This window comes from Heteronotia binoei, chromosome 15, assembly GCF_032191835.1.
Source record: "Heteronotia binoei isolate CCM8104 ecotype False Entrance Well chromosome 15, APGP_CSIRO_Hbin_v1, whole genome shotgun sequence".
Taxonomy (NCBI): Eukaryota; Metazoa; Chordata; class Lepidosauria; order Squamata; family Gekkonidae; genus Heteronotia; species Heteronotia binoei.
In genome coordinates this window covers 60737820-61026177 of record NC_083237.1, presented here as the reverse complement: position 1 = coordinate 61026177, position 288358 = coordinate 60737820, and the positions used below count along the sequence as shown (strand labels likewise).

General features: G+C 45.3%; 2 protein-coding genes and 2 non-coding genes across 12 annotated transcripts in view; 3 read left to right on the top strand and 1 right to left on the bottom strand.

Moving 5' to 3' along the window:
• Window positions 1-63962, top strand: part of MAPT (microtubule associated protein tau) — a 138452-nt gene extending 74490 nt beyond the window's left edge. For 4 of the 7 annotated variants that reach the window (XM_060256158.1, XM_060256162.1, XM_060256160.1 and 1 more), the window contains 8 exons: window positions 17520-17575; window positions 25282-25414; window positions 28014-28067; window positions 40244-40509; window positions 47514-47606; window positions 52250-52331; window positions 58588-58700; window positions 63705-63962. In XM_060256158.1, the coding sequence (XP_060112141.1) occupies window positions 17520-17575; window positions 25282-25414; window positions 28014-28067; window positions 40244-40509; window positions 47514-47606; window positions 52250-52331; window positions 58588-58700; window positions 63705-63920 (1013 nt within the window). In that variant the 3' untranslated portion in view covers window positions 63921-63962. Of the gene's footprint in view, window positions 1-17519; window positions 17576-25281; window positions 25415-28013; window positions 28068-40243; window positions 40510-47513; window positions 47607-52249; window positions 52332-58587; window positions 58701-62256; window positions 62387-63704 lie in introns of all 7 variants that reach the window. The other 3 variants (XM_060256161.1, XM_060256165.1, XM_060256164.1) reach the window with 3 other exon arrangements.
• On the top strand, window positions 52496-52562 carry TRNAL-AAG (transfer RNA leucine (anticodon AAG)). Its single transcript has one exon. It is a non-coding gene; the product is annotated as a tRNA-Leu (tRNA).
• On the top strand, window positions 52642-52708 carry TRNAP-AGG (transfer RNA proline (anticodon AGG)). Its single transcript has one exon. It is a non-coding gene; the product is annotated as a tRNA-Pro (tRNA).
• Window positions 63963-71411: 7449 nt separating the features above from the next.
• On the bottom strand, window positions 71412-273707 carry KANSL1 (KAT8 regulatory NSL complex subunit 1). 3 transcript variants are annotated; one of them, XM_060254604.1, is made up of 15 exons: window positions 273552-273707; window positions 227300-228680; window positions 136973-137114; window positions 122175-122279; window positions 115016-115131; window positions 113131-113326; window positions 109752-109917; window positions 103568-103753; window positions 101744-101908; window positions 101255-101412; window positions 88457-88578; window positions 85173-85230; window positions 78873-78985; window positions 75139-75385; window positions 71412-73552 (listed from the first exon to the last, which is right to left on the bottom strand). In XM_060254604.1, the coding sequence occupies exons 2-15, from the start codon at window positions 228595-228597 to the stop codon at window positions 73325-73327; spliced, it is 3300 nt and encodes a 1099-aa protein (XP_060110587.1). In that variant the 5' UTR covers window positions 228598-228680; window positions 273552-273707; the 3' UTR covers window positions 71412-73324. The 3 variants fall into 3 exon arrangements, with proteins under 3 accessions (XP_060110587.1, XP_060110586.1, XP_060110589.1); XM_060254603.1 differs by lacking the exon at window positions 273552-273707 and adding an exon at window positions 250087-250854; XM_060254606.1 differs by lacking the exons at window positions 101744-101908; window positions 273552-273707 and adding an exon at window positions 250087-250854.
• Window positions 273708-288358: the final 14651 nt, after the last annotated feature.

The following is a 288358-nucleotide window of genomic DNA, read 5'->3' as shown; positions in this document are numbered from 1 at the left end:
GATTTCACACTATCTGCTCCGGGGCTGCAACCACCTTTTTCGTGGTTTAAACAATTTATTGGTAGCATATGGTTACAAAACTTAACTATTTCTTAATTTTTTTTCCCCATTAACCCATATGACATTTCCATCCCCCCTCCCTCCAATGTTGACTTCCCCGAGGTTATAAGTTCAAACCAATACTAAAGGCACTTCTAACTGCTCAAAGTTCAATATATATATTCTTACAACTAAAAAATTGTCCAATGTTTCTTTACTTTCCAGGTTTTCTCCATATATCCTTTAAATTTTCTCCACTCCCTTTTGAATATCTCTAAGTCATAGTCTCTTAGTGTTCTGGTTAATTTGTCCATTTCACACCACGATAAAACTTTCATGGTCCATTCCCATTTCTCTGGTATTTTTTCTTGCTTCCAAAGCTGCGCGTATAAAGTCCTAGCAGCTGATAACAGGTACCAAATTAAAGTCCTATCTTCTTTTGGAAATTCTTCTAATTGTAATCCAAGTAAAAACGTCTCTGCAATTTTCTTAAAATCATAGCCCAAAATTTTGGAGATTTCTTGTTGTATCATCTTCCAGAATTCTTTCGCTTTTTCACATGTCCACCACATATGGAAGAAAGAACCTTCATGTTTTTTACATTTCCAACATCTATCCGACATTTTCTTACTTATCTTAGCCAATTTTTTCGGAGTCATATACCACCTATACATCATCTTAAAACAGTTCTCTTTGATACTTTGACAAGTTGATATCTTCATTGAGTTCTTCCAAAGGTGCTCCCATGCTTCCATTTGTATTTCTCTGTTCACATTGATTGCCCATTTGACCATTTGAGACTTTACTACTTCTTCTTCTGTAGACCATTTCAATAATAACTTATATACTTTTGATATCAATTTTTCATTGTCACCTAGCAAGACCCTTTCCAGTTCTGTTTGTTCTCGTCTAATTCCCTCTGATTTTATGTCAACCACCTTTTTCATGCAGCAAACAGAAACTGGTTTTTAGAGGCTCTTATTTGCTGCGTGAAAGAGGCGGAGTGAGTTGCAGCCTCAGGGCAGCTTGTGTGAAATCCGACGGAAGCCCCACTGAGAAGAGGAGCGTGAGAGCAGCATAAGGCCGAGTGGGAAGTTGGTCATAGTCTCTTTGAGTGTCAGTGGTTTATTGAGGAAAGGAAACATCATAGGAACCAAGGCTTTTTTGGTAGCAGGAACTCCTTTGCATATTAGGCCACACACCCCAATGTAGCCAATCCTTCAAGAGCTTACAGGGCTCTTCATTCAGGGCCTACTGTAAGGTCTTGGAGGACTGGCTACATCAGGGGTGTGTGGCCTAATATGCAAAGGTGTTCCTGCTAAAAAACCCCCGGTAGGAACAGTAGTCTAATGTAGGGGCACCCAGGCCTTGTTGAGCCTGGGGGCACCTTTGGAATTCTGACCCAGGGTGGTGGGTGTAGCCACAAAATGACTGCCACAAAATGGCTGCTGTGGGAGGTATGCCAACCATAAAAGTCTGCTATAGGTTGCCTTCAATCACATGGTGAATATTCTTGTGCTGTTGTGTCAGCTGCAGCCAGAGCAACTTTTTTTAAAAAAAAAAAATTCTGTTCTGCCAATCAAATCTCCAGTGGCCAGTCAGTTGCCCCGCTGGGGAAAAGCCCCACTTGACCCTGCCCACCTTCTTGGCAGGTGACATGGTGCCTGCAGGTATCTCATTGGGAACCTCTGGTTTAATGACCCTTAACGCCCGCAATCTGTGGGTTGCATCCTCAACTTCACTTTTGTGGTGGTGTTCTGATACCTTTCTCAAAAAGGAAATAGGGGAGCCAGCTGAAAGATGCAAGAAAAGGAGGATTGACGTGATCGGTGAATGGGCTGAGGCTCTGGCAGCCTGAGCCTGGAAACTGGGAAGCTTTTGAAGGAAGCCTGCCATTCATAGATCAAATCAGATCTTGTAAAGACAGAAAAAAACATGTTATCATTATTTATTAGATTTATAAATTGCCTTATCCCAGCCCATGCCAGGCTCTAGGCGATGTACATCAACATAAAATGCATATAAAATCAGTAAATCCATTTACTTAAAAACAGTTTAAAACCTGCTAACATCCTTTGCAGTGTGCAACAATTCAGCTTTCAAGGCATCGGGAGCATAGAATTCCCCTTCGGGGGGGGGAGGGGGGTGCCAACCCAACAGCCGTTGCTGCCCTCAAGCAAAACCCTGGTGGAACATCTCTGCTTTGCAGCCCTGCGGAATTGTAAAAGGTCCTGCCAGGCTCTGGTGTTTTCCGGCAGAGTGTTCCACCAGGTTGGGGCCTGGCCCTCGTTGAGGACAGCCAAACCTCTTTGTGGCCGGGGATCACCAGTACAGCGTAATGCTCTTCCAGGGACATAGCATAACAGAAATACAAATCAGATGCAAATCAAGTGCAAATACAAATCGGAATCAAATAAGGAGGAAGAGAAGATGCAGCTACTATCGCTGTCTTTTCTTTATTCAACGAAGTCTACGCGACATGTAGGCTTTTAGACACAATAATATAAACTATGGTTGGTGTACTTGGGAAAGTAGGTCATGCAACGCTTTAGGAAGAGGTAAATATTAAACACATAATTTAAAATAAATGGGTTAAAATTAACTGCATATTTAACTAAGCACGGAATTAATAGCAATAGCTTGAATTTTTAGTGCAGCTAAGATATATTTGGCAACTGCCAGAGAGATGTGATTTTCGTTTCCGTACAGAAGAATAAGGGAATTATCCGAGAAGCTCTTTAATTGCCATAGAATTTGCATGGAAAAAAAAATGTGTGTTGGGGTTTCAGGCACCTCAAAACTGCATGAACAAATCCTTTGACCGTGTGTTTTGTTTAGACAATCAGGGAGATACTATGAAAATAAAAGTTTGCAGATCTTTAACCCATGGATCTAACCCATAGTCTTAACTCTTTAAAGTGAGCAACACTATCTGATAGGATTATTGCAACTGTAGTCTTGGTCTCCATGTGATTATGACATATGAAGGATCATCTGGTGGTGATGATAGAAAGTGTTGTCAAGTTGCACCCAACTTAGGACAACCCCGTAAAGTTTTCAAGGCAAGACACATTCACAAGTGGTTTGTCGTGGACCTTCTAGCAAGGTTAATTGTTGAAGACTGTATTTCAATATGTCATTTTCCTTATGAGAATGGGAACAGGTCAGTCCCTGTAGAGATCCTCAACATGCAGTTCTTTCTGACGTTCAATAAAGGTTCATTTTATTGATAGACATTTACAGTAGTATGACTCTCTGTGTCAGATCTGGCTCTCCTCAGCTATGGCCAGATCTTTATAACCCCCTTTATAACCCCCTTTGGCTGCTAAATGCCTGCCAAACCTACAGCCCAAAAAGCCCACATAAAGCAAGTGAAAGTGTACTTCACCTAATCCCCGTTCATGCATAGCAAACATTGAGACAGTCTCTGAAGGAGAGTTATCATGTCCTTGAAGCTCAGGCACAGACATCTCCTATGGGGCGGAGTGATTACGTGGTCAGGTATAACAGATGCAGAGCAAGCAAGCAGAGCACCAACTCCCCCCCCCAAACGTTCCCACGGCAGTTACAGAAGACAAGGAAATACAGAAACAGTAACATAAATGGCAAGGTAGTTACCTTTCAAATGGAATAGATTAGGTAGGATTGAGTGTCAAGCATCGGTATTTCGAATAATCAAGCTATTGTTTAAATCAAAGACTTGCTTTATTGATAATCCAATACTTGCCCAAGGTATGATACCTTGGAAGTGATACAGTAAGTTACATAGCATGGGATCTTAAAGGCTACTTCAAAGACAAAGTTCAGATAGCTTCAAGACATAACATACAGACGTGAATTGCATAGAAAGTTCAAAGCGTACTATCAACTAGCCATTTGGATACTACCACACCCTCCGGTTCCCACACATTCCTGGCTTGCTGATATGCATGGGGACTCGGGGGAAGTACTTCTACTTTACATTATGGAGATACTTGCATATCCTGCATCCTTGAGAGGCCACAGGTGGGGAAAGCTTTGAAGAGAAATCTTTATTTAGGAAAGGGAATAGTGAAGAGAGAGAAGGGGGCGGGGAAGTATGGACACCAAATGCATACTCAATCAGTACCAGAAATATCATGCTTGACATACTGCCCTCCCCGAGATCTTGCTCGGGGCTTTGAGGGGTGCAACTTATAAAACTTCTTTATTAATTCTTTGGCTTGCACATTTGAGCTCTCTACCCATTCGTCTTGGCTCAGTGGGAAGCTGGGCGCGTGGGATGAAGTGCGCCTGTTTCGAGAATGTGTCCACCACCACCAAAATGACTGTTTTCCCTTAAGAGGGCGGGAGCTCTACTATAAAGTCCATCGACTTTAAAAGGTCAGTTAGGGTAACATCGTTTGCGCAAACCCTTGTATGAAATTACAGTAAAAATTTGTGAAACCGAGGAAAGTTTGGAGCTGTCTACGTGTCCTCGGGGGTTCCTAATCCAACACTGCTTGGATTTCGGCAGGATCCATGGCTAGCTTCTGTTTTTGTACCCGGTAACCTAAATAGTCAAGCTCTGTTTTGTGGAATTCATACTTTGACAGTTTAGCATACAGTTAGTTCACGTATAGGGTGCTTAGTACTTCCCGTACTAACTTCACATGTGATTGCAAGTCCTTAGAATAAATAATTATATCATCCAGGTAAACCACGACCCCTTTGTACAAGTGTTTCCGTAGAACTTCGTTTATAAAGTTCATAAATACTCCAGGTGTCCCTTGTAATCCAAAGGGCATGACCAAGTATTCAAATTGGCCGATGGGGGTATTGAATGCAGTTTTCCATTAATCTCCCTCTTTTATGTGCACCCGAAAGTATGCGTCTCATAAGTCTAGCTTGGTGAAAATTCTCCCCTCAGATATGGTGCTCAGTAGATCTTTGATTAGGGGTATGGGGTAAGCGTTAGAGGTGGAAATCCCATTAATCCCTTGAAAATCTGTGCAAAGCCTAAGCCCGCCATCCTTCTTTTTCCTGAAAAGCACCGGAGTGGCGTGCGGGGCAGTGACTGGCTGAATAAAACCTCTTTTTAAATTTTTGTCCAAAAACTTCCTTAATTCGGCTTTCTCTGCCCACCCCATCAAGTAGAGTTTAGATTTGGGGAGCTCTTGCTCGGGAATGAGTTCTGTAGCGCGATCAGTTCATTTGCCTCCTCCTTGCTAAATACTCTTTTTTAGGTCTCTGTATTCCTTAGGGATCGACCGCACCTCTTCTATTGTCAAACACAGTTTCTCATTTCTAGGAGGGGGCTCGGCTCCCCAGCCTTTGTCCCAATGATGCTGCTCGCACTTGTTATCAGTAAAGTCTATGGTTTGTTCCCCCCAATTAATATCCGGTTCGTGCTTCGCCAACCACCCTACCCCTAGCACATCTTCAAGGGTTACTGTGTTGGGCACAAATAGCCTTTTACAGCAAGGAAGGTTTGGTTCTGGCAAGTGATTCTAGGGCACTCAATTTCGCATCCTTCTCAGATGGTTACAATAACTCATTTGTAAGTGATCCAGAAAATAGGGTTGTGTTAAATGTGTTAAAGAGCCCTGTGGCGCAGAGTGGTAAAGCTACAGTACTGCAGTCTTAAGCTCTGCTCACAACCTGAGTTCAATCCCCACGGAAGCTGGGTTCAGGTAGCCGGCTTGAGGTTGACGCAGCCTTCCATCCTTCCGAGGTCGGTCAAATGAGGACCCAGCTTGCTGGGGGGGGGAAAGTGGAGACGACTGGGGAAGGCAATGGCAAACCACCCCGTCAAAAAGTCTGCTGTAAAAACGTTGCGAAAGCAATGTCACCCCAGAGTCGGAAACGACTGGTGCTTGCACAGGGAACTACTTTTACCTTTTTAAAATATGTTAATTTTTCACCATGCTTGTGTCTTTCTCATATAAATCAGTAGAACTGAATTCCCGGGGCTGTCAGGGATAGACTCAGGATTCATGATCATGTTGCTAAATTGGATAAATATACTGGTAATCAGACGTGAATCCAAATTAGCCAGGTTACATGAGAGCCCATAACATTGCCTTCTCTAAGGTAGTTTGCAGCTGCCTTTTTTCTTGTCCTGGGGCTCATCCTCTTTTGTGCTAGATCATTCACGGGTTGGAGACTCTGAAAAAAAATCTCTGCATTACTAGGTGGTGGAAGAGAATCTGTAGGGCTGTCTTCTGTAGCCCCAGGACCTCTGATCCCAGATTGGAGCATGGAATTCTGCTCAGCCGAGGAAGGCCCAGAAAAGTCTGTCTTCAGCATTTGTAATGACCTCGGTGAGCAAGCTGCATCAACCTTTCAAACAGCGGATGCAAGATCTGGGCCAATTCCTGCCGAAGTATCCAAAAGAGCAGGGCAGGACTTCCAAAAGAAACTTCCTGCTGGTTTGGTTGAGCAGCCTGTAGGAGTTGCTTGTGAGGAATCTGTTTCAACAGCAGAAGGTTCCTTCTCCTCAAGAGATCCATTGAAAGATGAGGTGGTTGGGCAGGGAGACGTTGAAGACGAGGGTGCCGAGGAAGTGTTTCAGGAGGACGAAGCGGATGACAGTGGACGTTGTAAAGACGAACGCTGCGGTGCTGCATTCGTGGAGCTGGACCCCTCTGAGTATTTTTACCAAGCTGAACCCGATGTCCTTAAAAAGAGCAAAACAGGATCTGTGCTGGAACCAGGAGGACTTTCGGAAGAGAAAGTTCCCTTTCAGAGGGAGGCAGCGGAAACTGTGCCGCTCTCAGAACTGCAGAAGACTCCTGGCGGCTGTGCGTCTGAGAAGCAGAGCAGCCGACTTCCACGTCTAAAAGGTGCGTCTGTGTGCTGGAGGCTCAGTTGCCCTGCTTAAGGAAGGCAAAGTCTGCTAAAACGACTGGTGACCTTTTGCGGCTCTCCCTGAATCTTGCTGCTTTGGTGCTCACCTGAGGAACCGACAGGCTTGTATGCCCTTGCTAGTATAACGTTTGTTGCCTTTCTCGTTTCGACGAGTGAAATCGATTTGCATATAACAGCTGCATGAATCTTGCATGGATGCTTCCGTCCCCTTTCTGCCAGTCCCTGCTGTAAGTTATGTTTTCATTTTGCTTTATCCTAATGGTCGCTGCGGGCAGTGGAATAGATTTTATTGTCAGCTGGTTGCATTCACTCCGAGAGAGGAAGGAACTAATTGATTTTGTCCCTAACGGAAGCATAATGAGCTGTTTCCTTTTATCCTTAGAAGTCTCTGGGCATTCCTAGTATTATGAGTACCTGATGGGTGTCAGAGATCATTGTGGAGTGAGTCAAATTAAGAGGGCTTTGGCTTAAGTCGGTTTGGGCTTAAATGTGTATGCAAACATAAAATGTACATTAGCCATCATATACGCTGTGTTTCTTGGCCACATTCTCTCCGTCACTAACAGCAGGCCTTGAATTCAGCAGGAGCTTACAGGAGCACAGCTCCTGAACCTTTCTGAGGATTCCCCCTCTTCTTCCCCACCTACCTACCTTGTCTGTTGAATAGTAGGTGCAGCATAACAATCTCTGGATTAGGAGAGCAGGCAGGCAGCCAGCTACCTGGGGCTTTGACACAAGAAGCCAACGCCACCCTTTCTCCACTTCTTATGTGATTTTGGGCGGCAGGTGGCTGGATCTCTAGCCAGCCCAAGCAGGCCTCTCTTCCCCCGCGCTCTCCTTTCTTGCGTCCAGTTGCTTTTGGCTGGTAGGGGGGGCAGCATATGCTAATGAGTTATGCTAATGAGCTCCACCACCTATTTTTCTACAAAATAACCCCTGACTAACAGCATTTATATTGGGCCAAAAAAGTGTACACGGGTTCAGCATCTGTTTAATCCTCTTGGGTGAAAACTCCAGAAAGTTGAAGAGAGTATTGCTTGGACACTTTCTTACCTGACTTTTAAAACCAGAAGTATTGCAGGAAGCAGCAAAGGATAGCTACTGTTGTCTCTTGCGGACAGTGGGTTGGATCCAACCCATTTTTCTGGTAGTAGAAAAGGAAGCGGGGGGGATCCCCTTTGACTACCTGGAAAGACTATGCCGAGGATCATGGGACTGGCATAGACAATATGCATATGGGATGGAGGTTGTAATAAGGGAAGGAATTGGGTGAGATAAAATGAAAAAGCTGGCTGGCTCTTACCCAGTAGAAGACTTGTAGCAATGCGACTTCCTATAAAGAGTAGTAGTAGTACTTTATTCACGGTCATCCGACCAGCTTAATACAAACAGAAACAAAATCATAAAAACAAACCCATCACCTCTTACACAAAGTTCCTTACGCCAACTATTACACATATTGTTAAAAATCATAGCCAAGATTTACATTCTCAATTTCCCTCCTTTCCAACTGAGCAACATAACAGAAACGGGCAATCTTAGTTGAAACATCAGAGTGAGTGTCAGACAGGAGGAAGGCAATCTGCTCATCCTCCGGCCTGCCCGCCAAGGACCCGAGAATTGGAGAGATTAATCTTGCCCTCAAGTCATTGTAATTTGGACACCGCAAAACGATGTGGAGAGTTGTTTCGACCTCATTGCAATTACAGGGGCACAATCTTTCCAGATATGGGGACCCAGCGTAACGTCCCAAAAGCACCGAAGAGAAAAGTGCGTTGAGTCGTGCTTTTGAGAAAGCTATCCGATATTTTGGGATAGTGATGTTGAAAAGATACCTGGCTGGGGACAGTACTTCAGCTTGCTTCCCTAAGAAAATGTGCGCAGAAAGACTAGCTCTAGCAGATCTCAGTTCCAGCTCAACCAACCTCAGGCGCAAAAGTTCTTTCGCATCCCTCAGTTCCATCATTGCTAGGGACTCAGGGGAGAGATCACAGAGTCTAAAATAATCTAGACACCTTTACACCCAAGTTCCCACAAAAGAGTCGAAGAAAATCAGATGGGGAAGGCCACCTGGCTTTGAGAGAACCCTCAAAAAGTAACAAAGGGTGTTTAACCACATAGACGTCTCGATGCTTGGGACGCCAGATTCCAACCTGATGGCAGTGTTTGGCACACAACTGGGAACGGACAGAAGCTTGCGCAAGAGTTTGGTTTGTACTATCTCCAACAGCTTGGTGGTTGAATAAGGGCCAATTTCAGCACCATAGAGCAACTGGACCCTGGTCTTTGCAGTATGCAGCCTTAGCCTATAAAGAGATCCATCACCTCTTTTCACAAACCCAGAAGAAGATAAGAAGATAAGAAGAAGATAAGAAGATATTGGATTTATATCCTGCCCTCCACTCAGAATCTCAGAGCGGCTCACAATCTCCTTTACCCCCCCCCCCACACAACAGACACTCTGTGAGGTGGGTGGAGCTGAGAGGGCTCTCACAGCAGCTGCCCTTTCAAGGACAACTCCTACGGAGCTATGGCTGATCCAAGGCCATTCCAGCAGGTGCAAGTGGAGGAGAGCATTCACTTATAAAGGATCTTCACTCCCTTTTTATGAAACTCCACAGTCATTTTATAGAGGGGTTGCATGGTGAGAGAATTATGTACCTTTTTTAGAACGTCCCTGATGTTCTTCATGGTATCTCTGTGTTTGGGGGATTTTAAGAAGCGGGGGGGGGGGGAGCTTTATAATTAACGAAGAGGATATCGCAGTTTCACACTTGTTCCTCTTTTCCCTGTCCAAAAAGAACGGAGGATTTTTTTGGCAATTTGCATGTGAGGTGAGCAGATGGAGCAATTAATCCTGGCTTTTGTTTTCATTTTCTCTTTTTCTTCGAGACTTGTAGTAGGGTAGTTCAGAGTAAAGTAATCCTTTCATAAAGCTTTCCTTAATCTTCAGGAGCGCTGCCAGTAAAATCTGCTCACCCTGGATTGCTCACAGAAGCCAGTCTAGAAAGTACAGTCTCTTTGAGGGAAGGATCCAGCAAGCATGACTTTTGTCTAGTGTGCCTGAGAGAACGGATTGCTATTGGATCCTGTCAGAAGTGGCAAAATTTCTCTTGTGGACTAAAAGAGGCTTGTAGAGACATTGTAAATCACCTCGAAGCGCTTTTATGCAGGAGAAGACATTAGTCATGCCCATGGGTGGAATTCTAGGTTTTAGGGCTAGTAACTCCAGAGATTAGGGCTAGTAACTCCAGAGATCTCATGTTATCAGAGGGATCAGAGGAAATAGGTCTACTGTCAGCATTATGGAGAACCGGACCTAAAAGTGTGAAAAAAGAAGCCATAAGAAGAGGAGATACACACACCCCCAGTTTTGCCAGTCAAGACATGCTTCAGTAGTAGCCCTAGTTCAGGGGTGGCCCAACTGTGGTGCAGGAGCCTTATGTGGCTCTTCCACACATATTGTGTGGATCTCAAAGCCCCCACCACCCCATTGGCTGGCTTGGAGAAGGCATTTGTCTCTTTAAATCATTTCTCCAAGTCAAGCCAGCAGGTGGCAGTTTGGAGAATGCATTTAAAGTAAAGTTGCTTTCTTTCCACCTTTGCCTCCCCCTCCCCAATCTATTTTCCTTCCTTCCTTCCTTCCTTCCTTCCTTCCTTCCTTCCTTCCTTCCTTCCTTCCTTCCTTCCTTCCTTCCTTCCTTCCTTCCTTCCTTCCTTCCTTCCTTCCTTCCTTCCTTCCTTCCTTCCTCCCTCCCTCCCTCCCTCCCTCCCTCCCTCCCTTGCCTCCCTCCCTCCCATTAGGTAAGTTTGGCCACTCCTGCTCTACTTAATGCTGTGTAATTGAAATATTTTTACCCCCTGCTCCAACTAGGCCAGTGTGTGTCTCCTTTATGTGGGACTGCACAGGGACCACAAAGAAGAAAACAGAGTTCAGGCAGTTGTAACCATTCTTTAAGTAGGTTTCTGTGCAGTTCCACAGCCCACCCTCTTTCACTTTCTGCTCGTTACCTTTCTGTGGTGTCCATCGGCTGGGAAAAGAGCCTCTCTAAGGAGAAAACTTTAAAAGTGCTATTATTGAGACTGAACTATGTGAGAAATTGTTGCAGGAAATTTGTGTGTGATGTATGAGAAGCCTCATACATATGAGGGAAGAAATAGTTTCTCAACCTCCAGTGCTTCCAGAGAATTATAGATTGTGATCTATGTGAGCATAATCCCAAATGTGTAACCACACAGAGTACCAGTGAACGGCCACAAGTAAGAAGCTGTTTTTTCACTGAAACAGGCCTCAGTGCATCATCTTCTTCCAAAAGACCCATCTGCACCAAGCTTTGAATCTCTTTATATAGCACTGCTTCATTCGTTTGTGAAAAGCTTTTGTATCCTTTATCGTGGCTTTCATTTGCAGGTGTATCTGGTGCCTGTTTTTAGGAAAGTTTATCAACCTAAACTTTTCTGTCAAAGTTCTCAAAGAGAAATAGAGCTGGGTGTTACCTTACTCTCCCCACCTTACACGGTCTCCCCCAGAGGTTTCACATGAATGCTAAACAGTGTGATCATTCTCTCTCCTCTCTTACTTGGTCAGAGTTGCTTTACGTTACGTTACGTTACGTTACGTTTCTTTCCACTTGCAATCTTAATCATCCGCCCAGTCATTTTATCACTTTGTTCTCTGTAAATCAAGGAACTTCTCAGGCTCTGCAAGAGGAGAGAGGAGAGATTGTGTCAGCTGCTTAGTCAGCTCCTCATTTGACCAGTCAACCAGGACTTTGTTGACATCACCAACCTTGCTTACCAGAAATTCCCAAGAATCATTGGGAAATCATTTGGATCAATTAGACTCTTTGAGCCAACCATCTTCACTGGTCTTTCACCCTTGTGGAGGTTCTGAATGTCTTTCAATCCATGACCAGGAAGAATGGAAACCTCCCTCATTCTCAAACTGAGTATTTGACTCCAGAATGAACCAAACAGAACGTATGTCCCACTGCATGTGAAAAAGGGGTCAAAATGTTCAAGGACTGTCCATGGTTGTCCTGGCATGATATCCTGAACTGCTCTTGCTAAGGATTTTTTTATGTGTGCGTGTGTGTGTGTATGGGTGTGCACCTGGAAGTCATGGCAACCTCTGGTTACTGACCCCTACTGGGGGCACGGAGGATATTCATAGAGGTGACTGAATAATAATAATAATAAGATTGTAGTAGCAACCTTAGCTGCTGGTGGTCAGGCAGAAACAAGGCCACAGGTGAAATCAGGAAGAAACAGCGGTTTATTTAACGTGTACACGGACCCCACCCTACACTCCAAATCTCAGAGTCTCAGAGCAGCCCACAATCTCCTTTATCTTCCTTCCCTACAATAGACACCCTGTGAGGTTGGTGGGGGCTGAGAGGGCTCTCGCAGCAGCTGCCCTTTCAAGGACAACCTCTGCCAGAGCTACGGCTGACCCAAGGCCATTCCAGCAGATGCAAGTGGAGGAGTGGGGAATCAAACCCGGTTCTCCCAGCTAAGAGTCCGCGCACTTAACCGCTACACCAGACTGGCTCTCCTAAAGCCTACCTCTGCTCTCTCGACTGCTGGTATTCCAAGGAGGCTTCCCATCCAAGTACTTGCCAGAGTCAACCATGCTTAGCTTCCAAGTTCTGCCAAAATTAGGCTTGCCTGGGCTGTCCAGGTCAGGGTTGAACGCTGAAGTTGTTGAACATAAGAGAAGCCATGTTGGATCAGTCCAATGACCCATCCACTCCAACACTCTGTGTCACATAAGAACATAAGAGGAGCCATGTTGGATCAGTCCAATGACCCATCCACTCCAACACTCTGTGTCACATAAGAACGTAAGAGAAGCCATGTTGGATCAGGCCAATGGCCCATCCAGTCCAACACTCTGTGTCACATAAGAACATAAGAGAAGCCATGTTGGATCAGGCTAGTGGCCCATCCAGTCCAACACTCTGTGTCACAGAAGAACATAAGAGAAGCCCTGTTGGATCAGGCCAATGGCCCATCCAGTCCAACACTCTGTGTCACATAGTGGCAAAAAACAACAACAACAAGTGCCATCAGGAGATCCACCAGTGGGGCTAGAAGCCCTCCCACCATGCCCCACCCAAGCACCAAGAATACAGAGCATCACTTGCCCCAGACAGAGAGTTCCAACAATACACTGTGGCTAGTAGCCACTGATGGACCCCTGCTCCATATTCTTATCCAATCCCCTCTTGAAAGGTCCACAAACCTGAGGGTCATCAACAGCAGGTATGAAACCATCTTCGCCAGTTTGGTAAGGAGACCACCATCGGGAAGAGAGATTATAATTAATTAGAATGAGAGCTAATGAATATCTGAGTTACCGGAACAGTAGTGAAGATGTGATAATGAACGTGATGATAATCACATCTCCGTTTCTCAGTAATGTCTGAGCCCTTGAAGAAGCTGACTTGTTAGGAGAAGATTGCTGGTTGTTGTGATGCTTTTTTGTGTGTTGACCTCTAACTGATCAAATATCGCTTTTCCTGTCAGCTCCTTCTGGAAGCTTATGTTGTTCATGGCGCGGCAGAACGGGCCTGCTCTGGCCTGCAGATCCTATTGCACTGTGCCATCCTAGGTGTTTCTCCATACCTGGAGGGGCTTTTCTTACACTCTCAGGTAGTTCACCATTACCACCTGATGTACAGAATTGCCCACTGGGAGAGACAAGAGTCCCACCTTCCCTTCCAAGTTCTATGTCTCCCGCTGCCCAGCGCTGGGTCACCACGGGGACAGTTTACGGCTTTGCATGCCTGTGAAGGAATGGCCGCTTGACAACTGCCTGCCTTCCCCCCCCCCCCACCCTGGTACGCCTTTTAAAGTAGTGTGTCTGAGATGATGGAGGCCTGTGTGGTACAGAGAACCACAGCCAGCACCAAAAGTTATAAAGTATTTATTGAAAAGAAAATGTCTTCAAGCATACTTTCAGCGGTGCATCAATTGTGCAAGGGATACAAAAGAAATAGGTAAAACACAAATCCTCTGTCCTTTTCTCTATATATCCCCCGATATTAAAGGCCCTTTAGCTCAGGTAGTTTACAGACTTTCCAGTACTCTGAAGCTCCCTCCAGCCTTTAAGATCAGCACACGATAAAGAAATGGCTGCCTTCCCAGAGGAGGGGTCTGCATCCTCTCATGGACTCAGCATCCCAGGGAAAGAGACCTCCTCCCTGTTGCAAGGAGGTATTATCACATCTGTTTCTTCTCCCACTGATCTGGCTAGGTCAGGTCAAGGAAGCATTTCTTGGAGATTTCCAGGAATCTCCTTCCTTCTGACTGTCTAGCACAGGGGTGGCCAAACTGTGGCTCTCGAAGCCCCCACTGCCCCGTCAGCCAACTTGGAGGATGCATTTCTGTCTTTAAATCACTTCTCCTTGCCGCCATCTGGCTTGGAGAATGCATTTACAGTTGCTTGCTTTCCACCTCCCTCCCCATTTTCCTTCCTTCCTTCCTTCCTTCCTTCCTTCCTTCCTTCCTTCCTTCCTTCCTTCCTTCCTTCCTTCCTTCCTTCCTTCCTTCCTTCCTTCCTTCCTTCCTTCCTTCCTTCCTTCCTTCCTTCCTTCCTTCCTTCCTTCCTTCCTTCCTTCCTTCCTTCCTTCCTTCCTTCCTTCCTCCCTCCCTCCCTCCCTCCCTCCCTCCCTCCCTCCCTCCCGACGTTAATGTGGCTCTTTGCAGGTTTGGCCACCCTGATACAGCATTTAATGCCTCCAAGCCTCTGTTTCCTACTAGCAGAAGGGGGGAGAAGGGGGAAGCTTGGACATCCCATTGTCTCTAGCTAAACTTATTAGCATTTCTTAAGATGTAGCTGAGGTGAGCCTACAAAGCCATTGATGGATGTCCTCCTTCCCAGTCTCTTCGCAGGGGAGGGGAGGGGGGGGGGACCTGTTAAAACGCAAAGTGCTCATTTCAAGCCTCCCAAGACAAAAACTGCATTTCTTCACGCATGGACTTGAACCTGTGAATTGATGGGAAGCTGATGGTGAATCTTGGATTCCTTTGATAACTAACAATCTGATCGAGACAGGCTTGCTCTGAATTACTCATACATTCATAACGTCTTGAGGTTTGGGGTACTGGGACAGAAATCACTGCGCACTTTTGTTTGTGTGTGTGTGCTGAAAATGTTTCCTGTGCTGGGGATGGGGGTAACTAACAGAGATAATCACAGCAGGATTTTCCTTTCTGGTGGGAAGACTTCACCGTTCCCTAGAGGAACACACTGACCTGTGAATGATCTAGAAATATTACTGTCACTGGTTTGCATTCTCCCGAAATTGTCTTATCTCTCAATCTTACTTCATGGACAGTGACTCGTGGAAGCAAGCCTTCTGGGGCCAGTGTGCCAAATGATGCTAGTCAGTCGCAGAACGAGAGAGGCGTGAGGCAGCCAGAGTGACATCAGCATTCTATATTTTGCAACGGCATCATTCTTTTCCCACAATTCCACTTTCTTACCCTGAAGACATACTTTAGGGCAGGGGTGTCAAACTCATTTGTTATAAGGGCCAGATCTGACATAAATGAGACCTTGCTGGGCCAGCCCATGCCATGTGTTTACCTATTTAATATTAGATAGCAGAGATATAAACTTTATAAAGGACCCAGATAAACACAATTAAATATATATTTTTTAAAAATTAAAACATGCTTAAAACATTAGCACGCGTTGGTCTTAAAGGTGCTCTCTATGTATTTCTCCCATGGGAGCCAGGGAAGTGAGCAAAGGTAGCTGTGCCTCTTTCCTTCCTTCCCTAGAGGACCTGGTGGGGGGGGGGGTAGAAGCCTCAGCCAATAGAAGGAAGAGAGTCTTGGCCCAGTAGCTCTGCTGTGCAATTGAGAAAGCCTGACAAAGCAAGCTCTGCCTTCCCCCTTTCCTCTCCAAGGAAGGAACCTCAGACAATGGAGAAAACAGAGGTTTTGCTCTGTAGCTCCTGTGCCATTGAAGAAGAAGAAGATATTGGATTTATATCCCGCCCTCCACTCCGAAGAGTCTCAGAGCGGCTCACAATCTCCTTTCCCTTCCTCCCCCACAACAGACACCCTGTGAGGTAGATGAAGATATTGGATTTATATCCCACACTCCACTCAGAAGAGTCTCAGAGCGGCTCACAATCTCCTTTACCTTCCTCCCCCACAACAGACACCCTGTGAGGTAGATGAAGATATTGGATTTATATCCCACCCTCCACTCAGAAGAGTCCCAGAGCGGCTCACAATCTCCTTTACCTTCCTCCCCCACAACAGACACCCTGTGAGGTAGAAGAAGATATTGGATTTATATCCCGCCCTCCACTCCGAAGAGTCTCAGAGCGGCTCACAATCTCCTTTCCCTTCCTCCTCCACAACAGACACCCTGTGAGGTAGAAGAAGATATTGGATTTATATCCCGCCCTCCACTCCGAAGAGTCTCAGAGCGGCTCACAATCTCCTTTCCCTTCCTCCTCCACAACAGACACCCTGTGAGGTAGAAGAAGATATTGGATTTATATCCCGCCCTCCACTCCGAAGAGTCTCAGAGCGGCTCACAATCTCCTTTCCCTTCCTCCCCCACAACAGACACCCTGTGAGGTAGATGAAGATATTGGATTTATATCCCGCCCTCCACTCCAAAGAGCGCCTCACAATCTCCTTTCCCTTCCTCCCCCACAACAGACACCCTGTGAGGTGGGTGGGGCTGGAGAGGGCTCTCACAGCAGCTGCCCTTTCAAGGACAACCTCTGCCAGAGCTATGGCTGACCCAAGGCCATGCTAGCAGGTGCAAGTGGAGGAGTGGGGAATCAAACCCGGTTCTCCCAGAGAAGAGTCTGCATACTTAACCACTACACCAAACTGGCTCTTGAACAAGCCTTGCAAAGCAAGCTGTGATGCAGAAGGAAGCAAGAGAGAGGGAGAAGGAAGCAGACAACAGCCGGTCGCTCGGGGGCCTGATAGGAGCCCTCTGAGGGCCTGATTAGGCCCCTGGGCCGCATGTTTGCCATCCCTGCTTTAGGATACCTAGAAAGTTTAACTCTGATATTAACTCTAATAAAAGCTAGCTGGCCCATATGGAAATGGCTCACCCTTTTAAACTGATGTGCTACTTGTTAGGGAATTAAACGCAGGCCATCAGGGCGTGGAGAATCTAGGATTTGTAGGGGGTGGCTAATGTTGTTGTTTTGGGAGTTAAAACAACCCCAGTGGTCTTGCCAGTTCCTGACATCACACTGCAGACAGAGCTTCATACACAACACTTGTGAGGGGGCTGCCAGCAGTGGTACCAATCTAGTAGGAACACATAGTATTTTGTTCCTTATTGCACAGCTGGCTAGATGCTTCTTCTTGCCTTTTTTTGTATGCGGTTTTTGTTTCGAGATGGTTTGGGAGACGAATACGACGGCAGGGCTGTTCTTTGCATTAGCGCTGAGCATGGAATGGATCGAGAGCAGCCGGGAAGCCTGAAAACCAGGAAGCGTAGGTTTTCTGTTTACTCTTTGCAAGAGAGCAGATGAGGGCTGCACGCCACAACTGAAATCCAAGCGGCCTGCCCTCGTGGGAATTTTAACTTAGAATCTTCCCCGTCTCACCCACCCTCACTCTTTAGCAAACGTTAACTGTAATTTTCTTTTCTTCCCCATCAGCTCGTATCGACAACAAAGATAAAAACGGGACTGGGATTGAAGAAGCAAAGCCAAAGGTAAGTTGACGGGTGTAAACTGCGGTTGAATACATTTCCTTCATCCCCCTGTAATTCTTCACTTTGTCTTGGAACATTTCTGATTTTATTTTATATATTTTATTCCGCTTATTCCCTGCTCTTCCCGCAAGGCAGGCTCAGGGTGGGTTACATCAGAAAATTAAAGCGCATTCCCCAGTCTTCATTTATCTTATCTTACTAAAAATGCACTAAATATCTTCTTATATACTTTTTAAAGAAATAATCTTAAACCATGATATGTTCGGCACAGTCTGCTAATTCTTTTCTGCCACTATGGTCATTTACGCCACACTCCAGAATTTCCAAGTATCTGTGTAGTGTTCTCAGCTGTTGATCTGCCAATTTCAGCGCGGAATTTTTTTTTTTCTGAGGCTCATGTGATTTCATTTGAGCCAGAATCCCCTGAAACGGATACTTCTGCCTTATATTCCCAGAAGCCCACTTTCTTCATGTCTAGGGTTGCCAGCTCTGGGTTGGGAAATCCCTGGAGATTTTGGAGATAGAGCCTGGGGGGAGGGGTTTGGGGAGGGGAGGGACCTAAACACGGTACAGTGCTGTTAGAATCCACCCTCCAAAGCAGTCATTTTCTCCAGGGGAACTGATCTGAAAAGATTGGAGATCAATTGTAATAGCAGGAGATCTCCAGGTGCCACCTGGAGATTAGCAACCGTATTCATGTCCCAGTCCTGTTTCATAGATCTTGCCTGGATATCTGCTCGTTGCTGTGGAACTAGGAAATCCTGTTTGCCCAAAACTTCTTCCAATACTGAACCATTTCTTTTTGGACTGAGTTGTGGGCAAAGAGATCCAAGTGGGCGGCCGTGTTGGTCTGAAGCAGCAGAACAAAGCAAGAGCCTAGGAACATCTTTAAGACCAACAAACTTTTATTCAGAATGTCAGCTTTCATGACTGCTTCAGATGAGGAACGACGAGCTATATGTAGCTCTGCTTACTGTGCCTCGTTCCTCGTCTGAAGCCGTGCGCGTGCACATGAAAGCTTACATTCTGAATAAAAGTTTGTTGGTCTAAAAGGTGATACTTGACTCTTGCTTTGTTCTGTGGGCAGAGAAAGAATTCTTAGAAGTGTGAGGTTTCCATGTGTGTTCAGCTTAACTTTATCACAAGAGAGCCAGTTTGGTGTAGTGGTTAAGTGTGCGGACTCTTATCTGGGAGAACCGGGTTTGATTCCCCACTCCTCCACTTGCACCTGCTAGCATGGCCGTGGGTCAGCCATAGCTCTGGCAGAGGTTGTCCTTGAAAGGGCAGCTGCTGTGAGAGCCCTCTCAGCCCCACCCACCTCACAGGGTGTCTGTTGGGGGGGGGAGGAAGGGAAAGGAGATTGTGAGCCGCTCTGAGACTCTTCGGAGTGGAGGGCAGGATATAAATCCAATATCTTCTTCTTCTTCTATTAGACACACACTTTTTAAAAAGCTTACCTGTCCAGAACAGAGTGCAAAGAAAGCTGCACAGAATTTATAATTTGCGTACTAACACTGAAAGAACCATATGGAATTTAGAATCAAGTGGGTTTCTGTGCTGGTGTGAAGCAGAAGAACAAAATTTGAGCCCAAGGGCACCTTGAAGACCAGCAAAGGTTTTTTTTGTTTTATCTTAAAGATGCCATTGAACTCAAACTTTGTTTTCAGAGCGAATTAATGCATGGAATATGTTTTCCTGAGTGTATGTTGCAAGGTAAAGGAGATAACGGACCTATCATAATGATGAAGCTGTTATAATGTTTCCCGAGCTTCTACTTTATGCTGACCTTTCTGTGGTGGTCAATATGATGTGTTACTTTACCACTGTACTCTGTAGCAGTGGTGGTCTCCGTTTAGCAGAATAGACTTCACAGTTAGTGTAGCAGAATGATAGGACATAACCCCCGTACAGGTAAACGCGATGTTAGAAAGCATCTATACTTTAACATGCTCATTTGATGGAGTATTCTTTCAAGGTCAATGCCTTTGTCAGAGAGCCAGTTTGGTGTAGTAGTTAAGTGTGTGGACTCTTATCTGGGAGAACCGGGTTTGAATCACAGAGTTGAAAGGGACCTCCAGGGTTCATCTAGTCCAACGCTCTGCACAATGCAGGAAACCCACAAATACCTACCCCAAATTCACGGGATCTTCATCACTGTCAGATGGCCATCTAGCCTCTGTTGAAAAACCTCCAAGGAAGGAGAGCCCACCACCTCCCAAGGAAGCTTGTTTCACTGAGGAATCGCTCTAACGGTCAGGAAGTTCTTCCTAATGTTGAGCCAGAAACTCTTTTGATTTAATTTCAACCCATTAGTTCTGGTCCTACCTTCTGGGGCCACAGAAAACAATTCCACACCATCCTCTATATGACAGCCCTTCAAGTACTTGAAGATGGTGATCAGATCACCTCTCAGCTGCCTCCTCTCCAGGCTAAACATCTCCAACTCCTTCAACCTTTCCTTGATTCCCCACTCCTCTGCTTGCAGCTGCTGGAATGGTCTTGGGTCAGCCATAACTCTTGTAGGAGTTGTCCTTGAAAGGGTGCTGCTGTAAGAGCTCTCTCAGCCCCACTCACCTCACAGGGTGTCTGTTGTGGGGCAGGGGAGGTAAAGGAGATTGTGACCGCTCTGAGATTCAGAGTATAGGGCGGGATATAAATCCACCACCACCACCATCATCATCATCTTCTTCCCTTCTAAGTTCAGGTGTGAGTGAGTCATGATGATGATGATGATGATGATATTGGATTTATATCCCACCCTCCACTGCAAATCTCAGCGTTTCAGAGTGGCTCACAATCTCCTTTACCTTTCCCCCCCCACAACAGACACCCTGTGAGGTGGGTGGGGCTGAGAGAGCTCTCCCAGAGGCTGCCCTTTCAAGCACAACTCCTATAAGAGCTATGGCTAACCCAAGGCCATTCCAGCAGCTGCAAGTGGAGGAGTGGGAATCAAACCCAGTGCTCCCAGATAAGAGTCCGCACACTTAAGAAGAAGAAGAAGAAATTGGATTTATATCCCGCCCTCCACTCCGAAGAGTCTCAGAGCGGCTCACAATCTCCTTTACCTTCCTCCCCCACAACTGACACCCTGTGAGGTGGGTGGGGCTGAGAGGGCTCTCACAGCAGTTGCCCTTTCAAGGACAACCTCTGCCAGAGCTCTGGCTGACCCAAGGCCATGCTAGCAGGTGCAAGTGGAGAAGTGGGGAATCAAACCCGGTTCTCCCAGATAAGAGTCCGCACACTTAACCACTACACCAAACTGGCTCTGTAAATGCAGTGAAGGTGTATGGGTGGGTGGGAGGGAACCAATTCCTGTCAGCTTCTGATTTTCGTTTATCATCCTCACTGTACTTGAACCATCATCCTCTTCTAGTTTATTTGTGTTATTTTCACTCCCCCCCCACACCTTTCACTGATCTTTGGTTTAATTTTGTTTACATGTTTAAGACATCTGTGCCTTCCTCTGTCAAAACCCTGAAAAGTAGATCCTCTGTTATCCCCAAACGAACCTCTTCCATTAGTTCTATCCCTTTGAAAAAAACCTCTGGCCTTCCTGAGTCCTCAGTAGCTGCTGCTTGTACCCCTAAACGCATCTCTTCTGTCACATCCCGACTCACCAGTAAAGGAACGAAAGGGGGGGAAATCAAGGTAAGGGCATGATTTCTAAAAAGCAGTTGGCTGGGAAAAGGAGGGGCTCACCTGTTGCTGTCTTAGTTGATTCATGTTGGTTTAAGCTAGTTTGGTCTGTGTATTTGCCCTGGTATTTGCAGTGGGGATATCTATGTGTGTACACTGGCTTATTGAGAACTTACGGACGCTGCCTTTCTGCTAAACATCGTGTGATTCTTGGTCCTAAGGACACCCGGTTGGCCGCAGCGAGGACCGAGGCCTTTTCAATCCGGGCCCCTACCTGGTGGAATGAGCTCCCGTTGGAGATCCGGGCCCTGCAGGATTTACCTAAGTTTCGCAGAGCCTGTAAAACGAAGCTCTTCCGCCAGGCTTTTAATTTACCGGGCGTCCTCTGAAACCGTCCCCCAGCACTTTGGCACTTTACTATCCTTGTGCTTGAGTTGGTCAAGGGTCTGAGTGGTGTCAATGACCCGAAGCTGTGCTAAGTGGTGTTAACCAGCTGAAGTCGTACCAACTGCTGAACGGTGGCTTCTGGCTGTATGATTGTTGGAGTTACAGCCCTCTATTTTATGTATTATGTTTATGAGATATTTTAAATGTGTTTTATTTATTGTTCCTGCAGTGTTTTTAATGCTGTAAGCCGCCCTGAGCCTGCCTAGTGGGATAGAGCGGGGTATAAATTGCAAATTAAATTAAATTTAAAAATTAAATCAAATACATAGTGCCTGAAGTAGTTTACAAAGAAGAAAAGAATCAACATAATAAAAACTACACCGCAGCATCCAATGTTAATAACAGCCACGAAGCATGAAACTGATTGGCTAGCCACATCAGATCCCAGTTTCACAAAACTGTCCGCCGAGTACTTTTTGAAATAGAAATGTCTCCAGCTGATGTTTGCAGGGAAGAAGAAGATGATGATATTGGATTTATATCCCGCCCTCCACTCCGAAGAGTCTCAGAGCGGCTCACAATCTCCTTTACCTTCCTCCCCCACAACAGACACCCTGTGAGGTAGATGAAGATATTGGATTTATATCCCGCCCTCCACTCTGAAGAGTCTCAGAGTGGCTCACAATCTCCTTTCCCTTCCTCCCCCACAACAGACACCCTGTGAGGTAGATGAAGATATTGGATTTATATCCTGCCCTCCACTCCGAAGAGTCTCAGAGCGGCTCACAATCTCCTTTCCCTTCCTCCCCCACAACAGACACCATGTGAGGTAGTTGAAGATATTGGATTTATATCCCGCCCTCCACTCCAAAGAGTCTCAGAGCAGCTCACAATCTCCTTTCCCTTCCTCCCCCACAAGACACCCTGTGAGGTAGATGAAGATATTGGATTTATATCCCGCCCTCCACTCCGAAGAGTCTCAGAGCGGCTCACAATCTCCTTTACCTTCCTCCCCCACAACAGACACCCTGTGAGGTAGATGAAGATATTGGATTTATATCCCGCCCTCCACTCCGAAGAGTCTCAGAGCGGCTCACAATCTCCTTTACCTTCCTCCCCCACAACACACACCCTGTGAGGTGGGTGGGGCTGGAGAGGGCTCTCACAGCAGCTGCCCTTTCAAGGACAACCTCTGCCAGAGCTATGGCTGACCCAAGGCCATGCTAGCAGGTGCAAGTGGAGGAGTGGGGGAATCAAACCCGGTTCTCCCAGATAAGAGTCCGCACACTTAACCACTACACCAAACTTGCTCTCCATGAAATGCAATGCAGGGAAGAAATGCAATGAAATACTTTGAGCAAAGGGGTCTGGCAATTATCTTCTCTTTGTACCCATTCTCCTTGTTTCCTGAGAATTACCAACCCACTACCGACCACTTTCTCTATTCCTCATCTAAGTTTGGCCAATGGCCTTTGTAGCCAAGCCAAGGAACAGTCCCAGCTCACAACTAAACAAACAGCTGTGTAATGCACTACAGGGCTGCTCAGTCATGTCCAGCTCCCTTTGAATGAAGCCCTGGCAACTGTCACATGATACCGTCATCTCCTTTGGGGTACACTCAGATATATTTAAAAGAGGACTTGTCTGGCTTTTATGGAACGTCGTAATGTGGAGAGTCAGTGAAAGGAGTCAGTGTGAGTCTCCTCTAATCCGTTATGTCTGCTGGGCTAAGCAGATAATCAGGAAAATTAGAATGAAGGAAGATTTGAATGGTGTCTGCATCTTTTTGATGCTGCAAAGGCTGAATTATTTGGGTTTCCAGAGAACAGAGACACTGCCATGTTGTCCCCATTCTGCAATCTTCTGTGACGGTCCATCTTGACATGAAGTGAAAGATGGTAGTTAATAGTCACATGCCTTTTGTAACTTAGCTTTCTACCTCACAGCACATGCCTCCCACCCTCTGTAACCTCTCTGTCTCAGGTTCATGGTTACAACTAGGTCACTACCCTTCTTGGGTAATATGTAGAGCTGGGGTGTCAAACTCATTTGTTATGAGGGCCAGATCTGACATAAATGATCGGGCCGGGCCATGTGTGTATCTATTTAAGATTAGGTAGCAGAGATATAAACTTTATAAAGGACAGACAAACTCAAAGATTTAAAAAAAAAAACACCTTAAAATAAAACATGCTTAAAGCATTAGCACTCATTGGTCTTAAAGGTGCTTTCTTTGTATTTCTCCCATGGGATCCAGGGAACTGGCCAAAGGAAGCTCTGGCTCTTTCCTTACTTCCCTGGAGGAGCCTCTGCCAATAGAAGGAAGAGAGGCTTGGCTCAGTAGCTCTGCTGTACGATTGAGAGACCCTGACAAAGCATGCTTCCTCCCCAAAGAAGGAGCCTCAGCCAATGGAGAAATTAGAGGATTTGCTCTGTAGAGCCTGTGCAGTTGAGCAAGCTTTGCAAAGCAAGCAGTTATGCAGAAGGAAGCAAGAGAGAGGGAGAAGGAAGCAGACAACAGCCAGTTGCTCGGGGGCCTGATAGGAGCCTTCTGGGGGCCTGATTTGGCCCCTTGGCTGCATGTTTGACACCCCTGAGTCAGGATCATTTCCCCTCTCCATTCCTCTCTCTTTTTTTCCAGAGATATCAGCAGATAGGGTAGCCCAGCCCGCTTCAATAATTTGTATTCAATTGGTTGGGGCTAAATTAATAAAGGATCTCAAACACTGCACATAATTACTGGAGTTGGGGACTCAAGCACTGTTCTGTTTGCACTATGCTGCCATTTATTCATACCCCCAAATTTATATAGACTGAGATCTTAGCTTGTCTTGTGTGTGTGTGTGTGTGTGTGTGTGGGTTCTGAGACAACTTGCTCACATGGTTCAACCAATGAGAAATTAACTTTTATGTTTGGTTCAAATATAAAACTGAAGAAAGTAAGGTAAATGCTACAACATTTATTTCCCGTTGAAACTTTTCATGATTCCAGCATTTGGGATCTTCTGTTACAAATTCTTTCCAGTTAGCTTTAAGCTGATCTTTACCACAGCTTCCCTCAGCCAGACACACTCTCAACTCCCCAACCGCTTTCACCCACTCTCTTATTCCCATAACTGCCGTTTTCCGCTATCTTTCTCACTAACATTTCTTCAGCTCCCATTGGCTGCTCCGAGGGAGAGGTGGAATCTAATTCGTCAATCAGAGCTTTATAGCTGGATATCAGATTTTCCATGCAGTTAAAAAAAGGAGGCATGAAAATGCATGGTAGTATTGGCATGGGTGCAGGCATAACTCATAACGCTGATTATATAACAAGTGATAAATCTTCTAAAAACTGTGTGTTTAGGAGCTTTGCTGCAGAGTAACATGAACGGCACCCTTCCTGAATACTTGTAAATTCATCCATTGAAATAATGAATACACTCAGGTCTAATGGGACAGTTCAGATGCTCCTGAAGCCATACTCACCAGCTTGCTAGTTTTACTTCGCTGTTGTGCAGAAGAATGATTAATAGCGACTTATTGTATGAGAGAAGTATGTGAACAGTGAATCTGTTTTGGGTGGCATTGGTTGGGGCTAAATTAATAAAGGAAGCCCCCCCCCCCACACACACAATCAATTAGTTTTCCTTTTGGAGTTTTTGTGCAGTGCAGTAAACACTACCCTTTTCCAAAACCAGGGCCCGGATATGAAAAGTGTAACGAAGATAGTCACTCCACGTCCTGCTGGAGCACAAAATCAAAAGAACCCAGGCAACGCTTCACGGATCCCATCCAAAACTCCTACCGTCCCCAAGACACCGCCCAGTCTCGGTAAGTCAAGAGGTTCACTGGGGTTGCAGAAAGCATTGCATGTGGGTTTTCAGTTGTTTGAAGAAGGCAAGGATCTGCTGTATTAGACTTGGGACCTCTCTTACAGACATACGTGTGATATCTTTTATCTACAATATCGTGAAAGAACGGATGCTTTCACACATATTCAGCAACCGTTTGCACAGTAAAATCCAGTTGCAAAGTGAATCAAAAGTGCATTGTTTAGTGGGTGCAAAAACGCCAAGTGTGTCAGAAATCTTTCCTACAGGGTGCGTGTTTCTTTTGATGAATAACTGTGACTTTTAGGGACACTTTCTCGAAAAAGCAGGGGCGTTTTCCGGAACGAGTGACATGAAATTGATTTGATTTCATCTTCTCAAATGAAACTGATGTGGGTATCAGGGCAGAGATCTTAAGTAAAATCAGAGGGGTTTTTTTTGAGCCAGAGCGCACCGGAGCACTGATGCGGCAGGCTTGGCCAGAGCCCCAGCTAAAAAAAAAAGGTCTCCAGCAGCCGCGTGCTCCCAAGCCAGCAAAGCTCACTGGCAGGGTCATGCTGCAGCATGGTTTCCTGGGGCCCAGCTCAATGGCCGGGCTTGTGGGGCCAGGCTGCACTGTGGTGCAGCTTCTTGGGTCTTGTGGGGCTGTGCTGTGCTGCAGTTTTCTGGCACTTCTGCTAGGCTTTTTCTAGGAAAAAAGCTCCGAGTAAAGGCAACGTGAGAAACATCTCTCCATCCCTTGGCAAGACCTTGGTGACTCGACTTTCCTACCAAATGGAGAAGACCGTTATGTGGTATTTATCCTATTGTTCCATGGTTGCTTCTGTTTGAGGTAACCATTTAAAATGCATAATCAAGATGGGTAGCCATGTTAGTCTGTCTGTAGCAGCAGAAAAGAGCAACAAACTAGTAATAAAGACTAACAAAGTTTGTGGCAGGGTATGAGCGTTCATGAGTCACTGCTCACTTCTTCGGATGCAGCTAGAATGAGGGTCCATCTGCCCTTATATTTTGGAGAGTGGAATGATTTCAGATGTGGAATGACAACTACAGGTGGGATTGGATTAGGCGTGGTATGCAGAGGGGTACTAGACATGGTGAAATCAGCATTGGCTAATGAAACAGGAATCCTCAGTTCAGTCCAGGAGAAGACATTGTCTTGAGTTTCAGTATCAGTTGCAATTCAGCAGTCTCGCTTTCTAATCTCCCTTTGAAATTCCTCCAGGGCTTTTTTTGAGCAGGAACACACAGGAACGCAGTTCCAGCTGGCTTCTTGTCAGGGGTGTGTGGCCTAATATGCAAATAAGTTCCTGATGGGCTTTTGCTACAAAAAAAGCCCTGAATTCCTCTGTAAGAGAACTGCTACTCTTAGGTCAGCAACGGAATGTCCTGGAGGGCTGAAATGTTTCCCCACTGGTTTTTTGATGTTGTGGTTTCTAATGTCAAAAGAGCCCTGTGGCACAGTATTAAAGCTGCAGTACTGCAGCCCTAAGCTCTGCTCACGACCTGAGTTCGATCCTTGGCGGAAGCTGGGTTTTCAGGTAGCCGGCTCGAGGTTCACTCAGCCTTCCATCCTTCCGACGTCGGTAAAGTGAGTACCCAGCTTGCTGGGGGGAAGGTGTAGACGACTGGGGAAGGCAATGGCAAACCACCCTGTAAAAAGTCTGCCGTGAAAACGTTTTGAAAGCAATGTCACCTGAGAGTCGGAAACGACTGGTGCTTGCAAAGGGGACCTTCCCTTTCCTTCTAATGTCAGACTTATGCCCACTTATTCTATGTCATAGCGACTGGCCTGTTTCTCCAATGTAGAGGGTGGAAGGGCATTGCTGATGTGTGGTGGCATAAATCACAGAATGAGAGTAGAGTGAACCTGAGATGATCTGGCTGGTTGTTGCTGGGATCTAGATGAGAGCAAAGTGGGCATTTGGTTTGTTGCAATCCTTGGCACCCAAGTCCATGTTACTGTTAAGTAGTTTATCATTGTAGGTGAGAAGTTGTTCTAGGTTAGCAGGCAGTCTGTAATCAAAAAACCGATCCCCCAGTGCCTGTGCGAGGGTAGTGTCATTATCCAGCTTGAGTCATAGGTCATTAATACGTAATACATTGAACTGGCTTGAGTAGGTCATTAATAATGTGTTACTCTGGTGTTTGGGGGGCTACAATGGGAGGGCTTTTGGAATTTTGGCCCCACTGGTGGACCAGAATTTTGACTACTCTGCGATGGACTGGATGGGCCATTGACCTGATCCAACATGGCTTCCCTTATGTTCTTATGTGACACAGAGTGTTGGACTGGATGGGCCATTGGCCTGATCCAACATGGCTTCCCTTATGTTCTTCTGTGACACAGAGTGTTGGACTGGATGGGCCATTGGCCTGATCCAACATGGCTTTCCTTATATTTTTATGAGTCGTGAGCTGTTTGCGATCACAGTTGGTGTTCCGTTGTCACTTTCTGTGGGCTTGTCTTGTAGCCAGCTGTCCCTGTGTATCGTTCTGGCCTTTCCAATAATCTTTCTCACCATATCAGGAGGATACTGCAGTAGCGAAATGTATATAATGTCACCGATTTTAATGAAAGGTTATTTTTGTTCTTTCAGCTGCCAAGAAGGAGCAGAGGAGGCCCCCAAACACGGCTGCAAAATCGGAGAGAGGTGAAATAAAAGTAGTCTGTTTGCTGTTGGTTCCTAAAAAAAAAAAAATCATCAAAATCAAAGTCAGTGTTCTGGTGTTGACCTAAAAATTTGTCAGCGCAAGGTGCTTGCTTTAGTACTTTTCATTGGAGGCTACAAATAGATTTCCTCCCCTTGCAAGGTTGCTTCTATGAAAAGTTCTAGTTTGTGGTATGAGTGGCTCCATGATAGAGCACCTGCTTTGCATTCAGCCAGCCCCAGTTCCAGTCCTTGAAAAGGATACTGTAGTAGGTGATGTAGTAGGATCTCCACCTGAGATCCTGTAGAGCAGAGGTCCCCAACCACCAGACCAGGGACCGGTACTGGTCCATGGCCTGATAGTAACCGGGCCGCAATGTTCCTTTCGCCTGTCCGGGACCTTGGCAGACTAAAGAGGCAACACCGCCTCCCTTCAAGGCTGCCTCTCCTTGCAGGGGAGCCAGCCTCAGAGCGAGGCCACACTGCCTCTTTCATCCACCCAGTCCAGGGCTGGCGGAAGGGACAGCATGGCAACGACCTTCCCCTACCCCTCATTTAAAGACCCCTGCCTGTTCTACAGGTGTCTTTAAATGGGAGGGGGAGGCAGATCGGGTGCTTCTGCTCCTCAACACCTAGCGGGAAGGCAGCAGAAGCAGCCCCTGCCCCCTCCCCATTTACAGATCCTCAAGGGGGCAGGGACAGAGGCATATGTGGGGGGGGGTGGCCTGGTGTGGCAAAACTCCAGCACTCCCCCTGGTCCCAAAAAGGTTGGGAACCACTGTTGTAGAGCTACTACCAGTCTGAGGAGACAAGACAGGCCGTGATAGACCCAATAGTCTGATAAGGTAGCTGCTTATGATCTTGAAAGAGTGGAGGAAGATTATTAAGTGGGTTAATTGGCTGTCAGAAAGGAAAAGAGCTTCATATTGCTGTATTTTTTGCACCATAAGACTCACTTTTGCCCCCCCCCAAAAAAGTGGAGGGAAAAGTGTGTGCTTCTTAAGGAGCGAATACTGCAAAAAATTCACACAAATGCCTCTAAATTCACACAAACGGCTATAAAAACTAGGTGCGTCTTATGCTCACGTACGTCTTATGGAGCGAAAAATACGGTAATTAAGATGTCCCTATATCATTTTTTTCCCAAATAAAAGATTCCACTTGAAGCAATTTAAAGTAATCAAAGGGAACAAAAAAATTCCATGAAAAAGAAGTAAAAATTCAAAACGGGTGATAATAAAATCAGACATCGCTCAGGGCCTGTAAATAAAAGTATAAAGAAACAATAAAAGCCATTAAAACCCATCCAACAATAGATCAATGTATCAAACACAAAATCCATCAAGAATAAGATGAAAACGACCCCCAGATGCTGGAATGAAGAAAAAAGCTTTGGCCTGGTACTAAAAGACTTAACAGGCTAGGTGCCAAATGAATCGTTGGAAAATGGGTTTCATAAATTGGGTGCCACCACAAGTAAGGCCCAATTGTTTATTGTTACTTATGCCTGAAGGATTAGATTAGTGAAACTTGCTGTGTGTTTGCCTGCCCTTGAGACTGACCTGGAATTTTCAACTGGTCCAGAATGTGGTGGTACGAGTCCTGGAGGGAAGATCAAGAATGGCACATATATATCCTGTGCTGTGCCACCTGCATTGGCTCCCACTGGAATACAGAGTCAAGTTTAAGGTTTGGGTATTGACCTATAAGGCCCTGAGCAGTCAGGGACCAACATACTTACAGGCAGGGGTGGAATTCTAGCAGAAACTCCTTTGCATATTAGGCCACACACCCCTGATGTAGCGAATCCTCCAAGAGCTTACAAAAAAGAGCCATGTAAGCTCATGGAGGATTGGCTACATCAGGGGTGTTTGGCCTAATATGCAAAGGAGCTCCTGCTAGAATTCCACCCCTGCTTATGGGACCGTCTCCTCTGTTATGTCCCTGGGAGAATGTAACCCTCCTTAGAAAACAACTCGCTGGTGGTCCCTTGACCTAAAGACATCCAGCTGTTCTTGACCAGAGCTCGGACCTTTTTGGCCCTGGCCCCAACCTGGTGGAACTCTGCCAGATACCATCTGGACGCTGCAGGATCTGATGCAATTCCACAGGGCCTGCATGGCAGAGATAGGTTGAGGACAGACGGTTTCCATCTGGTGGGTACCCTCCTCTCCTACTTTGCCCTCTTCCCTCCTGCCAATGAATGTAGCTTGGCAGTTAGGACTATTTATTGCCATCAGATTGTTAAAATGTTCTGTAAATTCATTTTAATGGGTAGTATTCTGTTGTGGTTTTATATATGTTGTACATCACTCAGAGCTCTGCAGTAGCAGGGATTGGGCGATTTATAAATACAATAAATAATAAAATTGCTAGCGGGGAAGGAAGTCGAAGGAGGAAGTCCACCACCATTCCCGTTTCTCTTCTCAGCAAACCAGCATCAAGTACACCATAAACTGATGCAGCTGAGTTGGCTGTTTGCAAAGTAGCAGTTCAGATGCTATTGCATTTAACCATGTGAATGCTGATGGTGAGAGCCGATACGATATAGTGGATAGAATGCCAGATGGAAGACCTGGAAGTGGAAGACCTGGGCTCGAATCTGTACTCAGTCGTGATATTTTTCGAGTAACCTTGTAGCAGTTACTCTTTCTTTCAGCCTCACCTATTTTATAGCGAAGTTAGAATGGAGGAGGGGTTTAGCACGACCCTTGCTCTGAGATCCTACTGATTCCATTGTAATTTTGAGCTGTGTCTTATATATTTGTGAGATCAGGTTCCATTAAACAGGCATTACTGAAGAAGAAATGTTTTGAAATGCCAAAAAAGATACTTGGGAAGGGTTCTTTCGGATGCTGTTATCTTGGGAACGTCCTCAGATAGACACTACAAACTGTTGAGGTCTTTTGGACACTGGCAATTGTAGGAGGAATTCCCCACTTATCATCTTGTATTTTTGTTTATAATTGTGGACTTTATCATTTATTGCATTGATGGAGACTTTATTATGACAACATTAGTGTCTGGTATTGTGACCACCAATCCAGTTATTGTGTTGTATATCTGCATTTATGCAATAATTAATTGCTTATAGATAGCAGAAAGAGCATTCACATTGACGACGGTCTACCCGTGGGTTTTTTTGCTTTAGTTTTGACTGAAGTACTTCAAAGGCAAGGTGAGATAAATGAGCAACAGGCAGAGAAAAGTTATGAATCTAGACCTGCCACATTGGTGACATCTGACCCAAAAATTAGACACACAGTATAAGGCACCCAACAAAAACTGTGTACACTGAGGATGCACAATTTGAGGGGAGAGTACATTAATGATTCCCCTAAGAATCCTGGCAAAATTACAGCTACATTCTGTAGACTGAAGCCTGGTGGCTCTATATAGAAGAATTTTCTCTTGTGTGTTCAAGGGCTTTGTATAGGATTTTTGTATGAGATTTTGTATATGGTTGTATAAGAATTTGTATGCATACAGAACAGGACTTATCACAAAACTACACTTTATAGTTTTTGAAATAATATATTGAGTATTTTTGGTGTACATTGGTGACATCAACAGCAAAGCAGCAGAGTTCTGACGCTTGGGCTTCATAAACTGCGGGAGTTGAAAAATACAACGAACCTTTAGAACAGGGGTGTTGAACTCATTTGTTACGAGGGCCGAATTTGACATAAATGAGACCTTGTCAGGCCGAGCCATGTGTATCATAAAATGTAATGCCAGGTAGCGGACATATAAACTTTATAAAGGGCACAGACACAATTAGAAAAAAAATTTTTTTGCTTAAAATAAAACATAAAATATTAGCCTGCTTGCAATATATTGTTTTACAGCCTCTGATAAATATCACCTCTCACTATGAATTATTGCATCAAAAACTGCAGACCATGTCTGTGCTGTACCAGTCTTGAATATGTGCTGTTCAGGTGTGCACATCTGTAAGTTGCAAACCTACTTTTGATTCATCGGCATTCATTACAGACATCTCATGGTCAATGCTTTGAGCCTAAGACCCAGAGGAACATGAAGCAGCTGGGCATTGTAAGCTTTTGTACAAAAGTTGCTTCAAGTACTAGTCAAGAACATGTGACAGCACGATGGCACAGACTGAGGGCTATGTGTTGGTCTACAAAACAATAATTTTTCCCCAGAAAAATGACTACAACTCAAAAAAAAAAAAAACTCCCCCCCCCAAAAAAAAACAACTACAAGAATAGAGAGAGAGCCATGTGCAGTGGTCAGTGTCAGCCTACTATCAGGGAAGTCTAAATTCAAGACCCCCAATCAAAGGAAAATGTAAAAGAAAAAAATAAGGAAAATTTGCTGAGTAAACCTGGGGTGGAACACACTCTCAGCCTAATGCTGATGTTTCTCTTCTAAATAGTTCACATGCTTTCCTATTGAGAAAGACTGGAGGGCATGAGTACAGTGAAAAAGAGGAGGGGAACCCAGTTACACCCATAACAAGCCCTAAAAAACTCTCTCTCTCTCTGTGTAGCAAGGCAAAAAGCTCATACCTTCACTAAAACGTTGCTAGTCTTAAAAACTCTCCTTTGTAGCTCTCCTGATGGTGGGGACTGGGCAAAGGAAGTTCTGGTTCCTTTCCTTCCCCAGGGCAGGAGGAGGGGGAGGAGCCTCAGCCATTCATTAGAAGGAAGAGAGGCTTGTCTCAGTAGCTCTGCAGAGTGATTAATTGAACCTGGCAAACTTAATCACCCAGAAGAGCTATAGAGCCAAGCTCCCTCATTGGCTGAGGCTGTTCCTCCCTCTTCCTCTCTTTGGGAAAAGGGAGGGGGAAATGGAAAGGCTGCTTTGCTGCTCTGGCCTGTCGGGAGAAACACAAAATGGCAACCAAAAAAATTAGGCAAGGGAAAATGAAGAAGATGACTGCCAGTTGCTGGAGGGCCTAATTGAAGCCCTCTGCGGGCCTGATGTGGCCCGCGGGCCGCATGTTTCATACCCCTGCATTAGAATATGGGTGGCCAAACTGTGGCTCAGGAACCACATGTGGCTCTTTCACACATATTGTGTGGCTCTTGAAGCCCCCACCACCCTGTCAGCCAGCTTGGAGAAGACATTTGTCTTTCAAAATAACTTCTCCAAGCCAGTCAGTGGCTGGAGAATGCATTTAAAGTTAAAGTTGCTTTCTTTCCACCTCTCTCTCCCCTCATGTGTTTGCCTGCCTGCCTACCTTCCATCATCCTTCCTTGTGGCTCTCAAACAGCTAACATTCATGTCTTGCGGCTCTCAAACATCTGATGTTTATTCTATGTGGCTCTTATGTTAAGCAAGTTTGGCCACCCCTGCTTTACAAGATGTCTTATATCTTCACCAATTTCATAGTTAAAATACTGTAAGATAAGTGCTACTCGTCTGCCAGCTGTAGATTGAGAGCTCTGCAGAAATAGAAGTGAATTCTCCTTGGTTAAAACAATTTTTATTTAGTAAGATATGGTAACAATATCTTATTCCTGCATCATTAATAACTTCTTTTTATCTATCCCATATATTACTTTCTAACCACCCCTCCCCCCTTAACTTGACCCACGCCGGTGTTATTTACTTATACTACTAATATTAAAAAGTACCCTTAACTAATAAAAACAAAAAATTACATTCTTCTTCCTTCTAAGACTTAATCATTATCAAAAATTGTCCAATGTCCTTTTATTTTCCACTCTTTCTACATATCTTCTGAACTTTTTCCACTCCATCTTAAAAACTTCTAAGTCATAGTCTCTTAAAATTCTTGTTAATTTGTCCATTTCACTCCATGTCATAACTTTTACAATCCAATCCCATTTCTCTGGTATTTTTTCTTGCTTCCACAACTGCGCATATAATGTCCTAGCAGCTGAAAGCAAATACCAAATTATAGTTCTATCTTCTTTTGGAAATTTTTCTATTTGTAATCCCAACAGAAAAGTCTCTGCAATTTTCTTAAATTCATATCCCAAGATCCTAGAAATTTCTTGTTGAGTCATCTGCCAATACTTTTTTGCTCTTTCACAAGTCCACCACATATGGTAGAAAGAACCTTCATGTTTTTTACATTTCCAACATATGTCTGTCATCTTATTGTTCATCTTTGCCAACTTTTTAGGAGTCATATACCATCTATACATCATTTTAGAACAGTTCTCTTAAATACTATGACACGTCGAAAGCTTCATAGAGTTCTTCCACAAATATTCCCAAATTTCCATCTGTATTTCTTTACTTATAAATCTCCACAGCGCCGCTAATAAAACTTGTTCTCCCGTGAGTCTAAGGTTTTCGTTTGATATTGGCCATATGGCTTCCTATCTCTATTCTTTGCAAAGTCCTCAACAGCGTAGGGCCTTTTCATTGGCAAAATTTGATGTTATGCCATCAGCAGTTCTATATGGTAGATATGTTACTCCTGACATAACTGTAACTGCCTTATTTCTGTACTGGGCCAAAAAGATTCGTCAAGACAAGGAACAGTCTTGTTGTCCCATTTAACTGTGATCTTATGTAAACGTACTCTAATCCTGATGTCCAGTATTTTAACCTATTTTCTGTTTTTCAACCATTGTTCTTTTAACCTGTTTTTACATGCCATTAAAGGTTGATTGATTGATTGATTTTTGATACTTATATTAATTGCCACTTAATCATTTGAGATTTCACTACTTCATCTTCCGTAGACCATTTTCTTATTCCTTCCGTTTTAATATCATTATCCACCAAGCTCTTTATTTGTTGCATTTGGAACCAATCATATTTATTATTCAGCTCTTCAGCAGTTTTCAATTCTGTTTTGCCACTTTGTATTTTTAATAGTTGATTATATGACAACCACTTTTCTTCACCCGTCTCAGCTGTTATTTTTATTACTTCTGCTGGCACTATGCGTAACAGTTTTCTCTCATCTCCATATTTCTTATATTTCATCCATGTATTTAGCAAATTATTTCTTATATAATGGTGAGAGAAAAAAACATCTTTTTTTCCCATAATACATATAAGCGTGCCAGCCAAATTTATTTCCATGACCTTCAAACGCTAAGAGTTTTTTGTTTAACAGCATCATCCATTCTTTTATCCACACTAAACAAACTGCTTCGTGATATAATTTTAAATCTGGTAATTGGAATCCGCCTCTCTCTTTTGCATCTGTTAAAATTTTCATTTTAATCCTTTGTTTCTTCCCAACCCACACAAACGCTGAAATTTTTCTTTGCCATCTATTAAATTGTTTACTGTCTTTCACAATCGGGATAGTTTGAAACAAATACATTATTCTTGGTAGAACATTCATTTTAATTGCAGCTATTCTGCCAAGCAATGACAAATTAAATTTATTCCATTTTAACATATCTTCATCCATTAGCTTCTCATAATTATTTTTGAACAAATCAATATTCTTCATTGTTATCTCCACAACCAAATATTTTACCTTAGAGGTAACTTCACAACCCGTTAGCCTCTGCAATTGCTTTTGTTTATTTACTTGCATATTTTTACATAGAAGTTTTGATTTTTCTTTATTAATACAAAGTCCTGCCGGTTCCCCATATTCTTGTATTTTAGCTAACAACAAAGGTGTGACTTGTATGGGATTTTCATTTATAAATATTATATCATCTGCAAATGCTCTATATTTGTAAGTAAATCCTTTTACTTTTAATCCTTCTATTTCTTTATCTTCTTGGATTTGCATCAGTAAGATTTCAAGAGTCATTATAAACAACAGTGGGGAAAGCGGACAGCCTTGTCTTGTACCTTTGCTAATTATCATCTGTAAGATCTGCATTTATACATAGCCTTGCACGTTGTTCAGTATATATTGCCTTTATCATCCTTATAAAGTTTTCCCCCAACTCCATTTTCTCCATTACTGCAAACATAAAGTCCCAATTTAAATTATCAATTGCTTTCTCTGCATCCGCAAAGAATAATGCTACTTCCTTTGTTACTACTTTGTTTGATGTGCTACTTTGCTACTTTGTTTGATATGTACTTCTTGTAAACAAACTATATTACAATTTTGCTTTTTAATCCAATGAAACGTTGCCTTTCTTTTTTGTGGTGAATTTAGTCCATTTACATTCCAAGATAATAATTTGTAATCCATCATGGTGCAAATTCTTTATGTTCTTCATAAAATCCACGCAGTTCCTGTGTGCTTGTAATTGTAATCCTTTTTCCTTGTAGCTCGAAGCTCAAACCTTCAGGTATTATCCATCTATACCTCATTTAATTGTTCCGTAATTTTTCTGTCAATTTGTTATATGCTCTTCTGTTATTTATCACTTGTCTTGGCAACTCCTTCATAATTCTTACTCTGCTGCCTCCCACTATCAGTGTCTTTTCAAAGTTTTTATTCATGATTTTCCCCACCATTTCTTTTGTCATATATCTTATAACCACATCTCTTGGTAGATTTTTTTTTTTTTCACTCTATACATACAGTCATACATGTTTCTAGTCCCTTCAGGATATTCCTCCAAAAATTCTGCAATTATTTTTATTATATATTCTTTCAAATCAGTTTCTTCATCCTCAGGTACTCCTCTCAGACGTATCTGGGTCTCCATCAATTTGCAGTCACGAATTGCCACTTTTTCTTGTATTTTTAACAAGGTGGAATCATGTACTTTCACTCTCCCTTCCCCCTCTTGCACTTTTTTTGATGTCACCACAGTCTAATTTCTGAGATCCTCTATATCTTTTTTTAGCTCTTCAATATCTTTTCTAATTTCTTTTTTGGAAGCAGTTATTATCTCCTTCATCCCTTTCATTATCCTGGCTTCCATTGCATCTAATTGGTCCTGCTTTTTCTCCAGTGAAGCAGTCCTTGCATGGGTTTGCTTGTGGTCTGACATGTAAAAACACCGAAAATTTTGACTTCACCAAATTAAATTTCAACTATCAAATTTAAAAGAGTGAGGCTTGCTCTTTTCAATAAGCCTCATTTCGCTGTCCTCATAGCCTCCTGGGCTCAGATATTAATTTTAAAAGTTTTTATTTTTTCCATATGGCAGTCGCGACTTTCTGCCTCACTTTAATTTTTTTTCCTTTTTCCTCTAGAGGCTTCTAAAATGGTTATTAACAGTAATGTTCAATAGTATTTACCTTATAATCGTCACCTCTGTCGGCTCCACCAATTTTTAATGTCCCGAACACTTTAAAAATTTTATTTAAATTTTAACCTCTTAGCAATGGCCGACGATGTTTTTCTATGATATTATAGTAGGCTGGCTGCTTCAATGATTTCCCTTTTCCATCCGATACTTCCTGCTTTGCTTGCCACCAAATCCCATTTTCACTGGTAGAGAGATCTCACGATACTTGATGTATTTCCTGTGTTGGCTGTGGGAGCTGCAAATCCATGACAATGGGGCTTTTTTTCCAAAACCGCAAGTAGACAAAACAATAAATTCCTTTCCACTTTTTAGCACTGTCCTTTAAATTTACAAAGTCCAAATTCTGCCCCTTCTCCCCTTCTTCCAAGCTTTCTAGATTTCAATTTCCCACCTTCTGATTTTATTTTGTTTAACTTTAATTAGTCCCGGAATGAAAGATAGCAATCTGTACCTTTTCTGTAGTTATCCAGATCAACACCGGTCTTGTATAGCTTTAGATGTTTAGCAGTATCAAAGAAGATTAGGATCCTGTCGAGCTTATGTCAAATAAATGACTCTGGAAACTTCTGCAGATGATGAAAATGCAACTCATCTCCAGAGACCCCTCAAAGGAGCCCCCCCGGGACTCCCTTTTAGCCAAAGTAAATCTCCTCAGTTTCCTGTGCATATCTTTGACTGATCTCTGACTGAGAAAAGTAGGCAGTAGGCATTAGGTTGCCTTCCACTACTCCGAACAGAAGTTCCAGCCTGCTCCTCTTCTGAGAAGCAGTTCAGCTTGGCATTTTCCAACCCCGAAAGTCCTCTAGAAGTGAATTCTCTTGACTGCATTACAGCAAAAATATGCAAGTTGGCTGTAGTTTAGCGTTTGGCTGTTGAATCTGACAACAGCTGCGTTTTTGTGGGCAATGTGGCATGCTAGAACCTCATTATTCTGAAGGCAGTGGAGGTATGGATTCCTTCATGCCTACTGAACAGAAGGAAATTTGGTTTCGAGCCAGTAAAGAATACAGTTCATTTAAATGAGGGTCCCTAGCTTTTTTGAGCCCGCAAGCACCTTTGGAATTCTAACACTGCTCAGTGGGCACAGCCACAAAATGGCCGCCACATAATGACTCCTGCAGGCAGTGGAGACAGTTACAAAATGGCTGCTGCCGCTTACTTTCAGTCACACAGTGAAGATCCATGAGCTGTTGGTGGCAACTGCTGCCCAAAAGCAACGTTTTTTTAAAAAAAAACCCTGCAAACTTCCAGTGTCCAATTAGAAGCCTTGCTGGGCACCTGACCCTGCCCACTTCCTAAAAACATTTGGTTGGGGCCAGAAAAGGCATGGTGAGTGCCACCATGCTCAAGAGCACCATGTTGGAGAGCCTTGATTTAAATACACTTACTTTCAGTATATTTCAGAGCCAGTGTGGTGTAGTGGTTAAGTGTGTGGACTCTTATCTGGCAGAACTGGGTTTGATTCCCCACTCCTCCACTTGGAGCTGCTGGAATGGCCTTGGGTTAGCTATAGCTCTGGCAGGAGTTGTCCTTGAAAGGGCAGCTGCTTTCTTTCCACCTCTCTCAGCCCCACCCAACTCACAGGGTGTCTGTTGTGAGGGAGGAAGGTAAAGAAGATTGTGAGCCGCTCTGAGACTCTTCGGAGTGGAGGGCGGGATATAAATCCAGTATCTTCATCTACCTCACAGGGTGTCAGTTGTGGGGGAGGAAGGGAAAGGAGCTTGTGAGCCGCTCTGAGACTCTTCGGAGTGGAGGGCGGGATATAAATCCAGTATCTTCATCTACCTCACAGGGTGTCTGTTGTGGGGTAGGAAGGGAAAGGAGATTGTGAGCTGCTCTGAGACTCTTCGGAGTGGAGGGTGGGATATAAATCCAATATCTTCATCTACCTCACAGGGTGTCTGTTGTGGGGGGGGGAGGTAAAGGAGATTGTGAGCCGCTCTGAGACTCTTCGGAGTGGAGGGCGGGATATAAATCCAATCTCTTCATCTACCTCACAGGGTGTCTGTTGTGGGGGAGGAAGGGAAAGGAGATTGTGAGCTGCTCTGAGACTCTTCGGAGTGGAGGGTGGGATATAAATCCAATATCTTCATCTACCTCACAGGGTGTCTGTTGTTGGGGGGGGGGAGGTAAAGGAGATTGTGAGCCGCTCTGAGACTCTTCGGAGTGGAGGGCGGGATATAAATCCAATATCTTCATCTACCTCACAGGGTGTCTGTTGTGGGGGAGGAAGGGAAAGGAGATTGTGAGCCGCTCTGAGACTCTTTGGAATGGAGGGCGGGATATAAATCCAATATCTTCATCTACCTCACAGGGTGTCTGTTGCGGGGGAGGAAGGGAAAGGAGATTGTGAGCCGCTCTGAGACTCTTTGGAGTGGAGGGCGGGATATAAATCCAATCTCTTCATCTACCTCACAGGGTGTCTGTTGTGGGGGAGGAAGGGAAAGGAGATTGTGAGCCGCTCTGAGACTCTTCGGAGTGGAGGGCGGGATATAAATCCAATCTCTTCATCTACCTCACAGGGTGTCTGTTGTGGGGGAGGAAGGGAAAGGAGATTGTGAGCCGCTCTGAGACTCTTTGGAGTGGAGGGCGGGATATAAATCCAATCTCTTCATCTACCTCACAGGGTGTCTGTTGTGGGGGAGGAAGGGAAAGGAGATTGTGAGCCGCTCTGAGACTCTTCGGAGTGAAGGGCGGGATATAAATCCAATATCTTCATCTACCTCACAGAGTGTCTGTTGTGGGGGAGGAAGGGAAAGGAGATTGTGAGCCGCTCTGAGACTCTTCGGAGTGAAGGGAGGGATATAAATCCAATATCTTCATCTACCTCACAGGGTGTCTGTTGTGGGGGAGGAAGGGAAAGGAGATTGTGAGCTGCTCTGAGACTCTTCGGAGTGGAGGGCGGGATATAAATCCAATCTCTTCATCTACCTCACAGGGTGTCTGTTGTGGGGGAGGAAGGTAAAGAAGATTGTGAGCCGCTCTGAGACTCCGAGATTCAGAGTGGAGGGCAGGGTATAAATCCAGTGTCATCTTCATCTCAAATTACAGGTGAACCGGTAAAGTCTGGCGATAGAAGTGGCTACAGCAGCCCTGGTTCTCCGGGGACCCCCGGCAGCCGCTCCCGCACACCCTCCTTGCCAACACCTCCCAACAGGGAGCCCAAGAAGGTGGCTGTGGTCCGCACCCCACCCAAATCCCCTTCTTCTGCCAAGAACCGCCTGCAGACGGCTCCCGTGCCCATGCCGGACCTAAAGAACATCAAGTCCAAGATCGGCTCCACCGAAAACTTGAAGCATCAGCCAGGAGGTGGAAAGGTAAATCCTTGCAGTTCTTTGCACGGCCGCGTGAACGCCTCTCAAAGACAAATCTGAACTTGTCGCAAGTTGACCTATTTGGTTCGGTACCTCAGGGGCCTTTCGCCAGCATTTATTTTCCCATTCAGGCAGGGCTGGATTAAAAACTGGACCACGTAGGTACTGGCCTATGGGCCCCCACCTCTTAGGGGCCCCAGCTGGCTCCCCCCCCCCACAGGTTTTCCACTTGCTTGCAGCCTGTATACACAGCCAGCAACTGAGTTTGCCTTTTCCCTGCAGTTTTGTCAAAGAGGTTTTTATGAAGGTGCCCTGCACGCTGCAGCAGGGGCTGTGGGTGGCGGGATAGGTGCTTCGAATCTGACATCATTTGCAAGGGGGGCCCTGAGATTTTACCTGCCTAGGGACCTCCACAGGGTTTGATCTGGCACTGCTTCCAGGTTCTACCACCTGTGGGAAGATGCATCTTAAGAGATGCACACTGAAGATTTTTGCACACACCTGCGTCTCTGGAGATCACTAATTCGTACATGAGGATTTGCAGAGTGTGCCGGGGTGGGGGGCGGGATACTGTTCTAAGAGCGATTTTGAAGAGCACCCGAATAAGGCAAATTAAATTCTCCCACTCCCAGCCAACCGAGGAAGCGGCCAGTCAAGGTAGGGCTGTTGTGGCCTGACAAATTCTTCTCTTTCCTCTGAAGCTTTCATGGGTAGAATAACAGTTGCGGTGATTGTAATTCTAAGCTTCACCTCTTGGGGAAGAAATAACCTTTGGCTCTGTCCGCTGCTCCCTGTGTGAAGCTCCCTCCGTGGGCACCAGCATCTTGCCCGCTCCCAACCTTTTTGGCATCAGGGACCGGTTTTGTGGAAGACAACTTTTCCACGGACCGGTGGGGGCGGGAATGCTGAGTTTTTTGCTGTTCCAGGGTGCCCCCCGCCCCCCATCTCTGCCCCCCCCATGGGGGTCTTTAAATGAGGGATTGACGAAGGACCCGCCCGGGACCCAGGGGAATGAAAATGATAGTGCTTCAGAATGAGGCTGAGAGGAAAACTGCAGAAACGCCAGTGGATCGTCTTTGATGGAGATGGTGATCTTGAATGGGTTGAGAACTTGAACTCCGTTTTGAATGACAACAAGTACAATTTCATCCGCCCTACAGGTGTAGGGTCCACCCCACAGCTGGAGACCCCCAGCACTACTGGAAACAAAAGGGTTTGTCGTCTTTCCAATGCCATGCTAATTGCAGCACTTTCGTTTCTGGGTTTGAGCTCCACTCATTTGAGAAGAATAAATAGCAACATTTTTTCAACGTAATGCTCAGTGCGTTGGCTTGTCGGAACAAAGGGAGTGCTTAGTTTTTCCAGTGGGATGCTGGGGGGTGACATCTCTTTGACAAGCATGTCATGGGAAAGCCTGGCACGCAGGGGTGTTGTGGACTGCAGAAAGAATGTTCTGTGCGTGGACAGAGGTATGCTCTAGTCTCTAACCGATGTTGACGTGAAGACAGAATCGGATGTGACATCCCTGCAGGTTGTTCCCCCATGTGCAAAAATGACACATCCTCTATCTAGGCTTATGCATGCCAGTCATTCTCACTGCTGAAACACCTGGAGTATCTGCTTGAATTCTTGATCTCATCCTGGATGTGTTAAGCTTATCCCGCATCTGTTTCAGAGCCAGCAATGGGGTAGTGGGGTTAAGAGCAGTTAATCTGGATAGGAGCCCCGTGGCGCAGAGTGGTAAAGCTGCAGTACTGCAGTCCAAGATCTCTGCTCACGACCTGAGTTCGATCCCGGCGGAAGCGGAGTTCAGGTAGCCAGCTCCAGGTTGACTCAGCCTTCTATCCTTTCGAGGTAGGTCAAATGAGTCCCAAGCTTGCTGTGGGGAAAGTGTAGACGACTGGGGGAGGCAATGGTAAACCACCCTGTAAAAAAAGTCTGCCGTGAAAGCATTATGATGCGACGTCACCCCAGAGTCGGAAATGACTGGTGCTTGCACAGGGGACTACCTTGACCTTTTTACTCTAACCCGGAGAACCGGGTTTGCTTCCTCGCTCCTTCTACTTTATAAGCTATTGGCATTAAATTTGTGAGCTACTGATATTAAATTTGTGAGCTGTTGCATAAATTAGTTTGCTCTGGAGCCACTTGCCATGAGCTAAGACAAAAATGTATGAGCCAGAGGCTAACAAACTCTGAGCTTGCTCGCACTAACTCAGCTTAGAGGGAACACTGGTTAGGGAATTATTTTTTGGCACCAGTGGGAGACAGAAACACACACGCACCATATAAATCACTGACCACTGTTTTTATCATGTATCTATCTTTGCTTGACACCAAGATTAGTAAATGCAGCTCCTACGAGAGCTATGAAACTATGGAGCCTGTATAGCCCTCTTAAATGCCCTCCTTCCGGTGGCTCCCTCGGTTCTTCCACTCTCTTTCCCCACTCTAGGTCTCTGGGTGACTTCTGGGGTGGAGAAGAGCTTGCAAGCCTGCCTGTTTCCCCCTCCTTCCCCTCTTCACACGCAGTGTAAATAGTCACCTACTTATGGGTCAGCACTCAGAGGCTGACTGAGGTCCTGATGCTAAGCACGCTTACTTGAGAGTAAGCCTGCATTAAGTTCCTCCCCGACCTTCAGGAGCCACACAATATGTGTGAAAAAGCCGCATGTGGCTCCAAAACTTCCATTTGACCACCCCTGATCTAAGGTATGGATCACTATGGCTAGATCTGACGGAACGAGGAAGCAATACAGTTGACTGCCAGACAAAGCTGGACAAAAACACTCCAAGCCACTGGGTTGGAGTGTGTCAAGTAGCACTCCCAAGCTGTAAATTTGGCTTTTCAGTGGGACTATAACCCAATCCAAGACAGGAGAGAGCTCAGGTCCCAGGACTGCCTTTCTACTCTCTTGTCTTGTCAGGATTAAGTTTCAGTTTGTTCCCCCTCATCATCCCACTACTGACTCCAAACACCAGTTCAGAACTTCAATAACATCCTCAGAATTAGGGGGGGAAAGGATAGGTAGAGCTGGGTACTATCCACATCCCGTTGACACCACAGCTCAAACCTCTGGACGACCTCTCTCAGTGGCTTCACATAAATATCAAACAGCATGGATGATAAGATCAGACCCTCCAGAGCCCCACAGGTCAATGGCCATGGGACAGAGCAGGAATGCCCCAGCACCACCTTCTGAGATGGACTCAACAGCTAGGACTTGAACCACCATAACATGCTGCCCCCAGTCCCAGTGGCAAGAGATGGCTCAGTAGAGTGCTGTGGCAGATAGAATTGGAAGGGACCTCCAGGGTCATCTAGTCCAACCCCCTGCACAATGCAGGAAACACACAAACACCTCCCCCTAGATTCACAGGATCCTCATTGCTGTCAGAGGGCCATCTAGCCTCCGTTGAAAAACCTCCAAGGAAGGAGAGCCCACCACCTCCTGAGGAAGCCTGTTCCACTGAGGAACTGCTCTGTCAGGAAGTTCTTCCTAATGTTGAGCCAGAAACTCTTCTGATGTAATTTCAACCCATTGGTTCTGGTCCTACTTTCTGGGGCCACAGAAAACAATTCCATCCCATCCTCTAGATGACAGTCCTTCAAGTACTTGAAGATGGTGATCCTATCACCTCTCAGTTGCCTCCTCCCCAGGCTAAACATCCCCAGCTCCTTTAACCTTTCCTCATAGGACTTGGTCTCCAGACCCCTCACCATCTTCGTTGCCCTCCTCTGGACCCGTTCCAGCTTGTCTATATCCTCCTTAAAATGTGGTGCCCAAAACTGAACACAGTACTCCAGGTGAGGTCTTACTAGAGCAGAGTTAAGCGATGCCATCACATCACGTGATCTGCACACTATACTTCTGTTGATACAGCCCAAGATTGCATTTGCCTTTTTAGCCGCCGCATCACACTGTTGATTCATGTTCAGCATATGATCCACTTGAACCACCATAACATGCTGCCCCCAGTCCCAGTGGCAAGAGATGGCTCGGTAGAGTGCTGTGGCAGATAGAATCAAAGGCTGCTGCAAGATCCAGCAGAAGTAGCAGGATCACATTCTCCCTGCTATCATCAACCAAAGCAGTCTCTTCCAAATTGTGGCCTGAAGTCAGATTGAAATGGGTCCAGAAAGTCAGCCTTTTCCAAGAGCTCCTGGAGCTGAGAAGCAACCATCTGCTTTAGCACTTCGCCCAAGAATGAAAAACTGCAGACTGACCAGAAGTTCAACATAATAGGGCTCTGGGGAATGGGGGGTGGGAACTGACTGGTGACATGGCTGGCAGCAAAAGCCACCAGTGAAATGGCCCGCAGCCATTTAAAACTAACAGGTCAGCCACAGACTTGTGCTGCTCAGCTGTTCAGTTCAATGGCCTGAAAAGCTGAACCAAACCGGACAGAAATCCGGTAAATGCTTGGGAAAGGCATTTTCCCTGAATGTTGGTCTGGGGTCCCTGAACCATGCCAAGTTCATGTCAGATTTTGGCTTGTGAACCAATTTGCGCCCATCCCTACTTTTCTCCTTTGTTTCCACATGTGAGCTTTGGATTAGTAAAGTAACTGAAAAGCCAGTTTGGTGCAGTGGTGAAGTGCGCTGACTCTTATCTGGGAGAACCAGGTTTGATTCTCCACTTCTCCCCTTGCAGCTGCTGGAATGGCCTCAGGTCAGCCATAGCTATCGCAGGAGTTGTCCTTGAAAGGGCAGCTGCTGTGAGAGCCCTCTCAGCCTCACTCACCTCACAGGGTGTCTGTTGTGGGGGAAGAAGATAAAGGAGCTTGTGAGCCACTCTGAGTCTCTGGTTCAGTGAGAAGGGAGGGGTATAAATCTGCAGTCTTCTATTCTACACTGTGGCAGTTAACAGGGCAGATGCTTTCAGTGGCTCATCTTGCGGTTATATTCATTGAAGAAACCTGAAACTGGAAAACAAGCTGCATAAGACGTTGCAGAGTTGCTTGCTATAAAGAATGCACGCGCACACAGAGAGCTGAAATTTTAAAAGAATATTGCTGCGTATCTAGGATGTTGGCTACTTCATAGTGTCCGTTGCTTTTAGGAACACAACTATCTTTTTCAGTTACATTCCATACGCTTGTCCTGAGGTTTCACGCGCACCAAGGATGAAATTGCACATCCCCTTTTAGCTTGGTGAACTGCGAGGCTGGTGAAGTCTGCGTTTCAGTCTCAGGATTGTTTTTCTCTTGCTGCTGGGTCCCGTTTGTCTGGCGGAAAGTTTCCAGAAATGGGTAGTGGCGTGCTATAAACATTTGTCGACTGGTGAGAATGAGGATAACTTCCTTAATCATAAGAGTTCTTCTGTTCCAATTAGCTCACAGTTCACCAACCTGAAAGCGAAGGCTTGAACTAGAATGCTTAGGCTGGACACGAATGCCACAGAATGCAGATGTTTTTTCTTCATCTCTGTTCCCCAACTCCATGACGATTCAGCGGTCTTGTTTTGCACGTACATAAACGTATGGAGATCAAAATGCAGGGAAAGACGACTTTCGTTGCAGATTATTGGTGACTGCCCGTTCTAGAATGAAACGTGAAGAACTTCCTTCCCCTTCTCTTTTCATTTCCTTAATCTTTCTTCCCTGAAGGATTGTGGGATAGGGGGCGGGTGGAGAAGGTGCTGCTCTGTGCTTGTCTAGCTGATGCTCCTCATCATTCGTTTTAGCTGCCTCTGCGAGAACACTCCATGTTGCTTCAGTGCATCAGCGTCTCATTTTGGAAGGAGTAAGATAGGCACAAGTGCCTTCCATCTGCCTTGTAGTTCTATGGGGAGGTCCTGCTGAGGTTTCTGACCCCACTGAAGATAGTTTCAGAAGGTAGCCATGTTGGCCCACTGTAAACCGATTTGAGTCCAGAAGTACCTTAGCGGCCAATAAGATGTTTGGAGTGTCAGCTTTCAAGAGTCAAGGTTCCCTTCTTCAGATAGTAGAAATGGAAATCTTGTAATCAGCTTGAGCCACTTTGGTGTAGTGGTTAAGTGTGAGGACTCTTATCTGGGGCAACCGGGTTTGATTCCCCACTCCTCCACTTTCAGCTGCTGGAATGGCCTTGGGTTAGCCAGAGCTCTCTTATCTGGGAGAACTGGGTTTGATTCCCCACTCCCTCACTTGCAGCTGCTGGAATGGCCTTGGGTCAGCCACAGCTCTGGCAGGAGTTGTCCTTGAAAGGGCAGCTTCTGGGAGAGCTCTCTCACCCCCACCCACCTCACAGGGTGTCTGTTGTGGGGAGAGGGGAAGGTAAAGGAGATTGTGACCGCTCTGAAATTCAGAGTATAGGATGGGATATAAATCCAATATCGTCTTCTTTCTTCTTCTTCTTCTTTCTCCTCCCCCTCCTCCTTCTCCTCCTTCTTCTCTTGTTGCTAACTAAAGAGCTGTTGGGCTTGAATCTCACTCTCTTGAAACCTTCAAAGGGATTGTACTATTATGATTTATTTCAGAAGGGTTGATAAAAGGACTGCTTATAACTGAAAAGCAGAGTAAAGGTACAGTCGACCCTCTGCCCCCTTTTAAAAGCTGATGCAAATGAGGAATGAACTCTGGCGTCCCCAGTGGTTTCTTTGCGGTAGCAATTTACCTTACCTTGCTTTCAGAAGTTCCACTGTTTGGTACAACGTAAGATGCAATAACCTGAACATATTTTTAAGCGGTTCAGGTCTCGGCATAAATACGGTATTCAGATTTGCCATATAGAAGTGGGGCAGCCTCTACTGTGGAGTGTATGCATACTTCTCTCCCCCCCGCCCCTCCCCAGGCCACGCATTCATTTTAGCTCTGGCTGCAAGGAGTTCAGCTCTTCAGAGTTCCAATTTGAAGCGGATTTGTCTTCGGTACATGAAACCGGCATTCTTGCAAAGGTGGGCAGGGGGCGGGAAGGGAATTCCTTTGCTGCTTTCTTTCCCTCAGACGGTGTCAAATGGAGAATCCTTCTGCATTTGTTTCTGTGGATGGGAGTGGTTGTCACTCATGTTCTTTTCTGGCTAAAGGTGCAGATTGTTAATAAGAAGCTGGACTTTAGCCACGTCCATTCCAGGTGTGGATCAAAGGATAATATGAAACACAACCCGGGCGGAGGCAGTGTGAGTACCTTCACACCATTCAGTGCACTGTAATAATATAACTTTACCAGCGGCATGACGTGCATTAACCCCCCCTGAAGCGCCAATGCGATCTGCACAGTCAGATGGCCATTGGTGGTGATGTGACGTGAATTAATCCGTTTCCAGTGAAGGTGTGGCTATACTAAACCTCCAGCGTGGTTCTCTGTGTGTGTGTTGGGGGGTGGGGTGTGCATGGGCAGAGCTTATTCCATATCCATTTGGAAGCCAAGGTTCCCTTAAGTTTGCTGTTGTCTTAATCCAGGGTCCTTGGAAAAGTACATAGATGTCCTGACCTAAATAACTGATGGAAAAGACCAGATGCTATATAAGGCCTGTGGAAAGATGAATACTCCTCTGTTGTCTTGAAGCCCATGCAGTGGTTTAGAAGTGGATAGGCACATAGCTGAGCATGTCAGTCTGTCTGTCTCTGCCTCTCTCTCTCTCAAAAAAAGGCAGTCGAAATTCTTCATCAAGGAAAGATAGATTCTGTGTTACAAATTATGTCAATCAATCAATATTTATTTCAGTCAAAGACCAGAACAGCAATAAGGGAAGACAACTCATAAGAGTACAGTCGATGAAATCAAGGCTCTTCCAAATATTTCCTCTTACCAATTACAGTGTAACAAAATTTTGCTACTGCTGGAGTTATTGGGCTCTGTATAGCTTCCAAATTTATGTGAATTAGGGTGGGGTTTTATTTTTTTTTTAATTTAATTTTAAATTTATTTTATTTTATTTTTATTTTTTTCTGGGTTTTTCAGAAATTTACATGAATTTCAGCATGTGCTGTGGAAGAGGAGGGGGCCGTAAAGAAGGAAAGAGCATGGAATTTATTTGATGTTTACTGGGGGGCCAGGAGCTATGAGAGGAGAAGAAGAGGCAGACATATGACACGCAAGCCTTTTTTGCTGTTGAATGGCAGGGGTGGAATTCTAGCAGGAGCTCCTTTGCATATTAGGCCACACCCTCTGATGTAGCCAGTCCTCCAAGACCTTACAAAAAAGAGCCTTGTCAGCTCTTGGAGGATTGGCTACATCAGGGGGTGTGGCCTTATAGGCAAAGGAGCTCCTGCTAGAATTCCACCCCTGATAAATGTGGCCAAAGTCCAGCTTAGAAGCTTTCAACAGATACGCTCATCGTGTTTCCGTACTTCTTCAGCATTCAAGAAGGCTCGAAGTTTGCTTTTTAAAACTGGGAGAGGACCAAAGTTTGCAGATTTATGCAGGGACATGTGATACATACATCCCTATGTATGATACAGCACAAGCCTCTCAAAGCACATGTTCCATGGTGCTCTTTGCAAAGCCGTAAAGAGCGTGTAGAGAAGACACAGATCCTATGGTCAGAATAAATTCAACGTTTCCATAAAATTCCTTAGTGTGAATAATTTATTCTGTTCACTATGGACAGTTTGTTTTGTTTCTTTTCAAATCCTTTTTTGTCTTAAATGTCGACATGACCGTCCCCCAGAATGTCTCATATGTTGCTGTTTCTGTGTGGTGTTACGTTAATTGTGAGAAATGAAATACCTCTTCACCCAAAGAGTAATTCACATGTGGAATTCACTGATGCAGGAAGTGGCGGTGGCTACAAGTATTGACAGCTTCAAGAGGGGATTGGATAAACATCTGAAGCCAGAGGTCCATCAGTGGCTATTAGCCACAAGGTATAGAGAGAACACTATGTCTGGGGCAGTGATGCTCTGTATTCTTGGAGCTTGGGGGGGCAACAGTGGGAGGGCTTATGAAGTTCTGGTGCCACTAGTGGACCTCCTGATGGCACCTGGTTTTTGGCCACTGTGTGATACAGAGTGTTGAACTGGATGGGCCATTGGCCTGATTCAACATGGCTTCTCTTGTGTTCTTATAATGGCGGGACATTCTTGGCTGTTTCTAATAGATTCTGGGGGATGGGGAGCAATAGTCCTTTAGAGGCAAAGAAAAGGCAAGCAAAAGACAAGCAAGTGAAATACGAGTCCTGGAAGACTTGTCTAGCCAAAGCAGTTTCTGCGCTTCCTGCACTATAGCTAAAGCAAGTTTCATGAACAGGCTTTTAGAATCTGATCTCTGTTTGAAACAAAAGCCTGAACATTTTTAGGACTGATGTTTTAGATAGAAGATAAAAAAAGGAATACGTTATGTCAGAGATCCCCAACAGGCATATCAGAACAAAAGCGTTTCATTTCTCCCTACTATAAACTCATGCCCTATCTAGGTGGTAAGCAAAAAGAAATACTGCTACAGACAGTACCACTGAAAAACAACGCAAACGCTTCGATCCCAATATAATTTTAAACCAGTGTATACAATGTCTTCATACGTTCCCTCCCAATTTTTTTTTTTACAATTTCAGTTCATTACAAAACATTCCAAATCAATTTCTTCCACAGTTTCCAGCAGAGGGATTAGAAGTCTTTAACTCCTTCAGTAAATAAAGTTCATCATACAGTCCGTGAAAAGTTCTGAAATCCTTTCCAGTAGGCAGGACCAGGAGATCCTTACAGCCTTCATAAGACGTCCCCTCTAGATTTCAAGACGTTTCAGTACTGGTCTTCTTCAGTTATCAGGCTGTCCAATTGGAACCCGATTCCAATGGTTTCTAATGAAGACTCAAGGTTCATAGCTTACAGCAGAATTCTCATAACTGATGTTGCTCAGCCTATATTAAAGTGGCAGTCCTCTCCCATTTAGATATTGTAGGCCAGTCAGAATAGGTCTGTTTTGCAGGCCCCGCAGAATTGGGAAACATCCTGCAGGGTCCTCATGGCCTCTGGGACGACGTTCCACATTATTGGCACTGCCACGGAGAAGGCCCTGGTCCTTGTAGAGCTCAGTCTGGCCTCCCTTGGTCCGGGGATAGAGAACAGATTTTGTGCTCCCAAATGCAGTGCTCTCTGGGGGAACATATGGGGAAAGGTGGTCCCATAGTTAGACAGGCCCTCAACCATGTAGGGCTTTAAAGGTCAGCGGTAAGTCCAGAGATTTTTGAAGATCTGGGAGAGATATTAGGCCGGTTTCCAATAAAGCAGCAATAAAGAAAGGGGTAGGAAAAGAAACATGCAAGTTGCCCAGGTCAAAATGTCCAGTTCGGCCTCTCTCCGGGTTGATGGCTAAGAAAGCTATAGGTGCCCTTGACAGTGGTTTATCCTTTGGGCAGGTTACTCAGAACAGATGGTTAGGGTGTGTCCCTGTCCCCCAAGCCATTTGTCTCTGCTTTAATTGTTTTCCCTTTTACAATGCTGCTCATGATTCTTGTAAACCAGTAACAACTAATCCAGGCATTTTGTGTGCATCTTAATGTTTTGTTGCCTTAAGAACCCTGGCACTTGTTGTCCCCTGCGTGCCTCTAATTAAGTGGCATGGATTGTTCCGTGTGATGGTAATTATTTCTAAATGGCTCATTCACGGCATCCATTGTATGTGGCGTTCAGCATCTCTTATTCCAATACCTGACTTTTCTAATCTCTAAAACGTACCTCTGTAGCGGGGTTATTTTACCAGGGGGTGACAGGCGGGGAAATAATTGATTCATCAGAATTTGCACTGTCATTAGCCTTGCATGCATCGAGACTGGCTCTTCCTTTTGAGGGGAACGAATTCTTGCCACAGTACAGTTATGATCCCCGCATTGTTCCAGATAACCTTCTTTTTGCTACGACTTTTTAAAAAATATATATATTTAAAAAGCAACCCCTTTTCAATGCACATTGACTATTTCTGTTCTTTCAGTTTTTGTGGACATAAGCCTTAAGTTTTACATCAGAAAAGGTATTTAATTTTGTTTGTTTTTTACATTTTATCCCTCTGTAGCCTCTTTGATTTGATTACACACTTTTCTCCCTTTCCCCACTGTCACCTAAGAAGCTTTCAATCACGGTTGCTTTTCCACTTCTGTCCTCTGGAGATGTGATAAAGGAATTTGTGCATGCTGTGGAAATGCAATGAAGACCATGTGAATTACAGCCACATATTGGGGTTCTGCAAGGGAAATTTTAAATTCTTACCAAATAAAAGTGATTACAGCAATAAAACAGATCACGGCTTCCTTCTTACCTTTTGAAATATTCCTCTTATCCCAAGGAGCTAACCAGTGGAAACATTTTCTTGTTAATAACTGCAGTTGAAACTGCCTTCCACTGAAAAACAGGAAGCAATCCCTGAAGCTGATAAATAGTCCGCAAAAATCTGGAATAATGTGATCAAACGTATATTAGAACTGAGGAAAGACTGAAATCTATTTCCCCCACTTAAGAGGATCATATGTAATTAACTTTTGGGATAGGAGACAATGCTGATTCGGAAGCTCTGCTTGATACGTTATAAAGAGGTGTCCACTTTTATATGATGGTCCTTGTTACTTCATGCTTGCAAAAAAAATTTCCTTACAAATCAGAGTCTGTGCATGCTGGCTTTCAGGGGAGAATTTACTTCAACAGTTCAGAGTTTCTGGTGAAAACCTTTGCTTTTGCTTGTGCTCGGTTGATTAACCTTGCAGAGGGCGTTTCAAACTCCGGTGTGGTTTCTGGTCTCACTTTCTGCGCATCTTGGTGGGCGCTTTGGAAAAATTGGAAATCCCAACCCCAAAGAAACGGCGTATCCTTCTTCTCTTTGCCCCCGCAGGTACAAATCGTTTACAAGCCGGTGGACCTCAGCCACGTGACATCTAAATGTGGATCCTTGGACAATATTCATCATAAACCAGGTGCTGTTACTGGCCATCTCTTTCTCTTTTAAAAGCATTTGGTTACTCCAAGCCAAATTATTTGGGGGGAGGGGTCAGAAGCATTGTATGGGTGTGTGTATTTGCAAATCCTGGGACAGCAAAGGGGAGATGAGAGAAGGAGAAGATGAGAGAAGGGGAGGGACGGTGGCTCAGTGGTAGAGCATCTGCTTAAGAAGCAGAAGGTCCCAGGTTCAATCCCTGGCATCTCCAACTAAAAAGGGTCCAGGCAAATAGGTGTGAAAAACCTCAGTTTGAACCCTGGAGAGCCACTGCCAGTCAGGGAAGGGACGGTGGCTCAGTGGTAGAGCATCTGCTTAGGAAGCAGAAGGTCCCAGGTTCAATCCCTGGCATCTCCAACTAAAAAAGGGTCCAGGAAAATAGGTGTGAAAAACCTCAGCTTGAGACCCTGGAGAGCCGCTCCCAGTCTGAGTAGACAAGACTGACTTGGATGGACCCAGGGTCTGATTCAGTAGAAGGCAGCTTCGTATGTTCATATGTAAGAAGAAAATGACTGTAGATTTATACCCGGCCCTTCTCTCTGAGTCTCTGATTACAATTTCCTTTACCTCCCCCCACCCCGCCCCATAACAGACACCCTGTGAGGTGGGTGAGGATGAGAAAGCTCTCACAGAAGCTGCCCTTTCAAGGATAACTCTGAAAGAGCTATGGCTGACCCAAGGCCATTCCAGCAGTTGCAAGTAGAGGAGTGGGGAATCAAACCCGGTTCTCCCGGATAAGAGTCCAAACAGTTAACCACTACACCAAACTGGCTCCTCAAGCAAGGGATGTTCCAATTAGTGAAGAATAATTCATCCAAAATTGTCTTTAAGTCTCCAAACTGTTCTTCAAGGAATATAATATTTCGATTGCCATAAGCTGTTTCAAAAAAGTCTTAATGTGTTTCAAAAGGGCACTGGGTCTCTGCCACAAACTCTAAACCCACTCAGAACGGCTTGAGCCATTTTTTGAAATGCATTAAGACTTTTTTGAATGGTCGTTACACACACGGCCCTTTCCATTAGTGTATCCATTTTATGAAGAGGTGGGACAGTGGCTTGGGCTTTAGCCTGGCAAGGTAGTACCAACCCGTGTTCCCTCTAAGCTGAGTTAGCGTGAGCTAGCTCACAGATTTTTAGCCTCCAGCTCACACATTTTTTGTCTTAGCTCAGGAAAAATGGCCCCAGAGCACAATAATTTATTCAGTAGCTCACAAAGTAGAATTTTTGCTCACAAGACTCTGCAGCTTAGAGGGAACATTGGTACCAACTAAACGATTTTGCCTCAGCTGTGGCTCCTTCAGACAGAAATCTTCTCAAAATGCCGTCCCTTAATTACTCTCTTTCCTACCTGAGATAATAGAACTTTTCAGCATCCCCGTAAGGATATCTTCCTCCACTCAACGGGGAATGAAACATCGGACTTACCGTCAAGGTTTCTTCTTGCCAGTGAATTGGAAGGTATCCTTCCCCATGCTATCTGGCGGAGGAGGAATTGGAAAGGAGCCCCCTGAGTGAAAGGGAACGCTGTCAGGGTTTTCCCCACCGATTTTCCAGCCTTCCTTACTTCAGGGAGAATTCACTGCTATGTGATTGTGGATCTGCCTCTACTAGAAGCTTAATTACAAGCCAGGAAAACAGCATTCTGAGGTATTACGAGGAAGTCTACTGCGTGTATACAATTTTTGAAATGATTTAAAGCTGGGGTGTAATACTTTGTATTACTCCTGTGGGATCCAGGGAACTGGGCAAAGGAAGCTCTGGCTCTTTCCCTCCCTCCCCAGGGGACCAGGAGGGAGATGAGCTCAACTGATGGAGGAAAATCATGATTTTGCTCTGTGGCTCCTGTGCGATTGAGCAAGCCTGGCAAAGCAAGTTGAGATGCAGAAGGAAGCAAGAGAGAGGGAGAAGGAAGCAGATAAGAGCCAGTTGCTCAGGGGCCTGATAGGACTCCTCTGGGGGCCTGATTTGGCCCCCGGGCTGCATGTTTGACACCCCTGATTTAAAGTCTTATAATAATAAAAAGTTGGTGTGAATACCTAGAGACTCATGTGTAATTTATTAAACAAGTAGATTATATTACTGAATATTACCAACACCCACTAAGAAAACAACCTCATACACTATGTTCAAACCTACAACAATCGTAATCATTTCTTAAAGCGTCCACATTCCAAATCACATATTTGTGTGAAAGCTGGCAACTATGTCCACCGCTAAAATCCCAGTGTTAACAGTCCATGTTCTTAATCTTGTAAGAGAAATGTAAGGCTTGCAGTTCATCAGTATTCTTCAGCGAGAAGCAAAATATCCACAAAGGGGATTTCAGTATTTCACAGTCCGTGTTTATATTCTTTTAAGAAATCACATCCGCGGGGAAACCTGTAAATCATGAAAATCTTCTGACAAAAATCCCAGGTAATTCTTCATTTCGTTCCTTCATCAGAGAACACTCTATGCGAGCGTCTTCTTCATGGAGCCCACAAAACTTGTAACAATGGCATAATCTCACCAGTGAGAGAAAAGCCTTCTGAATCTCACAGGGGATAAGTCAAGACTCTCTCGATAGAGAAGGTAGTGGGTATTAGTAATATTTAAGAATATAATCTACTTGTTGAATAAACCACACACGTGTCTTTAGGTATCCACGCCAACGTTATTTATGATTGAAAGACTTTAAATCCTTTTAAAAATTCTCTACCAGAAGCCTGGCAAGACATGAATCGGGGAGGTGCAGGTCTTCCCCTGGAGTATAGAAGCCTTTGCAAGGAAGCGATAGGTGCCCTGCCTGTAGAACAGGGAGGAAGAAGACTGCAGATTTATACCTCACCCTTCTCTCTGAATCAGAGTCTCGGAGCGGCTTCCGATCTCCTTTATCTCCTCCCCCCACAAGAGACACCCTGTGAGGTGGGTGGGGCTGAGAGAGCTCAGACAGAAGCTGCCCTTTCAAGGACAACTCCTGCGAGAGCTATAGCTAACCCAAGGCCGTTCCAGCAGCTGCAAGTGGAGGAGTGGGGAATCAAACCCGGTTCTCCCAGAAAAGAGTCCGCTCACTTACCCACAACACCAAACTGGCTCTCTGGGAGGCACAGCCTGTACAAGGATACCTTCAGATCTGCTGACGAGGAGAAACCTTCATGGTTATTTTATTTTTATGTTATTTGCAAATTTATAATCCCCTTTTTCTCCAGATGGGCTCAGGGCGGATTACGACAGAGCAAACAGTTGAAATCACACACAGTAAAACAGTTAAAAATTAACAGGTTAAAACCATTAAATAAAAATGAAACAAGGCGGCGTCAGGGGTCATTCACCGCTTGAGACACGGGATGCCGTTCAGTGCAGGGAGTCCGATTAGATAGTGCGAGGAGCCCGCCTGCCTCAGCTAGAAGCCTGGCGGAACAGCTCTGTGTTGCAGACCCTCCGGAATGGGAGTAGATCTGGTAGGGCCTGAATCCCCTCGGGCAGCTGATTCCACCAGGTTGGGGCCAGGGCCAAAAAGGTTAGTCCAGTGTTTCATTTTATGGGGATGGACTTCATCCAGAAGCCCTTCATGACACGCCGAAGCCCGTTTGCCTGCTCGGTACGGAGAGCTTTGGGTACTTGACGGCTCACCTGGAGTGGTGGTCAGTGCTTCCCGTTGTTCCTAGAGGTCTTCAGATTGGGAGGCCATGGCCCCCCCCAACTTTGGAGGGGGGGTCAGGGGAGAATTTGGTCAATGTAGACTTGGTATTTGTGACCTTGACAGAGAGCGTTGTCCGCAGGTTCCCTGTCACTTAAATTGCAGCATGTTCAGCTGTCAGAATTAATTCTAAATGCAAATCAAGTACTGATGGGAGAACCAGTTTGGTGTAGTGGTTAAGTGCCCGGACTCTTCTCTGGGAGAACCAGGTTTGGTTCTCCACTTCTCCACATGCGGCTGCTGGAATGGCCTCGGGTCAGCCATAGCTCTCGTAGGAGTTGTCCTTGAAAGGGCAGCTGCTGTGAGAGCCCTCTCCAGCCCCACCCACCTCACAGGGTGTCTGTTGTTGGGGAAGAAGATACAGGAGATTGGGAGCTGCTCTGAGATTCGGAATGGAAGGGGATATAAATCAATATCTTCATCATCACCATCTCCTTTTTTTTTCTTTTTCTTCTTCATCAAGGTCAGTAATGGTCCATCAAGGTCAATAATGGCAGCGGCTCTCCAGGGTCCTAGGCAGAGTTCTTTGACATCCCCTGCAGCAGATGCTTCCACCTGAAGATGCTGGGGATTGAGCTTCGGGCCACCTGCATCATAGCTCTTGCAGAGTTGTCCTTGAAAGCGCATCTTCTGTGAGAGCTCTCTCAGCCCCACCCACTTCACAGGGTGTCTGTTGTTAGGAAGGAAGGTAAAGCCGATTGTAAGCCGCTCTGAGACATTGAAATACAGAGTGAAGGGCAGAGTATAAATCCAGCATCTTTTTCTTCAAATGGAACAGTCATGATAGATCCAGGTGGGTAGCCGTGTTGATCAAGGGTTGGATCAGGCCGAGTAATAGAACAAAGTTAGAGTCCAGTGATATCTTTAAGACAACGAAGCTTAATTTTGGGTACGAGCTTTAGTGTGCATGCACGCTTCTTCAGATGTAAAACGAAAGACAACCATTCGGCCTTCTTCAAATGGTTTTCTTCCGTTTTATTATATCTGAAGAAGCGTGTATGCACGCTAAATCTCATACCTCGAATAAAACTTCGTTGGTCTTAAAGGTGCCATTGGACGCTAACTTTGTTCTACGCACAGTCAAGTGAGCCAAAGTAAATGTTAGGGGGCAGCGAAAAAGAAAGTCAAAATTCCTTCCCTGTTAACAGCTCTGTCCAACCGGAATGTTTCCAGTACCAATTTCGTCCAGCGTGTTTCTCCACTCCGCAGTTGTCTGCTACTATCCAACTGTGACTTTATTATTTCAGAACTGGTGTCGACGTCCCCCGTTTCAGACAGTTGCTACTACTTTTGCTCTGTTGATGCTGAATGAAATATGGGTTTTTGGGGGTTGAAATTCTAGCAGGAGCTCCTTTGCATATTAAGCTACACACCCCCTGATGTAGCCAATCCTCCAAGAGCTTACAGAAAACAGCCTTGTAAGCTCTTGGAGGATTGGCTACATCGGGAGGGGTGTGTGGCCTAATATGCAAAGCAGCTCCTGCTAGAGTTCCACCCCTGTGGGTGTACAGTTCAATCTGATCAGTCTACGACAGCATCCTCAGCATGGTACCCATGGTCATCGGGAAGCCTGCCAACACGTTTCCTAGTTCCTGCCGAGTGTTCGAAAGGGGATGGGACTGGGGGAGAGACTCCTCTCCAGAGGGGTTTGATTGGAGATCTGATGGGCTGTGCAGATTAAAATGACATGGTTTCAGAGGCAGTCAGGGCTTTCTTGTTGTTGCAGGAACTCCTTTGCATATTAGGTCACACCAGGCCTCGGATTCAGTGGGAGCTCACAGGAGCACAGCTCCTGAAACTTTCGGAGAGTTCCACCTCTACCTGAGAGTTCCACCTCTACCTGAGAGTTCCACCTCCTTGTTCATTGAATAGTAGGTGCAGCTGCATAACAATCCCTGGATGAGCGCCACCACCTATTTTTCTACAAAACGACCCCTGGGTCACACTCCTTATGTAGCATAAGAACATAAGAGAAGCCATGTTGGATCCGGCCAATGCCCCATCCAATCCAACACCCTGTGTCGCACAGTGGCCAAAAAACCCAGGTGCCGTCCTCCAAGAGTTTTCAGGGCTCTTCTTACAGGGCCTACTGGAAGCTCCAGGAGGATTGGCTACATCAGGGATGTGTGACCTAATATGCAAAGGAGTTCCTGCTACAAAAAACACCCTGCTGGTTTTATTCTCTCTCGCACGCTCCTTTTTCCCCAGCATATTTTTAAAAAATTTCTCCCCTTGTCCCTTGCGCTTGGACTTCCTCTGTGTGCTGCTCCAACTTCTGCAATGTCCATTTGGTGGCTGCACCCACCACAGTGTGCCAGGATCGCAAAGGTGCCCACAAGCTCAAAAAGATTGGGAACCCCTGGCCTATGAGATACCAAGTTGGGTGAGAGATTTTGTTCTGCTCAGTGAATCTGCAGAATGTTTTGTCTTCTGGTGCGGACTCTGAGGTTTCAGCCCACGGGGGTGAATCTGTTAGCTGCTGCAAGAACAAGAGATGCCTTCAAAGGAGTTGTAGCAGTGCTGAAGTCTCTTAATGCTCTCCTGATTTCTGCTCTAGGTGGTGGGCTGGTGGAGGTGAAATCAGAGAAACTGGACTTCAAAGAGAAGGTGCAATCGAAAATTGGATCATTAGATAACATCACTCATGTTCCTGGAGGAGGAAATAAAAAGGTAAAAGTTAATCCCTTCTGGTTCTCTGTGACGGAGGGGACTTCACTATCTACCTTTCTCTTTTGAGCAGTTTTGCAACTCCCAGGGGTTGGAGTGGGAAGGAACCATATGGATTTTTGACGGCTTAAATATACAGGCGGCACACGGACATTTTTAAAAAGGCAGCCGGACTGAAGCATCGTGAGTAGGAATTAGGAAGATCCAGCAATTTAATCCAGAGAGCCAGTTTGGTGTAGTGGTTAAGTGCACGGACTCTTATCTGGGAGAACCGGGTTTGAGTCCCCACTCCTCCACTTGCACCTGCTGGAATGGCCTCGGGTCACCCATAGCTCTGGCAAAGGTTGTCCTTGAAAGGGCAGCTGCTGTGAGAGCCCTCTCCAGCCCCACCCGCCTCACAGGGTGTCTGTTGTGGGGGAGGAAGGGAAAGGAGATTGTGAGCCGCTCTGAGACTCTTCGGAGTGGAGGGCGGGATATAAATCCAATATCATCATCATCAGTAATCAGTCTTTTAAGGGGAAACAAGTACAGTTGATTTGCTCCATTAAGGGTGAGGGAGAAGTGGGCTCTCCCAGCTCGATCAGACCCCTCCTGAGACGACGCCTGCTTTTTGGTGTCCTCGTCTGCACCCGGAAAAAGAGGCGAGGGCTCGGATACATGAAACGTGTGCCAGGCGGTAATTTCTCTGCTCCTTTGTGGGGTGAGATTCCAAAGCCAAGTCACATGCTTGACCCTCCCGGCTATGTTTGGGAGCCCTGCCTTGCTCTCTGGCTGGGGGAGAGGCAGAACCAGAGCATTGGACTCAGAAGCTGGCAGCTCCCCCCACCCCAACCCTGCTTGCAAATGAGCCAGGAGGCTGGACTGGTCAGACTGCTCCATTCGCTCACTTCGGGGCAACCAATAGAGCCAGTTTGGTGTAGTGGTGAAGTGCACGGACTCTTATCTGGGAGAACCGGGTTTGATTCCCCACTCCTCCACTTGCAGCTGCTGGAATGGCCTTGGGTCAGCCATAGCTCTAATAGAGAGCCAGTTTGGTGTAGTGGTTAAGTGCACGGACTCTTATCTGGGAGAACCGGGTTTGATTCCCCACTCCTCCACTTGCAGCTGCTGGGATGGCCTTGGGTCAGCCATAGCTCTAATAGAGAGCCACTTTGGTGTAGTGGTTAAGTGTGCGGACTCTTATCTGGGAGAACCGGGTTTGATTCCCCACTCCTCCACTTGCAGCTGCTGCAATGGCCTTGGGTCAGCCAGAGCTCTAATAGAGAGCCAGTTGGGTGTAGTGGTTGAGTGTGCGGACTCTTATCTGGGAGGACCGGGTTTGATTCCCCACTCCTCCGCTTGCAGCTGCTGGAATGGCCTTGGGTCAGCCATAGCTCTGGCAGAGGTTGTCCTTGAAAGGGCAGCTGCTGTGAGAGCCCTCTCCAGCCCCACCCACCTCACAGGGTGTCTGTTGTGGGGGAGGAAGGGAAAGGAGATTGTGAGCCGCTCTGAGACTCTTCGGAGTGGAGGGCGGGATAGAAATCCAATATCTTCTTCCAAAAAAATGAGTGCTGAACTGGCACAGGCATTCCGCCCTGCCCCGGCCCCACCTTGGGCAGCTGTGCTGAAAAATAAGTGGTGTACATAAGTTTGGTCTTTGGATCAGGCTCCCAAACCATCTCTCATCATATTGTCATTGCCAGAGTTTTTTTTTTGTAGCAGGAACTCCTTTGCATATTAGGCCCCACACCCCTGATGTAGCCAGTCCTCCTGGAGCTTACAGTAGGCCCTGTACGAAAAGCCCTGAAAGCTCTTGGAGGATTGGCTGCAGCAGGGGGCGTGGCCTAATATGCAAAGGAGCTCCTGCTACAAATAAGGCCCTGGGCCACACACCCCTGATGTAGCCAATCCTCCAAGAGCTTCCAGGGCTCTTAGTCCAGGGCCTACTATAAGCTCCTGGAGGACTGGCTACATCAGGGTGTGTGTGGCCTAATAGGCAAAGGAGTTCCTGCTACAGATAAGGCCCTGGGTATTACCAGCTTTCCACCTGGGTGCTGGACCTCTGCCTTGACCTGCAGCTTGATGTGGAAGATGCCAGAGAGGTGTGTTTCTTTCCCTGACACCAAAAGCTTCAGCCGCTGCCGACGGCGCAAGAAAGGTCCTGGCTGTTTCCGAGTCCCGCACTTTGGCCCAACAGTTTTGAAAAGCCTGTCTGTTTTGAACCAGGGGAGTGATCCGGGGTTGCCGGCAGTTTCTTTTTTTTTTTCCTCTGTCTGTATTTGCCTCATCTGTTGTGCCTGCCTCGGGGAGGGAGGCTCTGCTCACGCGCATTTCAGCCCTTTCCTTTCAGACGCATCTCATTGTAATAACCTTGGAAAACTTTCTAGCTCTCATTGGCTCTTTCCAGTAAGTGCACTGGCTTCTGATGGGAGAACTTCTCTGCTTCCTTATCCTTCTCTCACTGCCATCCACACCTCTTCTGGACCTCCTGAGCATCCTTCGTTCTGAGCATCTCCCACCTCTCTTCACTTCCTCCTTTTTCCATTTCCCTAACTAAAGTTGGACAATCTTGGGTCTCTGAGGAAGAAAGGTGTTTCCAGGGCCGATGAGCAGGAGTGGACGTAAACATATGAACATATGAAGCTGCCTTATACGGAATCAGACCCTCAGTCCATCAAAGTCAGTATTGTCTACTCAGACTGGCAGCGGCTCTCCAGGGTCTCAAGCTGAGGTTTTTCACACCTTTTTGCCTGGACCCTTTTTTGGAGATGCCGGGGATTGAACTTGGGACCTTCTGCTTCCCAAGCAGCTGCTCTACCACTGAGCCACCGTCCCTCCCCTAATGGCTTTGGACTCCCATGAGTGATCATAGGTTATAGGACAGAGGTGGCCAGACTTGCTTAATGTAAGAGCCACATCGAATAAACGTGAGATGTTTGAGAGCTGGAAGGAAGGAAGCAGGGAAGGAAGCAAGGAAGGAAAATGGATGGGTCTTCTTCTCTCCAACTCAACTGAGTTAAGCCTTATGCCATCCAAATTAGTGTGGAAGTGGAAAAGCTGCAGCTGGCCCATAAAGGATGGGGACCTGATAGACATCTGCCTCCCCCCCCCCCCAAAAAAAAACCTGTTTCTGGGAGAAACTGCTCCCATGTTTTCAAAGACTGGAATATAGATCCTCAGAATATATACAGATTCATCGGACCGTTCGCTTACAGTGACTTGTAAATGCTGTTGGCATTCTGTCCCCTCTAGCTTAGTTATAGCGGCAGGCTATTGACCCCCAGGCAGACCAGCAATGGCAGGATTGGTCGGCCTCAACAGCCATTCTGTAAGCGGAAAGTGGGCTTTGTAAAGTTCCAGATCTCTCCTTTGGATTGCTCCAAATACATACCAGTGCTCTTTCGGTCCCCAGTTCTTCCCTCTCTCCATCTCCTAGTTTCTGTGGCCTCTCCCACCCACTGTTTCCATCGTGTGCCTGATCCTCTCCCTCCCTCCCTCCCCATTGAAGAGATTTGATTTCCTGTCATCTTATTTGACGATGCTGTTTTGCATTCCGCTGACCCTCTCCACCCACATGCAGAGAGAGAAGGGCAAGGAAGACAAGAATGGTGCACAAAACTGCCCCACTAAGGCTGGGCTTCCTTCCCCCATCACGGAGCCCCCCCTGCCCGAGGAGAGCCCACTCCCCGACTTGCACCCATGTGATGCCAGTAAGTAGCTAACCTGTCGTCATGAGCTTTGCGAGAGAGAGCAGGAGGGGAGACGGATAGACCCTGAACACTGAGGGTGCGGGGGAGGGGGAAGGCACGGTAACAGGCCTTTGCGTGGGCAAGAAGCTGCAGCTTCGTCCTGATTATGGGGGGAAGGCGGTCCTCAGCTTCTGTGAGAGGTCACCTTTCCCCCCACTGGCACTCTAACCAATTGCTGGCTGCTGAGGATTCTTTTACAAGGCGTAGGCGTTCCTCGAAGTAGGACTTCCCAAATGAAGAAGTTATGTAGAATTTGAACAAATTCTGTTCATCCTGCAGTGGGCGGGGCGGGGGGGTGGAGTCTGTTTCCATCTTCCTTTTGTAAGCCAAGGTCCGTGTTTATGCACAGTCTGTGGCAGTTGAACACAGCTTGGAGTCCCACCTCAGGGAATAATGTCTTGTCTTACAGTGACAGGAGTATAAGAGAAGCCATGTTGGATCAGGCCAATGGCCCATCCAGTCCAACACTCTGTGTCACACAGTGGCCACAAAACCCAGGTGCCATCAGGAGGTCCATCAGTGAGGCCAGGACACTAGAAGCCCTCCCACTGTGCCCCCCCCAAGCACCAAGAATATAGATCATCACTTGCCCCAGACAGAGAGCTCCAACAATACACTGTGGCGAATAGCCACTGATGGACTTTTGCTCCAGATGTTGATCCAATCCCCTCTTGAAGCTGTCTATGCTTAGAAAAGCAAGGTCTTTTTCAGCTCTGGGTGGGGAGTCACACATGGATATTTGGGTGCCTGGATCTTCATTCCAGCACAGTGGAACTAATAAAAGGAAGTACTTCTTCACCCAAAGGGTGATTAACACGTGGAATTCACTGCCACAGGAGGTGGTGGCGGCTACAAGCATAGACAGCTTCAGGAGGAGGTTGGATAAGCATATGGAGCAGAGGTCCATCAGTGGCTATTAGCCACAGCTTATCGTTGGAACTCTCTGTCTGGGGCAGCGATGCTCTGTATTCTTGGTGCTGGGGGGGCACAGTGGGAGGGCTTCTAGCCCCACTAGTGGACCTGCTGATGGCACTTGGGTTTTTATGGCCACTGTGTGACACAGTGTTGGACTGGATGGGCCACTGGCCTGATCCAACATGGCTTCTCTTACATTCTTATGTCACAGCGGCCCAACGAAGAGGAGCTGCAGCTGACCACTTTGCCTATGCTGTGGCTGCGTTAGGGCTTGGGGATAGGTGGAGAGCAAAACAAGCGCTGAGTCCCTCTGCTTGCCCACCATCTTCCTTGGGCTCACCCATACCCTCCGGTCTCATTCCAGATTGAATCCCACAAGCTGACCTTCCGTGAGAATGCCAAAGCCAAGACCGACCACGGAGCTGAAATTGTCTACAAGTCACCCACCATTTCTGGAGATGCTTCCCCACGTCGCCTTAGCAACGTCTCCTCCACTGGAAGCATCAACATGGTGGACTCCCCGCAGCTGGCCACGTTGGCCGACGAAGTGTCCGCTTCTCTGGCCAAGCAGGGCTTGTGATTGCGTTAAATGGGTGGAGAGAATAAGAAGAGAAGAATCCAATCTGGCCTTTCTTCCTCTGTTCTTTTTATATCTGCATCTCCCGCCTCCCCAGTCGTTCCTTGTTTTTCCCATTGACAGGCTGTTTTAACGTGCTCTCTTCTCTCCCCCAGCCCCTTTCTCCATCCGCTCATCTCTAGCCCAAGGACTTCAAGAGTAGCAGTTGGCTTGGAAACTACGATCCACACTCAGTCCCCTTCGTCTAGACCAGAGTTCTCCGCCAAGCTCATCAGAAAGTGGGCAGGGCCATTGTAAGGGAGTGTCTGTTATTGGCTGCTCTCTTTTCCAATGCTAGTGGATGAGGAGGGCTGGGCCAGCACTCAGCCTTCTGGTTCTGTTCCCTCTTCAGGCCTTCCTTCTTTTGACCCCTGCCCCTCCTCTAACCTCGGGCTTGCCTTTGTTTCTTTTTATTCCCCCTTCGGTGGTTCTTTTGTAAAGTGAGGAGGGGGAATGGATTGTTTGGCTGTATCTCCTGAACCAGACATTTTCGGTTGATGCTCACCACCTCCTCCACTCATTCCAAAGGTGCCCAGAGGCTCAAAAAGGCCAGGGACCCCCGGTCTAGACAAACCTCCTTTCCCCACTTGCCCCTAACAAAAGGAAGGTTCCAAGGTAAACTTTTGCTGCTTGAAATGCGGATCTTGGATAAGAGGGCTAGATGTGCAGAGCCAATGCGCCTCCATGAAGACAGAAAAGAGCCCCCTGGCTTTCCCCGTTGGTGTAGGGGGAACAAATAGCTTTCGACCTTACGCACCATTTGTGTGTGTGTGCAAGTGTCACCTCCTGCTGGAAGACATGATAAGTTCCCTCCGCCAAGGAGACTTCGCACGCAGCGGGAAGGGGGCAGGGTTTCCATGGAGCTGCATAATTTAGTTCCCTTTCTTACTTTGTACCTTGGGGAGTTTCCCTAATGTGATTTGACTGCATGTGCATTATTCTGGGTTAAGGCAATACTGTATTGTTTAAGTAAAAGGCGCCTGCCTGCTGCCGTCCCCACAAACTCAAGCTGAATTTTAAAGTCCTGGAAGCTGCCGGGCCTCTTAAAACGACATCGTTCGCATGAGGAGGCGGGATGAAAACTTAGCCTGTTCCCCTCCCCCCTTAAAATTAATACTGTGAATATAGGGATGTTTGTCTTTAATTCTTGACCCAGGACAGCTGCTGCTGCATTTGGCTCTCTCGTCTTCATTCCCTTGCTCTCTTGCTTGTAGAGCGCAGGCTTGAGCTGTTCTCTCCCCCTCCCCTCAAAATTCTTCCTACCAGCCCAAATCAGCTGTATGCCATTCATTCTCTTTGTTCCTGGTGCAGTCTGGGACACTGGGTTGCTGCTCCTCGAGAGAGGTGGTGGTCAGAGGTTGCGCCACTCTCCTGTGTTTCTCTGAGAAATGCTGGAGCTTTTTTTAAAAAAAAAAAAAACCCAAAATGGGATGCATGTGCTTCAGATGCAAGGAATGGTAGCGCCATTCTTGCAGGAATGGTAGCCCCCAAGTATGCATAGGATCGGGTATGTGTGTCCGGTTGAGAAACAGATCTATTCCCCTTCTTGCATAAGTATTTGTGCATAACCAAGTCCTTGGTCATGAATGCACGTTTGTCCTTGACAGGGGTAGAACTAGCAGGAGCTCCTTTGCCTATTAGGCCACACACCCCTGATGTAGCCAATCACCTAAGAGCTTACAAAAAGAGCCCTGGAAGCTCTTGGGAGGATTGGCTACAGCAGGGGTGTGTGACCTAACAGGCAAAGGAGCCCCTGCTAGAATTCTAACCCTGCCCCTTAACTAATTGCATCTCTGAAGGAAGTACGGTGAATGTAGTTCTCACGTTCCAACCGCAAGTCATCCAAGTATCATTCCTTTGTTGAATTGCACGCACGTCTTAAAGGAAGCCTGCAGGCAGCAAGCGCTTGGTCAAAAACTGAGGACCGTAAGGGTGCCTTCTAACGATGGAGGTCTTGCGTCATTAAGGGAAAGATCGCCTCTGGGAAGAAGGCAGCACAATAGGATGGTAGTACCTTACTAAGCCTACTCCCAACAGGTTGACAGGAAGCTCTCCTAGGATAGGAGACACTTTAAAAAATAAAGCCGCTCTAACCTTCATTACCTGCATCAATAACGCTGAATCAACATTTCCTTCTTCCGTGTATTGCTTCTGTAGCCTGGCCGTTGATAGGAAGTGCTGCTCAGCACAGCAGGTTCTCCGTTTCACAGGGGATGCCCAAGCAGGACATGACCTCAAAGTACACCGTTTGTTGTGGTGTCAGCTGCCGTGCCTGAACAGAGCGCTCGCTGCTGACCCCTGGCGCTTCAGGTTGTTCCAGCTGTTTTGTGTGTAGCCAGGTGTCTTGGTCATATTAGGCTAAATACCCAGCGGGGAGGGGGATCTGGAGGGAAAGGTTGAGTAATAGAAGTACTTCCTTCACTCCCTTGTTGCCCATTGAGGATGGCCACAAACCGAACAACGAATCACGATTCATGCTAAAAATGGCCAATTTGCGGTTCGTTCTGAACTGGCTCATCTGTTCCTGCTGCACCCAAACACAAATTGGCCTTTTTCCTTGGCATGTTGTTTGGTTTGTGTTTACTTGGTTTTTCCAGACAGCCTGGTGCTGGCTTGATTCCCCAAGCCCCTGTGCTTCTGATCAGTTTCCAGGGAAGCAGACTGGAAGCCACAGCTCTGCTCTCTCACTGGCTAGACACCTCAGCTCTTCCCAGCCTCCTAAGGCTTCTATTCAGTTTCACTGGAAACTGAACAGAAGCACAGGGGAGGGGGAGAGCGGAGCTGCTTCTTCTAGTAGTTTCCAAACTTCCGGGTGAAATAGACCGGAAGCTGTAGAATGATTTCTCTTTTCCCAATTTGATATACTCCTAGGAGAGTTTACTCGGGGCACCTGCTTTGGGGGGTGGGTGGGTGGGCTGTAGCTTGGCCCTGGGAAATCCAGTTTGCCCCAAACTTGGGGAGAGTGTGCTGCAAAGTTTGTCACAAGTTTGGTGTCTCTAGCCCATTCTGGGGCCATTCTACATCTTTCCTGAACTAAATGAACCAACAAACCACAAATTGTTTGGGAAATTTAAAAAATTGAAATAAACCTCTGATTCGGCAACCTAACAGTGAACTGAACCAAATTTTTTGCGTTCTGTGCCCAACCCTAGTGCCCAATTGGACATATGGGGAATACATTTGGGAATTGCCTGGTGAAAGAGCAAGACGACTGTTGGAAACTTTAGAAATGCAGGGGGTATTTTTTTCCCCTTCCATTGATGCTCGAGGTACACAGTTGTTGCTTAAAGAGCATTTGTTAGCACGGAGAAGGGAGCTTAAAGAAAGTAAAACAAACTCTTATGAAGTAGAGTAACCTATTACTGTTTGGGAAGGAGTTGGTTTAAAAACCTTGGCAAGGCATGCAAGTTCTGGATTTGTTATAACCAATTCTTCCCAGCTGTTCTGGCACCTCCCTTCAGAGTTCTCTTGTGCCCTCGTGTGTGGGTCACGGCACTTATTTCTTAGAGGCCATTAGCCATCCTCTACCTCTCCCCATCCATTTAAGCTTCCTTTCTGGCAGCTGCTTTTAAAAGAGATCCGTGTTTAAACAGCCTTTCCTAGTCGTAGCTGTGCAAATTGTTGACCTGATTTGTGTGCTCTTCCGTGATGCACTTAGAACTTTTCCCCACTCAGTTTGGTGGCACCACAATACCGATAAGGCATCTTGGCATATTTTAGGCTCTGGCAGTTAATACAGCAGTAAAATCTTTCTCAAGAATTTTGGTGTTTGCTGGCCAACGAAGTTGAGTACCACGCAGCTCGCGCTGGTCTGTCGACGCTGTACTGCTTTCCAGCTCTGTACAAAGTCCGTTTTGTCCCATTAACATTACCCTAAGGAATTAGGCGCATCAATAGCATTGTCTCAATAAAAAATAGTCCTCCTTCATTTCCCATAAAGAGACTCTACAGCCTTGAAGCCTGTAGCATCTAGCTTGAGAGAAAAGATCTTGCACATCATCTCTCATCGGATGAAAAACCCAAGGTCAGATTTCCCCTTTGGGCATACTAGCCCGGAAAAATGTCCATTGCTGATTGGCTAAAATGATGGATAAAACACATGCATCAATTGCCCAAGGAGTATCAAGCCTCCTTGACACGAGGAACATAAAAGAGGAATGGAAGAGAATCAGAGCAGACCGTCTCCAAGATGGTTGTTTGGCTGCTTACTTCATTGTGACGTCTATCGGGGTAATAAGTTTCTTTAGACATCCCTGCTGCCTTCAGTTCTCTCTCACGATTGAAGGATATTGTATTTAAAGTCTGTGGCTTTCTCTAGATTTGCCTGGGAGTGCTAGGGAAACGTGCAGGTTTTTCTGAGCGACGAATGCAGCATCCAAGGCTACACCAAGATACAGCCTGGGCTGGAAAAAACCCCCCCATTATCCTTGCCACTGTCTTATCTTGGCTTAATATGTAAATTGAAAAAAGACAACCCCTTCTCTTGAGCATGAAGTAGCCCAATGACTTTTACAGGATTCTCTCTCCCCCACCCTTTCTTTCTGGAAGCATACGCCATTGTTTTTGCACCCCCGTACCATGAGGCACATTCTGATTTCCCTCTCCCCCACCCCAAAACATCTCTTTAAATGGTAGGTACCGTTTCCCCAGCTTTGAGTCGGATGGTCTTTATGGCTTATTTTAGGATAAATACGCAGGTATTGCTTTTTCGGATGGTTAAAACGCTTGAGGGTTCCCAGTCTAGGGCTGTGTCAAACTGACTGGCTGGTTTCTTGTCTTGGTATTTAAACATACATATCTAGGGGTTTGAAGGGAAAAAAAAAAGTGTTAACTTGACAGATGAAAAAAAAATCATGATATTGGAAGTTAAGAAAAACGGGCTTCGTTACTGGAAGTTGGAAGTATCAAAAGGGGCAATGATGGAGTTTGGAAGACCCCACAGTCCCCTTTAAAAGTTTTTCAAGGGGTGGGAAAACGGGGAGGGGTGGGTGGGAAGGGAATACGATCTCCGTATGATCATCGTAGCTTAGCTACCTGTCTGTGACTGTCCATATTGTACTTGTGCGTTTTAACAACCGGTTTACACTGACTGTTGCTGTAAAAGTGAATTTGGAAATAAAGAGTCATTACTATAATATGAAACGAATTCTTTGTTTCTGCCTGGCACGATGGTGAGGGGGTCGCCCGTTATCTTCCCGTAGCGGGTTTTCAGAGGCTAATGAAGTCTCACGGTTCCTCTCACACGCCTAGCCAGTTAGCAGTTTGGAGGCCTAGCATTAACTTGTGAAGATTTTAAAAAATTCAGATTCCTGAGCGTTCCATTCCTACCCTCTTAGAGAAGGCGGACAAAAAAATATGTATCATCAATACATCTAATTCTCAAGGTGACCCCCCCATCTGTGGATTTTTAAATTTGGAACTCAGGGCCACGGATAGACTAAACCAGGGGTCAGACACATTTGTTATGAGGGCCGGATCTGACATAAATGAGACCTTGTCAGGCCAGGCCATGTATCTATTTAAGATCAGATAGTGGAGATAGAAACTTTATAAAGGACGCAGACAAACTCAAAAGATTTTTTTTTTAAAAAAAACCACCTTAAAATAAAACATGCTTAAAACATTAGCACTTTGTTGGTCTTAAAGGTGCTCTCTTTGTATTTCTTCCATGGGATCCAGGGAACTGGGCAAAGGAAGCTCTGGCTCTTTCCTTACTTCCCTGGAGGAGCCTCAGCTAATAAAAGAGGGGCTTGGCTCAGTAGCTCTTCTGTGTGATTGAGAGAGCCTGGCAAAGTAAGCTTACTTTGCCAGGCTCTCTCAATCACACACCCCTTCTTCCCCAAGGGAGGAGCTTCAGCCAATGGAGAAAATAGAGGTTTTGCTCTATAGAGCCTGTGCAGTTGAGCAAGCTTTGCAAAGCAAGCTGTTACGCAGAAGGAAACAAGAGAAAAGGAGAAGGAAGCAGACACCAGCCAGTTGTTCGGGGGCCTGAGAGGAGCCCTCTGGACTAAACATCTTTCTATAAACTTGGGGAACGCCCCAGGTATGCAAAAAAATCTTAAAAAAATACACTGAAGGGATTTCAACCCTCCAAATGATGTAGGTTTAAGAAACAGATGTCCCCTGGGTATATTGCTAAGCAACCGCAACAGTATTTTCAGCATTCAGGCCATGATTTGCGAGTAAAGGGAAGATGCCCTTTCTGGGAGTGTTTTGGCTTTTGGCCTGGCAGCAACCAGGGGGCAACTTGATAGCTCCTGACCTGGGTGACTCGTCCAGGACTGGCTGCTCCTTCATGAAACCAACGCTGTGTAGTGGTTTCAGACTATGAACTGTAGAGACCCAGTCCTGAGCCTCCAAGTCGCCTTGGGCCTCTCGCGTACAACCTACACCTCCACAAGGTTGAAGAGAAAAACGATGTAAGCAGCATTGGAGCCCTACGGCGAAGAAAGCGAGATATAAATTAAATAATATAAATGAAAATGGAGGAGACAGATAAAAAGGTAGGCTGGTTGGTGAGCTGGAAGGGGAGAAAGGTGAATTACGAGGCTGCTGGGCGGAGGAAACTGGTCCCAGCGTTCATATTAAAAACTGCACAACAGGGACATGTATAGACAAGGAGTATTCCCCACCCCCCCTACAAATTTTAAAAAGCAAAGGAATTTTTTCAAATGACCCATAACAAGAAGCCCCATTGGGTGGCGGCACAAGCAGGGGGGAAGGAAGGGGGAGAAAAGCTGCTGGAGGAAGCAACGGTGAGTGGGTGGATTTCCTCTGTCACGGTCTGATCCGCAGGCAGCTGCTGAACTTGCTGGATGATCCATATCTGAATAAAAGGGTATCACCTTGGAACTGAAAGCCGCTGCTAGCCTTTTTCCAAGGCAAAGGGTTTATGGCCACCCAAGGCCAGAAGTTGTTTGCTCTCCTTCCCATCAACCATTCCTAGCTATCTTGTCCCCCTTGAGACATTAGCATTACTAGACAGGAAGCTGAGGTACCTCATACACTGCCAGGGCCAGCGCTAGCGGTTCTGCCGCTAGAGGCAGCCCCCTGGCCGTTCCCCGCCCCCCAAAAAGCTCCCTCTATGGAGCTGATACCAAAAGTGACATTGTGCAGCAAGGAGAGAGCGACAGCTGGTGCACAACAGTGCTGCCGAACCGCCGCTTTCCCCGTTTTTAGCAGCGCCGGTCACTTTGGGGTTGAAAGTGGCTGAGTGGCGCCTTTGGAAGACACCGCTCAGTTGGTTTCAACCCAAAAGTGTCCGGCGCCACAAAAATAGCTCGCTGAAGCTTACTGCAGGGGGGAAAGTGCTCCTCTGATCCTGCCTTGAAGGCAGGGCTGGAGATGCGCTCTGTGTGGGTACCCCTAGGTGGGGTACCCCGCCTACTCCCACGCGCTGTCCCTGTACACCACACCCTTCCCCCCATTTACCCAAGAAAACATTTGGCGTACAGCTTTCTTAACTTTTTAATTTTTTTTAATCCTTTTTTTTCCCTTTTTTTTTTATAAGCACACATCTGTGCTTTGGCCAACAGAATCAAGACATTAAACAAAGATCAGCTTCTCTGAAGAAAAGCATTTCTATATAACAAGGACATTACACAGCTTGAAGCAGGAAAAGAAATATTTACAAAATACAAGTTTTTTTGTGGGTTTTTTTTTCCTTTATAACGCTAAGAGGGTTATTCAGAATTTTCAACTTTATAAATAGAAAAAGCACTTAATGCAGAGGGATATGGTAGCATTGGGTGTGTTTTTTTTCCTCTTTTTAAAAGAAATTAAAACTAGAACAGAACCAAAAAAAAAAAAAATTAGGTCATGTTGAAAATTGTGAAAAAACCCCAACCATTAAGCAGTTTAGCTACTATTCATTACGATTACAAAATGGGGGAAAAATGTCTTTCCCCCCCCTTTTTTTTGGTGATGTGATTAATACAGAAGACAGGCGCAATGCTAACGACAGGACAGGGCCTAGTAGCCACACCACCAGGGTCAGGAACACACGTTGCAGCTTGGCCGGTGTGCAGAAGGTGGGAGTCGCGGGGGGGGGGGGGGTGGGGTGGCAGTGGCCTCTTTAAATAATAATAATAATTAAAAGGAGGAGGAAGAGCCTGTTGAACTTGGTGACAAAGTCAGCCCGAAAAAACGCTCAGAAAAGGAGGGAAAGAACCTGACAAGCAGCTTTGCATTCAAACAGGTGTGTGTGTAGAGGTGGAGTCAAGCAATAGTGGTGAAAAACAAAGTCCTTGTCTTGCTCTGCCCAAAACCCAAACGTTTTAGGTACTCCGGGGATGGATGGATCGTCAAACTGAGGGCGCCATTGTGAAGCAACAGACTACTTGAGCAGGGCGGTAGGGGTGGAGAACACAGTGAGATTAGACCACTCTTAACTAAAATATGGCTTATGGGTCTAGGGTGGCAAGTGGTTGAACCTGTGACATTCCTCCCACTATTTAAGGCTTAACACTACTGTATGGCAATTCAGTAGCAGCAGACCTATAACCAACTCCAACTTTTAAAACTAACAGCAGAGGGCAAAATTGAAAGGTTAATCGTTAACAGCACAATGAAAGGAAGGTGGGGGGGATTACAAGTCACATCTGACAAAAGAAATTGCTCCTTTTGAAATGTTGGACCCCGTTTTCAATGTTATGACGTTACCCCTCTTCCCAAAAAACCACAAAAGGATCTGAAGAAAACTGATGCCTGAAATTGTAACTTGGGGAAGGGGGGGGGGGGCTGAAGGGAAATTTACCTTTTCCTCTTGAAGATGGACAAATGGTATCAAAAGCAGCGGAGAGGATTAAAGCCGGTAAGTGGAGAGAAAGGGCCTCAAGAGTGGGAAGAAGCCGTCCCTTTTGAATATAGCTTTGGGAACCAAACAACTAGAGAATTTGCACTGCGGGTGCTTTCTGGTGCTAGTGGAACATTTTGTGAGGAAGGTGGAATTCAGACATCACTTTTCACCACTAATTTCACTCCACTAAAATCTTAAGGGAGAGGAAAGGACAGTGGTGGGTGGCAAGTAAGGAGAACAGACGCTGAATGACCCCCCCACCAAAAGGGGGAAGGGAATAGCTTCACCCTTGGCTCTAGGACACACCTAAGCGAGGGGGGGGGGTGGAACACGTTTGCTCTCCTCACTAGACCATAGAGAACTGGAGAAGGCGTCTGTGACAAGGAAACACTGAAAGAGAAAGAAAGGGGGGGGGAGAGAGAAAAAAAAAAGTTTCTAAACTCCTTAAATTCACTAAAAACTGTGAAAATTCGCAGCAGGATGTTTGAATATCAAACGCAGATTTCGGAAGCTTTAATGCCAAGAGTTAGTTTGGTGGATTGCTTTTTGCTTTCATCTTCCCGTCCGTCTCTTATCTGTGGGCCGGCCGCTGGATTGTGGTCACTGGCCCCGGGTTCCGGCTCTTCAAGCTAGCGAGGGTGGGTGAGGTGGGTGCTCCGTCTGTCTCTCGGGGGGGCTTGCTGCCCGATGTGCGCCGTGTGCTGCGTGAGGACCGGTCCGGTGGGTCTGGCGGGTCCTCGCACTCTGTCTTGGGGTTGTAGGACAGGGGGAAGCTGCGCCGCTCCCAGGGTTGTACAGTCTGAAAGGAAGAGGCAAGTACGTTAGTGGGGGGGGGGGAGGGTTTAAGGACACAGACGCTCTGCATCTCCCAAGAGAGATGTAAAATTTCCGGAATTTTTTCCCCCCCTTTTTTTCCCCGGGGAAAAACGGAAATTTTCAGAAAAATTGAAAGGAAAAAAAAAAAGCTACATTAGCATTTCTTTTTCTTTTCCAGATTGAAAGTCATTCTATTACTTTAGGAACATAAAATATGACTATGGGCAATTTTACTTGGCATGAAATTATCACAACTAGCATATTAAAAATATAGTGTATCCAAACGATTATTACAAACGGAATTTGCTTTTAAAATATTTATTTGTCGTCGTAACAAATGGAGCAACAATCTCCTGAACTGTTTACTAGTTTATGTGGAACAGGAGAAAAAAGCCCAACCGTGGTGGCAGTTCTGAGGATTTTCATTCGTTAGATGTGGCTTGCACAGGATTGGCTCATGCTGTCTCTGCTGCGCCATTGGCTGATTCTGATTCCCCATCAGGCGAGAACCCCAGCAGAACCACTGACCTTTGAGGGAGACAGTTCTCTGCTGACAGGGAGCTCACTGATTTGTGTAACTGATTGTAATATATAATGAAATACAGCTCACGGCCTGGTTGCTAACAGGCCACGGATTGGGACCGGGTCCACAGACTGGGGGCTGCAGACCCCTGCTTTATCTTACTGTTAACGGTAGAGAAAGGTCTGCCTGAGGTTTAACTCGCTTCTACGTATCCGCCTATTCATACCTCTGTGCTGTCATATTTTTCACATCTGCATCGGACGCATCTCTAAAGGATCTGAAAGCAGCAGCTTAACTCTAAGAACGTCACCTGAGCGACGGCCGCCAAGCAAGCCTCATGGCTGAGCAGGGACTGGAAATCCCCACATCGACACACCGGCTGTTCATTCGCAGAACAGAGTGAGCAGCCAAAGAGATTCGTTTTCATAGCTGCTACTTCACTTGCACAGTCATTAAGAGAAACAATTCCCAGAACTTTGCTGAGGACGCCCACTGCCTACCAACTAGACCGGCTGCTGACCCAAGGATTCCTCTCTGGGTCAGTTTATCTCTGGAAGTCCCCATCCCAACTGCAGGCATCCTGGAAAACTTTAAGAGTCAGACTTTTTTCCGACTTCTGTTCACTCCCCTAAAGAGCTTACTGGGCTGCAAGAGGAAAACCACTTTCACCAAAATAAATGACATAGTAGAAGAATTGCAGATTTATACCCCGCCCTTCTCTCTGAATCAGAGACTGAAGAGTGGCTTACAATCTCCTGTATCTTCTGCCCTCACAACAGACACCCTGTGAGGTGGATGAGGCCGAGAGGGCTCTCACAGCAACTGCCCTTTCAAGGACAACCTCTGCCAGAGCGATGGCTGACCCAAGGCCATTCCAGAAGTGCAAGTGGAGGATCAAACCCAGTTCTCCCAGGTAAGAGTCCATGCACTTAACCACTGCACCAAACTGGTTCTCTAGTACACTAACACTATAGTACACTAACAGTTAACACCTGCAATGCCAAGAATACTCATGGGCCCTTCCTCAGGAGCCAGGAAGGACTCACCTGTTCATCAAGGCCAGATTCCGGGGTGGAACAGCGCGTGTCCTCTGAAGATAGGTGCCGCATGGAGTCCCGGGACAGAGGGGTGTGGGGGCCAGAGAACAGGTCAGGGCTGATGGGACTACGTGGAGAATGGGTGTGGGAGAAGTCAGAGTGGGCGTGGCCGTTGCCAACTTCAGGGGAGGCTGGCTGCGGGGTAGAGGGGTTCCCCATCTGTGGGGTTGTCCGTCCATCTGCTGATCTGTAGGACCTGGAATTAAGATGTGTCTCTGTTATATACAACTACATATATAGAAAACAAAGTTGTTCAAAACAGAAGTCGGCTCATTTTTCGTCGATGTTCTTCAAATGGCAATCCGTGCAGTCCCGTTACTGTGTGGAGCAAAATTTGGAATCTTTTAAAGCTACACTAAAAACTGTGGAGACAGGTGCTGCCCAGATCAAGGGAAGAAATGTGACCGGTGTGCCTTGAGGGGTGGGGCTTGCCCAACGGAATAAAAAACTGCTCCTACAAACGTATGAAGCAGGCACGGTAAATTCCACCCCAGTGCTCCCTAAAATCGCTTGTTTTTTTCATTGGGAAAATGGAGAAAGTCCTTGAATTGACTGTTTCCCCAAGCCTGCAGGTCTTTACAAGCAAGCAAAGCAAGGTTAATGTTTGCTGAAGTCTATCAGGAGTTTTCTATAGCAAGCCAATCATGTGAGATGCTTAAGACAAGAAGATGTTGGAGGCACACAGCTCCCTGCTGATGGGCATTTCCTAGAAATCTTGGGTAGCTTTGGAAGCCCAAAAGACTCTGCATAAAATTCCATCCAATCTTATGTTGACAGTTTTGATGACCTGTTTTCAAAGCTAGGATGGGGCAGACAGTCTCTCTTTAGAATTGTGAAATAACGGCCACCCAAGTGTTGGAATCTCTAACACAGAATCATGGAGTTGGAAGGGGCCATATAGACCATTTAGTCCAACCCCCCTGCTCCATGCAGGATCAGCCTAAAGCATCTCCAACAAATAATCATCCAGCCACGTTTTGAAGACTGCCAATGAAGGGGAGCTCACCATCTTCCTAGGCAGCTGGTTCCACCTCTGAACTACTCTGACTGTAAAAAAAAAATTTCCCTAATATCCAGCTGGTACCCTTTCTGCTTGGAATTTGAGCTCATTGCTTCGAGTCCTATCCTCAGCTGCCAAGTGGAACGGCTCCTTGCCCTCCTCTAAATGACAACCTTTCAACTATTTAAAGAGAGCAATCGTGTCCCCCCTCGATCTCCTCTTCTCCAGACTGAACATTCCCAAGGCCCTTCCATAAGGAGGTCTCATGTCCTTGGGGAAGCAGTGCCAGGGCCAATGATCAGTGGAGGAAGGGGGTGTATGCAGGATGCCTACAATTTAAGGTCCAAGGAAACTGGCCCAGTATCACCTGTTTAGGAACCCAAATCACAGAGTTAAGGGCCTGGGTACAAACATCAGTACTATCAGGACACAGACTAAACAGACTGGTCTAGCTGGTACCAAAGCTCTCAGTACCGGAGCCATCAAATCCAATGCAGAAGGAGCGCAGTCCAACACAGCGCTCTGAGACACATGGAGCAATTCCAGCAAGCCAGCTTAGCAAAATCACTAGCGATATGAGCTGGACTCCATTTGCTGTACTTTGTCAACGATGGTGCCCATCAGTGGCGGGCAATTCGCCACCATCCTGGAGGCACTTCTGAAAACTGGATCACTGTGCCATAGAGGCACAGTCTCTCTTGTGGACAAAAGGGAGTCTCAGGAGGCAAGAGAAAAGCCCAGATCAGTTCCAGCAGTAAAAAGAAAGATGCTCTCTATGTGGTGGTCAAAGAAGAACTGAATGGGAAAGCATGCATGCTGACGCACCTTCTCTTAGGCTGGGCAGGGCTGGTTGCCAAATTTCTACGTTCAAACAATAATAAAACAGAACGCAGAAGAAAATTCAAACGAAAAAAACAAAGCAATTGTGTGGCCAAACAAGTCACTTAATATCTTGAACCAATTTACTTCAATAACTTTCTATACAAAAGTATCTTATGCATTACAAAGTGCCACAAGGCAATACATAAATAATCTCAAAGTCCAAAGAGTCTTGTAAAAAACCACTAAAGCGTGGTCAAACCAAGATAGTTCCAAACATGAACGGAGCGGTGAAAATATGTTCAGAGGATGAATGTAGCACAGTCCTCTCTCCACCTTCCGAGCACAACGACGAATATAGAAGCTCTCAACGCGTTCGTCGACTTGGCTTGCTGCGCGTTTCGAACAAGCGCCCGAGGACAGTTCCAACTTTTTCAAGAGCAAATCAATGAAAACATCCTCCTTTGTACTGCAATTAGGAAAACATTTCTACAATGGCTCATGCGTTCACCTTGAGCGTGAGCCACTGTAGAAATGTTTTCCTAATTGCAGTACAAAAGAGGATGTTTTCATTGATTTGAAAAAGTTGGAATTGTCCTCGGGCGCTTGTTCGAAACGCGCAGCAAGCCAAGTCGACGAACGCGTTGAGAGCGTCTATATTCATCGTCGTTGAGAGCGTCTATATTCATCGTCGTGCTCGGAAGGTGGAGAGGAGAGAGAAGGACTGTGCTACAGTCATCCTCTGAACATATTTTCACCGCTCCGTTCATGTTTGGAACTATCTTGGTTTGACCACATCTTAGCGGTTTTTTACAAGACTCTTTGGACTTTGAGATTATTTATGTGTTGCCTTGTGGCACTTTGTATTGCATAAGATACTTTTGTATGGAAAGTTATTGAAGTAAATTTGTTCAAGATATTAAGTGACTTGTTTGGCCACACAGTTGCTTTGTTGTTTGGTTTGAAATTTTCAAGTTCAACTCTGGAAGGTCCCAAACTTTGCTTTGCAACATGCACAGAGGCCCAAGAGTGTACCTGCAGACACCACAACCTGCTTAAGGTATTCTCAAAACTTCTGTTCACAGAATGAAAAGCTGCCAGAGGCGATTACATCCTACAGGGCCAGACCATTCACCCGCCCAACAGAACAGCCTCCCGTTTCGAGTCACACAATCCAAACTGATCTTTGCCACAAGCAAAGCGCAAGTAAACAGGTGAAATGTTCCAAGAAGGCAGAGATCTTTAGGCAACAACTTGCTCAGATGGCAAACCACAACGCCTGCACATTCACTGGGATGACTCTGGGATTTATTACAAACTTTGCCACCGGAATACAACTTGAAAACCAGGGCAGGAAGACCGTGGTGGAGAGGTCAGCAGTGACCAAAGAGGCGAGGTTACCCTGAGGATCTCAACAAAAGCCTTGGCCAAACTTAACAAGGTCAACAGAGGCACTTCAAATTACACCCAGCAAACACTTGGGAGCCAGCGTACCTCTCTGAACAGGTGCAATATATTTATCTATATATCTCTAAATCAGATTCGTGAATCACCCAATCCCTGAGAACTCAGGGCTCTGAGCAAGGTACAACAAACAACGACAGCAACTATGTGTTTGTGTGTGTGTGCCAATAAAACAGCTTTCCGCAATTTAAAATTAATTAGATTTAATTAAATTAACATCCTCTGCAGCCAGAAGTCAGTTACAACAGCCTGGCAGCCACTCAGTCATCCCCAAAGGCAGCCCCCCCTCTCTGGCCAGGCCAACATTCGTCAGTGCCCTGACCTTCTCCCTCAGACTGAGCAGCCCCCAGGACCTGGGACCTCGAGCGTGCTGTGGCGCTGAAAGAGCTGCCAGTCTTACCTGCTGCCCCGCCGCTGAGGTGGCATACTTGTGCTCCACAGCCACCTGGCCCGCTCCATCTCCTCACACTTGGCGTGGAGAGTGGCAAAGGCGGCATCCGACAGGTCCTCTATCTGAAAGAGCAACGGCATGAAGGTTAACCCTGGAGGGCTCTGCTGTTTCAGTGACTTGCAGGGGGCCAACAAACACATTGCAAGACGCCTCACGACGATGTTTTAGCATCAAGGGCAGCAGTCACCGTGGCTGCGTGCTTAGAGTGAGTATGGATTACGGCTGAATCACTGAATACAAAATCTATACCACAACTTCAAAAAACGTGGAACAGCTTGACTATGAAGCAATCGTGCAGCAGGGTCGATTTTTATGGGTGTGAGCCGTGCAGTTAAACTTGGTTTGGCCAATCCAAAGACAACGCTTGAAATTCCTTCCCCTTTGCCAGCCAAGAGCTGTTGAAAGTAACCAGCAATTCAAAGCACACAGGTACTGACTGTGTTAGTGACTGCTCTTACGGAAGCCAGGGGAAGTAATTTCAATATTGATTAATCTGGAATAAAAGGCCTTGTTTTATTTATTTATTTATTTATTTATTTATTTATTTATTTATATTTCGACATATCCCGCCCTTCCCACCGAAGTGGCTCAGGGCGGCTCACAACATGTAAACTTACATAAGTTTAGCTTAAAAACAATTTCATAGTAACAGTTAAAACAGTAAATTAATAAAACATAGAACATAAAAAACAGCGGTCTGTCAAATGCATTCTAGCTCCATCCAGAAATTCTCAGTGTCAGTTAGTTGTTGTAGGCCAGCCGGAAGAGGACTGTCTTACAGGCCCTGCGGAACTGCCCTAGGTCCTGCCCTTGTTCTTGTACGCCCATTCCTTCTACAACTCATACGGCAGATACAGCTGCTGTTCATTCATCAGGCTATACTCCCAACTTTGTGGAAATCAAATTCTGCATTGCACACACGCAATATGTTTACACAAACGGGAGCATTTTTAACACCTTTGCTTATATTGCATGCTAATTCTTTTGCCTGCTTCTTTCTACACATATTTTCATGCACAGAGAACATGGGGTGTGGGGAAATAGCTCAGAGCTGGCTGGCAGAAGATGGCACATGAACGAGGAGCACAAGAAGAAAGCGCATAGCTCTGGTAAACAGCGGTGGCTCTGTTCTCTCCACGAGTGCCTGCAGATTTTCAAAAGTCACTCCCGCAGGGTTTAGGAACCGGAAGAAACTAATTGGAATTTTAAAAAAGGGATTCCCTCCGCTGTTTCCATACTTGCCAAGAGAGAGGCCCTTCCTCCAAGAGCGACACCCACCCCCACTCCTGTGCTCCTTCCCCCCTTCTGGGGTGTGCAGGACAGCCACCCAAACTCATCCCTGCATCTCTGGGACAAGCAAATGCACTACAGCAGGGGACCCCAAACCCTGGGCAATGGACCGGTACTGGTCCATGGCCTTTTAGCAACCGGGTCGTGAGTTGTATAATTGTTTCATTATATATTACAATTAGGGTTGCCAATCCCCAGGTGGGAGCAGGGGATCCCCCGGTGTGGAGAGCCTCCCCCCGCTTTGGGGTCATCAGAAAGCGGGGGGGGGGGGGGGAGGGAAATGTCTGCTGGGAACTCTATTATTCCCTATGGAGATTTATTCCCATAGAAAATCATGGAGAATTGATCTGCGGGTATCTGGGGCTCGGGGGGGAGGCACCAAATTTTCAGTGCAGCATCTAGTGCCTCTCCCCAAAATATCCCCCAAGTTTCAAAAAGATTGGACCAGGAGGTCCAATTCTATGAGCCCCAAAAGAAGGTGCCCCTATCTTTCATTATTTCCTATGGAAGGAAGGAATTGAAAAGGTGTGCTGTCCCTTTAAATGTGATGGCCAGAACTCCCTTTGGAGTTCAATGATGCTTGTCACAGCCTTGATCTTGGCTCCGCCCCAATGTCTCCTGGCTCCACCCTCAAAGTCTCCTGGCTCCACCCCCAAAGTCCCCAGATATTTCTTAAATTGGACTTGGCAATCCTAATTACAATGTGACAGAAATAAAGCGCACAACTGCATCATCCTGAAACCATCACCTCCCCCACCCAGACCGGGAAAAACTGTTTTCCACTAAACCTGGTCCCTGTTGCCAAAAAGGTTGGGGACCACTGCACTAGAGTGCAGAGCGGGAGGCTCTCCGGCACAACGAGACAGAAATTTATATGCCTGGTGTTTTTTTCGCCCCCCCCCCCCCCCGCAACTGTCAAGTGAAAACACTGGACTGTCCAGGACAAAACTGGACATCTGGCAACCCTCACTGTTCCAGAAATCATCTCCCCACACAAAAGCTTGCACAATCATGGGTGACGGGAAAAGGCACTACATTCTCTTTTAGAAACAGTCACACTGCATTGTCCTGATGAAAATTTATGTAGAAGAAGATGAAGAAGAAGATATTGGATTTATATCCCGCCCTCCACTCCAAAGAGTCTCAGAGCGGCTCACAATCTCCTTTCTCTTCCTCCCCCACAACAGACACCCTGTGAGGTAGATGAAGATATTGGATTTATATCCCGCCCTCCACTCCGAAGAGTCTCAGAGCGGCTCACAATCTCCTTTCTCTTCCTCCCCCACAACAGACACCCTGTGAGGTAGATGAAGATATTGGATTTATATCCCGCCCTCCACTCCGAAGAGTCTCAGAGCGGCTCACAATCTCCTTTATCTTCTCCCCCACAACAGACACCCTGTGAGGTAGATGAAGAGATTGGGTTTATATACCACCCTCCACTCCAAAGAGTCTCAGAGCGGCTCACAATCTCCTTTCCCTTCCTCCCCACAACAGACACCCTGTGAGGTAGATGAAGATATTGGATTTATATCCCGCCCTCCACTCCGAAGAGTCTCAGAGCGGCTCACAATCTCCTTTCCTTTCCTCCCCCACAACAGACACCCTGTGAGGTGGGTGGGGCTGGAGAGGGCTCTCACAGCAGCTGCCCTTTCAAGGACAACCTGTGCAAGAGCTCTGGCTGACGCAAGGCCATTCCAGCAGGTGCAAGTGGAGGAGTGGGGAATCAAACCCGGTTCTCCCAGATAAGAGTCCGCACACTCAACCACTACACCAAACTGGCTCTCCTACAATACATCTGTAATACATCTTTCATATGATCATTCTCCAAACTGCAGCTCAGGAGCCACATGTGGCTCTTTCACACACACTGTGCGGCTCTCGAAGCTCCCACCATCCTCTTGGCTGGCTTGGAGAAGGCATGGAAAGTTAAACTTGCTTTCTTTCCGCCTGTCCCTCCCCCCCCCCCCATTTGCCTCCCTCTCTCTCTTCCCTTCTGGCTCTCAAACATCTGATGTTCACTCTATGTGGCTCTTACGTTAAGCAAATTTGGCTGCCCCTGACTTAAATCTAGAGCAGAGGTGTCAAACATTCGGCCCACGGGGTGGAAGCAGCCCACCGAGGGCTCCTATTTGGCCCGCAAGCACTGGCTCTCTCCTGCTTCCTTGCTTTTGCTGCATTGGAAGCTTTCACCCGTCTCCCCCAATTGCCAGGGAGAGATACTAAGCCCAGCCTCCTTCCCTACTTCATTGGCTGAGGTCTCTTCTCCCACGCCCCCCTTCCCCGTTCCTTTGTTCTTTGATACAACTGACTGAGAGGGGAAAGAAGCAAGCAGGAGGAAGGGAGGGGGAGGGAAAGAGCCAGCCAGAGAGAGCAAGAGAGAACGGAAGTTCAAGTCCAGTGTCACCTTTAAGAGCAGCGGAGTTTTATTCGAGATGTGAGCTTCCATGTGCATGCATGCTTGCTCCACCCTCCGAGCAGGGGAATTCTTCTGACAAGCACAATTTACACTGTGATTGCCCTGCTCTGCTGTTTACTTTTGAGACGCCACCCCCCACCCCCTCTCTCACAGCCATACAAACACAGACAAAAGCAGGCATCTTAAAAGAAAGGGAGGGGGCAGGGGAGAGAGTGGAGTTGGGGAAAGGGGAATTAAAAGGAAATTATTTTGGCTTAGCATTTATAAAAAGGTAAAGGTGCAAGCACCAGTCGTTTCCGACTCTGGGGTGACGTTGCTTTCACAACATTTCCACAGCAGACTTTTTACGGGGTGGTTTGCCATCGCCTTCCCCAGTCATCTACACTTTCCTCCCAGCAAGCTGGGCACTCATTTGACCGACCTCAGAAGGATAGAAGGCTGAGTCAACCTTGAGCCGGCTACCCGAACTCAGCTTCCGCCGGGATCGAACTCAGGTTTGAACTGCAGTACTGCAGCTTACCACTCAGCACCAGGGGGCTCTTATTTAAAAAAATGCATTTATGTATTTTTATGTTCAGCACATCTCCCTCTCTCCCCTCCTGCCTTGCTGGCTGCCTTTCATCGCATTAATACCCCCCCTCTTTTGCTCTTTTAACTGTTTCATTACCACCACAAGCACTGAGTGGATTTTACCCAGTATGAAATCAACACATTATTTCACTTGGAGAGAGCCCCCTCTCTAGATCTAACAAATGGGGGGGGGGGAGGAAGAAACCTAACAGCACAGATTGTAATCTTTACTTGTGGAAAGGAGCAAGAGCCCAATAACACTTTAATGACTAACGAATTTGTGGCAGGGTATGACCTTTTGTGAGTCACTGCTCACTTCTTCAGATATAGCAGCGGTACATCCTGGGAGATTAAAATGTCGCCCCCACAGGTTTTTGAATGCTGTGGTTTTTAAAGTCGGACTTGCGTCCGCTTATTCTTTGCATCCTCCTGGGCTGAATTGAGACCTAGATTTCCTGTCTCATTACCAGTGCTGATATCTCCAGGCCTATTATCGCTCCGCGTATCACACTAATCCAACCAAGCCGGCTATTGTCATTCACCTGCTATTGCCGTTTAGCATCTGAAATCACCTTTATAAAGTTTCTATCTCTGGTACCCGGCATTACACTTTATGGAACACATGGCCTGGCCTGACCAAGTGCCGTTTATGTCAGATCCAGCCCTGATAAGAAATTAGATTGACTTCTCTGATTTAGAGCTTTAAATTACAGATTTTTTTTTTAATTAAGCTTTTTATAATTTAAATATTAACCAACACACATTCAATATTTTACATCCCTGCATCTTTTTGTGTCTAATTGTGTCTCAGGATCAGATTAAATCCAATCACCTGGGAGGTGCATTCACGTGAAAAACACAATGCAGGCTCCGGAATTTTGTGCTCTCCCCCCCTTGTAATAAAGACTATGAGCAATACAGAGTAGGGGTACATGCTTGGTTTATATCAAGACAAATAAATACCTGGGAACCATCTTATTAGTACTTTATACCTTTTATTCCACTACTGAAATAGCCACGCCTGAATATAAAAGCTGGTATTATTCAGCTTTTATTCGGCACGGCTCAATGCCTTAAGTGCTGCAGACACGATTTGGCGAGTGAAATTCTCCATTATACCTTATGGGGATGGTCCCCAAAAGGAATAATGGAGCCAAATGAATTTGGGTTTCCTGATATTTACATGAATACCGATACAATACTAATACTGGTATTCGGGAATATCAAATCAGCAAAAAACTCCAGGTGTTTTTGTTTGTTTGTTTGTTTCGCACACCCCTAATGCAGAGTACCTCCTCCTTCTGAGGAAGAGCTCTCACTCTCAGTGTGAGTGTAAATCTAGCTGTAAGAAGGAACTCCTATTCTCCCAAGTACCCTTACCCGTTGAACAAGGTCATGCATCCCGGTTTTCACAAAGCTGGTGGCTGCGAGTCTAGCCAAATCTGTCCCAACTATTGGAATGTGTTTTTCAAAAGGCAGTAAGTCTACAGCTCTGTTAACAGAAGTCTGCTTTAGCCTGCAACTGAACCCGTCTTCCAGTAGCCATTGGGCATTAAGTTGCCCAAGAAAGACTTCCCCCCCACTGAAGGCTGGAGAAGTTTGTGTGATCATTTTAGGATGTCATTCTTCCATGATGAAGCTTTCCGAAACTGAGCGGAGAGGAAAAGAACGTACGTTGAGATATTTTCTCTTTTAGGTTTCCATCATCAGGAATACACAGAGGCTATCAAGAACCTGGATTGCCCCAAGCCAGCCTGATCTCATCTTGGAAGCTAAACAGAGTCACTCCTCCTGATTAGTACTGAGATGACAAGACCGTCAAAAGACAGAAAGGGATGCTATGCAAGGGCAGCCAATGGCAAACCTGTTCATCCCTTGCCTTGTAAACTCTACAGGGCTGCAGTAAGTTGGCTGTGAGCTGGGCACTTCCCAACGCCGCCCCCCCAAAGGAAAATGGTTACCATAGCTACCTCTTCATTATCTTCATCTGGGTTCACCTTCACAGCACCGATATCCACAACACGCCAGCTGCAAAACAGACCAGCAAAGAAAAAAAGTGAGAGGCAGTGTCTTAGCAAGAACGACCAAGAAAGAAACATGTTGCCTGTAGGAAAGCCCAAACAAAACATTTTCCTGGTTCAGAGGTGGAAACTAGTCAAAGGATCGACATTTTTGATTTTACTGACCACAATTTTTTTCTTAAAAAAACTGGCCAAATACTGACAACAAATTACAATTTAATTTCAACCTATTGATAAATCAGTGTTTTAAAAGTAAAACTGGGACTTCATTAAAAAATTACTTATCACCTGGCCTCCACCATCCCCATAGCCAGCCATCAAACGCCTTTTGATTGATTTTTTTAAATGAAGATAGGATAATGTTTTCATTGTTGCACAAAACTTAAGGCAAAAAAAAAAAATTCCCTTTAAAAATAATCACATACTGGATATAATAATACTCCTTTTTTCCCCCCAAAGTATACAGTATAAAAATGCAGTAACAAAACAAAAAAACCCCACAAATTGCATTCACAAAAACAAAGAAATACTGACTTTACTGACCATTTTTTTTTAATGACAAATTAATGACCAAGCCGGAAAAACTGACTTTTATTGATTTCACTGACCACTTTCCAACCCCTGCTTGTTAGAGGGAAAAATATTTTTCACCCATTTATTGTGCCCCTCACACTTCACGCTACCCTCCCGCCCCCTCACAATAATCCTATGAGGTTGGTTAGGTCGGCAGCTAAGAAAATATGGGCTAAAGCCGTCTTTGAAGGGTGAAATGATTTAATGAGTATTTTTAGATTCAGTAATTTTTGAATCATTACTTGTGACTAAGGTTTTATGCTCTCTGTGTTTGCTTGTAATGGCCTCTGGCTGTACATAATAAATTTTGTTGTACCTTGAGGTTAGTTAGATTTAGACTGTGATTTGTTTAATGCCATCCAGTGGCCAAGGAGAATGGACTTGACCCCACATCTTTTCAGTCCTTTACTATGTCATACTGACTTTTCACTTGTCCTACAGAGTCAACTCTGGTTTCCAATCACATTTTCCCCACCCTGCCTGCACAAGCTCATCTGATTTGCTAGTACCTTCTACTACTGAGTAAAACATAACAGAGCCCTTCTCCAAATACCCATCAAATGAGGCAAGGCTAATGGTGAGTAGGAGCAGGGCCTTTTCAGTGATGGCCCACATCTCTGGAACATTCTTCTCTGAGTTTCACTACAGGTGCCAGATGGAAACTTTACTATTTCATTCTGCTTTTGGCTATGATTCTTCTGGCTTTAGTAGTTTAATTCCCTGAGGAGGTTATATCCGACATGCTGTAATTTAGTGACCAGGCTTTATTTTAGTATTTTTACAAAATTCTCTTGCAAGCCACTTTGAACAAAAAGGAACTTAAACCCTTTAATAAATACATGCTCAAATTGAAAGCAATTTTACTGGGGCACCCAGACAAAGCAAAAGCATTTCATTTGGCCCACCTTAAATCTGTCTGCTCCAAGACCAACACATCATTCTGCAGCCTGATCTCAGCCTCTCATGTCATCCCACAACATCATTCCCACAATAGCACAGGAAGCTGCCTTAAGCAGAGTCAAATGACTGGCCTGCTAAGGCTGCAGCAGGCACAGATGCTCTTCCCCAACTCCTGCTACTTCAGATCCTTTGTAAAATGTCAAGGAAATACCAGGAGATCCTTTCAGCTGGAGAGACTGGACAGGTGTGAGCATCCTCCTCTTTTAAGGAGCTTCAAAGGGCACAGCCCCTACCCTCAGCTCATGCCTGCGGGGCACCCCGAAGGTACTCCCAAGGCTTCATCACTGGCATCTTGACCAATCTCTCACAAGTGGCAAGGGGCTGTAGAGACTCCCAGTGAGGGGCTCCTAGGTTCTCCAAGTGTTTGCCCACATAGAGACCCACAGAGTTTGCCCACTCAGAAAGCTGCGCATTTCCAAAAATAGGCTCATGTAAAATGTAGGCTCTATTAACACCATGGAGACAGCAGCTTATGCAGACTCCACTGTCCTAGGCTGCCTATACAGTTTTCAGTTGCCATAGCATTTCTTCCAGTTCCATCAGCCAGCCATATCATTCCCTGTTCGCTGAAGATGGGTGACTTGGGCTCAGTACACTGGGCAGCTGCCACATGTCCAGCTTCACGTGTTCTAGCTCTCTCCCCGCCCCCAAGGTATGCAGACTCTCATCTGGGAGAACCGGGTTTGATTCCCCATTCCTCCATATGCACTTGCTGACTGACTCCCAGTTCTCTCACAGCTGTTCTCTCAAGAGCAGTTCTCTCAGAGCTCTCTCAGCCCCAGCTACCTCACAGGGTGTCTGTTGTGGGGAGGGGAAGGGAAAGGAGATTGTGAGCCGCTCTGAGACTCTGAGTGAAGGGCGGGGTATAAATCCAATCTCCTCTTATTCTACAACCCCTAAACTTCCTCACGGAAGACAGAAAGAACCAGGGGTGGAATTCTAGCAGGAGGTCCTTTGCATATTAGGCCACACCCCCTGATGTAGCCAATCCTCCGAGAGCTTACAAGGCTCTTTTTTGTAAGCTCTTGGAGGATTGGCTACATCAGGGGTGTGTGGCCTAATATGCAAAGGAGCCCCTGCTAGAATTCCAAGCTCTGGGAGGATTGGCTACATCAGGGGTGTGTGGCCTAATATGCAAAGGAGCTCCTGCTAGAATTCCACCCCTGGCTAGAACTATCAACTTTCTAACCTCAGCAGCACCTTGGAACTAGGAACCAGCCTGCTTGCGCACCTTTCCCCCAAGGCGTACATGGTTCTCCCTCTTCCGCCCTTATTTTACAACCCTGTTAGGTAGACTTAGTTTCTGAGAGAGAGCAACTCTGACCTACAGCCGCCCAACAAGCCATGGGGCCGAGTAGAGACTAAGGGATCCCAAGTCTTCGTTTGACACCCTGATCGCCTCTCAACCTGACAAACTACCATGCTAAAATTCCTCATCAACGGGGAATGTGGCTACGCCAGTTCTTATTTAGACAGAAAAAAGTCACTCTGAATGTTTTAAGATATACTGTAACAAAGCCAGTGTAAGGAACTAGACATAGATATTTTTGGCAATCAGGAAGCCACATCTTCTGTACCCTTCCTCATGGCTGGTGCTCTATCCTGTGCTTTAAATTTAACGACTAACCTGGCCCTAAGTGACTGACTGGAAAGCTACCAGGATTTGAAACAAGTACACCAAACTGTTTGGTGCTGCGTACCTTGGCGTAAGGATTTCCTTGTACTGCAGCTTTTCTACACGCGTGGTTGCAGCGACAGACATAGGGATGACAATGTTATTAATGTCGAAAGAGCTTTCCCCTCTCCTCCTCCGTGGCTGCTGCTGCAAATAAGAACAGAACAAAAGGTAAGGAGAAATGGTAAGATGGAAGCAACTCCCAAGATCACCATACAGCGGCACAAGGCGGGGAGGTAACTTCCTCCTCTGCCTTGGGACTGGATGGGGTCCAGTGTGCCCCCCCCTCCCCAAAGTTTGCATGGTGACTCTCCTGGTGCATATTTGGTGACCAAGTCTCTGAAGCCATTTTCTTCAATCCCTTCTATTACAAATCCTAAGGAAGTTGCTAAGCAGTCCTGTACTATGATGGCAGTTTATTAGCCACCATATACATCCCAAGCTTTCTGCAGGGAACTCAGGGCCTTTAGGACAGTGGTGTCAAACATGCGACCCGGGGGCTGAATCAGGCCCTCGTAGGGCTCCTATCAGGCCTCCGAGCTGTCATTTGCTTCCTTCTTCCCCTCTCTTGCTTCCTTCTGCGAAACATCTTTCTTTGCAAGGCTTGCTCAATAGCACAGGAGCTACAGAGCGAAGTCTCTATTTTTTCCATTGGCTAAGGCTCCTCCCTTGGGGGGAAGAGGGGAGGGAGAGCTTGCTTTGCCAGGCTCTCTCAATCGCACAGCAGAGCTACTGAGCCAAACCTCTCTTCCTTCTATTGGCTGAGGCTCCTCCCCCTCCTGGTCCCCTGGAAAAGGAAGGAAAGAGCCAGAACTTCCTTTGTCCAGGAAGTTTGTTGTCTAAGACCAACAAATGCTAATGTCTTAAGCAGGTTTAATTTTACCTTTTTAAAAAAAAAAAAAATCAATTGTGTTTGTCTGTGTCTTTTATAGAGTTTATATCTCTGCTACCTAATCTTAAAATAGGTACACACACAGCCCAGCCCAACAAGGCTCAGCCCAACAAGGCCTGATTTATGCCAGATCTGGCTCTCATAACAAATAAGTTTGACACCCCAGCTTTAAGATATTCCAACAAGTGGCCACTCCATAATGAGAACTTTGTCCAGGTACATCCTAGAGGATCCTGATTATACAACCCGCTGCACTGGAACAGCAGTTCCCTAATTTCACCACACTGCTGAGTATTTTTAAAAGTTCAAGAGATGAATGGAAGTTTTCAGGGACCTGTTAAGTTGTCTGGAGAAAGTTATCTTGGAGAAACGTCGACTGCGGGGTGACATGATAGAGGTTTACAAGATTATGCATGGGATGGAGAGGGCAGAGAGAGAAGTACTTTTCTCCCTTTCTCACAATACAAGAACTCGTGGGCATTCAATGAAATTGCTGAGCAGTCAGGTTAAAACGGATAAAAGGAAGTCCTTCTTCATCCAAAGGGTGATTAACATGTGGAATTCAAGAGGGGGTTGGAGAAGAATATGGAGCAGAGGTCCATCAGTGGCTATTAGCCACAGCTTATCGTTGGAGCTCTCTGTCTGCGGCAGTGATGCTCTGTATTCTTGGTGCTTGGGGGGTACAATGGGAGCCACAGTGTGTGTGTGTGTGTGTGTGTGTGTGTGTGTGTGTGTGTATATATATATATATATATATATATATATATATATATATATATATATATATATATATATATATATATATATTGACACAGAGTGTTGGACTGGATGGGCACTGGCCTGACCCAACAGGGCTTCTCTTATGTGACACAGAGTGTTGGACTGGATGGGCCATTGGCCTGATCCAACATGGCTTCTCTTATGTTCTTATGTGAAACAGAGTGTTGGACTGGATGGGCCACTGGCCTGATCCAACAGGGCTTCTCTTATGTTCTTCTGTGACACAGAGTGTTGGACTGGATGGGCCATTGGCCTGATCCAACATGGCTTCTCTTATGTTCTTATGTGACACAGAGTGTTGGACTGGATGGGCCACTGGCCTGATCCAACATGGCTTCTCTTATGTTCTTATGTGACACAGAGTGTTGGACTGGATGGGCCATTGGCCTGATCCAACATGGCTTCTCTTATGTGACACAGAGTGTTGGACTGGATGGGCCACTGGCCTGATCCAACATGGCTTCTCTTATGTGACACAGAGTGTTGGACTGGATGGGCCATTGGCCTGATCCAACATGGCTTCTCTTATGTTCTTAAAGGTTGGGTTCTCCTGCCTTCTGTCCTCTGCAATCCCAGAATAAGTGATCATGTAAATTGTAACAAGGGTGATCGCTAATCAGCAGAATGCACAGCTCTGTGAAATAAACCAAATTAGCTAGTCCAGCACTCCAGAATTCTTGTGTAGACCGAATTTGTCAGTTTGTTGCAGAGAGGAAATTACCACATTTGAAAAATAAAAGCAAAGAAAGGCATAAATCAGGGGTGTCAAACTCACTGGGGAGGGACGGTGGGTCAGTGGTAGAGCATCTGCTTGGGAAACAGAAGGTCCCAGGTTCAACCCCCGGCATCTCCAAAAAAGGGTCCAGGCAAGTAGGCGTGGAAAACCTCAGCTTGAGACCCTGGAGAGCCGCTGCCAGTCTGAGAAGACAATACTGACTTTGATGGACCACAGGTCCGATTCAGTATAAGGCAGCTTCATATGTTACAAAACCCGGATCTGACATAAATGTGACTTTGTGTGGCTGGGCTACACGGGTCATAAAACGTAATGCCTGGTAGTGGAGATATAATATTATATAATATATATAAACTTAAAATATAAATATACTTAAAATTCTTGTGATAATTTGTTTAAAATGGAAAGGTTAGGGAATAGTGGGAATTGGCAATGCAATCTTAAAAATAAAACCTCAAGAAAAAACACAAGGATCATAGCAGAAACCAAAAATATAAAATGCTCTGAGAGCCTAGAAAAAACATGAAATGGCCAGGCATTGCAAGCCTCTTTCCCCCACCCCCACCAGATTGGCAATGGCTCTCCAGTGTAATATCCACCCCTCTGGCTGTGGATTCCCAGGTTAGAGCACTCATGAGGCACCAGTTCCCAGGTCAGTTCAGCAGAGACAAGCTGGCTCAAAGCATCAATCCTTTATTTGCAAGGAGACCACTCCAGGAAGCAACAGCTTCAACTGGCCATTCAAACACCGGAAAGTGAAACTATTTGAGCTCCACTCCATTGAAATACAGTGCAGCACAAAGTTGCAAGAAAAACATGGAATGGATTTTCCATTAAGGTCTCAGGACCCACTAATCCGGAGTGGCCAAACTCACTTAACATAAGAGCCACATAGAATAAACATGAGATGTTTGAGAACCGCAAAAAAAGGAAGGGAAGGAGGGAGAAGTAGAAAGAAAGCAGTTTTAACTTTAAAATCATTCTCCAAGCCACCAGCATGGCTTGGTTTGGAGAAGGGATTTAAAGAGAGAATTAACTGCCTTCTCCAAGCCAGCTGACGGGGCAGTGGGGGCTTCAAGAGTCACACAATATGTGTGAAAGAGCTTGGCCGCCCCTGCACTAGTCTATCTGGGTCCAGAGATCTTTATGGAAAATCCATTCTGCATCTTCTTTGCAGCTTTGCAAGCCCAGAAGAGCTTCTGAGAGCTTCAAAGGATGAGGGGAGGGGGAGGATGGGGGAGAAAAGAGCCATGGGCCTCATTAAAGCCCTGAGAGAGCTGGTTGTAGCCTGTGTAAATGCTCCTCATCTTCTCTGTAGTCAAGATAACTCCAGATGGAAGCAAATTCAGCACCAATATCAAGATTTAACTAGAGGGTGAAAAACACCAATTCTCCCAGTCTGGAAGCTCTCTTTCCACAATATCTACAGTGTGAACTTCAAGACAGTACTTGTATATTTGGGGAAAAAAATCCTAGATGGCCAAAGAACTACTGGAAAAAATTCTAGGCCTTCCTTCTAGTTTTCAGACTGGGTTCTTGCTAGTCCTGCAAAAAAAACGTACCTTTTGGATTATTTGTCCCAAAGCAATCAGGCCTATGAAATTTTCAGACAAAATATCCTGCCTCCCCCCAATCGACCTATCCTTCCAAATCTCTGCTTTTGTGACTGTTTCCCTACTCTTCCATATATCCATAGCAACTAAGCATTTTTAAATATCCAATACTTCATGTGACCTCACACATTACATGAGCAGAAGCAGCTCTGCACACTAAGGACGCCGCCTTCTCTTCAATCAGCCAATGAGATCTTCCAAAGCTCCTCAGTGGCTACTTATCCACGTATCAAAAATGCATGCCATCTTTTTCTTTAATGGCAGGGAAATGGCTTCCTCAGTTATAGCCTTCTTGGCCTCAGCAGTTTCTTAAAGCAGAGCAAGACCCTTCCGCTTGCCCTCCTGTTTCAGTGGGCATCCGGCAACGAGGGCGGAAGTATACACATCCGTCTTTATTTTCCCCATCTTCTCTAAGAGCTTTGCAGCTCACCTCCCCCCCCCCCCTCTCTTATTTTATGTCTGGCAAATAATCCTAGAAGTTAGGCTGAATCTACAACTTATTTGTATTTTAAATGTTTCCATGCCACATTTGCGTCAGCGTCCACAAGATGGTGAGCACAAAAGCGTTAAAACATTTACACAATTAAAATACAGTCAGGATATGAATTCAATTAAAACATGTAAACTAAGAACACTAGAAGGAGAGCCCAAAATGTTACCGGGGGTATTGCCAGACCAAAAAAAATATCTTCACCTGCTGGTGAAAGAAAGCAACACAGGGAGACAGATGAATCCTCTTCTAAAGCGAAGGCCTCTTCCCAGATCACTTCCTGTCTAACCTCAGATGGCAGGGTCAATCCATGCAGGGCCTTCAAGGATGCCCAGGTAAGCATATGGCAGAAGGCGGTCCTTAATGTATGTTCATCCCACACTGAACAGGGCTTTAAAGATCAATACCAGCACCCAGGGCCTTTTTTTTATAGCAGGAACGCACAGGAACAGTTCCAGCTAACTTGGTGTCAGAGCGTAAATATGCAAATGAATTAACGCTGGGCTTTTTCTACAAAAAAAGCCCTGCGCAAAACAATGGCGATGGGGGTGTGGCATAATACGCAAATGGGTTCCTGATGGGCTTTTTTTTACAAAAGAAGCCCTGCCACCAAGATAGGAGCAATATGGTTCCTATGTCCGACTCCAGTCAACACTCTGGCTGCAACATTCTGTACCAGCTGTGGCTTCCGGACAGTCTTCAAGGGCTGCCCCATCTAAAGTGCATTTCAGTAATCTTATCTAGACGTTACCAGAGTATGCACTGCAGTAGCAAGATCTTTTTGGTACAGGAAGGACCACGGTCAGCTCACCAACAAAAGCTGCAAAAAGGCGCCCTGATCGCTGCAGCCACCTATTCACCCAACAGGAGGCCTGGGCCCACAAGCAACCTCAAGCTACAAACCTGCTCCTTTAAAAGGAGCGCAACCCCATCCAGAACAGGGGATAACCCACTTCCTGGGTCAGACCCTCTCCCACCAGTATCACTTCTGTTTTTTCAGCACTAAGTTTCAGCTTGTTAGTCCTCATCCATTCCCAACTGCCTCCAGGCACCTGTTTAGTTTCCACAACCTCCCTAAACACAGATTTACAGAGATGCTGAAAAAGCATGGGGGACTAGAAGGAACCTTGGGGAGGATAAGAACATAAGAGAAGCCATGTTGGATCAGGCCAATGGCCCATCCAGTCCAACACTCTGTGTCACAGAAGAACATAAGAGAAGCCCTGTTGGATCAGGCCAATGGCCCATCCAGTCCAACACTCTGTGTCACAGAAGAACATAAGAGAAGCCATGTTGGATCAGGCCAATGGCCCATCCAGTCCAACACTCTGTGTCACAGAAGAACATAAGAGAAGCCCTGTTGGATCAGGCCAATGGCCCATACAGTCCAACACTCTGTGTCACAGAAGAACATAAGACAAGCCATGTTGGATCAGACCAATGGCCTATCCAGTCCAACACGCTGTGTCACACAATGGCCAAAAAAAACAAGTGCCATCAGGACGTCCACCAGTGGGGCCAGGACACTAGAAGCCCTCCCACTGTACCCCCCCAAGCACCAAGAATACAGAGCATCACTGCCGCAGACAGAGAGCTCCAACGATAAGCTGTGGCTAATAGCCACTGATGGACCTCTGCTCCATATGTTTATCCAATCCCCTCTTGAAGCGGTCTATGCTTGTAGCTGCTACCACCTCCTGTGGCAGTGAATTCCATGTGTTAATCACCCTTTGCATGAAGAAGTACTTCCTTTTATCAGTTCTAACCCAACTGCTCCGCAATTTCATGGAATGTCCATGAGTTCTTATATTGTGAGAAAGGGAGAAAAGGACTTCTGTACCCTTTTCTATCCCATGCATAATCTTGTAAACCTCTATCATGTCAACCCGCAGTCGATGTTTCTCCAAGCTAAAGAGCCCCAAGCGTTTTAACCTTTCTTCATAGGGAAAGTGTCCCAAACCCTTTAATCATTCTAGTTGCCCTTTTCTGCACTTTTCCCAATGCTATAATATCCTTTTTGAGGTGCGGTGACCAGAATTGTACACAGTACTCCAAATGACGCCACACCGTCGATTTATACAGGGGCATTATAATACTGGCTGATTTGTTTTCAATTCCCTTCCTAATATTTCCCAGCATGGCCCACTGTCATGCATACATAAGCTCTGTGGCTGCCTGGGAAAACTGACACCAATGTCTTTTTTAGAAATGTAAATCAAGGCAAATATCTGTTCACACAAAACAAAATCTTCCAAGGAAGGTACTCATGATTTACCATAGCATTGGTGTCCTCCTTGCGCCCCATACTCTGCATAAAGTGGACAGAAATGGGTAAAAGCTGAAAACAGGCATCAGCTGCTGTTACAACTTATCTTTAATCACAAAGCAGCAGACACAAGAGATTGGCTGGGGGAGGTGCTGTGCAGGCAGTAAGGGACTTCATGGGCCCCATTACAGTTCAGTAATGCAGGACAGTAGGATTGTTACACACACACAAGTCCTGCCACTGATTGGCTGAACAGAAATCATCTGACATAACTGTGGTCCTCATTATTTAGGCATCTGAGGAGGCGCACACAACTAAACCCTACCACAGGAATCACAAACACTTGTTCATGGAGGTAAGGAGGCACACTGCGGTTACGAAAGGCGAGGGCAAGCAATCCGGAAGACAACCAACAAAGGCAGCTCTTCCCCTTGGCATGCAGCTGTTTTTGGGCACAAGAACTGGCTTCATGACGAAAGGTAGCCACCATTCTTAGAGCAGCCTGAAATTGACAGTCTTTCAGTGACATTTTGTGCGATCCATTAACAGGCCTCAAAAGCCTGCACCAATTATCATTCAGAACCTTCCAGAGCTAAGTTAGGAAGTTTTTATGCTCTGTTTCCCCACCACCACCACCACCCACACATACATTTGGGAGGCCAGGAAATCCAATGTAATTGGATCTATGGGCAGAACAGGGGTGGCCAAACTGTGGCTCGGGAGCCACATGTGGCTCTTTCACACATATTGTGTGGCTCTCGAAGCCGCCACCACCCCCTCGGCTGGCTTGGAGAAGGCATTTAAAGTTGCTCTGTTTCCATCTCTATCTCCCCCCATCTATTTGTTTTCTTTCCTTCCTTGCGGCTCTCAAACACCTGACGTTCGTGTCTTGCAACTCTCAAACATCTAATGTTTATTCTATGTGGCTCTTTATATTAAGCAACTTTGGCCACCCCTGCCCTATAAGATGCAGCAGGAAAAAAACTCTCCTGTTGCGTGAAAGAAGGGAGGGGCACATGACCTCTTGGAGAGCAGAAGTTCCAGGTCAGACCCCTGTTCTTCTTTGTGGTCTGTGTGCATCACCCATTGAGGTGTTAAGATGAACAAGCTGACCCATCTGAAGATGGGAGTAGGCACACAGAATACTGAAATTGCTTTCCTTTTCTTCCTTCCTTGCCACAGGAGGTGGTGGCGGCCACAAGCATAGCCACCTTCAAGAGGGGTTTAGATAAAAATATGGAGCAGAGGTCCATCAGTGGCTATTAGCCACAGTGTGTGTGTATATATAATTTTTTTTGCCACTGTGTGACACAGAGTGTTGGACTGGAGGGGCCATTGGCCTGATCTAACATGGCTTCTCTTATGTTCTTATGTTCTTATGCTCTGCAGAAAATTGCATTCTTCATTTGCCCATCTTACAGAATTTATGGTTGTTGAGATAATAACCTTGAAAAGAGAAAAGCCTTAGCATGCTGCTAGAGATTTCAATGAAGGCTTCATCAACTGAGACAGAACCCACTGTAGATTCCATAAAGGGGTTGGTTAAGAAACTGGAGAGTAAATCCTGACCGTTCCCATCAAGAAATGTTTCATTAGGCGAACTCCAAACTGAGGAGGCTGAAACTGGCAGCAACACAGGCCACGTTTGGAGCCAGGGGGAAAGTTTGGTAGGCCCCTTACTGACAACAACTCTCAATTAGGGTTGTTTATTTGAAAATAAATTACGTAAAAACTCGTCTCTCTGATTACTTTTTAAAGTCTGGTGAGCATCTTGAAACTTACTGGCTGTACAGCCAGGGACTGTGTCATCGCTGCTGTGTGACCCCGGGGGCGAGGGGGGGGGGGAGAAGCACCTCTTGGCATAATTCCATACAGGAAATAAATAAGGTGACTAATTTTTTTTTTTTTAAAAAACGCTTACTCTGAAAAAAGAAAAATAATATCAGCTTCCACCTTACACAACTTTTCTGGGCACAAGAGTGGGTATCAATAATTCGATCTTCATCTATTTCTGCCTTCATTTTTTGCTTTCTTCGTATTCCTTCTTTCCTTTCTTCATGCTTTTCATTTAATTCACAATTAACTTGAGGATCTATTAAATTGCTTTCCTTGAGTATTAAAAGCAAAGAGATCTTCCAACTTTTAGTCTTTGTTATTTAGCTTGGCTTAACAATTTTACTATTGTATTTAGGTTCCACTTATATTTCTGTATAATTCTCTCATGGTTTTTTTTTTGTTCTGGAGTTACTTTAAACATTCTAATTTATGTTCTGTGTAATTTTTTTCCCCCTTTAAATAAACTTTTAAACCCCACCCCGGAAAAGAGAGCAATAAAAGAGAAAGAGTTGCCTGAACTATACTTGGCTTACGAGCATGTCAGTGAATCCTTTGCTTATAGCGACCTCTCAAGTGATTTGTCATAGTTACAAAAAAGAAGAGAGGAAAAAAACGACCATCCCAATAACAGAGGCTGTTGAACAGAAATAGAAGGTGTTATGTTTAAGGAGCAAACAGCTAATCTTCGAGAATGCAAGATGGAACTGGCATCCTGAAACAAAAGGATACAGAGCACTGCCCAAGGTCTGCATCAATTATTTGGAGCCGAATCTTCCCGGCGATGAGATTCGATCTATTTTTGAATAGACTTTCCTTTTGTGAGGTGAGAGTCTGCTGTTTAAGACTATTGCTGGGAAAACAGTAAATCAAGAAAGAAACTATTTCTGGATGGAAAACCTTGCCCTGATTCTAGGACAACAGGACCCAAGTTTGAGGCGATGGATAAAGGCCTTCTGGCCAAGGACGGCAAATTTGCAAGCCATAGCTGTCATGGTCAGAAAGGAATCATGCACTGTCTCTGAATTTTGTGGCGTACTTGTGGGCCAGTTTGATGTAGTGGTTAAGTGTGTGGACTCTTATCTGGGAGAACCAGGTTTGATTCCCCACTCCTCCACTTGCACCTGCTAGCACGGCCTTGGGTCAGCCATAGCTCTGGCAGAGGTTGTTCTTGAAAGGGCAGCTGCTGTGAGAGCCCTCTCCAGCCCCACCCACCTCACAGGGTGTCTGTTGTGGGGGAGGAAGATAAAGGAGATTGTGAGCCGCTCTGAGACTCTTGAGTGGAGAGTGGACTATAAATCCAATGCTGTCGTTGTGGACTCAAAGGCATCGGAGAGAACAGGGAAATGAGGGGACCGGTCCAACTGGCTGGTGGTGGCTGCAATGGCCTTGGTGGAGTTTGGGGCCAAACAGGAAGTTGACACTAGGGCTAAAAGGGGGTGGTGGTGAATGTAAGCCAAATGTAGGTGTGACAGAGGAAGTTAATGGCAACCCCGTGACCACGTTCTCAGCTGATCCCTGCTCTCTCTGTAACAATCTCATAGAGAAGTTATCTCGAGACAACTCAATTCAGACAGTCCTGAGTTCTGCAGGGAGAAGATCCTGACGGTCAGGGCTGAGTTCAATGGTGCCCAAGAACGTTATGCCCTCTGCCACATCCTCAGTTAACTTTCAAGTATGGAGCTAATCTACTACACGAACAGAGACTTGAGAAGGACGGGAATTACAAAAAGCTGCCTTGCAGCTTGCCAGGGATCAATACTGTAACCTCTCATTACCATATGAGCTGAGAAAGCTGTGGTAGTAGCCTGCAGAAAGTGAATAATCTGCAGGCTGCACAAAAGCTACCGTCGGCAACTCCTGCCATCTATCTTTATTTTCCCTCCTCTTCTGGTTCTGAACATGCACAGTGCATTTGCCAGGTCTTAATTTTCTGGACTGAATTCACCTTGAGTGAGAGGGCACCATGAGCTCAATCGATCTCAGCTGGTTTGAACCACAGGTTCAGGTTAAGGGTGTCAAAGATCAAGAAATAGCAGGATGTTTTCTTATGCTCTTTTTCTATCATTGCTGAAAATTTTAAAAAATAAAGAAAAGACGTAGCAGCAGGAGGCTCTGACATGGATAACCCAAGTAAAGCCCCATCTCGTCAGCCCTCAGAAGCTAAATAGGCAACTACTTAGCAACTATTTGGCTGGAAGACCTCCAAGGAGTACCAGGGATGGGACACAGAGGCAGTCAAGCAAGCCACCTCTCTCAAATGTCCAGGCTCCAGTAGGTGTTGCCAGAAGTTAACCACGACTTCCAGGCATGTGTGCGTGCACACACACAAATACAAAAAAAGAAACAGCAGCAAGAACAGATAATGACACAGTTCTCAGAGCTGCCTTCAAACAAGGGGAGTAATTTCAACAGGCTGGCTTTATAAATTTGAAAAGATATGTGCGAGATTCCACCTTATGCTCCAACTTAAGGCAGACAGGGCAGTAATCACGACTGTTGGTGGCTCAACAGTTTTCTCGGGCTCCTTTGAAACAACTGCCCGCAACACCACAGATGTGTAAAAAAACTGAAAAGCCCACTGGAGAAAAGGAGGGGTAAGAGGTGAGATGGCCCAAGAAAGAAGGGCCTGGCTCACAGAAAACACCTCACCAGAGAAAATTCTTCATAACGTTTCCACTACAGTGGCTGAAGAAATACTGAGCAGGAAGGCACAGCTGTACCCACTCAGGCATGCACATAGGTGGTCCAACCCCTCAGGGGTGGGCAAAGCCAGTGCCACAACTTCCCCCCCACACACACCCTCTGGAATATTCTGAATACTCTGCTCAGGTTCAAGCCCAAGAAGCTTCATGCACAGAGACTATGAAGATTTTTTTTAAATCCTAAAAACAAGCAGGTAAATGAAACACCAAGCAAAACACAGCTCTATGAAATCATAATACCCAAAAGATCTTTCCAGCTTTCCCTAAAAATTCTGTGTAACTTGAAGAGCGGCCAAGGAGGAATGCGACTCCTCATGCCTTTGTTTCATGGATGCTACCATAAAGGAGGGCTTGGAAACGCGGCAGAGACGGCAAGCAATCTTGGAAGGAATGCAGGCCGCACTGGACAATTCCAGAAAACCAACAGCCACCCGAGTCCCTGAGTGTTCCAGAGTCAAAAGGCAAGCAAAGCCAAAATACAAGTCCCAGGACTTCTTGTAATAATGAACATGTGATGTGGCACCAATCAGAGCACATGCCAACATGACAAGCTAACACAGAACACGGATGGCGGGGTGGAGCTTTTTCCAAATCCTTGATGGATGAATGCAGACTAGATTCAAAATCTAGCCAAGGAGAGGTCTCTCATCACCAGATGCACTTGGCAACCTCTTCAGTATTGGCTGGCTCCCAACCTCAGCTGTCCTATTGGCTGAAATTCATATATTATCCATTGGACCAGCCCCAATCATAAGATATTTTGTAAGGAACTAGTGAGGACCCCTTCAGCGCAAGTCTGTTAAAACTAAGGAAGCAGAGTTCTGACTCCCATCTCCTTCTGCCAGACTTCCTTTCACCCTCTGTTAAGAGACTGCTAACCCCTCCTTAAAGCTACTTTGTCACAGGAACTTACACCAACCAACCTGCCTCAGCAGCTAGCCCCAGACCGGCAACTTAGATGAGACGCTAACCCTCTCAGCCACTCTCTTGACAAGAATTCACAGAATCAGAGAGTTGTAAGGGGCCATGCAGGCCATCTAGTCCAACCCCCTGCTCAGTGCAGAATCAGCCTAGAGCATCCCCGACAAGCGTTTGTCCAACTGCTGCTTAAAGACTGCCACCAGCGAGGGGGAGCTCACCATCTCTCCAGGTAGCCGATTTCACTGCCAAACCACTCTTACAGTAGAAAAGTTGTTCCTAATATCCAGCCGGTACCTTCCCACCCATGATTTAAGCCCATGGTTGAGAGCCCTCTCCTCTGCCGCCAACAGAAACAGCTCCCTTCCCTCCTCTAAGTGACAGCCCTTCAACTACTTAAAGATAGCAATCATGTCTCTCCCCCCCCTCAACCTCCTCTTCTCCAGACTGAACGTTCAGCAGGTAATTGATTGGCAATGCAGAAGAAACCTGACGGTAACTGATTGGCAACGCAGAAGAAACCCAGGTCACTTCATACCCCATGAAGGGCAACCATTCTTGGCATGAGCAATCCGTCACCCGGTACTTACAGATGCACTGGAGGCACCCAGGGAGCTCGCGCTGGCAGGAGGCGGCAGGAGGTTTTCCGAGGCGGTGGACAGCTGCCGCATAATGGGACTGTGAGCCGATGAGGCCATAGTGCCTGACAGGTAGCTTGGGCCTCCGATATCCGCATGGTGCTTCAACACTGCACGAGAAGGGGACAAAAGAGAAGGTGAACTGAAGAGGCGTTTTCCTCTCACCCCGATGCACCGAGCCAACCTGCGATCCAGTGACCTACGCAAAAAGGAACCACAGACAGCAAAAAAGAGAGGAACCTCCTTGGGCGGGACCTCCTTCCCTGGAGGAAGAAGCAGTTGAAGCACACAGGAAGAGAGGCGGCGGCAGCACCTGACACCATGCCCCTTCTAACTCCCCAGCAGCAGCAGCAGCAAGCACCCTTCTCCAAAAGCCAGAGGGGGGCAGCAGTGTGAAACCCAAGCTCTCCCCAAACAGACCGGGGCTGTGGACCAGCCTACCTTCGCTTCTCTCGGAGGAGCTGTCCCGTAATCTCTTTCTCTCATGAACTGAAGTCAGGATAAGCGAGCGCTCTGGCGCTCTCTCGGCCTTGTTGGGAGTGGCCCTTAGATCGTCTAAGGACTGCCTGTGTGCCTTGTCTGGCTCGGTTTTGTGATGGGAGCAAGCTGAGGAGTGGAACAGAAAGAGAGCCATGAAAACACCCTGCTTTCACCTCTCTTTCCTGGCCTGTGAAGGGCACGCAGGGGGCAGCGCTCCAGACATCAAGGCAGACACACCCACCCACCCACCTCAAGGCTCATGCGAGGGCACTGTGACGTTACCTCCATGACCAAAGCAGAGGTGTCAATAGCAGCAACTGCCCCCAAGTGACAACCTGCAATGAGCTTGTTCTTCCCCCCTGCCACTGCCTACCTGCTATTACTCCACAAAGCAGCTGCACCATTCAAAACTGCCTGTTTCACCCCTTAAAAGCTGTGGCCGTGGTGGAACAGGGGGAAAGGAAACGAGGCAGGACTATCTCTGCTATCGTGGAGAAGAAGCAGGAGGTAAGGAAAGGCAGTGGGTAGAAGGAAGGTGAGCAGCTGTTGCCTTCCTTCCCGAACAAAAACAAAACACAGCGGTAAGGCCAGCAACAGCGCAGAGCTCTATGGCTGCACCCCACCTTACAGCGGATCTTAAGGCCTACTTTTCGATTTTCCACAGCTCGCTTCTGTATAATACATTGTTGTGGCAGAGCCTATTTTCAGTGCCAGCATCTTAAAAAGGTAAAGCACCAGTTGTTTCTGACTCTGGGGCGATGCCGCATCATGACGTTTTCATGGCATTTTTTATGGGGTGGTTTGCCATTCTCTTCCCCACACTAAAGGGTGTCTGCGCCTCTAAAGTTTTGCCGAGTGTCTTTTTTCACATCAACCCGCTATAACCAGCCCATATATACCTGGCTTGGAGATAATCCAGGTGAGACAACCAAGCCTCCTTACCTCTCCAAACACCTGATTTGCCCTAATCTTCTAAGGAGAGGAAATAAGAGGGACTATAACTGGAGGGCAAGGTACACACCCACTTTAAACTAAAGGGACAGGTGAAATCCTGTGTTATCTCCAGTAAAAGGGACCCCGAGTAGCCAAGTTAAGACAGAACTCTGTACAAGAGCTGATGAAAGTTACAAGCTGAGCAGCATCCCAAGCGATCTCGGTGATGTAACTCATTTTCTCTCCTTTCATCATGCAATTTCTTCAAAAATGGTTGCACACTACAATCTTTATTGTTTGCCTTTCCAGTGCCCCTGTTAAGCCAGGGATTGAGAAACCCAGGGCGCCAAAACCCAAAACTCATGGAGTCACCATGGCATCAAAACCTCTGGAGTGCTGAGGCCAATAAAGGGCATTGTAAACACATAAGGATCCTACTGGTGAGACAAAATCCAGTGGCCAAGTTCTGAGCTTCTTTTCGAGGTAACACTACACAGCTGCTCTCTGGAACAGCTTACACAGGCTAGGTTACATTACTAGTGTTTTATTTCCAAGAAGAGATGGGGAGGCTGCTGAGGAGTTATCTTCTCTGACCTGGAAGCCCTGCTCCACATTTAAAGATCTAGAATTACTAGGTCAAGGGAAAGGCTCTTGGCACATGCTCAGAGGCGCTCCCTTGATGACTTTTTCACAGATTCCGTGAATGAGTTCCGGCATTAATACAAGTCCAAGCATGCCCCTGCTCATACCAACAATGCACAAAGCCTACTCTGCTCTGGACACCTCCAGGAATGGTGCAGCGCCTTCCTGCCAAAGAAAGACCAAAAAATATTAAGTTACAAGGACACTTACTGGCTGCGGCTAAGAAAGTATTCACTAGCTTGTGGCGGTCCTTGCGCACTGGGTCAGACAGACTGCTAGAAGGCATGGTGGGTCGGTGCTTCAGGGTGAGCTTTTTGGGAGGTTTGATTTTCTCACAAGGCTTGTTCTGCAGCTGGGATTTCAGCATGCTCTGGAAATGCAAACTCATCGGTACATCTGGAGGAGAATATGCACACAAAAGGCTGGAATTATTGCATGCTCACTTGTATTCATTCTAAATGCAGTGCAGCAAGAGCATCCTCCCCGAAGGCGGCTGCCACCACATGGGTCTGGCCCGTAGATCCGGAGACCACCAAGGTGACTAGTACTGCATGGCTTCCAGCCACTGAAGAAACGATCGAGTGACTTTGTGCTACTTTAAATCCCAATTCATAACCATCCTAACTGCCTGCCCTCTCCGACTCGTTCCCACCGTACACCACGGACAGTTTGAAAAGCTTAACAAGCAGAGAGCTCCACATGACTCAGACGAAACAGCATGATGTAAGAAAATGCCAAGGTCACACAGGTGAAGCACAGTAAATGACTCATTGGCCATGACAGTAAAGTACTGAAGGTTGTGCCCGCTTGATGCAAAACAAGCCAGGCCACACCTAAGTTCTCCACTAACCAAGAACACGTTGCAACCAGAACGAAGGAAATGAAGTACACTTGTGCATTTATACTCTGCAAAACTTACTTCTGCTTCCAGCATGCAAACAGCTCAGAGGGTGAGACGCAGGACAGAAAGAGGGGAAGGAGAGCCCTGTCTCCACATATGAAACACAACAGCTAACACAAAGCCGGCTTGAATGTAATTTTTTATACGGATCTTCAGACCACTGGTGCTGCCGCTCCCCGTCTCATCTTATGTGAAAAGGTGGCTCTGAGAGACACCAGGTGAGTGAGAAGAGCAGGGGTCTGAGCTTGGTGCTCACTGAGCTAGCAGTCTGCTCAGCTTAGCAGCTCTCCGCAAGGGCTGGTCCGTATAAGACACACCAGTGATCGTCTTCTCCTCGCAATCTCTCCTCAGAAGCTAACAGCTCCAGGATGGGATCCGGCCAGGTTTTTTACTCCATCTTGGCCTATTCCCCTCATTATTATAGCTCCTGTCCCAAATGGATTTTGTCCACACAGCCCCCTCAATCCTCAACACAGTCTAGGTCAGGGGTGGCCCAACTGCGGTTCGGGAGCCACATGTGGCTCTTTCGCACATACTGCGTGGCTCTTGATGCCCCCAGTGCCCTGTTGGCCAGCTTGGAGAATGCATTTGAAGTTAAAGTTGCTTTCTTTCCACCTCTCCTTCCCCATCTATTTGCCTTCCTTCATTCCTTGCAGCTCTCAAAACATCTGACGTTTATTCTGTGTGGCTCTTATGTTAAGCAAGTCTGGTCTAGGTTTATCTAAGGCCTGGCCACACAGGTGCTTGGAGAATGAGAAAAAGCTTTTTGTGGTGCAGAACACAGTACTCAGGCAGACACCCCTCGAGTGCAAATCTCAGACTGCCTACAGCTTTAGGAAGCCACCTTTCCCCTTTGCAATTGTTTATGTCTTAACATTTTAGCATTCTCATACATGTCCACTCCCTTTTAACATCAGAGGAGCCCTGCAGGATCAGACCAGCTTCCTGTCTCACACAGGGGCCAACCAGTTCCTCTGGGGGGCCAACAACAGGGCAGAGAGGCTGAGGCCTTCATAAGAACATAAGAAGAGCCCTGCTGGATCAGAGAGGCCAAGGCCTTCATAAGAACATAAGAAGAGCCCTGCTGGATCAGTCCAGCATTCTGTCTCACACAGGGGCCAACCAGTTCCTCTGGAGGGCCAACAACAGGGCAGAGAGGCCAAGGCCTTCATAAGAACATAAGAAGAGCCCTGCTGGACCAGAGAGGCCAAGGCCTTCATAAGAACATAAGAAGAGCCCTGCTGGATCAGTCCAGCATTCTGTCTCACACAGGGCCCAACCAGTTCCTCTGGAGGGCCAACAACAGGGCAGAGAGGCCAAGGCCTTCATAAGAACATAAGAAGAGCCCTGCTGGATCAGACCAGTGGTCCATCTAGTCCAGCATTCTGTCTCACACAGGGGCCAACCAGATCCTCTGGAGAGTCAACAACAGGGCACAGAGGCCAAGGCCTTCTGCTGACGTTGGCTCCTGGCTCTGGAATTCAGACGATCAGTTTGCCTCTGAATGCAGAGGTTCCAGTAAGTCACCATGGCTAGCAGCCACTGATAAACTTATCCTCCATGAATCTCTCTCATCCCCTTTTAAAGCTGTTTATTCCTGCAGCCAACACTGCATCCTCCGGCAGCAAATTCCACATCTGAATCACTCTTTGTGTGAAGCTGTGTTTCCTTTCGTGTGACCTGAACCTACTTGCCCCATCAGTTTCATCGGATGCCCTTGAGTTCTAGTATTTTGGGAGAGGAAGAAAAAGTTCTTTGCTAACTCTCTCCACCTCATGCATGATTTTATAAACCTCTATCGTGTTCCTCTCTCAACATTCTCTTCTCTAAACTGAAAAGTCCCAGACTCTTCAGCCTTTCTGGGTAGGGAAGGTGCTCCAAAACCCCCTCATCATCTCAGCTGCCCTCCCCAGTACTTTTTCCCAACTCTGCAGTGTCCTTTTTGAGATGTGGTGACCAGAACTGTACACAGTATTCCAAATGAGAATGCACCAGAGATCTGTATAGGGGGATTATAACATCAGCCATTTTATTTTCAATCTCTTTCTTAATAATTCCTAACATAGTTTGCTTCATAATAACAACAATGTAGAGTTCCCCTGACTGTATGTATATGTAATCATTCCTTGGGACAGACTTCTCCCCAAACAGGAGTCTCCCTGGCACCTGTCAGCTTTCCCCCTGGGATTAGTTTAAAAGAGGGGTGTCAAACATGCGGCCCGAGGTCCTGAATTAGGCCCTTGCGAGGGCTCCTATCAGGCCCCCGAGCAACTGGCTGTCATCCGCTTCTTTCTCCCTCTCTCTTGCTTCCTTCTGCATAACAGTTTGCTTTGCAAGGCTTGCTCAATTGCACAGGAGCTACAGAGCAAAAACTCTATTTTCTCCATCAGCTGAGGCTCCTCCCTTGGGGAGGAAGGGGGGAATGCAAGGCTTGTTTTTCCAGTCTCTCTCAATCACACAGCAGGGCTACTGAACCAAGCCTCTCTTCCTTCTATTGGCTGAGGCTCCCTCGCTCCTGGTCCCCTGGGGAAGGAAGGAAAGAGCCAGACCTTCCTTTGCCCAGTTCCCTGGATTCCATGGAAGAGATAAAAAAAAACAACACCTTTAAGACCAGGAGTGCTAATGTTTTAAGCATGTTTTACATTTAAAAAAAAAACTTAATTGTGTTTGTCTGTATCCTTTATAAAGTTAATATCTCTGCTACCTAACCTTAAATAGGTATCTACATGGCCTGGCACAACCTGCCGTGGCCTGGCACAACGTCTCATTTATGTCAGATCCGGCCCTTGTAACAAACGAGTTTGACACCCCTGGTTTAAAAGCTGCTCTACCACCTTTTTGATATTAATTGCCAGCAGCCGGGGTCCCTTTCATTTTAAGTGAAGCCTGTCTCTTTTGTACAGGTTCGGCTTGCCCCAGAAAGTTTGTTCTCTGCCTCACAGATCAAAACCCTTCCTCTCGACATAGAAACATATATAAAAACACATGCAGCTTCCTTCTACTGAATCAGACCCTGGGTCCATCAAAGTCAGTCTTATCTACTCAGGCTGGCAGCGACTCTCCAGGGTGTCAAGCTGAAGTTTTTCACACCTATTTGCCTGGACCCTTTTGAGTTGGAGATGCCGGGGATTGAACCTGGGACCTTCTGCTTACCAAGCAGATGCTCCACCACTGAGCCACCATCCCTCCCCTCCTCTCAGCACAACTTTCTCATCCAAGCAAACCCTGGATCTGTGCCTGTTTAGCTGGCCCTGCGCGTGGGACTGGCAGCACTTCTGAGAATGCCACCTGTGAGGCTCTGGCCTTTAACTTTCTGCCTAGTGCCTTAATTTTAGCTCCAGGACCACACAACTACACTGCCCGTTGCCACTGGTGCCAACGTGCACCGTGACTGCTGACTCCTTCCCAGCGCTATCAACCTATTTCTTTCCATCTGCTTTTCCATAAGCTGGTAATGAGTGGTAGCTGCTAGCTGACGACTGTGCCTATCGCGTCAACTATAGATGGGCGACTTGGAAGACAACTTCTTCTGAGGGAGCTCCGGTGTGACAGAAGCCTGAGGGGCCCTGGCCTCAAGAGCTTGGAGAAAAGAAGCTAATTAGCAGGGCACTGAACATACTGTCTCTTTCTCTCCAACTAGGTGAAGGTGACTGAGGTATGCCGGTCTGACCTAGAGGACAAGAGCAAAGACTTAGGGCATGGGTGTCAAACATGAGGCCCGGGGGCCAAATCAGGCTCCCAGAGGGCCCTACCGGAACCTTGAGCAACTGGCTGTCATCTTCTGCTTCTCCCTCTCTCTTGCTTCCTTCTGCATAAGAGCTTGCTTTGCAAGCCTTGCTCAATCACACAGGAGCTACAGTCCAAACCTCTAATTTCTCAGCTGGCTGAGGCACCTCCCTTGGGGAGGAAGGGGGAAAGGCAGAACTTGTTTTTCCAGGCTCGCTCAATCACACAGCAAAGCTACTGAGCCAAGTCTCTCTTCCTTCTATTGGCTGAGGCGCCTCCCGCCACCCACCCCCCGCCTCCTGGGGAAGGAAGGAAAGAACCACAGCATCCCTTGCCCCGTTCCCTGAATCCCATGAGAGAAATACAAAGAAAGCACCTTTAAAGGCAAAGAGTGCTAATATTTTAAGCATGATTTAAGTTTGTTTTTTAAAAAATATTTAATTGCATTTGTCTGTGTCCTTTATAAAGTTTATATCTCTGCTACCTAATCTTAAATAGGTATACACATGGCCCAATGTGACATAGCCTGGCCCAACAAGGTCTCATTTATGTCAGATCCAGCCCTCATGAGTTTGACACCCCTGACTTAGGGTAAAGAGGCCATTTGAGCAACAGGACAGCAGCTGATGAGAGGGGGTGTGGCCTGCAGATATTAATAGAGGAAAAAGTTGAGTGCCTGTCTTTGGGGGGGAAGGTGAGAGGAGAGAGACAAGAAACTCTGTGAGTGTATTCAAAGCAATCTTAGCCACAGCTATGTACTGAAGAAGGGAAGCCAAAGTCTAACAGTTGGCTGTACAGGTATCACAGATGGCTAAACTGTGGGTGTGAAAGACTGAGAATGCACTGTTGATTAAGACGAGCAATTCTCTCTGATCTGCCAGGCCAGCTGAAGACGCATCCGTCTAATTTACTGCTCCTCCAAGCGTCCTGCTGCACTGTAAGCCAGTGTCTGATTGCGCCAAAACGGCATCATGACTGTGGGGTGGGGGGGAATTTCTCTCTCCAGCTGAAAGCAGGTCTCTTGAGGACCCCCAGATGGCGCTCTCTTAGCAGTTTTCAAACCCCAATTAACATCTTTTCCAGGAAGGTTGTTATGATGTTATTACGTCATCTGGAAATTTCCAGCCAGAAACCAATTTGTCCAGAGGAGGGCAGAACGCCTTATAAACCAACTCTTGTAGTGGAGTGAGGAGAACCCAGCAGAGAGCGAAAGAGACAGACATATAGGAGAGAGAGAGAGACAGGGGGAGGGAGGGAGAAACAGAGAGAGAGAGACAGAGAAACACACACACACACACACAGAGCAGACACAGAAAGACAGACACAGAGAAAGAGGGGAGATAGAGACAGACAGACAGAGACAGAGAGAGGGGGGTGCCTGCCTGGTTAACCAGTCTCCAGCAGGACACGCCATGAAGTGCAGCCACTAGCAAACTAGATCAGGAATGCCTGGTGAGTGGCTGGTGACAAGGCGCTTCAGAACCCCAGGACAGCAAAAAACAAACTCCTTTTCAGGCCACTCTGGTCTAGCCATGACCTCGCCTCTGTGGCTCAAGTGGCTTTCTGACCACTTCCATGACCAGAGAACCAGACAAATGGGATCCCCGACCCCCCCAGTGTCCACTTCCAAGGGCACAGGAAGCAACCTACTGCCACGTGTGGACAGGACAGCCGCACTGCCCTGGATTCTCCTCCCCAAACTGGACTCTCTGCGTTCAGCTCTCCCCACGTTTAACACAAAGTCTTTCAATCGAGCATCTGTCTTACCATCTGGGAATGAGAGAACCGGGTGGATGCAGGAATCCAACTGTGAAAGACGTTCCATCAAAGGGGCTTCGTACTGGATTTCTGGAGGCGCCGAGCTGCGAGTGCCACAGAGAGCACATAAGGGGTTCACGTCACAGCTGCACCGCCCCATGCTATTGCGATGAACCTGCACACAAGAAGGGGTGAGGAAATGGTTCAAATAACATCAGAACCGGAGGACTAGCCAGTCTCTTTGCGTCCCTTAATTCTGAATACAGCTACTGAAAGCGCTTTGGATGGTGCCTCAGGAGAAATAGGCAATCCGTGACGGCAAGCCGAACAGCGACACACCAGCCCAGTCCTTGATCTCCACCCAGGGCACTGAGGCAAGTTTGGAAGTGTTGTAAGAGCCATTAGGGGCTATTCTTATCTTATCCCCACCCCGCCACCCCACAAACTTTGTTTGCTGTCATCTTCACATATAGACATTGCGGGAGTCTTGGCACTCAGGCCAAAGAACTTGCCAACCTTTGGCCTAGCTCAGCAGTTTTATCACTATGGGTGAACTGAGAAGGGCTGGAACAGGGGAGCCACATGCGGCACTTTCACACACATTGTGTGGCTCACTAAGCCCCCACTGCCCTGTTGAATAGCTTAGAGAAGGCATTTCTCTCTTGAAATCATTTCGCCAAGCCAGCCAGTGGATTGGTGGATACATTTAAAGTTGCTTTCTTTCCACCTCTCCCTCCTCTATTTTCCTTCCTTCCTTCCTTCCTTCCTTGTGGCTTTCAAACATCTGACATTTAATTTACGTGGCTCTTACATTAAGCAAGTTTGGCCACCCATGGCCTGGAAGAACACTGCCCTGTTGAATAGCTTAGAGAAGGCATTTCTCTCTTGAAATCATTTCTCCAAGCCAAGCCAGCCAGTGGATTATTGGTGGATACATTTAAAGTTGCTTTCTTTCCACCTCTCCCTCTATTTTCCTTCCTTGTGGCTTTCAAACATCTGACATTTAATTTATGTGGCTCTTACATTAAGCAAGTTTGGCCACCCATGGGCTGGAAGAACACAGTTTGTGTTCAGCAACCCTACAGACCTTAAGGCACATCCCAGATGACGCCAATAATGCTGGTTTGTCCTATTTAAGTGTTAACTGTAGAACATCTCACAGGAACTCTGGCAGAAACAAGCCAGCACTCAGATCACTGAGGGGGTCAAGGGGTGAGGGGATTCACAAGTATGCATAAAGGATATTCTTGTTCTACATCATAATGTTCTAATCTGTGGAAGCACCAACTTCGCCCCTTCCTAATATCAGAATGTGACCATGATTCTGTCCCCCACAGGAGAAATCCACATTTTGTTATCCTACATTGCTAAACAGTTATGTAAGCAACTAGGAACTGCTTTTAATTTGCACTTGATTACAAAAATAGAACAACATGCCGTCAGATAGATTTCTAGAGTTCATCGTTCTAACGGAAAATACCTATTTCCAGTATTGACACACCACATTAGCCACATTTGCAACTAAAACATAAACCAGTGGTAAACACACAAAAGGATCAATTTGGATTAATTGTGAAAAGCTTTCTGAGAGCAAAAACTGTATCGCACAACTCTGTGCAAACACAGAAAGACCACATCCAGTAGCAGGCTACGGTTCGGTATTTTGAGAATATCAATCCTTTTGTTTGAAGCACAAAAACCGACACCATGGGATCAGAGTTCATATTTAGGCAATACAAAAAACCAACACTGTGAGATACAGGCTAACAGTGTTTAGTGAAACTTTTAAAGAGTCATGTAAATCTTATTTGTATACATTAAAAAGAAGGGCAACTTTACGTTACAAGATGGGCCTTTCTTGTAATCTTTCAAATGTATACAAATAGATTTACATGACTCTTTAAAAGTTTTACAGCGGCCCCGTAGTGCAGAGTGGTAAAGCAGCAGTACTGTGATCTGAACTCTCTGCTCATGACCTGAGTTCGATTCCAGCGGGAGCTGGATTCAGGTAGCCGGCCCAAGGTTGACTCAGCCTTCCAAGGTCGGTAAAACGAGTCCCCAGCTTGCTGGGGGGAAAGCGTAAAAGACTGGGGAAAGCAATGGCAAACCACCCCGTAAAAAAGTCTGCCGTGAAAACGTTATGAAAGCAACGTCACCCCAGAGTGGGAAACGACTGGTGCTTGCACAGGGAACCTTTCCTTAAAAGTTTTACTAAACCTTGTCAGTCTGTATATCACAGTGTTTGTTTTTTGGATTGCCTTTTGTTTAAAGCAGCAAGTTTCCAGACCTCATGACTGCAAGGGAGGCAGAGCGCCATATGGATCACCTTGATGCGGCAGTGCTGTTTTCAATGCCTACACATGTCCCATTAATTCTGCCTGAACAAAACACTTCTGAGCTCTCTCTTTCACTTATCCTAATATATCGTTCCCACAGTACAAATGCAAGCCAAGCCCTGAAGTCTCCTGGGAAAGGAAAGCATCCCGTTATTGTTTGCACCAGGAGTATCAAACATAAGGCCGGGGGGGGGGGGGGGGGCTCTTACCCAGCCCACAAGCAACTGGCGCAAGGGATGGAACAGGAGGATTCTGGGGAGATGCAAGTGGACGGGGCCACTCTGATTGTGGCTTCAGCCTGGCAGAACCACCTTGTCTGCAGCAGTCAAGCAAAACACCTTCACTTCAGTGGCAGTCTCACTCAGGTCTGTAGCTAACCAGGGGCCCATGGGCCTTGGCCCCCCTGCCAGTTTTTTGTTTGGGGGGGGGAGCTTGCCCCTTTTTTTGTTCCATGATTTAAATCAGGGGTCTCCAACCCCCAGGCCATGGACCGATACCAGACCATGGCCTGTTAGCAACTGGGCCATGAGTTGTATGATTATTTCATTAATTATGCCATTAAAGGTTTGGTATGGTATGATTATTTCATTATGTATTAGTGTAGTAATAAGATGACGACATTGGATTTATATCCTGCCCTCCACTCCAAATCTTGGGAGTCTCAGAGGGGCTCACAATCTCCTTTACCTTCTTCCCCCACATCAAACACCCTGTGAGTGAAGTGGGTGGGGCTGAGAGAGCTCTCCCCAGAAGCTGCCTTTTCAAGGATAGCTCTGTGAGAGCTATTGCTGACCCAAGGCCATTCCAGCAGCTGCAAGTGGAGGAGTGGGGTTAGGGTTAGGGGAATCAAACCCCGTTCTCCCAGATAAGAGTCGGAATCCAGTCCACTTTCGTTTTGCTTTTATTTATTGATGCCCCTTCTTTATTTCTTGATTTTATTTATTTGATTTGATTTATATCCCGCCCTACCCCACCGAAGCGGGCTTTCTTCTGGTCTTTATTACCAATAATAATTCCTATTATTCAACATAATACAGAAATTATCAACTGACCTTTTTGGAGAGCGGTACCAGGGTGCTGGGCCGAACCAGCCGCCGTTTCTTGCAGCTGAGGACAGGGCGGGTGCGGGCTGCTACACAGGTTCCATCCGGAGGCAAAGAGACTAGGTTTAGCCTCTGTTTTTTACGCAGCAACTCCTCCGCATCTGAGCCATCTCCCTGAGTATGCTCTGTCAAGCTGGGCTGCAGACTGCCCAAAGAACGGAAACTTTATGAGCCATTTTTGCCTTGCCCTCTTATCACAAACACCTGGTGAGAGCTAAATTTACCAAAATACCCACCGTTTTGCCCAAGGCAACCCAACAGATTCATGAATGCAATGATGCTTAAAACCAGGTCTGATACCACCCAGAACAGACAGGCTTTCTACTCACTAGTTACAGCTCTTCAGCTCTTTTTTACCCCTCGTTCTCTAGCTTACTCTTCCCTGCCTTCAGCTTCTTGCTGGAAGAAGTTCACTGTATCACATTTCCTACCCATCGGATTCCTTTTTGTTTTCTTTCCTTGCTTTTGTTTTACGGTGGCCATTTTCAAACTGGCTTTGCATTCTGTTATAGTGACTGGTTGCTAATGGATTTTTTTCCCCGTCATTTCACACAGATTCATTTCAGTAACAAGCTGTTAAAGGAATTTATTTACCTGTTTATACAAACTTGCTTGCATTGGGTTAGCAAAGCGTGGGCGAGCTGCTTTGGAAGGAGATGGCTTCCTTCTGTTTTCCACCCCTTCGCTGTGCTCCTGGATTGCTGTGCTGTTTAAAATGTTCCTAAGAGTAAATGGAGTCGAGGCGCCCCAATGGTGCTGCTATAGCATGGAAGTGCTATGTTGGTTTAGAGCTATAGCTCTCAACTTAGAGAATGTTTTTTTAAAAAAACCAAGTCTGAGAAAGGTTGCGTGGCAAAAAGGGACAGGGGAAAAGCAGCACTGTTTGAAATGACCATAACACTTCAGAGATGGCTCATTAACAAAAGGAAATTCACTGTATGAAACCCCATCCCTTTTATCACTTTATTCAAAATCGGGCCAACAACAAACAACACCCTGTTTAGAAAGGCAATGTGAAAAGGGCCACTTTCTGCCATGTTCTATCTGGAATACTCTTCCACTAAGTTGGTTTATGACATCATTCGAGTCCACTTTTAAGACCAACAAAGTATAAGCTCTTGTGTACAACTTCCAGTTTCCAGCTTGAGCTGGGCAGCGGTGTTGCTGTTTGCTACATGAAGAATTCCAAGAATTCCCTCTTTTATTTTTATTTTTGTGTACGTGCGCACTTCTTCACGAAAGCTTCTACCTCGAATAAAACTTTGCTGGTCTTGAAGGTGCCCCTGGACTCACACTTTGTTCTACTTCAGACTAGCACAGCTGCCTACTTGAACATAAAATCCTTGTTTGGATTATCACTACCTCATCTTTTTCCACCAAACCCATTTCTACCTAATTTTTTTTTCATTAGCCCCCCTCTACCTCATCTTTAAGTTCTACACTCCTTTCCTATGGACCATTTAAGACTTTTTGTAAAGGAAGAAGCTTATGCGTAACAATCCAACAAGCACTCAACAGCACAATTTGCACAGAGGTACAAGTCACAGTGTATTAAAAGATCCTGTTGAAAGAACACTTTCAGAAAAGCCATTCCACAACCCATGTTCCCTCTAAGCTGCAGAGTCTTGAGAGCAAACATTCTACTTTGTGAGCTACTGGCATTAAAGTTGTGAGCGACTGCATCAATTATTATGCTCTGGGGTCCTCCTTCCTGAGCTAAGACAAAAATCTGTGAGCTGGAGGCTACAAATCTGTGAGCTAGCTCACGCTAACTCAGCTTAGAGGGAACACTGCCCACAACATGTATTTTGTCCCAAAGGGGGGCAATCCTTACGTGTTTATGACGCCGTTGACTGGCCTCGGCACTCCGCAGGTTTTGGCAGGTAGGGACTCTTGGGTATTGCCAACAGACGTACAGAAGTTCTCAGGTGGCTGAGAGACTGAAGTGCCCTGCAGTAACAAGGGGAAAAAATGTGTTAAGTGTTACAGAACTCCTATATGGCAAAAAACTACTCTGTTGGTATACCATCGCTCTGGAGTTATGTGGAACTGGGAGACCAAGCATTTAAATGTGTGTGTGTGTGTTTATCAGGCTGAAACATGGTCTGCTGACTTCAAAGCCCCAAGAGCAATTCCCTTCACCTTCAGAGAAGCATCACAAGAACTCTTCAAGAGAGCAGTGCTTAAGCAGCTGGGCAGGTTTGTCTTTTTAATGATTAGTTCTTCACACCTCATATTCTATTGCTTGCTTATGAGAGTTCGCATGGAATTAATTTTAAAAGGTCGCTGCTCGGGTAACTTAACAAGGCAAACACACCTTGTGAGTTCCCAGACAAAACACAGACCAGGAAACAAGTCAGAAAGTTGTACACCTCTTCTTGGGGGAGGGGGACACATTACTTTTCCATGTAAGTTATTTTCTTGTATCTTCAAACTCTGCGTATGTAAATGAGTGCACTGTCTTGGATTGTTTTCATCTCCACTAAACATTTCAGTTCTATTAAAAAGACGCTACGCTGGTTTAAAAATCAACTTGACTGCAATGCACGTGTTAAATTCTATACTGTCGTCTTAAGTCCAATATATGACCCTCTATCAAACACAATGAACTTTTAATGTAAAAGAAAGAAAAAATGTGGAAAATAAGTATCTTCAAGGCCAACTTTATAAATAGGGTGCATATTAATCTGTTAGGGGGATTATGAGTATCTGTCATTCAAACAACCTCTACTTTCCATCTAATACTTTCCATCTAATTCAGAAACAGTGAGCAATATTCCATCATTCACATACATAAGAAGAAGAAGATATTGGATTTATACCCCGCCCTCCACTCCGAAGAGTCTCAGAGCGGCTCACAATCTCCTTTACCTTCCTCCCCCACAACAGACACCCTGTGAGGTAGATGAAGATATTGGATTTATATCCCGCCCTCCACTCCAAAGAGTCTCAGAGCGGCTCACAATCTCCTTTCCCTTCCTCCCCCACAACAGACAGCCTGTGAGGTAGATGAAGATATTGGATTTATATCCCGCCCTCCACTCCAAAGAGTCTCAGAGCGGCTCACAATCTCCTTTACCTTCCTCCCCCACAACAGACACCCTGTGAGGTAGATGAAGATATTGGATTTATATCCCACCCTCCACTCCGAAGAGTCTCAGAACAGCTCACAATCTCCTTTCCCTTCCTCCCCCACAACAGACACCCTGTGAGGTGGGTGGGGCTGGAGAGGGCTCTCCCAGCAGCTGCCCTTTCAAGGACAACCTCTGCCAGAGCTATGGCTGACCCAAGGCCATTCCAGCAGGTGCAAGTGGAGGAGTGGGGAATCAAACCCGGTTCTCCCAGATAAGAGTCCACACACTTAACCACTACACCAAACTGGCACACAGAGCTCTCCCAAATTCAAAAGGATGAAACTGCTTCCTTCTAATCAGGTGTAAGTTGCATATGTGGAAAAAGGAGCAATTTCAACTCTTCACTCTCTCCCCTCCTCAATATCTCAATCTGTTCAGATCTTCCACACTATGGATCTTACAGCCTTAGAAATGTTCATTCCAGGGGTCAGAAAGAGCTGCGGCAATGGAGAAAACATGGACGTGGACACCTTCCACACAGAGAATGGTAGGATACTGCCCAGTAATTAGCATCTCCCTTGCTTTTGGGAAGTTCTGGGCACTTGGCTCACAATCCAAAGCACCTAGCTCTGTACTGTGCCTTTGGCCCTTGTGTTCAAGGAGCCATGTTTAGTGTCCTTCCATGTGAAAACAGAGAAAAACAGAAATAGCCATTAATTTCAGCATCCCTTGTTTCCAAGCAGATCCAATTATATAGTGAAAGTGGCATGTTAGCTGCAAGACCAGAGGTTGTGGCTTATGTCCCCGACGGGTAGGCCAAGTACTTGACTACCCACAAACCAAACTGTTTTCATTGTGGCATCAACAAGTAATATGCATTCTGATGCAGATAGTGCATGAATTGCGAAACAGGAAGCTTAATTTAACTGAATGATTTCATACCTCCTAAACGTTCCAATTCAACCAGGAAAGGACAATTTTACAGCCTTCTCCCACAGATAAACCCACATGCTAATGTCCCAGTTCTGAAGCAGTTGCTCCGCTACTTTTTTGAAGCCACTGTACTATATATCTATGGCAGTGCTCAAGGCTAGAATAAGCATCACACATCCTGCCTACCAAAGATGTGTTGTTTTCTATCCATTAATAACAATGGTGATGCCAGAATCTTTCACCAGCAAAAAAAAAAAAATGCTAGTTTTTTTTAAAAAGAGGCAACTGCTGGTGTTTCTTCCTCCTGACTCTTTCTCCCAAAATTCCTTCATGCAAATCAATTGCTTTTTTATTACTATTTAGTTCCACCTTTCTGCCAAAATTTCTACATGAAAATCAATTGTTTTTATTACTATTTAGTTCCACCTTTCTTAATCCACTGATATTGAGAAAAGCCACTGGTGCTGAATCACACATTTACAATGGTGTGTGTGTGTGTGGGGGGGGGAGATTGGGCAGGCAAGCAAGCGAAGTGCTTGCTTCAGCTTTCCACCCACTTCCTTAATTTAAACTGCATTTGAATGAACATTTAAAATGAAATGGCTCACTGTAATAAGATATTTGTTTAATTTAAAAAAGCTAAGTCATCTTTATTTTGTGGACCGAGTGGCTAAAACAAGGAAAAGTGGAAGGTGGCAGAGAACAGAAATAAGGAAGAGACTTTAAGGCAGAGGGAAAGGACTGTAGGTTCTGCTCTTATACTGAACATTCTACTTAAGTACGGTCAGAGAATCAACTGCTCCCAAATTCTTGTAACACGGGGAGGAAGCACACTGCAGTCGTCCAATGAAGAGGAAGAGGTACTCTGTATATGTCATAGGAAATTTTCTTTTAAGTTTCAGGATTTGGCCCTGGCACAGAAAGATGACTGAGGGCCAAGGATCTGCTAAGACATTGGCACAAGGTAGGTGGGTGGGCAGCAGTTTTTTTTGGGGGGGGGGTTTAACATCCTTACCTAGCGCAAAAGAAGAGGGGGGAGAACTAAAAGGGAAAGTAAACAGTTTTATGAAAAGCTGCTGGACAGAAAGTGAGGGGGGGGGGAAGAAATAGGATATAGATAAGCTGGAATGTGTCCAGCACCGGCGCTAGGGGTTCTCCACTCCAGGCAGCCCCTTGCGCTGCCCCCCTCAAGCTCAATGATTGTGCATGCAATGTGATGATGTCACTAAAAGTGATGTCATCACACAGGGCAGGTGGGGGAGTGGCGGGCGGCACACAAGAGTGCTGCTGCGCCACTGCTTTCCCCCTACAGACAGTGCGTGGCTCTTCGGAGGCTTTCAAGGAAGCCTCTGAAGAGTATACTGCTCTGTGTAGTGCTCCTCTGATCCTGCCTTCAAGGCAGGCTTGGAGGAGTGCTCTGCAGGGGCAAGGGGGAGCCTGGCGTTACCCACAAGACAGGGTGGCGCTCTAGGCGGTCGCCTACCCTGCTTACTCCCACACGCCGGCCCTTAATGTGTCTAGAGGAAGACAATGAAGATGGTGAGGGGTCTGGAGACCGAGTCCTAGGAGGAAAGGCTGAAGGAGCCACAGCTGGCCCTGTTGCTGGGCAAATTAGACGTTTTCCTAGGGTGCTGGGCTCGGGGGCCCAAACTGGGCGCTCCCCCACCCGGTGCTCTAGGCAAATGCCCTGGTTGCACAGTGGCTGGTAACTTCACTTCACCTGACTGATCTTCGGCTAGCTACTTACTAGTTACTTACAGCTGACCCTGAAGGTGTCTCAGTTGTAAAGAGGGGTAATTCCTTCTACATGGTAAACTGGAAAGCGTTTATGTATTTATGTATTTGACTGCCAGTAGCGTGTGGCTTATAACACTGCTTTTGTCATCTGAAGCTATGCGCTTTCACTTCCCACTTTCTACTCATGACACATCAGAGTCTAGATTATGTTTCCTCCACCTACCGGGCTGTGCCAATAGGCTGCCGGACTCCACCCCAGCCTCAATCACTCATCCCCCCAAGTGTACCTATTTTTATCCGTGGGATACGGTTTTCTCTTTTATCTCAAGAGAATTAAATAACGTCTTACACTATTCGCCTTCATTCGTGGTGTCTCCAGTCAAAGGAGCCCAGGTAGCACGACCTCAGAGACTCCAGAGAGTCTGTGATAATTAGAGTAGGCAGAACTGGGTTAGATGGGCCAATAATCCAAACTGAGCAGCACCTTGTATTTCTATGCAGTAGTGTGTTTTGCTAGGCCATGAGGTTCTTGCTTTGTTTCTCTTTAGTGTTTTGGGATACTGAAGTCCACACCTCAAAACATTTCAAGGATTCATGCTTGTCAAAGCCGAAGGTGACGATTTTATAGATTAAGAATACAGTGGATTACATCCAGCACCAACTAATGTAGTTTTGCCGCCTACCCTGTATATATTTTTAGCATTTGCAGCAGTGCTCTAGCAATCAACGTTGACCTATAAGTCACTTGCCTCGATCTAAAGACAGAGCTGTACTGAAAACTGGGCGCTGGGGCAAATAGCCAACTGGCAAGCTACAGGGGGGTTGTGTGGATGCGTGTACAATGGTTAGAGTCTTGGATGAGAATTTCAGAGACCTGGGTTTAAATCTACACTCTGCTGTGAAGCTCATTGTGTGGACTTTGGGCCAGTCAGACTCAAACTAACCTACCTTGCAGGGTTGTTGTAGTGATAAAATAGGGATTTAAGAACCAATGTTTCCTCTTGTTTTTCCCCCTGAGTGGAGCAGTTCACATCCAGAGCAGAATCGAACTGCTGTAATCTCAAAATGGGCAATGGGCAGTGGCAAGACCCTGCATATTAGGTAGTCTTTCAGATTATTTAATTATGTCTCTTATGTTCTTATATTGCTGAGCAGACAGGTTAAAACGGATAAAAGGAAGTACTTCTTCACCCAAAGGGTGATTAACATGTGGAATTCACTGCCACAAAAGGTGGTGGCGGCCACAAGTATAGCCACCTTCAAGAGGGGTTTAGATAAAAATATGGAACACAGGTCCATCAGTGGCTATTAGCCACAGTGTGTGTGTATATATAAAAATTTTTGCCACCGTGTGACACAGAGTGTTGGACTGGATGGGCCATTGGCCTGATCCAACATGGCTTCTCTTAGGTTCTTCTGTGACACAGAGTGTTGGACTGGATGGGCCGTTGGCCTGATCCAACAGGGCTTCTCTTATGTTCTTCTGTGACACAGAGTGTTGGACTGGATGGGCCGTTGGCCTGATCCAACATGGCTTCTCTTATGTTCTTCTGTGACACAGAGTGTTGGACTGGAGGGGCCGTTGGCCTGATCCAACATGGCTTCTCTTATGTTCTTCTGTGACACAGAGTGTTGGACTGGAGGGGCCGTTGGCCTGATCCAACATGGCTTCTCTTATGTTCTTATGTGACACAGAGTGTTGGACTGGAGGGGCCGTTGGCCTGATCCAACATGGCTTCTCTTATGTTCTTATGTCTTGTGATTATGATTATTGGTTTTCCTCCCTGCTGTTAATCTATTTTGGCTCTAAATTATTTGTAATTTGTTTTGTATTTACTGTCTTGTTTTATTTTGAGTTTAAGACCACTGGTCAAAGAAGCTAACAAAGACAGGAAACCGTGTGTGGCTCCAAACTGCTGCTGAGTGGGGCTTCCTGTTAATGAGGGGCTGTTCACGGGCACAGCTTAGTGGGAATACCGAAAGAACTATATGTGTTGCCTAGAGCAAGGATAAGATAAACAATGTGCTAGATAGATGATGGAGAAGAAGATACTGGATTTACATCCTGCCCTCCACTCCGAATCCCAGAGTGGCTCACAATCTCCTTTGCCTTCCTCCCCACCCACAACAGACACCCTATGAGGTGGGTGGGGCTGAGAAGACTCTCACAGCAGCTGCCCTTTCAAGGACAACCTCTGCCAGAGCTCTGGCTGACTCAAGGCCATTCCAGCAGCTGCAAGTGGAGGAGGGAGGAATCAAACCCGGCTCTCCCAGATAAGAGTCCGCTCACTTCACCACTATGGCTGACCCAAGGCCATTCCAGCAGCTGCAAGTGGAGGAGTGGGGAATCAAACCTGGTTCTCCCAGATAAGAGTCTGCACACTTAACCACTACACCAAACTGTACATTCTGGTATCATCAACGGGGTATGTGGCATTTTCCCTGGGTCAGGAAGCAGGTAAAACTTCCTTAAAACAGAGTTAGACTTTTGAGTCAAGAAGTCCAGTGTCATCTACTCTGAATGACAGCATTTGATCAGACACGAGTCTAATCAAATGTTGTTTGATCCCACATGCTTTCAGGCGGGAGCCTGTGTATTGAGAGCCAGTTTGGTGTAGTGGTTAAGTGTGCGGACTCTTATCTGGGAGAACCAGGTTTGATTCCCCACTCCTCCACTTGCACCTGCTGGAATGGCCTTGGGTCAGCCATAGCTCTGGCAGAGGTTGTCTTTGAAAGGGCAGCTGCTGTGAGAGCCCTCTCCAGCCCCACCCACCTCACAGGGTGTCTGTTGTGGGGGAGGAAGGTAAAGGAGATTGTGAGCCGCTCTGAGACTCTTCGGAGTGGAGGGCGGGATATAAATCCAATATCTTCTTCTTCTTCTTCTTCTTATTGTTTCACAAGGGGTTCAGCCATTTGCACCCTTTATTTTGGGTGTTCCTGAAGTTCTTTATTATTGAGAATCAAGAGAACACAAACTTGGGACTCTCTGAGTACTGGGGCTAATGGGGGGGGGGGATGCACAGCATGCAGAGAGTAAACAGAAATTGTACTCCTTATTTTGAAATACCAAAATGAGTCTTGTTTTTCTTGCAGGATGGTTTTGATCTGCATTACTGTATTTACTATACATAGAAGGATCTCCTAAAGCTAAAGAAATAGACTGAAGACAGCACAGTAGAATACAATGTCAGCAGAAAGGGGGAGAAATGGGAGGAATAATAAACAAGCTGCTCCACCCTCAGAGCTTACCAGTCTCTCAATCCCAGGCTCCAGCTTGACATCAGCACTGAGGGGGTGGGATGAGTCACCTAAGGTGGGTTCAGAGGGAGGAGTCTCGCCCAGGAGTATCAGGCCCTGAAAGGCACAGGGAAGGGGAAGTTAGCAGCACTTTACATGACAGGCCTGCAGATGATAAGACTTGTGAGAACTAAACCTTCTGCATGCCCCTCTGCCCTGCATCTGTGAAGCCCCCAGACCTCACTGATTCTCCACTTCCTTCTAGTGATTAAGTCTTCCTTTATTCACTGTACTCTGATCTCTCTCTCTCTCTCTCTCTCTCTCTCTCAACAAAATATGGGAACTCGCAAAGACAACCCTTGCAGCACAACTCAGAAAACTTATGGTGGAACAATGAAGGTCTAGAAACTGGGGAGAGGAAAGGACAAGAAGCTCTTCTACAGATCAGGGTGATAGTGTCGTAGAAAAAGTTCCTTTTACTTCTTCTAAAACAGGCAACATTTGCTCAATTGTTCAGTGCATCCGATAATATATTGTTTGTGATCCATGACGTTAACAAAAATGAAACCTAATGCAGTGTTAGTTGTATTTTAAGAGGCAATCGTTTTCTTGAGGCAAAGGGGAAGGGAGAAATGTGGTTTCATTGTATTTTGTGTTTTTGGATCCTGCATTTGTACGATGTGCTGAGCTACAAAGAAAAGGCGGGGAATATGTAAAAATAAATATTTATCTTTTGCATTAAAACCACCACAGGGTTCTTTCTAGCAATAAGGATTACAAACACCTGAAACAGATTGTGCTGAGCTGAAATCAATGACAAAACATCTTTTAACACTGGATCATCTGCAACACTTGTGCCATTTGAACTTGTACATTCTGATGACATTTCTGCTCTAATTACTTATGGTAATAGGAGTATTCTCACACACAAGTTTTCAATCCCTAGGAACTGTATCTTTTAAAAAAAGATTAACCAGCTTTAAAAAAAAACCTTCTGTTCGTATTACTTGTTTTCTGAAGCATTTTCCAGGGCAATCTTACCACAGTTTTACTCAGAATAGAGTCTATTCAGTGGATTTTATTCCAAAGAAAGATTTTAGGACAGCACTGTCCCTCTCTCTTTTAGACTGGAGGAGAGAGAGAAATCCTCCTTGATAAATTATACTGTGATATGGTTACGGCTTTGGTGCATATGTAAACCAATGCACCCCAGTGAGTGAGTGAGTGAGTGAGTGAGTGAGTGAGTGAGTGAGTGTGTGTGTGTGTATAGTTTATTCACAGCCTAAGCCAGCATTTAAAACAGTAAAATACAAAATTAAAACTGAATGACCATAAAATTGTGCATAAAATACTGTTGTAAAACTACAAATATAACAGAACATCACAATTACAGCAAACAGATTGGCAAAGGTGTTTAGCCATTTCCTGACTGAATTATTAGAGTTTTTCTTATTCTTGTGGCAAGCCAGTCAAATTTTGCTAATTTGTATGTAACCTCAGAGTTCTTATCAAGAAGATTCTTAAGGAGTTGCAATTTTTGACTACTGGTAAAAGGTACGGCCGTGGAAAATGGAAGTACCTCGCGATGATCATTATGAGCCTCACAGTCAAATATAATATGGACTAAGGATCTGATACCATCACTGCAGCAGGGACATCATCGTTTTTGGAATGGCACTTTTTTGTAACTCTCTTCTCCCACTGAGCATAAAAATGAAAATTTTGTGTGCGGGGGGCGGGGGGAGGAGAGCATTTTTACACCTCCTGCAAAATCCTCAGAAGTTTACCAACTAGTGACCAACATTCAAGCCAGGCAGCAACACAAACCATATGTGCGATTGTGTGAGAGTTTCTACAGCACCGTATATGTTCAAAAATTCCGTTCATTCTACAGCCCTACAAGACAGACTCACCAATATCTCCCTTTGTATACATAGCAGAGTCGAGACTGATCCTTGCCGCTGAGGATAAACTATGCAAGAGCTTATCCTCATGTTTCACAGGCGTGGTTAAAATCTGCCCGATAAAAGAGCAACCATACTGAGAGGTGGGGGGAGGGGCCACAGAACACAGCTAGCGGATCTGCTCTTCTCATTTTAAAGCAGAAGAATATGTAATGCCCAAGTTCTCTAATCTAATGTTTAGACTGTAGAAAGTGCAGGACAGGAAAGAAAAAAAACTACAACAGCAGGTTCTTTTTCTAGCAAAATCACAGCCAGGAGCCACAAAAGATAATGAGTTCCGCACAACAGCTAGTCCTTTATCATCCATCATCCCTCCCCGCCGCCCCCAATTCAGCAGTTATACTCCAGAAAAAGATAAAAGTATAACAAATTAAAACTGGTGATCTTTCAGTATATATTGCAGTAGAATATCTGGGGATATATTTTCAAACGCAGGAGAAATCTTAGTAGTCCGAAATCCTCTTCGGCAGAGGATGTTTCCATCTCCTCTCTTCCTGTTCTGGGCTCAGTTCACAACTGATTTGCAACCAGTCATGCTAGATGAACACACACATGCGCGCGCACATACCAAACATTTCACCAAAGCAACACTTCCTGCTTTTGTTCCCAGCTTGGTTCCAGTTCTTCTTCCGGTAAGATAAAAGCCATGAAAATTGCTACCAGTCGCAATCTATCAAGACCAATGTTCCCTCGAAGCTGCAGAATCCCGTTAGCAAAAATTCTACTTTGTGAACTACTGGCATTAAAGTTGTGAGCTACTGCATAAATTAGTGAGCTCTGGGGTCATCTTTCCTGAGCTAAGACAAAAATGTGTGAGCTGGAGGCTAAAAATCTGTGAGCTAGGCTCACTCTAACACAGCTGTTCAAGACTTTTCTATTTCCTACCATACCACATACTCATCTAGTTGTGCAAAACGGACCGTTGGTACTTACCGTGAGGGGTCCTTCTCCTCAGAGAAAAGGGACATGGCTTTATGGGTTATTCCAATGCTCCTCTAGGGAGGCAGGAAACACTTTTTTCTCCTTCCTCTTGGCGCCTTGGACAACTCTCTTCTTTCAGTTTCGGTAGAATTCTAACTCAGCTCTAACTAGAAAAAACAGAACTTGATATACAAGAACATGAACATAATTGTTAAATATCAACTAGGCGAGGTAGGCCAACACAGAGAAGAAACCAAGGATATAGGAAGAAAGAATAGCTAACGAAAGAAATGAAGACGATGATGGGAGAGGCGATATGTCCTCCTTTCCTCTGAGGAGAAGGACCCCTCATGGTAAGTACCAACGGTCCGTTCTCCCTCAGAGGCGGAAGACATGCTTTATGGGACCTTCCAGAGCTGTGTCCCGAGACGGGTGGGTTATCATCGTCTTCTGCTATCGTCACAATGTGCTGTAACACCTTTCTTCCGAAGACAGCATCTGCCAATGCCATCGTGTGGATCTTGTAGTGTCTAATAAATGTTGAGATCGAAGACCAGGTAGCTGCTCTGCAGACTTCCTCTACTGAGGCATGATTGAAAAACGTCGCATTGGTGGAAGTGCTCCTCAGGGAGTGAGCTGTGATACCCTTAGGGGTCGGGAGACCCGAAACCTTATAAGCTTCTGCAATACAGGCCTTCAGGGTCACACTGATTGCCGATCGTGACATTCTGTCTCCTGTACGAGGAGGAGAGATGTTAATAAACATACAGTCCGTCTTTCGAATATCCTGGGTTCTGACTATGAGCACGTCTTACATCCAGGGTGTGCCAACTAAATTCCCTTGGGTGTTTAAGGTTGTGGGCAAAAAGAAGGTAGATAGATTTCCTGAGATCGGTGGAATCTGGATGCGGCCTTGGGTAGAAAGGTAGGGTCCGTTCTAAGCACAACCTTATCCTTGTGAAACACACACAGAGAGGCCTTGATGGATAAGGCACAAAATTATGATACCCTCTGAGCCAACGTGATGGCTATGAGGAAGAGGATCTTCATGTGCAGCCACTTCAATCCCACCTCTCACAGGGGCTCGAACGGAGGTTTGGTGAGAGCCGACAACACGGAGTTAAGTCTCCAAGTTGGAAATCGGTGTACCTGGGGCGGTGCCTTCGTTGAAGCTCCCTGTAGAAAGAGCTGTATATGGGGATGTCTGGATAGTTTATATCCGCCAAACCTAGGAAGCACCGTTGCTAAGGCTGCTACCTGCCGTCTTAAAGTAGCTGCTTTCAGGCCCGACTGAAGACCATCTTGGAGAAAAGCGAGGATTGACGCCACGGAAGAGGGCTAGGGCTCCATCTTCTTCCTCCTGCACCACCGGACGAAGGCCTTCCACGTGGCATTATAAATCCTAATAGTAGACTGATGCCTGGCTGCTAGAATGGTGTCCGCCACCCCCAGAGAATACCCTAGTTGTTGGAGGATGTTCCGCTCAATCTCCAGGCGGTCAAGCATAGCCACTCTGGATTGGGGTGCCACACTGGACCCTGGACCAACATATTCGGAGACACTGTGAACCGAAAGAGCCTCTAAATTGAGAGATCCTGTAGCATTGAGAACCATGGACGTTGAGGCCAGGAGGGAGAAATTAAAAATGACTTCCGCTTGAAGTTCCCTCACCCGCCGAATGGTCTTGGGTAGGAGAGGTAGGGGTGGGAATGCATATAGCAGTCCCCGAGGCCACGGAGACGTCAGTGCATCCACTTGTTCTGCCGTCTGATGATGGTATCTGAAAAAGAAGCGAGGGAGCTGATGATTGGTTGGAGATGCAAAGAGGTCCACGAGGGGACGACCCATTTGCTTGCGGATCATTTGAAATAGTATTGGATGTAGGGACCATTCGCCGTCGCATATGGTCTGTCTGCTTAGCCAATCAGCTTGAACGTTGTCCTGTCCCTTGATGTGCTCTGCCCGCATGGACAGAAGGTTGACCTCTACCCACTGCAGAATCATCCTTGCTTCCCTGAATAGCTGAGAGGACCTGGACCCCCCATTTGTTCAGGTAAGCTTTGGCCGAGATGTTGTCAGTTCAAACGAGAACATGCTGTTTGAGGATGGTCTGTTTGAAGTGTCTGAGGGCCAGACGAATTGCCCTGAGCTCTAGGAGTTGATTAGTAATTTCCTGGTTGATGGGGACCAAAGGCCCTGGGCTGGGGCCCCTTAAAGAACTGCACCCCAACCCTGGAGACTCGCATCTGTGAAAATCTCCACGTAGCTGGGAATGTGGAACACCTTCCCCTGCTGTAAACTGCCCATTTGAGTCCACCATAGGAGGCTGTTCTTGACTCCCAATGGAACCTGCAGAGACATCTCCCATCATTCCATGATCGCTAGCTGATAAGGTTGCAGGAGGCCCTGCAGGTCCCTGGAATGGAAGCATGCCCATTGCATCATGTCTATACAAGATATCAATAGTCCCATGAGTTTGGCTAGTAAGGACAACATAGTGGAGGTGTTCTGAATCACAGTAGTGGACATCTCCTTGATTTTTCTTGCTTTGTCCCTTGGTAGAAATAAACTGTTGCTGGTTGAACCTATCACAGCCCCCAAATGCTCGATATGTTGTGAGGGTTGAAGTGCACTTTTGTTGAAATTCACCAGGAATCCATGCTCCTGTAGACTTTTGGCTCTGCTGGCTGAGCGGACCAAGAGGTCATCCAAATAAGGATGGACATGGATCCCTTGTCGTCTTGAGTGCACAACAGGGTTGATCAGTAGCTTTGAGAACACCCTGGGGTGGTGGAAAGACCGAAAGGCATTGCTCTGTACTGGAAATGTTTCTCTCCTATTGCGAACCGGAGAAAACGTCGGTGTGCCAGGTGTATCGGGACGTTGAGATATGCCTCTGTCAAATCGATGGACGTGAGGAAATCCCCCGGTTGCAGGGAGTCCATAATGAACCTCAGCGTCTCCATCCGGGAACGACGCAGTTTGACAAACTTGTTCAAGTACTTGAGGTCCAGAATGGCTCTCCAGTCCCAATTCTTTTTGGGTACTGTGAAGAGTATGGAGTACACACCCTGACCCCGCTGATGGGGAGGAACTGGTTTGATTGCTTGGATGTCCAACAAGTGTTGGAGTGCCTTGGAAGTAATTAACTGTTGAGAATATTGGCCCTAGGAGTTCTGATGAATCGGTTGGGGGGCATGGACTTGGAGTACCCTTGAGTCACCACCTCCAATGCCCAGGCATCCGCCTGTGAATCTTGCCATGCTAAAAGAAAATGTAGCAGTCGTGCCCCCACTGGAAATGACTGGCAGTCATGCCTGCTTGGGCTTGTCACGGTCAGATCTGTCCGTCTTGTTAAAATGTGATTTGCCAAATTTGGATCCCAAGGAGCCCCTTTTGAAGGTTGGTTTGGAAGCTTCCCAGGAGGATTTCCTGTTGCCTGAATGAAATCTAGGTAAGGTATGTTGGGAACGAAAATTATGCGATCCCCATCTCTCCAGGTGATGAACTGATCTGGGCATGGCCGCCTTCTTTTCTTTGGTTTCCATGAGGATATTCTCTAAGGCCTCCCCGAAGAGCTTCTCCCTGTAGAAAGGATAGGCTGACACGAGGGTCTTGGATAGAAAGTCTGCTTGCCATGCACGCAGCCACAGAAGACTCCTGGTGACTGCAGTAGCTGCTACAGCCTTTGAGGCAAAGGATATAACGTCTAGAGTAGCATCGGCTGAGAAAGAGGTTGCTTTCAGAATATGAGTAGCGCCCTCAAGCTGCTTGAGTGCTGCCTCTGCTTTTTTGTCTAAAGCATCTTTGATGTTGCCGTGTCCATCTTCCGCTAGGAGTCCAGATGTCTGTAGGGCGGCCACAGGACCATCTACCGCTGGAACCTGTAATAACTCAGACGTATAACTAGGTAATGCATATAACTTTTTCACCATATGGGGAAAACTGTTAGCTGCGGGTTTTCCCATTCTGCTCTGAGATGCTTCTCAAAGTATTGAGGAAAGGGAAAGACCTTCTCTGAATTCTCATTGATAGGGAGAAACTCTGAGTTGCCCCCTGCCCAAGACTTGACAGTAGATGGTTTGGGATCTTCCTCAGTCGGAGGGTCGCAAATTTCTAGAGCAGAAAGGGTTTTTGCCAATAAGTACTGATAATCTTCAGACTTGAAAAACCGGCTAGGTTGCTCAGGCACTTTAACCTTGTCGCCCTTGTCCTCAGACAGGAACTCTCCCTCTTCCCTGTCCTCTACTTCAGACTCGGAATCAGCTCGACTCCTGATGTGCGCTATGCCAGGGAGCCATCTTGCGGGCAGCCTTGGTGGGCCAGGAGAAATGGGAGGGGGAACCCATGGCGTTCAGGCCCATTCTGGAGTAAAACCTAGCCATTTCCTTTTCCTTAATAAGCTCCGCCATAGATTCAGGGCTAATTGTACCAATAAGTGCAGGTACGTTACCCATTCCCTGTGAAGGAGTCATCATGGCGCCTCCCGAGACGTGTTCGGGGTTTCCGCAAACTGGACAGCTTGCTCAGAGCCGCTGTTGCGGACCGCCGTGAATCTGGCACCAATGTTGTTAACTGGCCACCGCCACTTGCCACCCAGATCGCACCGCACGCTCCTGCAGCCAATGCTGCTTTGCTTCCCACGCTTCTGTGTCTTCGGCAGCTCCGCTATGGACAGCACGATCATGCCGCGAAGGCTTGTCGGCCCCACAGAAGGCTTGCTCAGACGCAGCAGCCCCGGTGTCTTCCTCCGAGAGGAAGCCGTTGGAGTGCTCTTTAGACGCCATTACGGCCCTTGCATTCGGCACAGTCGTCTCCCGCCAATTCCTCTCAAGAAAGGGGGAGAGATGGAGGAGGAAAAACGGGGATAGGCTAAGTAAAGAGAAGAAACTAGGTAAGAAAAAGAAATTGAGGAAGGAAAACCAGGAAAATTTGAACAGATTTAGTCAGAAGAGGCTAAGCCTAGTCTGTTGCTGCTACTCCCTACAGAGGCAGGAACGAAACTGAAAGAGGACGGTTATCCAGTGCGCCAAGAGGAAGGAGAAAAAAAGTGTTTCCTGCCTCCCTAGAGGAACATTGGAATAACCCATGAAGCATGTCCTCCACCTCTGAGGGAGAACGTATACTTTCTATATGGAGAGCCAGTTTGGTGTAGTGGTTAAGTATGCAGACTCTTATCTGGGAGAACCAGGTTTGATTCCCCACTCCTCCACTTGCACTTGCTAGCACGGCCTTGGGTCAGCCATAGCTCTGGCAGAGGTTGTCCTTGAAAGGGCAGCTGCTGTGGGAGCCCTCTCCAGCCCCACCCACCTCACAGGGTGTCTGTTGTGGGGGAGGAAGGTAAAGGAGATTGTGAGCCGCTCTGAGACTCTTCGGAGTGGAGGGCGGGATATAAATCCAGTATCTTCATCTACCTCACAGGGTGTCTGTTGTGGGGGAGGAAGGGAAAGGAGCTCGTGAGCCGCTCTGAGACTCTTCGGAGTGGAGGGCGGGATATAAATCCAATATCATCTTCTTCTATCACAAGAACAGTCACAGATGAAATTTCAAGCCTCCAATGAACAAGACTCGAGTGGATTTTTCAAAGCAATGCTTCTGTGATAAGGAGACAACAGGAGGTCTCTACAGCCCATCTTCCCTGATTATGGAGTTTTATGGGCTGAGTTTTGTTTTGTTTTTGTATTCCACAGAAACCAAGAAGAATCAGGACACTTCTCTTCTGAGTAGCTTAAGTCATATGCTGCACAGGCAGTTGCTTTGGTAGACTTAAAATACAGAACATACAAGCATTCTCTTTTAGCCAATATAAGGCTGGATAAAAATGAAGCAGACGGCATCCGACCAGATTTCAACAAGTGCAAGAGGCTGTTCCTGATGTGAAGGATACAGCTACATTTGCACTGGAGCCGCAACATGCAGTAGAATTTGGTCAAAGTAAAAAAAAACATTCAAGGAAAAGAAGGTAACCTATTCTTGTTCAAATCTCCCGCCCCCCGCCTCTGTAACTGTGCAAAAGAAGGCAGGGTGGATGACCTCAGAACGCCCAAGGACAAGTTTCACTTCCAATCTGCAATTTAAACTCTCAAAGACACAGGACACCTTTCCTTTTCAAGCACTTGCTTTCCTCCAAGCTGGAAAAAAGATAAATTATTCCCCTTCTTTTCAGATGGCATTGTTTGCTTGGGTCACAAGCGTTTATGGTAGCCTACTTCTTATTCTTCCAGCTCTGACATGAAATCAATAGCAGCATGGGAGAAAATTGTTCTGGTTTTTTGGGTGTGGAAGGTTTATATATGCTATAAAACTGTTCTTCGTGTTTAACCAACCGTCTCACTATGTCAACATTGGTCCCTTCTGTTATTCTTACCCCTCCGTATTCTGCATTTTAGCAAGAAACCAGTGACAATGCATCTAATACATGCTAGGTTCAATATCTGCTTATTTTATTTGCATTTAAAGCATTACAAAATTTCACCCACTCATTTTGCTCCCCTACCCTTCCAAAGAATCCACCGTTCAAAGGTGAAGGGGGGGGGAGAGCAACAAGCCCTTGGGATGGCCACAGGAAGGCCCCGTCAGTTCCTTTTAATAGCTCACAATACTAACTGCAAAACATTCCAGCTTGTTCTCTCAAACCATCTTCTCAAACACAGAACCTTTTATACTGTGTGATGATGAGCCTTCAAGAAGCACGTTCTGCTTTCAGAGATTTGGAGAGGGTGGCATCTCCTTCCAATATTGCTCCTTAGAGTCAAACAAACGCAGCTAAACCAGTTTACTTACTCCAGCCAAATTCTGCCCGCTGTTTCTCCATTCAGCTTCCAACATGCTGATTTTCACGGCTGCAGACAGATACCTTTGCCGCTCCCGATTATTAAGGGAAGAGTCAAAGCTTATTTATTTATTTATTTATTTATTTGGGATTTATATCCCGCCCTTCCCACAACTGGCTCAGGGCGGCTTCCAGTGATAGATCCAACAAAATTACAGTATTTAAACATATAAAGGGGTCAGCATTTAAAACAGATAAAAACAGATAAAACCATGGTTATCAATAAATATTAATAAATATTAATAAATATTTCAACTGTATATAAAAGAAAGAAATCCGGCAAGTTACATTAAAATTCTCAAGCTAGGTATAGGCTAGCCGGAAGAGGGTCGTCTTACAGGCCCTGCGGAACTGTACAAGGTCCCGCAGGGCCCTCACCTCTTCCGGCAGCTGATTCCACCATGTAGGGGCCATAACAGAGAAAGCCCTTTCTCTGGTGGATTTCAAACGGGCTTCCTTCGGCCCAGGGATAGTAAGGAGATTTTGTGTTCCCGACCTCAGTACTCTCTGGGGAACGTGCGGGGAAAGACGGTCCTTCAGGTAGACAGGTCCCAAGCCATATAGGGCTTTAAAGGTGATAACCAGCACCTTGTACCGGACTCGGTATATTACTGGAAGCCAGTGCAGGGTCCGAAGACCCGGCTGAATGTGCTTAGCGCTCACACTCTGCATGAGGGTTTCAAGATCGGTCCACGATATCTCTCGTTAAAGGATCTCAATAAGGTTGAGGGAGTGGGGGGGGGGGGAATGCTGCACAAGACCTTGCGGGCTGGACCAGTGTTCCCTCTAAGCTGAGTTAGTGCGAGCTAGTTCACAGATTTTTAGCTTCCAGCTCACACATTTTTGTCTTAGCTGAGGAAAGATGGTTCCAAAGCACACTAATTAATGTAGTATCTCACAACTTTAATGCCCGTAGCTCACAACTTTAATGCCAGGAGCTGACAAAGTAGAATTTTTGCTCACAAGACTCTGCAGCTTAGAGGGAACATTGGGCTAGACGAATCGATGGGGCCTGAGCCAACCATCTTTTCTGACAGTGAAAAGGGGAGCATCCTCTCTGGCCACTTCAAAATATTATGCTGAGGATCATGGTACATTCTTGGGGGAGGAGCCATAAGAAGCAGAGGAATTGAATGAGATCTAGCAAATAGGTTGCTTGGATCCAACTGAATAAGGCAACTTGAGGTGTGCATATACCATACCAGCATCTGCTCTCAGAAACAGGATCCAACACCGCCGGACTCCTCTGGACAAAGTGAGATGCACCAGAACAAAAAACCATTGGGTATACTGTAAATATCCCAACTGATCCTCGTCTATGATCCAAGTTTTGTCACCATTCTTAGCTCATATATCCTCACAACAATCCTTGTGAGATAGATTATGCCCACAACTGATCATTGTCTTAGGGGCAAACAGAGACGGGGACAAAGTTTTCTGATGCTATCTTTTTTCCATTGAAAAGTTTCCACCCCCGTTTGTGTAAGTACGGTTTGTCATCTATAGTCAAGAGTGCTGTGCTGTAAGTCCATCATGTTATTATATGGGCTAAATGTGAGATACAAAGTGTGGACAAGCTCCAGTGCCTGTATAGCATCCAGAAGCTTGTATATGATATACTTGAGTTCTTTTTGCTGATGTTGTTTAAATAGTACCAGGAGATTTTCCAATTCGAATTTCCCATCAAAACCCCCATCACTGGGGCGGGTGGCGAAAATTTTGGTCCTGGATCAGATTTAAGCAGAAACAATGCTGCAAATTCTTTCCCCAACCCATCCAAATATATCGGTTTAGTCTGAGGCTGGAGAAATATTACCTTAACTTTTAAGAAGACTGGTAACTGTCTCACACTTGCCATAACCACACACCTCTACAGGGTCTACAAGCTTTTTATCAAGTACTGCCAATATGCAGAACTGGAAAGGCACCTCAAATAGTCTGTATAAAATAACTACCAGTTGTTTAGAATTCAGTGGTTCCCAATCTTTTTGGTACCAGGGACTGGTTTTGTGGAAGACTTTTTTTCCACGAACCAGTGGGGTGGTGCTGACATTTTTGCCACCCCAGGTTGACCCCCTCACGCCCCATCCCTGCCCCCCATGGGGATCTTTAAATGAGGGGTAGGCGAAGGTCACTGCCGCGCTGCCCCTACTGTCTGCCCAGGACCTGGGCAGATGAAAGTGATGGTGTTTTGGAGCGAGGCTGCACTGCCTCTTCTGTCTGCCTTGCTCCATGGCCCAGTTGCTAACAGGCCACAGATCGGTCCCGGTCCATGGCCCAGGGGTTGGGGAACCCTGGTTTAGATCTATACACAATTCTCTTGTGAGTCTGCTTAAGAAGACCATCATGTCTCCATTTTTCACATTTTCCAGTTCTGAGCTTTCATCCACACAAATCTGTCTCTCTGTAACACCCCCTATCCAGCAATTGAAAACAATTCTCAAGCCTTTGTGGTTATTTTAAAATTTCCCAATTCAGCATTAATACCAAGTAAGCCACCTCTCTTCTGTCTTTCATATACCTGCTCTTCTCCTTTCACTGTGGCTTTGTTCATTATTTAACTAGTGGCCAAAGATGGTGTCTTTCTCATCATGGATTCCTATTCTCTTGAATTATTGCCTGCTTCTGTTGATGGATGGTAGTATGAAGTGCCTACTAGAACTAGCATACAAAATGAGTCTTGCCCAATCTATTTCCCTACACATATTCAACAAGAAGGGGAAAGGGGGAAGGCAGGAAGCAGTGAGGGCAGGAGTAAACTCTAGGGAAAACAGTGAGTAAAAAAAGAGAGAAGGCTTTACTCTGCATCTTAATTTCTCAGTGGTTGGAAACAAGCAAGTCCTCTTTCCGACTTATAAACTTCTCCACTGCAAGTCTTAACGTTCCTTCCAGCTCTTGCAGTCCAACTCATGCATGTTTATGTTTATAAGAAACCAAGTCTTGCTGAACTCAACAGGACCGTCTCAAAGCAAGTCTCCAGATGTACTGACCATGTAGAGGTAATCTGAATAGGACAATGTTACTAGCATGCAAGAAGGAATATGTGAAACAGAAGCTCAGCCTATATGAAATTACAGAAACCAAAGGCTGAGTGGTTTAAAGGACAGAAAGTACCCCGTATGGGAAGCAACAGTGCAACTTGCAAGCAGGTCTATGTACATTAAAGGTTAAAGAAAATTACTGTATCCTTAAGGCTCAAAAGAATCAAAATCAAAACTGCATTCAAAACACAATGCTCTCTACCCAAGCTCTGATAGATGCCAATCAACTGACTGCTACTTTACTATGGCCAAATATTCATCTTTAATCCCCCACATTTCCAAATGTTATGTGGTTCACACTCCTCATTTTTATCCTCACAACAACTGTACAAGATAGATTATCAGCCAGTAAGCTTAGTAATGGTAGAGAAGCACAGCAAAATTTCAACTGGCCATCTGCTACTGCTGCATGCATCTCCAAGTCTTTTGTTGAACAGTTTTCCGTTACAGTGATTTCGTTATGTACTGCTTTTGTTAACTGTACTCTGACCTTGGTGTGCTACATCAAAAACCAAAAAGATGAACCATTCAGAGAACTGCTTACGTTTTGCAGGAACATTGAGAGAACTGCTCACAGTTTACAGGAACCTTATCTAACTGCATTACAACATGTAGTTCAGTTTCTCGAGTTCAACATGTAGTTCAATTTCTCAAGAAACTTGACCAATATTTGAATATTCAACTGACTAAATGTCTTTTCGATCGGCTGATGTCCAGCCCTAACCAGCTCCTCTATACGTAATAAGACATAAATCTTCAGGAATGCACACAACACGTTTAGTGAGAAATCGGGTAGACATCTGTAGGCCCTACTCTCCTGATCTGACCTCTACCAAAAATGGTTAAGATCTACTCATCTACCTGTACACAGCTATGCATCTGCAGCCCTTAAGAGGTTATGCTAACTATTCCACAAGTGGAAGGAGGTAACAAGGCTCACTTGTCGCACAAAGAGTATACACAGTCAGGCAAATGTCCTGAATCAACCTTCAAAATAATGCATTATCTATTTCCACTTTCCTAGCTTCAGTAGTCAAACTAGGGAAACAGCTAAGGGCAATAAAGAGACAGAGTAAAGAACAAGGAGATTTTCTCGCACTTCCCCCCCTCCAAAAACTCAAACAGAACTATGCTTTTGATGCAACTGTGAATTTTTTTTCCACGCCGCCTCCTCTGGTGATCCCCATTTGGAAATTGAAGTTGCATCTGGGATAAAATGTCTGATTGCACACAATTTTCTCGATGCAATGTCCCAGCTCATGTATTTTTTATTTAGTATTTTTTTTATATTGCCTTTTTGTGGAACCTGTTCAAGACAGGTTACTAAACAGAATATAATAAAACCCCAGTCGGAGCATAAAAACATAAATCACCGAGCCACTTAAAATGAGTTTTCTAGCTACAAGCACACTATAAAAATTGGTGTCAAAAGGTCAACCCTTCTTATTAAAAGGAAATATTGTGGTCTGGCACCTAAAAGAGAGTTGTGCAGGCACCTGGAGAGCCTCAAGGAGAAAGGCATTATTACATAAGCAAGGTGCCATCACCGAACAAGCCCTGGGTGTCTGGGCTGCATCACCTCTGTCAGTAGGTGTGTGAGAGAAAGATCTTAGCAGGTGGGGCAGACTGTATGGGATGAGACAGTCCTTCAAGTACCTAACCCTCAAGTTATTTAGGCTTGGGCTATACTGCATACGGATCCTCTGCGTGGTTCAAGTTGGTCTACTGTTTCTCAGTGAATGCTATCTTGCCTATTATGTACTTTATAAGACAAAAGGTAAATATTTACTAGTCGGAAAGCAATGACTACTTAGGGGAGAAAATTTGGTCTCAAGCTATGGAATTGCCTCTAATGCTGCCAACTTGTAAAGCCTCTTAACAATATATGTCCGTATTCCTGGTGACCAGTCACCATCAAGTTTTTAAAATCCTGGTCCAAGCATGCACCAACCACACCTACACCTCTGCCTGTTCCTTATGATACAGAACATATTTTGGGAAGGCATCTGGAGCAGCATTTGCTGGAAGACTGTCAGCTCTCTACTTCCTTACCTTGTTCGCTCGAATCTGCTTGTAAATATCTGTTTGCTGCCGGATTCGGTATTCCAGATCCGAGACGTGCGCCTGAAGCCAGTTCCAGCGACTCACAATGGCTGCTCTGTCTGCTGCCCATCGCCATTCTGACCGCCGCCTCCTGGAAAGCGAGAAAGGATTCTGTAAAAATGACAGGAACACGCAGCTCCAATCTGAGAGCCACTCATATTTCCACACAGGCTTTTTGTTTCTCGGCTGAAAGAGAAATATTCCCTCTATCTATATAACTTTGTTATTACGGCCAACCCACAACAGAATGTATGATAATTATTCCTTTTTAGACTTCTACAAAATAATTTGCCTTCTAGATTCTTCAACATCCATGAAACCGTTCCTCAAATGGCAATAACCCCCTTGAACTGCGAAACACCCAAACAGAAATGCAGATATATCCTAAGGCATAGGTGTCAAACATGAGATCTGGGGGCCAAATCAAAACCCAAAGCTTCCTTCTCCCTCTTGCTTCCTTTTGCATCACAGCTTGCTTTGCCAAGCTTGCCCAACTGCACAAGAGCTACAGAGCAAAGCCTCTGTTTTCTCCACTGGCTGAGGCTCCTATCTTGGGGAGGAAGTGGGGAGGAATAGCTTGCTTCGCCAGGCTTTCTCAATCACACAGCAGAGCTACTGAGCCGAGTCTCTCTTCCTTCTACTGGCTAAGGCTTCTCCCCCTCCTGTTCCACTGGCTAAGGAAGGAAAGAGCCATAACTTCCTTTGCCCAGTTCCCTGGATCCCATGGGAAAGATACAAAGAAAGCACCTTTAAGACTAATGAGTGCTAATGTTTTAAACATGTTTATCTTAAGCTTAATTTTGTGTGTGTCCTTTATGAATATATCTCTGCTACTTGGCATTACGTTTTATGACACCACGACCCAGCCCGACAAGGTCTCAATTTATGTCAGATCCATCCCTCATAACAAATGAGTTTGACATCACTGCCCTAAGAGGTGCAATGCTTTCATTCTTTACCCTGATAAGATCATGTAGCCAAGTCTGATTGGCTGCATACTATTATGACACTGGTTATGTGATCCCCAATTGGTTGGGATCACAGCCAGCAAGAGATGCTCTTTGGAAAAACAAACAAGAGATGGCACCAAAAGGAAATGCTGAGAAGGGCAGCGAATAGGTTCCAAAAAGCATTTAGGGAGTCTTCAGAGAAGAGACTGAGAAGGCCTTGAAACACCTCCTCAGTATGCCAAAACATTTGATTAAAGAACATTTAAGTAGAACACTAATTAATGAGCTCATGTTTAATTGTCTGCCACAGTCCCTAAATCACTGTCCTAGGACTACCCACTGTATTACACAAAATACAGAAGACCAGCCTTTAAACTGCAAACCGGGGTGGGGGGGTGGGGAGAGAGACTGGCTCAAAAGCAAGGTGGCGGCACATTAAGCCTGGCTGGGCACAGTTTAAGCTGGAACATCCACAGAATTAGTTTGCCTCCAGCCAAAACAGCCCTTTTGTTTTGTAGAAGAAAGTCATGCATACTTCAACCTGTGTTGCAATCAAGATGCCCTTTTCTCCAATGACTCAGCAAGGTGCACTGTCAGGCCTATCAGAACTATACCAGTTTGTTCCCTGTCCAGTCAAATAAATCAAAGCTGGTGGAAGACTGCCTATCAAAAGTCTTTCCATATGAGGAAACATCCCACCTCAAGATTTACACTAGAAAAATAAGTCAAGTCTGCTAAGGAAAAGAAGAAACACAACACTGTATTTTTGAAAACAAAAACTAATACACAAAAGTTTTGGGAGCTGTATATCTTAACAGTTTATTTGTGTCACACCAAGTATATCCAGTATGTTATGAAAAGCTCAAGAAAATGAAAAGGAGGGGAGCAAAAGGAAATAAGGAACAATAGCATACCTCATGCACACTGACACTGTACACTAGAGACTTCCCTCTCCACCCCCCGTTGCCAGGTTCCAAACATTATGGTTACCCATCAGGGGAAAAAAATTAAACATTTTTGAGAGTTAGGGTTTGTAGAATCTTTCGGGATCAAGTGCTGTGTTCTACTGGAGAAAGTTTTCCTTCCAGACGTTTCATTCTCAGCTACGGAGAACATCCTCAGTGGCATTGCAGCCAAAGCAGGCGCTCAGACCTTCTTGGCTGCTGTGCATTGAGTGAGGCCAGGGCTGCTGGAGAGCTGCTATTTCTAGGCTGGAGGGGGTGTGCAGCAGCCCTGGCCTCACTCAATGCACAGCAGCCAAGAAGGTCTGAGCGCCTGCTCCGGCTGCAATGCCACTGAGGATGTTCTCCACAGCTGAGAACGAAACGTCTGGAAGGAAAACTTTCTCCAGTAGAACACGGCACTTGATCCCGAAAGATTCTACAAACCCTAATGATGTTACCAGCCGTGAAAACCTGAAATCTTTGATTTTTGAGAGTTGTTGAAGATCCCCTTGACAGATCAAAATTTAAAGTCCTGTTGCCCAAGGCAGCACCCACACACAGCCATACTTCCATGCGTGCTTCCCCACCCCACTAAGATCTTCTGAAACTGGTATTATGATCATTGGGTTTGAGTCGACTATATACCGAAGTAAAGCCTTCTTGGTATTGCTGCCATCATTATGAAATTCTGAATACAAGGCCTGCCTAGATGAGTCACCTGGAAGCTTCCAGAGAATGGTACAAACATCTTTTATGCCAAAAAAAAACCCCTTAAAGGCGCAACATGAAACACGGTTTTATTGTGCTGATCTTATGCTGCTTTTATGATTGTGGTGATTTCATTTGGGGGTGGGATGCCACCTCATGTTTGCCTTTGCTTGGAAAAGAAAGACAAAAGTCGAAAAAAGGACAGCCAAGCAAATGCCCACTTTGTCCAGCAGATCCTAATAAACAAGAAGCAGGATCAAAACAAAAAGACAGAAGCTTTTATGACCCTAATTTAAGTCTGACATATATTTATGACTCACAAAAACAAAGCAGCAACAGCATTTGGCAGTTTCTACTAAATCAATTTACTTGATTTAGTAGAAATCTACTACTACTTCTATTTAGTAGAAATCTACTTCTACTTCCAATCAATTTACTTTTTTCCCCCCAAACCACTACTAATGTCCTGAAATTACAAAAAAATAAATTTATCTTCAATTTTTCCTACCACATCCCTTTGCTCTTTATAAGAATACCGGATTGCCTTGTAGCCAGCCAGTTATATAGCTTGTCTCAACCATTACCATCAAATAATTTTATCACATATTAGTATTTGTAATTAATTAGGTTTACTATGGTTAAACCTAATGGTAATTGCATTTCTGTAACTCAATGTTACTTGTTTCTATATCTTATCTTGTAACCGATTTCTTTTCATGATGCTTTTATAGTCTTTCTTTTTTAATCATTACGTTCTTAATTTTCTATTGTGATGGTCTTTGGCTATAAACAATAAAATATTTATGCTCCGGCAATAAATGGCTCTTGAACTTGTTTCTCTGGGATTCCCTGGGTCACAGACGCTGGCCAAACAGTACCCTCAGTTCCCCATTAGAGATACCAGGGATTAAAACCAAGCTGCTGCTTATGTAGAACAGGGGTCCCCAACCCCCGGTCCGCAGACCGGTCCCAGACCACGGCCAGTTAGCGACCGGGTCCCACAGCGGAAGGGAGAGCAGCAGCAGCAAGTCACGTGATGCATACCGTATCTGGATTTTTTTCCCTCCTTCAGACAGTTGCCTTTGCTCCAAGCTCACCTCCCGCCTTCTCTGAGGCAGAAACAGTGAGAGAAAAGGAGGGGCAGGGCCAGGCTGGCTGGGCTCTGCCCCCTTTCGACTACTCTCCCTCGCTCGCTTACCCAATGCGCCAACCAGGTGCTGAAATTGGAGGCAGTGAGCAAAACAAATTCTGACCTGGAGATCTGGTCCGGCACAGTGGGGAGGGAGGGGGGGGGGAGGAGAAGGAAAGGGATGGGAGAGTGGTGGCAAGGCAGCTCCAGCAGAGGAAAAGTCCCACAAGCAGGCAGAAACTGTGGATCTGTTCAGCCCACTGGCCGGGGCCCCAACACTGAGTGAGCTGCAGCAAAGGAGCAGTGGGAAAATGGTGAGTTGTTGGCTGGGCGGGCCTAGATTGTGCGACAGAAGGGGCTCTTCTTAGAGGTGTGATTTCATTCCACACAGGGAGGGAGGTTCAGCAGGGGCAAACTCGGCTGGGAGAGAGAGAAAGGTCTGGTAAGCCCAAGGCGGAGCTTTGCCCAATGCAGTTGTGAAATCTTGCAGACTCCTTGCAGCCGATTGAGGAGGTGCTGCCTGCCAGCCTATTCCCTCTTTCTCAGGATTTCCTTTGGGTGAAATCCAACATAGCTTGGAGGAACGTCGACTGCGGGGTGACATGATAGAGGTTTACAAGATAATGCATGGGATGGAGAAAGTAGAGAAAGAAGTGCTTTTCTCCCTTTCTCACAATACAAGAACTCGTGGGCCTTCGATGAAATTGCTGAGCAGACAGGTTAAAACGGATAAAAGGAAGTATTTCTTCACCCAAAGGGTGATTAACATGTGGAATTCACTGCCACAGGAGGTGGTGGCAGCCACAAGCATAGCCACCTTCAAGAGGGGTTTAGATAAAAATATGGAGCAGAGGTCCATCAGTGGCTATTAGTCACAGCATGTGTGTTTGTGTGTGTGTATTATATATATATATATATAAAAATTTTTGCCACTGTGTGACACAGAGTGTTGGACTGGATGGGCCATTGGCCTGATCTAACATGGCTTCTCTTATGTTCTTATGGGTGCAGCCATTTTGTGTTATATTCTTACTGTTTTAGATTTTGGGCGGGTTATGCAGAGTGAGTTCTGAGGCATCACACCTAAAATGGCACTGCAAAATGGACCCCCACCCCACAGACTCCCCGTGTGGATGTGTGGTGTGTTGTATAATTATTTCATTATATATCACAATCTACATCACAAAATCATTGCTGTCGCGCCCCCCCCCCTTTGGAAAAACTGTCTTCCACAAAATCGGTCCCTGGTGCCGAAAAGGTTGGGGATCACTGATGTAGAATACATATACTACTATCAGGTTAGAGCATCTCCATTATATTAGGGCGCTGCTGTATTTTTAGAAATACCAAGTTACTGACTCAGCATTGTTTTCAATAGTAGGTATTAGCAAAGGCTGGGGACACAAACACAAAATCAACCCTGAGCTTGCCAGCACTAACCAGACAATCAGGACAGATGTGATGAGTGACACAGAAATGGATCAAAAATAATAATATCCTGGGAATCAGTGAACTAAGCGGACTCGACTGTGCAACTGAACAACAACAAATATATAAATTATGGCAGCCCTAGGATAGTCTTCAGTGACTGTCAAAATCTCTAGAAATCACAGCTCTTCCACAAAATGAAAGAAAAAAATCCAATTCATAATTTTTCATTGCAGATGAGCTTTCCTGCACCGTTTAAGAAATCTGCTACAGCCGTCTTTCCTCAGAATGTGACATCTAAGACTGGATTTGCACATGCAGCAGAAAGAGATGTGGAGGCAGAGGACAACTGAAGTGGAAGAATGGAAAATTCTATTTTCCATAAAGTCCCTTTTCCCTTCAGAATGCATGAGGAACAAGCACAAAACGGTTAAAGTCTCTTCAGTCAGAAGGCAAAACCAGGAAAGGGGGGGGGAAACCCCACACACCCTCATCTCTGTTCTGGAACCTGAGTTCAGCTACAGGAAAAAACAAAAACAGTAGATTCACAAACTAAGTGAATAACACAATTCCAACCCCCTATGAACTAAAAATGAACTGAGGCAACACACTGAAACACAGGGAGAGGGCAGTGATAATTTCTAAAGGCATCCCTGATTTGCAGATCATGCAACTGAGTTTTCATGGATGTGCATTCAGATATATAAGGCTTCCGTGACTGTTCTTTATTTATCCAGTGTGCCTTTGTCTTCCCAGAGCTTATAGTAGCTTTTCCTGCTAGTTTTCCTTTGATCGTGTCCTTTTAAATTGGTTTTGTTGGTCTTGCAACATTCTTTGTGCTAGCCCCTTCTTCTTGGGGTAGCTTTTTGTGCCAGATTCTTGGCTCCCTCATTGGCTTTGATTCTCAGGTTGTATTCTGGCTCAGATTCTCTCATTTTACATGTGTTGTGCTTGCAGCAGCAGCCCTATTTGGTTTTGTTTAGGTTATTCTCTAATTTGACGCTGGGTCGGATTCTCAGGTTGTACATTCGTTATGTTGCAGTTCTAACAAGATTCCCTCGTTCTGCATTGGTTCTTTTGGGGTGCTGGTTTTGTCTGCCTAGACAGGGTTTCTACCAAGGTCTGCCTTCCTTGCTCTTGCGTCTTTGGCTATTCTTTGCCTGGGGAAAGCATGGAATTCCCACCGCTAATAGCAAGATCTGAAAAATACCATCTCCCCGGCGCTGTGCAGCCCTGCTCAGTGCTTGGATGGGAGGCCGCCAATGAAGTTCAGGGTCAGTAAGCAGAGCCAGGCAATGGCAAACCACCTCTGAATATCTCTTGTCTCAAAAAACCCTACAGGGTCGCCGTAAGTTGTTTGTGACTTGATGGCACGTTAACACCCACAAACATAGTGTCTCTGCTGGGAGAGAACAAAACTTCCTTACCCGGTTGCTATTCTAGCTGGTTCTTCCAACTCAGATTTCAAGACACTGCCAAAGACTTCAGGGAAAGGGACGGTGGGGTCTGATTCTGAACGCGTAGGGGAAACTTCTGAAAACCTTTGCGGCTTAGAAACTTGGCTGAGTTTCTGATCCCATGGCGTGAGGGAGGGGGGTTCCTCACTAAGTTGCCATGCTCTGGGGGGCCTTAAGATAGTAACATTTGAAACTGAGTCAACTTGGAACAGCTGGCAACATGTAGAAAGGGGTCTTCCAAGATCATCTTCAGGTAATTCCCCCGTCTACTGTAGAACTAAGGCAGGGGAGAGAATGCCACTGCATGCTAGGGAGTGCAGAGGGTTCTTGGAAAGTGATTATCATCATATCTGGACACCCTGAAGGTCCTAGGACAGGGGTGGCCAAACCGCAGCTCGGGAGCTACATGTGGCTCTTTTACACATACCGTGTGGCTCTCAAACATCAGACACTTATTTTATGTGGCTATTACATTAAGCAGTTAGGCCAGCCCTCTTCTAGGATGAGGTTGCTAACGGATATGTTTTGTGTCCTTGCAGCTTAGTTATTGTGCTCTTAGTTGTCTTGAGTCTGAGGAGGTAAGGCAGGATAGAAATGTTCCAAATAGATAAATAGCTTCCCCCATGCAAAATAACATGAAAAACTTCTCTGCATGTAGAAACTAGTACAGGAGAAGGTGGGGCTGGTCGACAGCATGTTTATTTTTACTTTCAAGGACCTTTTATGTGGAGGAACATTTTAAAACTATTACAACTCTGAAGTAATGCTGTCACCTACACAGATAGTCTAGGCAGGAGATTACAGATTAATTAACAGTAAACAGATTTCTTTGCTGCCAGCAAGGAAATAAAAGTGTGAATGCGTGCCTATTGAAGAAGTTTTCCAGTGTTTTCCATTCTATCGCCTGAAATGTATTGGGCCTGTTTGAATCCTCCTCGATTACAGCTCTGAAATCTCACACAGAAATCTTGAAGAAAGGATATAGTAATCATAATTCTTGTGCAGAGCAGCACTGAAACGTATCAGACATAACCCTAGCACCAAGTGGAGACATAATGCATAACCAAGGGATAATCAATTGAAGTATAATTTGCATATAACAGGTATTGAATTCTCAGAGTACCCTTAAGCTCACAAATGCAAAGAAGCCATCCTGTTGTCAGGAAAAAAAATCTTATTCAAAAGAGCCCCCTCTAAAATTCAGTACGAAATTCTAAACTGGCACGAATTCCACACAGCTGTAGTTCCAACAACATGGGGGGGGGGGTGTTAAAAAGTACTGAAGAGGCACATTTTTTCTTGTTTATTCATCTTGGTCACCAGCATAATTTTCCTCCTCGGGTCTTACCAGCATCCTTGAATGGCAAACTAACTCACTGTACTACTATACATGTCGCAAGAAAATATAGGATGACACTAATTAAAGAATCTGCTTATCGCTTGATCACAGTTTAAGTTATTCATTAGTCATCTCCATCAATCAGATCAGTTATTAAATTCACTAACGCCATAAGGAGTTTCTTGTTGCCTGGCTACAACATGGCTAATTTTGAAAATTTTCATGGCTACAATAGAGCTAATTTTGAAAACATCTTTCTTCCTGAGTAAACACACACAGACAGATCTAGCTTTTTATTTTTCTCCACTCGCTCTCTGTCCAATCTGAAAATAACTTCTGATTTATCAGATCTATAGACAAGTTTACCAAAGGCTAGGAAAGACCGCACAAAATTCTGTTCCAAAATCCTGCCATACAGGGGGGCCACAAACTGCAGGGGAGGATAAAGAACTGGAAATTTTCTCTGATCCAGATGTTTCCTCTGGGATATTGTCAGCTTTTAGGATCCTAAGCAGGACAATTTTTCTAGGTTCCTATTTTCTTCTTTGCCCCAAATTTCAGCAACAGATAAACTGCCCTCAGCATTAAGAACATAAAAGAAGCCATGTTGGATCAGGCCAATGGCCCATCCAGTCCAACACTCTGTGTCACACACTGGCCAAAAAAACTAAGTGCCATCAGGAGGTCCACCAGTGGGGCCAGGACACCAGAAGCCCTCCCACTGTGCCCCCCCCCAAGCACCCAGAATACAGAGCATCACTGCCCCAGACAAAGAGTTCCAATGATACCCTATGGCTAATAGCCACTGATGGACCTCTGCTCCATATGCTTATCCAATTCCTTCTTGAAGTTGTCTATGCTTGTAGCCACCACACCTCCTGTGGCAGTGAATTCCATATGTTAATCACCCTTTGGGTGAGAAAGTACTTCCTTTTATCAGTTCTGATAAAGCTGCTCAGCAATTTCATTGAATGTCCACGAGTTCTCGTATTGTGAGAAAGGGAGAAAAGGACTTCTTTCTCTACCTTCTCTATCCCATGCATAATCTTGGAAACCTCTATCACGTCACCCCTCATATCGACGTTTCTCCAAGTTAAAGAGCCCCAAGCACACTAACTTTTCTACATAGGGAAAGTGTTCCAGCCCTTTAATCATTACATGTTCGTTAGGCACAATGAGCATACAGGGTCATCATCTGGCTGTTTTCAGGTTCCCCTCAACTTTTACTTTCATTTACAGAATAACCTTTTTCTCCATGCCTGGAAAAAATCCTTTGAGACTGCAGAAGTCTCTATCTTGAGAGTGGTCTTTGTTTTTGCTGGTGAATTGATGAACTCTACACCATGAACTATGGCATTATGTTCAAAGCTGAGCAGATGGAAGTCAAGAAGAAACCTCAAAATGAAAATCTGTGTGTCTGCGTCATCAAGCTGCTTCTGATTTATGGTGACCCTATAAAATAATGACCTCCAAAATATCCTATCATTGACAGCTTTGCTCAAATCTTGCCAAATGAGGACCCTTGTGGCTTTCTTGCATGAGTCAATCTATCCATGTTGGGTCTCTTCCTCTTTTTCTGCTACCTTCTCTATTCTCATAAAATGACTTAAGTATAACAGCCTCAGGTTAGTCATTTTACTTTTTAAGGAGAGCCCAGGCTTGATTTGATCGAGAACCCACATATTTTTCTTTCTGGAGGCTGATGGTACTTGCAAAGCCAGTTTGGTATAGTGGTTAAGGGCAGAGATAATCTGTGGTTTAGGTTTGGTATAGTGGTTAAGGGCACAGTGCTAATCTGGGAGAGCCGAGTTTGATTCCCCACTCCTTCACACGAAGCCAGTTGGTGTGACCTTGGGTGAGGGCACAAGTTCTCTCAGAGCTGTTCCCTTAAAGAGCAGTTCTTGAAAGAGCTCTCTCAGCCCCACCTATCTCACAGGGTGTCTGTTATGCGAAGAGGAAAGGAAAAGAGATTGCAAGCCGCTGAAACACCGAGTGAAAGGCAGGGTATAAATCCAATCTCCTCTTCTTCTTTCTCCTTCTTCTAAAACTGTTCTCCAACACCACATTTCAAAGGAATCTACTTTCTTCCTGTCAGCTTTCTTCGTCGTCCAACTTCCACATTCATACATAGTAACAGGGAATACTATAGTATGAATAACCTTGCCCTTGGTCACCAGTGAAGAAGAAGAAGAAGAAGAAGATGATATTGGATTTATATCCCGCCCTCCACTCCGAAGAGTCTCAGAGCGGCTCACAATCTCCTTTCCCTTCCTCCCCCACAACAGACACCCTGTGAGGTAGATGAAGATATTGGATTTATATCCTGCCCTCCACTCCGAAGAGTCTCAGAGCGGCTCACAATCTCCTTTCCCTTCCTCCCCCACAACAGACACCCTGTGAGGTAGATGAAGATATTGGATTTATATCCCGCCCTCCACTCCAAAGAGTCTCAGAGCGGCTCACAATCTCCTTTCCCTTCCTCCCCCACAACAGACACCCTGTATGGTAGATGAAGATATTGGATTTATATCCCGACCTCCACTCCGAAGAGTCTCAGAGCGGCTCACAATCTCCTTTACCTTCCTCCCCCACAACAGACACTCTGTGAGGTAGATGAAGATATTGGATTTATATCCCGCCCTCCACTCCGAAGAGTCTCAGAGCGGCTCACAATCTTCTTTCCCTTCCTCCCCCACAACAGACAACCTGTGAGGTAGATGAAGATATTGGATTTATATCCCGCCCTCCACTCCGAAGAGTCTCAGAGCGGCTCACAATCTCCTTTACCTTCCTCCCCCACAACAGACACCCTGTGAGGTGGGTGGGGATGGAGAGGGCTCTCCAGCTGCCCTTTCAAGGACAACCTCTGCCAGAGCTATGGCTGACCCAAGGCCATTCCAGCAGCTGCAAGTGGAGGAGTGGGGAATCAAACCTGGTTCTCCCAGATAAGAGTCCGCACACTTAACCACTGCACCAAACTGGCTCTCCAGTGACACATCCTTACATTTACAGATCTTCTCTGTTATTAAACTCTGCTCTGTGTTTACTCTCCCATTTCTCTGGCCCCAAGATCCTTTAGCCATTGGCGCTAGAAACCCACAGTCAGTGACACAGAACATACAGCATTTCAATATCTCATTATACACAAAAGCAGCAATATTTTCAGAAACAGGAGTAACTAAAATAACCAATGCACATGGGGGGGGGGGGGGGGAATCATGCAAGCTCTTCCAGAGTAGACAATTGCAAATCACAAAGGAATATAAGTTGTGGGCTAAAGGAAAATACTTTCATCATGTCTTTACCCAAAACTGCTCTATCCTTCAGAAGATAAATCGTTAACATCACGTCTTCTTGCAACAAGACATCTTGCTTACACCGTGATTTCCTGGGGTGGGGGAGGAGATTACATAGCAACGCAGCCCACTTGGAAAGATTAAGTCTTTAATCCTACGCATACTTTCCAGAAAGCATGTCCCATTAAACCTTGTGGGACTTTGTTTCGACATGAACAGGTTTTGGACTGAGCTGAAGGCCCGATGGAGAGATTCAGTGTCTTATAAAGTGAATGCAGTTCATGGTGTTTGGAAAGCCATGAAAAATGAAAATAAAATACACCTACCTTCCTAGATGCATTTGCAGTTGACATCTAGAAGTGTGGCACGTTTTTCTCCAGAGCAAAGGCACCCGCTTAGAAAGCCAGCAACTCACTTGCAACAGCGTGCAAATATGAATATGTACATTATACATGTTTGACAGTATATTTTATGTACATATTTATATATCAAATGTATACCAAACTTATACAGGTGTGAACCGTCACTGTTGCATCCATGCCAACATGTCATTTGCTGTGAATCAAAACTGCCCCCGGTGTCTTCAACGGAAGATCCCATTTGCTGTAGCTGGCCACGTAGGGCTCAGATTTTAAAAAGATGACATCATGCCCACAAGTCTGCCAGATGGCTGTGCAAGATCTGTGTCACTTTAAATGGGGCTCCATGATCCGTGTCTGCAGTGTCATGTCACTGGTGGGAACCAGCATGCCAAGTCCTATAATTTCCCGAGTTAAAGACAAAAGCATCACGGATGCCGTCAATAGGAACTGATAATCTTATCCACTTGTTAAAGCCTCACAGGTCCCCTATTATCTAAACAATCTAAGGGGCATGTAACCCACAGATTTGTTTACACAGTGCTGAGTGCAGCAACAGGCGCCATTTCACTTCCTGGTCCAACTGAGACATTAAAAAAAAAAATGTGAACAGCTACGCCTGTCACAGCCACTGTCCACACCTTCTCAATGTCATGAGGCCAGCCTCACAGATCTGAAACCCTGCAATTAGAACACTGGTTCTGAAAATTAGCTTCAGCTGTGCCTATAGGGGAGTCGTTGTATGGGGAAAACTGCAGTGATCAAAACCAGTGCAAGGAGGAGGGGCATATACGTTCCAGAGAGACAGTCTGGTGTAGTGGTGAAGTGTGCAGACTCTGATCTGGGAGAACCGGGTTTGATTCCCCACTCCTCCACTTGCAGCTGTTGGAATGGTCTTGGGTTAGCCATTTGTAGGAGTTGTCCCTGAAAGGGCAGCTGCTGTGAGAGCTCTCTCAGTCCCAACCACCTCACAGAGTGACTGTGGTGGGGGGAGAAGATATAGGAGATTGTAAGCCACTCTGAATCTCTCATTGTGGCCCCAGAAGTAGGACCAGAACCAATGGGTTGAAATTAAATCAAGAGTTTCCGGCTCAATATTAGGAAGAACTTCCTGATTGTTAGAGCTGTTCCTCAGTGGAACAGGCTTCCTCAGGAGGTAGTGGGCTCTCCTTCCTTGGAGTCTCTGATTCAGAGAGAGGAACGGGGTATAAAACTGCATTCTTCTTCTTCCTCCTGGTGTGCATTCAGCAAAATTGAGCTGAAAAATACCTGGAAAACACCTTATGGGTATTTCCTAGACATTGTGGCCCCAGAATGTAGGACCAGAACTGATGGGTTGAAATTAAATCAAAAAAGTTTCTCGCTCAACATTAGGAAGAACTTCCTGACCGTTAGAGCGATTCCTCAGTGGAACAGGCTTCCTCGGGAGGTGGTGGGCTCTCCTTCCTTGGAGGTTTTTAAACAGAGGCTGGATGGCCATCTGACAGCGATGAAGATCCTGTGAAATTGAGGTAGGTATTTGTGAGTTTCCTGCATTGTGCAGGGGGTTGGCCTAGATGACCCTGGAGGTCCCTTCCAACTCTATGATTCTATTATTTATTCAACCAAATATAAAGCTCAGTATTGTCTAAAGCTATCCAAAATGTCTGAGCCTGAAAAATCCTGAACATTTTTCAAGACCGCCAGACATGTTGTTTAAATGACTGCCTTCCCTTTAAACACCTTCTGGATAAACTCACCACTTCTGAGTTCACTCATGGCGCAGCGTGCAAAAGGCATTTTGTGCCATTAATGCTGCCAGAGCACAAGACTTCAATTTGCACAATAATCTTCCATCATGCAGCAGAACTGAAAGGCAGTTCATTGCAAAAGGTGTGTATGTCTGTCTTGGCTGAGGTGGGAGGAGACACCACAATAATGTGTATCTTACGTACAGAAATAAGAAAATACCTGCATAACAATGTGAAGTGCCATTGACAAAAGTTTCGGACTAATGCCAAGTGCTGTGTAGTTCTGAGTTCAGTACATTCGTCAGCTGGTTCTATGGGAAGACGAGAGTCTACATTGCAGAGACAAAGCAAGTGGACTGAAACAGCAGTGAGATGTGTTTTGAGCCTGCAAACTGATCGGGCACTCTGACAAAATCAGCAGGCTGAACTCCCTTGTTGTGTTTCCAGCACAGGCTGCATTCCAAAGAGGAATTTTATTTTTCCCACCTCCAGCCTCGAACAATAAGCTTGCTAACAGACCACGGATCAGATTTTACAGACACTAGAAATAGGGAGGGGGGGGAAGGATATTAAGCAGGCATCTTTTTTGCTGTGCCAGGTTCTCTCTCTCTCTAAGCTAGGAACAACAGACAGCACACATACTATCCGTGCAGCTTGGAAGAGCTTAGAATGCAAATCGCTGAAAGGCAGGAGAGGACCGAGAAGGCACTGGGAAATGTCAGGGACGTCCTCATCGCCCCACCACCACACTGGCTTGCGTGCCAAGCTAGCATCATGGTCTGCTTGACTGACAAGGACAACCTCCTGGAAATCTAAGCAGATGAAGCTGGTTGCAGAAAAGAGAGCTGGGCACGCATGCGCACAGGAGGCGACAATTCATGCCTCCCTCTCTCCCTCTGTAGACCGATGCCGCATCACAGAGAGAGGGTGGGAGGCAGAGAGCAAACAGATCTGTGCTGGGAAGATCTTGGCCCTTTATTTACAGACAACAGGAGGTCAGAGAAAAGGAATATGGCCTGGCTGAGGTGACAAAAAGAAGAGGATGAGATTGGAATGCATGAGCTCTGACAATAAGGGTTATATATGCTGCAGCAACCAGGCACATTTTTTAAAAAGAGAAGGGACAGTAGAGAGTACACACTGCACACACCTCACACACCGAGAATAATGCGATTCTCAACCAGAAAAGAAAGCGTGGAGACTGAAAACATCTTTCAAATAAAGAGGTTTTAACTGTTGCATGGGGCAGGGTGGGTGGGTGGGTGGAGGGGGAGACAGGGAAACAGAAGCGCCAGAAATGATGCTACCCGCTTCAGCAAAAGAGGAAGAGAAACCAAAAATGCATGCACAACATATTCATGCCTCAAACAGTCAACTATAAAAGGTCCACAAAACAATTCAGGGAATAATTCTTAAACTAGTCTTCTCAAGGTTAAGAGGCTGGTCGCAATGTTCCAAGGACACAAAACAAACCAACTCAAACACCACATTAGCTGTCGGGAGTCTCCGCTTTGCTTCTGCAATTATTTATCTCACCAGCTTTGCTGACGGAAAAGTAGAAACCCCTATTATGGAAACGGAAGCACACAAAAACAAGATCTCCAATTTCACCTGTCTAGCAACTAGCAAAACAAATAATGCTAGATCTGCTCATTTTTTTTTTAACTTTCTAGACATGTGCTTTAGTCAGTGGAATCAGCAGCAAACACACTGGTGCCATGCTAAGCCTTATGAATATCAAAAGGAAAAGGGAATTACGGCTGAAGACAACAATATCCTGGAGTTTCCTAAAAAAGTCAGCATATGCATACATACTTGGAGGAATGTGGGTCTGAAGCAAGATACCTGCCTCCTTCCCCAGGTCTTGCAAGACTTCACTGCCCAGGAATCAACAGTATTTGTGACTGAAAGCTTGTGGAACACATACCGTATTTTTCGCACCATAAGGCGCTCCGGATGATTGGACGCACCTTCCTCCTGGGGGGCGATCCGCTGCCTCTGCCTCCGATCCGGCGCTTCCCCCGCGCCTCCCTGCCTGGCTCCATCTTCTTCCAGCAAGCGCTGGGATCGCTCCACGTGGCCCCACCGCAAACCCAGCGCTTCGCGAGCGCCGGCTGCGGAGGGGGCAGCGTGCTTCCTCCTTGCCTGTGTGCCTGGCTCCACCTCTGATGCTTAAAGCAAGCGCTGGGATCGCTCCCTCCGCCCTCCAATCCCAGCGCTTGCTTTAAGCATCACAGCTGAAGCCAGGCACACAGGCAAGGAGGAAGCACCCGCCCCCTCCGCAAACCCAGTGCTTCGCGAGCGCCGGCTGTGGAGAGGGCAGCGTGCTTCCTCCTTGCCTGTGTGCCTGGCTTCAGCTGTGATGCTTAAAGCAAGCACTGGGATCGGAGGGCGCGATCCCAGCGCTTGCTTTAAGCATCAGAGGTGGAGCCAGGCAGACAGACAAGGAGGAAGCACGCTGCCCCCTCCGCAGCCGGCGCTCGCGAAGCGCTGGGTTTGCGATGGGGCCACGTGGGGCGATCCCAGTGCTTGCTGGAAGAAGATGGAGCCAGGCAGGCGCGGGGGAAGTGCCGGATTGGAGGCAGAGGCAGCGGATCCCCCCCCTGGAAGGTACGTACCTTCGCTCCATAAGACGCACACACTTTCCCCCCACCTTTTTTGGGGGGGGGGGGGGAAGTGCATCTTATGGTCCGAAAAATACGATACTTTCATCAGTCTCAAGCCTCTTGCCAACCACCAGGGCAGTAAAGCCTTAACAGAGCCCACCACCCCAGTGACCAATGGCTCTGGGAAAGCACAGTGTCCACAGTGGTCATCCCAGTTATTCCCCATACCCAAAGGACAGTTCTGCATGGACCTGACAACACTGCAGAGATGACTATACATGAGGTACACTTAGGGCAAAGTAAACGTTTAATTTGGGATTCAAAGAAAGAGGAGACGTGAGTGCACTTTCACATGGAAGAGTAATTGACATACCTACAGATAAATGGCAACACCGCTCTCATGAAGTGAGATAATTTCTCTTCCACAGGGAGTACAAAGATCTTATTTTTTTATTTTCTATAAATGTATTTGTGAACAGTTTTCATTAACTGCAAATACTGCTATAGACACATGCACATTTATATAACCAAAGCGCTGCCACCATTATTTGGATTTCACAGTCCACTGGGCATGTGTGAAATTGGATATGATGCAAGACTGATCGTACAGACAGTATCAATGGGTCTGTATTCTAACTGCATGTTTCTAAATACCCCCCCCCCCAAAAAAAAAACCAGGGTTACAAAGACCCAGGTAGAACAAAGTAGGAGTCAACTGCACCTTTAAGCCCAACAAAGTTTGATTCAGAACATAAGCTATCGTGTGCTCCGAGCACACTTCATCAGACGAGGAACCGGGTACAGTGAGCAGAGCTACACAGAGCTGGTAGGCAGTGGTTTAGAACGCAAAATGGTACAAATTTAAGATCCAATGACAGAATAGTAAAATTAACAAACTGAGAAAACCTTTGATCTGGGTAGCATGAGCGTGAGAAAGCAATAAAACAGTAATATGTCAAAATGTGAGAATGTCTATCAATCACTCTATTATATAAGCCCGGGTCCAAAAGAGGGCATTACTTTCTCAGAAGTTTTTCCCATCTAACTAATTGACCTTTTAACATGTAACATACATATAGTTTGCCATTAGAAGAAAAATACATTAAAATACAGTGGAAGACAGGTTTAGTATATGTAATGAGATGAACAGCCACTATCCCTATTTGAGTATGTCAATACAGCTAAAAGAGAAATACATTGGATAGTGATGTAAGACCCAGGTAATACGTTTGAAAAGAAAGGTGTGTGGAGGCTTGAAACTTGTCTGGAAACCATGGTCCTGTCTCCCAAATGAGCATGGGGGGAGGGGGGAGAGAGACACTAGCAAGAATTACACCACTGATAAGAAAGACCATCTACATACACTGAGTTGCACTCTCCTTTACTACTGCTATTACTACTACTCCACCTATACTAAGACTGAGTTGCAGTAACAAATTGTTTGCATGTAGCTCATGAAGACAGCAAACAAAATTAGACATCCTGCATGAAATACACTTGGAACGAGGAATAAAGCATCAGTTTTATTCCATAAATGTATTTTTATGCTCCTGAAAATGAACAGTCAGCAAATTATTCTGATTACCGTAGGACTTCTTATGAGAATATTTGCACTTGCTGCATTTAATGCTGAACTAAGAATGTGTATAAACCATGAAAGTTTCTTCACCCAGGCCAACCCTCCCTTTTCACTGTAAGTAGCACCAGCCGTACACTAGGTGCTGAAAGAGCAAATAAGAAACGTTTTATGCACAATGGGTGAAATTTAAAAACATCCTACTGTGGACTAGTCAGACCCCTACTGTTTGCAGAAGTATTTGGGATCTTCAGTTCATCCAACACGGATGGAGAATGTATCACATACTGCGAACCGCATCATTAAAACATCTTCCTCTAGCTATGGCTGTGCAGTTAACAAAGTCACTGCCTAAAGCTCCTCAATCACCTTCCTCTCCTTTGAGGTTAAAGGGAAATTTCCAGTTAGGCAGACTTTTCACCAAATCTGATGCTGGACATAAGTTTAAAAGGGCAGGAGACAACATGGAATAACTCTCCTCGCGCTGCCAAAATCATCTCCAGCCAACAACCCACTGGAAAAAAAAAACAGACAGCTTTTGAGGCTGGTCTGGAAACAATCGGCAACCACCATATAACAGACAGCAAAAACCCAAACGTCGGCATAGACCCTTGAAGAAATGTGATATTACAAGGATTAGGATGTACCAGTGATCCAGTAGGAGAGATACAAGGTCCCCACCACTATTTAGTCTGCCTAGATTTGGATCTCAGAGGTAGCCACAGTAAAACTGCATTTCTAGGAATTCTGTAATAAATGAGCAGAAACACTGAGGCTCAGAGTGAAAGAAAAAGTACACCAAGCAGAGAGGTTAAAGGGGATATTAAATCTATTTCTGGCAACACGCCCTGGTACAGCAAGAAGAAGCCATCCATCGTGTACCCATTTGCATGGCCAGAAAACATCAACAATGAATAATTCTGCTTACACATTTTGCTCATGGCAGGTGTTTAACTTTCTACTGCAAAGAATGCAGATATTAAAAAATTAAACTCCAAAACAACCTCGTGTCTTGCACTGGGGGTGTCAGAGTAGAGGCAACGAAGGGTCCTTCGGTCGAGTGTCAAGAGGTCACAACATCAATATTCAGTGCTTTTGCCATGCAAAGCATCTGTCTGCCATACAGGCGGACATCTTCACTTAGTGAAACTGGAGTCAGATTGTCAATAGTATCATCCAAGGAAGGATCAGATGCACTCTCTGGGATATACTGTAGAGCTATCAAAAAAAGGTAAAAGGTAGTCCCTGTGCAAGCACCAGTCATTTCCAACTCTGGGGTGACGTTTTCACGGCAGACTTTTTACAGGGTGGTTGGCCACTGATTTCCCCAGTCTTCTACACTTCCCCCCCAGCAAGCTGGGTAACCATTTTACCAACCTCGGAAGGATGGAAGGCTGAATCAACCTTGAACCGGCTATCTGAACCCAGCTTCTGCAAGGATCAAATTCAGGTTGTGAGCAGAGCTTAGAACTGCAGTACTGCACCTTTACCACTCTGCGCCACGGGGCTCTCTATCAAAGCATCCTCCAAATCATGGTATGGAGAATGGAACTGCTATTCAGCAAAACAGTCATCCATATGACTTCTAGGAGCCTCTTGTTCCCCACAGAGCAGAGGCTGATGCTGGTCCCATTGGTGCAGATAGGATGGGGACATGTAATAAGATGGCCGATTGCTCACAAGTTCACATGTTGGATGGTTAAGCTGTCCCACCAGAATCTCTCAGGAATCCTCCTTGGGTTTGGAGAAGGAGCCCATGCAAGAAGCCAGGTGAGGAGATGGAGTATGTGGGGGAGGGGAACAGTCTCTAAGGCAGCACTGGATTCTTTCGAATGCTCGGCCCATCTCAAAACTTTAGCCAATGTGCTCAGCTTGCTCTTGTTCTTTGATCTCTTGTGTTTCCTTACCTGGTGGTTCAGAATGTGTTCTAGCCAGTTTGGTGTAGTGGTTAAGTGTGCAAACTCTTATATGGGGAAACCAGGTTTGATTCCGCACTCCTCCACTTGCAGCTGCTAGAATGGTCTTGGGTCAGCCTTAGCTCTTGCAGAGTTGCCCTTGAAAGGGCAGCTTCTGGGAAAGCTTTCTCAGCCCCATCCACCTCACAAGGTGTTTGTTGTGAGGGAGGAAGATAAAAAGAGAGACTGAGACTCATTCAGGGTGGAGGGCAGAATATAAATCCAATGTCGTTGTCATCTTCTTAGAAGGTTTCGATGAGAAGGCACACTGACACTCTCTTTCCCTGTCAAGAGCCACGGAGGCTAGTCTTTTATGAGGCACCAGAGTTGGCTGTACTGTCAGAGCTGTATGGAACGGACAAATGGATGACGGGAATGCATCCCAACATAGTCGGAGCCAAAGTATGAACCAAGGTCACTGACTCAGGGCTGGACAGTAGATTAGCTCATAGAGGAGCTTTGAGTCTTGAGGCTCCATCGGCCTGAGCCTTCAGCATGAAACACTGACAGACAGGGCACATCCCTACATTTGGCACTTCACCCAGGCAGAGGACGCAAAGCTCATGTTCATCAGTTTGGGTCATTTTTGTGCCATTTTGAGCATTTCTAAAATAGTGCCTTGGACGCCATTTTAGGAGAGACCACAAGCAGATCGAGGAGGATTTTTTTAAAAAAAAAATAGAAGACAGAGAACGGACTCCATAACAACCAGATCTCAATGGTTAGTACAAAATTATCACTCAAGTCTGGAAATGAGGAAACTAATGGGATTGAACTAGGAAGCATCTCAATCTTGCGGTGGCAAAAAAGAAGCTGAGGGAAGGGGAAAACACCTGACACTTTCAGTGGGAAATCCCATGCATGGCCTGGCGATGAAAGGAGCAGGCGGCCCCCACTAGAAAGAAAATGCCTGCGGCCAGCCTGCGCAAGCGTAGCCCCCAATGGGAGGCTGCAAAGGAAGATGGAAGATGAATAGATCTTCTCATGCCTTGAAAATTTGAAGAATCACGACTATATACTCATGATGAGTTCATTGGGCCATTGATTGCTGATTTTTGTTCAAATATCCTTTAGTTTTACCGTATTAGTGGATTATACATGCAATTTAAAGTATAATTTTAATTTTACTTACATGCGCACAATGTTTTGGCATTCTAACATTATTGTGTTCCTCCCCCTTTATGTTTAGTTCTCTATAGAGCCAGTTTGGTGTAGAGGTTAAATGCATGGACTCTTATCACCGAGAGTCCTGATAGGAGGCGGCTGAGAGGTAATAGGATCACCATCTTCAAGTACTTGAAGGGCTGTCATTCAGAGGATGGTGTGGAATTGTTTTTTGTGGCCCCAGAAAGTAGGACCAGAACCAATGGGTTGAAATTAAATCAAAAGAGTTTCCGTCTCAACATTAGGAAGAACTTCCTGACCGTTAACGAGTGGTTCCTCAGTGGAACAGGCTTCCTCGAGAAGTGGTGGGCTCTCCTTCCTTGGAGGTTTTTAAACAGAGGCTAGATGGCCATCTGACAGCAATGCAGATCCTGTGAATTTAGGGGGAGTTGTTTGTGAGTTTCCTGCATTGTGCAGGGGGTTGGACCAGATGACCCTAGAATCCAACTCTCTGATTCCATGATTCTATGAACCGGGTTTGATTCCCCATTTCTCCGCTTGCACCTGCTGGAATGGCCTTGGGTCAGCCATAGCTCTGGCAGAGATTGTCCTTGAAAGGGCAGCTGCTGTGAGAGCCCTCTCAGCCCCACCCACCTCACAGGGTGTCTGTTGTGGGGGAGGGAGATAAAGGAGATTGTGAGCCGCTCTGAGACTTTGAAATTCGGAGTGGAGGGCGGGATATAAATCCAACATCATCATCATCTTCTTCTATCAAGCAACAAGCTTAATAGGCGGATGTAAAAATTTAGTCGGACTATGAACCTGACTGCTTAGCCCCACCTTAATTTTTAAGTATCACAAAATCTCTCACAGGCAAGAGGCATTTGTACGCTGCGGAGGTTTTCACAACCTCCAGCCAAGTTGTGTTTTTTTTTTTTAAATCTTGTATTTAGAAATGATCTCATTTGCAGATCATAACATTACTTGCCTGTAGAGAAAATGAATTGAACAGTTTGTACGGCTGAACACCCTTCCCCACCCGACTTGGATAAAAAATGTCAGCCTCTGAGGGACTCCTCTATTCTAAGCATGCAACATTTCCCCATACCAACATCAATGTCATATTCAACTATTTAAAACATTCAGGCAGACAAAATTCCAGTAAATATAATCTGGAACCAAGGGCCTTCCTCCCTGCATGTTCCATGAGGCTAGAAAACAATTACTGTATCCTCGTTTTCTTTGTTCATCTGTCTATGGAACCAAGACTAACACACCCACATTAAAAAGTAGCTTTTAGTTGGTTTTGCCTCACCAATCCATTCTTTCAAGTGTGATAGTATTTGTTTGCTCTTGGCACAGAAAATAACACTGTCTATTGATTCAGAGGACCTGGACACTTCAGTAACTCCAAGGCTGGACTACGGAGACCTGCTACAATCTGGAAACTGCAACCAATGCAGAATGCGGTAAACCAGGTTGCTAGAGGGAATTTGATGTCTAACCTGTATTTTTTTTTACCATTTAACCGGGGTGCAGTATTCTAACCACAAGCAAAGATTCTCCCCTTCGAATTTGTTGTTTTGTGAGTATCATCAACCCCATATCAGGGAAAAAAGTGAGTTTACAAATAATTTTAATAAATTAAATTACATACTCACTGAACACTCAAAACGACTATTTCTTTGACAAGTGACTCACTCCTGACAACCTCTCCCTGCTTCCACTACTATTATCTAAAGTTTCTCTCCTGAACTCCGTAGACTTCTCACCTAACTTTGCAGCTATCACACTCAGATGCATATAACTATGCTGCCAACAGACTTAAAGCACTCTCTTGCCTTAAGGGCGCATAACCTAGCATGTAAGCTGCCACCTTCATGGCTAGGTAGTTAGTGCTGCAACAGACACTACTCTACAACCTGTGGTTTATGAACTGGGATGTCACGAGAGACCAGCATTAAGATAAACAAATCTGCTATAAATCCCAGTTTGAAATTCCAGGTTGGTTGTAGTGGTTATGTGCTTGGACTCTAATCTAGGAGAACCAGGTTTGATTCCCCCCTCCTCCACTTGCAGCTGCTGGAATGGTCTTGGGTCAGCCATAGCTCTTGCAGAGCTTGTCCTTGAAAGGGCAGCTTATGTGAAAGCCCTCTCAGCCTCACCTACCTTACAGGGTGTTTGTTACGGGGGAGGAAGATAAAGGAGATTGTGAGCCGCTCTGAGACTCTGATATTCAGAGTGGATTGCGGGATATAAATCCAATGTCGTCGTTGTACATTTTGTGTGTGCACATGCATGTATTTGCATTAGTGTGTGCACATGAGGACCTGGCAAAATTATGCCTTATTGCATAATTTATTGTTTTAAGAGAGATTTATCTTAATCTATAATGATTAGATGGAGTACAAAGTCAGAGGCTAAGGTACAGTAGTCATATATGAGAGAACTAGAACTGTGCAGAACCTCCATACCATAACACAAAGTCGTAGACATCTTGGGTCACTGTTTTCCAGATCAAATTTATTTTTAAGTTCTTCTCTGTGTAAAGTCTAGACACTCTCACGATTTCTCAGAATGCCAAGGGCTATGCCAATTCTGTGCCTATACACTTGATAGTACAGTTATGCACTGTCTCGTGTTAATACTTCTGGACAGACCTCAAGTATCTCCTGTGTACAGTGCAATGTTGGCAGCTAATAGATGCTTAGTACTATTATGAATTACTGCATGAAACTGCAAAAGCTACAAGGGAAAAAACTACTCAGATATCAGTAAAATAGGGCAGGAAGAGTACATCACATGAACATTCCCTATTTAAAAAATAACATCCCAATCTAAATTTTTCTCATTGCCAACAATATGTTAATATTTCAAAGTCAGCACAGTTATTATGTTTAACTTGTACCAACTTTTTTTGACTGTTAATACCCACACTTCATGGTACATGCTTCCAAGAATACTACGAACTGTTCTCTTAAGAAAATCTATGGGGAGAAAGCATACCCCCAACACCCTCCAACCCTATGTACCAGATACTGGGATAGCAAACTGAAATGCAATTATTGGTCAGACAAATCTCATTAATATGCAAGTAAAAGGTACTGTTCTGCAGCCACAGATTTCAGGAGCAAAGTGCAGTTACAGACTGCTTAGTCAACATTTATTTGTCTCTTGAGACCACTTCTGATAAATATCTATTATTGTGGACCAGAAAATGGTCCGAAGGCACATGACAAAGCAATTTTGCTTAAATTAAAAAAGCAGATCTTGTCAGTGCCTGGCTGCAAGATCTCCCGAGAATCCACCAAGACCATGAGAACAACCAAGATTAAAAGCTTGAGACAACTAAAAACTCCCCAGACAAGTTCCTGCTCCACCATCAGCCTCAAACAAACTATCTGTCCCTTAACAGCCAGGTATGAAACAAAAGAGAGCCGCGTGGCACAGAGTGGTAAGCTGCAGTACTGCAGTCCAAGCTCTGCTCACAACCTGAGTTCAATCCCGGTAGAAACTGGGTTCAGGTAGCCAGCTCAAGGTTGACTCAGCCTTCCATCCTTCTGAGGTCGATCAAATGAATACCCAGCTTGCCGGGGGGAAAGTGTAGATGACTGGGGAAGGCAATGGCAAAACGCTCCATAAAAAGTCCGCTGTGAAAACGTTGCGATGCAACATCACCCCACAATCTGAAACGACTGGTACTTGCACCAGTTATGAAACAAAAGAACCCTGAATGAATCTACCATCATACCTGTCTTAGCTCTAGAAATCTAAAGAGGTGGTAGTAAGCATCACATACAACATAGTACACTACTCAATGACAGGCACCCAACCTGGCTCCCCCCTTTCCGTCTGGAAGGAGCTGGAACACAACCCAGGGCGAGATGGGTAATACTAAGATTTTAGAGTGATTACATTTTTAAAATCTGTATGTTTTTATTTATATGCTGCTTTTTTAGTTATTTGGACTCAAAGTGGCATTAGACTACTCAAGCTAAATTTGGACAATGACTCAATCAAATATTGGTCAAGTATATTTGAAGCATTAACTTAATTACAGCAACAACAAATCTCTCTCAATGTCAGCTGGTGTGATATTTAGGCTAATTACAACTGAGTTAATATATTGCGTAAAAATTAAATTAGCTTTTAAAAAGTATAATTAATTATTACATTCAACAATTGTGGATAAAAGTTTGTACAAATGAGAATGATTTGAGAGAGCCAGTTTGGTGTAGTGGTTAAGTGCCTCCCCCCCCTCCAATCCTTCCCTACCCAGGCTGTACCCCCAAATCTCCAGTAGTTTCCCAACCCAGAGCTGGTGAAACCTTGTTTCATTTAACATCCCTCAAGTGTGAACTCTATAATGGCACCAGGCACCCTGACATCCTACCATATAATCACGAGGGGGAAAAAGTTCTGCAAGAAGATCATGTTAAAAGTTTGAGCCGCTTTGAAGAATTAAGGTCAGTATTCCTTCTGAAGCGTCAGTGTGAATATTAAACTCTGAGAACAATTAGAAAACCAGGCTTGGTACACCAAAGACCTAGATTTTTAAAGAGACCCCGCATTTTAAAATAAACATTTAGTTTATGAAGTAATCTATTACGAGGGGAAAGTGATATAAACAAACTATTAAATTGTTTGATCGGCCCTTCCAGGAATTATCAAGCCACAACGGTATTTAGCTACCGGAAAAAGCTTCGGCTGACGGGCATCCTTTGAAAACATCCTTACTTATTTTCCTTGAATTAATTTAATAAGTTAAACCTATACAAAAGAAAAACCAAAAAGGCAAAGCTGTAACACGCTGGGAATAGGTAGCAGCTTGTTGGAAGCGGGGTATCTCCCATACAACTCTGAAAACGTCTGCCGGTTTAAGGTTTGGTTTCAGTCAGGAACACCGATACCTACTGTGAGGGTTCCTTCCACTCTTAAGGAAAGAAGGACATCTTAGCCTGCCTGATCCTCACCAACCAGTTCGGGGAGGGATGGTGCCTCAGTGGTAGAGCATCTGCTTGGTAAGCAGGAGGTCCCAGCATCTCCAACTGAAAAGAGTCCAGGCAAATAGGCGGAAAAACCTCAGCTCGAGACCCTGGAGAGCCGCTGCCAGCCTGAGTAGACAAGACTGACTGTGATGGACCCAGGGTCTGATTCAGTATGGCAGCTTCATAGGTTCATAGTTAAGGAGGCAAGTCTTAATTTCATGCTTCCTGTCCCCAAGGGTGGGGGTCACCCTGTTTCTCAGTTCAGATGCTCCTCAAGCCATACAGCAGCCTTCTCCTAGAACAAGAGAAAACTAGAAAAAGGTAACATACCAGGTAAATCAGGGATTTAGAACTCATTTGTTATGAGGGCCAGATCCGACATAAATGAGACCTTGTCAGACCAGGCCATACAGGTACCTATTTAAGATTAGGTAGCAGAGATAAAAACTTTATAAAGGACAATTATAGACTTTATAAAGGACAATTAAAGAATGTAACCCCCCCCCATAAAACATTAGCACTTGTTGGTCTTAAAGATATTTTCTTTGTATTTCTCCCATGGGATCCAGGGAACTGGGCAAAGGAAGCTCTGGCTCTTTTCTTCCTTCCCAGGGGACTAAGAGGGGAAGGAGCCTCTGCCAATAGAAGGAAGAGAGGCTTGGATCAGTAGCTCTGTTGTGCAACTGAGAAAGCCTTGCAAACAAGCTATTCCTCCTCCCTCCTTCCTCCCCAAGGGAGGAACTTCAGCCAATGGAGAAAATAAGAGGCTTTGATCTGTAGTTTCTGTGTGATTGAGCAAGCCTTGCAAAGCAAGCTGTTATGCAGAAAGATGCAAGAGAGAGGTAGAAGAAAGCTGATGACAGCCAGTTGCTCAACGGCCTGATAGGAGCCCTCTGGGGGCCTGATTCGGCCCCCAGGCCACATGTTTGACAGCCCTGAGGTAAATACTGCACAGCTCTGAATGAAAGACACCTTACTGTGCTGTTTAGTGAGCCCTCCTGCTCTCATCCAGGCATACCACAAACTCACATTGCTCACGGCTCAGACTGCCCGCCACCCCAACATTCTAATTAAGACTCGTTATGAAGCATTTATCTCTGAGACAATTTCCATCTTAGGACATTAACTCATCTCCAAGAAGTTCTTTTAAGGGGATTATTTTTATTTCTACCACAATCTATATTAAGCTCAGGTATTTAACAAAAATTAGAACACACAAAATGAACTCAAACAATAGTGAGACAAGACAGAGGTAGGAACACCAGTTTTTAACGAAATTAGTTCAGAGGTCTGCTGCTAACTAAATTATGCAGAGGTTTGCTGCCTTTGCAGGTGGAGGCTACCTTCACTCCCAATGCCTAATAGCTGCTGATGGACATCTCCTCTGTGGATCTGTCTAACCCTCTTTTAAAGCTATCTATGCTTGCAGCCATAACTACCTCTGGCAGCGAGTTTAATTACCCATTTAGGGGGAGGGAGTATTTCCTTTTGCTGACCTAAACCTGCTTCCCAACTGTTTCATTGGGTACCACTGAGCTCCCATTTTTAAGCCTCTATCATGTCTCCATCCCTTAGCAATCTTTCTTCTAGATTGAAAAGCCCCAGACTCTGTAGCCTTTTCTCAGGTACTTCAAACCCATTATCATCTTGGTTAACAAAGTACAAACTCCTTTGTACTTTCTCCAGCTTTCTCCTTTTGGAGATCTGGTAACCAGAGCTATGCACAGTATTTCAATTGAGAACACACCTTATACAAGCACAGTTACATATTTGGGTGTTTTACTTCCAATCCTTTTCCTAATAATTCCTAACAAGCAGTTTGCCCTTTTCACCTCTGCTGCAGTGGGCTGGCATCTGTGTCAAGGTTGACAGACAACCCCAAGATCTCGTTCAGTCTCAGTCTCAGCTCCTTCAGACCACAACAGTGTGTATTTACGATTAGAATTTTTTGTTCCAGCATGTGAATCACTTTACACTTACCTATGTTGTTGTTGTTATTATTATTATTATTATTATTATTATTATTATTATTATTATTTATTACAACAAAAGGTACACACAAAATCATTGAAAACACCCAATGAACATACTTTATAGCATGCTGTAATTCTGCTTTCCAGGAATCGAGAGCAGCTCTCCCCTTAAGTAGAGGGGGGAGGAGGGGGGTGCCAGCCCAGCAGCCATCGCTGTCCTCAAAACAAAAGCCTGGAACATCTCTGCGGAATTGGAAAAGATTCTGCAGGGCCTGGTGTCTTCCGGCAGAGAGTTCCACCAGGTTGGGGCCAGGACTGAAAAAGTCCTGGCCCTCGTTGAGGACAGCCGGATCTCTTTAGGGCTGGGGATCCCCAGTAGATTTTGACCAGTAGAACGTAGTGATCTTCCAGGGACACAGTGGAGGAGACGGTCCCTTAGATATGTTGGTTGAACGTATGATGTTGAACATCATTTGCCACGATGTTGCTCGCTCACCCAATTTAGAGGAATCCTTCTGTAGCTCTTCATAATCCACCTTGCTTTTCATCGTCCTGAATAATTTGCTATCATCTGCAGGCTTGGCTATTAAACTACTCACCCCAGTTTCAAATAATTTACGAATAAATTAAATAGCACTGGTTCCAATGTGGACCTTTGTGGGACCCCACTGCTCAATTTCCTCACATCAGACAAATATCTATCTTCTGTCAGAATGTTTTTGTGCTACTTTTGACTTAAAGAAACTCCTGTTTAAGGGGGAAAAGCCCCCCCCAACAGATTAACAGGTGATAAAAATCAACCATATTCAGAAACTACCAGAGTTACTAGGAAAAATGGCATCACCAATCTCTTATCCAAGATGCCAAGGCCTAAATAAACCATGAAGACTACATGAGGCCATATCAACACAACAAAGAAGTAAACATACACCAGCTGTTACCATCTTGGACTTATTCAGAAAACTTTGCAGAGAAGAACAGATGCTTCTGACGATTACAAGTGTCCAAGTTTCTGCTGTAAAGCACAGCAACAAAGCTTAGCCCCACGCCCTCTTCTTGCTGCCACTAGCTGACTGAGGGAGAATGCAATATGAGATCTGTCTCCACCCAAGCTGTGTGCTGGTGAACTCAGAGCTTGCCTATGTATGAACAGTAGGGCCTGTAGTGTTCCAGAAAAAACATCTGCAGGGCAATTAGGGATGTGCATCGAGATACTTCTGGTCTGAAAATATAGCTGAAAAATACCTTATCAGTATCTTTTATATATTCAGGTCTCCTAAATATATCCTGGATTTTTCAGAATACTGAAAAATAGGTCCCAGAAAACCCCAGAAATATTTTAGATTAACTAGGAATATCAGGAGCTGTCATTTATAGGCTCCCAAAGAAGTCCCCTCAACCCTTTCTCCCTGTGTTTGTATCTCCCAAGCTGTTGGGTTTGCCAAGCCTGTTTTTGATAAGATTCTGTCAGTTTCAAATGGTTTTGTTATTTTTAAAAGAAGTTGGTTCTTTGCTGGAGTTGCTTTGTCTGAAGTTTGCCGGTGTTGAGTGGATTACTGTCTTACATTGGAGATTTGTGGGTCTAACTTGGTTTAGTCTTCCATTTTACCTAGGTTCAGATTCTCCGTTTTTACACTGGTTGGCTTAGCGATGACTTGCAATTGTGTTCCTATGGTGGGAGATTCTCTAGTTTTACATTGTTCATGCCTCTGCCCCCCCCCCCCCCCCGGCCAAACCACCATACAACAATGGAGGATACCTGGGGACATTTTGCTTCATAAATTTGAAATTTAAGGGTTATTTAAAGAATGGGCAACAGCATATCCTCAGTAACTTTAAAAACAATCCCCCAGTCCCCTGGAAAGATTCTCTGAAGAAGTAGACTATCAACTTTTGCTACCAAAAATGTGTTGGTCTTTATGGTGCCAAAGAACCGTCAGTATTTGTCAGACTTCTTCATTTTTATAATAAACTTCTGAACCTTTTAATAAGCTCAAATAATATATATAAAATATTCATGGGGGGGGGGGGATTAAGCAAAAGGAGTTACAGATCGGCTCTAACATCTTCAGATTTTGTTAAAGGAATTTCCTTCACCAGAAAATGTATAAGTGTTTGCATCTGTGTAAAAATCATGTGTCAGCTGACAAAAAAGAATCTGAACAGCCAAACCAGTAAAAAAATGTAAAAATTACAGCTTAAAAGTAAAAAACATTTCATGTACCCATTAAAGAGGACTGAAAATAAGCACTGAAAATAGTGAGTTTAATTCCTCTCCTTTAGCAATAGTTTGTTTAAAGGTCCAATTAGTCCACAACTTTCTCATTGCTTGTTACAAATAATATGGTAGACTTTGCTACGAGTAGAGAATAAATTCACAGCAGTTACAAAGCCTTGATCTAAATCCAGCAAGTTCTCTCCACAGTCCACCACCTGCTTCTTAAATGACAGAACTGCACTGAGAAGTTCCCATAAATTTCAAACCTGGTCTGACAGCATACCTGAATATTAATTACAGAATTAGCTGCCCAATAACACTATTTAGAAAGCATCTTCACCGAATGTTCCAGACAGCTTACAATAAAAATACAAAAACACTGGCCCTGGCCTGGCCCTGAGGAGTTTGCTGCACAGCACGACTGGGCCCCACGATCCTCGCTGGCCAGTCAGGCCCCGGGGAGGTTGCCATATGGCTTGGTTCGGCCCAGCAATCCCCGAGGGCCACACCAAGTGACCTCGAGGGCCGCATACGGCCCTCAGGACGGAGGTTCCCCATCCCTGCTGTAAAGTCTGCCGTGAAAACGTCATGAAGTGACGTCATCCCCAGAGTCGGAAACGACTGATGCTTGCACAGGGGACTACCTTTACCTTTTACCCCACCAAGCCTTATTCAATTTATTAAAAATACTTGAAACATTATAAAATTCCTACACAGAACTCCCATGCTGGATTTTACAATGGCCACGGCTGCTTCCACCTAATTTTTTTTTTAACCTTATGCAACCTGTTTGACCTTCACACCACTGAGAATTCAATGGCCTCCTCTTAGGATAAGGCAACAGCTCTAATCCTCTGACCCGGAACATAAAGCCATCCTGCATGGGGGCAACTATAATTTCTCCCTGAGCTTGTGCGATAACCAACTCATGTGGTATATAGCTGGGTCATCCCAAACGTCAACAGTTCAAAAAAGGATGGCTAAGAAAACAGATCAAGTACAGACAGGCTTAGGCAAGAATTTAACTACTATGTCAAGTTTAGAACTGTTTCTTGACCCAGTGTAAAAAAAAAAAGAGTTTCAACTTAAAAGCAAATCGTATTATAATAACCCAATGGACAGCCCAAGAAACCAAACCCTTGCCCCTCTCCAAGCCAAATAAGTTAAGGATAAAATCCCAACAGCCACAACATGGCAACACACAGCTCATCAATAAGGTGCATGACACAAAGGATAGTAAATGTACAGAAGTAGATTCAGATGGGTAGCCATGTTAATCTGAAGCAATACAATGAAGTTTGAGTCCAGTGTCACCTTTAAGAACAACAAAAGTTTAATACTGGGTGTATTTTGTCTGCATGCATATGAAAGCAACCGGAATTAAACTTTGTTGATCTTAAAGGTGCCACAAGACTCGAACTATGTGCAGAAGTAGGAAAGTCGGGTGAAGGGGAGAATAGAGTCCTGAAGAACAGGAACAGCAGCACACTTTTCTCAACCACCACCTGAACGTTGTACTTTGAGGGTGCAAGGATGATGCTTCCTATACAGATAAGCAAAAGGGGGCCCATGGAAGAGAAAGAAAAGATCACACTGATTCACTATTGGGTGACAGATCCACCATGAAAAGCAAGATGAAAAGTACACCTAAAACAGTATCATCGCTGTTACAACATTCAAAAGAAAATAAGAAGATGAGGCAGGTCACTGAAGTCAGCTAGCAAAAAAGCTCAAAATTACCTTCGGCATAAGAAGTTGTAGCTTCAAACACAGAAAACATTAAAAGCTTCAAATATTTAACGACAAAAATAGCTAAAAGAGGACAGCTGAGTTGCACATTTGGCCTAGCAGAAAAGTAATATCGCAAGTGACATAGCAAAACAGCACAAAAGTCTTATGCCGTCTTCGCTTTCTGCAAAGATCTGTTTCATGGCTAACTAGAACAGCAGGTTCAATATTTTGACTCATTTTGGGTCTTAAAAGTGACACTTTACAGATTATGCAGCATCTCACACAATCAATCCCCAGCTCTGAGCACAAATACTTGTTTTGATTTTTTTTTGGTGCGTGTGTGTATGTGTGTATATATATATATGTATATGTATATATTAAAAAAATACAGTTTTGCCACACACAATTTTTAAAAAGAATCTATCTTCAAAAACGGAATGTATGGGGCTTCAAGAAAACAGAACAAAAACTGAAGTTTGTGCCTATCCATACCTGTCAGTCTGCAATTCGTTTGCGAGTCTTAAAATGCAACCGAAGTAGTATTATGCAGATAATTACACAAGCATAGCAAAATCCAGGTTAAACCAAGGATTACTGCAATAGCGATGCCAGCAACGGCTGCTCTCCCTGTGAAAGTAGGAGAGCCACCAGTCATTTCATCTGCATCAGGACACTGAGGTCCCTTGTAAAGAGCACAACAAAAGCACACCAGTCATTATGCTAGCAAAGCAGGTTAATTATAGGTGGCCACTCAGTAGGCAGTAGAAAGCTGAACTGACTATATACTGCAAAGTCTGCTATGCTCAAAGGTAAGTTTGAGGACCTCATAAAAGGTACAAAAAACCATGTGGTATAGTGGCTAGAATGCTGGAAAGACTGCACTGTGCAGGGGGTTAGACTAGATGACCTTGGAGATCCCTTCCAACTCTATGATGCAATGATTCCACTGTTGACAGAAAAAGGACCTGAAGATAAATTAAGAGTTGGCCATTTCTGTCCCAATATTCCCTTCTAATTTGGGTACGCACTTCGTGTCCCCTTGGCTTCCACAGTTTCATGATCTCCCACGGCAGAATAAAAATATTAAGCCCATTCCATATTCACAACCAGGTCTAGATTTTTTTAAAAATGTTTTTAAAAATCTAGGCAGCAATATCAAACCCACAGGAATTCAGGAAGTCAGACTCTTTGGGGTCACACAAGGAGGAGGTAAAAATCCTAAAGATCATCATTTGTTGAATTTGACAATACAAACTGCCGAGGTGGTTTTTTTTGTTTGTTTGTTTTTTAAGTTTTAAGTTCAGCAACACCATATATATATATACACACACACACACACACACATATACTGGCCACTTGTGTGACACAGAGTGTTGGACTGGAGGGGCCATTGGCTTGATCCAACATGGTTTCTCTTCTGTTCTTATGTGACACAGAGTGTTGGACTGGAGGGGCCATTGGCCTGATCCAACATGGCTTCTCTTATGTTCTTATGTGACACAGAGTGTTGGACTGGATGGGCCATTGGCCTGATCCAACATGGCTTCTCTTATGTTCTTATGTGACACAGAGTGTTGGACTGGATGGGCCATTGGCCTGATCCAACATGGCTTCTCTTATGTTCTTCTGTGACACAGAGTGTTGGACTGGATGGGCCATTGGCCTGATCCAACACGGCTTCTTTTATGTTTATGTTCTTATGTTCTTACCAGGCATTCTCTACTCAAAATTTAAAGGGCTTCAAACTTTCAGCCATCTCCAAGCAGCAACTGGCTGAGAGCACTCAGCTTAAGTTATTCTCTTCCCCCATCCTACTCCCATCAAATTCTTTCCAGAGATATTTTAGCTAGCTTTTGTCACAGGGCTTTGGGGGTCAGGGAGCAGATTTTTCTTCTCCACCCCACCCGCTATTAATTCCATTTTTAATTTATTTATTTGATTTTTGAAAAGCTTTCACTTTACTGTCTCACTTTAAAGTCAATGGGTAGCTATGTTAGCATGCCATAGCAAAAAAAGAAAAAAACAATTTCTAGCATCTTAAAGGCCAATGGATTTATTAGAGTGCATGCTTGCGTGAGCTAGAGTCCAGTTCATCTGCTGCATAAAATGGATTCTTAAAAGTCAGTGCAATATATACAACACACACAGTGCAATGCCATACGCAGTGGGAAAGAAAATCCTGAAATGCAGATACAGAAGATAAATATAGTTTAAGATGGGTAGCCGTGTTAGTTTGTTGCAGCACAAAACAGCAAGAGCTCAGTAGCACCTTAAATACTAACAAAATTTGTGGCAGGGGATGAATTCATACCCTGACACAAATTTTGTTAGTCTTTATGATAAATACATCAATAGTTCACAATGGCTGAGGTTACTGATATTCAATTTAATTAGCACTTTTAGTCAACTAGTGCAGGTATCAACTCTGTATCAGCCTTCATTGATGCTGTTAATAAAACAGAAGTCCGGTGGCATCTGAAACACTAACAACATTTTCCCCGGCATGAGTTTTCGTGATTCAGCTTGTGCTGGAATAAAACAGAGATGTTCCGCCAGGGCTTTGGTTGAAACAGCGGGTGTCTAAATTAAATCGGCTTCCCCTGCTCTGCTCTGCCCTGCTGCTCTGTCCCCATCTGGTGTACTGACGACCTCTGCCCAAAAATTGGTACATCATGGGTGCATCTACATGCAGAGGTTTTGCAAGCACATCCCAACTGTGGCAGATTGCCATCTAGTATACTGTAACTGCTGCTATAGTTTTACTATTGCTTGATGTTTTAATCGATTTATTTTTGTTGTAACCCATCCAGAGCCCTGCACTGCAAGGGAGGGTGAGATAAAAGTCCAAATAAATACATAATTTGTCAGTAGCCTTTAAGGGGCCAGTAGATTTCTGTTTTATTTTGCTACAATACACTAAACCCTGCTCCCCTTTTAAAACTGATACAGTGAAACCTCTTGCTGAATTCTAATTCTGCAGTTTCTATTCCTAGAGTCTCCTTTTGATGTTCCTTTGTTACAGAATGATGATTTTTTTAAAGTAAGCAGAATGGAACCTTGGATTCCCACCGTGAGGGTTTCTTCTGCTCTGAGGACATCTTGGTGAGTTGCACTGGCTACCAATTAGTCTCCAGATCTAATTCAAGGTTCTGGTGTTACCCTTTAAAGCCCTTAATCTGGGACCCTCATATCTTTGGGACCCTCGTGCCTATGGGGGTGCCTCTCCCATAACAACCCCACCCCCACTCCCTTTGGTCATAATCTAGAGATCTCTTGAAGAAGCTTGGCCCCAAGATGGCTTGGTTAGCTGTTACCAAGGGAAGGGCCTTCTCAGCTGTGGCCCCTACCCTGTGTAATGTGCTCTCAGATGGCACCTGTGCCCTGCCAGACTTGTTTAGTTTCCACACAGCATGCAAAGCTGAATTATTTAGGTTGGCGTTTGGAGAGTAACCACGTGTTTGGGCTGTTTTAATAGTGGTATGGTGATAGCCACGTAGTTTAATATTTTAATGTTAATATTTTATATTTGTTTTATGTTGGTTTTTTTACCTTATTAGTTTTAATGTTGTAAGTTGCCACGAGACATTTGGAGTGAGTGGCAGCTTTAAAAAAATCGAATAAATAAATAAACTGAAAATTTTAGAATGGCAGTCTTCCAAGGCCAATCCGGGCTAGACTCAGCAGGGGAGCTTCTCTGCAACAGAAGGAAGGAGGAGAGGTTCTCCATCATTTTCAGGGATAAATTAATCTCTTTTATGGTTCATGTCCCTCTGGAGCCTCCATTCCAAGCCAAAAGAAGCATCAGAGCCAAAAGAAGGTGCAAAAAGAAAGAACAGATTAGGAAACTCTCCCTCAGGTATAAAATCACTCTAGCAGAAAAAGCAAGTTTAAAAGTTTAGAAGCTTTGTTCCAAAGCTGCAGTCCCTAATGAGGAAGGATGCAAACTGAGCTGGGTAACGTCCATCCTGGAGACAGGAAGTAGTTCTGCCTCCCTGAGCAACTGGTGGGTGATTGCCAAGATGCCCTTCACCTCCAAAGATGTCTGCAGGCTCAAGAAGACAGGAGACCCTTGGGCCAGACTGTTTACTTGGGGAAAGACTACTACAATAGAGGTTCCCAAAAATACAAGAAAAGCCCTGCTGAATCAGACCAGTCAGGAGCCAACCAGTTCCTCTGGACAGCTAACAACACGGTAGAGGCCTTCCCCCCTGATGCTCACTTTTTTGGATTTCATCTGCATGTAGGCCAGAAGATGGCTCCCCTTCCTTGACTTTGCTGATCGGGCCACGAGGACCACAGTGATCTCAGTGGTACTATAATATACTGAACTTCAAGAGCGGCTCCATGTAAAATGCTGCAACTTGATTACTAAGTGGGAGCTGGGCAGAGTATGCAGCTTACACCCATGGCAATGGTGTTCAGAGGTTTTACAGTCTGTAAAGGTGGAGGTTCCCTTTAGTCACCATGGCTATTATCTACTGATAGACCTATCTTCCTTGAATCTTACTAATCCCCTTTTAAAGCCATCTATGCCTGTGGTCATCACTAGGTCCTCTGGCAACCCGTTCCACATTTCAATCGTTTGCTGAGGACTTTATTTAGCTCTGCCATATCCTTTTTTGAGATACGGTGACTGTCCTATTTGAGATACAGTTCAGAAGAGAAACTGTCAGGACACCATTGGTTGTCACCAATAACTCCCAGCTGAGGTCATTCAAATGTATTATCAGTTCTCTACACCCCTTTTTGGACAATGGCGCGACTATCTCTGAAGAAAAACCACTGGATCTACACTACAGGGCTTTTGTGAGAAACAAAGGACATCTCTTGGGGTTACTTTATACATCAAGGACAACAGGCAGGGCAATTTGGTGCTTTACCAATTTAAATGGCACAAGCCGGGGAAGACAAAGAGATAGCAGCTCCCATGCAAGCTAGGCAGTGCCACCTAGAAATACAAAGTTTAACTGACCAAACAGGTGAGTGTAGTATCCCTTCCCCTTGAACAGAAACAGAAGCAACCCACAAACCCAATGAATCTGTTTAAGTCCTTATTAGGATGCTAGAAGTCTTCTTTTTCTCTATCGTCTGTCTATACACAATTCTATCAAAGATTTCAGGTTTTCACGGCTGGTAAGATCATTAGGGTTTGTAGAATCTTTCGGGATCAAGTGCCATGTTCTACTGGAGAAAGTTTTCCTTCCAGACGTTTCGTTCGCAGCTGAGGATGTTCTCCGCAGCTGAGAACGAAACGTCTGGAAGGAAAACTTTCTCCAGTAGAACATGGCACTTGATCCCAAAAGATTCTACAAACCCTAATATACACAATTTCATTCATCTGCTCTTCAGAAGGAAGATTTTTTAGGTACAGCCTACAAATTCTAGACCCAGCCATCTAGGCTCATCTTCCTTCTTTATCAGAGCATCTCTTATGTCAGATGTACAAAGCATCTGTATCTGCTTACATGCTTCAAAAAGCCAGAAAAACTGTAGCGTTAAAAGCAATTTCCAAAGATAAGCACAAGCAGCACTGAATAGCCAGGAAATGAAATGAAGTCCCAAATACTGCGACAATTTCAAAACTAGATGGGTACAAAGTTTTCAGCTTCAATTTAAAGTAAGAACTGAAAGGCAAATTGCCCTCACAAAGAACTATTGTGAGGACAAGGGAGAATATCAAAATTGAAATGACAGCACCATCTACGCACATCAGAAAGGATCCTCAACATACATAATCAGAGGACTGCAAATTTCTTTAATAGGTCCTATCAAAACTGCTGTGTAAAGGCCGGACTAGGGACAGCCTGACCAGCGGGGGGGGGGGGGGGAGAGTATTGTTTTCTGTAGTAGGCAAGGACAGTGTTCACTTATTTGTTGTTCTCACTGGATTTATCAGCAGCTTTTGATGCTGTGGACTGTGCCATTTTGTTAAGATGTTTTGTGGGAGAACTAGGAATCAGAGGAAGCACTCTGGAATGGTATAAATGGTTCCTTATGGATTGGACTCAAGGGGGGTGCTGGAGGAGACCAGTTATCACTACTGTGAGATCTGCTCCGTGGAGTTTCTACAAAGTCCCATACTATTCGTTCGTCGGAGAATCGCTCATGGTTTTGGAGTTATCAATATGCTCGTGTTACTCAGAGTTCTACGTTTCTTTGTCCAAATCACCTGATGATGTGGTAGACGTCTGTAACCACCTCCTTACAGGTGTGGTCAAATGACTAAGAGAGGAAAGGTTGAAACTTGATCTTGACAAGACAGAGGTAATGCTAGCTAGAAGGCTGAAGTCTTGACACTGTGCTTGGGGTTCAGCAGTCTCTCACTGACTCAGTTAATATGGGTTATTATACTGAACCCAGCTTTACTGCTGAAGAAGCAAGTAAATGTTGTTGCAAATAACACTTTCTTCCATCTTTATGTGTTGTAAGAGTCCAGCAGAACCTTAAAGACTAACAAAATTTGTGATAGGTTATGAGCTTTTGTGAGTCGCCGCTCGCTTTTTTGTGAGTCGCTGCTCACATTGTTCAGGTCGAGGGGCTTTTTATAAAGGGAACAGGATTGCAGTCTATTCCATCATTTATTGTATTATCCTGCTCATACTGCAACTGTCTTCTACTTTTACAATTTGTCTGCCTTTGTTTATGATACATCACGTCAAACATTTTTCAGCTGCTTTGTTCGAGAGCAAAATGTGACTCCATCATAACTCTCCGCTAATTATTGTTACGTTGGATCCTTACAGATGGGACGGAGCTGCTTTTAAGAAGGCAACATTTCTTACAAAACAAACCTTTAAAGACGTATTGACTGCTTTGTAACATCACTGTCGCTTTCTTTTGTGTTCATTTCCCCCCCCCCCAACACATATTGGACAGCCTTCTGTAGCCAGTGGAAATTCTCTACTGCCTTTGGCCTTGATGATCTTGTCCTTTCCTGTTTCTATAGTACCCTGATGCTCCACTACCGAAGCAAAGGATCTATATAAAAACTTCCTCTGTTTCAGTTAAATCATCACTCAAAAATCTGATGCAACATCTAAGGATATTAAATATTACGAGACTATCAAATATACAGGTATCCATAACTAATCAAAGAAGTTGATATTTTCCCAGTTTTATCTTAACTAACTGGTTAAAAGTTCTTCCTAACATAATAGTAGCAAGGGTTGTTAGAAGCAGGAAAACTTAAGACTATGACTAAGCTATTCTTCAAGAATGTATCTCAACGCTCACTTGACAAGTCAAGGTCTGTGCTTTCTGCAAGGTCAAATATGCATTAAATCCTAACAGGATTTGTAATTGTGAAGGCCAGCTAGGAAGCCAGGAGGTAAAATATGTTGGAGATTCTAACTGGGAAACTAATGCAGCAGGAATAACTCAAAAATGGATAGGGAGTACAAGAACCATAGAGGGTTTTTTCTTCCCTTTCCCAGAGTATTGATCAGACAAAGAGGTTTTTGATAGAGGATGATACAGTATGAATGAATACACACAGATTTGTAATTGTCATATTGACTGCACAGTGTCTGATGTTTTGGGATATTATGCACCTTGTTGAGATTAATAACATCAAGAAATGTAACTGTGGCTGTGGGGGGGGGGGATCCAGTTTGCTAAATAAGACGCTGAAGTCAAGGATATCCAAAACCTTTTCAGAAATACAATCTCTGTTCCATATGTACAGCCAATTAAGGTGATGGAATTGAGTGGTATCAGTGTGTAAGCATGAAGATGACATTGGGAAGGCTGAGCTCCATTAGGTGTCCAGGAGAAATTTTGCAACAATCCAACAAAGAAAATGGCTCTACTTGAAGTGTAATGGAATCCAAGTGTTTGGGCTTAGAGTAATGTATTTTTTTTTAAGCTGCAAAGAAGTTTTTGAGCTGTCAGATAGATGAGGGGACAGGAGATCCAAGGAGCATAATTTAGGAATGATGGTGTTAAAAGATCAGCCATCAAAATTAGAACAGGGTGGAACTTAGCAACAACTGTACGGAAAGGAAATGGCGCATTGGTACTTACTGTGAAGGTCCATTTACCATGGAAGTGACTAGGAAACCAAATGTGTGCGAAACTCCCTTGCCTCCACTTTTGGTGGCAGGAAGTCCACCTTTTTTGTTCCAGAGAGGAGGAGTTCCTCCATCTCCCTTTCAGTCTGGAAACCTCCGCAGGTCCCCTAGCCCACAATGTAATCTGAAAAGTTTAGCAAACACAGTAGCACAATCCAACCCTGACTACAACTGGGTTGATCAACTGAACATGGAACTTCCTTCTTTTTCTATTAACATCTCTGTCCTTCTGCACCTCTATATGTTTCATTTCCCCTTTCTTCTTGGGGTGAGTATTCAGGCCCTGGTCTCTTAGTCCTTAATGGTTAAGTATCAATGTGCTACTCTCCCTTAGAAGGACTAGGAGACCCAGATGTGTGGAGATGTAACAGAGCATACTGTCCCCCAGGGTGGGTAAAAAAAGTCTCAACACCCTTAATCCTCTTGCTCTATCTGCTGCAGGACTTGGATGCCAAGGAATGTATCCACTTGGCTACCTAGTAGGGCATATGAAGGTAGGACTGTGTCAAATAATCACCCTACATAATCTCCCCCATGGAAGCACAGGCTTCCAGTGCTGTGGAAGTGGCTGTCCTCCTAATGGATTGGGCTGAATACCCTTGAAAGGAAGGATCTTGGCTGTCTGGTAAGTTGACAGGATGCACTGCTTCACCACCTCTCAACATAGTCTTGATTACCTTCTTACCCTTATTGAAACGACCGCTGCCCCCAACAGCAAATCAGCCTACACCAATGTTTAGCTCAATACGCAAACACTCACACACGCGCACAAACAGCCCTATGGACACAGAGAGAAGCTATCCCTATTTAGTGTAATGGATTAGAACAAAGGTAGGGAAAACGATGTCCTCAGATCTGAGGAACACACAAGTTAATCTTAGTCAACTGCAAAAAAACCGCCATTCCTGGTGGAACACACACAAGATGACTGGGAGGACTCCTATTCATAAAACTCTACAAGCAAAAATCACCAAGATCAGTAAAAAGGTCTGTAGCACCACTGCCTTCTAAGAACCTCAAGAAGCAGTTCAAATGGATCACAAGTCAGAGCCTTAATGGCCAAATTAAGCCTCCAAGTTGGAAATCTGTGTACTGTAGGATGATGGGAGAGGAGATGCTCCCTATCAAAAATTTCTTAATCAGAGGATATGAGGTGATTGGGTGACCCATCACACTCTGGTAGGGTGGTAGCTACAACTGTCAATCCTCTCTTTAAAGTATTGGGGCTTAGGCCCGTCAGACTGCTATGTAAGAAAGGCAATATGTTCTTCAGAGTTGGGTTCAAATTCTCTATGCAACTATCAGTGCATCAGCTGTTAAAACAATCTGAATCACTTTGTCTGAGAACAGTGAACTTGAAACTCTCTGGACTTGACAAACAATTGGCCTTGCTTCAAGAGGACCATTAATGTTCAAGGCTTTGAATAGACTCATCAGACCCAGAAACCATAGCTTTCAGAGCCAAAAATTGGAGTAACACCAACAACTTGTGTATCCAGTTTCTTCACCTTGCAAAAGCATTTGAGGAGAGCTGGTTTTGGAGAAAATGTGTAGAGAAAGTCCTCTGGCCAGGACTGCAGGAGGGCAGTAACTCTTCTGCCTGCGATACTGGTTGAAGACTACTGTCTTCAGAGACTCTTATGTTTGGGTCCAGGGTTGATCCAGGAAATCAATTCACTTCCCTTTTGGCCAAGCCTGTAATCTGCTTTTATGCTTTGTAGGTGAGGTTCTGACCACCTCATGACTCTTGAAGCATGCACTAAAGTCTTCTCAACTTGGTGCCCTCCCCCCTTGCATACACAAGGGGTCTTAGCCGACACATTGTTGGTCCAGATGCTCAGAGAGGATTCAATGGTTAAGGAAAAATGAAGAAAAGAGAGGGAATGGCAATTCTGGCCATTTTCTCGGTTTGGACTGATTATCAAAGGGACCAACTCCCTTGCACATGAGTTGACTCCATGTGAGCTCCTCTCCTCACCCCACCCAGGGTGGCATCTGTCCTCACCTCCAGTTCTGGTGCAGGAAGAATGGATTTGCCTCTCAAAAGGCTGGAGGGACTGATGATCTCTGACGATGGAGGCTCAGATAGCAGCCACTGCCAAGTCCGCTTTTTTTCACCTTAGGCGGGCGAGACAGTTGGCCCCCTTCCTGGAACGCGACGACCTAGCAACAGTGATTCATGCTACGGTCACCTCGAGGCTGGACTACTGTAATGCCCTCTACATGGGGCTACCCTTGTGCCGGACCCGGAAACTGCAGTTGGTGCAGAACGCTGCTGCCCGGCTGCTATTAGGGCTCCCAAGATGGGAGCACATTCGGCCGGGGCTCCGGGATCTGCACTGGCTGCCAGTAACATTCCGAGTCCAGTACAAGGTGTTGGTCATTACCTTTAAAGCCCTGTATGGCCTAGGACCTGCCTACCTTAGGGACCGTCTCTCCCCACACGTTCCCCAGAGAGTACTACGTTCCGGCTCACAAAATCTGCTGGTAGTCCCTGGACCAAAGGAGGCCCGCCTAAAATCCACCAGGGATCGGGCCTTCTCAACAGCGGCACCTTACTGGTGGAACCAGCTGCCGGAGGAGGTGCGGGCCCTGCGGGACCTAGGGCAGTTCCGCAGGGCCTGCAAGACAGCCCTCTTCCGGCAGGCCTATAACACCTAACTGATATTTTGGATGGAACATCTTTGGATGGAACAAAATGCTCTTATAGACCGCTGCCTTTATTTTATCTTGTTTTATTAACTATGCTTTTATTGTATCTGTAAATGTTTTAAATGGAATTGTATGAATCATTGTGTTGTGAGCCGCCCTGAGACACTTCGGTGAGAAGGGCGGGATATAAGTCCATCAAATAAATAAATAAATAAATAAATCTCGCTTGCTTGAAATTGGCATTTTCCAATGACGCTTCACTAATACTGACATCTGCCAGGGAAGAATTAGCCACAGCAGATCTCTCAATGGAGTTCTCGCCCATGGGACCATCTCGATGGGAGAGTTCATTGAAAGAGGACCCAAAAGGAACACGATGTTTGAGGTAGACTAAGGTGGAGCTCACTGAGCCAATGCAGTTATTGCTTGTGCTTAGTTTGGCAGAAGGAAATATTTTCCATCCAATGCTTCTATCACCACCGCCCCCAAGCGTGTTAATACTAGAGCGTGTGACAAATAGCTCATCTCAAAGTCAACCACGAACCCACATCACAGAAGGATTATCATTCTCTGCAGATTCTAAGCCCATTCTCTGGGGAGGGGCCATCTCAGCTGAAGGTCATCCAGTAAAGGTAAAGATGGAAGCCGCTCCTTCAAAGAGTAGCCACTAATGATACCATCAATTTGGTGAAGGATTTATGAGCCAATAACAGACAAGAAACAGCACTGCTGGTCCCAAACTGAGAATCTGAAAAACTTCCAAAACAGAGGTCAACCTGGAATTTAAAGATACATCTTGGTGAAGTCTATGAAATAATGAGAAACTTCCCTGTTTAGAATTTCTATGATCGATTAAAGAGTTCCCATCCAGAACCAAAGGTGTTTTAGTGACTGGTTTAGAAATTGGGGCCCAGAATTGGTCACCATTTCCTGTTCCTCTTCAGAACCATGAAAAAGATTGATTATAGAACTAAACCACCCTGATTTGAAGGAATCAATTCTACGGATAATTTCCCTGTTCTCTCCAATAGTAACCCTGATCTGTCCAAAAAGGAAAAAGGTCAGATCAGTGATGAGGGTCAGTGTCCTCCTCCCAAGCCTAAGAGCTGTTTTGCTACTGCTCTAAAGTTCCTGAAACTTTCTACTCCTGTGGTGAATTTTCCACATCAGGAGGGAGGAGTTCCTGGCTTTAAGAGAATCTAGGGGGCTCTATCTTGCAGATATCTGGCCAAGTTCTAAGAAATGAATATATTCACTCCAGGTTTCAGGCAGTTTAGGCTAAGAGGGGTTGTGCCTGCTCAGTTTCTACAGGGATGGCCAAGTGGGAAAGTCAAAAGCCCTGCTTGGGGTTACGAACCCGTTTCGATCTTGGTTGGTGCAAAGTAGATGATGCAAATTTGTTTGTCATAGGACGATCTCCCTCCTGGTTGGGATGACCGTGGTTTCCACATCTGGTCTGGGGACTGTTTCTGGAATGGTCGCTTGTTCCAGGGCTTATGCCAAGGTTTTGTTTTGGGTGTTCTAGAAGTAGCAGGAACACCAAGATTGCGTGACATCTTGATGCTTTCATCCATCTCTTGGAGGACAGAGTCAGAAGTTGAGCTAAATAACCCTCTCCCTTCGAAAGGGAGATCCTCAATATAGGCCCTGGTATCAGGTTGCCAGGCTGTAGCTCTAAGCCAGGCATGGCGACACAGTGTGTCAGCTGAGGTTAAAGTCTTGGAGGCAGTATCAACCATGTGTTTCGATGCTGCTAGTTGCTTTTTTGCAAGCATCATACTTCCTTTTGAAGTTTCTTGGCAAGGTTGCATTTGTCCTCAGGTATGGTGGCAAGGCATCCCAAGAGTTGTTCCCACAGGTAATAGTGGTAACGAGCCGTACAGTCTGAATAATTAGAGATTTTAACACCCAGGGCTCCTGCCGAGTAAAACTTCCTGCTGATGTTATCGATCTTTCTACCCTCTTTGTACTGGGGGTGGGTGGGTGTTAGAATGCACCTTCTTGAAGAAAAGCCAAAACTTCTTTCAGTTTTGGTTTTAGGTAGTTGACACCTTTTCTTCGTCCCCATCTAATGAAAGTTTTCCAAGTGACATTATATATCCTCTGTGTAGACGGCCTTCTAGACGCTATCATGGTTCTATTCATGGATTGTGAATAGCCTAATTGTAGTAGGCTGTCCCTCTCAACCGCCACGTGGTCAAACTTAACCACCTTGGACATGGATGAACTATTGGACTTTGCCATAGAAGATCCTCTCGCACAGGCAGAGTCAGGGGAGGTTCTAAGGACAGTTCCCTTAGGTCTGCGAACCAAGGACGACGAGGCCAGTAGGGAGCTATTAAGATTATCTCTGTTCTCATCTCCCTGATCCTCTGAAATATTCTGGATGAGAGTGAAATGGGAGAAAATGCATAAAGTAGTTGCTCCGGCCATGGAGCTGTTAGGGCATCCGTTGCCTCTGCCGTTTTGCAGAAGTAGTGGGTGAAGAAGCATTTCAGCTGATAATCTGTGTTGGAAGCAAAGAGATCCACTTGAGGATGGCTGAAATGTCTTGAAATCTGAAGAAACACTTCTCGGTTTAGGGACCATTCTCCTTGCCTTATTTCCTGGCGGCTCAGACAGTTCGTGATGATGTTGTCCGTTCCCTTCACATGCTCCGCTCTGATCGATAAGAGACATGTTTGAGCCCACTTGAATAACTGACAAGCTTCCCTGTGAAGATTCTTCAATCTGGAATCTCCCGGTTGCTTATGTAAGCTTTTGGCACAATATTGTCTGTCCTGATTAGTACATGAGTCTTGCGCAATGCAGGGGAAAAGTGAATCAATGCCAGTCGCACTGCTCACGGTTCTAGAATGTTGATAGGTAGTCGTGATCCTCTTGAGACCATCTTCCCTGAATGGGGGAGTTCTGTAGGGTGGCTCCCCAGCCCGAAAAGCTCGCATCTGTGAATATCTGAAGGCGTTCTGGAATCCAGAAGATTTTACCCCTGGACAGGTTGTAAGTCTTCGTTCACCAAAGCAGGCTGGATTTGACTGCAAGGGCAACCTTGATAGGCATATCCACTTTTTGAGATATTTTGATTTGATAGGGTAAGAGAAACTCCTGGAGTCCTCTCAAAAGAAACTTTCCCCACTGAAGTGTGTTGATTGTGGGGATCAACAGACCCTGTAGCCTGGCCAGGTTCATCAGGTTGAAAACTTGTTCTTGACCACAGCAATCGATGCCTCTCTGATCCTTATGACTTTTGAAGTTGGAAGGTAGAGACAAGTTGATTTTGTATCGAATATCACTCCCAGATATTTGAAACGATGGCTTGGGGTTAGAGAACTCTTCTGAATGTTCACCATGAATCCTAGAGACTGGAGGCAGTTGATTGCTGAGTGTCTGCGTCGGCTCTGTCCATCGAAGGAGCCCGGATCAGGGTATTGTCCAGATAAGGGTACATCCGAATGCCATTCTCTCCGAGCATAATTGGGGTTATTAAAATCTTCATGAATACTCTCGGTGCCGATGCTAGGCCGAATGGAAGGGCTCGAAACTGAGCATTTGATCCTGGTAACAGAAACATAGAAACTTCCTGTGGTCCGGAAAAATTGGTACATGCAGGTAAGCTTCTGTGAGATCTATCGATGTTAACAGCTCCTGTGGTTGTAGGGCCTCTGCGATAGTCCTGAGTGTTTCCATTCTGAAATGTTTTAAGACTACAAATCTGTTCACATATTTTAGATCCAATATAGAGCGCCAGTCTCCCAACTTTTTGGGGACCATGAAAAAGACTTGAGTATACTCCTTGTTGATGTTCCTGAACTAGGACCCACTCTATGGCTCTAATGTCGAGGAGGTGTTGAATTGCTTCCATGGTTTTTTAAATCTTCTTTGGGTTTCTGTGTGACGGAGAAAGAAGGAAACGAGAATGAGGAAGAGAGTGGAACTCTATTTTGTAACCCTCAGAGACGATCTCTTGACACCACTTGTCCGCAGGAGAAAGACTTCATTGGTCTGCAAAGTGTAAGAGACGATCTCCGACTGGAAGGGGGGTATAGTCATGCCTTGGTTTGGAGTCTCTGTCAGCTACCTGACTGCTTGCTTTTCTGAATCTGCCTGAAAAGTTTTGTCTATGAAAAGAAGGCTTTTGATTTCAGAAGGATCTATGAAAATCCTGATTTGACCTTGGCAAGGTGTGTTGAGTCCGAAAGGATGAAGAAAAGGGTTGTCTTCTGTCTTGTTCACGTAGAAACTTTGGCATTGCTTTCTTTTTATTATTGGTTTCTACTAGAATCTTATCCAGTTCTTCACCGAAAAGACGTCCATCATGGAAAGGATAAGCTATGATGATGTTTTTGGGGTGAGAGTCAACCGACCAGGCCCGAACCCACACTGGCAGCTAAGGCAGAAGAGATTACACGCGAAGACCATAGAATCCAATGTTGAATCAGTGAGGAAAGATACAGCCTTTAAAATTCTGTTTGCCCCATCGAGAGCCTTTGAATTTTCCTGAGGTACCGTCTGAATTAACTTTCTCATCCAGACTATGCTCGCTCTGGCTACCATAGACCCCACAGAGCGGAAGCCTTCAAAACCATTGCCGCACCCTCATGAATTTTACGCAGAGCGAAGTCTGCTTTTTTGTCAAGGCTATCCTTTAGAAAACCTTGGCCATCTTCTGATACTAGACCAGGGGGGGGCGGAGCGTCGCTGGTTCATGGCGGACGTGTTCTGAAGGAGCTCCCGAGCTACCCCCTACATATCAGCATTTTAAACTCACCAGACTTCGATATTGAAAACTTTCTGATGGGAATGCAAACCAAAAGCAAAAGGAAATCAACTTCCAAAGGAGGAAAATCTGTCGCTGACTTCTTTAAGCCAGAATCAACAGAGAAGGTCAGTCCCCCTCAAACTAGAGCGGCTGCTAATATGGCTGCCAGCAACCCTCCCTCCCCGGGATCAGGGCATGAAGATGAGGAAGCCCCTATATGTAAGAGGGACTTAGAGGACTTGAAAACCGATATACATCGGTTCTTTACTGAGTCCATGGAAAGCTTTTTAAAACCCATTCAGTCTTGAGTGCAAGAGCTCTCTGAGGAACTAACCGTCACAGCCAAACTGGCTGAGCAAGCAGCAGAGGGTGCGCTGGGTTTAAAAGAAGACATTAAAACAATGAAAAAATATGAGTCCCAACTTGAGACCAGGATTGTACTGCTTGAAATTCGCCACAGGGCTTCCAACCTCAAATTTAGAGGAATTGAAGAGGGGGAGGAAAAAGATTCAGATTTATCTATTTTTATAAATAAATGGCTGACCAAAACACTAAAAATGGAGGAGGGGTCCTCAATAGCGATTGCCAAGGCACAAAGGCTTGGTGCAATGACAGCGGCAAAGCGCGGTAGACCTCGGGACATTCTAGTAAGCTTCGTGTTCCCGAAAACAAGAGACATGATTCTAAGAGAGGTGAGGCTCCACGGGGCACTTTCCTACAAAGGCAAAACAGTTTTGACTCTCCTAGACCTTCCCCCTGAAGCCTTGTCAAAAAGAAGAAGACTTAAGCCTTTCGTCTCTAAACTCCATGACGCGAATATTAGATTCAGATGGAGTCCGTCGTCTGATATTCTGGTATTCAAAAATGGCGCCCTGCTCAAGGCTTATAATGTTGAGACCGGGAAAGATCTATTAAACTCTCTTGCTCTCGAGCTATCTCCTGCGGAAGAAGAAGCCCTAGCTAAAGAAAGTGCTGCTGAAGAAAACCTTCCGACTGGAACCTAAATGCTTTTTAGTTTCTCCTAAGTGCCTAAGACTTTGTGATAAATACGTTCGATTTTGGCGCCACATTTGCTAACGCTTCATCTAGAAGAGGACACCCCAGCGGCGCCATTGCCGGATCGCTAAGCTCCTTTTGCGATCTTATACTTCTGCTTGCTTTCTCTATACACTGAACTAGGGCGGACTTGATGTTTCTTTTTGTGTTGTTTCTCCGGTGCTGGGCTTGAGAGGCGCGAGAGTGGTTTACTGTAAGAGAGGGGTATTGGTATGGATGAAAGCGGGAAGTTTGAATGTGCGCGCGTGTGGAGGGATGATCTGGGAGCGGTGGGATGTTGTGTGTTGTGCGTGGCCCTCTTAGGAGTATATGGTGATCGACCAGTAAATTTGCTGCCCGAGATCCGAATGGCTTGAGTCCTCCCTGAGTTTTGAAAATGAGTTTTTAAAATGTTTTCTAGTCCATGAACAGGCTCGGCGCCAAGCCCGCCAACGTTCTATTCAGCAATGATGTCATAGAAGCGGGAAGGAGGGATGGCTCAGGCCCCCTTGTGGTCTATCATATATGCACTAATTATAACAATGTACGACTTGAAATCCCTGAAGGCTTTAATAGTGGTGGGTAAGAATGATGCGTGGATGGCTTGAGGGGAGAGCGAGGCACCGATATGGATGACGAAGGGAGGTTTGAATGTGAATGTGCTTGGTTTAGAGGTTTCAGGATGAGGGGTTGATGCGTGCTGATACTAGACCAGAATTTTGCAGTGCCGTGACTGGTTCGTCTACCAAAGGGACCTTAAGAATTTGCTCTGTAAAGGAATATAGGTGGTATAACTTTTTGAGAAAACCCAGATACTGCTTGTTTGCAGGGGGGTTTTGCCACTCGGTTCTCATTTGTCTCTCAAAATATTGTAGGAAGGGAAAGGCTTTCCCTGCAGAGGTCTGCTTAGGAAAAATTTCTGCGTCCCCTTGTTTGTGTCTCTTTTTAGACTGATGTTTCTGATCCTCATCTACATCGGGATCATCATGCAAGTCTAGTACCATCAATGTCTTAAATAGCAAGTAGGAATGATCCTCTGCCTTAAAGAACCTGACTGAAGGTTCTGGAACCTCTTATGTTTGACTCTTCCTCTGAAGAGAATTCACCTTCTTCTCTTGCACTATGTTCCTCCCCCCTGAGCTCGCTGCCCCCATGGAGAAATCTCTGTTGTCGTGGCTAGCTGTCTGTTTTTGTGCAGCCTTAGTTGGCCAACGGGATCCCCCAGAACGTCTCTGTCTAGAACGGGGGGATGGGGAGGAGGAAGAAGAGGACCGAGGTGACCTGTGCCTTCTCCTACCCCTTTTTTCACAGCATTTTGAAAAACCTTCCAATATCTGCTCAGATAACTGAGTCAAATACTCTGAAGGCAGAAGAAGAAGAAGAAGAAGATATTGGATTTATATCCCGCCCTCCACTCCGAAGAGTCTCAGAGCGGCTCACAATCTCCTTTACCTTCCTCCTCCACAACAGACACCCTGTGAGGTGGGTGGGGCTGAGAGGGCTCTCACAGCAGCTGCCCTTTCAAGGACAACCTCTGCCAGAGCTATGGCTGACCCAAGGCCATGCCAGCAGGTGCAAGTGGAGGAGTGGGGAATCAAACCCGGTTCTCCCAGATAAGAGTCCGCACACTTAACCACTACACCAAACTGGCTCTCCACTTGAGCAGGGGCAGCATTTAATTCAGAACGTCCTCCTCGTGAGCAAGCCCCGGAGAAATGCGCAGTAACATGGCTATTTTCACCAGCACCCCCTCCCCCAGGGACTGTCTAACTGGATCGCTTTGCTCACCACCCTGCTGGGACGCCATTTTGTAGCCTCCGTTCTCGCAGACGAGGTTCTGTCCTGCCCCGAAGCGCCGCTAGGAAGCCTGCTGCATTTGGTGCCCTTTTCTGTGGAAGCGTGCTGTGGAGGTCCGTGCAAGCCAACTATGGGTCTTGCCAGCTCTGCTGTCTCCCCCGATGAGACTGAACGGCTCCTCATCACCCTTGGAAAGGAAGCCGTCTTCGTCACTGTGAGGCATACACGCCTTCTAAGCAAATGGTCCCCCCCCCCTTTATTGCTGCAGCTTTTGAAAGCGCGCTCAAGAAAAAAATGCCTGACAGGCTGAGAAGGCTAACCACCTTGAAAGGGGACTGGGGGGAGATTGGTGGTGATTAGAGAAAGAAGAAAATGTGTAGAAGGAAAGTAGAACAAGAAAAGTATAGTCGAGTTGAAGGTGAAGCCTGACCTAGATACTCTCCCTTCTGAGGCAGAAAAAGAACTGAGAAGTGGGTGACCCCTAACGGAACAGGAAAAACAAACTTCATTTCCTGCCTCCCTGCAAGAAGGTTAGGAATCACCCACAAGGTGTCCCTCCTACCTCAGAGGGAGAACTACAATCTTCTCACTGGGTGGTAACCGCAAAGGATCAAAACAGATCATTTCCTTATGTGTACTCTAATTCTAAGCAGCCCCATGGCGCAGAATGGTGAAGCTGCAGTGCTGCAGTCCAAGCTCTCTGCTCACGACCTGAGTTCGATCCCGATGGAAGCTGGGTTCAGGTAGCTAGCTCAAGGTTGACTCAGCCTTCCATCCTTCCGAGGTCAGTAAAATGAGTACCCAGCTTGCTGGGGGGAAAGGGTAGATGACTGGGAAAGGCAATGGCAAACCACCCTGTAAAAAGTCTGCCATGAAAACGTTGTGATGCGATGTCACCCCAGAGTCGGAAATGACTGGTGCTTGCACCTTTACTCGAATTCTGGGCTGACATCCTCAACCAGGTCCAAAACTAACTTTGAACTGCATACACCCCAAAAAACACTGAAGACAGACATACAACTTAATATTCAAAGAGTCAACCGACCAGGCCCGAACCCACACTGGCAGCTAAGGCAGAAGAGATTACACACGAAGACCATAGAATCCAATGTTGAATCAGTGAGGAAAGATACAGTTATCTTTCACCATTTGTGTTCATCATAGCACAAGAGAGTATTCTCAGAAATACTATACCGCAGTTCGCCAATGCTGTCAGGCAACTGGTATTTTCCATTTCCAATGCTTCACAACCAAGCATTTCCCCACCCACAACAAGGTAAGAGTTGGTTTTATTTTATTTTCACAAAAAAACCCCCCACCCTTTTATATGTCACAGTAATGACGCCAAGCAGACTCAAACGTCGCTAGGTCCAACCTCATTTGACATGAATTATTTGCTTGTCTTGCACTGAAGGTAACCAACGTAACAACAGCCAGACAAGGGTGATTGCTAGTCCAGAGTGAACCAAAGCTAAACAAACATTCTCATCATATTTTCCTCAAGAATACAGGAAATAAAGTTTTCCTTCCTAAATGAGACAAGAGTTGCTCCTCCCCCACATCCTCTCCCCTTCTATGTTCCCAACCAGCCTCCTCGATTTACCTTGGAGTTGATGGTCCTTGAGAGAAATCTCTAGAGCAATTATGGTTTTCATCACAGACAAAGCTGACAAGTGCACGCCAGAGGGCCCATTTGAAGACCTACGACACGGCAGTGATAGTGGCAAAGGTTCTCTGCTATCAGTGCATGAGCAGAATCACAGCAAGGTCTGATCTCTCACAGCCCAACGGTGGAGTCCTCCTGTCCTTGAAAGTCAAACTACCGATATGAAGTAGTGCTTTTCTGAGGATTTGGAATGGGCTTTGTACTGTGATGATTCTTCACACTTCTTTGCTGCCAACATCTCTGATACATCCTGATTTCAGGACCAGTTTATAAAGCAGATCTAATAGTAGAGGAATCCAAAGCTCTTAGTCCTAATTCCATGGATTCTGTCCACTTGTTCTTCCTCAACACTGCTGATAGGACTCTGGATGCCACGGAAGCCATCACATGAAAGTTTGACTGCAATCCCTGCGGGATGATTAAAGTCCACTGTGAGAAAGTGGCTTTTGAATAGAACATGACCTCCCCCTTTGATTAGGGTTCGTGCAACTTTAAAATGGGGGATCATTTAACAAATATTGACTCAGTAAATCTAGTTATCATCTATTGCTAAGTAATGACAAAGGTCATTCTGATTTTTTAAACATTATTTTCCATTACACCACTCCAGATTATTTGCTTTGGCCTTCAGGGAATAATTCTGATCTGCAGAAATGGGTGCATTAAGAGAATGTCTTAATCGGAAAGGCGCTAATCATCCAGTCGAAGTTGAAGTTTGCGCCATGGTATAAAATAATTTTTAAAAATCATTTCAGAGCTTCTCGTCTGGTGGATATAACAGCACACTCAGAATGCCATTCGTATTGCTGCATTTTCAAAATATGCCAATGGAGCTACTTACTGGGTAATACTCAAAAATACCGCAGGAACGACACTGTCATTTAGTGGAAGATCTTCACTATGTTTTGGTTTGCCCTTTATACTCTGAGCCTACAATAAATTCCTGGCTAAGCTATCACAGACTTTATATCTATTTTCTGATTCTGACAAATTAGCATTTATGCCTCCTTTGTCTCCTACAGGATGGCACTCTGCTCTAGCCACTAAGAAAAGCAGAGCAAATGTGGTTTCGAACAAAGCAGTCAGATGAAACGATATATAACTTTTGAGTCTGAATGAGAATTTTTTGAGACGAGCTTCGTATTAGAAATTTTAAAATTCCAGGGCTGTAAATACATTTTAACTTGTTAGAGCCAACGGCCATATACAATAACCTTAACTACTACTACTACTTTACTAGAGAGCCAGTTTGGTGTAGTGGTTAAGAGTGCGGACTCTTATACGGGAGAACTGGTTTGATTTCCCACTCCTCCACATACAGCTGCTGGAATGGCCTTGGGTCAGCCATAGCTCTTGTAGGAGTTGTCCTTGAAAGGGCAGCTGCTGCAAGAGCTCTCTCAGCCCTACCCACCTCGCAGGGTGTCTGTTGTGGGAGGGGGGTAAAGGAGATTGTGACGGCTCTGAGATTCTGAGTATAGTATCATCCTTCTTCATAAAATTATCAGTTTTTCTGGCTACAGAGGGCCAGAAGACTCTGACTAGATCTGCATGTCAGCCTTTCCCTGGCAGTTTCCTCATTATTTTGGCCCACTGTCCCTCACCACAATGTGTCTTATCTGTTTTTGAACTCCTGCAGGTAAATCCTCTCCCTCTTCGAATTCATGGTCAGAAGTTTCCTTCCATCTCTGCAGTACCAGCTTCCAGCTACCTCCTGTGTTTTGCAAAAGCTGATAGGAAAAGAAATGGGACAGAACAATAGAGGTAACAGAAAAGCAAAAAAAAACCTGAATGAAAAATGGGATACGAATGAAGGAGGAAGGGAAGGGGGAAAAAAAATCAGAGATCTCTGAGGTAAGAAAACATGCAGAGCTGTCTTCTTCCACAGTCACCACTAAGACAGGAAAAGAACTAAATGATAAGAGCATCAACTTAGGATGGAGATGGAAGCCACAAATCAACTTCTGAAATAGTCATAAGAGCCCAGCAATCAATTCCATGTCCTCAAATTTAAGGGAAGAAAACTAGCTAAGTTTATCCTGTCACTGGGCCACATGGGATCTTTTAATATAGCCAACAAGTTTATATGTAGCCTGTGTTTCCCCCTTACATTAGCACAACTCAATATTCGAATCCTCCTTCACCAACAATGATTTGGATGAACGTTCCATGACATCACAGCACCTCAAACCACTGGCAGGGGCAGAAGCAAATTTGCCCTACTCTCAAGAGTTTGCTAGGACAATGCCTTTTTCAGGTCTGTTGTACTAAAGCAAAAAGACTTTCACTGCAATCAATTTCCAGGCTTCCGAGCTTTCACAGTCTAGGTGAATGAGATGTTTTGATTAATTTTTTCAATTTTAATCTTATTAGCAGCACAAGCCTGAATGCTCCATGCTACTGAGGATGGACCCTCCCTAGGGGCCAGTGAAAAACATCTCTATGGCCCATTAAGCCTCCATCCTCATTGCAAATTGCAAATGATTAATTCTGACATCGCACATTCACTCTGGGAGATACATGTATTATCAAGCCCTGCTTACCACACTCTCCCTTGCACAAGGCTCTCTTCATTTCTATAAGAAACCAACGAGAAGCTGCATTCCAAAACATTAAACTCTTTGTTTAAAAGAGTCGATAAGAATGATCAAAAACATTATGAACCCAGAGACCCATCTATAGATGGAGAGGGACCAACACCATGCAAGTTAAAAGTGAGCACTACTAACACAAACGTGCGATATAGTGTGGAGTGGCAAGTGGGCCATGCAGTCCTGAGAGAAACCCTTCATTCCAAACTCTGATGTACTCAAAACCCTGCTGACCCATAAGGCATCTCCTTGCAATTTATCTGCAGCCCTTCAAGGATTATGATTCCATTAAGTCTAGTAATGACAACTCCCATCCCCATCACTGGGAACAAAAAATCCCAACTTCAAGTATAGACTAATAGGGTCTGAACTTGCTGAGACTGAGAGGGGAAAAGATCTTGAGGTCATAGTGGATAGCTCAATGAAACTGTCAACCCAATGTCCTGCAGTGGTGAAAGGCAAACTCTATGTTAGGGATTATTAGGAAAGGCTGGGTTTTTTATGTAGAGAAGGCCCAGCAGGAACTCATTTGAATATTAGGCCACAACCCTTGACATCACAATTGTTTCACACAGGGCTTTTAAAAGAAAAAGCCCAGCAGGAATTAATTTGCATATTCATTTGCAGGAATTCATTTGCATATTGACACTAAGTCAGCCAGAACTGTGTTCCTGCTAAAAAAAAAAAGCCCTGAGGAAAGGGATTGAGCCAATATTGTAAATCCCCTTGCATAGATCTATGGTGCAGACTCATTTGGAATACTGTGTCCTGTTCTGGTTACCATATCCCAAAAAAGGACATTTCAGAGCTAGAAAAAGTACAAAGGAGGGCAACCAAGATGAGTAAGTGGGTAGAGCACTTTCCTTATGAGGATAAGCTAAAAAGTCTGGGACTTTTCAGTTTAGAAGAGATGACTAAATTTATAAAATTACACATGGGGTGGAGAGTTGACAAAGAGAACTTTTTCTCCCTTGTTGGCCCTCCAGATAAACTGGTTGGCTACTGTGTTGAGACAGGAGGCTGGACTAGATAGACCACTGGTCTGCTCCAGGAGGGCTTTTCTGATATTCTTACATTCACCAAGTAAACTTTATTGTGGATTTTTCTGCAGAACATGGGTATGAGTACTCTTGCACTATCACTCCCGTGGGTTAAGGCTTCGAAATACATACCTAAGCTACAGTGCTTGCTACATGCTGCATACCTCTGAGATCAACACGCAAGTCCCTCAGTCAATCTGCATTTGAATTTTCAGTTTCAGGACTGCATTTGTCTCAGTGTCCCTACCACAGACTGTTTTCAATTATGATACATCAACAGTGTTTAGGCAAGGAAAATGCCTTCAGTGTTTAGCTAAGCTTGTGCAAAGTGGCCCAGTCTCATTCGCTGAGTCAGAAATATCATTTCCCTTTTCATATGTGAAAATGGAAAACTTGCACACTTTTGAGACCTCTGGAACATCAACCATGCAGCACAAAAATTCCAACACCCATCCTTCTTACATAAAAACCCAGTTTCCAAGAGGTATGATATCAAACTACTGGCCAGACCTAGATTTGCTTAGCTGTAATAATTCAACTGCAGCAGGTGCTTTCAATAGGCCTATACACAGGTAGAAAGACGCAAGAGTTCTAAAAACTCTTAGGTATACTGCACTAGAATGTGGCAATTATGGGATCATATAATCATGAGATCACAGGAATTCAAGAAGCACTAATCAGCCATCTGGTTCTTCCTCCTGTTCTCAAGTAAGATGTTTCGTACCGAAAGTATTCCAAGCAGATGCCTCTCCATCTTTTTCCTTAGACAAGATTCTACAGTCACCATCACAGGCCACTTACTCCACTACATAATTAGTCACAAATTTTAATATTTAACCCAAGCCTGCCTTCCTGTAGTTTTGATTAATCTATTCCCCCTTGCCGTTTCAACATTTCAGTGTCTTCCCCTTCTTAAATTGTTCACACCAGACTACTGCTTTCAGCCTTTCCAAAACACAACCATTAGTCTTTTACTCCTCTTTATAGCTCCCCTCTTCTGAACTGTTTGCCAGTCCTCACCAAACTACAATGCCTGGATTAGAACAACAAATTTTCCATCCAAAATGGAAGTCTTGCCACTGTATCATCTCATACTGGGGTCTACTTGAAAAAAAAACCCACACACCCCAATGCAGCCTAAATGGCAAACTTTCCCCAAATTCATCAGGCTGGATATTCTGTATTTTTTTAAAAAAAAGGAGAAAAAAGGAGAAAATGTTTCAAGAAACAGAATATAAAAAATCCAGCACTGGAACTTGGGTGCCGGCAGTCTCCCACTGCCCCAGGAAAGGAGCCCGCCCCTCGAGCACCCTCCCCCCATCCGCCACTTTACTGTGCCTCCTGGCTGCCCCTATCAGGAAGGGCTAAATGGCTCCTCTCCAGCCTACCTTCCTCCCTCAGCAGCAGCGGGAGCTGACCAAGGCAGGAAAGCTGGAGTGGAAGCGGGAAGGAGCTGAAAGCTCCTCCCCTCAGCCCCACCTCTTGCCTTACTGGCCAGCTGTTTTTATTTACCGCTTTCCCAGCACAGCCGGGGAAGCCACGCAATGACGACTCAGCAACCCGCAGGGAGAGAGTGGGGGTTGGAGGGGGAGCCTGGTGCCCATGTAGGCCAGATGGAGCCTGCAGGCGGTCACCTACCTGGCCTACTTGGGACACACCAGGCCTGCCTAAATTTGCCACTTCGTCAAACTGTTTATTTTAAGAGTACAGGAGATAAGACATAAGATCTTTACCCTGAGAGAATAACAAACTGACGTATGGTAACAATAATGTTATTAATAACTTGTGCTATTATGATCAACAACTATTCCTTTCCACGCACAAATACACCCACCTTCACTGGCAGACTAGAGATGTAAAATTTCTGGAAACGCTGAAACCATGGGGAACAATGCTTTCTTTTCAGAAAATGGAAATTTTAGGAAAATCTGAAATACTATCAAATTACATTTTCCAGATGTATTGTAATTTAGGTAGTATACAAAACTGTATCAATTGGCAAAATTATGGAACTCCAAAGTATACTTTTAAGTTTTCTAGAAAGATCAGAAATATTCCCATTACCCAGTACTTGGCAAAGAGTGCTGTAAACTGCTGCATATCAGCACATGCATCTAAATTTCAAACTGAAATTAGAAAGCAAATTTTGTAGTAAATACCAGAAAAGAGTGTCTTATTTGAGCAGAAAAAATCTCACAAACTCAAGGACCTCCAGCATATGTGGATATCAAGTTAAGCTTTGAAAATACACTGCTCTTTAGTAATTTAATATCAAACATATTATGGTATATTAATTATTGGCAAGAGTCACATTTAGAATTATATTTGAAAATATATGGGGTATATTATAATATTATATATAGGAATTACCACTGTCAAGCGCTGTAGATTTTACATAACATTTTTAATGCTATGCATTTTGGAGTGATACCTTATCTTAAAAAATTCATTCCATAAGGACAAAATATATACATATTCCACAGGAGTTCTTTTCAGTTATCGAAGGCAGCAGCCCAACTCAGCAAGCAAACTGAAGACATTTAAACAAATAATATCAGCTTTTATTCAGGCATGACTATAAATACTATAAAATGTTGAAGCCAAGAGGAAGAGAATATTTCCCTGTTTTTCCAGAGGGGGGAAAAAAAACTCTGGAAAAAAAGGAAAATATGAAATATTTATTAGAACTAAATTTATTTTACTGCTCTAATATGATATAATATATAGCTTATAATGTATAAATTGCAATATATGATAAAATATAATATAAAAATAAAAGTTGAAAATGCAAAACAAGAGAGGGTAGTATTTGGACAGAAAGAATCTCAATAATAGGACTAGCAGCATTTTTGGTTACCAAGTTAAACTTTATACCACTAAAGCATCAAACCTTTCGATAAGGCATCATCACATATCAGTTGTGGACAAAATCGGTCACAGTTTAATAATTAACATACCTCTGAAAATACGTTGCATATGTCTGCAAATATGCATCTGGGTTATTATCTAACACTTATTACATATTTTGTCTCATGTCTCATATTACACATTTTGTCTCAAGAGAGATTTCAGTCAAGAGATTTTGTCTCAAAAGAGATTTCAATCATTCAAAAAATAACCTATTTTTAAAAGTCTCTTCCAGAGTTCCCCCGAATCCAATAGAGAAAAAGGTTGGGGGGAACAGTGAAAAAAATTCATTGAATTGTCCTCCCTACCTCCCAAGGCCTTTGCTTCTTTACTTTAAGGGACCTTAGCTGAACGTAAATATTACGCCAAACGTAAATATTTCTCTGATGTTGTCTACAGGTTAATAGCCTTCATTTGGTGTCCCAATTTTGTAGTGGGTTAAAAAAAACATTTTAGGTTTCACAGTATTCATTGATAAGATTTTGCTTGAATAATTACATAATCTAAGGCAGTTGTGCTATAATGTGGCACTGCCTTAAACCTTATGTTTCTTGCTTTGTCACTAGATCTTAAATATGCCCACATAGAGCATTTATAAAATTCAGCTGTTTTCCCTGACTGAAAATGCACCCTCCCAGTTCTTTTTAAAGTCCAGGAAAAGAGGAAAAGACAAGCAGAATACGAGCTCTTTTTGTTTCAAAGGATCACAGGAAGCTGGGTGTGGGCAATTTTATTTTGAACCAAGAAAACTGTACACACATCCTTTTTAAAAAATCCAGTTTACGTCTAAAGTATTGGAAATTCAGAAGCCACAAGGAAAACATATATTTACACTTGAAAAAAAAAATAATTGTTTTATCTGACTGAAGATTTGGCTCATGAAGGTAAGAGACAGCACTGCAAGAGGGCCTGGTAGAAAGGGGATGAAAAGTTTTGCATTTTGGAGGTACCTCCACATATGCAGAAAAAAAATCTAGTATTTCAAAATTGTAAGACATCCCCCCCCCTCCCGCTACAATGTTTGTGCTCTTTCTGAACCCAATAATGGCTTCTGAAATCTCATGAGATGGCCTTGGATGTCTCCATCACCTGTGGCCACTGCCACCCATTCAGCACCTCCATCCTACGTTCCGCAATGGGGAATTTAAGGACTTACTGACATTTCCCAAACTTCAGCAGCTCAGCTAGCACCCAGTGATTAGGAGAGGGCAACATACCTTAAACAGGTCACAGACAAAACTGGGAGAACTGGCTAAACCCCTGGGCAGGGAAGAGACTCTGCCCTATGCCAGGACCACCGAGAAAGGAGATTGATAGTAAGTGAAACAAACTTTCCAATCTCTGGTGGTCCAGAGTGAAGCAGTCTGAACCTATAGGATATAAAAATCAGTATGCCCGGGTGGGGGGGGGGGAGAGAGGAGTGAGCAGAGGGACAAAAATAATGATATACCTGAAAGGGTATACTGCAAAACCTTTCTATCAAAGGTTGCATCAGCAGAGGCTGCTTTATCAAAGTGGTAATGCTTGGTGAAAGAATGCACTGACCTCCAACGTGGCTGCACAACACACCACCTCTAGCTGCTGCCGTTCCTCTCAACAAACAAGCTGTTACGCTCAATGTGGGGGGGGTCAAGGCCCCTGGCTGTGTTAGATGAATACACCCCCTGACCCATCTGCTAAGGGTGGAAGTAGACACTCCCCGTAGAGCCCTTCTTACAGGACACAAACCTAGAATCTGCCTTGAGAAAGGATTTAGTCCCGTCTAAATAGAAACACAATGCTCTCAAAACGTCTAAGACAAGAGTGTCAAACTCATTTGTTACAAGGGCTGACCTGACCTAAATGGGACTTTGTGGGGCCAGACCATGCACGTCATAAAATGTAATGCCAGGTAGCGGAGATATAAGCTTTATAAAGGATACAGGTAAACACAATTAAGGACTTTTTTTTAAACTTGAAATACAAACATGCTTAAAACTCTTGTAATGTTTTGTTTAAAATGGAAAACTGGAGAAATAGTACGATTTGGCAATGCAATTTTTAATGAAACAGTGAAACTATTTGAGCTCCGCTCCATTGAAATACATTGCAGCACAGACAAAGGAAAACACAGAATGGATTTTTCATTAAGGTCTCTAGGCCCAGATACACTAGTCTCAGAGTAGTTGATCTGGGTGCAGAGACCTTAACGGAAAATCCATTCCGCATTTTCTTTGCAGCTTTGACAGCCCTAGGTGGGCCAGTTGTGTCCCATGTGCTGTAAGTTTGACAACCCTGATTTAAAGAATGTCATTCTCTTTCTGAGGAGGTTTGGGTTAGGACAGAAGGAGGGGAGGACTAATTCCTCCAGCCTATGAAAGGTTGAATTGACCTTTGAGACAAAGGCTAGGTCGGTATGTAGGACCCTGTCATTATGAAAATGTGAAGCTCTTTATCTGCAGAGAGAGCCCAACGCTCTGACACCCTTCTAGCAGACATGATGCCCACCAGGAAGATGGTCTTAAAGGTGAGTTCCTTAAACTGGCTGGTGGCTACAGGTTCAAAGGGGGCATGAGAGAGAGCTTTCAGTACCATGTTGAGATTCCAGGAGAGAAATCGATGGCAGCAAGGAGGGTCCAGGAAGGACATTCTTCTAAGAAATCTCCTGACATGTGGTGAGAGAATGCCTGCTCCTTCTTGGTCCCTCTAACTATGGAAACGGCAGCTACTTGTCTTTTAAGGGTTGTTGTTGTTCAGTCACACAATCGAGTCCAACTCTTTGCAACCCCATGGACCAAGTCACACCAGGCCCTCCTGTCTTCCACCATCCTCCTAAGTCCTTTCAAATTCATGTTAGTTACATCAGTAATGCTGTCCAGCCATCTCATCTTTTGCTGTCCCCTTCTTCTTTTGCCTTCTGTCTTTCCCAGCATCAGGGGCTTCTCCAGTGAGTGCTCCCTTCTCACTTGGTGGCCAAAGTATTTGAGCTTCAGCTTCAGCATCTGACCTTCCAGGGAACAGTCACGGTTGATTTTCCTTAGGACTGATTCGATCTTCTTGCAGTCCAAGGGACTCAAGAGTCCTCTCCAGCACCACAGCTTGAAAGCATCTATTCTTCTGCGCTCAGCCTTCCTTATGGTCTTTTAAGGGTGCTGGTATAATAAAAAAATTTATAAAATTTACTCAAACCCTTTTCCAAACCTGACTGGAGAAAGGCTAAGAGGTCGCCCACTTCAGTCCTACAGATATCTGAACACCAGGACTGAAAAAAACCTGCAAAGTACTCTTGTAGGCCATATTGGTAGAACCCTTCCTAGAGGTCAGTAAGGTATTTATAACCTTATCTGAGTAACCTATCTCCCTAAATTGAGACCATTCAACCTCCAGGCTGTGAACATCTTAGACTGAGGATGTAGGGGCCCTTGATATACAAGGTCCTTTCTGACTGGAAGGCATCACCAGTTCCTTGGAGGACAACCTCATCATGCCCTAGAATACCAGACGACAGGATCAAAATGGGGCTGTTAGAATTAGTTTTGCTTTTAAGCCTATGATCACCCGGACCACCCTTTGAATTAACTGGGTAGGAGGAAAGACATACAAGAGTTGATCTGACCACTCCCAGCTTAGAGTGTCTACTCCTATGGCTTGAGGACATCTCTTCCTTGTCATGAATTTTGGAACCTGATGGTTGATCGCAGATGTGAAGAGGTCTACCCTTTACTGAGCCTAATCTGTGGCTCACCTGAAGGAAGACCTCCCTGTTCAGCATCCATTCTGAGAGATTCAGGAATTCCCAAATGAGCCGGTCTGCCATCTTATTCCACCAGCAGAATGAAGTTATAACACAGGCTGGCAACTGGGGCATCTACTACAGGAAGCATAAAACAATCTGCAGCCCCTAGTACCAATGAGTAGAAATGAGAGATGATCAGACAGGATGGCCTTGGTTCTAGCCAGTGTTTCCAATGTGGACTTGACTACTTTGTCAAACGCAGATGGAAAACAAATTCCAGGGTGGGGACCGCTTTCCCCCTTGAGGAAAAACCCTGGCCAAACCCAAAGGCCTTGACGGGTCTGTCTCGTCTACTTCTTTCTTGCCGTACAAAATCTCTAGGATGTGGAGCAACCTGGGAAGAAGCTTGTGAAAGATTTCCTGTGAAAAAAGACATGTCTGAATGGTGGTTACTAATGGCTCTTCCTCATCAGAAAGTTCTCCCTTGTCCCTTGGGCAGGAAGATCCTGAAGAATCCAGTTATCAGACTCCTGGCCCATTAGGAGACTTAGATATCTAGAGCAGAGGTGCCAAACTGCCGGATCTGACCTAAGAGTCACTTTGATGGGCTAGGCCAAGCATGCCATAAAATGTATCATGAGGTACCAGAGATATAAACCTTATAATGGTGAACTGCAATAGCAGGTGAATGACAACACCAGGTTTTATTGCATTAGGTGTGATATGCAGAGGGGTAGTAGGCATGGAGATGCCAGCATTGGTAATGGGAGCACATACGGCCGGGGCTGCGCGAACTGCACTGGCTGTCAATTACCTACCGAGTCCAGAACAAAGTGTTGGTTATCACCTTTAAAGCCCTATATGGCCGAGGACCAGCCTACCTAAGGGACCGTCTCTCCCCATATGAACCCCAGAGGCCACTGAGGTCAATGGGTAAAAATAAAGTGACTATCCCTGGGCCGAGAGAGGTCTAACTTCAAAACACCAGAACACGGGCCTTTTCAGCTGCGGCTCCTGCATTGTGGAACCAACTTCCAGAGGAAGTACGGGCCCTGCGGAACCTTGACCAGTTCCGCAGGGCCTGCAAGACCGCCCTCTTCAGACAAGCCTATGCTGATATTAACTACTGAGTTGCTAATGAATAAAGAACCGCCATCCATAATACGATCATGGAACTACCTAAACTGGCAGAACCAGCGCCAAACAATTTTATCGCTGCCAGATATATTTAATGTAAATTGAACTGGGTATTTTAACTTAATCAACTGGTTTTTATGTCTAATTTCTTTTTAATTGTTAAATTTAAAGTTTTACTTACTATGTTAACTGTGTAAAATGTTGTTAGCCGCCCTGAGCCGCCTAGGCGGGGAGGGCGGGATATAAATAAAACCTATTATTATTATTATTATTATTATGAGACAGGGAACCTAGGTCTCAATTCCATCCAGGAGGATGCAAAGAATAAATGGACATAAATTTGACATTAGAAACCACAGCATTCAGTTGCTGACCTAAGAAAAGCAGTCCTCTTACAGAGAAATTTCAAAGGGAGGTTGGAAAGAGAGACTGCTGAGTTGCAGTTGATAATGAAGTTCAAGACAATACATCCTGGACTGAACTAAGAGTTAGTTTTGCTGTTTCATTCCCAATGTGTGCTATCATTATTTCGCGTCTGAAATCACTCAACCCTTCAAGATAGGACCAATCCAAGTGTTCTAATTTCTAATTAGGGTCTTTTTGAAAGCAAAGAAATCCAGACAGGAACAGAGAAATCCAATCTTTTAAAAAAAAAAATCAGAAGAAGTCAAAATAATTTCCACAATGTACATTGTGCTTTGTCAGAAGAATCTATCCACCCACCCAAGAAGCGTGCTTGCATGGAATAAAACATTGTTGGTCTCAAACCTGCCACTGGACTCTCTTTCCTCTCCAAAAGAGAAGGAGCAGCTCCAGAGAATGAAGCAGAAGCACTCTCGCTCTTTGTGTGTGTGTGTGTGTGTGTGCGCATTCGAGAGAGAGAGAGACTGCCCCCATCCTGGACTAAGGGAGAAGAGGTGGTCTCAGCTCGTCCAAGTGCTACCTTGGGCACCAGTAAACAAAGTCTGAACTCTTGTGAGACAGCCTTTTAAGATCTAGCTACCATTTTTGTACTCAGAAAGCCTCTGCTTATTTTCTGCTCTGCAGAACTTTATTTTCTGGCTTCCACTCCCCGCCCAGTAACAGGGACAGAGAGAACACTAAACTGGCAGAAGAGCAGAAAACTAGAGAGGGACAGTGAGAAGGAGGAGCTTGGCTTGTGAGCATCTCTGGACCAGCACTGGAACAGGGAAAAAGGTGGAGTAAACACAGATTTCTCCTCCAGACATCAAGCACACCCAATATTTGTGTCAAATTTTAAATTCTGTGGTTTTTAAACAAAAGTATGCTTCTTTACGCCCTCCCTCCTTTATTGGGGAAAAGGTGTGATGGTGTGCTCTTTCGTCTCATTCCTTTTTTAAAAAAACTAATCATTCGTAAAACCTTTGTCACTAATATTTTGAAATATTGTGCCTATGACCAGAGTTAGCTTACTCAGGCAAGAAAGTCATTGCATCATGCTGCTTAGTCTAGTTGTCTTTAAATGATTTTAAGTCTTCCTATACAGTTTCTTGTAATAAATTTCCCAGCACTGCTCTGTATTTACCGATGGAGACCATCACCCAGAATGTGTTTTTTTTTAAACTAATTTCAGTTGGTGCACCAGATGTAGCTTAAGAAGAAGAAGAAGATATTGGATTTATATCCCGCCCTCCACTCCGAAGAGTCTCAGAGTGGCTCACAATCTCCTTTACCTTCCTCCCCCATAACAGACACCCTGTGAGGTAGATGAAGATATTGGACTTATATCCTGCCCTCCACTCCGAAGAGTCTCAGAGCGGCTCACAATCTCCTTTACCTTCCTCCCCCACAACAGACGCCCTGTGAGGTAGATGAAGATATTGGATTTATATCCCGCCCTCCACTCCAAAGAGTCTCAGAGCGGCTCACAATCTCCTTTACCTTCCTCCCCCACAACAGACGCCCTGTGAGGTAGATGAAGATATTGGACTTATATCCTGCCCTCCACTCCGAAGAGTCTCAGAGCGGCTCACAATCTCCTTTACCTTCCTCCCCCACAACAGACGCCCTGTGAGGTAGATGAAGATATTGGATTTATATCCCGCCCTCCACTCCAAAGAGTCTCAGAGCGGCTCACAATCTCCTTTACCTTCCTCCCCCACAACAGACACCCTGTGAGGTAGATGAAGATATTGGATTTATATCCCGCCCTCCACTCCGAAGAGTCTCAGAGCAGCTCACCATCTCCTTTCCCTTCCTCCCCCACAACAGACACCCTCTGAGGTGGGTGGGGCTGGAGAGGGCTCTCCCAGCAGCTGCCCTTTCAAGGACAACCTCTGCCAGAGCTATGGCTGACCCAAGGCCATTCCAGCAGGTGCAAGTGGAGGAGTGGGGAATCAGACCCGGTTCTCCCAGATAAGAGTCCGCACACTTAACCACTACACCAAACTGGCTCTCCACCCTTCTTAGCCAGAGAAGTAGCCAATGTGGCTCATGTACTGATGATCTCCAGATCAAAGTACTGTAATCCCCTCTATTCATGAAGACTGTTCACAAACGGGTACAGAATGGTGATGGGGTGATTGGTGTGAGCTGGCACTTATGCTGAGACAACTGGAATGATTATCAGTAAGGATCCTGCTTCAAATTCCAACTTAGCCAGAAGCTACATAAGAAGCAGGACAATCCCTATCCTGACACCATACTGAAGCAAGGATTGAAGGGGCTCAGATACCTCCAACCAGTGTTCCCTCTAAGCTGACTCAGCGTGAGTGTCTTAGCTCAGGAAAAATAGCCCAAAGCAAACTCATTTACGCAGTAGCTCACAACTTTTAATGCCAGTAGTTCACAAAGTAGAAATTTTGCTCCTAGGACTCCACAGCTTAGAGGGAGTATTGCCTCCAACTACCCAGTCGGTATTTCCCAGGGGAATACAACAATGTAAATTAAACCAAGACACTACAGCTAGCAAGGTATGGGGGTAAACATTAACATGCAGATGCAAGTGACTTTATTGTTCTTACCTCCTACTGGTGGGGCCCACGGACATGCATGCAAGCATCCCAAACATACCTCAAGGTCAAAATTCCTTCAAATCCCTCACCCTCCGCAACAAATACTGAGTGACCTGCATCTGCCCAGTGTATGAAGACACCACTGCAAACAGATGCAACACAAAAGTGGTGGGGAGACGGCAGAACAGGTAACAGGAATCAAAGTGATGTTTGCACCAATAAAAAATAAACACTACATGCATATCACAACCCTCACTTCAAGAAGATCACAATATGTACTGTCTGTTGAGTTTCTATACACATTTGCCTCCTGCTATTAGTACTTTTTTCCAATCACAGTAATCTCACACTGGGATTGCAAGGAGCTCTAGTTAGAGGGCAGCATTCTTTTTATCTAGATGTCTAGTCTCAATACAGTCCAAGAGCTAACAGATAATGCTGGAGATAAAGTTATTCCTGCTGAAGTTTCAAGCATAATCCAAGCAGCATATGATAAAACTTTTTAAACCAACAAAGGATTGTTGTTAATTTTTTAAAAAATGTTATTTCTAAATTTAGACCTTTCTTATTTGAGCCACTAATACTTGGGGTCTACAGAAGAGACACTATTTGAGAATCTCCAAAGTTTTAGTTGGAGAAACAAGAAAAAATGGTTTGATATGGAAAACTCACTCTAGGCAAAATGATTCATTATTGTAACTTTCCCCATATTTGTAGGAAAATGTCAGGAAATGGCATTGCTGCTTTAAAATTCAATATGGGAAGAGATGCCTTTAACCAGCAAACTGATGAACAACCGCCCTTTCACAAGCCACAAGGCAGTATACATGACTGCAAAGTGGTCAAAGGTCAAGAGATGTAGGCACACATTCAGCATGTAACAATGCAGTGAGCAGAAGACAGCTTTAACATTATCAAGCCCAGAAAAGTGTCCAATTTCAAGGCAATACCACCCAATGCCTTATACAAAACATTTTTATATGCTATATTTTATAACAAAATAATACTCTTTTTATAACCGATCACCCCATTACAAAAAGTTAATTCATTTCAAGCAAACACAAAATCCATTAACAGTGCTGGCAAATGTGATTCTCTACACAGCCTCACCTGTATGATTGCTGCTTAATATCCACTGATCACATAAACCCACCTATTATGTATGAGAAACTCTACTCAGGGGTGTCAAACATGCAGCCCGGGGGCCGAATCAGGCCCTCAGAAGGCTCCTATCAGGCCCCCGAGCAACTGGCTGTCATCTGCTTCCTTCTCCCTCTCGTTTCCGTCTGCATCATAGCTTGTCTTGCCAGGCTTGCTTAATTGCACAGGAGCTATAGAGCAAAGTCTGTTTTCTCCATAGGCTGAGGCTCCTCCTTTGGGGCAAAAGGGGGGGGATAGCTTGCTTTGCCAGGCTCTCTCAACTGCTAGCAGAGCTACTAAGTCAAGCCTCTCTTCCTTCTATTGGCTGAGCCTGCCCCCCCCCCACTCCTGGGGAAAGAAGGAAAACTATGCACAGTTTCTTGGATCACACGGGAGAGATACAATTAAGCAACTTTAAGACCAACAAGTGCTAATGTTTTAAGTATGTTTAAAGTTTTTTAAAAAAAATCTCTGTTTGTGTCCTTTATAAGGTTTATATCTCTGCTACCTGGTATTAGATTTTATGACACATATGGCCTGGCCCAACAAGATCACATTTTTGTCAGATCCAGCCCTCATGAAGAAGATGAAGAAGATGATATTGGATTTATATCCCGCCCTCCACTCCGAAGAGTCTCAGAGCGGCTCACAATCTCCTTTACCTTCCTCCCCCCCACAACAGACACCCTGTGAGGTGGGTGGGGCTGGAGAGGGCTCTCCCAGCAGCTGCCCTTTCAAGGACAACCTCTGCCAGAGCAATGGCTGACCCAAGGCCATTGCAGCAGGTGCAAGTGGAGGAGTGGGGAATCAAACCCGGTTCTCCCAGATAAGAGCCTCCACACTTAACCACTACACCAAACTGGCTCTCCTGAGTTTCCTCTCATGAGTTTGACCCTCCTGCTCTACATGAAGCATAGTCCTCCTTCCTTCCAAGGTGGGATTGTGAAGTGCTCCGGCAGGATCTCTCTAAATGGGGTAAGTGGGCAACAACACAACAAATGAACTTTAGTATCAGCTAGTGTAAGGTAATGCATCTCTTGGCTTGTCTTCGCGAACGAAGATTTAAGAAAGGTGCAGTAGTCCACGTCTGCTGCAGGCTCGCTGGTGGCTGACAAGACCAATGCGGGACAGGCAGGTCCGGCCACAGTGGCTGCAGGGAAAAGTCTGATTTGGGGTTGGTGCTGTAGCAGTGTGATTCTTCCTCGATCTCCTTTTGTCCTCAAGACCAGCTATGCGTGCGTTCTCAAAGGAAGAGACAGCCTGGTGGATGGTGTGCCTCCATGCTTTGCGATCTGAGGCTAGGTCAGACCACTGGTGATGGTTGATGCGATAGGTGCCAAGGGATTTCTTCAACGGGAACAAAAAATGTCAACTTTAAATATTTACAGATGGGGTCTGAACTGGGAGACTGAAGTCCTGTTCATGTTACAATGAACACACATGCAACTTGCATACATACAGCTGTTTGTAAGAAACAGCCAACACGTGTTCGTTCTACATATTAAACAAGGGACCGATGCCTGGATAATGTAGCTTGAGAATTACTCAACACACGTACTAAACCAAGTGTGCAATGTACACAGATTGCACGTGCTCTCACTGTACTTTGCAACCAGGGTCTGAGCTGCCTTGGGGTTGTAGTGCGTTATTTCTATGAAAATGTCAACTGCACATGCAGCAGGAGTAAAAAAAACAGACTCCATCCTGGAGATTACTGAATTTACGGCTGATGTTTTAAATACTGCATATACTTTCACTTTCCCCCCAAAATTCTCCAGTTTTTCCCCTCACAGCTTCATATTTCTCAGAAATGTTACATCTCTAACCAGCTGCCTATGTACTGAGAACTGGAAGCTCAGCATGTACTGAACTGCATTCAGGCAGGTATTTTACAAATATACATCCTGAAATCAGCACCACACACCTGACTAACAGCATGGTTGTAGGATGAGGGAGACTTGTGTTAGCAGTAGTATGTGCAAAAAGAATCTAAGGGTCTTAGTGGACCATATGCTGAACATGAGTCAACAGTGTGATCTGATGACTAAAAAGGCAAATGCAATTTTGGGCTGTATCAAAAGAAGTATAGCGTCCAGATCACATGAAGTGATAGTATCACTTTACTCTGCTCTGGTAAGACTTCACCTGGAGTATTGTGTTCAGTTTTGGCCACCACATTTTAAGAAGGATATAGACAAGCTGGAACGGGTCCAGAGGAGGGCAACGAAGATGGTGAGGGGTCTGGAGACTGAGTCCTATGAAGAAAAGTTGAAGGAGCTGGACATGTTTAGCCTGGAGAGGAGACAGCTGAGAGGTGATATGATCACCATCTTCAAGTACTTGAAGGGCTGTCATATAAAGGATGGTGTGGAATTGTTTTCTGTGGCCCCAGAAGGTAGGACCAGAACCAATAGGTTGAAATTAAAACAAAAGAGTTTCCGACTCAACATTAGGAAGAACTTCCTGACCATTTGAGTGGTTCCTCAGTGGAACAGGCTTCCTCACGAGGTGGTGGGCTCTCCTTCCTTTTAAACAGAGGCTAGATGGCCATCTGTCAGCAATGAGGATCCTGTGGCGGTATTTGTGAGTTTCTTGCATTGTGCAGGGGTTTGGACTAGATGACCCTGGAGGGTCCCTTCCGAGTCTATGATTCTACAACTATAAAGCAACAACTCAAGCGTCATAGCTCTGTAAGGTTTTGCTCCAACTATTTTTAAAATCTAATTCTTCAAACTAAGATTTATTGCTAGTAATGCAAATTTATTTTAGCACCAGTGATGTGTAATGTGCAGTACAGAGCACAGTAGCTTAGAGCACTGGTTATGACCCTTCAAATGGTTGTGGAGTCAAGCCCAGAGCTTCTGTTGGGTCCCGAGTCTCTATACCACCACAATTTGGCTTCAGATGCTAATTTCCACCCCCCTCCCCGTTGCCAGCTGCACCTGAGGGGGTGAGCCAGCTCGAAGCCCCTGCAGTGCTGGGCACAAACCAAAAAAGCTGCTCTGAGCAGCATCCAGTTCTTGTGCGTATTGCCTCCTGCTCCCACATATGCCTCCTGCACTGCTGGGAATGAGCCAGCTCTGTGCAGCAACACAAAACCGTTCTCCGGAGCATCCAGCCTCTTACCTATCATCTCTGGCTCCTGCATGTACCTCCCGTGTGACATGGGAGAGCCACAAAAATGAACCGCTCCTCACTTCAAGCAGATAACTAGGGAAGGCAATGGCAAACCACCATGTAAACAGTATGCCATGAAGTGACATACTGAAGTGACACCCCAGAGTCGGAAATGACTACCTTTACCTTTTTTTTAAATCCTGAAGAGCATGCAGGTTTTTCCTGCCTGGCCCTTCCCCTCTCCCACCAGGGAACCACCGAAACTAGACATAGGAAAGTTATACTGCAAGACTCCTATATGGAGACTCCTAGCTAGTTGCAAGACTCCTATGGGGTCACTCCTGTATGGTCCAGACAAATACAGCTGTTAGCTGCCCAGAGCCTGCTTGCAGGGAGGGCAGGATACAAATATATATTTGTATGCATACACCTGGAACTGAGCTGGAGCACTTTTTTTCTTTGAGAAACACGTTTCCTCCAAAAACTCTTGGACAAGGAGCAGCTTTCAGAAAAATAAATGTATTACTAATATTCCAGATACCACCTCATTCATATTGGGGTACATTTGTGTTAGACCTGTTTTTAATGGAGGGTCAACCCTTCAACTCCCGATTAGAGACAACGAACAGTTTGGATCCTTAAGGCTATAATTCTATGCCCGCTTACTCAGGAGTAAGCCCCATTAAAATTCCTTTGGATTTAATTATGTTGATTGTACTGACTCATGACATGTAACCTGCCTTGAGTCCTTGTGAGAAAGTCAGGACTATAAATAGCATAAATAAATAAGTGTTAAGCGTGACTGCAATTAAGTCAGTTTTCCTTTGAGTCTTTGCCTCTCTTTTCCTTCTGTCATACCTTTTCTGTGGTGCATCCAAGCTGCAAGAGAAAGGCCAGCTGTGACAGCATCACAAAACAAAAGAAACAGAAGATTATGAAAGGCAATAAGAAGGTGGGAGGAATAAGAGGTTTTCAAAAAGGCAATGAAAATAGCTAAAACTGAAACAAACAAACAAAAAAACCTTTGAAAAGTGTGAACCCATAAACCAAGCAAAAGTACAATTAAAGGGAACAAAATTTGGGGAGCAAAGAATACAATCATGGCTGCTTCTTGAGACCATGATTCTGATTTCTCCTCTTCCCGTTTCATGATTGATGTCATGTTTTTGCAAGTCAGTGGGGCTCATGCTATCTCTTGAGGATTATTAATAGCAAATCCCAGATGGCTTCAAGGACTTACAATGTGAAGTTTAACAAAATCATACATATTCATATATGTTGGATCCGAGCACAGGTTTCAGGCCACAAATATGATCTGTACTGGACACAAATGGGATCACCTTGGGAAACACAACCACAATCTGTGGGAAAGCAGCTGCAAAGTCACCAAATAAAAGAGAGCTGATACAAAGATAAATGAGTATGTCAGATGCTGGTATTCAGAGTCATTTGAATCCACAAAGAGAGGCCGCATCATCCACTGAGCCAGCACCAAAGAAGCAGAACATCATGCCCAATTTACTCTTTGCTGTCCAGGATCTCCCAACTTCCAACTGGCTCCCCCAACTCAAGATCTGACTGGCTCTGAGTCTCACATCAGCTTCCCATTTCCAGTATTGTCATGCGATCAGCAGGTCACAGCTAACATTTAGCCCTGGTACACTACTTCTTCCTATGTGCTTTATTATCCTATTGCTTACTTCTTTTCCCTATCTGCAAGGTGAGTCAGTTCTGTTAACTGCCTAACCCCAGAAATTACATCCTGCACCCTATGAATCTAGCTTAGTTAAAGTCTCAGGGACACACCCACCTAAATTACTGAAAGATTCATTGCTCCCACCACATCAAAACAAAGTTTTCAGAATGACAAACTCCTCGTCCTCTTATGACTAGCAAACACACTCGCAGAGCCTTTTGATTAGCACACCACTATGTAAAAATCATTAGCAGAAGAAGACGACGACGACATTGGATTTATTTATATCCCGCCCTCCACTCCAAAGAATCTCAGAGCAGCTCACAATCTCCTTTCCCTTCCTCCCCCACAACAGACACCCTGTGAGGTAGATGGAGATATTGGATTTATATCCCGCCCTCCACTCCGAAGAGTCTCAGAGCGGCTCACAATCTCCTTTACCTTCCTCCCCCACAACAGACACCCTGTGAGGTAGATGAAGATATTGGATTTATATCCCGCCCTCCACTCCGAAGAGTCTCAGAGCAGCTCACAATCTCCTTTCCCTTCCTCCCCCACAACAGACACCCTGTGAGGTAGATGAAGATATTGGATTTATATCCCGCCCTCCACTCCAAAGAGTCTCAGAGCAGCTCACAATCTCCTTTACCTTCCTCCCCCACAACAGACACCCTCTGAGGTGGGTGGGGCTGGAGAGGGCTCTCACAGCAGCTGCCCTTTCAAGGACAACCTCTGCCAGAGCTATGGCTGACCCAAGGCCATTCCAGCAGGTGCAAGTGGAGGAGTGGGGAATCAAACGCGGTTCTCTCAGATAACAGTCCGCACACTTAACCACTACACCAAACTGGCTCAAACATTGCTCTGAACCCAACTGCAGCATAAGCCTCCAATGTATTTATTTAAATTTATATTATGCCCTCCCCACAACTGGAGTCAGGGCAGATCACAGAGCAGAATGTAAAAGTATATCAAAATATCAATGCATAATCATCAGCAATAAATAAAAGCCCAACCATGGTGGCAAATGTGAGAATTTTCATTTGTTGGATGCGGCCTATGGCAGGATTGCTCCCACTGTCTATGGTGTGCCACAGGCTGATTCTGCTCTTCCCCGTCCACCACCAGCCTCATCGGACATGAACCCCAACAGAAGGCCACTGACCTTTGAGCGAGACAGTTCTCTGCTGACAGATTCTCCTGGGGGCTTACTGATCACTACTGCCTCTCCTCAGGGCCTGTTGTAGGAAGTCCAGGACAGTCCAGCTCCCCCCTCACACACACACAAACAACGCTGCCACAAAGCAAACAGTAAACTGTAAGAGACATGTTCATGAGACAAAACAGTAGCAGTTTCTTCTCTTCAACTGACTCAAAAGGAATGTTCATTCACAGCAGGGAGGGATCAGTTACATCAGCAGATAAACAAGTTGCCCCCTTTCCATCTGCAAATACTCTTCACTCTTTCTATTCTAATTAGGCTACAGTGGCCTCATATGATAGAATGGACTCTGAGGGAGAGGCTTCTTCTCCTGGGGAACCACTGTTGGAGGAGAATGCCTCCGCAGTGCGCTCTTGGAGGTGCGGAGCAGGCCCAGCTCAGCCCACCTTCCATGCTGCTATGCCTGCTCTCCCCATGCGCAGGGGTGCGGCTGCAGGGCAAGCATGGGGGGTGCCAGGCAGGTGCCAGCCTGAGGCACCTGAGGCCCTAGTACTAGGCCTGCCTCTGAGGGAGAGGCCTTTCCTCCTGAGGAACCATTGTTGCCAATCTCCATGTGAGGGCTATAGAAGCTGACTGGGTGATTTCAAACCCAGACTTTCAGTCTAACCTGCCTCATGGGGTTGTTGTTCAGATCAACGGGGGGGAGGGGGAGATGATGTAAGCTGATGTAATGGCTGAGGACTCCTCCCTATTAAACAGAGAGAGACTGTTAGTCTGAAAGGTATCACTACAGGCCTCTGAGGCAGAACTCACTGGGGCTACTCCTGACTACGGCTGCCAATTCCAGGTTGGTGGGAAATTCCTGGAGATTCTGTACTGGAATTTGAGGAAGGCATAGGAGTTAGGGCTTCAGAGGGGGGTCCGCTGGACCCCGGTTCTTGCTGTGGAAGCTGACTGGATGATTTCAGACCAGTCAAAGACTTCCAGCCTAACCTGCCTCACATGGCTGTTGCTCAGATCACACCAGGGGAGAGGAGAATGATGTACACTGCCTTGCCCCCCCCCATGAAGACAGCTTGTACTTTTCCTATGTAGAGGCTGCAGGGAGGAGGAAGGCGATGGAAAGCTGAAGTTAGAGGAGCGGATAAAGGAGATTTTGTTGTTGTTCAGTCGCACAGTTGAGTCCGACTCTTTGCGACTCCATGGACAAAGTCAAGCCAGGCCCTCCTGTCTTCCACCATCCTCCGAAGTCTGCTCAAATTCGTGTTTGTTACATCAGTAACGCTGTCCAGCCATCTCATCTTTTACCGTCCCTTCTTCTTTTGCCTTCTGTCTTCCCCAGCATCAGGATCTTATCCAGTGAGTGCTCCCTTCTCATTTGGTGGCCAAAGTATTTGAGCTTCAGCTTCAGCATCTGACCTCCCAGGGAACAGTCAGGACTGATTTGGGACTGACTGATTTGATCTTCTTGCAGTCCAAGGGATTCTCAAGATTCTTCTCCAGCACCACATCTCAAAAACATCTATTCTTCTGCGCTCGGCCTTCCTTATGGTCCAGCTCTCATAGCCATACATTACTACTGGGAATACCATCGCTCTGACTATACAGACTTTTATTGGCAGGGTGAAGCCTCTACTTTTTATTATACTGCCCAGGTTCGCCATAGCTGTCCTCCCAAGGAGCAAACGTCTTTTAATTTCATGGCTACAGTCACCATCTGCAGTGATCTTGGATCCCAGAAATGTGAAGGAGACAGGGTTGCCAATTCCAAGTTAAGAAATGCCAGGATACTTAAGGGGTGGGGCCTGGAGAGGGTGGCGTTTGAGGAGGGGTGGGACCTCAGACAGGTACAATGCCATTTCTTCCTAGGGAACCGCTGGAGATCACTCAGATTTACAACTGCTCTCTAGATGGCAGAGATCAGCTCCCCTTGAGGTGGGTGTGGGGGGGAGTAGTCAGTGCCTCCACTTGGGTGGGCAGAAAGACAGCAAGGGTGGTGGACACTTGCCTAGAGCCTCCTTCTACAGCCCGTTGTATTTTTCTTCACAACGGGCCTTACTCCTAGTTCAATATAAAAGTGAAACATTTAAAACAGTTTAAAAGCAGCAAAAATTAAAAGAACCCAGGGATTTCCAGCTGGCACCACAGATCTTCTTAGCCTGGACCACATAAAGATGGTAAGCTTCAGCAGCGGAGGTTAAGGTCTTATTGGACACCCACTGCCTCAACTGAAGGCATCCTTTAGTTCTAGTACAACCAGCAGATCTTGATCTGCAGAGCGCAAAGCTCTCCAGGGCACATACGGTGGGAGGCGGTCCCTCAGGTATGTTGGTCCCAAGCCACACAAGGCTCCGTAGGGCCTGCAAAACTGTCCTCTTCCAGCTAGCTTTTTAAGACGGAACCCCTGATAACATCAATAACCACCGTGCCATCTTATACATAATTTGTTTATATTATAATGTCATATTGTTTTATTGGTTTTACTGTTTAAATTACTAATTATATTATATACTGTTTTATTGTATCATGGTCTTACCATGTCTTGTTAGACGCCCTGAGCCTGCCTTGGCGGGGAGGGCGGGATAGAAATAAAAGTTTATTATTATTATTAAAAAGGTCAGTACCAGTACCTTTAAACAGATCTGGTACTCGATTGGTAGCCAGTGCAACTGGTGGAGTGCTGGCAGAGCTGATGCTATCCACAGGCATGCCACCGCATTCTGCATCAGCTGGAGTTTCCAGATCAGCCGCAAGGACAAGCCTGCATAAAAGCGAGTTACGGTAATCAAGTCTGGATTGATTCCAATCCAGTTTCCCTTCGACTGTTATTTACAAGAAAAAAAAATCACTGATAGAAATAAAAATGCCGGCTTGTTGTTTCCAGGGATACAAAAATCCAGGCAACTGGTAGTCACAGGGACTTTAAAAAAATCCAGGCAACTGGTAGTCACAGGGACTTTAAGTATGACAACGCAGTTGCTTCAGAGATCTGAAAGTAGGTTTCTCCTACCTAGCTCCCAGTAATTGAATATATTACTATGAACATCAAGGAAGTGTCAGAAGAAAGAAATGAAGGTTATTGGAGCAAAAGGGGGTTCAAGAGCAGAATCCAGCTGAAGTCCACTACTTGAAATTCCCACCAATTTCAACTAGAGAGATTTAAGCATATGTTGAACTCACTAAACTAGTCTGAACCAGGGCTTTTTTTGAGCAGGAATGCACAAGAACGCAATTCCGGCTAGCTTGGCATCATGGAGTGTGGCCTAATATGCCAATGCGTTCCTGGTGTGCTTTTTCTACAGAAAACCTTATGTGAAACTATGCTGACATCCAGGGCTTTTTTTAAAAAAAGCAGGAACACAGAGGAATGCAGTTCCAGCTGGCTTGGTGCCAGGGGGTGTGTCCTAATATGCAAATGAGTCCCTGCTGGGCTTTTTCTACAAAGAATGCCCTATGTGAAACAATGGTGAAGTCAGGCGGTGTGGCCTAATATACAAATAAGTTCCTGCTGGGCTTTTTCTACAAAAAAGTCATGGGTGTGGCCTAATATGCAAATGAGTTCCTGCTGGGTTTTTTCTACAAAAAAGTCCTGGTGACATCAGATGAGTTCCTGCTGGGCTTTTTCTACAAAAACAGCCCTGATCTGAACTCAAGAATGCTCAACCTTGTGTCCAAAATGCCCAGATAATGTCATTGGAACAGCATTTTTGGCTGAACCTTAACTTTTCTCTGCTATTTAAAAAGCTTCCTCCAAAACCAAGGGACTTTCCAGGTATTCAGAAATATCTGACTCTGTAAATGAACTGGGGGGGGGGGGGCTAGGAGAGCCCCCAAAACAGCTTGATGTGAGCTGAATACACTTCAGGAACATAGAATGTTGACAGGAGCAAAGGATCTGTTAAAGGGGAAAAAGAGGAGGAGGAGGGAGGATGCTGTTCAAAGCCTATACTGAGTTTTCAGAAGGGGGGGCGGAGTGTAATTGGCAGGAATTTCCAAATGGCTGCCTCCCTCCCATGATTCTCTGCAAATCTCCAGCTTCTTTCTTTTAAAACTACAATGTTCTGAGCAAGGAAGCAAGAAAAAGTAACTCAGCACGTCCTCAAAACCCAATCTATTATGTGTCAGGGTTCAATCTAAACCGTAATGGAAGTGGTTTGAACACACATTCTCTGCCCTCGACACAAAAGCTTCAGAATGCACCAAGCTAGAGTTTAAATAATTTCTCACTGCACTTCAGACCGCCTGTCGTCTTCTTAAATTAGCCAAGAAAAACCTTCAAGCTGGGAATTAACTTTGTACACCAAAACCTTTTCCCCGGATAAGAAACCGCACCAAAAGCGACCATGAAAAATCACTTAGGAGTGCATGCTAAAATTAACATTTCTCTATCACAGGTAGATTTATTCATTGATTTAAAGCATTTGCTAGCCACTTTCTTTATGGAGCACAAGGCAGCTTACACTATAAATAAACGACGTTCAAAATCATGAGGACTGCCTTTAAAAAATGCAGTCCTAAATATAACCACCTCCTAAAGACTAAAAGTGAGCAGGGGCCAGGCACACCTCCCTGGGGCAGCCGTTCCATAGTTGTGGGGCTGCCAGTGAAAAGATCCTCTCTCATGTATCTATCAACTGAGTCTTTGATTAATGGAACAGTCAGGAGAGCATCTCCTGTGATATTAATTCCCAGGCAGGAACAAATGGGAGAAGACAGTCCTTCAGGTACAATGGTCCCAAGGCATGTAGGCTTTAAATGTCAAAAACGGCTTATAAAAACATAAGAAGAGTCCTGCTGGATCAGACCAGTGGCCCATCTAGTCCAGCATCCCATCTCACACAGGGCCAACCAGTTCCTCTAGAGGGCCAACAGGGCATAGCGGCAGAGGCGTTCACAAGAATAGCTCTGGCGGACCAAACCAGTGGTCCATCTAGTTCAGCCCTCTGTCTTATACAGCAGCCAATCAGTTCCCTCGGAGGGCCAACAACAGGACATTGAGGTTGAGGCCTTCCTCTGAATCTGGAGATTCCCTTTAGTCACCATGGCTAGTACCACTAACAGACCTCTCCTCCAAAAACTGTCTAATCCTGTTTTAAATCTGTCTATGCTTGTGGCTTTCACTACATCCTCTGGCAGTGAATTCTATGTTTCAATTACACGTGTAAAGTAGTATTTCCTTTTGTCCATCCTGAACCTGCTGGCCATCACCTTCATTGAATGCCCTTGAGTTCTAGTATTTGGGAACAAGAAAGAAGTTAGGGTTTGTAGAATCTTTCGGGCTCAAGTGCCGTATTCTACTGGAGAAAGTGCCGTGTTCTACTGGAGAAAAACTTTCTCCAGTAGAACACGGCACTTGAGCCTGAAAGATTCTACAAACCCTAATGATGTTACCAGCCGTGAAAACCTGAAATCTTTGATAAGAAAAAAGTTCTTTGTCAACTCTTTCTTCCCCATGCATATCAACTCCTATCATGCCCCCTTCCTCTTTTCTAAACTCAAAAGGCTCACAGTCTGCTTTTCCTCATAGGAAAGGTGCTTCAATTGCCAGATCTTCTTAGTTGCCCTTTTCTTCCAGCTCTGTGATGTCCTTCTGAGATTACCAGAACTGCACACAATATTCCAAATGAGACCATATCACATATTTACTTGGATGGGTAGGTTAGTACTTAGATGAGACTTCCAAGGAAGACTGGAGTAACTGTGCAGAGGAAGGCCATGTCTCTTGCCCGGAAATCCCTATGGATGGGGTCACAATAGCCACCATACAACAGCATGGCCTTCTTCCTGCCCAATCAGGGCCACCAAGGGAGCTTACAATTAAAAACAGCACATTATAGAATGATCATAAGACCAATATAAAACCAAGAATAAACACATGTATAAAAACACAGATCTAAAATTTAAAAACACAGGGCAGGAAGAGTAACTGAAGGAACACCAGATGAGACAAAGAAGTCTTTACCTGTTCGGGGGAAGACAGTGACAGAAAGGGAAAAATGAATATCCCTGGGGAGGGATTTCCATAATTTTGGTGCCATGATCAGGGCATGTCTCTTGGGTTGCCATCCATCTAACCTCTTCTAAGTGATTCAATGGTCCATTCTTCCAAAACCTAAATCCAGACAATGCCAGCTACAGATATCAACAGTCCTTTTTCCACAATCTCAGTCTCATAAGCTTCCACAGTCAGGTGCTGGTCCTGACATGGGTTCTAAATGAATGTTCTTCAGCTCTGGAGGCAGAGAGTTCCATCCAGGCCTCAGATTCAGTGGGAGCTCACGGGAGCACAACTCCTGAACCTTTCTGAGAGTTCCACCTCCTTCTTCTGAGATCCACCTCCTTGTCCATTGAATAGTATGTGCAGCTGCATAACAATCCTTGGATGAGCTCCACCACCTATTTTTCTACAAAACGACCCCTGGTTCTATCACATTAGGCTGGCCCACACCAAACTGCCCCAAGTCTCTCTTCCACACCCAGAAGCCAAAAACAGCTGATATCATATTAACCTCTAGTCTAGATATTCCATATGTGACTACAGTGAGCAAGCTAAGACCAGCATTATTAACCTGTCCTCTCAAGACTACTCCCAAATTACACAACTGCCTTCATAGATAGACGTTTTCTCCCATTTATTTTAGCACTGAATTGATTCTAAGCCTGAGTGGACTAGATATTATTTGCATCTCTACCCAATTCTAAACCGCTGTTTGGTAGATCTTAATTCCAGCTCTTTGAAGTACACAAAAAGACAATTCAGCTGAAATATTGGCAAACCAATCAGGCAAATTAGCACAGGGCTGCTCACTGAAGAGGAGCCAGCAGGATACGTAAAAGTAAAACTAGGCCTAAGTTTAAAACTTTCAACAGATCACTTGGCTTTTAAGTGACTCGATTCAAGCAATACATGTTAAAGCAAAAGTGAAATAATTTATATTACTGTAACAAAGACTATACTTGGTGTTAAAAGGGAAAGTCATCTTTAATACTTTTTCATTCAATATTACAGTAACATGCCAGAATCAAAATACCTAAATAAAAAGGACCCTTAGCTCACTGCCAGACACCTAAAAGTATGCTTCCACTGATTAAAACTGGCCTTAGTTAAAGCTGCCGTTGATTCACCTACCGAGTGTTCACAGCCAAAGCAAAAAAATTTAGGCATGAGAAAACTTCTACAGCACATGATGCTCAGAACATGAAACACTGGGGTAAGCAAATTGCTATTTGCTTAAAAGCCAAAAGCCTTGAGAAAGAAATAGTGGTCTAAGGTATGAAAAGAAGGAGGAGAAAGTAGCAGGTAAAATAGTACCACTAAAAAAAAATTGGAAAAGAGAATAGTGCATCACTCAGCCACGACTGCTGAATTAGCCTAAAATCAGACAGAATCATAGAGTTCGAATGGACCGCCAGGGTCACAGTCCAACCCCCTGCACAATGCAGGAAATTCACAAGTACTTCCCTTTGCCCCTCTTTCTCATGATCTGCCCAAGTCACAGAATCAGCATTGCTGTCAGATGGGTATCTAGCCTCTGTTTAAGAACCTCCAAGGAAGGAGAGCCCACCACCTCCCGAGGAAGCCTGTTCCACTGAGGAACTGCTCTAACGGTCAAGAAGTTCTTCCTAATGTTGAGCCAGAAACTCTTGATTTAATTTCAATCCAGTGGTTCTGGTCCAGCTTTCTGGGGCAACAGATAACTCCACACCATCCTCTATATGACAGCCCTCTGTTTAAGAACCTCCAAGGAAGGAGAGCCCACCACCTCCCGAGGAAGCCTGTTCCACTGAGGAACTGCTCTAACGGTCAAGAAGTTCTTCCTAATGTTGAGCCAGAAACTCTTGATTTAATTTCAATCCAGTGGTTCTGGTCCAGCTTTCTGGGGCAACAGATAACTCCACACCATCCTCTATATGACAGCCCTCTGAGTTTTTGAAGATGGTGATATCACCTCTCAAGTCGTCTCCTCTCCAGGCTAAATATATCCAGTTGTTTCAACCTTTCCTCATAGGACTTGGTCTCCAGACTCCTCACCATCTTCATTGCCCTCTTCTGGATATGTTCCAGCTTGTCTATATCATTCTTAAACTGTGGTGCCCAGAACTGAACACAATACTGTAGATGAGGTCTAATCAGAGCAGAGTAAAGATCACTTTGCGTGGTCTGGACACTATACTTCTGTTGATACCCAAAACCACATTTGCCTTTTTAGCTACCACATGACACTGCTGACTCATATTCAGTGTATGGTCCACTAAAATCTCTAGATCCTTTTCACACATACTACTGCCAAAACAAGTCTCCCTCATCCTATAATTATGCATCGGATGTTTCCTACCTAAATGCAGAACTTCACATTTATCCCCGTTAAAATTCATTTCACTGGTTTTAGCCCAGTTTTCCAGCCTGTTAAGGTTATCCTGAATCCTGACTCTGTGGTTCAGCTGGCACTACACAGCTTGGCTGTAGATTTCCTGGGGAGAGGAGATACATGCATATCTCAAAAATAAATTTCAGTCAAGGAAGAAAGCAGGGTCAGTTGTACAAAATCCTCTAATCCAGGGAACACATGATGCCAGAGGGTCACACACTTTCAAAACTAAACTGAACATATATATGAACACATGAAGCTGCCTTATACTGAATCGGACACTTGGTCCATCAAAGTCAGTATTGTCTTCTCAGACTGGCAGTAGCTCTCCAAGGTCTCAAGCTGAGGTTTTTCACACCTATTTACCTGGACCCTTTTTTGGAGATGCCAGGGATTGAACCTGGGACCTTCTGCTTCCCAAGCAGATGCTCTACCACTGAGCCACTGTCCGTCCCCAATTTTAATTTGTGCTTTGAAGCAGGCCCAAGAAACACACACACAAAAAAATCCAGTTTATTTAATTCTTAATTTGACTGTCCTAGGAACTGTATTTCCATTACCTGTTAATAAAAGCTGGCGTACTCCAGTCTGGGGATGGAAACTTATCTGCTGCAGCTCCTCAACCATCTGTGCTTTCCCTCCCAAAAACCTCTTTCCTAAACAAGGTATATAAGGGTGGCCAATGGTAGCTCTCCAGATGTTTTTTGCCTACAACTCCCATCAGCCCCAGCCAGCATCCAATATCATCATCATCATCTAGAGAGCTACCGTTGGCCACCCCCTGCTATATAGATTAAATAAATCACATTTTAATGTAATTTCACTATTCAGGAATTACGTAAATATAAATCAACCAACAGCTCCATCGCAACTTCAACAGATGAAGTGACAACTCAATGCCCCTGGGGCCTGCCATTCACTGCTACAAGCCTAAGGGAAAAAATGATGAGCTGTGGGGCCCAATCATATCCAGGAGACGCTACATATTTCTATTTCACGTGCATTTTAATAAACTAACAATATAATGACATAGTATCAGACATACCACTTTCAGAAATCAAACTGAAATCAAGACAGGCCAGGGGCTCAAGATTAAAACTGACCTCTTTGGGCTGCTCCAGAGTCAAGCAAAATGCTGGCTTGCAAAGGGACTCAACCGGACTTCAGTGGCAGGCTTCCTTTAGGGAAAGGGGGCAGCCTGTTGGGCAGAGACAAATTCTCCTTGTCTTCAGTTAATGTCTTCTCTAATTAAATAAAAGTGGAGGACCTGCAAGGGCTTCCAGGGGAATCTCATTTCTCATTCCCCACTATTTCCTCTTTTCCTTCCCTGAGAACACCCATATCCTTTTCCCCTTTTCCTACTTCCTTTGTTCCTTCCCTTCCATCAGCCAACCTACCCTCTCTCATGGTCAATGCTTTGCGCCTAAGACTGAGAGGAAAATGTGACATGGCTAGGCATTGTGAGCTTTTGTACATAAGTTGCTTCATGTGCTGGTCACCCAATGGAGAAAATGGAGGCTTTGCTCTATAGCTTGAATGGGCATGCCTGGCAAAGCAAGCTGTGATGTAGAAGGAAGCAAGAGCAGATGACACTCAGTTGCTCGGGGGCCTGATAGGAGCCCTCCTCCGGGGGCCTGATATGGCCCACCGGCCACATGCTGGACACCCCTGGTTTAGTCAATGTCCCATACTGTTGATTGTATTGACTCACTGTGTAATTCGCCTTGAGTCCCAGAGAGAAAGACAGATTCTAGCTAAATAATGTAAATAAATTAAAATTAAAGCACTAAAATAAGTTTAAGTTTGACAGGCACATCAGTATTGCATATATTTCAACTTCCCACCCCCCACCAATGAAAGAAAAAGACAGGTTGCTTACCTGTAACTGCTGATCTTCGAGTGGTCATCTGTGCATTCACACTCATAGGATAGAGCGCCTGCACCGATCCCCGAATCGGTACCTAAAAAGCCCAGGATTTTTTCGCGCTCGGCACCAACGGGCATGTGCAGGCGTCCCAGTGCGTATGCGCGCCAGTGCGAGGATCCGCCAGTTCCTTCCTGACCATTGGAAGCCCCTACTGAAGGGAGACCGTCAGCAGTGGGGAAGAAGGGCGGGTAGTGTGAATGTACAGATGACCACTCGAAGATCTACAGTTACAGGTAAGCAACCTGTCTATCTTCCTCGTGGTCTTTGTGCTTTACACTCATGGGAGATTATTTTTATTTTATTTATTTATTTTATTCGATTTATATCCCGCCCTACCCCACCGAGGCGGGCTCAGGGCGGCTTACAACACAAAAAGCTAACAAGAATCAGTTTAAAATACGTTAATAATTATACAATAAAATACATAAAAATACATAAAACTCACATCAATATACACTATGCTACCTTTTCCTTAAATCAAGATTAACAAGCAAGACATACCTGGAGGGGGGAAGACAGTCAACCAGAAGAAACAGCTTGCAGCACCGCAGCTCCCAGATGAGTCCTCTGTTGAGCATGCACGTCCAGCGCGTAGTGCTTCATAAAGGCATGTGGAGAGGACCAGGTGGCAGCCTTGCAAACATCCGTCAGGGAAACGCCTTTCAGAAACACCACCGACGTCACCATCGCTCTTGTAGAGTGTCCACGAATAGGCCCAGGTAACGGCTTCTTAGCCAACAAATAACACAGTTTAATAGTCTCAAGGCACGCTTAACATCTAAAGCATGCAACCTACGTTCCTCATCCGAGGAAGGAGTAGGATAAAACGTGGGCAGCCAAACTTCTAAGTTAAGGTGGAACTGAGAAACCACCTTGGGGAGAAAGGAAATATCAGGAGCTAAGGACACTCCTGAAAAGCTAAATATGGGTAGTTACAACGCATAGCCGTGAGCTCCCCTGCACAGCGTGCTGATGTGATGGCTACCAAAAAAGCAGTCTTCCAAGATAGGAGCTGTAACGAGCATGTGGCCATCGGCTCAAAAGGACGCCGAGTCAGCCTGTCCAACGCTAGAGACAAATCCCACAACTGTGGGGGCGGTCTCGAAGGAGGATGAAGCCTAAGCAAACCCTTCAAAAATCTCTTAGAATGAGGGTGTGCAAAAACCGAGTGCTCCTCCACTGGTTCACGGAATGCAGATATTGCTGCCAGATAAACTTGAATGGGAAAAACAAGGCCAGCATCCACCAGAGATAACAAAAACTCAAAAATAACCGGCAGTCCCACCCTCTGGGGCGAAACTGTAGGCTCACCTAAAAACTGAAGAAACTTCCACCACTTCCTATCATAAGAAGCGCAGGTAGATAGCTTCCTGCTATTCAGGAAAACGTGTTGGACCCTGCTGGAGAACTCACAGGGTCGATGAACCACGCTGTCAGCTTCAGGTGGGGCATGTTGTGATGGAATGCATGACCGTCCTGAGCTGACAGAAGATCCGGTTCCGCTGGAAACTGGTAGAAGACCCCCCTCGCCAGTTGGAGCAAGATCAGGAACCAGTTCTGCCGAGGCCACCACGGAGTCACCAGGATGCAGCATGGTCTCTCTCTTGCGATCTTGTTGACCACCCTCGTCAATAGTGGCAGAGGTGGGAACAGATATAGGAACCGACCTTCCCACGGGAACAGCAGGCAGTCTCCGAACGACTCTGGATCCGAGCCCCCTCTGGAGCATAACAGAGGACACTTCTGGCTCTCAGCTGTGGCAAAGACGTCCACCTGAGGATACACCCAGAGCTGAAACACGGGTTGAAGGAAGCGCCACTGTATCTCCCACTCATGCAGGGAAGCCGCACCCCTGCTGAGGGAGTCTGCTTGCAGGTTGAGCACCTCTGGGAGATGCGCAGCCTTCACAAAGATGTCGTGGTCCAGGCACTCCGACCACGGTTCCAGTGCCAGCGCACAGCCAGCTCTGACCTCTTGCCTGATCCAGCGGTGCCAACGGCTCCATCGGTGCCAACACCTCCACCTCCGAGACACAGTCGCTCTCACTGCGACGACTCAACCCCGAAGAATGGGAGCGCTGAGTGAGGTCGATCTCTTGCTCCGATGCCAATAGATGCAACTGCTGCGAAGCACTGCCTCTCGACACTGAAGGGCTGCGATGTGGGAATGCCAAGATCTTCCTCGGTGGAGCGGTCGACATCGATGTCGAAGCGTCATGAGAAGGGGAAGGAAGAAGAAGATATTGGATTTATATCCCGCCCTCCACTCCAAAGAGTCTCAGAGTGGCTCACAATCTCCTTTACCTTCCTCCCCTACAACAGACACCCTGTGAGGTGGGTGAGCTGGAGAGGGCTCTCACAGCAGCTGCCCTTTCAAGGACAACCTCTGCCAGAGCTATGGCTGACCCAAGGCCATGCTAGCAGGTGCAAGTGGAGGAGTGGGGAATCAAACCCGGTTCTCCCAGATAAGAGTCCGCACACTTAACCACTACACCATACTGGCTCTGGAGTGCAGGACGATCTCTTCTTCCGCTTCTCCTTAGATTTCACCTTCTTCAGTGCGGATGATCGGGTCCCCGAGTCATCCCGACGCTTCTTAGCTGGGGTGTCCACTGACCCTTCAGAAGGTCACTGTGGAACGCCCGCGTTCGACTGGCATCTCGGTCCTGATTGGCGATGTATCAGCCAATGTGACCGTCGGGGCCGCGGCCTCTCCCATCGGTACCGACGGGCCCGATGCCATCTTTTGAGGACGAAGTGCCGACTCAACCAACGCAGCCGAAAGCCTCACCGCTCAATTCTTCCGAGTTTGTTTGGAAAAACTCAGGCAGTGTGAGCAAGAATCCACACAATGTCCCTCGTCCAAACAAAGGAGACAGAAGGAATGGCCATCGGGGAGGGGCAATCTTCTTCCCACAGGAGCGGCACCTCTTTAAAAAAACCCGTCTTTCTATAGACGCCAAGGAAAAAACCCACCCAGGAAAGTCTCTGAGAGGAAAAACGAAGGAAAACTGGGCCCCGAAGGCAAGTCCAACAAAAAAAATTTTTTTACAACACTATCTAACAACTAACTAACTAACTACACTAAGAAAATAACAAACGTGCTATATACAACAAGAAAGGCAACCCAAAGATTACTTTACCGACCGGGGACACGAAAGGAGATCTTCTCAGTGCAGCGGTCAGAAAGGAACTGGTGGGATCCTCGCGCTGGCGCCGGCCAGCATGCACACTGGGACTCCTGCACATGCCGTTGGTGCCGAGCGCAAAAAAAATCCCGGGCTTTTTAGGTACCGATTCGGGGATCGGTGCAGGCACTCTATCCCATGAGTGTGAAGCACAGAGACCACGAAGAAGAAGATCCTCAGAGTTTTTTTCTTACGGCTTCAACTCTTCTGGAAATGTTACTTCTCTAATCCTACACCTCTCTCGGAGCCCCACATAATTAAGATCTTCTTTGCTTTTTTACTATAATCTGACATCCAACCCTGCCCATTCAATTCAAACATTCTATCTAAGGCTACAAATAAACAATGGTCTCTCTTGAAACATGATTTCCTAGGCTACGCCAGAGTGGGTGGAATGCAAGGCAAAATCCAATGGTCTATCATGGAATGGATCACAATGGAATGCGGCCATTCCTGTATATATTATTGATACCCTTAACCTTTTCAATTAGTATTTTCTCATTTTGTACAAATTCAATCAGATATGCATTCAAATTTATGCATGCGAAGGGGAGAGTTTCATTGTGGCTGGCTCAGATGCATGAAGTTTCAGCAGCTGGACATCAAGTCAGAATGCTGCTGTGCTCTTGGTGAAAACACGATGCCCTAACTACCTACTACCACCATCCGAATGCTCGTAGCAACAAATTCACAATAAGCAGAAAAAGATCCAAATTTGGGCAGGCGCTTCTGACTTACCAAAACTGTGTTCTTGCCTGCATGCCCATCTCAGCCAACACAAAGAGGAGGAGAAAGGTCACGCCCTAGTGTAACATATGTACACACATATCCAGGAGTGTATAAGGGTACACATGCTAGGAGTTTATTTTGACCCTTAATAGTAACTCTAGGAAGAAGAGCATAGCTGGATTCCATCTGACCCCACCTAGTCTTCCAGTTCCCAAGAGCCACAGTAACCAGTCTGGTTGCCTCATTTCCAGCCTCCAATTGTGTGATGATGGCTCAGCTGGAGGAAAAAATTGGGAGAAGCTAGGACGACTTTTTGGCAGCCAGACACATCTCGCAGCTCCACAGCAAAACACTGAATAGTCTCCATAGTGAAGACAAAAGGCAGTGGAAGCTCTCAACATGCAGCCAGGACAATAGAAGGGTATGTAGTGTGGAAACCGGGCAACAGCAGACATGGACAAACTTCAACCAGTGCTGGAGAGTTCCTTACTGCATGAATCAATGAGCGATACATCTGTGCTTGTGTTTTATGATGTGCATTCCTATGTAAATCCTGTACCCATCTCATGGCCCATGCGACACCCCTACTTCTCATGTCCTTCTCTTCCTTTCCCACCTGTCTTCTAAATTCCTTAACGTTTTGCAGTCTGAATGTGTACCCATTGCACTTATGACTTGACCACTATCTATCCATTCATCCATCTTCATACAGCTATCGCCTTAAGCAGAGATTAAAATAAAAATTAAAAAGAAAAGGCCTTGCTTAATGTCATTTCCCTGGTGTTTAATTATTGCTCCTATACTTTTTGCCACCAAAAGGGTGACAAGATTGTTTGTGTCCAATAGTAGCCATGTCGCCTGGGCCTCTCGCATCAAACAACCTACAGTCAGTGGCTTCACTGAATTATCTGTTGTACAAGAATCTGAATTCTATGCACCACAGAATCACTAACTGTCCTTGGGACCAGTGTTCCCTCTAAGCTGAGTTAGTGTGAGCTAGCTAACAGTTTTTTAGCTTCCGGCTCACACATTTTTGTCTTGGCTCAGGAAAAATGGCCCAGAGCAAACTAATGTATGCAGTAGCTCACAACGGAGAGCCAGTTTGGTGTAGTGGTTAAGTGTGCGGACTCTTATCTGGGAGAACCGGGTTTGATTCCCCACTCCTCCATTTGCACCTGCTAACATGGCCTTGGGTCAGCCATAGCTCTGGCAGAGGTTGTCCTTGAAAGGGCCCTCTCCAGCCCCACCCACCTCACAGGGTGTCTGTTGTGGGGGAGGAAGGTAAAGGAGATTGTGAGCCGCTCTGAGACTCTTCGGAGTGGAGGGCGGGATATAAATCCAATATCTTCATCTACCTCACAGGGTGTCTGTTGTGGGGGAGGAAGGTAAAGGAGATTGTGAGCCGCTCTGAGACTCTTCGGAGTGGAGGGCGGGATATAAATTCAATATCTTCTTCTTCTTCTAAGTTAATGCCGGTAGCTCATGAAGTAGAATTTTTGCTACAAGACTCCACAGCTTAGAGGGAGTATTGCTCAGGACTCATCTCAGCATCAGAGCCTTTTGTGTGAAATAGGCTGATTCCTTTCTAGACTAAAAATGTTTATTAGCTCAACAATACACTACGCGCATGTTTATTTATTTATTTATTACGTTCGACTTATATCCCGCCCTCTCTGCAAGCGGACTCAGGGACTCATGTGCTATACAAGTGGCTTAACATGCAATTTGCAGCAGGGCTGACCTTCGTGACTAATCTGCGCTGCATTCGTTATTAGTTCCTGTTTTATGCTTGTGAAATAGCTGCAATATTTGTTACAGCCAGAAGACAACTGGTGGCAACCTGGTATCACGCGTGGATGTGATTGCTTGTTAGTAGGAGATCTGAAGAACAAAGGACTCTTCCCTTCGTCACCATTTTGTAACTGGATCCAGCTGATGAATCCCAAGGTTCCTGTTTGGCTTTGAACGAATCCCACATGTGAAACGGGCCTAACACCAACTGAACCCATTGCAAGACCCCGATATAGTTGGTTGCCTTGCTAATCCAAGACGTAAAGCAGATATACCTGACGGGCAAGCACTGACATGTGCACCCACAGGACAGACCAGTTTGCAAAGACCAGACAGCTCTCAACTAATGACCAGACAGACAGTCACACCCCAAACTTAAGTTATTAAACGGCATTGATAAAAAGGCAGGGTCGGGCTGATGTAAATATCGGACAGCCAAGCCCATTTATAAATCCCACTTCCAATGAGTATAACGACTATAATTAGTTCACAGAGCGATGGGGAAGAAGGCCTATAGTTCCTTTACTTATAGCTGTTGCTTTACATTCCCGCCTTTCCTTCCTTCTGTTATTTCTCCAACTTTACATATGGTTTGCTAAAAAAAGAGTAAAAACTCTTTGCCTATTCTGCTCTATTTTTTCCTCTTCAAGTCCTTTCAGGGTCTGATCCCAACTCTCGATAATCATTTGTCATCAGACAAGGCATGGGGCTTGCAGGATGCTGGTGCAAAAAGGAATGCTCGTTATGTCAAAATTATTCATGCATCATGGTTATCCAATCTCCAATTTTCGCTAAGGGCTAGAATGGTTTACACCAAATATTTAGATTCTGGTAAGCATTTAACTTCTCCCAGCAGAGACAGCTGAATATCAGCAATCGCCAACTTACAGAGTTATTTGCACAGGTCCTCACTGATTCATTAGGAAAATCAATGGCACGATCCCATCACTGAATAAAATCATAAACCCAAATAATCCAAGATAAACTATTTTGACCATCTCTGTGAAGCAGAACTGAATTTCAATCAATCAGCTGGATGAAACAGGAGCCAATAGGGAAAAGAAAAAGAGTAACGTAGACGGGACCTCCTCTCTTACTTTTTGCACTTAAATTTGCAGAGATAAAAGAGCTGAAGTTATTCCGTCCAACCAAATGTAAGTAACTGTGTTTATCTTGGATATCATCATTCATCTTCAGGATACTCACACAGCACAGTTAACTTCTTTTAAGTACGTTATTTAACCTACATCTCAGGATAAATCCTAGATCTAAAGACATAAAGAAGCTTTAGGTATTGCTCCTTTCCCACCCCAAGCCTGGCGCTACTCACAGTGGTATATGGTGCTGGTCAGCGTCTGCTTTGGTCAGTTCCTCCTCTTCAATATCCGACTCCCCACCCGAGCTGCTGTCTGTCACGTCAGAGTCAAACGCTTGCTCACAGGATCGCATATTAGCCATCCCACTGGCAGTAAACCTCTCCAGCTCCTCTGAGATAGAGTCACTTTTTAGGAAGCTGCTCAGTCCTTCGGAAGTACTCGTCTCGCTCGCCGCTTTCCTCAAAGCGGCTTCTGCCTTGCGTGTCAGCATCAGCTGGCTCCGGTGTCTCAAAGAGTCCAAAGCCGGCAACTTGCTCAGAGTCTTCTCCAAGAAGCCACCCAGCTGTTGCTGGATATGCCGTTCCACCTGCTTGGCCTGCACCACCTGCAAGCGCTTTTGTAGCCTGCGAGCACGGTTTTCAATGTCCACCTGCCGCCGCAGCAACACCTTTGTCCTCATATCCGAATCCAGGGTACTGAAGGAGTTGTTTGGCAGAGAGATCTTCTCTTCAGGTTTGCTGCCCCCAAGGTCAGAAGGAGCAGACACACCGGACAACGTCAACAACCTGTTCTCTCCACTGCCCCCTTCGAATCCATGTTCTGGGGAGTTTAGGGTACATTTATTTGCAGTGCCATTATTGCTAAGTAGAGCTGTATGCTCCACGTCAAGGTTTCTGTGCGGAAGAGTGCAATTGGTCAAACCTGATTTCAGGTCCCCCAAATCAGAACCCCCCGGCCTATTAGAATCAACATCCTGGAGGGTGGTAGAAGGGACAGCACGCTTCCCACCATTAAGCGAAGCAGGGTTTTCATGATCAGTACTGTTACTCTTAGCTAACTTTTTAGCCAACCCATTGACAGGTGCTTGCGGCAGAGGTGTCTGATTACTCGTATTCATGGTTTTTAGGTTTTCCAAGGAAAACTCCAACACTGGTTGCCTCCCCAACAGGTCACTAGTTTTCAAGAAGGACTGAGACAACAAAGGGTGAGACTTGAGGACTGTCTGTTTGTTGAAGACCCCTTGAAGTTTCAAAGACTCCTTTGGAGGAACAGATGTTACATCCGAACAGAGGTAGGATGCCACCAGGGGTTGCAACTTTCCCAGCTCTTCCTTGGTAGGGTTATTTCGAAAATCTAGGCTGGAATCCTCGGCTTTCCTTTTGGTGCCGTTGGCGGTGACGAGTATGTTGTTGGCGTTGCCGTTGTTCTCGGCACTGCCAGGAGACAGGGCGGAGGATGGGGGAGCCAGTTTGAACCGGATGTGGTGAGCTTCAGCTGCTGCGTCAGTGAGAGCGGGCGCCATAGTAGCCATTCAGCACCGAGAGATGGGAAGTCCAACCTCTCCCGTTGCAGAGGCCAGCTCTGCTGTTTTCCACTGCCTCGCCAGAGGGCAGCCTAAAAAAAAACAATTAAAAAGTTTCATTAGGACAGAATTAGTGCAGCTATAAAATCAAGGCAGTTGCCATGTACAATATATGTCAGATACCATGACATAACTATGATTTACTACCATTGTGCGATAAAAGCACCCCCATTCCCTGTCAACCACCCCTACCCCCAGTGAAAGGACAAAACACTATTATCAGAAGTTCTGAAATCTTAATCTGCGTCAAAATTTGGCAAGCCAAAGGTAACAGCATGCTAAATAAGAAGGAGCAGCAGTGAGATAAGGGACACAGAACCAAACGCAATACAGGACAAGGGGTCAAGGACTGGAGGAAGAGACAAACAGGAGGACCATGGAGGAGAGGCAGACCAAACATGGTAAGTCACTCCATGTCATAATAATAATAATAATAATAATAAATTTATTCTTATATCCCACCCTCCCCTGCCAAAGGCAGGCTCAGGGCGGCTCACAGGACATGGTGTTTACCACGATTACGATAAAATACAATCATTCCTATAAAAACAATTTAAAATATAAAATATAGTTGAATTACAGTCATAAAAGTTAAATAAAACAATTAAAACATTGTAAGTTATTATTTAAGGTGCTACAATTCAGGATATGTATAGGATGGCTAGATGTCAATTAACCGGGTTCCATCTTAAAAGGGAGCTGAAAGAGGGTGGTTTTACAAGCCCTGCGGAACTGATTCAGGTCTCACAGGGCTCGCACCTCCTCTGGTAGTTGATTCCACCATTGGGGAGCCATTGTTGAGAAGGCTTGCTCCCTCGTTGTCATGCAAGTCGCCCGGCAGTACTACAGCTGGAAGTGGTCGGGGCAGACAGTCATATTTAGCCCCAAACACACACAAACACACATGTGTGCTATCTCTCTGGTAAGTTTTTCCGTGAACCCAAACCAAACTACTTCACACAGAAAGAAGTCTTTTTTTTTAACGTCGTTTAAGTCTTAGAAGCTTAAGAGACACTGCTGAGAATAGTGAGAAAGAGGAAGAAGCTGTGGAAGGGTTCTGGTGTATACACACACACACACACACACTGTGGCTAATAGCCACTGATGGACCCCTGCTCCATATTTTTATCCAATCCCCACTTGAAGCTGGCTAGGCTTGTAGCCGCCGCCACCTCCTGTGGCGCTGAATTCTACATGTTAATCACCCTTTGGGTGAAGAAGCCTGCAGGCACCTTCTCAAAAAACCCTTTTACTAAGCTGTGGGGGAGAGGCAAACTTGGCAACGATGCCAACAGTAGCTGCACCAGGCAAGTTGGGCAAAGAGTGGCTCAGTTGCTGGCTGTGTATGCAGGCTGGAAAGACTGCAATCAGGGGGGAAACTGGGAGGGAGGAGGCAGCCCGAGGCTCCTAAAGACATGGGGGCCCATGGGCCAGTGCCTAGTTGGCCTAATTGTGAATCTGGCCTTAGGAAATGGCTCCAATCCTGTGTGTTAACAACTGGTGGCCACTTTAGCATCAGACTACCATTAGCAGGGGTCTCCAACATGGTGGCTGGGGTGGCACAGTGCCAGTCAACAGCTTTTTAGAAAGTGGGTGGGGCCAGGGATGGCTCCTGCCCAGCAAGGTTTCTAACTGTCCATCTGAGATCTGACTGGGGCAGTGACACTCTCTATTATTGGTGCTTGAAGGGCAACAGTGGGAGGGTTTCTGGAGTTCTGGCTCTGTGGGTGGACCTCCTGAAGGCATCTGGGGTTTGGCCACTGTGTGACACTGGATGGGCCATTGGCCTGACCCAACATGGCAGTGGTGATGATATTGGATTTATATCCCGCCCTCCACTCTGAATCTTCCTCCCCCACAAGAAACACCCTGTGAGGTGGGTGGGGCTGAGAGAGCTCTCCCAGAAGCTGCCCTTTCAAGGACAACCTCTATGAGAGCTATGGCTACCCAAGGCCATTTCAGCAGGTGCAAGTGGAGGAATGGGGAACCGAACCCAGTTCTCTCAGATAGAGTCCACACACTTAACCACGACACCAAACTGGCTTGACTGACTGACTATGCAGAGTAAAACAACATTTCAGCAACAACTGAAACAAATGTTGGTTTAATTCTCTCTGACTCCTCTTTCTCAGTGTATTTTTTAAAATTTACCACTCTTTGCCCTTGCACTTGGGCTTCCTCTCTCTCTGCATGGTTGGCTCCACTTCCCATGTGGCCATTTTGTGGTTGCACATACCACCCTGTGTCAAATTCAAACGGTGCCCACAAGTTCAAAAAAGCTGGGGACCCCTGCCTTTTAGCACTATACAATGCAACCAGACAACTTCACATGGGACAGATGAGCATCTCAGTGTTGATATGCCTCCACAATGACAACAGCAGGAAGACAGCACATGTATACCCATCACCCAATTAGGGTATTTAGAAAGAAAATGTATTCTATTCCCTCAAGTAGGCAGCTATGATACATGGAGTTCTGGATGACAGAATATTTGTACATGAAAACAACAAACTGAGAAAATATTTAATTTTTCTTCAAGAAGTTTGGCCCTTTATTTTGCGTTTAGTGTACTTAAACTTGTTTCTTGTAAAAAAAAATAGCCCAGCAGGAACTCATTTGGATATTAGGCCACACCTCCTGATGTCACATTGTTTCACATAGGGCTTTTTTGTAGAAAAGGTCCAGCAGGGACTTATTTGCATATTAGGCCACACCCCCTTATGCCAAGACAGCCAGAACAGTGTTCCTGCTCAAAAAAAGCCCTGGTGTTAAGTTCTGAGCTAGAAACTGAACCAGAATATTCAAAAACACACAATCCAAATTTTTAAAGCCTTCAGTTCTCCAGTCAGGAACTAAGATGTCATATTGGGGGGTGGGGGGAGAGATTAACCTGGTTATCCATGGCTCAGAACAATAAGGATCTCAAATCCTGAGCCAGTCCAAGGATTTAGAATGTAAAGTTAAGGTAGCAAATGTTCTTCTATACATCAGAATCTATATTTGCATTCTTGAAAAAGTCCTACAGGACTGTGCACTGTTTACTTTGCTCACATGAATGGGGCTGTAGCTGGCCCTTCTAGTAGCTGCCTTCCTGCAAGTTCTATACACTACTATACTGCAGCCCTATAAACTTTCCCCTGACTTCAGGTAATGAAATGAATGAGAGATGCCATTTAGTCACCAAGATTAAAGCTGCTTCTCATCAGCATTAAATGAAACAGTTCCAGAGAAAGCAAATGAGTCACTGTTCTATGTATCTCAGTGGGTGCCATTTTCTCCATACAAACATTTTAACCTTAAAATATGAACAGCTTCTTGAAAATAACTACAAAACCAAAGGCTTGAAAAAAGCTGAGAACCTAAAATGAGCCAACAGTTCAGAATTCACTTGTCCCCCCTTTTCACCTAAGCACAGGGCCAACAACTAGTAATAACTTGAAATAATTTTGCAGAAATCGGAGGGGGGGGGGGGGGATTAACTGAGAAAAGTGTGTGCTTTATAAAGCATTTAATCCAGGGATGTCAAACATGCGGCCCAGGGGCCAAATCAGGCCCCCAGAGGACTCCTATTAGGCCCCCAAGCAACTGGCTGTCATCTGCTTCCTTCTCCCTCTCTTTTACTTCCTTCCGTTTTGTTTTGCCAGGCTTGCTCAATCGCACAGGGCAAAACCTGTATTTTCTCCATTGGCTGAGGCTTCTCCCTTGGGGAACAAATGGGGGAGGGCAGAGCTTGCTTTGCCAGGCTCTCTCAATTGCACAGAAAAGAGCCAGAGCTTCCTTTGCCCAATTCCCTGGATCCCATGGGAGAAATACAAAGAAAGCACCTTTAAGACCAACAAGTGCTAATGTTTTAAGCATGTTTTATTTTAATTTTTTTTAAAAAAAAAATCTTTAATTATTGTATTTGTGTTCTTTATAGATTTTATATCTCTGCTACCTAATCTTAAATAGGAACACACACGGCCCAGCATGACACGGCACGGCCCTACAAGGTCTCATTGATGTCAGAGTTTTTACCCTGAATAAATGTTTATTATTAAAAAGAAGGAATTCTACTATGTGTTGGTAAAAATTGGGGCTTCTCAAAGTTAATTACTTTTTGACAATTTATTGTAATTAAACAACAAAAAAGTGAGTTAACTTCCTGCCATACCTCCTATCTATACTGCACCAGGACACTGTGACATTACATGTCAGCACACATGCGCACACACAACACTAAGTTGACCAACAACAGAAATTAATGCTAGATTTGATCCATTCTGGACGAAGTACATGGTTTCATTAGCTCCACTTACAAACAATACAACATCTCTCCCTGTATAGACCAGCTCAACCAATAAGTATAGCAAACTATTTACAAGAAGAAAATCTTCCAGAAAAATGCCAACTAATTTAAATTGTGGATTTAAAATCCCCTGTAGCTTTGAACAATACAAATAACCTTCTGGGGGGAAAAACAGGCCTTGCCTTACACTAAGACAGTTTACGGGCATTTGTTATTTAATTGCCCCCCAAAAAAACTGGACTGCACTGAGACATGTTGAAACACATGGAAATTCCAAGGATAAAAACCTCTTCCATTTCTAACAAAAGACCACAACTTCCCTTCTCTTACACAACAGGACCATCAATGACAGCCACAAGAGCAAGGGGAGAGGCCATAGTTCAGAGGCAGAAAATCTGTTTAGCATTCAGAAGGTCCCAGGTGCAATCCCTGGCATCTCCAGTTCAAAGGATTCAGGTAATAGGTGATTTGCATGCCTGAAAGCAGCTGGCAGTCTGAGTAGACAATACTGACTTTGATGATCCAATGGCCTGATTCTGTATAAAGCTGCTGACTTAAAATCCACATATATGTCAAATACTGCAATTTTATATGCTAAATTATAAAGTATGTATTTTATGTTGCTAAAGTAGATTTAGCTTAGAGTTGAAAAAGCACTGCATATATTTCAGGGATGAGCATTTTTTCCCATGACTTCAAAATTTCCAGAAATTTTACCTCTAGTCCATATCCTCATAATCCCAAAATATAAAAATAAGCACACAAACTTAATAGATGTTAAGACTTCTTTGCTTACTATACTAGTGAGGCTTTCAAGGTCTTTCCTCCACATACTGGGAACCTGAGAGACCATACCATATTTCTAGACCAGAGGTGGCCAAACTGTGGCTTGGGAGCCACATGTGGCTCTTTCACACACATTGTGTGGCCCTCAAAGCCCCCACCACCCTGTCAGCCGGCTTGGAGAAGGCATTTGCCTCTTTAAATCTTCTCCGAGCCAAGCCAGCTGGCTTTCTTTCCACCTCTCCCTCCCTATCTATTTGCCTTCCGGAATTCCTTGTGGCTCTCAAACATCCAATGTTCATGTCTTGGGGCTCTCAAACATCTGACATTTATTCTATGTGGCTCTTGAGAACCAGTTTGGTGTAGTGGTTAAGTGTGCGGACTCTTATCTGGGAGAACCAGGTTTGATTCCCCACTCCTCCACTTGCACCTGCTGGAATGGCCTTGGGTCAGCCAGAGCTCTTGCAGGAGTTGTCCTTGAAAGGGGCAGCTGCTGTGAGAGTCCTCTCAGCCCCAACCACCTCACAGGGTGTCTGTTGTGGGGGAGGAAGATAAAGGAGATTGTGAGCCACTCTGAGATTTGAAATGGAGGGCGGGATATAAATCCAATGTTGTCTTCTTCCTATGTTAAGCAAGTTTGGCCACCCCTGATTCTGGACATAGGTTTTCCAGGAAGTTCACCAATAAAAGCTAAACACCTACTCAAGATGCTTAACTCTGCAGATGCTCAATAGCAAGATGAAAGGCATAATGCATAAATCTCATGTTAATCCTCGCAATGAATCTGATCACATATTAAATGAGCCTTAAGAGTTAAGCAAGCCCAAACACTTTTCAAACTGGTACATGCGCGCGCACACTTCAGATACTAATTTAAAATCAGATCTAATACAACTCCCTGCAGAAGCTTCTAGAATGACGTTCTTCTTCCTTTTGACCCTTTCTTACTGAAAATGAATAGTTGTAAAGCTCTGATTTTCAGAGAACATTATATGGTCTTAAAATCCCCCCCCCCTTTAAACCCACCTAGCTATACCAGATCTTTACGTATTTCTACTTCTTACGTAATATGAGTATTCAATCATTTATCCCAACATACTTGTTGAGGCCTCCGGTCTTACAATATATATCAATTGCATTACAGTACAAATTCCTGCAGCTGAAGGAAACTAAGAATCACCTGCTGGGCTGACAGAGGATCTTGTTTGATCAATAATTGTCTCTACCAGCTTGCTGGGTGGGGTGGGGAGGGGAAGTGTAGATGACTGGGAAGGCAATGGCAAAACTACCCCGTAAAATGATGCGACATCACCCCAGAGTCAGAAACAATTGGTGCTTGCACCTTTACTTCAGTTTTCAGGGATTTTGCTCAAATAAAGCTAACTAATAATTACCATTTCCTCCTGACCACACATTGCTCCCTGCAGGTTTTCTTCCTCCACACCTTACCCTTGAGGAACATTATCCAGTCTGGTAATTATACACCATCACAGCTCCTCAATTCTGCAATGAACTGCCAACATACCAAGATCTCTTTGCAGATGACTCATCACTAGTTCAAACTCTTATCATTCCACCTTCTTCGGCACAAGAAAAACCGACATCAAGATTTCCCACAGCTAAGTCTTCCCAGCTACCTACATTTTATATATGCAAGCCATTTGTGACCCACCCTTGAGTTGATTCAGGAGCGCCTGCATTTCCCCCTCCTTTGTTCACTGATACAAGGAGCAAATTCATACCGAAACAGCTCCACTATACCATCTCACAGATCTAGAGCTACTCTCTCCTAGTTGTGGCTTCCACTCCAGGGAGGCAACACAGACAAACTTGCAGATTCAATACACAGTAGATCAATTAAGTCAACTAGAGTAAAAACATTTACGGCCAAAGGCCTCTTTTACTTCCCTGCTTTAGCAGCTAGCATAAAATCACTTAACATTATTAAGCGGGAAAAAAAAAACACAAGGCTAAATTGTTATCAAAGAAAATGGCACCATGCAAAGCAGAACACAAAACTGATGTGGTGTAGATTCAAGAATAGAGCCAGTGTCGCTTTGCGGTTAAAATGCCAAGCTAGCACTGGGGAGACGAGGGTTCAACCCTTCCTGAACCACGAGGATCACTTGGGCAGTCACACTCCCAGGCACAAACAGAAGTGAGATTCAGAGTTAAAAAACTCCTCGACTCAATTATAATGAGACATACTATAGAAATACTGGTAGAATTCAGAGCACAGCTTACAAACAACAGTGACACAGCACCCCACCCAGGAACTAGACACACACTGATCAAAACAAGTGAAGTTCAGTCCTCAACAGGGTGATCTAATTAAGCAAAACGTGAAAACAGTCTGGTCAGGGAAAGCAGATGTCTTAAGAGGCCATGACCCTCTCAACGTTTGACAGTCACATTATCTTTGTTGGTGAGGAACTTGAAAGTTTGGATTTTTTTCCTCTTTGCCGAAAAAAGGTTAGTGAAGCAGTAAAAGTGCATTCGCGCAACAACCCTGTGAAGTTGATTAGGTTGAGAGTGCGTAACTGGCCCCAAGGTCGCCCGGCGAGCTTCCACAGCACAAGTGGGATTCAAACTCGTGATGCAACCCACCCTGAGCTGTTCTGCGCGAAGGGCGGGCTAAAAATCGAATTAAATAAATAATAAACCAGGCTCTCCCAGATACTAGACTGACATTCTTAACCACTACATTGGCATTCTTACCTTTAAAGTTCTTTGGGGACTAATGCTCACATATCTGCAAAACTATCTCTCCCTTGATATTCCATAGTAACAGACAGGGCTTTTTTGGTAGAAAAATTCATTTGCACATTAGGCCACATGCCCTGGTCACCACTGTTTGTAGAAAAAGCCCAGCAGGCACTCATTTGTTACACCCCGACACCAAGCCAGCCGGAACTGCGTCCCTGCTTAAAAAAAAGCCTTAGTAACAGCTATGCTTGGCCAACCAAGGTGTACTTTTGCTTCCAACCTTTAGGCCAGTTTGGACTTCAGCTGCTCAGGCTAGGTAGGGGCTTTTCTATGGTGGAAAAGACTTCCTATGCTAGGGAGGCCCCAACTCTGATGGCTTCGGCTGCCAGCCTAAATTACTTTTAAAAGGCTTTTTAAGATATAATCAAATCAGTCAGTTTGGTCTCGAGATCATCATGAATGTTTTAGTTATGCTTCAATTTTGGTTCATATATTTCAGGTTTGTTGTCTGTCTGATTTTTCTGTAACCCACTGCCAAGTCCCTTGAGAGAGAGAGACGGGCCAGAAATGTTCCGAATAAATTATTTTTGATCGCCCAAGACGACAAATAATAATACTCAGCATATACTGCTCCATGAATACTCAAAGACACATCTCCTACATTACTTCATTAATCCTGAGCAACTCAATAAGGTGGGCAGAATTATTCTCATATTGTTATCCTTATATTGCAGATGAGGAAGTTAGACTCAGAATGGCAACTTAGGACTTCCTGATGAATTCAAGCAGATTCCCCAACTTTCTTCGCCCTACAGCACTTTTAGCAGGAACGCCAAAAGTTTTCAGCAACCAAACAAGGCAATTCGAGATCTAGGCTAGGGAAAAGTAAGAATTTATAATAACTAGGGTTTGTAAGCATGCATTGCATTTTTGGACAAATAGCTTGACGCAAGATAACAAGCACTGACGCAGGCCTGCATTTCATGCTTAATTCAACTTCTGTGATAACACACTTTGTGCATCATCCATGCACACATCTGCTACCTATTTTAGTTCTCTCCCATTCGGTCTTCATATGCCGATCAAGACTGTAACTAATTCTTACTCATAATTAAACAGATAACACTCAAAAAGAAATACTACCCAATAGCTAGAACTGAAGTAACTACTCCATATCCTAGAACTGTCCCCACTACTCCTTTCAACAGGCCACCTATGAAGCAGAGAGCTTTGCTCCCTGCTTCAGCAATCTGGATGTATGAATGTGGCATTGTGAACTCCACTGTCACAACAGTAATTCTAGTTTTAGACAGGTAGCAGTAAAATAGTTGGTAAAGAAGTCACATCACAGTTCAATGTAACCTGGTTTTTTTCAGGGTGTGAAATTATACTAGTAGTTCCAGGAGTAAACTTGACTTCACCCCCAAAGGGCATATGGTGTTCTAGCCAGCGCAAACCAGATATACTGAATTGTATGAAAAATTCTGTTACATGGGAATACATCTCTGCAGATGCAGCAGTATATATGAAGCCTTCTACAGTTTCCATTATGTGAACTAGGGTTGTGCAATTCCATTTATCTGATCCGGAAAAACTTGAAAAAAATCCCCTACCTCAATTTTTCATGTTCTTCAAAACCATATTCAAATTAGAGAATCTGATTTGGCTATCCATGTAGCTGAGCATGAATAAAAGCTAGTATTATTTGGCTTTTATTGGGAGCGGCTTAAAGAAGGCATTTAAAGAAAGACTGCAGCCTCTTTAAATGCCTTCTGAGTTCACTAACTGAGTCATATTATGGCAGTGGGGGCTTGGAGAAGGCATTTAAAGAGATCCTCTTTAAATGCCTTCCCCTCTCCATTGAAAGCGATGGGGATGGGGGCAATCTCTATAGAATTGGGGGGAGGGATTGAAGAGAGGCAGCTATTATGGAAATCTGGTGCCTCTACCTAAAAAAACATCACCCACAGAGCCCCAAGTGCCCTTGGAATCAATTCTCCATTATACCCTACAGCAGGGGTCCCCAAACCCCCAAGCCGGGACCAGTACTGGGTCGCAGCCTGTTTGCAACGGGCTGCACAGCCTCACCACCCCACATCCCGCAGCACCTCCTCCCCCCCCTGTTTTCACCATTTGAAGGCTGGGGAAGGGGAGGAGGCAAGGGCAGTGTCGCTCACCGCTGCTGCGGTTTTCCCACCAATCAGCTGATTGACTGGGGTCAGCCTGGGAGGCATTTCATGGTCCCTTCCCCAACCTTAAAAAGGTGAAAATGTGGGGAGGAGGCAGCAAGGCTGTTGGGGGGGGGGGCAGCGAAGAACAGAGGAGGAAACTGGGGAGGAGGCACTGCAGGGGGAGGCTGAATTGGGTACCCCCACCCTGCTGGCCCTGGGGCCGCGGTCGGAAGGCCAGCCCTGGGGCCAAAAAGGTTGGGGACCACTGCCCTACAGGGACCACTACCTATGTTTCCTGAACATTTCTCAAATCCCAATACCATACTGGCACTGGGATTCAGAAAATACCAATATTTTTCATGTTCAATATACCCAAACCAGAAAAATACCAGATTTTTTTTTTTTTGCACACCCATAATCTGGACCTATTACTACAGTCATAAACATATTTTGGTTTGGAACAACAGCAAAATACTGTGGACATCACCTCCAGAGCTATAGTTTGCTATGTTTTTTGTCCTTCAAACAAAGTAATGAAAACAAGTTATCAACTTCTGTAAACCATACTTCTTACCAAAAAGGAATATAACAAATTTATTTCAACATGAAACCCGATGTTAAAGTACATGTCAGAACATAACCTTCCCCCTTATAATCGTTCTTTTCACTCTTAGTCACATCTCTAACTTTCTCAGGCCTGAAAAATTCACCTCTGAGTCCTCGTTTTGCTTCCAAATCACAGCACTCGTAGATAGCTTTAGTAAGCATATATATATTTTCTGTCTGAGAGGTAATAGTTTTTAAGGTGCTCTTTGTACATGTTTGGTACATGATTCAATCTAACCTACTGTTTTGCTTTTTATATTTTGTTTGTACGTATTCATCAGTTTACCTCAATAAAACTTTTTTGGGGGGGGGGGGACAACAACTACTGTTATTTTCCATCTTGCATATTTGATGGAAGAACTAGTGTAGTGTGGAAAGTCAATGTGGTGCAAATCCTGACCCTGCCATGGAAGTCTGTTGGGTGACCTTGGGACAATCAGGCACTCTTAGCCTAACCTACCTCACAAAACCAGTGCATCATGAATGAGATGCAACTATTTTCATCTTGCTGAAAGCAAAAAGCACGTAGCCCTGTGGTACAGAGTGGTAAGCTTACAGTACTGCAGTCCAAAGCTCTGCTCACAACCTGAGTTTGATCCTGGCGGAAACTAGATTCAGGAAGCTGGCTCAAGGTTGACAGCCTTCCATTCTGCCAAGGTCGGTAAAATGAGTGCCCAGCTTGCTGGGAGGAAAGTGTAGATGACTGGGGAAGGCAATGGCAAACCACCCCGGAAAAAGTCGTGATGCAACATCCCCCCAGAGTCGAAAACCGCTGGTGCTTGCACAGGGGACTACCTCTACCTTCAAAAGCAAAAAACATGCCCATTTAAAAAAAACCCTGGGAAGTAGTATCTAAACAACAAAGGCCTCAACAACAAAGCAGCAGCGCAGACTATACCACTTTAGAACAGAAGAAGAGATTGGATTTACACCCCGCCCTTCACTATCCAAAACAGCGAATGTGTATCTCCTTTCCCTTCCCCTCCCCACAACAGACACCTTGTGAGGTAGGTGGAGTTGAGAGAGGTCACCTTTTTTTGTACTGCCTTGCATGAAAATATTCCTGCCCAAAACCACAGAAGCATACACTGGAGGGGGGGGGGTAAGGTGAGCAAGCACCTATCTGCCAATTTGTCAGATTTGTTTAACTTGAATGGGGTCCCCCCCTTTTTTTTTAACTCAGGAAGCATAAAAGAGCAGCATTCCCCCTCTTGCAGTCTGAAGTGGTACGTGCAATCTCTCTGCTCAAGATTCTACCACATTCTTCTGCATGTGTAGACCAGGCCTAAGTTATTAGCTTACGAGCAGTTCTTCGTTCCAAAGATGTTTCATTCTAGAACAAAAGTCTAGAAAAGATGAACAGTATTCATTCCAACCTAAACCACCATATAAGAGCCCCGTGGCGCAGCGGTAAAGCCGCAGTACTGCAGTCGGAGCCCTCTGCTCACAACCTGAGTTCGATCCCAGCTGAAGCTGGTTCAGGTAGCCGGCTCCAGGTTGACTCAGCCTTCCATCCTTTCAAGGTCGTAAAATGAGGACCCAGCTTACTGGGGGGAAAGTGTAGACGACTGGGGAAGGCAATGGCAAACCACCTCGTAAAAAGTCTGCCGTGAAAACGTTGTGAAAGCAACATCACCCCGGAGTCAAAAACGATTGGTGCTTGCACAGGAGACTACCTTTACCTTGGGAGGGACGGTGGCTCAGTGGTAGATCATCTGCTTGGTAAGCAGAAGGTCCCAGGTTCAATCCCCGGCATCTCCAAAAAAGGGTCCAGGCAAAATGGTGTGAAAAACCTCAGCTTGAGACCCTGGAGAGCCGCTGCCAGTCTGAGAAGACAATACTGACTTTGATGGACCAAGGGTCTGATTCAGTATAAGGCAGCTTCATATGTTCATATGTTTACCTTTTTAAACCACCATATGTTTCAGCTCTGAGTCTCAGCTCTGCATATGAATATATGAAGCTGCCTTATACTGAATCAGACCTTTGGTCCATCAAGTCAGTATTGTCTTCTCAGACTGGCAGCGGCTCTCCAGGGTCTCAAGCTGAGGTTTTTCACACCTATTTGCCTGGACCTTTTATGGAGATGCCAGGGATTGAACCTGGGACCTTCTGCTTCCCAAGCAGATGCTCTACCACTGAGCCACCGACCCTCCCCAAAGATGATAAAAGGCTAGTCTATCACAGTAGCAAGCGGGGCCTGTTCAGGTCTTTCGGCGACAGGGACACAAGGTAGCAAAACCAGACTTCTCACTTCCTCCTCTCCCCTGGAAGAGGTCTGCTTGACTCTTTGTTTAAGCACTTTCAGGGTGCTAGTGAGAACTTCTCTTGAATGTGATGTTTGTGCGGTGAGCTGAATGTTTCCCATCTTTGCTGCTGGAAGCTAATTTATTTAATTAATTATATCCCTCCCTCCCAGCAAGCATGATCAGGGCAGGTTACAGGTCACATAATGGTGACAATGAAACGATCCTCACAATTATCGCCTAAAATCAGGAAAATTAAAAGTTGAGATGGTAGTAAAAACCAGCATAAGGCACTGCCTTGGTAGCGATGCTATGATGCACCCTTCCGTGCAGTGCCAACGATGTTGATTGCTGACTACACGGTCAGAGTTACCAGTAGGGAAGGCCAAAGAGATGGAAGAATTTGGAAGCCCACTGCCGAAGCTAAAAGCCCAGCAGAATAAGCTCCATCTTACAGCCCTGCAGAATTGTAGTAGATCCCACACACAGCCCTGATTTCGATTGGTAGCTTGTTCTACCAGGCCGGGGGCCAGGGCCGAAAAGGCCCTGACTGAGGCTAGTCAGATGTCCTTCAGGCCAGGGACAACCAGAAAGTGTTGGTCCCTTGAACACAAGGCTCTATGCGGCACATATGCGGAGAGACAGTCCCTGAGATATGCAGGTCCCTGACCACGTAAGGCTTTTAAAGTCAGCACTAAAATCTCGAACTGGATCCGGTACTTTTGCCAGTGCACCTGGCAAAGCACTACCTGAATGCAAGCCTGCAGAGGCATCGCTGTCAGCACACGTGCTGCCACCTTCTGCGCCAACCGCAGTTTTCAGATCAAGTTCAAGGGCAGCCCCGACAAAGAGTGAGTTACAATAATCCAGTCTAGAAGTGACCATTGCATGGATCACTGTAGCCGGGTCCTGGGAAGTGAGATAGGGTACTAGCTGCTTGACCAACCAAACATATGAACATATGAAGCTGCCTTATACTGAATCAGACCTTTGGTCCATCAAAGTCAGTATTGTCTTCTCAGACTGGCAGCGGCTCTCCAGGGTCTCAAGCTGAGGTTTTTCACACCTATTTGCCTGGACCCTTTTTTGGAGATGCCGGGGATTGAACCTTGGGACCTTCTGCTTCCCAAGCAGATGCTCTACCATTGAGCCACCGTCCCTTCCCTGACTGGCAGTGGCTCTCCAGGGTCTCAAGCTGAGGTTTTTCACACCTATTTGCCTGGACCCTTTTTTGGAGATGCCAGGGATTGAACCTGGGACCTTCTGCTTCCCAAGCAGACGCTCTACCACTGAGCCACCGTCCCTCCCCAAAGATGATAAAAGGCTGGTCTATCAACAGGGAGCAACCCGGGCCTCCACGGAAAGGACTCTTCACCCTTTGTGCTGGCACCATCGAGGGTAGGGAGCAGGTTCCAGATCCCCGTGACCCAGATACAGGAGCTCTGTCTTCATTGTTCTTTTATTTATTTATTGCTATTTTATGTATTGTATTATATTATATTATATTATATTATATTGTTCACCACCTTAAACAGAGGCTCTGTCATCCCCAAAAAGGCAACTGAATTCTTGAATGCTTTGGTCATCAACAAGGGGCCAGTAGCATGGGCCCTCCTACTTATGAGGAAGATAAAGCACTCTTAAACCCATTCTGTTGTGCCTATCCATGTATGGGAAGCTTTGGTAAAGCTTGATAACTTCAGTAGTTCACTGGCACTTCCCATGACTCCCCCCGCCCCCACCATGGAAGTAAAATTAGCCAAAACACAGAACAGAGAGAGGACACTACAAAAGGTTCTATTTCCTGCTGGGGTGGGGTGCGCAGGCAGACAAAGAGAATCAAAAAGCCGCAACAGCAATGGATTTCCACCTAATGCAGAGCTGTTCTACTAGTAACACAGGAAACCCTTGGAGCTGAACTAGGCTTCTAGGCCAGGGGTGGCCAACGTTAGCTCTCCAGATTTTTTTTTGCCTACAACTCCCATCAGCCCCAGCCATTGGCTATGCTGGCTGGGGCTGACGGGAGATGTAGGCAAAAAACATCTGGAGAGCTACCGTTGGCCACCCCTGTAGGCTGACAGCTCCCTACCTCTAATACAAAACATGAGTAAAACTGGGCTTTTTTTGTAGTAGGAACTCCTTTACATATTAAGCCACACACTCCTGATGTAGCCAATCCTCCAAGAGTTTACAAGGAAGTTAGTACAGGGCCTACTGTAAGCTCCAGGAAAAGGGCCCTTGCCTTCAACACATGCTCTTTCAAAAAGTGTTTTACCGTAAAACACTTTTATAAAGAGCATGTGTTGAAGGCAAGGGCCCTTTTCCAACCAGGTCTCTTAACTGGCTTACTAGCCAAATGTAGTAAAGGGTTTTCTCATAGATAGGAAGCCACAACTTGCCTGCACCCTATTAGGTCCTCAGAGCTTAACTGCTGACAGTGAACAAAGTACATCATAGCAATAATCCATCACTCAACTAGGCCAAGCTGATGCAACAACCCTGCCCGTTCCAGAGTTGCTCAGACAAAGCACTGAACATCTGATATCCGGTAACAGTTACTTCATCCATAAGCACCATTTTTAAGAGCTCAGGGTTTTAAAATGCCACTACATAAGGAGAGAAATTTACAAACAACATTATTTGGGAAATCATAGAAACATCAGGGAGACTTAATTGTAATAAATGAAATGCCTGTAAATTCATATATCAGGGTAACAGACTAAAGCAGCATTCACATCGTAATTGAATGGGAAAGAAAAAGAAAACCTTAACTTTTTGCAAGAAGTCCTTCCATGATGATGTGTTCAGTTTTGGGCACCGCAATTTTTAAAAACTACAGAAGCTGGAACATGTCCAAAAGAGGACAATGAAGATGGTGAGGGGTCTGGACACCAAGTCCTATACAGAAAGGTTGAAGCAGCTTGCTATGTTCAGCCTGGAGAAGAGACAACTGAGAAGTGATAAGATCACCATCTTCAAGTACTAAAAAGGCTATCATATACAGGATGGTGCAGAGTTGTCTTCTGTTGCCCAGAAAATTGGGCCAGAACCAACTGGGTTGAAATTAAATCAAAAGAGTTTTTGACTAAGCATTAAGAAGAACTTCCTGACAGAGCGGTTCCTTAGTGGAACAGGCTTCCTCGGGAGGTGGTGGGCTCTCCTTCATTGGAGATTTTTAAACAGAGGCTAGATGGCCATCTGACATCAATGCTGTGAACTTCGGAGGAAGGAAGGAAGGAAGGAAGGAAGGAAGGAAGGAAGGAAGGAAGGAAGGAAGGAAGGAAGGAAGGAAGGAAGGAAGGAAGGAAGGAAGGAAGGAAGGAAGGAAGGAAGGAAGAAGGAAGGAAGGGAGGGAGGGAGGGAGGGAGGGAGGGAGGGAGGGAGGAAGGGAGGAAGGGAGGAAGGGGAGGGAGGGAGGGAGGGAGGGAGGGAGGGAGGGTTGTGTTAGTGCTTAGTTCTCATGGCCCTTTCTTACATGCCCAGGGAAATGCTGGTTGCCACTTTGGGGTCAAGAAGCAATTTTTATCCAGGACAGTTTGACCAGGGATCCTGGAGGTTTTGTTTGTTTTTGACATCTTCTGGTATGGAGCAAGAGTAACCGGGGGCAGGGGGAAAGTATTTGTGAATTTCCTGCATTGTGCAGGGGGCTGGACTAGATGGTCCTGGAGATCTCTTCAAACTTTATGATTCTATGAAAACTCCACCCATTTTCCCCCTCATTATACTAAGAACAGCCATGTGTCAACTTCCACATTTTCAGTTTGTTTGTTCTTCAGCCCACCCTTCCTCTGAAGGACTTAGGGCGTCATAGACCCTGCTCTCCCCTCCACTGTATCCCTCATAACCAATGTTTTGTGGAAGGTTAGGCTGAAAGAGCATGACTGGCCTAACAGCACCCAATGAACTTCAGGACAGTGCAGACCTTAATTGTTATATCACACTGGTCCTTGCTGGATACTGGGCAGCCACAGTCAGCAACCGGACCTGGACAGCCCAGGCTAGCTCGTTCTTGGAAGCTTAGCAGGATTGGCCCGGGTCAGTATGGGAGGTCCAGGTTCACCATGCAGAGGCAGGCAATGGCAAGCCATCTCTGAATGTTCTGCCGCCTTTCAAGTCCCATGAGGAATTCCCATCAACCGGCTGAGATTCGAAGGCCCCAAAACAATCCAGCATCTTAGTCGCTTTACCACGCTGACCCCCACCGGATACTGGGCAACAACACTCAGTGTGGCGCAGTGGTCAGAGTGCTGAATTTGGGAGACCCATGTATAAATCTCCACTCTGCCATGGAAACTCATTGGATGACCCTGGGTCAGTCACACACATTCAACCTAACCTACCTATAGGAATGTTGTGTGAATACAATTAACAAGAGAAGACTGATGTGGCCAATTTGAGCCCCCCATTGGGAAGAAAGGCGGGGTATAGAAGCGATACCCTTGACCGAAGAACGGTACACTCCTATCTGGGATGGTCGGCCTCTTCCACCAAGCGCGCAGCTTCAGGAGGGACGCACATGGAGTGGTGAGGGAAGTAGGGGACACCCACCTAGCCAGCCAGATCAGCCGAATCAACCCTGGTGATCAATGGGGTGACAGATGTCGCAGCCAGATCACCCTCACATCCAACAGAAGTGATAAATAAATAAGAATGAAATCAACTCTATGTACATCACACGGGTAATAAACTGGTTATATGTTAAGACTTGAAAGACAAACACAACAAGAAGCCATGCAGCACACATGTGCTAGATCTCATTCCATCAGTTACACATTTGAAAAACTGGGGTCTAACCATGAAAGTAGAAACCACTGTAAATGTGCTGGCCTTTACAATTTCACAAAATGACTATGCTTTTAGATATCTGAGAAAAATATGATTTTTGTAAGTTAAAAAGAATTACAACCATTCAAGAACACACAATTTTTTAGAATGCCAATGAATTTAATTCAGGGCCAGAATTAGGTTTCTGAGTGCAGACCTGCTGAACTGGGCGCCCAAAGCTCAGCTGTATAAAAGAGAACATAAGAACATAAGAGAAGCCATGCTGGATCAGGCCAATGGCCCACCCAGTCCAACACGCTGTGTCACACAGTGGCCAAAAACCCCAGGTGCCATCAGAAGATGATGATATTGGATTTATATCCCACCCTCCACTCCTAAGAGTCTCAGAGCGGCTCACAATCTCCTTTACCTTCCTCCCCCACAACAGACACCCTGTGAGGTGGGTGGGGCTGGAGAGGGCTCTCACAGCAGCTGCCCTTTCAAGGACAACCTCTGCCAGAGCTATGGCTGACCCAAGGCCATTCCAGCAGCTGCAAGTGGAGGAGTGGGGAATCAAACCCAGTTCTCCCAGATAAGAGTCCGTATACTTAACCACTACACCAAACTGGCTCTCAGGAAGTCCATCAGTGTTCTATTCAACATCATAGGGGATTATAGCCATAACATGTACAGATCCCATCATTCCTCCCTCCCCCACACACACAAATGTGCACCAGACACTTTTTATATCTGCAGACACAAAAGGTTTTCCAGGCTCCTGTGAACTGCAGCTAAGTTCTAACAAAAACAGAACTGCACTCTCAAAGTTGTTTTTATTTCAGTGTCTTCCAACTTTTGAAAATGCTGAGAAACTAAAACCATATAGCTCCTGTAAGCTGGCAACAGTCCGATCCTCTTATACTTTTCCATAACGCTACCAAACATCACTATACTTTTTACTGCTAAAATACAGAGTATTTTTACTATGTGACAATTACTTTGTTGACAGCTTCTCTTCTTGAACTAGACCTTGAACTTGTCAATAGAGTCAAATCATCTTCAAGCAACAGCAGAACACAATTTGAATTCTGAAACTTATCCCTGCCCCTACCTAGAATCATATCAACAAGCTGCATTCTGAATACAACTTAACTCAACATCTACCTTGTTAAACTGGTGGCATTATCTTTTCTCAACTAAGATTAATTTTTTTAAGAAAGAAGGGGGGCTTGGAGGGGGGGACCTTAGAAGCTCAATGTCTATCAGTTAACCAGGAGGCTTAACTGGCTTACTGTTGCTTCTAGAATTTCAGAAAGGCTGTTGCAATCAGAAGCACTCTCTCCCACTTTCACAACACATTTTAACTTCTGAGGGAAGAGCTTTTTTACCTAAGTCTTATTTTTAGAACTACACATCACAAACACACACACACAGTATCACATGACATGACATAACTGCTAGGAAGAAAAAGGCCCAAATTGTTCCTGAGTCAATGTTCAGGATACAGTCACCACACACACACACACGCACAAAAAATCCAGGCACCCTCCAACTATGTTTTGAGAAAGAAAAATAAATCCCCGCATTTATGAACAAGTTCTAAATCAAGGCACTCAGAGTAAATAGGGGGAAAGGGAGGAGGCCCATCACTCTACAAATCTGGTATCTTGAACTGTTTAAAAAAGTTAAGAAATTGTTTCCTGCTTACTTTAAGAACAAAAACATTCCCGCCAATTTTACATCTTCTTAAACGATATAAAGTAAGCAGTCGAGCAACACAAGAATCCAAAGACTTGCTGTGATAAAACTCACTTTAATAAATGCCTTTGTAGGGTCCAAAAAAAATGAGAAAGGGGGGGGGGGGGATGTTCATACATACCAAGCTGTTACAAAACAAATTAACCAGCAGGCTGAAGACTCAGCTCGACAGTAACAGAAGCCACCTTTCCTAGCATTACTAACATGCTACTTAATACACGTGATCCAATTCGACACCAGAATCCAATAATTTCAATCCTTATTCTAACGAGGCAAACCCTACGCATTACAGATTATGCAAACCAAGCGTTATGCAATGTGTGCCCAGTTTCTTCAAAACCTTATTTAAGAGTTCGAGTGGAACATTTGCTCTCTTCTTCCCCACCCCCACCCCACCATTGACCTAGGCGAGAGTTTGGAAACAAAACACACACGGGCGCACAAAAGAGAAGGGGGGGGGGGAAGAAGCGAACGCATTGTTACAGCCTTACTACTCTCAACAATAAACCCTACGACAACAGCAGCCAGCACCAACAACGCGCACACACACACAAAAATGACTGCCAGCCAGCCACGTGACGGCGAAATCGCCAGCGCACACACACACACACACAGACACACGGGCGGGGGCGCGCGCGCGCGCGCTCGCACCCACACCCCAAAGGGGTGTTTGAGCCTGGAAATTGGGGAGGGATTCGGGGAAGGGGCTGCGCTGGAACTTCGGGGCGCGCCGGCGCTGGGGATGCCGCGGGGGAGAGCGGCAAGTGTCGCGGGCGAAGCAACACAAAGAGGAAAGACGGTCCAGCTGGGGAGCTCCTCGCCTGCCAGCGCCGGAGGAGAGAGGGCAAGCCTTCAATTTAAAGTGGCGCCATCCGCGGCCAGCCTCTCGCCCGCCGCCCCCTCCCCCTCCGTGCAATGGAGCCGCAATACTTCGCCGAAGCGCGCACACGCACGCACGCACCAGGCTCCCAGGCACAGCCGGCGAGACAGACCCCCCCCACCCCTCTATTATTATTATTATTATTTTTAAATAATTCCACGGTGCTTTAGCTAGTATCGATCTTGTGAAAGGTTAGGCGCCAGGTCAAAGTGTCTCGATTTACCCGGACATTTGGTTATGTGACTTAACCCCCTCCTCCTTCCCCTTCCTTTATTATTATTATTATTCTGGTTTTTAAAAAGACAGCTTTAAAAATCAGTGGGACGCGGGGGCCCCGCCGCGGATACCGCCACTGCAGTCGCTTTGGAAGCGCAAAGTGTTTTTGTTTTCTTTTCTTCTTTCTTTTTTTTTAACAAAATTGCAAAGTGAGCAGTGCGGGAGTGGTCGCCTCTATCCCCATTCGTTAAACAAAGTCAGCCTACGTCTTTCCTCCTCTCCCCACCCCCCCAATAAACTAATCCCCACCTCTCCCGCTAGGATGGTCACGGTCATCCCCAGCTTAATACTTTCCCTCGCGTGCCCCCCCCCCCTAGCCGAACTACGATCCATTCTAAGATTTTGCAAACGGGGGGGGGGGGATATTGCATCGACCTACAAGGCTTCTTTTCTTCCTCCCCCACCCCCGTTTTGTGTTCAAAGATCACTGCATTTGGGGTCGCGGGGACACACTGCAAAACGCCTCGGGACTATTGCAACCCCACCGCGCTCAACAAATGCAAAAAAGTAACGGGGGGAGGAGGGAGAGAACTGAATAATATTCATCATGGAGGGCTGAAAACCTGCCCGCGACTGGCACCGAGAGCGTGGCGGAGGAGAAAGAACCCGGGCAGGGAAGTTGGATGGGTTATTCTGGTGTGGCTGTAAAATAAAAAAATAAAAATAAAAGAGGGAGCGCGAAAGAAATGGGGGAGACGGGAGAATCGAGAGACGGCGGGACGAGTCAGCCGGGGCAGGAGAAGAGGAGGAGGGGGGGGGGGGCGCGAAAAGAAGTTGTTTTCTGGCCGCCGCGGGCTCCGGCGGGGGTGCAGCTCAGGCAGCCGCGCTAACAAAGGCAAAGGGGGGAAGCGGCAGGGCCGAGCAAGGGCAACGGCGAAAGCAGAGCCAGCAAAGCGCGAGCGAGCGAGCGAGCGAGGCAGGCAGGAGCAAAGCGAGCACAGCCAGGCGGCGGCACTTACCACGTGATGGAGCAGAGTCCGGGCGGATCCGGCCCGGTGCACACACACACAAAATATATATTAAAAAAAAATATTAAAAGGGCGCCGTTTGCAAACACGGCCAGGAAGCCGAGTCCCCTCTTCTTCTCCGCCGCCGCCGCCTCCTCCTCCGCTGCTGCCCCCGTGCTCTTTTTTTTCCTTTTTTCTGCCGCGGCTGTTTTTTTCCTCTCCTCTGCCCCCTTTTTTCTCTCCCCTCCTCCTCCTCCTTCCTCCCAGCCCCGGCTCCCCCTTTCCCTGCCCGCCTGCTCCCTGCTCTTCTGCAGGCAAGGAGGGCGGGCGGGCAGGAAAAGGGCTGGGGAAGGAAAGGATCGCGGGAGGGGGGAGGCTGGGGCTCCTCTTTTGCAACCGCCGCCACACCACACACCCGGGAGAAGGGAGAAGGAGAAGAAGCGGGGTGGGGGGGGGGGGAGAGGCGCTCCTGTTTTCCTCCCCCCAGCGGCGGCGGCTGCTGCTGCTGCGGTGCCTCCTCCTACTGCAAAGGAGGGTCTCTCTCTCTCGCTCGCTCGCTCTTCTTCAAAGTGGGGCACGGCGTGCAATAATGCCTGCGCGGCTTCCTCCTCCCCGCCTTCGCCCCCTTTTTTTTTGCTGGAATCGCCGCTCCCCCTTTGCTTTCGGTTCCCCCACCTTCCGCCCGGGCAGCAACAGCCGCGACGGTGGCGCTGCTCCTGCTGCCTTTTGCTGCTGCTAAATTCTGTTCGGGGGAAAAAAAATGGCGGCCGAGCTCCTTCTCTGCCCTCCTCCTCCTCCTCCTCCTCCCTTTAATCGGAGAATGCACCGGGCAGGCAAGGCAGGGGGAAGGGAAGGGAAAGCTCAATGGGGGAGGGAGAAAGGGAGGCGCGAGCGCCACCGCCGGCTTCCCAGGCGCACTGCGGCCAGAGCGCAGCTATGCAGCGAAAGGTTGGCGCGCGGGCAAGCGGCGCTGGCAAGGCAAGTTACGAGGCGCGTGCACCCGAGCCGGCCAAGGGATGGCCTGGCGGAGAGTTGGAAGGGCGATGCATGCAATGCACGATCCAAGGCGGAGCAGGACGGGGTGGGGGGGGGGACTGGCTTGCCCCATGGCAAGTGGGCCCCCTGAAACATTAGACAATAGGTTAAAAATGTGAATGACCTTTTTAGTAGCTTGAAAATATAATAGGATGCCCAGTATTATTACTGTAATGCAACTAAAATTGACGCTGTATTTAGGGTTGCCAGCCTCCTCCAGGTTGGGCCTGGAGATCTCCCGCCTTTACAACTGATCTCCAGCTGGCAGAGATCAGCTACGCTGAAGAAAATGCAACCTGTATTTACATTTTGTATCTACTGTATACTGCCAGCGATATGTACAATATATTGTACACTGTAATCACTAATATATATATATATATATATATATATATATATATATATATATATATATATATATATATATATATATACACACACACACATATATATATATATACACATATACACACACACACACACTCACACACAGAGGCTTTTTTTGAGCAGGAATACAGTTCCGGCTGGTTTGGCTTCAGGGGGTGTGGCCTAATATGCAAATAGTTCCTGCTGGGTTTTTTCTACAAAAAAAACCCAGTGTGAAACAACAGTGATGTTAGGGGGTGTGTCCTACTATTCAAGCAGCCCCGTGCCACAAAGCTGCAGTACTGTGGTCTGAGCTCTCTGCTCACAACCTGAGTTCGATTCCAGCGGAAGCTGGAGTCAGGTAGCTGGCCGAAGGTTGACTCAGCCTTCCATCCTTTCAAGGTCAGTGAAATGAGTACCCAGCTTGTTGGGGGGGGGGGAGTGTAAAAGACTGGGGAAGGCAATGGCAAATCACCCCGTAAAAAAATCTGCCGTGAAAACATTGTGAAAGCAACGTCACCCCAGAGTCAGAAACGACTGGTGCTTGCACAGGGGTCCTTTCCTTTCCTTTCCTTTCCTTTCCTACTATTCAAATAAGCTCCTGCTGGGCTTTCTCTACAAAAAAAGCTCTGTGTGAAACAACAGTGATGTCAGGGGTGTGGCCTACTATTCAAATGAGTTCCTGCTGGGCTTTTTCTACAAAAAAACCCTGTATATGTGTGTGTGTGTGTATGTATATAGCAAAAGTTTTAATTGCACCTTTTTCCACATATATTTGTTTAAAAATTTATTTCTTACAAAAATTAAATGATAGCCTTATAGTTGTGGGTGGGCCCCCTATGTCGCCTGGCAACCAATATTTTTAGACCCAGTCCGCCACGGGGGGAGGGGGGGAGAAGGCAGTGTATACACAAGCCGTGGCCTGTACCCAAAGCAGTTGAACAAAACAGAGCATGGAAGCCCACTAAAATAGCAGAATCAGCAGATCCAACAGATGCCAAGTACAAGCATACCAAGAAGTCTCGGGAAGATGGAGCTGCCTGAAGGGGGAACTTTCCTGTCACCTGAGCACCAGTCAGTGCTTTTAAACGTATGTGGCAGGGACACACATGCACACGCTGATCTCTTAGAACGAATGGGCTCCTTAGGGGTCCATTGCCACAAGTGTGAATTTGATCCAAGAATTTTGGGCTATGCGTTTTATTATTTTGCTCTTTTGAGAACTAATAAAATAGGCCAACCCGTCAAACGAAATAATTTCTGGTAAAGTGCAGCACAAAGCCAATCATGTGCAGACTGGCATACGGAAAACCGTGTGTTTGTTTACTTCCTATACTGACAGCCTGTCTTGCTAGCTGAGCCTCAATATTAAACAGCACATGGACAAAGTTTGAATCCACTGGCACCTTTAAGACCAACAAAGGTGTGCATGAAAGCTTATAAAACATTGTTGGTCTTAAAGGAGCCAGTGGACTCAAACTTTGTTCTGCTGCTTCAGACCAACACGGCGATCCCACCTGAAACAGCACATGGTTATGCTGAGGATCCGTTATCTCCCCAGAGCACCTAGTCCAGCCCACATCTGCCATGCACTTTGGCACATTTCTAGAAGTATCGATGTGCATTAACTTCACTCACTGCCTCAGACTGTCACACCAATAATGTTGTATAAACTGCCTTCAGTAAGCAACAATCTGAACCCACACCTAACATTGGATCTATTCAAACACCATTCCTACTGCACCACACTCCCACTCTGATGGATCACGCGTCAATCTGTAGGATATACTACTGCCTTTTTTGTGTTTTCAATCTCAGCTTTACAAAGGAATATATAGTGGATCTACTGAAACTGGCATCCTAAAACTTCCATAAATTAGGATTGCTTCACTTCCCACCCCTTAAACGATGATGATGATGGATTTATATACCACCCTCCACTCCAAATCTCAGAGTCTCAGAGCAGCTCACAATCTCCTTTACCTTCCTCCCCCATAACAGACATCCTGTGAGGTGGGTGGAGCTGAGAGAACTCTTACAGAAACTGCCCTTTCAAGGACAACTCCCGAGAGAGCTATGGCTGACCCAAGGCCATTCCAGCAGCTGCAAGTGGAGGAGTGGGGAATCAAACCCAGTTCTCCCAGATAAGAGTCTGTGCACTTAACCACTTAGCAAGAGCTATGGCTGACCAAAGGCCATTCCAGCAGGTGCAAGTGGAAGAGTGGGGAATCAAACCCGGTTCTCCCAGATAAGAGTCCGCGCACTTAACCACTACGCCAAACTGGCTCTTATGCCAGATTCCAGAGAGACAATCATATGTTAGACCATTGCAGTCAAAATAATGTAAGAATTCTGAGGTAAAAATGAACCTTGGGGGGGGGGGGGGGTAGTATAACACTTTTGTGACCAGAAGCCCACTTTGTCAGAAGCTTTTATGCCAGCATTTCTGCCTGTAATAACAGCCTCAGAATACAAGGGTAGCCACTGCACCTTCTAATGCAGCATTAGTGAAGCTATCGAATACTAGATCCAAGCTGTTCCCCTTCACATGTTAAATAACAGGTCAGTCGAAGCAAGACACATTGCAAAGATTATGTCACTTTCAGATTCAGTACAAAAAAGACAACCACAAGCCTGCTATGTTTCTGTGTCATACAGAGAGCATTCAGGTGTGGTTTAGCACTATACAAGCAAGCCTCAGGCTCATATGCTCCCTCTTCCCTTTCAGCCCTCCCGCACTTCCTGGTTCTCAAGCATGGACACGGTTTGCAAAGCCATTACGATCTAGAAGGGAACCACGAACCATAGTTTGCTGTTTCATCTTAAAGCCTTCAATCAGGAAGTGCAGAAGTGGATGTGTGAAAGAAGGCGAGGCCTGAGGTTTTATTCGTGTTAACAACCAACCATGGTTGGTGTTACATTTGAACTGAGCCCAAAGGTGTTTTGGCAGTGGATCTATATAAAATACTAGCCAAGAAGAATCTACCCACTTTACAAGGCAACTGAAAAACTGTTAATGTTAAAAATGCCTTAACGGATAAAAGCAAAATATATCACTTACATGTACAATATGTATAAAAATACACTGAGGCTCTTCCTTCCTCTGCTGGGGTGGGGGGGGCCACCGTAGTACAGTACATGTGGCTCTTCCACACATATTGTGTGGCTCTTGAAGCCCCCACTGCCCTGCTGGCTGGTTTGGAGAAGGCATTTCTCTCTTTAAATCACTTCTACAAGCCAAGCTGGCCAGCAGCTTGGAGAATGCATTTAAAGTGAAAGTTGCTTTCTTCCTCCCTCCCTTCCCTTATCTGTTTTCCTTCCTTCCTCCAACTCGCAAACTCTGAGGTTCATGTCTTGCGGCTCTCATACATCTTACATTTATTCTCTGTGGCTCTTCTGTTAAGCAAGTTTGGCCACCGCTGCCAAAGTATATTGCAACATCTAAAAGGTCAGATACACGGTATAAAGAGTGGCAATTGTAAACACTGCACTGCGAGGAAAATTCTGCCTCTTAAGCAGCTCAGCTTTTAAAAGACACATTTCTAGTCCTTATAGCTGCAACTATAGTCATGACAGCTAATAAGCCACAAGTTGTAAAATCTTAGAAATCCAATGCAGGGGGAAGGATAAGTGGGTCTTTCAATGGTATGAAGCTAGTGCTCTATTGTCTTTCTGTGTAAGTACTAGAGACTGACTTATGCAAAATAAGGAAACATGTATTTTCTTAGTTTGCATAATTTAGTATAAAAAGAATTCAAGTTATCTTGGCGCCCTTCTCTTAGAGGAGAATATAGGAGGTGGTGGGTTTTGTGTTTTTCAGTACAGCGTATACATCAAAACCGCCTGCTTTTTAATGCCTCCGCTTCCCAGCCTTTAACAGCGATTTGATCTGCAGGCCTCAGCAGGTGATACCTTTGTCTCTATGCAATTAAAAGCTTTACCTGTGGCCAAAGGCATGGCAGCAAACTGAATCATTTATTTTTCCTGGTCAGTTGCAACCCCTATATACAGTATATGATTTAATCAGAAGTTCAAATGGATGACCAAATATATGGGCTTTATGATTAGGATAAACTGGGGGATATGGTCCTTTTTGGTGAAAACAAAAACTTCAGGGCCACTTCACGTAGATGCTACTGTTTGACAGCAGTCTCGTTTCACAGAACTGTTCCTTATTTAGAAATTTTTTTTTCATGCAAATGGGGAAAAAAAATGCGCCACAAAGTACAAAAAATGTTCTTCGATTGTATTCTAATAAAGTAGCGTTAATGTTCTGACACATGTCATTTTTTTACAATTTAACTGTGTGTTGTTCTTTTTGGCATCCTGCATACAGCAACCAAACAAAAAGAGACTCCATGTGGCAGCTAATCCATGTAGAAAACAACTTCACATGTACCTGCTTGTCACAGAGTTCAGCCTGCCTGCAGGGTTTTGTCTCCCCTGCTTCCTGGCAGCATCTTGCCAGAGCATGGAAAGAAACGATGTGGTAAGCAACCACACATGCAGCTATGGCACTTTCAAATCTCTCTCTCAGATGTACAAATGCTGGCATGTACATACATGTACCGCAGCATGGAAGGAGCAAATAGATGGTGTATATTATTGCACTCTCCATGGGGTGGTAGATGTGTATCCATGCCACCATTTGAACATCAGAAAGAGATGAAAAAATTACAAAAGCATAAATTTTGTGGAGTAGATCCTACTCCATCAGTCAATGTCATGCATATAGCAAAGTAGGGTCTCGCCGTGTATATGATCTGAATAATAATTTCATGTTAGAAGTTAATACATTAATACATTAACAATCCATTGGGATTGGAGGAATGAGTTTATGAAGAAATCTGCCTTTGACACTAACACATCTGTTATGATTTCATTTTTAATATAGTTGTCATTTTTAACCAGTTTTATACTAAATTTTTACATACTAAATTTTATACTAAATTTTTACTTTTTAAAAACTGTGCAAGCACCAGTCGTTTCCGACTCTGGGGTGACGCTGCATGATGATATTTTCACGGCAGACTTTTTACGGGGTGGTTTGCCATTGCCTTCCTCAGTCATCTACACTTCCCCCCAGCAAGCTGGGGACTCATTTTACCGACCTCGGAAGGATGGAAGGCTGAGTCAACCTTGAGCCGGCTACCGGAACCCAGCTTCCGCCAGGATCGAACTCAGATTGTGAGCAGAGAGTTCGGACTAAAGTTGTATGTGGCATAAAACGTACATATGCAAAGTGTAAAAATGCACCAGAAAATATACATATGGAAAGTATAAACAGGCACCTGTGCAGTACAATCCCTTGCAGTTAATTCAGTCTAAAGCCATTGTTTTAAATGGGCTTAGACTTTAATAACTCTGTGTATGAATGCAATGTTGGGATGGTATTTCTGAAAGAATCTGCGTGTTCATCCCAAGGCAAAGACAGCAACAGGGCCCAGAATATCTGATCGGCAATTATTGTGAACAACATAATAAATACCTTTTCTTCTCTCATATACCAGGACAATTTTGATCTAATGCCGCAGGGCTCAGTACTGGGTCCCATGCTCTTTAACTTGTTCATAAATGATTTGGAGTTGGGAGTGAGCAGTGAAGTGGCCAAGTTTGCAGATGACACTAAATTGTTCAAGGTGGTGAGAACCAGAGGGGATTGTGAGGCACTCCAAAGGGATCTGTTGAGGCTGGGTGAGTGGGCGTCAACGTGGCAGATGAGGTTCAATGTGGCCAAGTGCAAAGTAATGCACATTGGGGCCAAGAATCCCAGCTACAAATACAAGTTAATGGGGTGTGAACTGGCAGAAACTGACCAAGAGAGAGATCTTGGGGTCGTGGTAGATAACTCACTGAAAATGTCAAGACGGTGTGCGATTGCAATAAAGAAGGCCAACGCCATGCTGGGAATTATTAGGAAGGGAACTGAAAACAAATCAGCCAGTATCATAATGCCCCTGTATAAATCGATGGTGCGGTCTCATTTGGAATACTGTGTGTAATTCTGGTCACCGCACTTCAAAAAGAAAAAAGCATTGAAAAAAGTGCAGAAAAGGGCAGCTAGAATGATTAAAGGTTTGGAACACTTTCCCTATGAAGAAAAGTTAAAACGCTTGGGGCTCTTTAGCTTGGAGAAACGTCGACTGGTGGGTGACATGATAGAGGTTTACAAGATTATGCATGGGATACAGAAAGAAGTACTTTTCTCACTTTCTCACAGTACAAGAACTCGTGGGCATTCAATGAAATTGCTGAGCAGTCAGGTTAAAATGGATAGAAGGACCGTATTTTTCGCTCCATAAGACGCACCAGAGCATAAGACGCACCTAGTTTTTAGAGCCGTTTGTGTGAATTTAGAGGCATTTGTGTGAATTTTTTGCAGTATTCGCTCCTTAAGACGCACACACTTTTCCCTCCACTTTTTTTGGGGGGGGGGAAAGTGAGTCTTATGGTGCAAAAAATACTGTACTTCACCCAAAGGGTGATTAACATGTGGAATTCACTGCCACAGGAGGTGGCGGCGGCTACAAGCATAGCCAGCTTCAGGAGGGGTTAGATAAAAATATGGAGCAGAGGTCCATCAGTAGCTATTAGCCACAGTGTGTGTATGTATGTGTGTGTGTGGCCATTGTGTGACACCGAGTGTTGGAATGGATGGGCCATTGGCCTGATCCAACATGGCTTCTCTTATGTTCTTAATAAATTCAACACTTCTTGGGAGTATCTTGATGAATATGGTCTGAGTCTACTGAGAAATTATATTTTCACAATTTACATGAGAGGCTGGATGTGATATTTTCTCCAGCTGATTCACAAAAGTATACTAGAGTATTTCAAAGGGTATGTGCATTGGTAGGTACAAATTATGTTACTTACATATAATTTCTGTGGATATGGCTAATGCAGATGGAAATACTTACAAGAAAAATCCCAAACTTTGCATTCTAAACAGAATACAATTAGGATAACTTGCCCTTCATGACACAAGATGTAAGTATGCAACATATACATAAAAATGACCCTCCAACTGCTATCCTTAAATATAGAGAAACCAGAAAGCATTTGAAAAATCCTGATATTTTAGTTGTGGCAGCCATTGCCAAGGGGTGAGGGATCATTTTGTTGATATCTCTGAGAATCCCATCCACTTTCAGAGTAGCCTGCTATATAATCAAAGATAGCACAGAGCTAGAAATGTCATTGTTTTGCTAGATTTTTCAGTACTGATTTAAACTTAAAACTGTTTAGGTTACAAAAAATACCAAAATACGGCCACCAGCATCCCACCCACCCACCCCAGAAGTACATTTTTTTTAAAGAACTAGCATTCTGTTTAGATAGGGGAGGTATTGTAACGAAAACGAATATTCTATTCACCAGGGAGGGGGCTGTGAAAAACAACTGTTCTGTTTAGATAAGGAACAGACTGTGAGCTGGACATGGATATATATGAAATTTGGTATGGGGTGGTGTTTGAAAAAGGCTTACCAGTCTACAAGAGGTAACAAATAAAGGGGATTTTCTTGTAAATGACATGAAGAGAATGAAAGAAGAGAGGGAGAAAAGAAGGATCATCCGGGGGGGGGGAGGAACACAGGGGAAATAATCTCTGTTGCACATATTCTGGGATAGATAGTACCTTGTGTTACCTGAAAATCTGAGTAAGAAATAGTTTATAAGTATGCAGTTGTTTCAAAAGCACTAAGGTCCAGAAACACATCCTTGTGGCCACCATGAGGACACTGTTGCCATTCTCTCTCTCTCGGCTTGGCTTCGCGAACGGAGATTTAAGAAGGGTGCAATAGTCCACGTTTGCTGCAGGCTCACTGGTGGCTGACAAGACCAATGTGGGACAGGCAGGTCTGGCCACAGCGGCTGCAGGGAAAAGTCTGATTTAGGGTTGGTCCTGTAGCAGTGCGATTCTTCCTCAATCTCCTTTTGTCCTCAAGACCAGCTATGCGTGTGTTCTCAAAGGAAGAGACAGCCTGGTGGATGGTGTGCCTCCATGCTTTGCAATCTGAGGCTAGGTCAGACCACTGGTGATGGTTGATGTGACAGGTGCTAAGGGATTTCTTCAAGGAGTCCTTGTACCTCTTCTTTGGTGCCCCTCTATTTCGATGGCCGGTGGAGACTTCGCCATACAGGGCAACCTTGGGAAGGCGGTGGTTTTCCATCCTAGAAATATGCCCTGCCCAGCGCAGCTGCGTCTTCAACAGCAGTGCCTCGATGCTGGTAACCTCTGCCCGCTTGAGGACTTCAGTGTTGGTCACAAAGTCACTCCAGTGGATGTTGAGGATGGTGCGAAGGCAGCGCTGATGAAAGCGCTCAAGGAGTCGCAGGTGATGATTTCAAAATGCCATGAGAGCCCGAACCTCTTTGGATCCACAGAACAGCGCTCTTATCCCCCCCCCAACCTTCTCAAATGCCAGAACACCCCTGGGAGGGTGCAGCCAGGGGTGGAATTCCAGCAGGAGCTCCTTTGTGTATTAGGCCACACACCCCTGATGTAGCCAATCCTCCAAGAGCTTACAAGGCTCTTTTTTGTAAGCTCTTGGAGGATTGGCTACATCAGGGGTGTGTGGCCCAATATGCAAAAGTGTTCCTGCTAGAATTCTACCCCTGGGTGCAGCCATTTTGGCACTTGTTAAAGTGCAGAGGGGGAATAAGAGTGCCTCAGCCTGCCATACTGTAGGTCCTTCTCAGCATTATAAAATCTCTTTAAAATGGCAGTAGCAGCCACAAGGATGCCATCACATCTAGTTTGACCCTAAGAAATATTCCAAAGAAAGTTCTAATGTGAAGTTGGGCAAAATATCAAACAAACACAAAATGGAGCAATTTCTTGCACACACACTGGGCACTCTACAGCTGCCAGGTTGCAATAAAGACATTTCCCGGTACCTTTTTATTCGGCCTTGAGCCATTTTTGAGCGTAGTGCCGGTTAAAATCTATGTGGAGACTTTTCAGCCCCTTTTTTGATTGTTTGAATTTTCCTGCAGTTTCTGGAACGCAAGTAAGACTTTTGTGTAATTGACACTGAACTTTCACGTCTTTTACCAACAAGTTGATTGTGGAGAACCCTATGCTAGAAGAGTGGTAAAGCTGCAGCACTGCAGTCCAAGCTTTGCTCACGACCTGAGTTCAGGTAGCTGGCTCAAGGCTGACTCAGCCTTCCATCCTTCCGAGGTCGGTAAAATGAGTCCCCAGCTTGCTGGGGGGAAAGTGTAGATGACTGGGAAAGGCAATGGCAAACCACCCTGTAAAAAAGTCTGTCGTGAAAACCACCCCGTAAAAAAGTCTGCCGTTGTGATGCAACGTCACCCCAGAGTCGGAAACAACTGGTGCTTGCACAGGGGACTACCTTTTTTTTTTATGCCAGAAGAATAATCGAAGCAGGACAGGGAGGGACGGTGGCTCAGTGGTAGAGCATCTGCTTGGGAAGCAGAAGGTCCCAGGTTCAATCCCTGGCATCTCTAAAATAGGGTCCAGGCAAAAAGGTGTGAAAAACCTCAGCTTGAGAGCCGCCGCCAGTCTGAGAAGACAATACTGACTTTGATGGACCAAGGGTCTGATTCGGTATAAGGCAGCTTCATATGTTCATATGTTCATGATTGGTCAAGTCGACTTCCTATACGTTGGGACTCCTCCTTACAAACATTTTGACACTTGCTTTATATCGTTATTTTACTGCATGTTGTTATAATTATATCATAGTTATTTGGTCACTATAACCTTAGTTGTTTTTTACATATTGTGCTAGGAAGCTGGCAGGCCAAACTTTTCTCCCTCTCTGAGGGAATGAGCTGGGCCACAGGATGAAGGGAGGGAAGGGATAGGAATTGGTGTCTCCTCCCTCTCCTTTCCTTTTCCTACTACTGTGGTGGGCCCAGTGCCTCATCTCCTAGCTCACCCTGTTCCTCCTCCTCCCTCCCTCCCTTCCATCTGGCCTCCTAACTCAACTGCAAGAAAGCAGCAACCGATTTTGGGGTTCTAGCCCACAGTTTGAGAACTACTGGCTTATGGGTTTGGCTCCATAATTCCCTATATTCTTATTATTGATTATGGGATGGAGGAAAACTCCCCCCCCAGACTGCTCTGCTCAATACTTTTGTTTTTCTGTTAAGTCTGAAAAAGCTGGTTGAAATACAGCAGATTACTACATCTAGCAACTCCTGTGAGTAAATTGCCCCAGTGAGATCACAAAAATATGGGCTTGCAAGCGGAATATTTTGGCTGCTGTGTGTGTGTGTGTGTTCACTTTCATTTAGCAGAAGTGCAACTGCTGGGGAACCCTTTAAAAGCAAAAAGGAGAATAAGGAAATGAAGACTGCATTCAGGGAAACTGCACTGTTGTGTTTGTTTTTTGTTTGTTATGGGAAAGTCTCCAGGGTCTATCTCCAAAGTCTCCCAGCTCTACCCCCAAAGTCCCCAGATAGTTCCTAAGTTGGACCCGGCAATCCTATATAATACTCAGACCTATATGTCAGTTGTATAGGACTGATTAGCATGACTATTGGGGGGAGGGAAATCAGGGCAACAAAATTTTTGGATCCATTGTCAGTTGGGAGGAGGGATTGGAACCAAACAATGTGATATATTATCACATGATGTTTGGTTCAGGTCTGAATCCTATGAGGGGGAATCAAGGAGTGACTTTATCTGAAAGTCACAGCAGCTCTTAGCAGCTCTGCTGACTGGCACAATCTTCTTTGCCCTATAATATAAAAGTAATAGGGTTATACTTATAATTTCTGTGAAAAAACAGGTAAGAACATAAGAACATAAGAGAAGCCATGTTGGATCAGGCCAACGGCGCATCCAGTCCAACACTCTGTGTCACACAGTGGCAAAAATTTTTTATATATACACACACTGTGGCTAATAGCCACTGATGGACCTCTGCTCCATATTTTTATCTAAACCCCTCTTGAAAGTGGCTATACTTGTGGCTGCCACCACCTCCTGTGGCAGTGAATTCCACATGTTAATCACCCTTTGGGTGAAGAAGTACTTCCTTTTATCCGTTTTAACCTGTCTGCTCAGCAATTTCATCGAATGCCCACGAGTTCTTGTATTGTGAGAAAGGGAGAAAACTACTTCTTTCTCTACTTTCTCCATCCCATGCATTTTAATTGCACCGTTTATTATATGCATTAACTTGTTCTGTCACTGCATTGTCTTTTTACAAATTTTTGTAACCCATCCTGAGTATTATTGTGGGGGGGGGAGGCCTGGAAATTAAACAAATAAATAAACAATCATAACTCTCCTAGTACTCAGCTTTGTTTTTATATTCTGACATTCATAAAATTAACACTTTTTTGGAAATTTATGGGAATTCCTTATTGCCTCAGATTCTTTAAAGAGGATGCAACTTTCATTAAACAAAGAAGGAGCTGGTTTCCTCGATCTTGGTTACATCGTCAGGCGAGCTTGTTAGCTTGTACTAATTACTGGGATCACTCCTTGAAGTTGGACAATCAATTTTAGGCTTTTGGGGAGCCTTGTTGTCTGGTGCCCCTCCATAAGTGGAATGCATTAGTGTCTACTTAGAGTGGATCCTATTCCGCCTGCAGCTTCTGCAGCTATAGAACAATGGTGCATAATAACGTGACATCAATTTGATTCATTTTCACATGCTAAATTAATATTATGGGCCAATCAGTTCCTAAAAATTGGGAAGAAATTTTTTTTTATGGAAGACTTAGACAAATGGGGGATTTTTACATTGGACCAATTGATAGATTACGATGATGAGTTTTTGTCATTTTCTCAGCTGAGGTCTAGACTGTTGGATGGCCATATTTACAATTCCAACAAGTGTTGGTATAGAAATACGGCCCTTTGACATGAGTTAGTGTCTCCAAGTCCCCTTTGCTCCTCGAAACTTGAATTGAATCAATTCAGAAAATGAAACCTACAATATTTCTCTATAAATATTTGATGCCAAATAAGTTTCAAGAATGAATGGAATAAGGTGCTGGATCACCCAATTTTTGCCAAAGCAATGACATATGGCCTTAAAGTTTACACCTTTCCATGGATCTTAGGTTAAGAACATAAGAGAAGCCATGTTAGATCAGGCCAATGGCCCATCCAGTCCAACACTCTGTGTCACAGAAGAACATAAGAGAAGCCATGTTGGATCAGGCCAATGGCCCATCCAGTCCAACAGTCTGTGTCACAGAAGAACATAAGAGAAGCCATATTGGATCAGGCCAATAGCCCATCCAGTCCAACACTCTGTGTCACATAAGAGAAGCCATGTTGGATCAGGCCAATGGCCCATCCAGAGCCATGTTAGATCAGGCCAATGGCCCATCCAGTCCAACAGTCTGTGTCACAGAAGAACATAAGAGAAGCCATGTTGGATCAGGCCAATGGCCCATCCAGTCCAACAGTCTGTGTCACAGAAGAGAAGCCCTGTTGGATCAGGCCAATGGCCCATCCAGTCCAACATTCTGTGTCACATAAGAACAGAGGAGAAGCCATGCTGGATCAGGCCAATGGCCCATCCAGTCCAACACTCTGTATCACATAAGAACATAAGAGAAGCCATGTTAGATCATGTACCTCAAAACTATCTGCCCATCTCTTGGAGAGTAACCAATGGTCAACAAAAATAGACCCTCCATGCCCATACTACATCTAAAGGACTTCTATTGAAGCACTAGAAAGATTTCTCATATATCTCGTAAATCAATGGATTGAGGACCTTAGCATATTAGGATTTAAACTTATGGCATATAGATGAAAACTGTATATGCATTTGTTTTTAAATATTTGAGGACCCTTTATATAAACTTATATGTAGATCTGCCACCACATTATATTTTTGTCTCTACTTTATGTATACTTCTTTTTTAAAAAATTATTCTATTTAGTTGCTGGGTTTTTAGTTATTTCCTCTTGTTCTTTTGGAGTTCTTTTTTGAAAGGAGGACATTTTAAAAAAATCAAATGTTTTTACATTCTGAAAAATGTAACAAGAATACACACGTGATTGTTGGTGAGATGGTATATGGACTACGTTATTCATGTAGATCAGTCCTATGCACCAGACGCAGTCCAACACAGACTTAAGCATACTTAAACTCATTGATTTTAGTGTTTAAATTAGGGCAACAACGTTCAATTGATTAACTGTTGCGATTAATACATCACAAACTTTGGGCTGTTCACATTTTTTAAAAAAAGATGCTGCCTATAGCAACACGTACATGACCAATCGTAACACACAGAATGTTTCTTTTTCTTCTGAATTATTAGTTTTACTCAAAAGTAAATGTATGCAGATTGCAACGGACTCACTCAATTAAAAATTAAAGATTAGTCAAATAAGACTTCTTTAACAGCATACCTAACTTGTTTTGGACTGAGGCCTAGTTGTCCAAAACTGCCCAAGAGATGGTGAACCAGTGTCTCATCTGTACCACTGCTGATTGCAGATGGTGGGCTCACTTTCTAGCTGGAGCTCCTTTGCATATTAGGCCGCACACCCCTGATGTAGCCAATCCTCCAAGAGCTTACAGTAGGTCTTGTAAGAATGCCCAGTAAGCTCTTGGAGGATTGGCTACATCAGGGGGATGTGGCCTAATATGCAAAGGCACTCTTGCTAGAAAGGGAGCCCTGAATGCTCCCGTCACTGTACATGTACATGTACAATCATTCCTACACAAAGAAAACTAGCGTGTCAAACAAAGGTCCAAAACTATGACTGTTTTCCTTTGTGGAGGGCATTGTTTATTTTTTACAAAAGAAAAAGGAATCAGTCCATCATGAGAACAAGTCTTACCAACCTCCAGGTGGCACCTGGAGATCTCCTGCTATTACAGTTGAACTCTAGATGACCAAGATCTGTTCCCCTGGAGATAATAGCTATCTTGGAGGGTGGACTCTATGGTATTGTACCCCACAGAGGTCTTTTCCCTCCCCAAATCCTGCCCTCTCCAGGATCTCCCCCATCCCCAAATATCCGAGCATTTCCCAATCCAGAGGTGGTAACCCCAATTGAGATCCCCCACCTGCATGCTGAAACAGAACACCTGACACCCAGGTTTACCACCTCATGTCTGTTTGGAAGGAATCTGGCTAAAATTCAGTGAGACTTGCTTCCTAGCATGTTCAGTGTTGCATCCTTAGGTTGCCTGGAATTATATACCGTTTTTACGATTTTTTTTTTTTTCAAAACTTATAATTTGGCAGAGTCACATGGGTAGCTGTGTTGATCTGAAACAACAGAACAAGTCTGAGTGCACTGTCATCTTTAAGACCAAGGTGCCACTGGTCTCAAACGTGGTTCTATTATTTGGTAATGCATGCCAACAGACCATTAAGGAAGTGGCTTTTCCACCACTATCTGTAAAGCTCTTATTTACTTACAATCTAGCATACCTTTTGTTTTCAAGGGCAAGTATATATCTGATCAGAGTACAGAAGTCTGTGGGATTGCCCACATCCCGTGCTCATTAACTTTTTTTTTTTGTACAAAGGTATCTTTCAAATATACTAAATAGGCAAAAGGAGGCTTTTTTTCTCCCTTCAAAAGAATTGTCCGGGATGCTCTAGCCCAGGGGTCCTCAAACTTTTTAAATAGGGGGCCAGTTCACTGTCCCTCAGACTGTTGGAGGGCCAGACTGCCGTTACTGTACAAGGCGGCGGGCCGTCAGTTCTCCGTCTTCTGCATCTCTCTCCCTTCCCCACACCACACACCCCGGCCTGGGAACTCACCTCACCTCGGTATCGCCTCACACTCTGTCTCCGCCGCCTCAGCCCAGTGCTGGAAGTGTGCGTTGCTAACGCGAGTTTAGGTCGAATGTCACTTCCGGTCTGATTTTGCCATAACCCGGCGGGCTGCATAAACGTCCTCAGCGGGCCGCATCTGGCCCGCGGGTCGTAGTTTGAGGACCCCTGCTCTAGCCTGATCGTGCATTAAGCAGGGGGGTTGGACTAGATGGCCTGTATGGCCCCTTCCAACTCTGTGATTCTATTATTCTAATAATAATAATAACTTTTATTTCTATAGAAGGGATACACATTTTCCAGCTACAAAGAACCTTTGCTCATATCTTCTTTGCAGACCATAGACTTCCTAAAGACTGTCTGCGTGTATATCTTTTAAGATCAGCTAAGTTTAATTCTGGGTATAAACTTTTGCGTGCATGCATGCTTCTTCAGGTATCCAAACAGGTATGCATGCATGCACGCAAAAGTATATACCCAGAATTAAACTTTTCTTGGTCCTAAAGGTACTGCTGGACTCAGACTTTGTTCTATTGCATCAAACCAGGGATGGCCAAATTTGCTTAATGTAAGAGCCTCATAGAATAAATGTCAGATGTCTCGAGAGCCGTAAGACATCAGATGTTTGAGAGCTGTGAGATAAGGGAGGGAGGGAGGGAGGCAAATAGACAGGAGTGGGGAGGAGGGAGGGAGAGGTGGAAAGAAAGCAACTTTAACTCTAAATGCATTCTTCAAGCTGCTTGGTTGGAGAAGTTATTTAAAGAGACAAATGCCTTCTTGAGAGAAGAGCCAGTTTGGTGTAGTGGTTAAGTGTGCGGACTCTTATCCGGGAGAACCGGGTTTGATTCCCCACTCCTCCACTTGCAACTGCTGGAATGGCCTTGGGTCAGCCACAGCTCTGGCAGAGGTTGTCCTTGAAAGGGCAGCTGCTCTGAGAGCCCTCTCCAGCCCCACCCACCTCACAGGGTGTCTGTTGTGGGGGAGGGAGGTAAAGGTGATTGTGAGCCGCTCTGAGACTCTTCGGAGTGGAGGGCGGGATATAAATCCAATATCTTCTTCTTCATCATCATCTTCTTCTTCTTCTTCCTTAGCCACAGTTTGGCCACCCCTGCTTCAGACCAACACGGCTTTGTTGTCGTTCAGTCGCCCAGTCGAGTCCGACTCTTTGCGACCCCACGGACCAAGTCACGCCAGGACTTCCTGCCTTCCACCATCCTCCGAAGTCTGCTCAAACTCAAATTCGCGTTTGTTACATCAGTAACACTGTCCAGCCATCTCATCTTTTGCCGTCCCCTTCTTCTTTTGCCTTCTGTCTTTCCCAGCATCAGGATCTTCTCCAGGGAGTGCTCCCTTCTCATTGGGTGGCCGAAGTATTCGAGCTTCAGCCTCAACACGGCTACCCACCCGGATTTGTATGCATAGCGCATCAATAGCGGGAATGACAGCAGCAGCAGCTCTAGAAAAGCTCGGCTTCCTTTCTCAACAGCTCGCAGCCACAAGGCGGCACAGCAGCCGATCCGGCTCCACCCCACCCCACCCCAACCCTAATAACACAGGCGCTTTTTGCATGACGCTCGCAGCAACAGCTCTGACGGCAGGAGTCGACATTGCAGGTGCGACGAAGCCTGCCGGGAACTGAAGTCCTGCAGATCGTCGCCTTCCTAAAGCCGCGGGATTCTCGAGGGAGCCCGCGGTTCACGCGAGCTCGAGCGCCCCCGCCAGGCGACGCGCGGAAGCGACTCGCGCACGTACACAAGAGGGCCTCCCAAAATGTCCGCTGGCTCATGTTGATCAACCCTTCCCGGCCTGCCACGGGGAAGCTGAGCAGCTGGCCGTGGGTAGGCAGGGCGAAAGGAGGCCACGCTAACACTGAGCGGTCATCCCCTCGCCCTACGGGGAAGGACACGGCAACTCATAAAGATGTTTTTATTGTCACAGTACACACCCCCTAGCAAAAAAGATGGATGTACAGCACATTGTATTGCAATGAAAACTACCTTACTGTTAGGGTTGCCAACCCCCAGGTGGGGGCAGGGGATCCCCCGGTTTGGAGAACCCTCCCCCCGCTTCAGGGTCGTCAGAAAGCAGGGGGAGGGGAGGGAAATGTCTACTGGGAACTCTGTTATTCCCTAGGGAGATTTATTCCCATAGAAAATCATGGAGAATTGATCTGTGGGTATCTGGGGCTCTGGGGGGGACTGTTTTTTGGGGGTAGAGGCACCAAATTTTCGGTATAACATCTAGTGCCTCTCCCCAAAATACCCCCCAAGTTTCAAAAGGATTGGACCAGGGGGTCCAATTCTATAAGCTCCAAAAGAAGGTGCCCCTATCCTTCATTATTTCCTATGGAAGGAAGGAATTGAAAAAGTGTGCTGTCCCTTTAAATGTGATGGCCAGAACTCCCTTTGGAGTTCAGTCATGCCTGTCACAGCCTTGATATTGGCTCCACCCCTAATGTCTCCTGGCTCCACCCCCAAAGTCGCCAGATATTTCTTGAATTGGACTTGGCAACCCTACTTACTGTACAAGATACTAGTCCAAACTATTCTGGCCCCAGACTGTAATTAGGGTTGCCAAGTCCAATTCCAATAAATATCTGGGGAATTTGGAAGTGGAGCAAGGAGACTTTGGGGGGTGCGGCCAGAAGCAAGGTCGTGACAAGCGTAATTGAACTCCAAAGGGAGTTCTGGCCATCACATTGAAAGGGACTGCCTTCCCTACATCAGAAATAACGAAGGATAGGGGCACCTTCTTTGGGGGCTCATAAAATCAGATCCCCTAGTCTAATCCTTTTGAAATGTAGAGGGTAGCTTGGGGAGAGGCACTGGATGCTATGCTGAAAATTTGGTGCCTCTACCTCAAAAAACAGGCCCCCGAGATACCCACGGATCAATTCATTATACCCTATGGGAATCGGTCTCCTTAGGCAATAATGGAGTGGCCAGCAGTCATTTCCCTCCCCCCCACCCTGGGCTCCTGCTTCCTGATGACCCTGAAGCAGGGGAAGGGCCTCTACACCAGGGGATCCCCTGCCCCTATCTTGGGATTGGCAACCCTAATTGTAATATGTAGTAAATATGCAATCAGGCCTCCAACACAAGGGTGCAGTGGCCATTCCGGGTCAGGAAATTCCTGGAGATTTGGGTTTATTGGAACCTTAATGAGGTATACTTAGGGCTGCCATAGAATCAACCCTCCAAAACGGCCATTTTCTCCAAGGGAACCAATCTTAGTTGTCTTGAGATCATCCATAACAGCAGGAGACTTCTAGGTGAAGACTGGCAACCTTAGGTATCATATCACAGAGTCCACCCTCCAAAGCAGCCATTTTCTTTAGAGGAACTGATCTTTTTTTTTGTCAAGGAGATCTCCAAGCCACACCTGAAGGTTGGCAACCATGAGTAAGAGCAGTTGGCAATGGTCCAACCACCAAGCTGCTATAAGCATTAACACAGGGGAACGGGAAGTATCCAAATTGTGCCTGGCCTTTCCTTTACCAGGGTTTCAAAGTAGCCTCTTCCTTAGTTTTGCACACCAACATACACCCAATTGTGTAGCAATTTCTCAGGATCACAGAACTCCCAACATTCCATATGGCTTGTCCCCAACTGTGAAGTTGTTTGTTTGTTTGTTTTAAATCTAAGTGTAACCAAACATTTAGCATAAGGGAAAACAGCTCTTTTAAAATCCAATAGTTTTATAGCGCAGTAATCTTAATAGTACTATGCTAGGACCAAAAAGAAACCCGTGTAACTTTTTTTATATGATCTGAAACTCAACCCTAATATCACTTTCTAATCTTAAAACATACCCTACCCACTAGCACTCTACAAAAAAACCCCACTAATAATGAAATCATTGTTAGGATCAGAGAATTTGGTTACTTCCATGTACAATTTCAGACTATGGTTTAAATACCAATTGGTTAAATATGTGATCCTCTTATATGCTCTTGCATCTATATTTGAAAGGCTTCAGACAAGTAGAAAAACGAAAAGCGGATTTGCTCCCATAAAAGCAGAAACAAGGGCAATGTGTGGCACAAGAGTTTATGCTTTCTGTCCTGTACCATGACTACTGAAAACAAGAACCGATTAGAACAGCACAAGAACCAACCTTGTTTTGAATACAGGCTCTTTCTTGCAGTGCATATTGCCTGTGAATAGTCTCCACTCAACCTTTTGAACATTCTTCCTTCATAGAACGATATACGTTTTAATTTCAAGTCTTAGACTATAACTGGATTTCTTTCATTCCTAATGTATTGGCAGTATACCGGCATATGCCTTTGGGGAGTGGGGAGAATCCTATTCTCTCAATTCAGCAGATACCATCCATGTTCAAAAGCAGGTTTCTACTGGCAGATCTGTTGTGCTGCTCTAGATGCACAAAAGACTAAAGCATGAGTAAAGTAGCCCCGAACTGGATGGCCCGGACTAGCCTGATTTCATCCATCTAGCTGCTAAGCAGGGTTGACCCTGGTTAGTACTTGGGTGGGAGACCACCAAGGAAGTCCAAGTTGCTATGCTAAAGGCAGGCAATGGCAAACTGCCTCTGAAATGTCTTTTTCACTTGAAAACCCTAGCAGGTGTGTCAAACTCATTTGTTGTGAGGGCATAAATGAGACCTTGTCAAGCCAAGCTATGTATGTCATAAAATGTAATGCCAGTTAGCAGAAATAAAAAATTCATAAAGGACACAAACGAAGAAGAAGAAGAAGAAGAAGAAAGAAGAAGAAGAAGAAGAAGAAGAAGAAGAAGAAGAAGAAGAAGAAGAAGAAGAAATTGGACTTATATCCCACCCTATAATCTGCATCTCAGAGTCTCAGAGCAGTCACAATTTCCCTTACCTTCCCTCCCCCCACAACAAACACCCCCGTGAGGTAGGTGGGGCTGAGAGAGCTCTTGCAGCAGCTGCCCTCTCAAGGACAACTCCTACAAGAGCTATGGTTGACCTAAGGCCATTCCAGCAGCTGTAAGTGGAGGAGTGAGGAATCAAACCTGATTCTCCCATATAACAATCTGCACACTTAAGGTGTTTTTTTTTAAACCCTAGAATAAATAAAGAATAAAGTATGCTTAAAGTATTAGAACTCTTGCGATATTGTGGCCAGTATCAAAGCAAGCTCTCCCTTTCCCACCCCCACTTCCTCCCCAAGAGAGGAGACTCAATCAGTGGGGAAAATAGAGGCTTTACTCTGTAGCTTCTGTGCAATTGAGAAATCCTGGCAAAACAAGCTGTGACACAGAAAGAAGCAAAAGAGAGGGAGAAGGAAGCAGATGACAGCCAGTTGCCTGGGGGCCTGATAGGAGCCCTCCGGGGGTCTGATGCGGCCCTCAGACTGCATGTTTGACACCCCTGCCCTACAGGATTGCCGTAAATTGACTGCGACTTGATAGCACCTTCCCCCACCACAGCATGAGTAAAGCATAACCACATTCAGCAGAGGAATAGTATATGGCTGACACCAGACACAACAGAACTATTATCTGCATTCTAGTATCTATAGCATGTCGGCATTTTGCCGTTACTCCCTCTGTTCTGGAAAACAAGACCAACATAACAAGTCCAAACGTTATGCTTTGGTGCACATATCCATGCCGCTGAATAAAATCATTCTGCAATCAAACATTAGTTTTTTTCACTATTATCTACATTGTACAGTAGCTAAGCACTGATAGAGAACAAGAGAGAACCACCAGCATTCAAGAAGGATCACACAACATGCTTTTAAAGTACAACACGAGCACAATCTTTCTCAGTTTGCGAATGGCACGAAGCTAATTTAACAAAGTGCTTGAGTGTCCCAGTAACGTTAATGTCAGAATTCAAGTTACCTTGGTATTCGCCCAGAAACTTTTATACCATCAGCTTATTTGTTTAGCAGAGATAGGCTCCTCTTGAGACAGAAATAAACGCTGGCTCGAGCTCAGACCAATGACTGTTCTCTTTGTACAATCAAAATGCTATATATAAACACTGCCTTCAGCACTAGAAACAAATCTAAAATCCACCTTGTTTTGAGAACTGATCCACCTTATTTACTTGTTTGTGAAACAGTGTCAAATCCATTCATAATTAATTTAATTTCACCTAGCTTATATTTTGCATTTTCATGAATAACCATCTCAGCTGTCCTCTCTCACTTGTTTCAACTTTTCAGTACTCATCCAATACTCCACTTTTGGTCTTCTAAAACACAACATTCCTCTGGTTTTGTAATGTTATTCTTTTTTAAAAGCTCCTGATTTTTAAATTTCGAGCTACTGTTCTACCTGAAATAATAGAGCCGTCATATACAAATGTCCCCCTTATCACGCATGCATAAAGAACAGCAAAATAATCATAAGATTATGAGGGATGAGATCCGGAAAGTATTTTGTATCAACACAATGTCATGTAGCCACCTCTTTCCACTTGTCATACATTGCAGTACTAAGCATTTCTACTCAGAAATCTTACGCAGGTCTATCCAAGGGGGGTTGACTTCTGGGAAAGTGATTTTAGGACTGCACTGTTAATCTGGGAATTCAGAAAGTCAAAGTTCTATAACAGCAATGCAACATTCTATGCAGCAAGATGACACATCAAATTCCTCCTTAAAATATGGGGCTCTGCATTTAACACAAGTCTGGAACAAAAATAAACAGCTGGCCCCTAATTCCTAGATGCAGGGGAAGGGATAGGGTATAGAGAGGCATGCATGTGATCAGTGGCACGTACAAAAGAAGTAGTTCTCACCACCGAACCCATTTATGACATGAAAAGATTCCAAGGCATAAGCATCACCTTCCATAACAGATATCAGGGCTTTCCAGACCAATGGTCATTTGATCTGGTAGTCTATTTTTGAAAAGGTGTAGTACAGATCAGTGACTTCAGTTTCATTTCTGACTTCAACAAGATGTGTAGTGTACCCAAAATAAACACATCAATTAAATGTGGACAGAAGATTTTCCCAGTAACTGGAGAAGTCACTTCCAAGAGCATGGTAACTGAATTTTTTGTAGTAGACTAGCACTGAGGATATACTCATAGCCAGTGTTCCCTCTAAGCTGAGTTAGTGTGAGCTAGCTCACAGTTTTTTAGCTACCACTTCCAGCTCACACATTTTTGTCTTAGCTCAGGAAAAATGGCCCAAAAGCCAACAAATGTATGCAGTAGCTCATACTTTTAATGCCCATAGCTCACAAAGTAGAATTTTTGCTCACAAGACTCCACAGCTTAGAGAGAGTATTACTCATAACCCATTTCTGTTCCTAAACCTGACAAGTTTGGGTGCCAAGGCTTTCAAACTGAAACTATTATTGAAAAACCAAAGAAACAAGTCTTACTTTGCAGAACATTGTGACAAGATCCATGGTGTCCAGAATATTTCCAAAACTATTTGAGGTCCCGTAAAGCAGAGTTTCTGATCTTTCTGCATCCACTATGTACTGGCTGAGGATACAGCTCTGCAAATCTCTTCTAACTTGCAAAAGAAGATATCTGGTCTCTGAAACAAAAGGGTTTAAATTAGTGGGGAATAAATGCAATTACTAAGTAAAGCATATATGACAAGATTCAACTTGACCTATGGAGCGAGAGAAGGGAAACAGATGGCAGAATTGTTAAAGACGAGCAGAAATATCTTATAGAGAACATACTGGCAAACCATATTCCCATCCGTTTCAGCTTTGCAAGATGCAGTCTAGAAATAGTGAGCACCCATCATTCCTATCACTTCTGCTATCTACCACTGCCAACTACCCATTGTTGTTCCACTGTCCAAGAACCCATTTGAGAGCATAGCTGGTAACACGAACCTCACTCAACTTCCTCTTGTAGGGTTGCCAAATTCAATTAAAGAAATATCTGGGGACTTTGGGGGTGGAGCAAGGAGTAAGGTTGTAACAAGCGTATTTTGGGGAGAGGCCCTGGATGCTATGTTGAAAATTTACTGCCTCTACCTCAAAAAACAGCCCCCCCCCCGGCAGAGCCTCAGATACCTGTGGATCAATTCTCCATTATACCCTACAGGAATTGGTCTCCACAGGGTATAATGGAGTGCCCAGCAGACATTCCCCCCCCCACCCCCCGCTTTCTGATGACCCTGAAGTGAGGGAGGGCCTCCAAACCAGGGGATCCATCTGCAGCATTACAAGCTGTGGCAGGGTGGCTCAGGCTGAGTGGACTGAAATTATATCTGACGAAGACGGAGGTCTTGTATCTAAGTCGCCACGGTCTGGGACCAGAAGTCCGTTTACCAACCTTCGATGGGACGCAGCTTATGCCGGTGCCCAAGGTTAAAAGCTTAGGAGTGCTCTTGGATGCCTCCTTAACAATGGAGGCCCAAGTAGCTGCCACTGCCAGGTCAGCTTTCTACTATCTGCTGATGGTAAGGCAGTTGGTTCCCTTTCTTGATCGTGACGACTTAGCTACTGTGATCCATGCTACGGTCACCTCGAGATTAGATTACTGCAATGCCCTCTACATGGGGCTGCCTTTGTACCAAATCCAGCAACTCCAGCTAGTGCAGAATGCTGCAGCCAGTTGGTTAATGGGAGTTCTTTTATGGGAGCACATTTGGCCTGTGCTGAAAGCACTGAACTGGCTACTGACAGTGTACCGGATTTGCTTCAAGGTGCTGGTTATCACCTTTAAAGCCCTATATGGCCAGAGTCCTGAATACCTTAGGGACCGCCTTTCCCCCTATATGCCCCAGCGAGCACTTCGGTCAGGAACCCAAAACCGGTTGATGGTCCCCAGCATCAAAGAAGCTAGGCTTGCATCAACAAGAGCCAGGGCCTTTTCCACCACTGCTCCTAGCTGGTGGAATGAGTTGCCAGAGGAGGTGAGGGCTCTGCGAGAGCTCCCACAGTTCCGCAGGGCCTGCAAAACAGCACCACGCTTTTTCACAATGACATCTACAGTGATGGACTGGGCCCAGAAACACCACCAGTGGCTTGTCTGGGACCTCCAGAAGGTTCAAAATCGACTAGTCAGACTACCACTACTAATATCTTGTTGTTCGGATATATTGAACTAGCACCAGATGCTTTAAAGGTTTTAACGTTTTAATATATTTAATATTGTTTATATTTACTGTTAAATGGTTGGGCATGCTATTCCTGACCCTCAGGGTGTAGTGGTTAAGTGTGCGGACTCTTATCTGGGAGAACCAGGTTTGATTCCCCACTCCTCCACTTGCAGCTGCTGGAATGGCCTTGGGTCAGCCAGAGCGCTCTTATCTGGGAGAACCGGGTTTGATTCCCCACTCCTCCACTTGCACCTGCTGGAATGGCCTTGGGTCAGCCATAGCTCTGGCAGAGGTTGTCCTTGAAAGGGCAGCTGCTGTGAGAGCCCTCCCACCTCACAGGGTGTCTGTTGTGGGGGGAGAAGATATAGGAGACTGTAAGCCGCTCTGAGTCTCTGATTCAGAGAGAAGGGCGGGGTATAAATCTGCAATTCTTCTTCTTTTTCATATTGTTAGCCGCCCTGAGCCTACCTTGGCGGGGAGGGCGGGATATAAATGAAATAAAGAAATAACTTCTGGGGGAAATGCATTTTTAATTTTCTCTTAGAATCATAGAGTTGGAAGGTGCCTCCAGGGTCATCTAGCCCAACCCCCTGCACAATGCAGGAAACTCACAAATACCTCTCCCTACATTCACAGGATCTTCACAGTTAAAAGAAACTTAAGATGCTGCTCCAGAATACCTTGGCAGTAGCAGGAAGCTATACAAAACCTGATGGAGCCTCAGATCAATCTTGTCTAGTTTAGGCAGCCTTTTGTCGTTGTTGTTAAGAGTGCTGAAATAGCCAGCATCTACCTGGTATGCCAGCAAACAAAAGAGGAAGGGACAAATGTGGGCTATACTTGGCCAAACAGCCCAACAACAAACCGCACCCCAGCAGTTTTGCCAGAATCTCATAGGGTCTCTTCCAGTTTTCCCTCTAAGCTGAATTAGCATGAGCCAGCTCACATATTTTTAGCCTCCAGCTCTCACATTTTTGTCACAGCACAAGAAGAAGAAGAAGAAGATATTGGATTTATATCCCGCCCTCCACTCCGAAGAGTCTCAGAGCGGCTCACAATCTCCTTTACCTCCCCCCCCCCTGCCACAACAGACACCCTGTGAGGTAGATGAAGATATTGGATTTATATCCCGCCCTCCACTCCGAAGAGTCTCAGAGCGGCTCACAATCTCCTTTCCCTTCCTCCCCCACAACAGACACCCTGTGAGGTAGATGAAGATATTGGATTTATATCCCGCCCTCCACTCCGAAGAGTCTCAGAGCGGCTCACAATCTCCTTTACCTTCCTCCCCCACAACAGACACCCTGTGAGGTAGATGAAGATATTGGATTTATATCCCACCCTCCACTCCGAAGAGTCTCAGAGCGGCTCACAATCTCCTTTACCTTCCTCCCCCACAACAGACACCCTGTGAGGTAGATGAAGATATTGGATTTATATCCCGCCCTCCACTCCGAAGAGTCTCAGAGCGGCTCACAATCTCCTTTCCCTTCCTCCCCCACAACAGACACCCTGTGAGGTAGATGAAGATATTGGATTTATATCCCGCCCTCCACTCCGAAGAGTCTCAGAGCGGCTCACAATCTCCTTTATCTTCCTCCCCCACAACAGACACCCTGTGAGGTAGATGAAGATATTGGATTTATATCCCGCCCTCCACTCCGAAGAGTCTCAGAGCGGCTCACAATCTCCTTTACCTTCCTCCCCCACAACAGACACCCTGTGAGGTGGGTGGGGCTGGAGAGGGCTCTCACAGCAGCTGCCCTTTCAAGGACACCCTCTGCCAGAGCTATGGCTGACCCAAGGCCATTCCAGCAGGTGCAAGTGGAGGAGTGGGGAATCAAACCTGGTTCTCCCAGATAAGAGTCTGCACACTTAACCACTACACCAAACTGGCTCTCCACAAGAAGGATGACCCCAGAGCTCACTCGTTTATGCAGTCGCTCACAACTTCAATGCCAGTAGTTCACAAAACAGAATTTTTGCTCGCAAGACTCTGTAGCTTAGAGGGAACATCGGTCCCCACAATCTCAGTTGGACACAGCACTGGTCTGGGCCAAGGTTCAGTGGCAATCAGTACCTCAGAGGCTTCCACCGATTGCTTAGCCACAGAGCCATCCCTGTGTGTATGCGAATGGTATAGCAGGCTGCTTTTCAACATGTGAGACTGGAGGAGGGGTTTCTTTTCCTGTTCTTGGCCTAACCCTTACGTTTGGGGTACATGAGGATAAACAAGGGGGCAAAACACAAATATGTTACCCATCACCAGGCATAATTGTCTCTTGATATCATAGGATTCAGTGATCTAGTTCAAAAGATCTGGGTACAGAAACCTGCTTCCATGCACAGATTGTGCAGGCTTGATTTCTGACATGTTATAAAGCCTGTCGAATTAAAACAGTAGATGGCACACACTTCAATAGGAATGATTTAATCCTATATGCTTGAAATAAAGACGTTTCCAAGCATTTGTTCCTTTGCAGTAGAGCGCCAGACCTACATTGTCATGTGAATTTCATGAAACCCCCTGCATTCCATTCCTGCTGCTGTCTTCTCTTAGCGTTTTTCTTCTCTGTATCCCCACTACTGCCTCTCAACATATTCATTAAAGCTGTCAGATTGTATGAAACTGGTGTCATGAATCAACTGATTAAGTGCCGTTTAAATTTCCCTTGTTTCTATCTGGCTGAAAATAAGGAAAGCAGGATTTTTAAACGCCTGCTGCCACAGTCTACACTGAGATGCTAGCTCCTCCTTTCCTTTAATTAAAGTTAATGAAATAAAAGCGCCTTTTCCTTTTTTTATTTGTGTCCAAAATTAGGATAGTGTTTGTTTTTCAAGGTGAAACCGACTGTATTAAGATTTAAAGGTAAAAATACTCAGCATAGATTAATGTAACTGTGCCTTTCAAATCTGGATTGTCCATAATTTGGATGGTTCCTTGACTGGTTTTTGGTTCATTTGTATGAAAATATATTTATTATATGGTGTACATAATAATATAGCTAAAAATTAAAAATACAGGGCCTGGATATCAGTCTGGTATTTATGTATTTATTTATTATTTTCAATTTATAGCCCACCCTTTCTGATATGGGCTCTGAGCAGGTAACAGCAGTCGATAATACGTTGAAATCAGATACATATAACAAAACAATATACAATCTAAAAACAATATAACAGCCTAAAAACGATAGTTTTTGGTAAACTATTCTTTCTCTGATATGCAAACATGCAAGTTTTATATTCCGTGTGCTGACAATGTGAAAGGCAACAGTTCCTTCCAACAACAAAAATCAGATTATAATTCCTGAGAGCAGGCTTTTCACTGAGATCCTGAAACATTTCAATGAAGCTAATTTATGCAGATTTAATATTTATATTCTTTTCCCTCCTACAACCGATTTGGTAGTCACATTTTTTCCTTATGAAAGGGAAAGTTTGTAATATACATGTTATTACAGATAGACCTGCATCAGCACGCATTACCAACAGTCTAGTCCACAGGATAGTATAATCACAAGTACTTCTGGGTGTCAGGAAGAAGCTGTACTAAGAGGTCAATTTTTTAGCTTGTGTGTCCAAACCTGAGCAAACAAAAATCCTGTAACTCTGTCAACTTGTAGCATTTCAGAGGAGATAAAAGGCACTGTTATTCAAACCTACTTGCAGGTCCTTTGGCCATAAAGTACTTTTTTCAGAAATAAAATGTTAACACTTAAATGCAAGATCTCAAAGGATCCATTAATTTGATAACACAGAAGAAACAGCTGTGCTAGACTTCTCTTTGAAAGTCAGAAAGTTTTTTGTCCCCTGATAGGAGCAGAGCTGTGGTCATTAGGATACTGCCTCCCATCCTAACCCAATTTTTGCTGAAATTACTCCCCTTTAGCTTCTTTGTCATACTTTTTATCTTCTGCAAGGTGGGAATTTTGAATCTCAGAACTGGCAGGAATGTACCATGTTGAAAAATCTTAAATGTGCTTGACAAAAATGGTTTTTTTTAAAACCCAAGAAATTTCCTTTAACTTTTTTTTCCTTGTTAATGCTTTGATCTACACCTGTATACCCATACACCCCAAAATTCCCCAATGCATTTTTAAGAAGTACACAACAGTGAGGGAATTACCAGAAAGACACTTTGTATTACAGTTGTCAGATTTTCCTTATTTTTAAGATGCCACAGTGTTCCTTTAACTTTTTTTTCCCCTTGTTAATGCTTTGATCTACACCTGTATACCCATACACCCCAAAATTCCCCAATGCATTTTTAAGAAGTACACAACAGTGCGGGAATTACCAGAAAGACACTTTGTATTACAGTTGTCAGATTTTCCTTATTTTTAAGATGCCACAGTGTTACCCCAGAACACGAATACCTCAACGAATGTGCTTTCCCTAAGTCTACTTTTAAAACTGTTTAAACATGATGGATATCTTTCTCTCTCTCACACACACACACATGCACAACCCCCTGGCACCAGTGTTCACTCTAAGCTGAGTTAGTGTGAGCTGGCTCACAGATTTTTAGCCTCCAGCTCACTAATTTCCGTCTTAGCTCAGGAAGGATGACCCCAGAGCCCACTCATTTCTGCAGCAGCCCACAACTTTAAGGCCAGTAGCTCACAAAGTAGAATCGTTGCTACTTTCAGTGCAGTGCTTAAGCCTCTGCAGCTTAGAGGGAACGTTGCCTGGAACCCCAGCATTCAAATCTCTCTTTACGTTTCCTCTCCATGTGGCAACCATTTTCAAAGATCTCTTTTAAAAGCCACAGAAATCTTTTTCTTTTGTTAAAAAAAAACAACGCCCAGCTGCCCAACAAGCCCCTGTGATTGCATTTGAAAAGCCAAGGTGTGGGAGTCCAACGCTGCCTGGAAAGTCACACCCTCTGCCCCCAAAGCCTCATTCCCGGACCTGCCCGAGATAGGCCCCAAGCTCTGCTCAGCAGGGGCGGAACGGAGTTTGCACATCTTGAAAGGTCTCTTATATTATTCTAAGCCCCTTCCTATCCCCCCCCCCCCAAGACCGAGCCCTGGCGACGCGTGCGGGGACACGAGAACCCAAAGCACTGGGGGTTAGCGCCCCGGCTCAAACGCAGCACGGCCCAGCCCAGGAGGAAATGGTCATCACACGGGCGACATGGCCATGTCGTGGGGAGCCTCTTCCCTCCCCAAAGCCCCAGGATTGCCCCCCCCCCATACTCTTTGCAGCAGGTCCGAATATTACCTGCCTGACCAACCTCCACCGTCAGCCGCGAACGCCTTTCCCTACTGCACGGATGGATGGATGGACGTTGGACAGAGCCTCCTCCTCCGCTTGTCGCCTTGCAGCCTGCCAAACTTCAAAAGTTCCTGCTCCTTGCACGATCCCACAAACTCTCTCTCTCCCCCCCCTCCCTCCCTCCCTCTGCTGGGGGAGAACAGTCATGCCACCCCTCCCGCCCGCCTCCCGGCCTGTCCAGTTTCCCTCTGCCCATTGCCGACAGAGCGGCGGCGAGGGCCGGCCTCCCCCTCTGCCCATTTCGCCCCCCTCTCCAAGTTGCAAAAGGACGGGGTGCCCGGCGACTTGGCCTGGCGGTGGCGGCGTGTGCACGGCTGTGCGTGGATGCGATAAGGCAGCTTGGGGGGGGATGGTCCCCGCTTGCTTCCCTGCCACATTCCTCCTCCTCCTCCTCCTTCCCCGCTCGGCAACATGCAGCTGCAACGTCACACCCCCCCAGCCCCTGAGCCTTGCAGCCCGGCGTCGCTTCCCCGCTGCTGAGCGCTTTGGGGACACCCCCCCCCCCCCCGGGGTCTGCATGTTACGCTCTGCCGTCTTTGCACCAGCTTGGAAAAGCGGCTCCCAGACCCCCCGACACCTACCTGCACGGCTCAACCAGCCTTGAAGCGAGAGGTGGGAAGGCTTCCGCCCTTCTCGCCTCTCATTGGCTAGAGGGAGGGCACCGGCGCGGCCCGTTGGAGAAAGGGACGTCAGTCAGGCGCCGGGGGGCGGAGCCGGGGCTGGAGCTGCTGGAGGATGGGCAGGCTCCTGCAAGCCGCGGGTTCTTCTCTCTCCCAGCTTGCCTTTCCCGGGGAGATTCCGGGGGTGGAGTGGGGGGCTCGCCGAGGCTGAACCTTCGGCCCTGGCACCCCCTCCCTCCTGCACTGATAACATCATCACAGAGTCACATGGGGGGGGGGTGCTCAGTGGGGGACCCCGGAAGGCCAGCGCCCTAGGCAGTTGCCTATGCCAGGGCCGGCCCTGGTTCTCCCGCTGGGTGGCAACCGGAGTGGCGCGCAGGGAAGCAGGCGTTCCCGGAGGCTGGACCCCGCTGGGCATGTGCCCTCTGTGGGTGGAAGTGCCCCCGGTGAAGGCAGGGAAGAGGAGGAGACGGCTGGCCCCTTAGGAGCTGCAACTCTCCGCCTCCCTGCTGGGGCTTCTCCCCTTGACAGCCATCGCATCGGCCTCCCTGAAGTCATGTTTTGTTTTTTTTTAAACCCAGACCCTGAACCAGAACGTTTGCACATTCCATAAGCTGGGCCCGAAGGGGAGACAGGGTCTGGATGCAGTCCCGGCTTCTATAGGGGGGAAAGAGGGAAACAAGATGTTTTTACGCGGGGGGTACCTTTTTCTCAAGGTTGGTGAGGCCTGCCTTTTCTACGTTACAAAACAAAGGCTTACCAAAAAAGAAAATGCACACACACACACACACACACACACACACACACCTCCAAAAAAACTCAAACCAGAAATTTGGGTGGGGGTCTGGAACCTGTTGGTGGTTTGAAATCATTGCCAGGTCCCTCCAAGCTGCAGAGTCTTGTGAGCAAATTTTCTACTTTGTGAGCTACTGGCATTCAAGTTGGGGGCTGCTGCATGAATGAGTGTGCTCGGAGGGGGGGGGGGGGCTAGAGATAGATCGATAGACCGATCTGGAATAATGACAACCATGGCAGAAAACTTCTGAATAACAAAAAGCAGATACTATGTGCCACAGGTCTGAGGGTAATTAGAGAATAATTATAGAAAGAAAAAAGAAAAAGTGTGAAAAATGGTTGTAATGACAACATTTTTAAAAAGCACCATAATGTGCCCACAATAGCAATAAATACATCAAAATGGGAATTAGCTGGCATCTTGTCTTGTGTGCCTTTTATGGCTTGTAAATCCCTTATAGATATGCCAATTTGCAGTATGTCTTTTGCAACTTGTTAACTTTTTGGGGATGTGCCACTGTAGTTGTATATGATATCATTGTTATCATTGTGAAAAAAAAATTATGTTGTTGTTCCTATTTGTTGCTATCGTGGGCACATTATGCTGCTGTTTGGGATTTTATAATTACAACCATTTTTCACACTTTTGTAATTTTTGAATTATATATGCCCTTTCAGTATTCCTTCCTATAATTATTCTGTAATTACCCTCAAACCTCTGGCGCTTAGTACCCCTTTTTCTGCATTTCTGGAGGCAAGCTATAGCACACCTGTGAAAACTTGGTACAGTAAAGCAGATCCACACCTGGAACCTTCCTTTAGCACGCGGAATGTGTTAACTGAACTGGGTACGTTTCTTATTTGTGAAGTCCGATACAGGTACCTAGCAACAAAATGTTAGAAAGACTGCTTACCTTTTCTTCTCTTTAGGCTTTTAGATACTGTTGTGGGCTTACCCACTGATCACCATGGCTAAGTTCTGCATGACAAAGGGAAAGGTAATGTAAGAACAAAGTTTGATTCCAGTAGCACCTTTAAGACCAACAACGTTTTATTCTGAATATAAACTTTCATGTGCAAGCACATTTCTTCAGATACATTGAAACGGAAGTCACCACCAGGTATTACATATAGGTAGAGGGTGGGGAGGGTGTTGCCAAGAACGGCTAATTAAAAGATACATAAATAACTGAGCAATATGTATAGCTGAAACTGGATTAAGGCAATTGGTGAAACCTGTGAATAGCAGGAAAATTAGCGTGCAACATAATAAAATAGTTTACAAACAGATGCGAGAACTGAATGATATTAGCATGTGCAGTGAGATAAGTAACTGATATCTCTGTTAAGCCCTGGGGGCTCTATTGTCCTGAGAGCACTGTTGGCGTTTAATGGCACATATAATGTTAGAAGATAAGCAAATGAATGAGCTTGAAATGGTGTAGTTGATGTTGTTAGGTCCAGTTATTATGCTGTCTGGGTATACATGGCGGCAAAGTTGGCATCTGGATTTACTGCAAGCTCTGCTGCCAGCATCCATGTTCACATTAGATGTTTTATTATTGTGGATGAGGAGTTGTTCAAGATTTGGGGTCTGTGGGCAAGAAAAAGTTTGCCCCCCCAGTACTTGTGAAAGAGAACTGCTTGCTTCTTCAAGTGAGCAATGACTCACAAAAGCTCATCTACCCCCTACCACAAATGTTGTTAGTCTTTAAGGTGCTACCCTTACTGTTTTTTCTATTTTCTTCCTGGGAAACATCTCTGTAGTCTGGAGTTCAACTGTAATTAGAGGACATCTCCAGGCCTGAAACGGCCCCGTGGTGCAGAGTGGTAAAGCTGCAGTACTGTGGTCTGAACTCTCTGCTCATGACCTGAGTTCGATTCTGGCAGAAGCTGGATTCAGGTAGCTGGCCCGAGGTTGACTCAGCCTTCCATCCTTCTGAGGTTGGTAAAATGAGTACCCAGCTTGCTGGGGGGGAAGTATAAAAGACTGGGGAAGGCAATGGCAAACCACCCCGTAAAAAGTCTGCCGTGAAAACATTGTGAAAGCAACGTCACCCCAGAGTCGGAAATGACTGGTGCTTGCACAGGGGACCTTTTCTTTCCTTTCCATGACTGACCTCTAGGTAGGAAACCCTAGGCATTATTCTACCCAGTATTCAATGAAAGTGTATGTGCACCTGTTTCAGTTTCTAGCACCGCATTGTAGCTGAACTGACACAAAAATATGTTTTAAAAAGAAACCCCTAACAGCTTCATGTTAGAAAAAATTGTATGTTTCCATAAAGACATTAAAACTTTTGAAATGCGTCTATACAAGCTTAAAAGAGGTAAAGGTAGTTGTAGTCCCCTGTGCAAGCACCAGTCGTTTCCAACTCTGGAGTCAGTTGCTTTCACAATATTTTCACGGCAGACTTGTTTTTTTTAACGGGGTGGTTTGCCATTGCCTTCCCCAGATACAAGCTTAGGACACAGAATAAATTGCAGAAGAGGGAGAAACTATTTGGAAATTTCCCCTTGCAAATTGAATAGGCTGCTTAGAGCCTTGAGCAGGCCAATTTCCCCATCCTTCTGTTTTTCTCCCCCCCGCCCCCTAAATGGAAGCTAATCGCAATAAGCATGCTCAGTTCTCATAATACCATTTTTAGGGAATTCTCTATCTTTTTAAATTCCCAACATTTTTTAAATACCTCCAAATAGGTGGGGTCTGGAGATGATCTCCCAGAATTATGACTGATCTCCAGACTACATAAATCTCTTATTTATTTAAAACATTCCACTTCTCCAGGGGGAAATGGCTGCTTTGGAAGGTGGACTGCGTGGCGTTGTAACCCTGCTGAGGTTCCTCTCCGCCCTAAATCCCACTCCCCAAGCTCTGCTCTCAAATTTCCAGGTATTACCAAACCCAGAATCCTACCTGCCAGAACTCCTGAGCATGTGGAAATCTTGCATTCTCCGTGGCTGTATTTCACAGGCACTGGACTATGATGTTCAGTGCTAGAGAGAACAAATTGTGGAGAGGGCCTGTAAGGAAATGCAGAATCAAGGAATAATTCCTACCCTATTCCCCCAAAGCTCCCTTTTGGGGTCCTATAAGATCTCCTGGGGTTGAGCAGTCAACTTTCCCATTCCACTATTTTGCCTTTAATATATACCTATTTTCAAAACTCTGTGTTGCGAAAGCACATTTAGTTTTTGTTTTCGTTTGGTTAATTTACAAATTAATATTTTTCTTCGTTTTGGGGAATTGCCCCCAAAATGTTTTGTTGGTGGGCAAGCCCCACTGTCTTCTTTAATTCTCTGCTCTTATTGACTATAGAGTATTAACAATTCAGCATAACAACAATAGAACATTGATAATAATAACAGTGGGCATCCCACTGTTTTAATGGCATTCAACCATAACCATAATGTATTATAATTTAAATAATATTCAAAGATACTTTCTCAGATATGATGGAATTTCTAACAAAAGGCAAAAGATCCCGCAGACTTTTGTGCATCTAGCAGAACGGGTGCCATGGCAAAAGTGTTTCATTTATCAATTTATTTGAAAAATGGATGTTCCGTACTCCATAGAATCTACTTGAGGAAAGTGGAATCTTCTGGATATAGTAGGGTTGCTAGCCCTCCCCAGAGCCCCAGATACCAACAGATCAATTCTCCATTATGCCCTGTGGAGACTGATTTCCATGGGGTGTAACAGAGTGCTCAGCCCTTGTTATTCTAACATTCAGCAGAGTATTTTATCTCCGATTTTAAGCAGCAGCTCCGATTTACCTGCTTTCTACAAACTATTGGTTGAGGCAGCGGGTGTTCCATTATTCCATCATTTGGCCTCCCTCGTGGTACCCTTGTGGTGACATTGCGCTATCCTGTTGCTAATACCATCGTTCAATGTGGGCCTAATACTGGTTACTTGATACGCTGTGCCCTGTCCGCCGGTGGTGCGTTTTATTTATTGCTTTTACTGTTTAATTTTAATGTGGTGTTTTAATTTTGATCTGTAGGCTTTTTATTGTTATTTTATATGTTGTGTTCCGCCTTGAGCCCATCTACGGGATAGGGCGGAATATTAGCGCTCAAAATAGATAAATAAAAAAAAATATTATTTCTTCTCAACGACTCTGAAATAAATGTCGCTGGAACTGTGGCTAGGTTTCTTCAAAGCAGCTGTTTATTTACGTAGTGACATTCTTAAATTAACTTCAGGCTAACTTTACGATGTTGTATTTTATACTGAGTTAAGTGTCTTAACTGTAACAGTACCCTTATTAATGTTTATCTGAATGAAATGCATCTTACGCCAAGAAAGGTAACTGAGCACAGTGTCGAGTGCTCAGCGGACATCCCTTCCCCTCAACTTGCTAATAACCCTGAAGCCGGGGTGTCGGGGGGGGGGAGATGGCCTTCAAACCAAGGGATCCCCTGCCCCCAACTGGGGATTGGCAACCATAGCAGAGGCAGATATCAGTGGAATTTAGACCCCCCCCCCCCGTTGACGAAAATCACCTCAGAGGAATTATTTTTGCTTATTTAAAACGTGCTAACGAAAAATTATTTCCACTCCCAGACTTCATTTTCTCCTCTTAAATTGGTTTCGCGTTTGTCTCACAAAGGACAAAATCCCTTATAAAAATAATTTATATTAGGAAATGTAATTTTAAGAAACACAGACTTTTGAATGTATACAAACTAGAAGGTGACTTGTTGGCCAGTCTGATATATATTCTGTATGAGGGGCAAATAAAAATTAATAAATCTGTTTTAAAGCCAATTAAAAACAAATAAAACTGAATGAGTGCGTTTATTTAAAGGAGTGTTTTACATGTGATGTTTATATTAAATTTTTGCCTCTGAACCAAATTTAAAAGCTTATTCTGAGGGGCATTCAATTTAAATATGGCTCTGTACAGCTTTCTATACCACATTAGCAAAATCTATAAGCTGTAGCATTTTAGAATATAAAGCTCTAACGATTGAAATTGTGAAAATGTAAAAGATTTAAGGGCCTTTCTATGTGCTGATGAAAATTAAGACATTGATAGAGCTGAAAAATCAATACGTTCTTCTAGAAAGTGGGGTTGAGGGTAATTTCTTTTATATTTAGTGATGGAAAAAAAAAATCCAATTCCCCCTCTCCTTCAAGTTGAGAAAGAGCCAAATAAATGGTTTTTGAGGCGATTACGTTAGAACAAGAGAGTTAACACGTTTCAAAACGACCTCAACTGGTCTGGTTAAATAAAATAATCGGGGTGGATCCTTGTCCTAATTCTGTTGACCCATTTTCTTGAGGTAACTTTTTTTTTTGTTTTGGTAGCGAACAGTTCAGACGGTAATTTGTAAGGCCAAATTAGGAATTTAACTTTGTTTCTGGTAATATTTAGAGTAGGATAGTCAGCCACCCATGAAATACTGAGGTAAATCGCCTTTTAGGGTTCGTCAGTTCAGCAAGAAAACTCTCCTCGGCGCACTGCGGTTCACTGCTGAAGGGGAAAGGGACTCAATCATGACAGTGTTGCCAACCTCCAGGTAGAGCCTGGAGGACACCTGCTATTACAACTGAGCTCCCTCCAGACAGTAGAGATGATCTGTTCCCCTGGGGGAGCGGGGAGGAATGGCTATTTTGAAGGGTGGACTCTACAGTATTATACCCTTCTGAGGCCCTGCCCCTCCCCAAACCTCAACTTCCACAGGCTCCACCCCAAAATCTCCAGGTATTTCCCAACCCAGACCTGGTAGCCCTAAATGAAAACAAGCAAAGGCCAGAACTGTTTAATGGGCATTCGATGAAATTGCTGAGCAGACAGGTTAAAACGGATAAAAGGAAGTACTTCTTCACCCAAAGGGTGATTAACACGTGGAATTCACTGCCACAGGAGGTGGTGGCGGCCACAAGCATAGCCACCTTCAAGAGGGGTTTAGATAAACATATGGAGCAGAGGTCCATCAGTGGCTATTAGCCACAGTGTGTGTGTATATATAAAATTTTTTGCCACTGTGTGACACAGAGTGTTGGACTGGATGGGCCATTGGCCTGATCCAACATGGCTTCTCTTATGTTCTTAGGAGGTGGATGGGTGTGTGTGAAAGGTTATATCCAGGCAGCACTTTTTACTATTACGTTCTTCAGTCTTTGCACCAAAACTATACCAGTGAGATGGCTGAAGTTCCTTATTCCTAGTTCCTTATTCATGAATCTAATCACAGATATTAAGAGAGTTTTAAAAAACTCTGCACCCCAAAATAAGGTTTGGACCCCCACATTCAGGGGATACCGCCTTCCAAATGGAGTTATGTTGTTTCCTGGTTCAAAGCCAGTTCCGGTGGTAATTGCTCCAAAGTGAGGCGCCCAGTGTTCCCGCTAAGCTGAGTGAGCGTGAGCTAGCTCACAGATTTTGAGCATCCAACTCACATTTTTGTCTTA

Coding starts and splice junctions, on each gene's coding strand:
- KANSL1 (XM_060254604.1), bottom strand. CDS start 228,597: ATGGCTACTATGGCGCCCGCTCTCACTGACGCAGCAGCTGAAGCTCAC. Junction 115,132..122,174: donor AGCCTGGGATTGAGAGACTG/GTAAGCTCTGAG, acceptor TTGTTACTGCAG/GGCACTTCAGTCTCTCAGCC. Junction 109,918..113,130: donor TGGTACCGCTCTCCAAAAAG/GTCAGTTGATAA, acceptor TCTTGTGTGCAG/GTTCATCGCAATAGCATGGG.